Source organism: Falco peregrinus, chromosome 3, assembly GCF_023634155.1.
Source record: "Falco peregrinus isolate bFalPer1 chromosome 3, bFalPer1.pri, whole genome shotgun sequence".
Lineage (NCBI taxonomy): Eukaryota > Metazoa > Chordata > Aves > Falconiformes > Falconidae > Falco > Falco peregrinus.
In genome coordinates this window covers 96461893-96700903 of record NC_073723.1, presented here as the reverse complement: position 1 = coordinate 96700903, position 239011 = coordinate 96461893, and the positions used below count along the sequence as shown (strand labels likewise).

Here is a 239011-nt window from a genome sequence, read left to right as displayed (position 1 = left end):
GGGGCGGCTCTTCCCCGCGGCGTTAAAGCGCCAAGCTCCGGGGAGCGCGGCCGTTAGCAGCCCGCGGCGGGTCTGAGGCTCCCCGGCCGCCCCCGGTCGCCGCTGAGGGGAGGTAAGGAGGCGGTGAGCTGCGGGGCCGGGCCGGGCAGCCGGGGCACACAAGGTGCATGCTGCCCGGGACGGCCGGAGCTGCCGCAGCTCGGGTGATAACCGGTTGTGCCGCCGAGGAGCTGTCATCATGAGGCAGCATCCGGCGCTGCGACATCCCCGCCTGTTCCTCTGAACCCCGGAGCTCTACAGGCCCTGCTGCTGCCGGTTAAAGCCCTCCGAAGTTAGAAAACGTGAGAAAGCTTGCGCAAATCTGGATTCTGTAACCATCCTTCAGTTAGTTCCTTTGCTTTAAAGAATTAATTAAAAAATGCAGTCTTTAAGCTGAACGCTGCCTCTCTCAAAGCCCAGGATGCACAGCTCTTAGTGATTCAAAAGCCAGCAATTTCCCCCTCGTTCTTAAATATGTGTCCCCACGCCGTATTCAGCGCGCGCATTTCCTCACTGGCCTTCCTTCAACAGTGCTTGCTATAGTTCTTCATTTTATGTCAGCATCCTTTGATGTAAGGGTAAAGTAATTTGCAATTTATAGATAAAGAGCCACAACCAATAAATCAGCTAATATCCTGCTTGATGCCCATGACCCGGTTTTTTTTCAGACAGACTATTGTGGGATGTTTGGCTCAGTGGACCGCTCCCAAAGCCTTTTGTTTGCTGCTGACAATGCTTGGCATTTCTGCAAGTAGGTATCAAGCCAGGCAATGAGAAACTCACAGTGAACAGCTCCCCGGAGGGCTCTGGATTTGGCTGATTAAGCACAGGATCACTGCGATGGATAAAGAACGCAGCTCTGAGCCAGGTCCTGTTCTGTGATTGAGGGTAGGTCCTCCCTCCCTCGCCCTGCAATCCCACCACCTTACAGTTGCGTAATTCAGGCCTCACAGAAAATGATTGCTTTCATTACACGCTAGCGATTCATTTTTAGGGCAGAATTATTCCATATGTGAGTAGGGCTCAGTGAGAAAATAAAGTATTACTTACGTTTGTATGTGAAACATCCAAAGAAGTGTTCAGAAACAGTTATTCTGGTTTATTCCTTTTAACTTCTGCATGCTGAACTTTGAGAAAGCAAACATTTTTCAATGTGCTTAGAAATATCCCCAACCTTCAATCTGTACTGTAGACCAATGCCCCAAGAACAAGTATACTCTAAGGGACACTGTGGTGTAATAAGAGAAACTCTCAGACAAAAGGAAAACCAATGTTTTGTGAATATTTTAGCTTAGAAACCCTATCGTCACCTACTGACAGATGTCGGCAAGACCATCTGGTAGGCCAGAGGCTTATGTGGGAGCATGCATCTATCTCTCAGCGTGCCTTGGACGAAGCAGCAGAAACAACCACAATTCATCTCTCCATATTGTGACTACATATGAGCAGGGGCTTGGCTTTGTGGCCAGTGTTTTGTCCTCAGCAAGACATCTCACCTGGGAGGTGTTGCCATGGAAGTCCTGAGAGTATTTGCTCCCTGCGGGGATTCTTATGAGCTCTGTAGGTGGCAACACGCGGAGCAACAGCGGTGACGTCGAGGGGTCCCCAGCAGGGCTGAGGCAGCTGGGCTTAGGTTGCTGCTGGAGCTGTGACCCTGGGGGAGAATAAGCTGGGGACGCCTGGGCAAGGCAAGCAAATGCAGCGATGGCTGGAAAGATCTCAAGGAGGAGAAATCACAAGGGGCAGCAGTGCCCTGGTAGATAAAGCAGACAAGAGAGGAAAAGAAAAAGGAAAGGAAAAGAAAAAGGAACACGATCTTAGTATTTAATCAGATAGGGTAGTTCTTTAAAGTATTAAAGGATTTAAAAAGCTAAGTTGATGTTTTGTGAAGGCCTGATAAGACCACTCCATACCCTTGTGGTACCTTGGGATGGGGGACAACGACGAGGACGGCAGAGGACGTGGGGACAGACCAGGGATGGTGGCTGCATAAGGGGGCTCGGGGGCCTTGCTGGCAGCCTGGCAGGAGGAGGGGGACACCCGGCCCCGATAAACAGAAACGAGTAGGAGCAGAAATTAGAAGGTTTGTAACCGCAAGAAAAGCTGGGGGCGAGGGGAGGCCACCCCACAGACAACCCCCCCTGTGGTACGGGCACAGCCGACGTTCCCACGGCGGGGCGGTCCCGGGCCCGCCCGCCTGCGCCCCCTGCCGGCCGCCTCCCCTCACGGCCGCCGGCAGCGGGGCCGGGGCAGCGCTGGCCCGGCAGGCAGCGCTCAGCGCCGCGGGGTAGTTAAAGCCTTGAAGTACTTTACGAAAGTACGAACGCACCGATGAAGAGGTCCTTGAGGAATGCCTGCACTCTTACACACGGACTAATCCTTATTCCAGACGATCTCGCTTTCCTTCCAGCATAACTCCCGCTCCCCGTTTCCCTCACAGAAGCCGGGAGATTTGGAAGCTTCCCTGAGCTGCGTGGATGTGAAGCACTCCAAGGAGCTGGCCGTAAACCCCGACTTCAGGCGAGGGAAATTAGTTTTACAGGTGGAGGAGCAGGGTCAGCTTAGCTTCTCTGCCCCGTGAAAGAATAGAATATGTCTACATAAGCTGTTGCTAACGTCTGGTATTGCTTTCAGAAGCTGAAGAAATAATGATAAATTTGATTGGAGAGCCCTTGGCTGAATCATTTTCCACTTGGAAAGGTAATGCTGTTCAAAATGAACCCATTTCTTAAGTCACGTCTTTTTAGGGAAACAAATGACACAGAGCATCCTGCATCGTTACATTTTGAAGCAAATATATTCACATTTTTGCATCATGAAATCAAGCTTTTTCGTCATTCTAAAAAGTCAAAATTGAAACAACATGTTCCGGTGCCCTTGAAGACAAAAATTTCCACTCAGGTTTTTCTAACCAGCACTAGCCATGCAGGCTGACCGGCACTGCAGGTAAAGATCGTTTTTTCCTGAATGGATAACCCCAGCACTGTTCAGATATCAGGCCATTTTTTTCCCCCCACTTCAAAAGGATTATTTTTAGCCTATGATTCAAGTTGCTGACATTACCAAGTGCAGATAATAAATGAGTACCTCAGACGTTAGCAACAGATTTCTGCATACTTGCCCCCCCCCCTCCCCCGACCACCATTTTACACACAGCAGCTACTGCTCCATCAGAAGAATTGGCAGCCACAGCTAGTTGTGGCTTGAGAACCGGGTCACTCGGAGCTCGTTGGCCTCGTAATCTCAGCTCTTAAAAGGCTGAAACGCGATCTCAGCCCTAGCCTTGGTGATGGATGAAGACGCCTTGACGGCGATGTAGGAGAGGAAGGAAGTAAGGCGATATCACAGGCTAAATATCGCAACCCTCCCCAGCATGAAAGCAGCCTCACAGGTTGATCTAAGCCACCAAAAATCATTCCAAGAGGGCTTCCAGGGCTGCAGAGGCAGGCGGAGGTGCACAGGAGACCTCTCCAAGCACCGGTAGATGGAGCGCTGGGCACTGAAGGTCCCCCCGCACCGCCGGCTACACCCTGGACTCGTGCAGCATCTGCTGCGTGCTGCCACGGCTTTATTTGCAGTGTTATTTTAATAATAATTGAATCCACGATACCTGTGGATTGTGTTAGCAATCGGCAGTTAGAATCCCCCCCCCTTTTTTTTAATTAAAGCTTTGAAAGAAAAATTCATTAGTCCTGTCAGACTATCCCTCTGTAAAAGAGACTGACTTTTAGCCAGTAGTTTGCATGTATTAAAAGCCTTAAAGATTGGACCCATCATGAAATACATGTCAAAGTCTCACTAACTACTATAAAAAGACTTGTAAAGCGCTGTTGTAAATAAACTCTTGCCTAAACTGGGATCTAAATTTGGGGTTTTTTGCATTTAAGTCCGCTCTCTCTAAAGACCAACCCACGTATTTGTTTTAAACCATACCCCCACTCAGAAAAACAAGGTTTCTCCTACCCTCATTGCACACACACACACACACAGAGGAGTGTGCACTCACACACAGAACAGTTTTAACTCAGGACTACAGTTGAATATCAACTATGCAGCTACTAATAAAAGGATTGTTTTTCACTCTGTGTGAACACTTCTAAAGGAATTTTTTCGTGTGAGTAAGACTATTATCAGAGTTCATATGAAGTCTAACTTATCATTTGCATTTCCCATTTTAAGCTGGTTGAAAGTAGGCAATTACCTGTGAAAACTGTCATTGGAAAACATTTGGAATAGGCTAGCAGAAGCAACCATTGTTCAAAACATAGCTGAATCTAGTTTCACTGTTCCCTCAGGAGTTAAGTATAAAGTAAAAGTGGAGAACAACCCTTGCTCCTTGTTTCTCTTCAGTGCCATGTTCAAAAAGGTTATTGGGCTAAAATGCAAAAAGCTTACTTGCTGCAAGACTTATTTCTTTTAGAATAGCCCCTCCCCACCAACTATTTTTAAAATAATGTACTAGACTCTCAAGATCCACATCAACTTGATGCATGATAGCCACATCAGGTTTCTCATATGCTTAGGTCATTAGCTAGCAAGGATATTGTCAAGTTATTACTTCTGAAATATCCTATTTTAAAATTATTTGGCTTGGAGTTGCTGGAAGCTTGGTAGAGAAATCTGTTCATTCTTTAAACTATTTTTTATTTAACCCTCACATATGCATGTTACTGTCCAGATTGCATATGGGTATTTAAGCGTAGCTTCTATATACAGTCCTGGGCACTGGGTATCTAATGTGCAATACATATTTGCATTTCTTCTGTGATTCAGAATTCAAGAAAACTCAGCTTCAAAATGTCTAAATTTTGTGGAAACATCTGTAACTTGAGCCTGCACAATTAAAGCAATAACTGCATGTATGTATGATCTGCAGCGCCCTTATCCTGAGCTCCATGTCTCCTCTTGTTTGCTCTTCAATCAACGCACTTTTGAACAGGCAGGAGGTGACACATCGGCACCACAAAGCAGGATATTTTCCCAAAACTCCTAGTTTTCCCCCCCAAGGCAGCTGTGCTATGCACAAATCATTTCCATGCTTTACAATACCAGAGTCAGTTCCTAAGCAGGCTCTTTCCCCACTGACCTGGCATCCATGGAAGTAACCTGGAAATAACTAATTGATTTCAGTGGACTTTACATTCAGTTCCAAGTGGTGGAGTTATCTGATCTTATCATATCATCTTTTCATCTGACAACTAATAATTATGTTTAGTAGAATTGTTACAGGTGTTTCTAGAGATTCAGTTGCCTTAGGGAAGAAACAGTTCCTTTCTGCCAGTAAAAAGCCACAGGTATGTATTTTTGTTCCTCTGTAGCATACAACAGTTTTATCTAGTCTTACCCAGTTCTTGATTACCCCAACATGTTTGCAGTGCTGATTTACATAACCTAATTGCTCATTTTATCGATACAGTCTACTTCAGATAATATCTTTAAGGGCATCCACTTCCCCTTTTTTAAAAAGTACAACCATGCCATCATGTTTTTATCTCCCCTGGTTCCTCCAGCTCTACCACCATCCCATGAAATTCAAAATCTGACTCCTGTCTTGATTTTAATTTACTGGTTAATCTGAAATTTTTGGCACCACCACTAGTATATGCGAGTTCAGACCCTTGTGAGGTTCCCATCTGAATTCCTGGAATTTTCAAGCTGTTTTAACAAGTCTTTGAATTTTTCATCCCCTTTAGATTTTCCTCTCCTAGTTCATAGTTCAAGGTGATCATATAAATATGCCACACAACTATGCTTTCCAAAAGTATCCACCCTCTGCATTGCTGAGCAAAATGACTCAGGGTAGAAAAAAGGAAAATAAAAATAATTTAAAAAAGCATCAGCTCACGCGTACAGCAAGGGGATACCAATGTTGTGAGGAAAAGAAAGCCCAAGTCATATGGAACTGCAGGTAGTTGTAACTGTTAAAGCAATAAATACGTGGAGTTTTGCATTTCTTTTGGGCCAGGCCTTGATACTTCATAAAATTCTGCGTGTGTGACCCAATTACACACCAAAGTTTTTCTTCTGAGTGCCTGTTCCTACTGCCTTCAATACTGCCTGACTCTTCAGTAACGTTGCTTCTAAAGAGAAGAAAAAGCCGCAGTGTAACTGGGGTGCACAACCAAGAATCAGGAGACGCAGCTTCTCCAGACTACCCTCTCACTGACAGGTAAGTCACATGGCCAGACTCACATCAGACAGTATCATGCTCTGTGAATAGCCCTCTTGTCGTCAGTGGGTCCCAGAGCCTGGGTAACACTCAAAACACAAAAGACGCCTCCAAATTCTATTTGTAGTCCCTTGGGGTTTTGGTTTCTCCAACTGGAAAAAGAGAGATAACCTTATTTGCGAGGTTTGATTCACTGACTGCTTAAAATGCACTGAAAGATTCAGATAGACAGATGAGAAGCACAAAGTATTGTCAGAGATAAATACTTTCAAGGCAGCTTTGTTACTGTTCTGGCTACCTGCCCACAGTGTTTTCATGCGATTTAATACCACTGGTAGGAGAAATATTTGATTCACTAGATTTGTAAACTCCAGGTGATTAAAAAACCTAAGGGTGGGGAGGTAGGGGAATGAAGTACTTGATTGAGCCAATATTTAACACCCTGTTCAGAAGCATTCTTCTGGACCCTTCTAAGTGAGCTGTTGTGATACTCAATGGTCTTAAGAACACGGAAACAGGTGAGAACGAGAATTATGCTCTCCCATTCAAAGGATGACCTTAGTCACTGTGTTTGGGTTCAGCCTCCCTCTGTGGTCGGCTGTAAGAAATCTCTTTCTTTCAGGAGGGGAAAATTTTGCCATTTGGTTGTACAGAGCACCTAGCTGATAAAGACTTGAACCGAGAAAGCCACACAGTGCAACACCCTCTGGGTCTGGAAGCAGCAGGACGCCTCTGCACGGGGCTGTGCCCGAGAGAAGGAACGCTGCCTCCCACATTTCATTCTCCTGCACTCCCAGTTCAAGCATTAGTGCAGGCTGAACTGGGTGAAAGTAATCTGCACCTGCTCGCGTGGACATGCCTTAGTCAGGGGTATTCTGTAAGCAAACACACTCACTCATGGCCAGGCTTGCTGTCCAAAGCCCTAATTAGAGGTGCAGTTTCACAATCAGTTTAAATATGCCTAAGGCTGCAATGACGCTGGAAATTACCATCTTATATTCTTCCCTCGGGTCCTCCCCGGAGCCTGCACTGGCAAAGCTGTGCACTGAGACCCGAGTAGTGAGCTGAGGGGTCTGAAAACTGAGGTACCTATAGGAGAGGGAGGGAACAGGTAGTTAAGACAGCAGCATTCTTTTAAAACATGTGTAGCTGGATCTGTACACAAGTATGTCCAAAGTCCTTGCTTGTGTGGCAATAATGGAAGAAAGAGAAGGTAAAACAAACTTATCGCTGCTAGGAAAGGCAGGATCTGACCCCAAGTGGCAGAGTGCAATGGCAATAATCTCAGCTTAGACGATGTTAGCTTTTGACTGCAACAGTTGCTATGGCCCTGCCCTAAACATAATTCAAGTCCTGATAAGATGATAGACATCATCTCACAAACATTTTCCTCACCTTCTGCTTGCTTGGTAAGGAACAGAAAGAGTACAGCAGAATTAGTGCATGCAGGTAGCAGTCATCACAGGAATGATAACGCAAAATCAATGCATAAGGTGAAAAAACTTCCTGAAGACATCAGAAATAAACCAGGTTTGTTCATAATGTGTGCGGAATAACTAACCTGCTTTTAAATGATCCACCACTCAGGAAAACAACCCACATGATCAAGAGGAGTCCTACAAAAGACAAAGAACCACAGCCAATTTAATAAGTTGTTTTCTACAGCTAATTTTCCTGTCCCTACTCTGACATCAGGAAGAAATCTGACTCGTTTCAGGTAGACATTAGCTGTCCTGTCCTCAAATAATCTTGGAGAGCTGAGAAAGCAGGAATTCATGTATACAAATACAGCACATTTGAAAAGTATTAACTAAAGCTGGGAATAAACTATTCTCTAATGGAGGTCTCAGACCTGATTAGCAAAGAGAAAGCCGAAGCAGATATTTTCCAAGGGAAATGTGTACAACAGAACTATTCCAGGCTTTTATGACTTGATCTTTAAAACTGGCCAAGAAGAGATTTAATTTCATTTACTTAAACAGATTACAAAAGGAAAATGTCTCACTACCTACCCCTTTGTCAGATGGGTTCCAGAACAGAGGATTAACTAACAGTTTGGTCTTACAGTGTGTGTACACGTACTGCCTTGCATCTGAAAGAGGAACTTGGTCAGTTTGCAAAACGAGGAGAAATACATGTTGGTCCAAGTTCTCTGTTTCGGTCAGCCTATATGGGTAAAGCAGCACAGTGGGTCAGGACGTTAGGGAAAAGGTTTTAAGCATTGGCTTCCACTTCTCACTACATCACATAAAAAAAAAAAAAACCACCCTTTCTGTTTCTACTTGTTCATGTAGAGGCGAAGAAATACAGCTTCTGTAAAAAGCACCACAGTACTGCAAGTACTAATAGCATCAGTATTACAAACGCGTTAGTAACGAAATCCTCCTAACTAGGGGCTGAACCCCTGAGACAGCACGAACCCTGGCACGGAGCCTTCCAGACAGCCTGTCTGTCTGGGGAGGAAGCTGGAGTGAGTGGCTGCAACCTTCCTGCAGCCCAAGCTACCAAAGGAGAGCAGTGCTGCTCACAGCCCGGGTGGCACTAGCTGGAAAGAGCTGTGCCACCGGGGTGCGAGGGCTCAACGCCATCCATCCGCAGCTGCTGCTGCCAGAGCTCTTCTGGAGAGCTGCCCAGGGCTTACAGCTGCCCTGCCGTCACCCACCCCTCTTTCCGGGCTGCATGGCACAGTACTGGTTCGCTGCAAGGCTTGCCCAGGGTAGGGTGTGCGCTGAAGTACCTTAATTGTTGCTGCCTTGCCTTCCTTGCAGATGGGGTCCTGCCTGCAATTCTCTATAGCCACGCAGAACACTTTTTGAACTTCTCTCTCACCTTCAGCTCTTCTGTTTCTACATGTTCAGAGGCAACCCACTCCCTCCAGCCACAGCTAAAAAGTCTAGAGTAACAATTCCTAGGTTAAAGCAAAGTTCAAGCACCTTTTAGTTGGAAATGTATATTCCTAAAGGCTTATAGTGGGTGGTGCTTTGATCATTGTGTCTTTTTGGCTGTATTACTCTTGTTTTGACTTCTGCAACTACAATCTGGTTTTCATGCCAGGGGCTTGCTGATTATATTGGGTTTTGATTTTGCAGTTTTGAAGGGATCTCTAAGAAGAGAAAATCACTGCTAAATGAAGAGGTCATTACAAAATTAGAACATCACTCACATTTCCAAACTGAGCTGAGATCTTGTTGGTGAATAACATAAGCAAGCCCATATGCCTCATAGTGGTGAACTGCATCCAATGCTTTTTAGTAAAGTAATGGAGTAGTTTTCCAGAAGGGTTTCTTGACAAAAATGTAATAATGGTGATGGGAGCCGTGATGTTCAAGATAAGGAGTTTGGGCAAATCAAGACAAGTAAGCAGTTGAAGTGAAAGGCAGAGATACAGAAATCCCCTAACATAATTGAAAAACAGTATCGTTAAAAGATTGCAGAAAAAAGATAATTGCTTTAAAGCAAGACTTCAGGTCTCTGTGCAGAAATATACCTGTCTACATTGTAGATAACATGCTGTGTACAAGTGCAGTACAGCTGGCACCTGCCTGCTGACCTTTGTAGATAAGGATTATCTTATTGATCATACAATTGTTCTATTTGCATATGTGGTAATTATGTGCACTTTTTCCCCTCTGGACCTTCCAAGATAGTCTTCTCGATGAGGGTTGTGATAAAATGTCAACAGTAGAGTTACAGAGTTGAAAGTCTACTCTTCATTTAATCAGTGCGGAGCAAGGACAACGTCTTATTACCCTGCCTTGCCATGAATTCATTGCTGAGAAGTAGCTGCCACGCGTTTGTAGCTGGGTAAGGATGCGTGCACAGCCGGTTACGGCAGGATAAATGAGAGCCGATGAATGCAATCTTAGTTTACTTGCTCCTGGGCACATACCTTTCGCACTGGTCCTAAATGACCACAGCTAAAAAAATAACTTTTTTTCACAGGTAACCAAGGAATCACAAATAAATTCTGGACCCTTTTCAGCTATAGCTTTGAGTTTCATAATTTAACTTCTAATGAAGCTGGTAAAGTCAAGATCTCCAGGGAGCTGTCATCTTTAACTCCAAGTGTCTTTTCCACAGCTCTGTTCCAAAAACGCGGGGAGCTGAGGGTTGCTTTAATCATACGAGTCCTGCTGAATCTGTTAAAGCTCAGACAAACATGATGTCAGCTTCAGGCCCAGCAGGGCACTTTCAGGAGATCAGATTTCTATAAATTACAAAACCACGCTCTTTACAAGGAGCAGCAGACCTTTAATGTCAACGTTTTATAATCCAGGTCACGGTTAGTTTTTTCACCCTGTACTTAGAATAACAATCTTAGCTTGGTTGACCTAACACTGCCATACAGATGTCTGACGTAGAAAATTCAGCAGGAACATTCAGCAGTGTAATTAAAGCAACTTGTGACTTTTGGATCAAGACCAGTATTACCTTATTTATGTTCAGTATGTTACAGAAGATGAAGGCTATTATTTTGCATTCAAATTTTATTTAGAGATATTTAAGCTTAGTCCCCTTCATATTGTTTTTCAGTGCACAGCACAGACTATTGCTACTTTGGGCACTGGTGGCACAATGTGGCAAAAAGCTAATCATATCCTGACTTGTAAGAACAAAACTTTAGAGAGATCTTAAACAACCAAAAAGAGCGAGGGAGGCAGAGGGAAAGGAACAGGTCCTCAGCTGGTGTACATTACGTCACATTTCATCTTTCACCACAGACCTTACAGTTGCTACAAGGTACTGGGAGATGTTTTGTAGGTTCTGATGCATGAGGGGACCTTGGTTTGGTCAGGTGATCACAGGGATGGGATTTAGCAGAGCAGATAATCCCTTTAGTCCTACACGCCAAGGGTGAATCCCTATGCTTTTTTTCCTAAGCAGGAAGTTATACTGATGTTTGATCCCATGGTTTGCAACGTCACCATTACCTCTGCTCACTCTGATCTTCATGGGCTGAACCATAAATACAGTAAGAATCCAAAAGAAACATAGAATCTGTGTGGTGGAAGGTCAGTTTTTGACACCTCAGTTATTTACTCTGTTACAGGCTCCAGTATCGACAGCGACGCTATTTGTGAAATATGAATCGCCCAGCAGAGCATCCCCTGCCAAGGCATTAAATAGGAGATGCTGATCCTCAGTGCTTAAACAGATATTTTGATACAAACTTTTTGTTCTGGGATGCTAATTTGAAAAGCACAACAACAAGAACAATTGACATAATATCATAGGCTGTTGTATGACCACCTGGAGAAATAAGTTACAGTAGCTGTGCTCGTTTTCTGCAGAACACAGTTAGATTTGGTCTTTTCTTTCTAGTAGATGGAACTGAATTTTACCTAAAAGTCTCATCAACTTTAAATGTAGCCAGATAAAAAATGCAAAGAGGTCAGCTTCAGGGAGGCATATTTGGAGAGTGTAGTCATATTCAGAATCAGTTTTTCACCAGGTTTTTGCAACAAAGTATGATAATACAAACCCAAAGGTCAAATTCCACACCAGAGTGAGTAGTCCAAAAATACGCTACTCTGACAGTGTTCCAAATCAGTCAAAGGGCTAGAGCCTAGACGGTCCAGGAGTATTGCCTAGGCTTTAGCCAGGTTCTCCACATAAGGCTGAAATGGCATCTTTCATGAAAACAGAAACAACAAAAAAAGCACACTTTTGAAATTGCTCCATTTATCATATTGATTCCTGTTGTACAGCCTACTGGGTTTTACATCAATCAGTTTTGGTTTCAATAAACTCAGTACCATGCAGATCTCTGTGGCAAGTTCAAAGTTACCTTTGAGATGACGCCAGATGTGCACCAAGTGTGAATGAAGAGCTCTGTGCAGAATTAACATCACAATTATCACCAATACATTGCCCGTAGTCAAAAATATGCCTTCATATTACTAACATAATAATACTACAAGCCTAGCAAAGGTCTGTTAGTGCCTATAACCTGCAACTTTTGATGTTTTAATGGCAATCTCCTGAACTTGAATCCCTTTCTGTTTCTCATACCATATCACTGGGCACAGCCGTTTGCTCCCTCTACTCTTGCCTCCCTATCATCCAGCTGCAACTCATTTTGACTCCTCTGCTGACTCAACCACATACCACAAATGAAGTGGAAGCAAAGGTCAAACTTCAAGGCATGGTATGCATACACCTTGGGCTGGCAGTGTATAGCAGGTCCAGAAACATGCATGCTCTACCTTATGCATCCTATATCACTAGTCAGAAGGAAGAAACCCTCCGTATGCCAGTGTAGACTTTGGCTGAAAGACAATTTTCTTTTGCATTTTTATTCAGTTAATAAAGACAACAAGGCTATTGAGCTCCAGAGGATCTCTTTGGGGAGGGTAACTAAACGTTGATAGAAACGTGACTAATTCAGCATTGACTTTGCAGCCAGCATAGCTAATTACATTGGAGAATTAGTGTTTCATTGCCTAAGAGCCCACTAAAATGCAGCTGGAATTAACAATTGCATGCTGGGCTGCCTAGTGGTAGTGATGAAGGAGATGTAATATGCATTTAGTGCCGTTTGGTTTACAAAGCAGTATTTTAGCGGGGAACCTTACTCACATTGTAAGTTCCTTGGGAGCCAGTGGTTCAATTTGATTTCACAGACAAGTAACATGAGATCCTAGAAACATTTGATCTACCGGATATTGCTGGCACAGCTTACTGGTGCTTTCTAAGAACACAGACTTCTGTCACATACCTTTCCTTAGGGCACAACACGCATTCTGTCTTGCTCGGGAGTAGACTGTTACTTTAATGAAAATGCAGGTATACATTATACTATTCAGAAGGCCACCAAATACTTTGCATATCCTTTGACAGTTTGATCTGCAATCCTCCCCCCTCCCTGCTTTATACTTTGGAACAATTAGAATATTAGCAGACAGGTGTTATTTAATCGACACAATAACCATGAAGCGCATTGGAGTTGTAGAAGACTAGTTTGTGCATAGAGGCTAGGAATTAAGGACAGGCAGGCAGGTTTTCTGCCTGCAGGGCAATTACATTTTGCTGAATTTACATGTCTAAACTTTCATTCACATCTACAGCTTCTACCTCTTGAAAAAGGGGAAGGAGGGACAAGCACAGCTCATAGGGACCTTATTGGGAAGGCAGGAAGAGGAGACATTGGCTATCCCAATGTGTTATTTTGCGCTTCTAAAAATGTGGTAAGAAAGACCAGAATAGTCTTCTGGAATGCGTTTTAGGAAGTGATCTTGCCAAAATTCATAACCCAGCTGTAAGCAGAAATCAGAGGTCCATGCCCTTCTAAGGGCTTCTACTCCAAGAGGTTCTTTCAGTTTTGTTGGGCTTTTTTTTAATAGCCTATCGCTGTGTTATCAGCCACCGCTTTTATGTGACTGTATCCAGAAAAGCCTGTCAAGTTCTTCAACACAGCATCTGCTGCTGCACAGGGGGGTGGTCCCTGGCATTCCATGTCCCTTGGCAGGGGAACCCATCCAGCATGCAGCACCACAGATGGTTGCACCGGCCAAGGCAGAGGCTGGCATATGGCAGCACAGTCGTTGGGAGCGAGAGGTCGGTAGTCTCCTTAGGTGAGACTTGCCAACACACAAAATGCTTCAGGTAACTACATCCTAAAACTTGCACATTTCTAGAAAAAAAAAATAAAAATCTTTGTTTAGGTTTAAGGGAAGACTCTATGCACAGATGTCTCAACCCTTTTCTCTAGACTTCCCTCTCCCCTCTTCCTGTGAAGTCCCCTCCATGTCACTGATGGTTAGAAACCTCTCATACTGCCCAGCAGAAAAGTAGGAAAACAGTTTTAGAATTACCTCATTACATTTTATTAACCAGCATTTCAGTTATGCTCGATGTTGTACCAGCATAATTGCTGGATGGTGATGAGGTTACTGGGCATTTCAGCACGTTTGTCCTCTGCTGTAATTGTCACCAGATCATCATAGTCCTGGTGAACAATTATGCAATATTTGTTCACTGTTTTAACCCAGCTGAATTCAAAGCAGGTTGAAAGAGTAAAGGGGACTCCGTTATATACTCAGGAGAGGAAGGCTCTGTAACAGCTTTCTGCCTTGTATTCACACCCTTCCCCCCAATCCCCACCCCCCCATATTTTCATGTGCTCACAGTTAAAATCTCAACAAGACGCATGTTGACACACTTACTGCAGATAAAGAAGACCTTGCTTCTGCCATACACACTTGCTCCAAGTAATGCCTTGCTATGTGCCCATTGTCAATTAATGCCTTAACTGCACTGGAGTTACTTTCAAAACAAGATTTATGGTGAACAAAACCCACGGTATCTGGTCCATAAGAGGAATTTAAGGAAATACATCTAAAATATCCAGCCAAAAAAAAAAGTTTATTTGAGGGTAAAGCAAAAGAGCATAAAATTTCTGGGTTTAGTTTTCCCAGACTTTGCTTGTGATGGATGAATATTTATAGCTGCCGTTTTCAACTACTTTTTAGGTTGATGCAAGTGGGAATGCCCTTTGCTAACCTGAGGAATACGCAGAAGACTTAAATCATGTTTAAAGCTACATCACACTCCCTTAGTCTAGGCCTTCAGCACCTGCCACCTGTTACATTAAAAGAGGCGAAACAACCTAAGTAAAGTAACCATAAACCATGGGTGGAGGTGGGAGGGAGCGGGTGTTAAACCAACCTACATCTGATTTCCATCAAGGACAAAGTCACTCGGCACTTAAAGGGAAAATAAAGCAGGGATGCAACCAGGCCACCACGGGATTAAGAGAACTTCAGAACACAACAGACTAACTAGGAAAGGTCTTCTCTGCCCTTACTCCCTGCTCTTACTCCTGCTATCAAAGTAGAAATGTGCAGTCAAAAGCATTCACAGAGGAGGAGACTGGTGGAAGAGATGGGGCTGCAGAGAAAATCATGCAAACAAATACAAAGTAGATTTGGTGGTGGAGACGGCACATCACACATACTCTGCTCAGAAGAGGGAAAAATGAAGAGCGGCTTGTTGTCTCTGCTTTTTCTATATCCACGCCTCCCTCAGGCATTCACTTTGCAAGCGTCCTTTACATTGATTTGTGGTTTTGCAAACCCTGTGCAGATCGTTTGAATAGCAAATGCTAGCCTGGAAAAACATTAGGTCGCACCTCTCGCTTATAACAGCCTAAAGATCTTTCTGCTGCCCTATCCTTAACTAATTAATAAAATAGCAGGAGAATTAGTCTCATCATTCTTAACATCCCAAGACTGTTACAGGTGCCAAGTAATACCTAGTTCATGGCTATAAATTTGCTATCCTATTACTCCTTTTTGCTAGTTCATTGACCAGACTCCACTGTGACTTTCAAATTAGCTCTGCCAGGAAGATTTTAATCAGACAGCCAAGCATATTCTTCATTGTATTTCCAGACTGCAAAGAGGATGATGCATGGCTATGGACTCTGGTCAATGGGCAATGCGAGCTGCCAAGTCAAGGCTACAGAGAAGTAAAAGGGTAGTTTTGGTTAACCCAGATCTACTTGTGCTATTCTGCTGCCAGTGTAGTACCAGATTGTGGGGTAGCCCTGCTCTTCCGGCTGGGAGCTGATGCTAGCTCCATTCACCAAGAAGCGATAAAGGAGATTACCTATGAAAAGCTTATTGTAAAGATTTAATTAACTCTGGTTTGCAGATGTCAACGCATTACACAAGATCTCCTCTCCCATTATTTCAGCAATAAGGTTTTGGGGGTTTTACACTGGCTTTGAGAAACTGAAAAAAAAACCCAAACCCAAACTATATTTTTTTTTAAATTACTTACTAATTGTGAGAGGTTTCAATCGAGCCAGAAAGCTTTGTTCAAACATTAACTGTTGCATGTGAGGCTGCGCATGTAGGCGTTAACGTTCACACCAACAGAACCCAGCTCTGCTAGGAACACGACTTCAGAAGATTACAGCTTTGAAATGCAAAGCCTTAACCAAGGTCACTTCTGCAAACATAACCCTTGATTTAAGAACTGGCAGAAAATGTTCTTCCCCCTTGATAGGTAGCAACTGCTTTAGACGTTACACTGTATAACATCTTTAAAAAAAATAAAACCAAACTGCTCTGAATTTTGTAACTTTACAGCCTCAGAATTACATAAAGCATGCTGATACTGGGTAACACCGTAACCCATCTTCCCCATTATTATTTTTTTTTACATAATCAGAAATATATAAGAACGCTTACAACATTTTTTTCAGATATGTGCCAACACAGTGAAGAAATTATCTAGCTTTTCAGGAAGCCTGCTTTGCGTGGCAGTCTGAAAGACTCCTTTTGCCACTCTTAGTAACTTATGCTATCCCCACTGCTGCAATTTTTCTGTTTGTTTCCCCACACCCAATTCCAATGACTGAAAACAAAACATTATGTCAGAGCCGCTGCAGCACCCCCCAACCCTAACACCCTTTAAGGCAGAGGGTAAAGACCTGCACACCGAAACATGCCAGAACTGGTCAGATTTGACTAGTGACATTTCTTCTTGGAGGCACTTTAATTTAGTAGGACTACAGCGGAGAAACCTCCCATGGTAGTGTTTTCTTGGGGCTTCCTTTCCCCAAGGAAGGAACAATACAGAAGAACCAACTCAGTTGAAAAACCAAACAAATCAATACAAAATCCAAATACTTAACAAGAGCAGCTGATAGATGTGGGTACCCAAAGCTCTGTTGCTTCATGAGTCAGGTGTGTCCCACCCCAGACCAGATACAGTCTCCATCAAATGCGCTGGAATTTCTACTGTAGGGTTAGGTGTCTTCTGCAGCATCTAACACCGGGCACAGAGGGGCATTATCAGGAGAACAATTAAGAAATCAGCATCTCAGGAAATACAATGGCAAGAAAAACTTACCAGTCAATATTATTAGATGTATACAATACAAGCATTCCTTAACTACCAGCAGCCATCAGCAGCTTTTTACCTTGCTGCTACCAGCAGCTTTTTAACTTGCTTTGTTAAAAGCAAGTTTCGTCAGCCCTTACACACTTCTTTCCCTACCCCTACAAAAGCTCTGTCAGTTGTAACAGTTTGTGAATTTTGCTGGAAGCAAAACCACTAGCTGTCCCTTTTAAGGTGGCCTACTTGCAGCCTTCAGGGCATCGTTGTATCTCCAGGAGGAAAGAGTCGCAGTGTTGGGTAGCTCTAACCCAACACAAAAGGGGTCAAATCCAAGATTGCAGGTCCCTTGGGGAGAAAACAGAGGGCACATGCCATGATCCCATTTCCTGGACAAGACATTTTTTTGCCACCGTGTAGGGCGCTCTCTCGCTGCCTGACATGGCACAATCTGACACGAAACCATGCACCCCTTCCTCACAGGAGACAGGGACACAATGCCAGGATTGAGACCGGCTCCCCCTACAAAGCCACCTTCTGTTTTGCTGCAGTGGACTGACGCCACCGAGCTGACCTGGAAAGCATCTGAGCGACTTTGAAGGCAAGGGAGAGGAGTTCTGTAAATCACCATGGTTTTTTCTCCAGGCCAGTCTTGACTTACAAGTCATTAAAAATTACCTTGATTTGCAGCAGGAATTTTTCCAGTGTTTGTTATTGCCTCCCTCAAAAGCCTGCTCTGTCCCTTCAGGCTCGCCACGTAGCCTCAGAGAGCCTTCTGTTTCCAGGAGGATTCATACTGGCAGGGTGCATGGAAAGCAGCCTCGATGGTGGGTGGCTTTCAGCTGTGAAGTGTGACACCAGCCTCCGCCTTCCCCTGGCACTCACACCTGCTCTATATAATTCACATCATGCTCCTAAAACGAGTTCAGAAAATCCTTTGATACAAGTTCGTCAAGGTCTTACTCAGCCAGAGGGATACGTATCATTTACTCACAATGAAGCCGCCAAGGGGCCAGTCTCCTTAGCACAATGGGCTGCAGTTTTGCACTAGCGGATTTCAGCGGAGAACCACACAGGTGTAACGAATCGGGCACAATGCGCCCCCCACATCAAACACCGACACCTCCCGAATTAATAAACAGGTCATGGAAACCTCATAAAGTGCTCTGTTTGTCTCTTACTGAATGCAACAGATACATATCCACAGCATGTTATTGCATTTTGGCCAAAAAGAAACCCCAAACCCATCATAATAATAAAAAAGAAAGCAAACAACAGACTGCAAAAATGAAGAGAGACAGGCTCCGGGTGATCCTGCTCCCATTAAAGTTTCGCTGTGTGCATCCAAGCAGTTTGGCCCCTGCTGTCGCAGAGGGGTGTCCTTCCCCCCCGACATCAGCACCTCAAAATATCAGTAAAGGACAGCAGGGGCCAAACTGCTTGGATGCACACGGCAAAAACCCAGGGGTCATCTCAGGTGGATCAGCCTAACATCGATTTACAACTAATACTGAAGCAGGACGATCGGAGTCTGACCTGTCTGTTCTGTGACAGTAAAATAAGCCAAGTCCATAGGTATTGAAAGATTCCCAAAGTGTCAGGCTGAAACGGATGCCAGTAATAATTTGAAAAAGAATTAAGTATGTTTCTGAATAATATCTGGTGTAACACAGTAGATTTATGAAGGTTTTCCAGAGAAGATGACTCAATGCCCCATGAGCAATAAATCGTGACTGTGATTGTCCTCTTAGATTTGCAATACAGATTGCCTCTAGGCTTGTAACTTGTTTCCCTTCCTAAAAGATGCTTTCCTCATTCAATTAGCAGATATTGCTCACTGCGTGATCACACCTAGTGTACAGTTAAGAACTGTTTCTAATTGCTTGTATCTAAAAAGGCCCAGATTAAGATGAGCATCTCTTAACCTTGGAGTTCTTAGCTTTCGAGCTTCCACCATTTCTTTAATGAATAAATGGTGATTTCTTAGGAGCTGGGGGAGAGGGAGGATGGAGCCCCACCCTATTCCTTAAATGCATCTTTTTGCCAGTTTTCTGCCTGCCTTCTCACATGCTCTATCTTTGTCCAACGCCTTTGCTCAGTGAATTTAAGCACTTTGCCACCAATTCTGAGTCCCACTTTCCTTCTGACATTCCCCAGCAGCTTCCAACCTCAGATTTCAGGAGCATTACCAAATTTTCTCCTTGTCAACAAAATTCTCCTTTCTCTCCTCTTTCTCCCCCATACTAGCAGTGTCTCAGGCCCGCAGGCTGGTGTTTTTTCTAAATAAATGCATCTATTTCTAAAACCAAGCCTGGGGTACACGTCCTCTGTCAAGGAGAACATTTGGCCAAAAAGTGAATCTGGTGAAAGATCCCACCATTTCTCAACAAGCTTGGCCAGACACAGCAGCAGAAAGGTTTGGGGAAGCCTTGGCAGTAACCGGTGCCGTTTATTAACCCTGCCTATAATTACACGAGTCAATAAGAAACAACGTTGTTGCACCCAGGCAGTTTTCCGCTGACGTAAGGGAACATGCACAGCTGGCTGAAGCGAGCACGTTCTCTTTGACGAACATTCAGTAATGAATTTGCTGCACCTAAAGCAAAGCTTTATTTCAACACTTATTTTTAAAAAGCAGCAACCGGTTGTCCACACCCCAGCAATCTGCGTAATTGAGTTCATGATATAATATCACAATGTTTACTAAGAAAGTGGCAGATGGTAGTTATTGTGTTTTTTTTTAAAAAAAGGGCACATGTGTATATCATGATTATACTCAGGCTATTCCTGTGGAAAACAACACTTCTTTAATTTGGTAGAGGATATTAAAGTTTATTTAAAAAACATATACTCCATGAGAGGAGTGGCAGATGGAGTTAACAAGCTCACCTGCTGTTTTATTTAAAAACACTGTCTAATAAGAGGTTGTGTGTTTTAAAAAAATGCATTCATGCCATAATATGTAATCCCTTCCTGGGGAGAGGACATAAACACTCTGAGGAAGGTGGCAGGGCTCTGAGAAGAGGGCACTTCTCCAAGGCAGAAGGGATAGACCTGGAACAGGGAAGGGTTGGCTCTTTGTGTAAAGACAGCTGCTGCATCTTGAAGGGAAAGAGAAATCAGGGCAGCCACATCCCGCAGGTTTATGCTCAGCTCTATCAAAACAACAGATCCAGGGGAGGCAGGTCTCACCTGCAAGGTGCCCGTGAAGGACAGAGATTTTGGGGGTGCATATGGGTATTTAAAAGGAAAAACTCCTGAGGGGGAAGTAACTGTCTCAGTAAATCCATAGTTAACTGCACTGGGCTGAAATTGCACAACTTACCCTATGCATGTCCTGGCCCTTCAGGTTATAACAGCCTGTCGGATGGACTGTATTTTCTTAACAGGTCCAACTATAAATGCAAAAGCCACCTTTTTAGGAGCCAAGATGTGGTCAAGATCAAAAAGCAGCAACTTCAGAGTGCTGCTGTGGCACAGTGTTTTGCTGTGTACCACGGGACACACGGCAGATCGGTAAATCCCTGGGTCTGCAGACCCCTCTTGTTCGCTGACGATGCCGATGGGTCTGCTCTTTGGCAGCCACCGGCGCTTCTATTCCTTCCTTCAGCCTCAGTGGACAAAACTGCTTAAACCCTCCCAGTTGTTTCCATTTCTCCCAGACTGGAATCTTCCTTCCCCAGCCTACAGCACCCCGGGGGATGGAGGCAGGCTCCCCAGCGCTGCCTGAAGCAAGTTCAGCACGCTTGCCTTGGTGGCCAAGGGTTTCAGCAGCTGCTTTCGGTGACTGCTTTTCTGGAGACAGGCAAGAATGGTGTAGGTTTGGGGTAATTATTGGTACTCCAGAGGCAGATGGTGTAATAGTTGTCAGACAAAATGATCTGAAAAAAACCCAACCAACCAGGAGAAAAGCATGTATTGTATCATACTTATTTGAGAAAGCTTGGAAGCAGATAGTGATAAAAAGTTAACATGACGCTTCAGATGGCAAGAAGTTAATGGAATGTGTTTTCTACTTTAAGCATTTAAGATGCAATTACTATTCCAGCCTGGGCTGCATATTGCAACACAGAATCATCTACCATGAAATCACTGAAAACAATTCAGGAAGCGGGACGAGGAGAAGATGGCAATGAGAAGATTATCCTTTTATTTTTCTTTAAATGACACAGATGTAACCGAGAAGTATGAGACTGTGTTTATGAAAACATCCCAGCCTGACGCCGCACCTGCTCTGGGCAGGCAACAAGAGTGTTTCCTTTTTGCTACACAGGCTGGTGCTTACCGCCCACGCTGGCTCTGCGGTGGCACACAGCAGGCTTCAAAATGTTTTGCTCAGTTATATATCATGGAGGTTGGCCTTTAGAGTCCGTGTGTTTGTGTATGGACCCAAATGTTGGATATGAATTAATGCAAGCTTTTTTGAAGATTCAATAAGCTTTGTTCCTTTCTGAACCGAACAATTCACTGAATAATAGACGTATAGAAATAAATATAGAAATAAACCTTAACATCCTTGGAGTAAGAACTGGAGCCTACAACGAGTATTTAACAACCACACAGGCACAGCCAGTCTTGTGTGTGTGTCTATACCTTCATAATTATACTTCAAACCAGGAGGAGGTGTAACAAAGGCAGCATTTACTCCAGGGCACTCTCTAGTTAGCTGCTTAGGCGTTCTCCAGGGAAGTGAGATACATGAATTTGAATGGCCTTGGGCAGTAAAGAGAGATGAATGGGTTTAACTCCCTTTTCCAAAATAAGCAGATAAAAAGCAGCCACCACCATTTCATGCAGAGCTCTGGTACAATTGCTGAGGCCTGGAGTTAGGTTTTCAGGTCCCCCAGGACAGCAAAGAGGTTTGGGAGATCTGCATTTAGACAGAAGCATCTTAGACTGACACTAGGTACCTGAATCCTTTTGGAAAAGAGCCCTTTGCCTACCACCTTAGTCACACCTGTTTCCCTCAGGTAAGGCAGACTTAAGCTAAAGTAGGGCCTGAATAAAACCCAAAATATTTTTATTTCCTTGATTTGATTTCTAGAAAGCAAGGATGGAGAGAACCTGTATTGCTTTCATTAAACAGTTTCTTTTTCCAAACAGCTCTGCATTCAGCAGCATCCTGTGCTCCATTGTGTGAACTCTTATTTTTCAATTTTGCAGATTTGCTTGAATTGCCAAAAAATGCACTTTAATGGATGGCTCCAAGAGTAAGGCTGTGCTGTGCCCACCTGGGTTGGTAGTGAGCAGCAAAAGGGTGTCAAGCACATGGCAGGAGCAGGGACTTTGCTGGCAGAAATGTAAACCCAGCAGGCAAGACTCTGCTACTCAAAAAAAAAACCCCAAAGCACAAACAAATAATTAAAAAAACCCAACCAAGCGCTTTTAATATTACTTTTAAGAAAAAAAGTAAAAGTGGGAGTTGACAGGAAACAGAATGGCTGCCCAAACACTTCAGCAGCTTCAAAGGAGGAAAAACCCAAAAACTGGAAAAACACCCAGCCTATATCTGACATGGTTAATGGCAAATACTCATCAAACATCAAAGCTGGACATTTGGGTTCTCGCTCTTTGCCACCACCTCAGGAACTTCTCTGTGAAGTTTTGGTAGCTTGTCACGGCTGCTAGGACAGCACGAGGACACAGGGCTGATGTCCTGTGTTGGTGTCTGCCGATGGACAAGACTTAGCCAAAGAGGACAGGGGTGGAAGTGGGGCTGACCAACTCAAAAGCAATTTGGGGGAAAAAAATAATAATAAAAAAGACTTGCTGAGTTCAGCTCTGATATTTTTCAATTTACGTAAATGGAAACAATAAAATTGAAATAATCTACTTACAAGTATAGTACAGTCGTTCACTATTACAAAAATAAAGCATTTTAGACATCACTGTATAAAAATAGCCCATGACATCAGCTCTGTTTTTCATCAGCTCCAGAAAAAGCCGTGGGCTACAAGGGGTATGTGTGGGGTTTGAGTTTTTTTTAGGTTGCGTATGAGGACTGTTGGGAATAGAATTGGTACTAAGCCTCGCTCGTTCATTCAGGGAACACAGTTTACTACAGGGGAAGGCAGAAAGCCGAAGCAGCTAACTTCTCTCACACCACCATGCTTTAGATGCTTTCCCTGCATCACCAAATGGAGAGAGAGGGAAAAAAAAAAAAAGAAAAAAAAAGAAAAAAAGAAGATAGAGAAGAGCAGCAGCTCCCTCTGGAAAAAAACAATTAATGTTTTCTCTCAGCTGACCTTTAAGGGAGCCCAGAAAGACTAAACTAGGCTGGAAGAATTCAGACTCAGAGAAAATGTTCCAAAGAGCCCCAGGGTGCCAGCAGCCCCGCTGACAGCGGTGCTGGCTGCTCATGTCCCGTGCCAGCTCGGCTACCTCCTCCTCCTCCTCCTCACCTCCTCCTCTCCCACAGAAACAAGCTGTCTGTGACCTTTAGGGGGGCTAACTTCTGTCATGTTCCTGAGCTGTAAGAGATTCAGGGTTTCAAGTCTTTATCTTCAGCTGTGGAAATGTAGTAACCAGGGACTTGAACAACAAATTCTGAAGCTGTGAAATAACCAGACTGAAAAAAACTTAGAGCTACCTTTTTTGCAAAAAAAACAAAAAACCAAAAAAAAAAACCCCAACAAAACACAAAACCACAAAAAACCCAAACCCAAATGCATAAAAAACAGAGTGAAAAAAGAGCTACATTTTCATCGGAAAAAAAAAAAAGTACCAAGTCATTATATTACATGCTTTGTAATGTCATTGATGGCACACAGCATAAGCTTCTTTCTTTACTCAGAAAAAACCCAACAGTAATAAAAAGACACCTTATTTAAGACCCCTTATCGAAGCACTAGTCTCCCACTAAGGGACAGCTGTGTGTTTTCGTGGAAGACATCAGGCTGAGTACCAGGTGAGACCACAGTGTCGCCACGGACAAGGTTTTAAATCAGTTTATGAGAAAGCATGAGCAGGTTGTGACTGCATCTCTGTTCCTTGCAGGAGGCTTCAAAGTAACGAGACACTTTTTTTTTTTCAGAATACAGGACAGGAATATTCTTAAAATAGGAGCTATGGGAGAAAGGAAAGTGGCTAAAGGAAAGAGCTGTCGCAGTCTGCAGATTATTTTATCAAGGAAGTAACCACAGACAAAACGTGTTTGGTGTACTTCTGTCACAGTTACCTTTCACGCAGTGCTTAGCTCACGGCTTTACGTGCCAAATCCCCTGTCTGCACGGAGAGTACTACGGCGTGCACACCGAATAACAGCTCCTCCTTGTCCTCGGCTGTTACCGAGCCTGTGACCTGCCAGAAGCCCGTCCGCCTGCTCAGCCAGCCCTGAGTCACACAGTGGCAGAGCCCAGGCGTGGGGAAGGGGGGCTGGACCCCATCCCCCCCCACCCCCCCACCCCGTGCCCGGCCGCAGGCTGTGCTCCAGGCTGGGGTTTTGCTTCCGTCTGCCTTATCTCAGTTGATACACGCCAGTGTACGACCTGGTGGTGCGTGACTCAGGCGCACGGAGGGGTAAGTGATGTCAAGTGCAGCAAACAGCCTCAGAACAGCCCATTTACTGAACTAGTCAGCAAATACCTACAAATAAGGGAAGAGGCTAGGGAAGTCAGGAATTCTCAGTGAATGAATCATAAACGCTAAAACCTCACCAAATTTAGGAAGTAATATTTTCCAAGCTGAAGTAGCGTCCCAAAGTGAAACATGCAAAGTTTGCAAAGGTAGCTCACTCCCAGCAATTTTTCACAGATAGATCTCAAAGCACTTTGGCAAACAGGTCAGCATCGTTACATTCCCTTTTCAAGCAGGGCGAGAGGAGCTGGCCCGAAGGAGGTCAGCCTGTGAGCAAGGAGTGTGGCCACGAGCGGAACAAAGGTCTCCTTTGTCACCCACCAGTGACCTTCCAGTCTACAAACCCAGATAGTCTTTTTTGCTGGGGTGAGGAGGAAAGGAGGTTGCTTCAACTTCAGATTTGCGTTCTGAATTTACTACGCTTTGAACTTAATTAATTAATTTGATTTTAAAATCTATTACAAAAACCTTCATAAGAGATTCTGTTTGTTTAAACCAAAACCAATCACACCCACCGTGATCAGTCCTTAGGTCCATCAGGCAGGTAGCCAACAGTTAACTTTTACATGGCCCCATCCTCCCTCTTACCAGAAATACGAAAACAGACCATAAATAAGATCATACCATCCTACTGCTGAACACCACATTGGTGACAGGACACAGAGACCTTGCAGAGGTTGCAGAGGCTGGACGCTGGAAGAGTCTCACCATTCCCCAGCAAAAGGCTGGTTTGCCAGCTGACAGGGCAATGAGAGTACAACAACATACAGCAGAGCTACGGGGGGAGAAGGCAGGAGCTGGGACAGGGCAAGTTATCACAACCTTGCCCTCAGAAAAGGAGCTGGGACAGGGCAAGTTATCACAACCTTGCCCTCAGAAAATACCCCATGGAGTGCATCATAATGGTGACTCCTCTTCTGTCACACAGACCTCTTCTGTGGGCAGGCTGCTCCAAGACCACTGCCACCAAGGTAAATGGAGAAAAGTGTGATCAGACAAAATGCTTGAGAGGTGAAGGAAGGAGGTGAAGAGGTGAAGGACGGGTCTACCGTATTTGTCATCCTCAGCTGCTGAAAGCAGGAACACGGAATAATTAAAGTAACTCCATGAGATCTGCCAGCAACGTTTTTACCGGTGACTGTTTTGTTTCGCTGAGTCCATTTTACAGAAGCTCATGGTTGTGATGGTGGAGGGTTGTGGTACACACACCAGGTATACCATTTCTCCGTGTTCCTTTTAACTAGTGTTTCCCAGGAGCTTCACTGGTACTGCAAGCAGGCGTTACTTCATCTGATGCCCAAAGCCACCTATTTTAGTTTACTGTTTCCAACTCTTCCAGTCCAGATTCTTACCACATTAGAGAAATTTCCCATCAAGCACTGACAATAAAAATGGGAAAAGCTCATTGTCCTGCCTCCAGCAGAGCTTCTGACTTGGCCATCAGCCTTATGAATGGTTTGACTTTGAGTTCCCTGAGAAGCCATATCAACAACATCTAGTCCAGCACTAGGGATATTTTGTGATTCCTTCCATTGCAGAAAGTAAGAGTAACAGGAGCTTTTTGAATGGCAAATTGAGGTCCGTGACTCTCTCTGAATAACAGCCATAGACAAGAGCGAATGAAACTTGCTTCTCTGACCCATGCTGCTGTGAACAGCACCGCAGCTTGCTTACAGTGTGAGAACATGCTCTTCTACAACATCAAGTCCATCTTCCTCATGAGCAAGGGAGGGGAGGAAGGGTCTTGGGGAGTCCGTATGTTTTGTGCATCCAGACCTAGCCAAGAACCGCCTGAAAGATAACAAGTAAAATAACAACTAAAAAGAAAGATAACAAGATAACAAGTAAAATCCTTCCTTCAACCAACTTCAAAGGAGTTAGCATCTTTGCCCAGTATACAAACAAGCAGTCTTTTATACACAGTTTAACATACCAAGTAGGAGAGACAGAGATACTATACAGTGACAGTCACATTTCTTCTCCTAGAAGGGCTGGCTGCTCCACCAGGGAAGGTTATCAGCATCAGAAAAAAGGCGACACCTCCTCCTCCAAAAGACAAGCACCATCATAGCAACAAACCGTGGTTTGTTTTATTTCTGGCCGTTATCAGTTGTCTCAGCAGTATGTATCTAACCTCTGTTTACGATCAGAGGTTTATACTACATTGCAGCATGCCAATGTAAGTACATGCAGTGCTTGGACCGGGGCCAAAGTGGAGTACAAGGACCTTCAGCCATTGGTTTTACTAGTAGCTGTGATGAACTACACCAGCCAGAAGCAGAAACCTCACCCTTCCACTAGGAATGGAAAACCACCAGCACAGCCATCCTTATGCTAGTAACCATCAGCTTGTGGGGTAACAGCGTACCAAAAAGGTGCAGAACAGCCCAGGGAAGAGCCACCACTGCCTTTCTCTAGTGCTTTTTCCCTGCTTTCTGAACACTGTGAGAGGGAACCTGCAAGCTTACAGACTCGCCTGCCCTGCGCCTGGCTGCCTTCCAGCTGGGGAAGCACATGGATGCAGCAGCTGGAGACATGAGAAGAATCCGGACAAAGAAGAGAGATTAACTAGGGAATATTTACGCTCCTTTTTTACAGCTTGAAACAACCCCTTGCTAATGGCCCGAAACCAGGGACTGCAGAACTTCTAAGGGCTCCTTCTGTACAATTCCCAGCCCAGAATATTTATTCTCCACCTTTGTCACAGAACACAGCAGAGAAAGGATTTTGCCGCTAAATTGACAAGGACTCATTTCTGAAGGTTCTGCTGTGACGGGGACAAATTTCTCCGTTAGGCCATCCCAGGGCAGTGCTATTTTCAACAGCATCTGCAGATAACGCAGACGGCTGCTTTGCTTTGCTGCTCCCTCCGTTAATTCCCCGCAGCTGCACAGGGAGCTGCACGGCGCTGCCAGCCTGGGGAAACCACATCCCTCTTGGGTTTATATCACGGCCATAATCCTTACGTGGTGGTTTAGACAAGGCGCACTGAATGTTTCCATGAATAGCTGTGTTTTGCAACAACCCAGGGTGAGGTGGTCGCGTGCCCCTGTCCTTGAGGGGCTGGAAGTACAGGCAGCCCAGGGCCAGGCTGAGCCAGCAGCAAGCACCCGTGTTTGAGGGTCTGACGATACGCTCGTTTCTGACAGGTGATGGTGCACCCCTCCACAGGCGACAGGAGCTGTTATGGATGAGACTAACGCAGGACAAGGGTGCAGGGTGACATGGCTTTGAGGTGTTTATGATGCCCCCTCCCCACCCACCCTCAGGAAAGTGCCTTACAAACCTGAAGGCAAGCTGCAGGAGGCCAGTGTTGGTGCAGCACCCAAGGATGTACCTAGGAGCTCGGTGTGCTGTATTTCTCGGTCACTTGGCAAATAAAACGGGATCCCTCTGCTTTTCCAGGCTTCATACCCCCTACAGCCCTGGTTCCCCTCTGTGGGGCTCCCTGGGGAGGGCAGCAGGCAGCTGGGGTTCAGCTGGTCTCCCCCAGGGTGCAGGCACAGGGAGCAACGCAGGGGTTTAGATCTATGCCTTGGACCACAAAGGTCCTCCAACCCCCCATCCAAAGCAAAACCAGCTAACAAAAAAAAAAAAAAAAAAAAAAAAAGGAATCCCTGAGCACATTAAAGTAAATTGAAAAGGATAATATTTAAGCTAGTGTCAAGCTGTTATGAAATCGAAAGTGGAGAGCAGCAGCTCGCCGTCAGCGAAGCAAATGAACTGGCTCCTGGGGGTCTGTCCCATGTGCAGAGCCGGAAGAAACGGTCTCCTTTTCTACACTGTTATGAACATATTGGACTCTAAAACCAGAATAACTTTAAATGTTATCAGAAATATCTTTCTTAACCTCCCTGTGTAAGGGCTGATACGAAACACTGCATGTGAAATTTGCTATTGGTGCTTTTGTACAAGTCATTTAGCAAGGACAATGACAGGAGGAGGAACCATCCTAAGTCAAAACCCAGTCGGCTTTGCTTAGATTCAACTTAATAATTTCTACAATTTCATGCAATGCAGTCCACAAACTTATTCTCTCACCATGTTTGCAGACTGTAAACAGCTGAAAAAATAATAAATCTGAGTTATTTATTCAGAATTATTTCCTTTAAAATGTCTAACAGGAACCCTCGAGCTGTATATCCTTTGTAATCACATTGCCGTGCCTAGTCAGTATTCAGAGTACAAGCAGGCTGGTTCAGTCTGAATGGCCTGATGGATTACATGAAATTGTTTCTGAATAATTTTTATTTCTACATCTCACCTGCATGTTGCAAAGGAAAGCCCCATTAAGAATAGAAGGTCATAATAACTGTACAAAAATTACAAGGGTGAAAAATAATAAAATCGGACACTTAAAAAAAATATTGCTGACTTGACTGCTTATAGACATCAAATCAATATATGCTATAATGGAAACCAGTATCAATGGATTATCTCCCAGGAGAGTCCTGCATGTATGAGCAGTCTCAGCAACTATGTATTTCCCAGTGCCTAAGACACACTGGTGTAGAATCATAGAACCATGGAATGGTTTGTGTTCGAAGGGACCTTAAAGACCATCCAGTCCCAACCCCCCTGCCCTGGGCAGGGACACCTTCCACTAGACCAGGTTGCCCAAAGCCCCATCCAGCCTGGCCTGGAACACTGCCAGGGATGGAGCATTCCTGGATGATGTGTCCCTCCTTGGAAAGAGAAATTAGAGAAACTTGGTACCAACTGCATCCCCCGCTGCTGGGGTGAAACAGCTCCTACTGCTGCTGCATCTGACATTGCTTCTCTGCTGTGGCAGGGCCAGGAGCAGCGGTGACAGCAGACCATGGAGCAGGAGTAGCAGCGATTCATAACATCAGTGTATAAAATACATCTGAATCTGAGGTCCCTCTTACCCTTTCCAGTATGGGGATTAAAAAATGCACCCATTGTATCAATAAATCTGTCATGATATAAAATAACTGGTGGTGCCAACATATGAAGGCATTTTATTGCATGCCTAAATGTAAATCTGTGCTAATAGGATACTATTTAGCTTACAAAGCTGAGGACCTGAACGTTAAGGAACGCCAGTAGGAAGATTGCCTTTGTAACTGGAGATAGCTCCTCTTGTGTGTGCAGGCGTGTGCACACATCGGTATGAGACTGTTTGTAACTCCAGTTCTCCAAGGCTTATCGGGATACGGGGTATCTCACGTGTTGCCTCCATCCTTCGACATACAAGGCCAGCAGTGGGAGCCGCTTTGCTATCTGCTGGGAAAGGGATGGGGCAAGTCCTACCCAAGATAAAGCTTATAGGTAAAAGAAACATTTTTCATTAGCCCAATTAGTACGGTTAGAAAAAAGAGGAAACCTTCCAGGCAGACAAGTCCTTTTTTGGGTCAGAAAAAGGAATAGCAAGTATAACTTTGCGGGCATTTGCTCTGCAAAACACCAAACACCAAAAAATCCCTCTAGAGCCCTGGGATCCCAGCTCCATGGAGGCAATACCTTCTCCTCAGCAGCTGATGCAGCCCCCTGCAGCAGGGACAGACCTTGCCAAGACCCCCTTCCCCCCAGGCTCTGCTACATGTCTGAGGGGCCTTTGCTCCCTGGTGATCACTGGCCACGGCTGCAGCGGTAGCAGGAGAGCAAACCCAGGCTCCCCAGCTGCTCCGGTGGGGAGAACAGCTAGGGCAGGAGCCGCAGGAGGATGGGCACGGGACAAGGCAGGAACTAATCCCTCTGTGCCCATAACAAGTCAGGGCAGCTCCACAACCCAGCCCAAAAATAGGAACCCCCAGGAGGTAGGTTGAATCCATCTGGGTCTGGGTCCCGACGCCCCTCCCCACCTAACCCCCTGCAGCCAGCATGACCCAGCACGTGCCCCAGCTGCCCATCGGCGCTTGCTCTCGCAGATCTGTCTTCTGAGAAGAGGGATGTTTCTTCTGTGTATCCTCATGGCAATGGCCCGAAGTTCTAAGGATTGCCAGTGCTGCATTAAGAAAAGGAAAAACAGGTAAGTGGAAGGAATAAATGAAATTACCAAAGGGGCAGGCCAGGTGCACCAGGTCACCAGGGAGTCTGTTAGCAGTTTGGGCTGCCTTTCTCATTTGGGAAAGTTGGTTCCAAAAGGTTCAGATGGCAGGTGAATCAGGGATTTACCGGCGGGGCAGCGGGGGCTGCGGCTGGCCTGCCTGCCTCGCTGATTATTTTGCTGAAGCTGCAGCATCCGAATAGAAATTCTTTTCACCTTACCTCTTCCTCTAAACTATCCTATAGGTAGGCACGCTGGCAAGTCCCCTCAGGTGAGCTTTGTCAGGATAACAACAGATCATTCCACATACCCAGCTTTTGGTGTTTCCGAATTCCCCTGAATGTTGAAAGCTATTAAGCTGACATGTTTTCTTCCATGTGATTCTCCTGGTGTGGCTTTGTGGTGGCCTGATGTCATACCTGACCACAAAAGACCATGATCTAATATACCATAACTGTTAGAAAATACAGTGTCCAACACATTGGTTTCCTAACCTCATGGGGAAAGTATTTACACCATAAAACTTAACTGAAAGATGGTATTTAAAATACCATATGGTATATATGGGAAGTAGGAATATTACATGGGTGAGTTTGCTTCTCTTTTTTTTTTTTTAATTTTGAGAAAACAGAAGTACTTGGTACTTCTGTAGAATATGGAAAATATTCTAGAGACATGAAAGGATGCTTTTTCTCATGTCCAGGTCTCTTTTATACCACGCTGGCAATTCAACAGTTTGGCATTGCTGGAGCAGTATAAAGCAACCTCTGGGTGGGAATTCAGTTCAGGCAGCATGGAATTGCAATTTAAAAAGTCAATCATTTGCAGGCTTGAACTGAAGAAAAGACTTATAGAATATAAGGATACACAAAAATGCAATTCGTCTGCTGCAGAACGCTGTCGGTGAGGGTGATACAGCAGAAGGCATTTTCAGGACATTGTGTACAGGCAGGAGACTGTGAAGGGACAAAAGTATAAAAAAAGATGAACCCTTCAAGACACCGACTTCAGCATTACCACTAATCGCTGCCTTGTTTTTAGCAACTGAGTTTCTGCACCATTTTACAAACATGCCATTTGTGTTTAGAGCTAAATGGATTTATCTTGAATGCAGCCCTTTTCCTGAGGGTTTGTGGCCTGTAAAGCTTTCTGCCTTTTTTTTTTTTATTATTTTATTTTTTTCCCCATTTGCCTGGTAATGGCTGCATTCCCACATATAACTAAGGTGGAAGCTGGCAGCACCCCAGAGGCAGGGAAAGGGCTGGAATTTCCCAGGTCATGCTCAAGAATCCAGCCTTCTGCGAGACATGGGATGCTACCTCTGAGCAGGAACAGGAAAGATGCTTCCAACCGCTTTCTGTTCTCCAAGACAAGTTTTGTAGCATCACTGTCTAAACAAATTCGTTCTCTGCAGACTGAGAAAATGTAATCACTGCTACCACCAATGATCTTTAATGCATGCATTTCCATTTCAATGCAATGAGGCAAGGAAAGGGTGCTGTTTGTTTGTCTCCTCACTGACATCTCACAGGCTTCACCAGCGTGAAGGTCGTGATGGTTCTGCAGCTGGCTGTGGCATCTCAATGACCCCAAACCTGGAGGTGAAGCTGTGGGGGCTCTGCTCGCAGCTCAGGCTTTGCCAAAGCTCCACGGGGTGCAGGAATTCCAAATGATTCCTCACCCTGGTCTGATCCCAGGTTGCACACCTGGACTGATGCAAACACAGATTTGGACCTGAGCCACCTGCTTCAGGCCAGCTCGAGCTACAGTGCCCTGGGGCACGGGCTCTGCCTCAGATCCTGCAGGCAGAGCCTGGGGCTGCAAAAGCTGGGAAATCAGTCTAAAAATAGGTGTTTCAGTAAAAGTTTGTTTTTCACGTCTGTTTTGCTGCTTTACAGTGCATCACGCTAGAAATGTGGGCAAGTGGTTTTTGGTACTGAGCCGCCTTTTCATTTTAAAAGAATGTCCCCACCAACCACATCCCCATGTAAGGAAAAAAGCTGCAACTTACTGGTAATGCTGTGAAGTGGAAGGCTGGATCACATTCTCTGTTAAACCTTACTGTCATTTAAGTGAGGCTTCGATGGTTTCAGGAGCTGCTTACCGGCACTGACACGGGCACGGAGGTCAGCACGCTCCCCACCCGCCCATCCCCGGGATGCTAAAGCGCAGGAGCCGTGCAAGGCTGCCAGGCAGAGTCTCTTTACTCCCTGGTGCATCGTGGTTGTTTAGGTCTGCGTGTTTACTTAAATCAGAGAAAGCGTGGGATGAAATACTTCTTTATTAAGGTTCGATGTCCTGCAGCTGGCGTCTTGCCTTCCGATTTATTGGATAGTCTGGCAGAACTGATGTTCTGCATTTACTGTTTTTAAACTGAAGGAGAAATGTCCCCCTGACAAAGTGGAATGCACGGAGACCATTCCAGAAAAGGTGAAAAGCTTCTCTTGCCTGGCACAGAAAGCGTGCCATATGCAGCTGGACACGTCAGCCAAGGGAAGAGATACTCTCATAAGCTGTTACTGAAACTTAAAAGTTCAGGAGCACGAGGCAGTCATTGCTGGGGATTTGGATGAATAAAAACCTGATTATTATCCAAGTGTGACCCTGAAAATAAGAAAAGGGTGGAATATTTTTCATTCTAATTTCATAGACTTGGTTTTTAGAATGGAATCATCTCAAATCCCGGAATCTGGGGGAACAAAGAACAAAAGGAAAATTTTGGGAGATACAAAATCTGGACACAGGATGGCATTTTGGAACACGGATTCATCTACTGTTAAAAACAAAACCAAACGCTGAACTCTGTAACCCAGCCATCGTGTCCCGCTGATTCAAGAAGCCCCTCCATCCAAAGAATGTAAACTCTGCTACGACAGGAGCCGGGAGCTCTCTTTTATGGAGAGCCGGAAACTTTTCTAAAGGCCCAGTTTATGACCTGGCTGGAGAGCTGGAAATAATTAAGTGTTCTTGTCAAAGGTCAAAGTCATAGGGTTAAATTCCTAGGAACTCAAAACAATTCTGGCTGACTGCGCCAAGACTGATCATTTGGCCCTTTCCTACCCGCAGTGGGAAGGCAGGGAGCAGCCTGGGACAGGCGTGAGCCATGCCTCAGGTATCTGCCCTTTCCAATTCCAAGTCTGATGTTTTGAGACTCATCACACACTCGTGGTCTAAAAAAGCGTAGCTGAGGTTAAAAAAAAAATAAATAAATCAATCTGGAAATCAGAACTGCAGCCCAACGACCTATTTATAGCCACACCAAATATGAACTAGATGCCAAATGAAAAACTAAGCTCCTAATTCATATTCTACTCCTGATGTAACCCTGCTGAATTCGACGGGGTGTTAGACTCTGCGGATGAAAACAGCAGCCTGGGTCTGGCCCTGGGGAGCTGTCGTGCTCGGCCGTACATGTGAACGTTGCAAAGCAGCCTGTGTCTGTGGGGACATTGGTCCTTCAGCCTGAACCTGTGCATGGTGTTATCACCGAGCGGCGCTCAAAAACATGATGAGGCGCAAGGGGAATTCACTCACCGGGTGCTTTTTGACCAAATGACGATGTTAGCCTCTCAGAGGAGCAACAGTCTGTCTCCCTTTGTGAAACTTCACGGAAACCTGATGCAATAATGAGTAGTGTGAGTCTGCCAACATCCCTGACATGAGCTATAAGCGCTGCCTGGTGAGATGTATGGAGTGCAGCTCCATTCAACTCACTGGGCTGAAAGCAGAAAGGCAAGCCAGGGTGGGGGTGGCGGGGACCGACACCTCACCCACCCCCCGTGTGCTGGGGGTAGATGTGCACTGCGTTATTGCCCTGAGAGTTGTTTTCCCCATCGCCTTTCATTCAAAGTCTTTTGCCTTGGGCCCTCCAAACAATATTTGACTCCTACTAATGTCCTTTCAAGGGGAATGAGCATCTTTACAAGGCAAAGAATCACCCCAAAACCTGTTGGAAGGTGTTTCTCAGCTCTGATTTCCTATGGGGTCACATTGTTATAGCCCAAATATTTTCCTGCTACAGCCGGAGAGCAGACTCGTAGTTTTATCCCAGCGTTTTAAGCTCAGCAGCATCTTTATTCATCCTTGTGTGAGGAATCAGGTCATTCTCCATTTGTCCAAGTCCTTTGCTGGATTCAAAGCAAATTATCTGGTATCAAATTTCTCCATAAAATAAAGCAAAAAGTCTCAGGTTGGATCTGAATTCCAAACTTGGTGAACATCTCGCTTCACAATGGGATAAACTGAGCCCAGATTACAACCGCTGATGAGATTTTGGGATAGTCCAGGTCCTGGCACAGTAGGATGGGTCAATCTCTACTGCAGATGGCTCTTCTGCCTGTGCCTCTTCTCAAGCTCTTTTTCTGCCAGTCTGCAAGCGATCCTGCTCCATCAATTCATCCCTGTTCATCCCCCTCCTTCCTCCCCGTTCAAATTTCTAAACCCGAAGAGCAACTGAGACCACACAGTGACCTTCTGCACTGACTGCTCTGTCTTTTGTGAATCTAAATTGATTTTCCTTGCATGGGAACATCCAGGATCTACCCTTTGACCTTCAGCCTGAGGTTGTGTATTATAGGAGTAAGAGAGAATTTGAAAGCGGCATTTGACTGTCAGCATTGGCAAGAAATATGAGCCACCCTCTACTAGAAAACAGTCTGTTTCTGTCCAATGCCTGGAAATATGGGAATTGCCAGACTTGCTTAGACACCAGGGTCAATATCCTGTCTCTGATGCTAGCCAGCACCAGATGCTTCAGAGAAAGGCCTGAGAAGCCTGTAGCTGGCAGATACAGGATAATCCCATTCTTATCTCCCTGCTTTGGAGAACAGTATAGCCAGCAGGCACACAAAGACAGGCACATGTGTGCACGCTGGGAACTGCCTGCCTCAGATTGCTCTCTTCCTGGAAATATTGCAGTATCCTGTGTCACGTCAAGTATTGTCCAATACCCACTGCAATAGCGTGCAACTGACCCCAGGGACTCGGCTCTGTTAAGGAGGGGAATGAATAATAGAAGGGATGCTGAGGGTTCAGCAACTGTGTATAGCACCTGGGTTTCTACAATCATCGTGCAGCTAACAATTCAACTGAAAATGGCCAAAACCCCAAAAATAAAAGCAGAGCCAGCAGTCCAGACAGGAGCTAAAATATCATCATTCTGACAGAGGAACAAGGCTGTTGAAAGAAATTGCCAGCCCTTCACCCACATCCCTATAATGTGGGCATACTCTTGAACACGATTTAGTGTCCCTTTTCCGTGCCCCCAGGGTCAGCTGCTGGGCTTCCCAATGGCTTTAGGCAAGTAGTCAATGATCTTCAGGTCTCTAGGGCATGTTCAGCTTGTACTGATGCTCCTCCCAGCACCTACCTGCTGGAAGAAGATTTGGGACCAGGTTGAGCTTGGATATGTTTCTACCCTGCCCTGAACAGATCACCCTTTCTACCTATGATTTAATAATATTTTTTTCATAGCAATGCTGATCCACAGGGAAAGATAGGCTTTCTTTGTGTAAAGCTGCAGTTGGGGATTTGACGTGAGGTTTGTCAGGGACTCTGGAAAGCTACTGCAACAGCCACTGTGGATTTCTTGGCCCAAATTCTCTCTGTGTTTTGAGTTTATCTGCTGTTATGCAAATCAGATGGTTATGAAAATATTACACTGTTGAGTACCTGCACCTCAGATGAGAGGGAGAGGAGAAGTTTGTGTTGACCTGTTAGAGAATTTTGTTATTGATACAGTTGAGGAAAACAGAGATCTCACATTTTGCTTGTTTAATTAGTGTCTGTCTCTAAAGCCTCAGATGTCCCACAGAACTCTTTCTGTAGCAGTAATTAAACAAATAAAATTGTAGAGCGCTATAAGATGATAATCCACATTATCTGATACTGCTATTTGATAGCTCTTCAAAGGACAAAGCAACCTTGATCTTCCTAATGCTCTTTACTCAGAAAGAGGCCCAACGCAAAGGCATGTAGAAGTCTGCTTTCTAAAATCAGTGGGCATAAAAAATAGGATTGCAGTTTCTTGGCAAAAAAAAGTGTTTCCTTGGTATTAATGGAGTAAGCTATTTTTAGTTTTGTTCTGAAGCCTTTGTAAGGGGCCTCTCTGAATCAGTTCAAAACACAAAGTCCTCTTCCCTAATCTGGAGAATATCATACTCCCTCTCTCTTGCAACGTATGTTGTTGAACTGCAAAAGAATCATCTCATGGACAGCTTTTTCTGGAAAGGTTCCTTAAATAAAAGCTCATCCCTCATCCTTTGCAGACACACTTCCACCCAGGGGTTACGAGCCCCTCTCCAAGCACAGCAGTGCCCTGTGGGGAGAGCCAGGGCTGAGCTCCAGGGTTAACTCTCTCCTAGGACCACTGGCTGTGAGTCACATGCAGTCCTCAGTCCTCAACAGGCAAACTCATCCTCTCTTTCTCTTCCTACTCCTCCCCACCCTTTCTGCAAGTGCAGGTGATCTCCAGAGCTGCTTTTTTTCAGGCAGGGCATCATTTATGAGAAACAGTACATTCCCATGCTGCTAGTCCCGTATGTGAAGCCACATGGCCATGCGATGCAAAAGCTGATCTGATATAAATTCATTCTGCTGGCTCAAGCTGGTTAAAAGTTTTTGACAGTTACCCTTGCATCGGCAAGAATAATGCTGGAGCAGACCTTGCCATCAGTGCAAAGCCACCATATGAGCATGAAATCAGCATAAACACTGTACTGCAGGTTCTGGTTGACTTAGCAGAGCCTGGCCTGCCCATCCAAATGTCACCATCTGTCCCTCCCTGGTGGGGATTGAGTATGTACTGATGAGTGACCACTCCACACAGTCTTGCAACAACACAGGGTGGCATTGGGCAGCCCAGGGCCTCAGCAGGTTTAGCAGTGCTGTCCGTCACTGCATCTCTGCACAGTGACTACGGCGGGGGGGAGAAGCAGGATGCCCACCTGCCGGATGCTTGCTGGCCCACCGAGCAGGCAACCCTTGCTCACACCAAGCCGTGGCTGGGTGTTTCAGCCAACTGCCCCCCATCAGGTGGAGGCAGATGCCCGAGACCCCTGTATGTGGGATCCTGAGGACATCCGTCGCTTGAAGGTTTAACTCCCAGCTGCCCCCCAGGGGGTACAGAGAGCCTGAGGTGTATTGCCCTGCAGTACCGGTGCTTGATATAAACCTCAGCTTACATCCAAGAAACCTTTCCTTATGTCTGGGTCCATCTCGCCCTCCCCAGGGGGCACAGTCCAGCATTGCTCCCCACCACTAGAAAAGCCAAGTCTCGCTGGTCCGGAGGCTGTTTCCTCAGCAGCCCCACAAAGGTGTTTGGCAGCGGCTGCCCTGTAACTGATCCCACCGAGCAGGCCTGGGCTTTCCAAAGGGAGCAACCTCAGGCTGTAACAGGAGAAATTAGGGGGCCTCACAGGCTCGGAGCCAGCGCGGTGCTGGCTCCGAGGATGCTGTTCCATGTGGTCAATCCCTGTAGCTATTAAGGAATAAACTGCTATATAAAGTCGTACCACAGTCAAGCACAGCCTCAGGAACATGGTGGTCACCAGAGAGCTATTTGAGTCCTGGTAGCTACTTGCTTGCTGTTACAAACACTGCCAGGGTTATAAAAGCTCACGAGGAAAACATATCCCACCATAAGCCCTGCTGCTGCAACTGGGGCTACGTTAGGTACCTGGTCCTCCTGCTATGCAGCCCATCATCTGCTCTTTGAGCTGAAACGTGACCTTTTTCCACTGCAAATGGCTTCCTCTAGAAAAACTTGGGGTTTGGTTAAATGAAATTATCCGTTGTGTACCTCTAGTAGAAAGTAAAATGTTACCTTTGGGGCAAAAATCCCCATATGCTCCCAAACTCAAAAAAGTTCAGCCAAAATACTGCAGGTTTTGATACACTGCCCAATTCAGTATATTTCTGTGCAAAATGTTAAAAAAAGAAGCAGTGTCTGTTCTAGAGGACCCTTCCTATTTTCTCATCAAATAGTCAGGATCATACCACTGTTCTACTGTTAGCAGGGAAAAAAAAAGTTACATAGGCTGTTCAGAAGCAGCTTTTTTTCTGCTTGTCCATTCATGATAAATTATACTTTGAGGAAAAAGGAAGATATATGATTGTGGAATTGTGCTTTTTTTACCTGGAATAAAATAGAGATAATTGCTTTCTTCTGACCTTGAAATAAGCCTTTTTCCCTCGAGACTGCAGGAAGAATTTCCTGTATTTTTCCCCTAGCAATGCCCTGCTCTGCTTGATACTTTTCCATGGTGCTCCGTTCTCAGGGGCTGCATTTGTCCATGTGTCAAAGCTCTGCCTTTCTGCCCTCCAGCTCCTCACTAACTTCACAGAGCTGCAGAAGGCACGTGTCATTAGGTGGCATAACTGAGAAAGAGGGTTTGGTCCTGTGTCCTGTAAAGTTTCCTTTTAGCAGGGTGAAGATCTTTCATGCTGAAGAGATGAGGTGAAGTGGTTCTCTTAAATTCAGATGATTCCTACAGATGATTCACTCCACCTGTGCTCCCCATCCATCCCTTTTTATCCCTCCCCCTTCTCCCTGCCAACTGAGTCCTGCCCTAAGGACAGTAATAACTTTAGTTTGAATGAGGGGATAATTTTGTTACCTGTGTTGTTGCCAGACTCTCGGTTGATTTCTAACTTTTACCAAACCTAGAAGTCCTTAAATTACAGCAACAAGAACATACACGAACACTGCAGTGCTCTGTTCTAAACAAAGCCCAAACACATATTCCTCATTTCTTTATAGCACCATAGCGATAACACTGAAGTTATCGCCAAAGCATAACTTGACCCTGAAGAATGGTCACTGTTAGCAGTACCCCACTGTGTGTTTTGGGGAACGGGAGGTATGAACATCATTCACATGAACATAAAATATGGAATAATGAAGACATTTGCAGGTATGCACTCTCAAAAGAAAGACATGGCTCTGAAAGCTCTGCACGTAACTTTTTTCCCTGAAAGTGATTAAATGCAGATGGCTACGGGGAAAGCTGGGTTTTGCAACAGCAGTCATATAGGATCCTTCAGACTATTTGGCCAGTAATTTAAGTTAGGAAAGCTATTCGCAGAATGTGACCTCTGGAATGTAGTTATTCCAGGAAGATGTAACATATTATCAGGGAGTGAATTCCAGGACTGACTTATTTCTGGTAACAATTGAAGGATGACAAAAATATTTACAACTAACTTATAAAACAGAAACATGCAAATATTTGTCAAGGAGTTTATTTACAATGACCAGTTTATGCAGATCTCATTAGTTTCTACTTAGGAGAGAAATAAATGGACACAGACTTTGGAAATGATCCTATACGTTCATTTACAAGGTACATACAACTCCCATTAATTTTAAACAACGGGGTAATAAACAGCAAAGACTAACAAGACACGCAACCCGCAGAACTGCTGCAAGTGCCCTTGCACATACTTCAGCCTTTCACAAAAGTTCTCCATTTCTTCACAGCTGGGCTCCATATGAATCTGTAGCTCAGTCTCAGTGCAGACTTTTACCCTTGTCCAAACAAACCCAAAGCGAAGCTAAGTCAGAACAACGGCTCTCTGCAGCTCTTCCCACAGGAGCACAAAATTGTGCAAGCACAAGGCTCTAGAAACACGAGGGAAGATGTTAAATACTGCCCAGGTTAAACTGCCGACCAACTACAAAGCTTTTGTTCTCACTACCAGGTATAGCAAACCTGCTGCTAATGGGGACGTAAACTGGGAAGGACCTCCCTTCCCCACGCCATACAATGCCTTTCCACCTGGCCCTTCAAATGAGGTTCGTTTTTATCACACTAATACCCTCTTCTTGCTTCTGCCAAGGGGAGAGGTCCCCTTTCAGGGCTGGCCTGAGCACTTGAGGTTCATTAGTCCTTGTGTCAAAGCTCTCCTTTAGCTTAAACAGCTCTCTTCTTTTGCTGGTGTGTGTTTGCTGAAGTATCTATAGACAGCAATTGTATCCCTCTGAAGTTTTTGCTTTGCTAAGCTAAACAAACCAGCAGGCTTTTTAATACCTTTCCCTAACAGAAAAACAACCCCTAACCATTTACTTAACGAACCTAATGACCCATCGCTGCATCTGTCCCAGTGCAAACTGATTTTTCTTGGAGGTAGGTGACTAGACTTCTAGATGATAACTTGCTGGTGCTTTACGAAATAGCATTGATATTCCTACGCCCCTCCTGGCAATTCATGCTGAGATCACATTTCCATTTCTTTAAGGGAAGGTCGTGCTAGTGACTTAGGGCGATCTTGTGATCAACCAGTACACAACTAGTGCACCCACATCTTTTCCTGCGTACGAAAGCCAAGCACAGGGATTGAGCAAGTCACATTCAGGCTGCCCCACTGATTCCTTCCTCTGAAGCTGCCCTTACCCCTTACGCCAGCCTTGGTCCAGAAATGCAGCTCTGGAGGGATGTAGGATGTTCCACCCAAACCAAATCTTTACAAGCATCTCCCAGTTAACAACAACCCACAGACCTTAACGCGCACCACATCTACTTTTTCCCTATTTTCTCTTCCATGCACACCACTATCTGATGCTTCCCCCCCAGACAGGCTTCCCCCCCACCCTGCCCACCCCCTCTTGTCAGAACCAGGCGCACACCCCAGCCTCTGCCCTCAGCCATCTGTGGAGCCAGGATTGCTGCTGCCTCCGTGCCAGTCTGGGCTGCTTTTTCAAGGATAAGGACTGGTGCTTTACTCCCAGGTATTCTCTACCGCCCTGCCCTCTTCCTACTACACTAAAAGATACTGAGACAACATGATAAACTCTTGCCCAAGCAATGCTAGTCACGTACTTCATTATTTTAGGGAAAACATTTTGCAGTAGCTAAAGATAGTCCTTGGGTTTTATGTTATTTACTTAAACAGGTGTTGAGCAGCCCAACCTTAGCACAGATAAACAAAGTATCCCACAGAAATTTTAGTGCAATAATCTATCTGCCCCGAGAGAAAGTTGTGCTTCAGAAGCTTTCACTTAGAAAGCAGTAAAAGAGGGAATTTAAAGTGCAGCTGGCTATAACTTATGAAGCTGATCCCAGCCTCCCATTTTACAGTAACTTATTGCTATTATTTCTTTTGACTGCGAGCATCCCAACGGTGGGAGTTGAATCAGGACCCCGAGCATGGCTGAAATGGATCTATCAGGCCAGTTGCAATGGTTTGGCTTGCGCTATACCTTCCCTCCCCGCTGGTCCCAGCCCCGTCTCATTTGCTAAGCCCAGCAGCAGCCCCGTCAAGTGGAGACTGTTCTGCACCGTCCGCACGGTTTCAGGCAAACTCTTGCTGTGTTTAATTCACCCTGGCCCTGGGATCCATCAGGAAGGACTCTGCTTGCCCTTTCATAATGCAGCAGCATGTTGTTCAACACAACTTACTCAGACCATGCCCAGAACCCACCTCCTGGACATGTATTTTCAGTTTTGTAAAACAACACCCAGAAGCCACGGTTGCCTTTTCTCGCAGAGCCACCGCTTTAGTCAGCATCCAAACCAACAGAAGTCTGGGCTTTTCTGTTTCCACGGGGTGAAAAACATATCAAGCGCTTTGTGCTACAGCCTTCCTGGCAAGACACAAAACTCTCTCAACCGTACCCATTTTCAGACTGCAATGTCAAACCAGATGTGGGACCAGATTTACTGTAAAAGGCTGCTTCTGAGCCATGAATCTTCCAGCAAATCTCTAATGCCCTGAGCATAATTTTGAGCAATTATTATAGCCTCACTCGCAAGCCCAGTGAGACTTATCATTTCACGTAATTTTGACATGAGCCCAGCTGAAACTCAGTGGATGGTTTTACTTTTTGGTATCTGCTGATGCTTTAAGACAGCTTCATTCCCCCAGCACAGAAATGAACTCAGTGCCTTGAAATGAGTGGGAGACCCAAGGCAGACGGTATGTACTGGTTTCAATATCTCTACATTTGGGATTCTTTTAATGTACATTTCTGTTCCAATGAAAGAGGAAAGGAGTGTTTGGTGGGGTCAGACCCAACCCCCTGAAACAGATCTGTCTGCCACAGAAGTTAGCTGTCCCTGGGAGCTCACTGAGACACGCTGATGCAAATGCAAACACCGATGAAGTGTAATTTGCGTTTCTTAGGACCCAGTCTCTCTAGTTCATTTTTCGTTACTCCTGTCATTATTCAAGGTTTGTGCTGGGGATCACTTTAAACATCTCCATCTAACGTGCAGGCCAGGGGGAGAGCAAGCAGCTTTTAATGGCACTGAAGAAAATATAAGCCAAAAGTCGACCGTGATACAAAGGGACTTGCAGTTGATATTGCCAAGAAGAGAGAAAGAGGTATTAACAGGGTGCCAGAATATCTTATCAGAGACCACACTCCATGGCAGAGGTGGGAAAAGAGCCTCAAGCCTTTTGACTTTCAGTCCACTGCCTAAGCAGCTAGCTATACCGCTGTTGTGAACCCTCCCGCTTACACTGGGGTGGCACATCCACCTCTGCCTGTGTATCTGACCTGCCTGCAAGCTCCATCACAGGTGAATTTATGTCAGAGCAACTCCTGGACGGAAAAAAAAAAAAAAAAAAAAAAAAAAAGATGCAAACAAGCCACAATCAGAGGCTTGCTCTGTTACGCTTAATTAGTTAGAGTGCTCCAAGAGCATCTCAAGGTCTGCTGTCCCCGGCTCAGAGGCACGTGGGGCTAAACAGGATTGCCTGCCACAGCAGCTGCATGCCAGAGACAGTGCAAATGGGAAAGGAGCAAGATGCAAAAGTCCTCGAGCCTGCTGTGTCATTTTGCAACGTTTGTTTCATGTCACGTTTCATGCAACTGTGCTGCATAAAAGCTGTTTACGTAAAACATCCTTTTCCTGAGGAACTGGGGCGCAGACACATGGAGAGCTCTCAGGGCTGAAGCTCAGGCAAGACTTGATGAGTCTAAACATTACAAAGCACTAATTACCTCAAAGGGGGCTGTAAACATACAGATTCATGGGGCTGTTGGAAGATGATCTGGCGAGAGAAGTATCTTTAGAAAAATGGAAAGAGATGGCCACTGGACTTGGGGAAAATGATTACAGATGACTATAGCAGGGGTGCAAGCTACTCTTTGGGAGAATAAATGGACCTGTTGGACCAGTGTTGAACAGGGAAAGGATTTCTTCTAAAGGCGCGATACGTCTGGAAACAACTTTTGCCAAGCAGCACTGCAGGCTGTAAGAGAGTAAAAGAATTAACAGACAGCAAATTGTTCCATGTTGAACCCACTAGCATTTATAGCAGGAATCTCTCTGGAAGGAGAAGGTTCTGCAAGCCAAAATGCGGCAGTAGCTGGTGTTTGTAGTGTGCATGCAGACTGAAACGTGCTGAAACTGCCTGAGGGGGGGAGTCTGTTTTCTTTTGGTGTTTGAGCTACACTTTGCTGGCATTTTTCACCAACTCAGTGACCATTGAGAAGGACTGCTACATTTCTTTTTGGGACAAGTAAGCCTGGAACTAATCATTCAACCGAAGAATTTGGAGAATAATGGGTTTCACATATGGAAGGACAAGCTGAGTCCATTCCAAATAACAAGACACACACACAGTTGTCATACCTGAAAAGGAGGAGCACCGGTCTGGACGCAAAGCATCAATCTGTCCAGCTGAGGAAAATGAGAGTCTGGGAATGAAGACCTTGACTTGAAAGAGATGGGAAAACTGAAGTAATTATTTTGATGTGCTCAACACACTGCAGCAAAAGCATTTAGGGTTTCCCTTTCATTTGAAGTTAATCTTTCATTTCTGGATGAAGGAGCATACTCTGATACGTTTCCTTGGATTTTCTGTAAAATATCTATTATTTGACTTCACCAGGAGCATTTAAGCACATCCTGGCTAAGATTTCCTAGCTGAAATTACTGCAAAGAGTTTACAAACCTATGATGAGATTTCTGAAGACCAGGCAAATGCTTCACCTCTCCACTGGCACAGAAAACAGCAATCTCCCCAGCGCAGCAGAAATTAGTATGAGATGGCTCATACCCGCAGATGAAAAGGTGACTGGTTTTCACCAGTGAGAGGCATCTTTTGTCAGTTTGTCACAGTCTGCCCTGGGGACTGCGCAGGTTAAGAAAGTAATACTCACACCTCATCACCATAACAGCTCCAGCCTGTTCAGATCTGACGTAGTTGGATTTTCTAAGGTTTCCAAATGCCTGAGGACCCTTTCTGTCTTCTACCTTCCCTGTTCTTCCGGAGGTAACATGCACCCCCAGTGCTAATACATGGCTGCACCTTCTGTCTTTGTTAAGGAAGGTTCATTTCTGTGGAAATCAGGCTTTCTGAACATGGCCCACAGAGGCACCGAGGTGCCTGCAGGCTCTGGTTCACTGTCTGAGGTGGAAAAGGTGCAAAAGCTGGAGAAGTCCTTGCTGCTAGAGCTTGGCACCTGCCCCTGCTTCTGCAGCAGCCCAGTGCAGGTGGGATCACAACCCAGGAGGCTCAGTGGCCAGGTTAAAGCTGATACACTTTGGTACACATGGTCATACCTAGAAATTTAGGAGCAAAGAAGTTAGCCAGGCTGCTGCATCCACAGAGTTGATAACCTCTGGACCAGGGCAAGGCAGGCAATCCATTTTTGTGGACCTGAACCTGAAGTCCTGATCTTGCCACCTTGAAATGAATTAGCAGATACTAGCACCCATGGAGCTAGGAGCTGCAGCCAGCTTGGCTCGTGAAGCACAGGGGAATGCAACTTCAGGATGGAGACCAGCATGACCAGCTGCTGGCTATTAGTGAGCACACAGCTGGGTCTGGGTCATCCTATCTCGGATGCAAAGACCGGTCTTTGGCAAAATGTTCCACAAGCAATTTAACGAGTGTGTTTACGTGGGTGAGCAGAGTTAACAATGTGTTACAGGTGGGAAAAGCTACAACGAACAAACAGGCAGTTTAGATAAAGATAAAAATGTAAACAGCACTTGCTTTGTAAGGTGATTGATCAATCAGCTGTGGTTGCTTGTCCCTTTTGGAGCAAAACAGACTTGGGGACAGATCGAGAGGCTTCTTTGCAGTTGTGAGACACACAAAATTAGTAATATACATTTTGTACTACCCAGGAAGGGCTTCAGCAAGTACCCTACTTGGAAGTCATGTGCACTGAGACTAAGAAGCTGAAGTGCAATGAATTAGGTTTTATCTCTTTCTCACCTCCTCTTCTCTTGCTAACTCCAGCTTTCTTGCTGGCAGCCCATCAGGCCCTGATGCTTCCCACTCCCTCCCGGCTCACCGCTTTTGACCTCGGAGGTCTGGCTCAATTTCCCTACTCACTGACAGAGCTCTTTGGATGTTGTTTTGGCAAACAAATTCGTATAACTTCTTTTTTACTGTCTCACACCATCTCTTCACCTCTTTCCATGCCACCCTCCCTCTCCCTTCAGCCATGCTCCATCATGCATTAAGGGGAGTTTAAAGACGCCTCAGTACTGACCTGTATTTCACTACGGAGAGATCAGTTACTCAGTATTATTTGCATGAGAGACATTAGTGCCTTTCTCCTGAGTTAATTAGGTTTTCCCCTGCCTGCTTGGCCAGGCCAGCAGAAGGGCAGCATGGTTGTATGGCACCTGCTTGACAGATTGTTCCCTTCAGGCCCTGCAAACAGCCACTGGCAAACCTGCCCTCACCATCACATCACAGCTGTTGCTTCTCCAGAAACCACTAGCGCCTGTGGTCAGGAGAACCAAACCATCTGCGGCGATGTCTCACAAGCCTTGTCCCAGCTCCACACCGGTGACGGGGCGCACGCCAAACCTCCATCACACGATCCCTACCTGTGTGGGATAAAACCTCTATCTGCAGCCACCCCACTGTTCCTTAATCCCATTTTTAAAAACAACTCAGGCTTCTTAATCATTTGCGAGAATGACAGCGAGGGTCCTGAAGCACAGAGGTGTTTCTTATGGCCCATGACCATAACCCACCGAGGTGCTGAGCTGTGGGAGCCAGCAGCCATCTCACCATGCACAGCACCGCTGGGCTGCGGCATGGAAAGCTCGGCGCCCACAATCTCACTTTCCAGAGCTACAAAGCTCTCTTTTAGCACCGAAGCAAGGTTAGAAATAGCCTCGGGAATTAGGGCTGCCAAGTAAACCATCAGAATAAAATGAAATTGCCCCTTGGCACAGCTCCACTGAATTTGGTGCCTACAAGACAGCCATGGACGGCCACTGACCTCTCCCCATGGGCTTCCTCATTCAAGAAGCACTCGGCCTGAATTTCTAAGAGCACTCAACCTGAATATCTAAGAGATACTGTCAAAAAACAAGGTTTGCCAAGCGGAGAGGAAATGACTAAAACCGGAAGAAAAACATTTGTGGTTTCTCTCTTTTACAAGCAGGAGGGGAGACAGAGTAAAAATGTACTCCTACAACCGAGCCTTCCCTACGGAGCCAACGGGTGGGCATGGTTTCCTCGGGCTATGTTAAACTCACCAAGGGTGCAAGAAACCCGACGAGAAGGGTTGAGAGAAGGTTGGCAGAGAGCATTAGGAGAGGCATCCCCGGCAAGGTAAGTGCCACCCAGTGACACCCCTCCGCTGCTGTTGCTGGTGTTTCTGAGCCTGAACCTGTACATCTGTAACAGCCCGGTCCCTCTGCATTTAGGTATGCAGCGACCTTCTTGAGATTTTTAACAACCCTACCGATTAATATGAACTCTGTGCTTGTTAAAGGCTAAATTAATAGCCGGTTTGCTCTCATGGGCTTTTTTTGTTGAAATAATATTTTGTGTGACAACTGACCATTGCAATTTGCCTCCTTGGACTATTTGGGTACCACTAAGTTCTTTAGTGAAGATACGTTTCATGAGAAATCAGGGAAGCCCTGCTGCATTTCCAAAGGCAAGTCAGGAAGTTGGCTGGCAGCAGCGAGTTTATTTGCAGAGTTGCCACTGCTGCTGGAGAAGGGGCCAAACCCCACGTACCTGTCGTTTGCCAAGAGGAAACACATTATAAACTCTTCTGGAGACAGCCCACCCTTACTCTAAGCTGGGCATTACCAAACAGATTGTCAGGTCTCAATTATATCATCAATTATGCTTATCAGACAGGAAATATCTAATTTCTTTTTTTGTGTTGAACGTACAGTAAGATCTGCTTCAATCTGTCCTGCATGTATCAGAACATTCTAGTAGTTATCTAAACAGAGGTTTAGGATGTGAGAAAGCTCAAAGATAATTTTAAAATAGGGTTTTAAAGACATAAGAGATCATTCTTTGCAAGCGCAGATTTCACCATAAGTCTGCCTTGGTCATTCCTATTAACTCCTAGGCTTTCTAGCCTGTAGATTTTCACGTGGTTGAATTTACATCATGAATTTTTTGCTTTACTTAGTCAATTCATAGTGATGGAGGAACATAAGATGATTGCTATTTTGTTAGTCTGCGGTGGTGGGCAAGCTGTTTCCTAATGCTGGTGGCATTTGATTTAAACAGCAAAAAAATTTGGCAAGAAAGCATCTGCAAACATTATTTGAATAACAGCTACAAAGCTGTGTCAGCGGTATGTGCCCCTCTCTTTCACTTTCTGCAGCTGTTCACAACTGATCTGCGATTGTACAGAGACCAAGAACGAATACTCAGGAAAGATTACAATGGTGATCTGCACCAGGCAGCCAAGCCTCTTGGAGATACACCATTCAGGGTGCCATAGGATATGACAAGAGGATATGATTTGGGTCACGTTGTGTATTGTAAGCAGAAAATGAATTGTTCTGCCCACTCTGGGGCTATTTGAAGGAATCATTTCCTGGGCTAAAGAATACACTTTGATAAAATGCTTGTAGAGTAAATTCAGCTAAGTAATCTGCAACACCCTGTCAATTTTTAAAGAGGAACTATTGCTTCTACTGCACTGAACAGTTCCCCTGCACTTCTCTTTTTGAGACCTGTCCATATTCAGCCAGAAGGACAAGGAGAGGCTAGAGACACCTGTGTATCTGCCAAATCTCACTAAAAGCAACCCTCAGCAACCTCCCTGTAGGGCGCTGAAGTCCATATCTACCAGCTGCAGACACAACAGCCCTCTCTAAGCCTCCAGAGAACAACAGAGAGAAAATCCAGGTCAGTGCTGAGGCTTCCTCTGAAGCAATGTTGCTTCACAGGGTCACTAAAAAAAGTTACCTATCACTCATATAAACCGTAGGAAAAGCTTAACTAAGAACAGGCATGGGAGTGCTGTGCTGAGGCTAAGTGTGTGGAGCGTGGATTTTTTTGTCTGCTTCTCAGGAAAACAAAACAAGGCTGATAATAGCAACTTGTGTTTCATCAGAGAAGCCACACTGCCCCTTGGAAAGAGCTTAGACTGTCCTTCAGAGCCAGGGGCGCACTGCAGCTTAGGGACCTAGCCCGTACCTGGGAGCAGAGAGGAATGGACATGTTGGGACCAGGCTCTGAAGGTTGGTGAGATATGACACCTTGCAGCAGGAGCATTCAAAATTCAGGCATGTGACAGAGGACATGAGAGGAATTGCAAATAGGGAAGGAGCAATCTGGTGTTTCAAGGGGGAAGGGAGACGAGGAAGGGTGAAGTAGTTTGGGGAAGGTATGGCATTCTTCATCACTAACGGTCCCCATGAACTTCTGCCAGTCATTCTGCCTACTTTTTTCCCCAAAAGCAAATTTTCTCCTTACCACTACACTATGCACTTTGATTTGCATGGTTTCCCACAGAGAGCACAAACGTGAAGGGGCTGTTACATACAAATGTAACTGACTGCTGCACTAGCACCCCGTAAAGCACTGAACTGTAGATCTAGCCTAATCTCCCAAGTCCAAACTTATGGGGTTTCTTTGCTCCTGGAGAGTTTTTCCCCAGTAATCCAGGTGGACTAACTGATAATGATAGTTAAGATGATTCCATAAGTACTCAGAATATCTTTAATTGTAGGTTACAGGTTGCTTTTTTAAAAACAAAAGAATTGTCATTAGCTTTTTCTCACCTAAATTTGCTCTTTCAGAACAAAGCATTCACTGAGTGCTCTACCATGCAGGCTCAGTGGCAGGCATTTTATCAGAAGCAGCAAATTTTAAACAAATATTGGCATTTTAATGGAATTTTAAAGTCGTACTTTCAAGAATCAAAACTGGAAACCATTGTTCTTACCACTCAGTGGAAAAAACAATTTGAATGAATCAATACTCATCAAAGACTATGTCATGAATACCAAATACTTAAAACACTCCTAACAGCATCTGGCAAACAGCCTGAAAAGCAGAGACCATTCTCTGTCTGTGAGTGGTACAACAAGTAGTATAATACATCTATTACTTGGTCTAGAGCACGCAGCTGACTGTGCTCAGACCTTCTGACATCTTGTCTAAGACCAAGTCAACAGTTCCCCTCTATCAGCAGCCACAAAGAGATCTAACCAAACAGACTCCCAGAACGTTTAGTCAGGCCAGTATATTACAGGGCAAAAATTAATGATCTTCAATTACTCTTTATGATCCCTCCGCTTTAAAATTCTGTGGTTGCGTCTACATGGCAGGCCAGAAAAAAAGCTGTAGTTGCAACATGCCCCGTAAGTGATCCACCTTGTATTTGTGTTGGAGACACTCTCAAAATACTGCAAAGACATCTTTCCTGAAGTAACAGCTGGCAGGGATCAAACCCAGGTGTATATTCACGTTCTTCCATCTGTCTAATTACTGATCAAAATCCTCGTGTCCTGTGCCTGAGCTGCACTGGGCTCCCTGCCCAAAAGGGCATCCAAACACGCACCCATTGCTGCAGCTTTGACTTATCTTCCATAAAGAACCTAATCCTGGTTTCTGGACCTTACTTGTTGTTATGGAAATGACTGCAATATCCATGGGAAAGCTCCACAGGATTTTGTGGCCTTTTGGGTTCTTCAGCCTGAGCTGGTCTAAGCTCTGCGACATTCTCCCCTTCTCCAAGGTACTTTCTAAACCTCTTGGCTTCCTCCTGCTGTTTGTCCGCTGCTAGAGAGGGACCCAAGGGCTCTTCTAGAGAGTGACAAGGAGCAGTAGGGACTGAAACATATGAGGAGAGGATATTTGTTCATGTGGTCATGGAAAGAATTAAAGAAGGGAAAAGGGGTCCTACTTTAAAAAATCATCTGAACTGCAAGAAATGACCTCTGTTACAGTGATTCACCAGTTGAGAGAGGCTGCCTTGGCTAGCTGGGCACCAGGGTGCCATTTCTTCATGGGTTCCACATGATGTGTTGGGAGACACAATCGCACGGTGGCCTGGTGCAGGAACATGGCCGTAGGACAGTAGGTGGCCGTATCCCTTTCCCCCTCTTCACCCCTAGGCCACAAGGAAAGAAATCCGCTTTCACTAACGCTTCACCTCCCTCTGGGTCATGGTTTGTTCCACCAGTGCCTTTTCTACCCGAGTAGACAAACTCTTGTTTGCCAATACAGCATCTCTAAATGTCGCATGCAGGATACCTCAGCAGGACTTTATTTTGCCTTCTCTTACTCTTGTATAGCTGTCTAAAAGTGAGACACTCTTGTGCAACGATAGCACTTGATTGTTTTTCCTCATCTTTCTGATTCAAAGCAGTACAAAAAAGATTTTCTTTCTCTAAGCTGCAAGCAAACAGACCATTGTTGAAGAAAAAGCAAAAAAAAATGCCTAAGCAGATTTTTCTGCCACAATAATTAGTGAGTTTTGACCTCTGCAGCCTGTTTCAAATATTGGACAAACGATCTTCTGAGCTGCACGCCTTCGGTTCTCTGCTGAACTCTTCTTTGGAGCTTACTCAGGGTAAGCAGCATCACTGGCAATGAACCACCCCACATGTACATCTGAGGAGGAGCTGTGCTTCAGAAAGCCCCTCTGAAAATTAAATTTTCTCCTTCCCCTAGCATTAACAGCTTGATGCTGATAGACGTGAGTAACAAATTACTCTGTTCTCACACTAATTAAACAGTAAATTAAAAGTAGCACAGAGCTAGGACGCCTCTTGCTGCCTGCCCAGGCCACACAAAAGCATCCCCCCTTAACCCAGGATGCCTTGATCCGAGGTGAGGGAGGAGGAGGAGGAGATTTTATGGTCATTTAAGCCCCCGTGCAGGTACACAGCTCACTTTGCAGCACAACTAAGGACATGGCCCGCTTCAACAGAGATGAGGAAAGGGCTCCTTTTTTGCCTTTAGTGAGACAGACATTCTTCAATTTATTTTATGGCTACAGATGACATAGCTGTCTAGAGGCACTCTGGTGAGGAGAAGCGAGGAGAAGAGCCAGCGTGGGGGTGGAGAGCTGCAGCTCTGCCCCTCCATTTGATGTGGTCTCTTTTAAAGGTCACCCACTGGGACCCGACATCAATCAAATTATTTTTGTAAAAACAACAGTGATCCCAATGAAGATTTATATAACACATTTGTGCTATAGCTCTTGGTTCCTTTTTCTTATATTACTTAAAGCAATATAATAACTTTTGCAGGCATATCGTAGGAGACTGCCAACATCTCAAACATTTCCTTGATGTAGGATGATCACAATTGAAAGGAATGTGAATTTTATCCAGCCGTCAGTAAGGTTTTGTTTTCCTTAATCCCTGAGACTAAATTATTGGGCAGTTTTTATCCTCCCAACTAAATCTTAATTGAGACTTGCTGTCATTTAGGTTACCACATGACTTTTCTAACCAAAGCACCAGGGCACCTCTGAGGAAGGACTGAGACAGGGACCCTCAGCATTTCTCATTGCTAAGAGCTGGTTGTGCAAGAGACCTCTGCAACACTTAGGAAAAGGCAATCAAAGTTTCTTTTCAGTATTAAATTTTCTTTGTTTGAAGCGCTCTCCTAGTCAAACCTGTGAACAGTGTAACCCAGCCAGAATTCCCACCGACTGGAAATAAAACTGGTGGTTGGTGTCCCAGGGTGCTGTCATTTTGCTTTGCGCTGCATACGCATGGGGGATTTTTTTCCCCACAGCTTGAGAGTTCAGGTTCTCTCTCCAGAACTGTACAGAAGAAACCCCAAAACCTTCCGTCCACCCGCAGTTAGGATCCATCTAGGTGTCTGCAGAAGTGCTGAAGAAAAGAAGCGGTTCGGCTGCGGTGACTGGTGTCACTGGAATCAGCAGTAAAGATACTGACGTGGGGAAGAACATCAGGGATATTTCAGTGCCATTTCTTTGGAAATAACTTGGGATACCTCCAAGTACTCTGGCAGCTAAATGGCAACATTTTCCCCAGCAAAATAAGTTAGGTCCCTTTTCAACAGGAGCAGAGTGCAGTTTCTGCCCCCATTGCCAGGATCATCCACAGATGCAAGGAGACGGGAATGGAAACAGCAAGTACAGCCCCCTGTTCGCCTCCCCAGCGGCAACGTGCCCACGCCAACACCAACGGAGGGCAAATGTCCTGCCAAAGGTGGGAGTGAGGGAGGAGGAGGAGGAGGAGAATGGCCTGCTTGCCACCTCCCTCAGAGCCCCCCATCTCCATGGCTTCCCTCAGGCAACATGAGGGATGGTCTGGAGGCTTTGTTTAATTTGGAGGAAAACCTAGAAGCACTCACAGTTCCCTGCGACTAGTCTGGGGGAGAAGCACTTAAACGGTAATGCCAGGGCTTAGCTTTAACCAGGATTTTAGCCCCGAGCCTCAGTTAAAGACTAATAATTCAGACTGACTGTTCAGGTTCTGCCAGCACCAGTGAAGACAGACAGGCCATTCCTCACCCCGAAACAAGCAGGGAGGAGATGAAATCCAGGAACCTCTGGAGGGATCCGTTTCTCCCTTTCTAGAAGGATTGTGGATTGCTAACCTGGGCTGTATGTCTGACTTTCTGCCAATTCAAATTAGGTCAGAGGTGCCTGGGTTTCTGCACCTTGGCTTCCCACTTTCAAACAGTGCGCGTAACTCATTCCTCCCTCGCAAGGGAGTCACAGGGTTGAACGCATCGGTGGGTGCACGTCATGCACACGGTGCACACCAAGTGCCGAAAAGAAAATAAAAAGGTTGTACTCAACCATCCTGAGCACCTCAGCACTTCACGGCTTTCATTCTACTGGAAAGTGTCCCTGCCCATGGCAGGGGGTTTGGAGCTAGATGGTCTTTAAGATCCCTTCCAACCCAAACCCTTCTAGAATTCCAAACAGCACCAGCATCTCCCAGAAATATAATTAACTTTTCTTTTTATGGGAGCTATTGAGAGTTGCCACATCAGATTCTAAATTCTATTTTGTATCAGGACTCAGCTAAACAACAAATCCCTGCGTGCATTTTGCTTTAGGAAAGTATTCCCAATAAATACCAATGGATTTTGATTTTTTTGAAGCTATTCTAAATGCATGGCTTAACAATAATTAATAATAAGAGCGACCGCTACTTCTTAGCGCAGCTCTCTGTCACTACAAAACTTCTGCCAAAATCCTACTAATTGAATAGTACAGGCTGGGGAGCACCTGACTACCCAAGGGATGTGGGAGTCCACGCAGAGCGGTGTGCCAGCAGCACACAATGGCAGCAATGAAAGCCAGCAGGGCACCAGGCTGCACCAGCACGGCCAGCAGATCTGGAGAAGGAGTTATTCCCCTTCGCTCTATGCTCATTAGAGCATATCTAGATACTGTGTACAGTTTCACATATATATATACACACACACCCCAATACAGGAACGGCACCGATAGCCTAGGGTCAGTTCAGTGTAGGACCACCACGATGGTCATGGCTGGAGCACCTAACCTGTGAAGAGCGGCTGAGGGACCAAGGCTCAGTCAGCCTGGAGAAGCAGTGGCTTTGGGGTGATCTATCAATAGCCCCAGTGTACCTACGAGGTTACCATGAAGACTTGAGACAGGCTCTTCAGAGGTTCATGGTGGGAGGATGAGACACAAAGGTTGTAAAACAAAACAGGAGTTTCTGGCTTGATATGAGGAATGTAATTTTCCCCATGAAGACAGCCAAGCGACAGAGCAGGTTGCTCAGAGAGACCATGAAGTCTCCATCCTTGGAGATTTTCAAGACCAACAGGACAAAGCCCTGAGTGATTTGGGCTGACCCCACAGCTGGCCCTGCTTTAAGCAGGAGGTTGGGCTAGTTGTGGTCAAGACATCCCTTTCCTACCTGAATTACTCTGAGATTCTCATGCCATAACCTGTCATTTGTCATTAAAGGTGTAGAAATATTGTCAGTCACCACTGGGTAGCTCTTGAGAGCACATAGGGCAGTTAAACTATAATAACTTATGGTCCTTCTTTCCAAGAGCACCACATCCATTCGGTTAAAGATCTTCTGAGGCAAGAACGCAAAGGTTATCATCATTATAGCTACATGAGTGGTCACGACTAAATGCTGATCTGCCCAGACCTGGTCTGGAGCCAAGTGAAGTAACTGGAAAGTTTGAGTGCACACATCAGCTGACTTGAGATGTAGATATCCAAACCTGAACTCATTACTGGCAACTGAATTACTCCCCACGAAAAGACATAAGCCCACATACTTCGGCAGAAAACTAAAATAAGCCAGGCTGATTAGTGCCAAAACACATTTACTCTCCCCAGACTACAAAGGCAGTCTGATGACTCCAGCTATAGCTGCGTATAGTGCACACACCTGTAAAGTTAGATAAGATGGATCCTACCCTGATCGACTTCGGCAGGGGGTGGATTATGCTTGGAGCCTATCGAGGTCAGCACAGCCAGACTCAGAAGTAAAATATACAAACTCCACGCCGAAATACATTTCTGTGCATTTTCCAGTTTAGAGTTTTAGTCCCACAACTTCACAATTCTAACCGTTATTTATTGGGGAGATATTTTCCTTTTTGACTGTCACGGGTGGAACAGCCTTGAGGACTATAACAAGAGACTGGGTGAAATTTCATAGTGAAAAACATAAGGAAAGCAGAGAAGAAAAATACCTGACTCTACTAGCACACCTTACAAGTTATGGATGCACTGTGGGATCCAATAACTTTTCACTGAAGCCTATGTAGATTGCGCCAGGCTTCTTCCCAATCCCACAACAAAGGCGATATGAGCCTGTCCTCATCTGCCATAGCAGTGGAAAGTACTGGTCCTCCACGTGACTAGGGGAGGTGCTTCCAGCAGATGGGGATGAGCTGCCCAGGGTGAGAAGGGCTGCAGGGAGCCTGAAGAAGTTGGGGTTAACCCTGTAGTTTCACAGTCTGTTTCTATTGGCAGAAGCAGGAGGCCACAGGGTGAAGTGAATCCAGATGCTGATCTGGGTTAAAAATAACAGCATGGTAGGGGAGGGAAGGGGAGGAGGGCAACAGCTGGCTCTGCTCCCAGCCGGGCAAATGCCCCAACGGGAGCAGGGTGAAGGGTGAGACTGCTGGTCTCGGCAGCCACCAGCTCCTGCTGGCTGGGACCCACTGTGGTGGAATCCAGCAAGCTGAGCCTGGGTGGGGGAAGGTGGAAGAGGGTCCAACTGCTGCCCAAAACCACCCCCAGTGGGGAAACAGAGCAGAAAAGAGAGAGTGGCCACAGGTGAAAGATGGTGTTGTTCACACACCCTGAAAATGTGTTTACCCTGGTCAGAAACATGTTTAGAAGGGAAATTAGAATGAGATTTCATTTTCTTTTCACTTATTTTCTTCAGTCTTCAGCATTTTTGCCTCCACAAATAAAACAATGTCCAAACCAGAATCCCTTTGGCATCCACCCACTATTTGCGTTCCCTGCAAAACAACTTCTCTGTCAGCATCCCAGTGACAGGCAGAGCCACAGCAGTATAAAGACATAAATGACAAACAGGTCTCAGAGAAGCAGTAGCTTGTGTGAGGCAAACTGAAATTAAGAAAACAACAGACAAGCTTTCAAGTACACAGGTCTGAATAAATGCTGAGTGCCCAAATTTTACTGGTTTTCTCTTGGAGAATGTGCCAGCCTACTAGGAATTGTGGACTACACCGACCTGCCTTCCCGCTTTTCAGTGGTGTTCACTTTCCAGCTCCCACTGTTCATGTTTCCATTTCATCTGACTTACTTTTATACTGGTTGATCGCTCCATCCTTCCTATATTTACTAAGCTACCTGCAGACACCCACCACCTCTCTGTCCACGTAACGGAGCTCATGAGATAAAATGTTAAAATGGGAAAGAGATGCTCAGGAGGGACAGAACGAGCCACAGAGATCCTCCATGCAGGCAAGATGCTTGTCTTTTGTACTTGGGGAATCCCTTGGTGCAGATCAGTCCCTGAGTATTCAGGTCTTATCTCTAGCTATGTCCCTGCCTGTTTCCCCCTCCCCTCCTGCCGGTATGAGAGCAGACTCCCCAAGACTTGCTCTCTGAGTAGCTGGCAGCAGCCACACAAGAAACTGTGGCTTGTGCTGCGGAGGTAGTCACAGAAAACCACACATGGACAAGCCACACATCTAGAAACATCCCCCACCCAAAGGAAAGTATTACAATTACCATCATTAGCTGCTGCCTAAAGTGGCTTTCCACTCCCAAACACCCAGTAGAAAATTCAGATCCATTTCAGACCCTCTCTTCCCACTTTTGGAAAGTAGCTTTGCAATTCTTGTGTAATTACTCAGGAAAAGAAAAAAAAAAAAAACCAACCAACCAACAAATCCAATTATCTTCTCCTTGAGTCATGCCACTTGCTGGCTGAGCGGCAGGCTGAGTTCCCCAACCAATCCGAACGAGATGGCTGTGTGGAAAGCTGACATGGTGTTTGGCAATGCCAAGCCAAGCAAGCAAACATTTTATCAGAACAAGCTTTTCTAAATCTGTCCCATGAAGCAGAACAAACATATGGGCAATGCCATTGCTATGAAAGGAAGATATGCAGGGCCCCGGTCCTTCAACCTACTCTATGCTTTGGCTCCAGCACAGCTTTGAAAATGAATATATTACAAAAATTCAAAAATGTTGATCATAGCAAAGGCCCCCGTGTAGACCCAATCATACTAACATCAGAAGTCCTTCTGCTGATAAAGATTATTCCATTTAGGAAACTAATCTGAGCTGCAAATGGATGTAAAGTCAAGGTTCTTCCAGCCTCTCCAGAAGTCAAAACACATCAAACAAACATGAGACGTGCCACTCACTGCCAGTGCAAAAAGCCTTGCTCTGCAGTGTTTGAGCTGGAACCAAAAGGAAGGCCTCACAGAAGGAATCAAGAGGCTTTTGGGGTGTATTTGTGCTGCCGGTACTTTTCCCTGGCCCGTGGCCCCTTGAGCAGGGTTGTTTGGGTACAAAGCACTCCCATACAGGATGGATACTCACACACACACATTTTACCACAGCTCACACCAGTCAAGCGTCATAAATTTCCTGTGCTGACCTCTGTGGTGGTGGAGGCAGATCATTTATGAGAAAGCCAGTTACCTCTACACTGAGTAATGGCCCTCTATGCCTCTCCATTCAGCTCCTGTCTCTCTACCCGAGAGATTCGTGAACCCCTGTCCCTCACTCCTATGTTACCCCCACCACACATCACACTCCCCAGAGTGCAATTACTTCATAAAAACCATGTCATGAAGAGAGCTGTGCTTGCTAGCTTACTCCTTTCAGTCTCCTAAGTGAGCAAGGAATAGATTCTCAGGCTACACATGCCACCTAACAGAAAATGCCTCCTCTTGCACCCAAGTGCAGCCAAATGTCTAATGTTTCTGTTCCTATGGCACCTACGGAGGAAGGTTGCTGATGATGAGTCCTATATCACATGCATACAAGCCAGTGCTTTCAGTCACTGACAGGTTCCTGCTGTCCCAAAACCAGCATTCAGATCCCACAGTACACCAAGATGTTCATCCTGATCTAGGCCTTCCTACATATACACACATCCACTATATCTGTTACCTCTCAGTCTTTAATGTATTTATACACAGTCTGCCTTATACTGTGTTCTGCATGATTTATATTCTGATGATACACTAAATTTGAAAAAGAGTTGTAAGTTGACACAAATATTCATTGCCTCATGGACCCACGAAAGAGCCATCCCGGTATTTTATTTGTATTAAGAACTTTGGCCTTTCACTGCCCTTTTGAAAGGCTGTCTTCAGCTTAAAAACTACACTGAAAAAGCTTCACTTTTACTCAGTATTTGCACAAGTACAGCAAACCCAAGCGTAACATCTCGGCTATGGACCCATAAAGATATTGGCAGCCATGAGGTGAAAGGGACTATTCGATCCTGATAGGTCCTTGTTTGTGCTTCGAACAGATTTGAGATACTGACCCAAAGTCTGGCTTGCCTCTCTCCAGGGAATTTAATCACTAGTGTGAAGTGGCCACAGGGCCAGGTTTTCCTCCCTTAAGGCTCCCACACTGCTACCACAGCACAGAACCACCCCAGCGCCCCTTCCGTGGGTCTCCTCACACCTAACAGCTCCTGAGCACATGATGCCCTTCCTCGAGGGAATGAGGGAAAGCAGCCCTAAGTTAGGGAGAGGGGGGTACCCTGCCTGCTTTACCGCACACCACTGAGTTAGCAGGTGACCTGCGGTAAACAGGGCATACGGGATGGCTTGGTGGTGGTTAGTGGCAGCATCCCTGAGGAGCTCCACGCTTGGCTGGCAAGCTGGAATGTGACCTTGCCTGCTCTGCCCCTTCCACCCAAGATGCTCAGATCAGACCAAGTTTCCCTACAACACTGCCTGCAGCAGTCAAACATTTGATCGTTTCCAGGTAGTCAGTGTTTTTACTCCAGATTGCTAAAATTACATGGGGGAAATCAGTTCTTTCTGTCTAGAGCCACTGAAACTAGTAAATCCACTTAGCCTGACTTTGAACTATAACAACTACAGTATTTTTAACACAAACTTTGTGCTTCTCACAAACTTTTTGTTTACCAGCGTCCTATCTTTGTGAAAAACATCCCGTGCTTAGTTAGACTTCATGTAACAGGCAAGCCCCACATCCTGAGTCAAGTGGTTAGCTGCTGATGCTGAAAGCAAAAGGTATTTTTAGTTGCTGTTTTCTAATCTGAATTTGTCCACCTTCAGCACCTAACCACCTTGCTGCATCCAGAGATAGTTTTCAATTAATATCTCTTTGCTTTCAGGCATTAGTGGAAGAATATAAAATCTCACCTTTGACAAAATAAACCAATTTAGCTTCTCTTGCCTCTCTTTAGAGGGCACGGTTCAACTCATGCTCGTGCTGCTCAGCCCTTCTCTGCTCCCTGCCCACCTGTCAACATCCTCTTAAAAGTGTAAACACCAGGAGCGGGCTCAGTAGCTCAGTAATGGGCTCATTAATGCTGTACACGTGGAAATACCACCTCCTTGACCTTTACTCAGCAATCTGCTCTAATCCCCGGCAGCATTTGCTTTCAGGTATACCGTATCACACAGGGAGCACGTGTTTAGCTGACTGTCCATTAGCAATGAGCCTGACTGAGTCACTGGTTTCCAAAACACAAAATGTCCCAGTCAAACAGCGTGGCTCTAAAAGTACACTTTTTGTCTGTAAGTACCTTGAATTTGACGAAATATGTAAATACATTTTTTGTTTGGGATAAGATTAGTTTACCAGACAATCCAGAAGACCCTGAAAAATAGCTCTGTCCTTGACATTATTCTTTATTACTTCATCAACAGTTGCATCATCATCATTGTCTTTGCCTAATGAAATACGACGTGTGCTCTCAAGTCAAAACCCAAGTAACTGGATATCTCTTAGCCTAAGAATGAGACCTTTGGTTTATCTGTCAGGAACATCCATTCCGAATGCTTCCTCATGTATAATTACTTTAGAAAGTGGGACTATTAGCCAGATTGTAATTCATTTAATGCTTTTAATTAGTCTTATATATTTATAGTTTTGTCTTGCGCTCAGAACGTCACGTGGAAAAAAATCATATGCCTCAGAGAAATTTCAATAGATGTACATTTAGGTAGATATCGAAACCATTACCTCCACCAACCAGATGCTGCAATTATTTGACGAGACGGTTTTCATAAAACTACACTGATTACCATTAATTTTTTTACCTCCTTCTAACCCTTTCCTAACTTCAATGCACTATCAGCCTTCCTGTGATTTGCCCCAGAACTTACCACCTGCGCTTCAACTATCTGAGTGGTCTCTCCCATCTTTTCCTTATTTGACTCAGCTGGCTGGTTTTGGCTTCAATGTCTTCACAACTCACTTCATTATTTTCCAATTCTTGGTGCTGAAACATGATGGACGTATGGGCTCAGTAAATGAGAACACATTTTTCCTCAGACCGCAGTAGAGAAAACTGTGATTTTGTCTTGGCCATTCTGACTTCTTCTGCACGTTGTCCCCTCTGCTGGGTTAGAAATAAAATTTCTACACACAGGTGCAAGCATGATTGTTTTAGGGGAAAAAATTAATGTAGAAAACCTGGTTAAAACTTTCAAAACTTTCACCTTTGCTCTTCCTTTGGTCAGGAGAAGGATCCTGCTGCAAAAGGTGCAGGTGGAATCCCTTCTCACATCAAACTCTTATTGAGTTTACTTGAAGCAATGCAACTCCATCACTTCAAACCACATAATTTGTTATGCTTTGTGCAGTGCCTAAGACAAGCAAAGCCCAAAGTGACAGGTCCCTTCAGCAGTGCCGCAGCACACGTGCCAGTAGCAAGAGGATAACCCTACTGCCCTCCTTCAGCACCTTCTTTCCTTGAGAGAAGCAACAGGTTTACTCAGGGCAAGGAAAGCTGGCAGAGGCATTATGGAAAGAAAAAGCTCCCCTCTCTAATCATCTCAGTTCTTGATTCCCCTGGGTCATTCAGGATAAGCTTTCCCTTGCACGCGCTAAGCGAAGGCAGCCACCGGAGGTGGAAGGAAGGGACAAATGACCTTCAGGAGATGTCCATTTGTGCCTGGTGCATCTCTGTGTGTTGCCATTACCCTGGGTCTGCCCAGCTTGCTCCATTTAAAGAAGGGATAAAGCTGTGATAATTTCAGATTGGCTACCTGGGTAAAACGATAGTGAGTGACAGGAACATCCCACCTGGAGCCAGTAAAATGGATTAGTAAAGACCAGTATCCCAGATTCCAGGCTGGAGCCTGCTGCTATTTCTGGTTACACAAACGGTAACACGAAGCTGGCTATCAGGTCACATATCGCTTAGCACCACTACCTCACACTGACTTGCTGCTAAATGCCTGCAACAGGAGCTTAGGTGACCATCCAGATCCAGGTGGTAGGTTTTAAGAACTGAGTTATTACTCACAGACCACAGGAAAGTAACCGATACTCTGGAGTATCTTTGGCTAATGTATTGTCTAACATTTCGTTTGCTCCAAAACTGCATCGGATTTATCACTTCTGGCAAGAAATAGGATCACTTGTGTGGCAGGCTCTACTGATTAAAGTTGAAAACAATTTGTGCAATGTTATTGCCACCTGTATTGAAGAAGGAACAGCTGTTACCACTCATACCAACTTTAAAGGGTAAAGATGGATGGCTAGAAAGCTGTGTGCACGTTTGTTTGGGAAGCATGAGGAAGGGAAAACGCTGGCAAGACCCATGCTATAAGCACATCTGGGCTCAGAGAACAGACATCCACTACTTAAGGAATGGCTCCCTGATGCTCAGCTTTGAAAATCAAACAAATATTTAATGCTGGCTCTGAATTTTCCAGCTTTCGAGTTTAAAACGACATGAAACAGCCTTTGCAGCATGGAGCCATTCCACACCGATTTGCTCATTGGGTTTAGCTTACGGGGCTACTCTGGGGATGGCCAGCCTTCAGGAGGTCACCCACCACACCTCGGCTGGCTCCGGAGTCAACCAGCAAAGAGGCCCAAGCAGCACTGGGTTGAAGCACCATTTTCTCACTGATGGCAATACTGGGAGAACTAGGTAAGAGTTAAGGACTTCCAGGAATTAAACAGGAGGCATCAGGGGTGTGACACAAGATGATGAAGGGGCTTTTGGGAGGGGATCTTGTGCAGAGTCTTGGTCTCCACCTTCTTCTTCCCTTTTGTCAGGGATATGCTTCCTCTCCCACAACCTGCCCTGCCGTTTCCCCCTTGATGAACACACTCCCAGCAGGAAGGGCAGCAACAGCTATCACAGAAGCAGGGCAGCTCAGGGGCAGGGAAAACCTGCATTGAGCTAAGATGCTTGACATAAAGCGTGTTTATCAAGGAGCAGCAGGCAGGGTGACCTGCTGGAAAGGATCTCTTTGGTTGGCCTTTTTTAAATCAGGAAAGGGCGGAAGCTGGGGAGAGCGTTATCACATAAAGCCTCTTTCAACCCAGTTGGTGCTGTCTCCTCAGACTGACGCCTCTGGAGCACTGGTCAGCAGGCGGCTGGGCATGAGCCCCCAGCGTGCCCAGGTGGCCAAGGGGGCCAGCAGCACCCTGGCTGGTGTCAGCAATAGTGTGGCCAGCAGGACCCGGGCAGTGACCGTCCCCTGTGCTGGGCACTGGTGAGGCTGCACCTTGACCCCTGGGCTCAGCTCTGGCCCCTCACTGCAGGGGGGCACTGAGGGGCTGGAGCTGGGGAAGGGGCTGGGGGAACTGGGGGCATTCAGCCTGGAGAGGAGGGGGCTCGGGGGGACCTGGTTGCTCTCTACAGCTGCCTGACAGGGGCTGTAGCGAGGTGGCTAGCCGTTTCTTAAACCGACAGGACAAGAGGAAATGGCCTGATTTGCACCAGGGCAGGATTAAACTGGATATTAGGGAAAATTTATTCACCGAAAGGGTTTTCAAGCATTGGAACAGGCTGTCCAGGGAAGTGGGGTCACCATCCCTGGAGGTATTTAAAAGACACGTAGCTGTGGTGCTCAGGGACATGACTTAGCAATGGACTTAGCAGTGCTGGGTAAGAGTTGGACTAGATCCCCTTAAAGGTCTTTTCTAACCTACACAATCCTACAGTGCTATGACTTCCCCAGAAGTTCTGCTGCCATGCTCCCACCTTCGAGATACTCCTCCAAATTTTAAGTTGAAATTATAAAAACTTCAATATGGAACAAATGAATAATAAAAAAGCACAGTAATGGATGGATTTGCTCAGGCTCTGTTCATAGCAAGCCCTAGGCTGTGGCTGTTCTCATCGTTGGCTGTCAAAGCACAAAAGCAGCGGAAAGCAGGGGGGACAAAAACGTTAAGAAGAAAACTCTGAAGGAGGGAAACAGAGGAAAATCATGCACCAAAGTAAAGGGACAGAGAGGAGAGCTCTTGAAATAAAGTCCGGCAGGAGAGCATAGGAGTAGGTCAACCTCTACCACTTCCCTCATGAGCAAATAAATCATCACTGCCAGGATCTCATCTGGATTATTCACCAGCCCATCTCCCAGGTGTGCCAGCAGCCCTACAGACCACACAGTGTTACTGGTGGCTGTGGGAGAAGCAGTAGGTCGGGAAGGTAAATGATCTCAGTCCCACTTGGTGATCCTGGGTTGTTGGAAAACCCTTAAATGTGGGACACCACTGGCACTACAGCCTACTTGAAAAGCGTTATGTCCACCATAAGGGATCTCCAAGATGCTCCACCTTACTGATGTGCATCTTTTGTGCTATGTGTAGGAAACACCTCCAGTTGTTTCACCCCACTCACTCCTCAGCGTGGCACAAGGGGGTCTAGGCACAGCTATTGTGGCTGAGACCCCAGTTCCTCCAGGGAGGTCTCTTCTCTCTTCCTGTAGGGCGAGGATTTCAGAAAAGGCTAGAAGGGGAAACAGCCACTAGAAGATGGCAGTGGAGGTACGATGGTAGAGCTCAACAAAACTCAGTTTTCATTTTGCCCAGCCTCTGGGTACATGTTTACACATTCAATGGTACTCCACTGTACAACCCAAACTTCTCCATACCCCTCTGTTCAGAGACACCATGCCTTTTTCTTTGAGTGCTGTCTGGAACGCATCAGAGAAAGGAGGTGTACCCACAGTATCATGTCAGAAAGACCTCTGGTTTGAGTAATTCCATTAAGAGACTGACTGGGTCAGACTTCTTTCCCTTCCCAAACAGTATTTGCTGGGTTATCTATTGTGCAAGACTCTTCACTATTGAATCCATAATAAACTGGACTAGAAAAAACCCTTCTACATGGGGGAAAATATTTAAAGCTTGGGGAGAATTATTCTAAAGAAAAATCTAGATTTACAAAAAATGAAAATCTAAACCACATTTATCCCTTCTTTCCCTCATTGTGGTTTTTTTTTAAGCTTCAAGCATTTCAAAACACTTTTTTATTTTTCTTGTTTCAGGGCTCTTATAACTAAGTCAAGTGTTAAAATTGAAGGTAATTTCGAGCTAGAGTTTTAGTTTTAAGCTAGAGTTTTCTACCCAAAAATATCAGGACATTTAAAACATAATCTGAAATTTTTACAGCTAAGTCTCTTATCACTGTTAATTCTCATGGAAAATTTTAGTTTTAGACAAAGTAGGTTTTTGTTTTGTTACAAAAATGATCTCAAGAAAAACATTCCCAAAACACTTATCTCGAACAAGGCTGTCAAACGCCTTGTGTTTGTGTCCCAGGGAAACTGTTTTGTAAACTGAAACTTAACTGCTATTGCAAAAGCAGGAAGAGACTCCTCTGACCTCCACAGCTTCCACGCTTAGAAAAGCACGTTCCAGTGCCACCGAAAAAATGACCTGTCGTAATACTCCTTTGAATGCACAATCTCCTCCTCTGTCATCCGCCCAACAAAAAAAAAAAAAAAATGCTTACATGCAACTATGAGTTTGTGACTGCTGGCAAACCGAAGCAGATGTACTGAAACTGCTTTCTGATTGCCCCTGCATGCATCTGAGCACTACCAAGGCCACCCAAAGGCTACGGATCCCAAGCTTGTCCAGTGTTAATCACTTAGCACATTTGAAAAATTGCCATCTGATGAAAGGCAAATCCAGGTCCTCTCTCCCAAGGTTTGAATCTGCTGCCAGATTTGACAGAGCTGGCCCAGGCAGTAGGTTTTACTCTTTTTAAGGCAGACGGTCCCTACAGAACCAGGGCACCAGCTTAGGGAAAAACAGAGATGCGGTGGTTTAGACTCACTTCCCATTTGTTGCACATAAGGGAAATCACACATTTTTATAGATGCAGCCAGGGCAGCTGAGATGAACAAACTGATTGCTACCCTTTGCTTTCAAAGGACAAAGTCAGCAGCAAATGAAAAGAGTCTCAGCTGCAATGGGACACATGGTTTCCAGAGGCAGATCTCTGGAGAAGGGAAACCACAGCTCTCCGCAGTGCTCCTACTCCTCCACTGAACTACTTGCAATGAAGACATGAAATCCTGTTCGAGGTTCTGCCCAGATTAGTTGCCCACAACCATACTGCAATGAACTGATCAACTATCAGATTTATCTGTAGCCATGAACCACAAGGCATGCAATAACTCTTCTGCACACAAATTGCTGTTCAAATGGAGTGTAGATGGCCCAGGGATCAGAGCAACAGGTACAACAGCTCTTATTCCCACTCTCGAAATGATGTGGCTGTGTGTGGTCCTGAGCACACCAGGTGAAAGGGACAGTTTTTTCCTCCAAGAGGAGCAGAGGACATCCAGCTCCTGGCCAGAGCTGGGTGGCATACTGCTGGACTGAGCCCTTAAGGCCACGTTTTGCCACGCAGAACCTAAATGTGAAGTAGGCTTACTGACCCGGCAAGGGAAATACTCTGCTTTGATTATCGGACTCTGAGTGATTACAGATTTGCACCGCTGTGGGCAAGAGCTGTGTCAGCCCCACGCTGTGCCATGGCCAGGGCTCTCACGAGATGAATTCCCCTGGAGCACACCCAAGTCAAGGTTGGGCATTAGTTCCTCAAACCATCTCCCAGAGGTGGTACACTCTGCAGCGGAGCTGCTGGAGCATGAAAGTCTCAAGAGTTGCTTTTGTACCTGAGAAAACCGTGAACACCAGGGTTATTTTCCCAGGCTGCTGCCTAACGTGCCATGTTTCGTTATGGCACGGGCAGCCCCGCTTGCCTGCTGGTGGGCGCTGGGGCTGTATGCCACCGTGTGCTCACCTCCCCGTCTGTGCCGTGAGCTCATCCCACCCCCGAGCCAGCGCATTCCAGGCGAGCCTTCCCTGCAACAGCGCAGGCCTCGCTGCAAACGGGTGGTTTTCATTATTGTTGGGGTTTAAGGGAAATGGTTTCCAGAACTTTTAAAAAAAAAAAAAAAAAAACACACAAAAAAAAACCCAAAAGCCCACCACCTTTTATATATATATATAAATTTATGTTAGAGGCTTGCTGAACTTTGAGAAGCATTGAAGCATTTGCTGCCAAGTGGTATGCCCTTCCTTATGTCAGCAAACCCAACATACACATTTGGGCTTGGATGACTGTCTGACTGGTATGCTAGGAAGATGTTTATCTAGGGATGTAACTCACTGTGTTCAGGGGAGGAAAAAAACCCACAAAAACAAAAACACAACCTAAAAATGAATGGCTTAAAATGTCACAAGTTGTGTTTTCACATTTATCCCAATGCTAAAAACAATTACCCTTTGGCTGGTTTTCATTCTGATTATTTGAAAGTACTGCAAGTAAACCAGGGAAAATAAGCATGAAAGGGAATGAACTGGTATTTCTGAAGCAGAACTGGATTGGCGCTGGGAGGGAAGCATACCCACAATAACCTCCAACGATCATATGCACATCTCCTGACACAAAAACGGATAAGGTACTATTTACAGGGCTTCAAATGACTAGTTGACAGTTGACACTTAAGTCTGCATGTTTAAATACATATCTTTCTTAGGTAACCCCTGCCTTTCAAAGAAACACATTTGGTTTCAATAAAAAGGTATGCGAGGGATTTGGAGTTTTTTCAACACACGAGAGTCCAAACTAGTCCTTTTGTCTTCAGTTACCGTCCTGACAGCTCAGACCATAATTGACTTCATTAGCAGTCATTCATCTCATGAGACATGTCACTAATAAACTACTGTCATCTTGGATGCAAGTCCCTTCCTCTACTGTTACAGTTTTTCAGAAAATCCATCAAGTCTCTTCATCTCATATAGAAAACTATTCACAGCAGCAGAGGGAACCAGAGGATTTCAGCCAGCCTGCAGGTATAGGAGCATTTGGTCAAAGGCAGCAGTTACTCCACTGGAACACACAGTGTTTGGAAGATGGACTTTGCTGGCCAAACCCCTTGCCTGCCTTGTATAACATATCCTGACACTATGGCAAGCGTTCTTGTGCAAAGCAGGAGTGGCAAACATCTTGGCCAACAAAGCTGCAGCTCAGCAACCTGCTAGCTTGCTGAAGTTCACATTTAGAGGGGATCTACAAACTAAGACTTCATTTGCCTAGTCTGTCCAAGAGGCCCAGTTTAGTAGACAACTAGAGCGATTACTCACAGGTTTGCATAAAACAAAACTGGAGAAGGTTGTGGTCCTCCTTGTACCCTATAGCTTAGCTGCAATGCAAGGAAACCAACGTTTAATTCTGTTCCTCTGTCTCACTTGATCACCCATGCCTCAACTCTTGTGAGCAAACTTAAGCCACCTAGTTGTAAAGCCTTGTGGGAAAAGGAAGAGGGAGTACTCATCTGGTCTGCCTTCAGCTCTTCAATGTGAACTGGCTGTGAGCCAAGCCTCTTGATCCACCAGCGCCCTCGCACTCAGGCCAGTCACAGAGCAAGTCATCACAGACACAGCACAAAACCATGCCAAGGTTCCCAGTTTACCTCATGTGGTGGAGGGAGCGTAGACACCAAATTTCAAAACTGTCAGTTAGTCAAGTGATGAGACTAATCACTATCCTGCCAACTATGGCAGTTTCTACGTTTTTTTATAGCTCTAATCGCACGCTTCTTCCGCTAGAATGTTCATATTAGACCAGACCACTACCCACCCCAGCATCTTACAACCAAACTATTTAACCAACCAGATTATTTGTCCTCCTCCTGTCAAGTACGAGTGTCATTTACAACTACTAATTCAATGAGCTGATGCATCACTGCTGAAAAAGAAATACGAGTTGTAATGAGCTTTCAATGGCAATTGTGAAAATAGCTCTTGAAGCAACATGATTGCTAATTACTCATCCAAAGCTACAATAAATTTTAAACTTGGATGCTCTGCTGTGGTTTTGCTCATTTTTCTTACAAGCTTTGTTTAGAGCATGGACTTAGGCAGCCAAGAAATCGTAAGAAAGTGGGAGAAGACAAAACCAGGAACTGGGAAGAAGTGAAGTCATAATACGGGAAGTAAACGGACCAGGAGTTTAAGAACATAGAGCTTTTAAGGCAGGGTGAGGGACTGGATCTCAGTGATACCCCCCAACACATGACTTTGGAGCAGGGATGACAAAGTGGGTTCCTCAGAGCTGAGGAAGAGGTGTGAGTAGCAATTATTTTACCTACCGTAATATAAAACTGCTGAGGTAGACCAGACAAGGTCAGAAGCAATGTGCAGTCCCTATGGACTGAAAGCTGCTTCTTGACCTGCTGAGGGCTAGGCAAACACCAGCTACCAGTGCTAAAACAGAAATATTTGGAGCGTGGCTCTCAGCTGCACTCATGAGAGCCCAGCATCCCCCTCCACACTGGCATTGACCTCAGCTGGTGTTAGTGTGTGAGGCTTCAAACTGCCTTGGGGAGAGGGGAGCTTGCTGCTTTGTCATCTCTGCCATGGTGGCAGCAGCTTCTGGCAGAGGTGATGGGCACACCAGTGTGGCAACACCATCATCTGCTGCTGCTGCTAGACCCGAGAGGAATTGCAAGCCACATCTCAAACTCGGGAGGGTGTGTGTGTGTAAATTTAAGCATTTGGTGTTTGTCTTTCCTGAACTCAGAATGGCTTACTCATTCTGGTTAACTGAAGGAGGGTGTGGGAGGGAAAAGGCACTTCTTTCTAGCATGAGCTGTGAAGCCAAACAGAGCTACTGAGCTGTAACCTTCTCTCCTACCGTCAGCACGGCATACAGCAAGTGTCAGCTAGTGCACAGTCAGGTGGAAGAGCAGAGCTGCAGTTCTGGGCTCTGTTCACATACACAACTGCACTCTGTGACGATGACTTACTTGAGGATCCTGTCCATATGCCACAGGTGCCAGTCAGAGCATTCCCATCTCCCTCAAACACATAGGCTTGCACAGGGTGGGACACCAGCCTTCTGGCAGCTGCCTGCTCCTCTCCACTGCCACGGCAACATTTATTGCTCATTTATTGCCCAGGACCAAGCTGGTCCCTGATAAATTGAGCCTGTGAGCCAGAGACCACAGACAGATGCAGGCTAATGGCTAGCTGGCCACTGGCAAACACCAGGGAGGTTCCTGGCATGCCCATGGGAAGAGCGGGGCTCTGGGAGGCAGCTACGGGCATTGCTTCACCTCCCTGAGGCTCTGCTCTACCGCCTGTGACTAATTCTACACTTAAATTAGAATGTGGGGACTCCACTGATACACACACTTCAACAGGACAGCTAAAGCTTTATTTTCCTTAAGCTTTTAACTACGCTACTTACTCTGCTTTTACATTAACTCGTGTCTGCTCTGCCTGCTGTTCATTGGGCTCTTTATTACCTCCTGTTTCATATGACTTACCTCCTCCTACCCCCATGCACAGTTAAAGACTTGGTGGGTGGTAAACTTCATGCTTAAACCATGCTGCGGATGGGATAACAGGAGTCTGTAGATTTGCCCAGAAGCAAGTCCGAGGGCAATCAAGAAAACGGCCTTGGGATGACTGGTTAAGGGATCAGGAGCACAAGCGGTGTTCTCCTCTATCCTTCCAGCCGCAAGCAACGGTGAGGGAAGCAGCAGGCAGAGCCAGCAGATCAATACCTGCCTCCAAGCCTGGTGTCACCGGCAGAATTTGGGGGTTTTGGATCACGAGTCGGTTTACACACCAGGACGGGTGGGGTACACCTGTCTGAAAGCGGGGAAAGGATCCATGCACAGGAGCTAGTGGGGCTCACTGAAAGAGCTTTAAACTGGGTTGGAAGGGGGAAAGGGATAAAACCAGGCTCGCTAGAGATCAGCCTGGGGGCAGCACAGCAATGTTTGAGGGACAATGTGCTGGTGAGGTCCTTCAGTCTCAGTGGAGGTAGAGGTTGGAGATCCATGTGGCAGCAGAGAAGCTGAGGGTATTGATGTGTTAGAAACCATGGAAGCACCTGAGAATGGTCACCTAGGAATCAGGGCTTCCTTGCCCTGCCAAAAAGGTGGTGGTATCAATAGCCCAACTGAAGCGCATCTACACCAATGCACGCAGCATGGGCAACAAACAGGAGAAGCTGGAAGCCATTGCACAGCAGGAAAACCATGACACAGTTGCCATCACAGAAACATGGTAGGATGGCTCACACAACTGGAGTGCTGCAATGAATAAACTCTTCAGAAGGGACAGGCAAGGAAGGAGAGGTGGTGGGGTAACCCTGTATGCTGGGGACTGTGTTGATTATCTAGAGCTTAATGATGGTGATGATGGGGTTCAGTGTCTATGGGAAGGATCAGGGGGAAGGAGTCTGTTACAGACCACCCAACCAGGATGAAGAGGCAGATGAAATATTCTATAAGCAGCTGGAAGGAGTCTCACCATCACTAGCCCTTGTTCTCAGGAGTGCTTCAACTTACCAGATGTCTGCTGGAAATACAGTACAACAGAGAGGAAACAGTCTAGGAAGTTCCCAGAGCATGTGGAAGAACTTCCAGAGCGTGTGGAAGAACTTCCTGACACAGCTGGTCAGTGAGCTGACGAGGGAAGGCGGTGGCTGGGCCTGTTGTTTGTGAACAGAGGACTCGTGGGTGATGTGATGGCTGGAGGCTGCCTTGGGCACAGCGATCACAAAATGACAGTTTTCCGTTGCCAGAGAAGTGAGGGGGGTCAGCAGAACCGCTGCCTTGGACTCCCTGAGGGCAGACTTCAGCCTGTTTAGGAACCTGGTTGAGAGCCTCCCTTGGGAGGCAGTCTTGGAGGAAAAAGGAGTCCAGGAGGACTGGACATTCTTCAGGAAGGCAATCTGAAAGAAACAGGAGCAGGCCACTCCCATGTGCTAAAAGATGAACCAGCAGGGAAGATGACCGACCTGGCCGAACAGAGAGCTTTGGCTCGAACTCAGGAATATAAGGAGAGTTTATGACCTTTGGAAGAAGGGGCAGGCCACTCAGGAGGACTAGAAAGTCATGAGATTATGCAGAGAGAAAATCAGAGGGGCCAAAGCCCCAATAGAACTTAATCTGGCTACTGCTGTAAAAGACAATTAAAAAAAAAAATGTTTCTATGAATATGTTGGCAAAAAGAGGAGGGTGAAGGAGAATCTCCATCCCTTATTAGATGCAGGGGGAAACACAGTGACAAAGGATGAGGAAAAGGCTGAGGTACTTAATATTAAAGACTGAGGCAAAGGCAGCGTTAAGACCAGTTGTTCTCTGAGTACCCAGCCCCCTGAGCTGGGACACAGGGACAGGGAACAGAATGAAGCCCCCACAATCCAAGGGGGAATGGTCAGCAACCTGCTACACCACTTAGAGCCACACAAGTCTACGGGGCTGGATTGGATCACCCAAGGGTACTGAGGGAGCTGGTTGAAGTGCTCACTGAGCCACTTTCCATCATTTACCAGCAGTCCTGGCTAACTGGGGGGGTCCCAGTTGACTGGAAGTTGGAAAATGTGATGTCCGTCTACAAGAAGGGCTGGAAGGAGGATGCGGGGAACTATAGGTCTGTCAGTCTGACCTCGGTGATAGGGTTGGTTATGGAGCAGATCCCCACTTGCAAATATATTGAGAGGGGCCCAAAACAACAGCGTGTACCTGAAAGTTCACAAAACTGCGAAGCACAGAAGCGTATTTCAGAACGTCCATTCACCTGTTTCAGTTGCTCATGCCAAATTTCCCAATATTTCCCTGCTGCTCTGTGACAGGAAGGAAAAAGGCTGCCAAATGCTCCTGATACCTAGTCTAGTTTGTTTTTTCTGAGCACTGAACCAGCGTTGCTTACCAACAGGCCTGGCACAGTTTGCTCAGGCAGCTGGCCGAGCTCAGCCCAGGAGCTACAGAGTGCGCTGTTGACAGAGCATCCGGGTGCTTGCTGTGCCACACGGCACGCGGAGTGAGGCTGCAACGTCCGCACTCATCTGATGTGGAAAGACAAACAAATTCAATCCACCTCAAGGAGACAAAGGGTAGAAAAAATGATCTTTGGTTTCATTTCCCTCCTCTCGCTTACCTCAGGCAAGGCAGTTACCATCCTGGTGCAACCTGTCACCAGATCTAAGCACCTTGCATCAGTAGCATACGTGTTGCCCACTGGATTTTTTTGTGAAATGATGAGGCTAAATAACACAGCCAGCCACCAAAACTGCTCTTCTCCCTTGTCCAAGTGAAGCTCCACTGCAAGGGGAGTCCTGTTGATCCAAGTAGCCTGCCTGCCATCACCTGCACCACACGCAGCTGGTACTGCAGGGTTCTGCATCAGCCTGCTTGCTTGTACCGCTCAGGAAGGCTGAGAAGGTCCAGGTCCCCACTCCACTGATTCTCTCCATGCAGACAGAATACAGGTTGGAAGAACAACCAAGCATGGGGTTTAGACCAAAATATATGTTTTAAATATGCATATATATATATATATGCACACACACAAAAAACCTTCCTGCCACATCTCAGTCTAGCACCCCTAGCATAAAAAAATGTTTAGAAATTAAAAGAATACCATAGCTACAAAGGCAAGGACTCTGAATCCAGACTGTGCAAATAGCCTTTATATCTGCATTTCTTAGCTTTAGCCTTTACCCATATGCATTTTATCACATACTAATTTTCCATAAATCCCATGCCTCATTCAGCGCCAATATTTTAAGTATTAGTCGGGGGCTGTGCCCCAGTAAGTATCCTGTCTAGAAGGCCCCTGCTTTATACGTTGTAAAGTCATAACGTGCTACTGAAGGAGCGAACGCAGTCTGTTGAAAGAAAAATCACGGTCTCTTGTACAAAAAAAAGTTTCCATAGTCTCAGATTGCATCCATAACATTTGCACAGTTCCTAAAAAATGTCTATTACCTTATTTAACCCCAGACTTTGAAAATAGATACTGCATGTTCATCTAGTTCCAATTAATTGTGCTGAAACATTTTTGGCCTGCTTTGCTAGAATGATAAGCAAGCACAACAACCAAAAGCAGAAGGCTATACTTAAATTAATCAAGTAGTGTAAGAAAAATGTTAAGTACAAGTAAAAAGGTTTTGGAATATTCTCCTCTCAATGTCACTGTTCGTTTTGACCTGAAAACAAATCTGGTTTTCAGTTAAGTGAGCCTGTGAGTAAAGCTGGGTCAGAGCCAGAAAATAGTTGTCAGTAGGTACTATCAGAAGTGCAAACATTTGGCTTTACTATCTTCAAAAAAAACCAACTGGTTAAGAATACAGGTATCTAAATTTTGATAGAAAAAGCACATTTTAAATGGAAATGAAAAGCAGTATTTTAGATTTCATATTTATCCCCCGCCCCCCACCCCAAAAAAACCCCAAACCCAACACAAAACAAAAATTATGAAAGAAGTCGATTTCGACTGAAAAGACATTTTAGAAATGTCTTTCCCCATCCGTTGAGAGATGAGAGGCTCATAAGATGCCTGATGGCAGGTGCAGCACATTCTGCCCTGGATGATGCTGAATGAACTTTCTGTGCTTCTCCTTCCAAAATACCATCTCTCATCACCAGGCAGATAACCACCGGGTGGACATCTACAACCGCAGCACTACCTGACAGCCAAACGTAAAAATAACTATGTAGTTCCGGGCTGAGGAGGACATACAGTATATACGGGGTAATGCATGCAGCATGAGAAGGAAACAGAGAGTGACTGAACAATGAGGAGAAAAGTTTTATGATTTAAGCAACTTAAGATTAAGTAAAGTTCATACAGATGAACTTGAATTTGGCATTGATTCATTTTTTAAAGTACCATTAGTATCATCAAAACCCACCAATCAAACAACGTTGATAGGATGCTTCTAACACAGTTTTCTTAATATTTTACAATAAATATACTGAAACAACAGATTTTCACTTGTGAAATCAGGTCTTGTGAGCAACATTTACACTTCCCTACTAAAGCTAGTGCAATAACCTGCCACGATTCCCTTTGTGGTCCTCCTCCCAGAAGGTGAGGCAGACAGCTTCCAGCGGCTTTGCAGCCTTTTGCAGAGAAAGGAAATACAGTCCCGATCCCTGCTTCAAGTCCTGAAGGAGAAATGACCTCTGGTAATGCGCTTCAGCCAGTTACCCTCCAGCTGGCTTAATAGAGGGAGAGGCATTTCTGGTTTAAGTGTGGTGGTTAAAGCTGCAGCCCAGTAGCAGCCATCAGGAGAGACCCATCCCATGCAGCCACTGCAGGAGCAGCTCTCAGCTCAGGAGCTGGGGCTGGCTGCCGGCTCTGTGCCTCTGGTTTGACCCCAAAGCCATCAACCCACCCAGTCAAAGGCACATGAACACCTTCAAGTAGGATCTTCCAAGTGAGAAGCATCAGGTGACTCTCACTGCAGGTCACTCAGGAATTTGGGTACATCCTCCTTAGGTTAAATGAAACGCACCTCTGCAATCTCCCAGCTCCCACACACTTCCTGAACAGCAAAACCAAACCCCCATTAATCAAGGCTGATGCCTCAGCCATCCATCCCTGCTTTTTACCAACTTTTCCCTGCTCTCCTCACCCCTGCCTACTAACACTTTCCTCTCCATCTCTGCACCCAGCCGTTAGAACTCTTCCAACCAGTTCCCTCGTGAGCAGAGCAGGTTAGATGGTCATTTCCAACTACAACAGTGACTTGTTTTCTGGGGTCCCAAGAATCCTCCCACCCAGAGTTGTCAAAGATGAGACCCTGCTGTGATGCAGAAAATGTGGACTCTGTTCCCAACGCCGCCACATATCTTCTACCTGGGTCTTGTACAAGTCACTTCAGGTCCTCATACCAGTGCTTGCTCTCTTGCTGCTACCTGCTCAGGTCACAAGGACTGCCTGTGTAGCCTGTCCCTCAGGCTGTTGTCCTAATTAGAAGCTAATAACTTCCTCCAGCACCTCATTCAGCACAAAGAGGCATTTTTCAGTGCTAGAAGAGCAGATACCTGAAAGAGTAACTTTCGAAATATTTGCTGGATTATTTTCACCAGTGTAAAAGGGAAATTCAGTGTCAAGCAATAAGTAGTCTGTTTGTGAAGCAAAGGCACAGAGCACTTGCTCTTTATGGAGCAAGACTGGTGGGAAAAAACGCTGCCTTATGGCAGATCTGGAAGGCATGTGGGTTGTACCTTATTTTCTTTCCTCAGTGCCGTGAAAGGATACAAAGTAAAGTCACGCAATATGTAGAGGGGCAGTTAGCCCTTTCAGTACAATGTTGTCCTTCTTTAGAGGAGGGGGGCTTTATGTTTGCCTTTCTTCCTTAAACACAGCTGACAAGGATTTCTTTAGTGTTTGTATTTTCAAAAGGATTTTAGTTGGATCTCTCTTTCCATCATTTTTTAGTACTATGATCTACCCTGGTAAACCACGTGGATCATAGAGGGGTAATTTTGCTCTCGGTACCATTTGGTAAAACAAATGTTTTCTCTATACCTCAGACGGCACTACAGGAATGAACGCATTAATTGAAATGTAAGGGCAATAATCCCAAATTGCTCGTTTGAGAAACGCTGTTTTACTTCTGGACTGCTATTTGGTTGCCTAAGCTATGAAGTTAAGTCCTGGCCGAAAGCTTTTCAGCCTTTCCTTCATGGGATTTAGCATGAGGTTACTGCTGCCTAACTTGAAAGCAACTAATGCAACTCCCTTCAAGAGTCTCTTAAGCAAGCATGGGGGATGAATGCTGCAGGCGCTTCACAGGCAGGTTTCATGCCTCATTCTTGGGCAATGGAAAAAACCAAACATACCAACAGATGAAATAACACGCCAACAGACTTCAGACTCTCACTTGATGCCCTTAGCAAAAGGCTGCCCTGCTTTACTCTGTTGCACGGATCCTTCAGCTGGTGATTCCCCCCAGCTATATGTTCCTTCCTGGGCTGAGTACCCACCAGCAGGTCAGTAATGTAACTCCAAAACGGCATTGCTTGGATCAAATACTTTGCCTGCCCTCCCATACTCAAGAGTTATCACTTCAGAAACAGCTCAAACAGCCTGAACTACACTCTTAATCCACAAGCAAAGGAATTGACATTGGCATAACTGCAATGGAATTGACGTTGGCATTACTGCAATGGCTTAACTGCACCCTACAGCTATGCCTGTAAGATTCCTCACACCTAGACCAACCCCAGAAGCATCAGCACATTTCCAGATCACAGGAGACACGCATGTTCAGCAGGAACATGAAACCCTGCACGAGCTGTTGGACCCCGTCACTCCCCTGATGGGAGACAAGGCAGGCACGAACTGCCCTTCCTCCAGGTCACACCTTGCAGAGGAAAAGTTTGGCTGGTGGGAAGACGGAGAGGGAAACAACTTTCCTGCTCTCCACTCTCAGAGGAAAGACCACAAGCAGTGCACGGCTCACACCACAGGGGCTGGAGAGGAGAGTAAAACGGTTGCTAAAGCTTCTATGAAACAGCGACCAGAGAGGTGACCTAAGAAAGGCCAAGAGCGGCAGCCCTGCAGCCAGGCAGCACACACTGCTTTCAGGAAAAGCCCCTCTGAAGTTGTCTCCCACCTGGCCAAACTGATCACATCCCTGAGCACTGAGCTCGTACCCTGGGCTTGCTGCAGCAAGGTGCCTCTGGCCCCTCCACCCCTCAGGGCACTTGCTGTATGTGACACAGAGACGTTTTTGATCCTGTTGTTTAAATCCTCTGCCGGTTGGATGAGAGGTGAGAAACTGGGTTCTAGATGTTGAAGACATTTTAGAAGGCAGGGGGCAGGGAGAATAAACAACAACAACAACAAAAAACAACCCACAACCAGCAGCTGGCTGCTATTTGCACAACAAAAAAATAATGCCTTTTTCTTCCCTGGGAAGTGCTGCTTCTGTGCTTAAAGCACAGACAGACACAAAAAGTCCTTGCCAGGACATCGGTTTTCCTCATTTGTTGGGAGCAGAGAAAGGAGGCTGCTGTGCAGCTTTTACCAGCAGTCTCGCTGTCAGTGAAGGACCCTCCAGCTCACCCAGAGCCTTTGTTATAAATCTCTTTTGGTTGGGAGCCGGGGGAAGCATTAGTGCCACGAAGTGAGTGTATTTATAAGGCAGCAGTCATTTCTGCCTTGCTTTGTGCAGTTGTGTCCTCTGTAATTTTTGGACAAGGCATTAATGTTGTCTAGAAGAATTTGGGGTGGGAGAAGCCATACCTCCTGGGTTCTCTGCATGCTACTAAAAGGACAGCGAAAGGATTCTGAAGTTCAGGAGTCACTGACATAACCTCAGTCAAAATAAGTCAAAAGGAACAGAGTCATTTGTGACAACCGTTTTCCTGGATTTGGAAGTACAAATAGCAAAAGTTACTGAGCTCTTCAAAAAACCTAAGTGCACAGTGTTTCCAAGGTTTCCTTCAGACTGACTCTCCTGGCAAACAGAAAAGATCCCAAAGCCAAGTAAATCTACTCAACTTCTAGCTCATCCTGCTTGTCGCATGCTAGAAGGATTACGTTATGGCTTACCGCAGCTGTACCCGCAGCCTGTCTAAAACTTCACACCCTCCACACATGGCATAAGCTCTTCTCATGTTCCTTTAACTCACAGTTTTCTCAGAAGCGTGCTCAGCTATTTCCTGACAACTCCCATAGGGTTTGGGGTGTCGTCGTCCCCCTCTTTTCCTTTTCGTGCAGTTCAGGTCTTTCTTTGAAACATGATGGGTCTCAGAAACAGCACCCAGAGGAGCTGGTTACCAGCAAGCAGCCACCTCCACACCTGAAGGCTCGGGAGGCAAATTCCAAGCACAACAGCAGTTTGTGTGTCCCTTATCAGCATAAGGGCAGGGCCTCAGCAATGTTATGTTTTAGGATACTCAAGACAACAAGCAGGTTTAAAGAACAAACCAAAGTGACCTCTGAAAGCACGACTGGTCATTTTAAAACTAGATTAATGATCTCTAGCGTAGAGAACAACCCTATGGTTTATGTTTGCATAATCCATATGGTGGCTTGGCTTTAGGCATTGTCTCAGTATGAAGAGCAACAAAAATATTTTTAAAAAGGGTAAGCTATTCAAACTCATAAAGTGTTATATTTTCAATCCATAATTGTGGATTGCTTGTGCTTTGGTTTATTGGCTGCATTTTCTCTTAAAGCTTGTCCAGTGAAGCCCACGAAGTAGCTGATTTTACCCTGGATGAGGTCTGTTTGACCTTTTGGTTTTCCAGCACAGAGCTGCAAGGTTAGGCTGCAGATCTGCAGATGAAGGAACTGTGGGAATAAGCATTCCAGAGCTATTGAACAGCTCTGGATATCAGCCTTCCTGATAAATGCATTGGGAGCAGTAAAGTAAAGGCCATGCAGCATGCATTGGTTTATGATACCTGCCAAAATTCCTTAGCCCTTAACAGGGATATAAATAAAGGTCATGCTGCTGATTAAAAACACGTATCACTGACAGTGGCAAATCTACTTATAGTTGTATTTTAGAGAGGATCAGAGTTTTTCCCTGAGGTCAATCTTGTACATCATCAGGAGAGGCGTGCAGGGAAACCCTGCGCAATGCAGAACTGTTTGAATTGGCAGGACAGTAAGTAAACGGAAAGACATTTTCCTCCTTTGTTCATCTCTGTTTCATTGACCTTTTCTTTCAGAGGAGGGAAAAAAAAAAAGCATTTGGATCCATGAAGAAATATTTGGAACAAGGGAATCCTGCAAGTGCGGAGAAGTCCTACAACTGGGAAAAGCAAAAAACCAGCCAGTGTAACCACAACGCTGGATTTCCTATGGAGATAACCATCGCTGATGCACAAAGCTCCTGTGTTCCTTCGATTAATGTACTATAGGTGGAAGCCAAAAACACTGGATAATGGTAAGTTTCACTTTCTGCAAAGTCAAAAGCTGTTTTAATAGAAGCATAGCTGCCTTTCTTTTGAGTTCAGCAAGCAAAAACTCTTTCTTGGAGGCTGACTGAACACCCACAGTGTTCAGAAGTCAGACAGAGCACTCCTTGTTAGGCTGGGTCGCAACCGGTCTTAGACCAAAAGTAGCAAGAGCTGGTATCCTGAGTAGGGGCAACACTGCAGGTCTTGGCAGTAAATACATCTTTACTGAACATAGTGCCAGGAGGATTGTCTCCGGTGAAGGAGGGGGAGCCTTTAGTAAATGGTATCTCAGGGGATTGGTGCAGCCCATTGGGGTACAGCATCTAAGTACAAAGACATGAGCAACGTCATCCACCTCTCCATTAGAGAAGAACTTTTGAAGATTGTGGTCATCAGTTCTCGTATTTAAGGGAAATTTCTAGATGTCAACAGGAAGCATTCAGCATCTCCTATGGGCAGTCTAAGACATTTTAGGAGGCCTTGTATCCCACCACTCTGAAACCTTCACAAGTTCCTGACTTCATGCTCCCTGTCTGCTGGTCCACGGCACTACAGCAATCCAGTTCCCACACAGAGGACACCACCACAGGTAAGGCAAGCAGGCCTAGGGCTGAGACAGCGAAAGACCAGGAGATAAGAATGCTGCTGACCTACATATTTACAGAGTATTTCTTCTCCCTATCAGCCCAATATGCAAATATACAGGCATGTCTGTGCATTACCACACACCTACTCTCCAGTGTTTGAAGTCTGGATGGCCCTTGAGGCAAGAGTCATGTTGTGCAGAACAAAGCACTTGTCAGCACTAACTCCATGCCATCATAAACGTTTTATCAGTAATGAGACCAAATTGGAGCTGAACAACAAGCTTAATTTTGTTCTTTAGCTTTCACCTCTGAAGAACAGGCTTGGAAGCTACATCCTTACACAGGCGATAGAAAAGATAAGGAAGCACATTTATGATGTAATTAAAGTAAATCATGCTGGCCTCCCAGTAATGAACCCATTTCTAATTATCCTGGAGTCATCTTATCTTGCATGTGCCGCTTCAACACTTGTTTAAGGTGCTGCCAGGGTGCCTGTCATCAGTAGGACAAGGTTGCCAGTAGAAACTGTGCAGCAGAAACCTGAAGACAGGCTTGCATACCTGTCTCTTGACTCTCTAGCACCTTATTCACCCTTGAGAAAAAAATATTTTAAAAGAAAACCACAGTGCAATTTTGAAAGGGATCTGGGTGAAAGAAATCAAACAAGAACTCAGAATCAATGATTTCATGAGCAACATAAAAGATTTCTTCATTTGTTCCTGCTTTGAGGAAAGAAATATTTTCCAGCTTTCAACATCAAACAGCCCCAACATAAGGTTGTTTTTTGGCTTTGTTTAATAGAGGGGGGGAATCTCAAAAGTTTTTCTTGGAACCCCTTAAGTTCCCAAATCCAACCTGCCTCTCTTCATATTTTTCAGTGATTCTTTTAACAGAGGTCCTTTTCCAGAAGCCATATTAGTTTAAAGTTTACTCTTTGTCCTTCACCCCATTTATTTTCCTCACCTTTTACTGTTCCCACTGTAAATGAGTGTCATTATGCCCCTTCTTAAAGGAGATAAGTGCATAAATAACCACCAAAAATGTGCCCTGCATAAGTCCTGTCAGTTACACAATTAAACATGTTCTCTTTTGCATGATGTGTTTTATTGAGGTATAAATCAGGACTAAAAGGCAATTTAGCACAGACAGGAATTTTATGGAGGGGGGTGCAGATCCCCTGGGCTCGTCTGGAAAATGAGAAACATACTCATAGATGATACATCTCGCCGGGTGCAAGATTCACAGGAGCTACAGAGCACTCCGTCTAGACTGAGATTTAACTTTCTCATTTAAATCAAGTGAAATAGGACTGTGCTGGATGCAATTGCATAAAACCTTTCTGTGTTGGATTAAGGAGGTTTTTGCAAAGCCCAGTCACACTGAAGAAATTGTGCGGGCAGAATGGAGTGTTGCCAAATCACAGGGAGTAAGCAGGAGCCGAAAGGTAGCAAGGACTCCCCACGTTTAGCAAGGTTTTAGCTGCACTCACTTTCTTTCTTCCACTAAGCAGAAGCCTTCCTTTCTCTCCTGTTACTAAGGCAGGCAGATAGATGCTTGTGGCAGGCTTTGCTTTCTTCCAGTCAGGACTCAGTTGCAGACCCTCCTCATTTCTCTCTAGGAAAGTATAAATTGAGGTCAAATAAAATACCTAGGCTTGCTTGCATCCAGAACGTACCTGGGAAGAGACAGCAGGACTCAGAGAGAGCTTTTCCCTTATATCTCAGGATCCGACCAAAAGCACGACCCTCCACTTGGGCTCAGTGTGCCCAGCTAGAAGAAAGAAGGGAAGTCTTGCTTTTCAGCACCGCCCAGCAGAGGTGAAGTACATGTCTCGTAGCCCAGCAAGGAAAGGAGCAGGATCACTCCATCCTCCGTTAGTCAATGGAAAAAGGGCAATCACATTTGTCTCCGCATCTGTCTGTGCAGGCATCCCATCTCACTACACCACCCAACCCCATAGTCAGGATTTACAGAAGGAAGGGCTAATCTTTGACCATCTTGCTAGCATCAGTTTTATTTTTCCAGCCAGCCCTGCACTCAAGGGTGTAGTGCATTAGAATCCACCTCACCTAATAAAGTTGACTAAACCAAGTTGTTCTCTCCACAGTCAACAGAAACTGGTATTAGACTGAATAAGCCCTGGAAATACCCAACTCTCAGAATCTCAGCTAGGCAGGATAAATTTCAGCCTCCCTGCCCTAAGAAATATAATTTGTACCCAACACCAGCACCTTCCAAACAGCAGCAGACCAAGCTCTGCCCATGCATCTTAGCGCTTGCATGGTAACGGGGCAAGGGCAATGGTTTGCCCTCTGTGCACAACCCAGCCCGTCTGGCACAGCTACGCCTGGATTCAGGAGAGCTGCGTAACCAAATTAAATTGTCCTCTTAACTACTCATTAGGAGGTAGATGGCAGAACAAGGCACAGCAGTTCATAACAAGCTGGAACAAGTCTGCAGGCTCAGATGGCCCCCCAAGCAAGTTACATTTGAATCAAGTACCTCCCTCTTGACATGCAGCACGTTAAAGCACACAGCATTAATATTTCATCCTTACAAGCCTTCCACTGTCCAGCACTGCCAGCTCACGATACATTTTCTGGAACACAAAGACTAAGAATACGTGCTGGTTTCTACCGTGCCATGCCAGCTCCCAGATTTTACAAGAACCCCAGCATTCGATTATTTTTTGTTTAAGAAAGCTATGTATTTTTTACTCGGCCCTCAGTGCTTTATCTGCTTCTGCAGTTCAGGCAACAAAGCCAACCCACCTGGATTGTGCAGGCAGCTGCAGCACAACAAGCCCTTCCTGAGGATGTCCTCTCCCAATGCGTTCATCAGGGATTTTGGCTGCACATCCCCGGATGCTTTGCACTACAGTAAACAGAGCTGCTCCATGACACTTGCTCAGGAGGTGAGGATGCTTTGCTGGACAAGAGCATCGGCTTCCAGATGAACATATACACCTCACCTAATTGTTAGGGCTTCCAAACAATAGCTAATCACAGGGTTGGCATCATCAGCAGGTCCTGAATCAGGTTTCAGTAGTATCACCTAACCAAAGTGGCAAGGGGAGAGGCCCCTTGCCAAGGAGGGGAGGGAAACTGGGATTAATAACTGTATTAAAACCCACAAAGAAAGACTGGGAGGGCTGGAAGAAGTTCACATAAAGAGGGTGAGAACTGACAAGAGAGCACAGAACCTTTCAACCATCTGTTTTGTTTTGTACTTTAAAGGTGCAGTAAAACTTATTTATACCCAATTCCTTAGTTTACAAGGAAAGCAAGTTGCCTTACAAGTTTTAAAAGTAGCCTCAGCTGAGCAGCAGTTCTCCCAGCCTGGATTCTGGGGATTACATCTCACTCCATGAATAATACTTTAATTCAAGGGGGCCATAGTTTTCCATCTATAACCTCTACCTCCAGTTGACATAGATAGCTTATTCTCCTCTCCGTTGAAATACAGGAAAATGAAGGCCTGAGGTAGCAACTGCCTGAAATACACCCAATTACAAAAATGTTGTGTGCAGAGCTTTACGTTATTTAAAAATTACCATGGGGAAATTTGGGTTTAGTGTCCAGCAAGTAAAGCAGCAAGAAAAACAGAATACCTCATAATGGATCTTGAAGAAAAATACCAAGTACTTGGATTTTTATATTTTTTTTAAGGAGAAAAGAAAAGGGGAGGGGTAAAAAAGACAGTCCTTCAAACCGGATTAGAAGCAGAGTCAGAAAACATACAAACCTGTGATGTGGATAGGCAGTTTTGGTATGCTTTCCATTTGTTTCCAGTCTGCTGCACAAGTAGTTCATCAACACACATTGGCCGTGGTTTATCTAAAGGAATCCCTCCAGGAAGCCTGCCCTTGGGAGCGGCTCCTGCATTTGCTGTTCTTCAATGCAGCAGTAAGACCTCAGAGACAACTCCCAAGTGGGAAGTCCATCCCCTGCAATACAGTAGTCCTCAGGAGATGCTGACAGACAAAAGAAGCGCACAAAAAAAAGTCTATGCCCACTCTTTTTCATGCCTGTGTTCAAGTCAGTAACTCCTAGACTACAGCCAGGTAAAAGTTTAAAGCCAGCTTAGTCCTCTTTCCTTTCCAAGCATGACAAAGCGCAAGCGAGGCACATCTCAAGCTCCAGCCTACTGGAAAGCAGCAAGAACCAGAGCTAGAGAGACTGAGCTGAAGTTTGGATTATGGATTAATACAACCTTGATCAAATGGAGAAAGTATCACTGAGTTACAAGGATGACTGCAGAAGAGAGAGCCCAGGGACACATTCACCGGCTGTTGAGTAACGCAGTATTTAAAGGCTGGGCTGTTCCAGCTTCAGTGACTCATCACACAATTTTTCAATATTACCTTGCCCAATTAAAGACAGCCTCTAGCTGTTATGTTTCATTGTTCTGTAGGGTTACCACAGCGTGTATGTGGATCACAAGAACTCACATGAGAAGCAGCCAAAGTAAATTGGAGCAAGATATAGCATTTTTTGGATGGCCATTTTACATAAACCCCTATTGCATGATCACCATCAGTATTCTGTTGGAGAAGGGGGGATCCAGAATAGCAAACTAAATACAGATACACACAAAAGGGCTGGAATAGATCAGTGCTAACATCTAATGCTCAGAACCAACATTTTCACGGTCAGAAGCATCAGATGCTGGGGGGAAGGCAGGGAGAAATCCCTTTTGCTTTTCTCAAAGTTGAGCTGGCTGAAGCCATTAGTGCTGAATAGCACAAACGGAAAACTAGAAGGAATCAAACCCCCTTCTCCGCACAGTTTCTCTAACCTAATCCGAGCCAGAAATAGTCAGATTTTCTTAAGACAGACAGCTCTATAACACACCCAGCAAAGACTGAAGCTAAGCCACCCGGCGAGGCAGCCCACCCTGAGAGCTGCCCGAGCAGGTTCCCCGGTACCACAACACCTGCAGGCTAGGCTCACACTCAGGGTAAACATTTGCCTTTCAAAACAAAAACAAATGAAAGGCTTTGGGTTGCTCCAAATGAACATAAATATTTTCCTCTAGGAATTCTTCTGTTGTGATGTCTTAGTTGGGGTTTTTGGGTTGTTTTATTTTTTTTTTTTTTTTTGACTAACAAAGAGCAGGCTGGAAGTGAAGGGGCTCTGTGAAAATACCTTAGAGCTGTATTTGCTTTAATCCTAAAGCAAAAGGATCCAGCATCTACTTAAGTCCCATGAATACATGCATTTCTTAGCAGCGAGATTAGAATGCCATTAAAGAACATAGATTCACCAGCAAGATTAAAATGCCATTAAAGACCATAGAATCACCAGTCTGCCTACAAATTATACTGTCTTCGCTCATAATGTCTACTCATTTCCTGCAGTATTTTTAAGGACCCTTATTTCATTTTATTCTGTTTTCTCCCTTCTCTCATTCATGACGTTTCCTTATGCTCATAATTATTTATTTGGCATGGCATTTTGTTGTAAGAGAACAGCCAAGCCCTGTGTGCATAACATAGCAAAGAATTTCCACTTTAAGAGAGCTGGACTTGTAATTTACAGACAGCACAAAAAACTAATTTAAAGAGTGAATAACCTTAAACTAGAAAAGCTGAGAGGTGTTTTCTGTGTATGGCTTTTGGTAAGTCAAATCAAAGTCGTATCATCACTTTCAGCTTTTGACAGCTTTTGCACTTGACCCCAACCCCGACATTGCATCTTGAACCTCTCTCTGCTACTGAGTCTGAAAATACATCTTAACTACATGCAGCTTAAGGGGACTGCAATGCCACCAGCAGCTGCACCCCGGGCCTGCTCAAGGAGAGACAGGAAACACATGAGGTGGCTTGTCTCAAGACCTCTGCTTAATAGCATACAGACAAACCCAGGTTCATAATTGTCCTCCAGGCACCCAGAACTTCTCCCAGACTCTGAGTGACTTTTTTCACAGTTGAGCCCAAAGCCCTTTCCGATTAAAAGAAAGACTTACTCTTTTCACTACGGTATGGAACTTGCCTTAGTGTTATGACCACACCGTACTTGTCCAGGCCACGCAGCAAACAGAGGCACGGGTCCCTCCATCACACAGGCAAAGGATGATGGCAGTAACAGGGGCCATTCCTGCCTGCCCTCAGCTATGCAAACCTTAGCAGCTACAGACACCTGGAAAAGGAACTGCTTCCCTCCCTCTTAATGAACCATTTGAGCTACAGCCATTGTTTATTCAAGAACCTAATAAGAGATGTCTGTGGCTATTTTCTACTTAACATCATTAGTTAAACAGAAATTGATTGCAGATGGAAAACAGCCATTGTGGTTTATTACCAATGATTTGTTTCCTGGCATTTAAGGGCAGATATAGGTTGGCAGATCTGTTCCCTTAGGCTGCAGACATTGCAAGGTGTGGCCATGCTCTGTGTTTACAAGCTATTATCACAGCTCATTGTTGGCTTTTTCATCTTCAGGCATGTCTAGCAAGGCTTAAAGGCTCTGTGTGAGGGAACATGAGAGGAGGTTGGTTTGTCTGCTATCAGCCAAGGATTACTGGTATGCTTTAGCTACCTCTTAATAGGAAAGCTATTCACCACAGGCAACCCCTACTTGCTTTCAGCAGAAGACCTCAGCAGCCTTGAACAGAGATGAGCAAAAGGGAACATAAATGGCCTTTATATGTTTTAAGTCTTTCAAGTGAAATGGAAAAGATAGCCCCAACCCACAAAACTTAATGTGGCTGGGTCTTGCCTCTCGCTGCTGTGCTGTGCCAGACCAGACCCCACAGAACTACACCTCCACTAACCAGGATGAGAACTTGAACTCTGTCAGACCCATCTTTCTGCATTAACACTGAAATGTATGCAAGATGCCACTCAAAATTTTCATCTGGTGCCTATTAAGAATGAGACCAAGCTAATTACAACAAGCAGTGGGTGTTCTATCAAGCAAGCATCTTTAGAAATCTTTACTGGCTCCCAGCATGTAGTGGGAAACAGTGCAAAATACCACTGTTGGAAATCTTCTCTGGAGCCTGTCTCAAATTTCTGTACCACCAGATTTCCCCATTCTCTGGCTTTTCCCCTCTGCTACTCAAACGACAGGTGCCTGTTCTGCAAGGTATGGCATATGCTCCGTTTTGAGGACTTTGCAAACAAATGACAGCACTGGTGGGGTCTTGCAGGACCTGAATCTCAGCTTTTAACTATACAGGATACCTACAGATACTGTAAGAAGTTACTGGCAGGTCTCTTTTACAGTGTGCTTTCACCATCTGACAGAGCTTCCCTACCCAGCCTGACAGCTGGAGGACAGAGGAATCACCGTATTTGATACAACTAACCCTCTGTCTATTCCAGGCACTGGTTTTGATGTAAAACCAGCTGCCTTGATAAGACACAAATAACCCAGTGGTTCCTCCAAGGGAGAAGTTTGTCCCTAACCTCCACTGGTTACGTGTCAGTTCATGCCTCAAGTCTGAATATTTATAGCCCTTCCAGTGGCTTCTAACCCACGCCTACCATAAAGCCATCACACACCTGCTGGTACCCAGATTGCCACTGGGAGAGATAAACTCAACGGAAGCAGATTAATTGATCCTCCTTCCAGATTCCCCATGGTCCACATGACCAATTGCTAGCCTGAACCTGGCCATCCTTGCTCTCCATGACCATCCACAAAGTCATGCCTTCAGAAAGCCCAGAGACAGCAAAAGCCTACTTATCTCTTTCTTTACCTTTTTTCCCCCCAGCAGAAAGTTTCAAGGAAAACGTTTCCAGGGAGTTACCGAGTCCAGTTGCAAAATACTTTCCATAGTGCCGTATATAGCAGCTGATGTAGTTAATGTCTGACATAGATTGTAATGTTTTAAATACAAAACTCAGTGCTGACCCTCCCTAATGTTACATTGCATTTCAGTCTAACATCTGATTGATGACCCAAATTCAGATCAAATTTGCAGCAGGTGATATGCAGGACATGTTTTCCAGCAAATCTAGTTAGCCCAACTAAATCCCCCAGATTTTACTTCTACATGGCTATTTTCTCTGTAGTATAAAGAAGAATATCAAGTGCCATAACTGAAATTTTATTATTTCTCAATAATAAGCACCATAAACAAATACTTATTTCTCAAGACTTAAAGGTATATCTGATGTCACCATCTGCACAATTTGGTACCATTAACAAACGCATTAGCACTGCCTCCTGTGTGAGCTTGTCCAAGGGTATGGCATTTGTTAGCTTGTTCAATAGCATTACAACCAACTTGCAAATTCAGATTTCATGAGTTTTTGTTCTCGAGCAGCAGGACTGCTGGCAGCATTCTGTATGTTGTTGTGTGCAATTGTGTGTGGTGGTTTGTGCGATATCATCTGCAAGATTTTATTTTAGATCATCCCCTCCCCTTGTCCTCACCAAAATATGACTAGACCCTCTAACAGTAAGAATAGATTGTACAGTAGATGACTGCAAGCTAAAACTTCATGGGGCCTCAAAATAAAACTCCACTCTATTTTCTGTAGAGAAAGAATAAAGAGTCAGCTGCGAATACAGTAAGATTAATGTATTAATCATCTGCTGGCATGGCACACTCTGGGAAAGAGGCTAATTAAAAGGGATTTGTGGAAGGTCATCTAGGATTACTTTCTACTAAAAGCTGTGGCAAGACATCTGGGTTATCAGTGAATTTTGGAAGTTCCAATTAAGGTGCTGGAAAGCAGAAGCTGTACCAAGAAACTGAGTCCTCCAACTTCCTCTACACTGGAAATATGCTCTTCATATTGCTTCTGCAAGCATTTCTGGCTTTCGAACACTTGGAAGAACAAAAACTGGGGCTCTATTCTCTCCATACCCTAAATCCTCTTCCCATAAACTATTGGCATAATGACTTCCATTTACATCAGTGACATGGCCTGATGAGGGAAGGTAGTAAAGTTCTGCTGATTTTATTGACTGAAGCATGTGATACGCAGGACTTGTTTCCCAGCAAAATAAACTATCAATCAAATTAGGGAGCTGAAATCCCAGCTCTGCTCTTCTAATGGCACCAGGTATGAACTTTGCCCAAAACACATGGTCTCAAGTTTTTAAAAATAAACACTAGCTAATGAGTCTGAGGGCACCTCCTTTTCCATCTCCTGTCCAATGGAGATACTGCTGTGCACTTCAGAAGCAGGTGTTTCATACGCCTGGGTTAACCTGATGCCAAGAAAAGCCAGCTCTTTCCTTGCATGCAGGGAAGGAAAGAGCTTCCTTATAAAACATCTCTATGCATGATCAGAATTGTGCCTAACGACAGACAGATGCAGTTAGTACGTGTTTTCAGAAGCAGGTGTCCTTCAGAGTGCCATTTAAGAGATACAGACTGTGTCACTGAGGGGGAACCCTCCTATGAAAAGAGCTCAGGTGCTCCGTCCAACCAATCTCAATCACAAGCGCCAGCATCCGTGCAGGAAAGCTGCCTTGCCACCCTTCGGACCATCGCCAGGCTTCTCACCTTGCCTTCAGAGCAAAAGGAGCTGCACTGTCAGGGCCACCCCAGCCCACAGTTCAGCTGAGGAGCAGTGAGGGGTGGTACAGAAGAGTAAATTCAACAGATAATCCTTACAGAGAACACAAACTGTCATGATAGAGCTTCCTGTTTGGAAATGGCAATGTCTCACATCCCCAAGCCAGAAAGAGTAGCAAACCTTCCTTACAGAAGCAGCAAGAAACAAGACCAAGAACCCTTTTTCTTTGCTCAGTAACAGCAAGGAGGAGAGATACTTCATGGTTTTGTAATGCCCTGAGAGCACAAAAGTAGCTGCATGCACAGCTGTGGTTTGGTGGGACGAATGATGATGTGCATTTTATTTATATTTTGAATTACTGAAGGATGATGACTAGAGAGGGTCATCAGCCATCAAGTTCAGACCCAGGTCTGAAGCAGCTCCAAGCATTTCAGAGCACAGGGTGACAGGCATGGGACTTGGGTTTTGCTTCAGGTCATTGGAGAGAAAATGGTCAGCTACACAACTTAGCTCTGGAACCATCCCGGAATTTGTCTAGATTCATGGCCTTGGCTTGCACCCATTAGTGGTAAAAACTGTGAGGGAAAGTGCAAGGGAGGAAGAAAAGATAAAGTAATGGCATAAATTCCAGTAGCTCCTGGAAAAAATACATTTGACCTTTATTATCTACTAACTTCTAACTCTGACGCTTAGCTCTGGTTTTTGCTTTTAAAATATTGTCCCTGGCAGAATGGAGTCCAAAGAGAAAACAGACTCTGGAAAAAGTGTGAGACTCTGGGGAGACAGTTATTTACTGGCAGTTTCACAACCGCCCCTGCACTTCTAATGAAATTTCATTTGTCAAATTCAGTGCAACTTGGTGACAAGCCAAGCTTATTCTGCCTGCCTTTTAGCTTAGAAACATCCTTTTGGTCTCCTGCTCCCAAGCAATGCCTTTATTTCATTTGAGAAAAAAAAAAAAAAGTTGCAGCTTGTAGTTAAAAAGCTCATCTCGAACTCTCATGGACACGATTTCTTATTGTAATATGAAAAAAGAAGTTAAATTTTTGAACTGGTGTTAACACCATGCATAATAAAACATGCTCCTCACCATGAGTACTTCAAAGGGAAATATATTCAGCTTTGGCAAAAAATATCCCACAAATGGTTGTGATTTTATATGGACTCACCACTGTCTGGGATGAGGCCATCTAACAGGAGTCTGGACACAGCATCCTTCCAACTTAGGATGAAAGCCATAGCTTCTACAGTGGGGAATGGATCTTACTTCTTATTGATGTTTTTTAATATGTGAGGCCTGGTTTGTGTACATAGTTTGCGTTACATTCCAGTGGTAGGCAAAACAGCTAAGCTATTTTGATTCTCCTGGTTAAAATACTACTTTAAGCCCTTTTAAAGTTTTTGCATGTTTAGGTCTTAGGGCAGAGTTGTCAACAGAAACAGTCACAGGTTTTGTTTGGTTTTATGAAAAAGGAGAATTAAAAAAAAAAAAAAAGAGTGAGCACAAACAAACTGATTACACTTCCCCCATTGTTCAGGAAAAAAAAAGAAGAAAAAAAAAACCAGACAGTGATTTATTTTTCACAGCCTGAATAGCTGGAGACAGAGAGCTGATATATGGCAAGGAAATTGCCACCCTAAACAAGTTCCTTTGAGCAATTTGATGATTTTTTTTTTTTTCTGCCTGAGTTATGAGCCCTTGGAATGCACATACCATTGATTTGTTTGGTAATTTGCACAAACGGCTCTTCCTGAGTTCTTAAAGCCAATGTATATCCCAGAGTGGAAATATTAGCACGATACAGAGAAATAGAGTCCGATTGTTTGCCAGAGTCAGGCTACCTAACCTTGCAAATGCACATGAGTAGCTCTGGCTTCTCCCACGATCAAAAAGCATACCCATCCTGCAACCAAAATATATGGGTTGTCACACACACAACAACGACCATGAGGATGTATGCATTCATCTGCCCTTTGCTGGAGCTTGAAACTTCTAAACTACCCGAATTCTCATGGAAGCATCATTGCTGTGGTATCAAACACCTCCTGGTTGCACAGCGGGTGGTGTGACCATCTCTGTCATATGGGGTCGCTTCTTCCTGATGGAAATGTTTTTTGTGGAGTGAGGTATTTTCATTTGGCAAAGAGGTTTGTTAGCATCTCCCTCTAAAATATAAATATAAGCATAATCATAAACATAAACAGACAAACACCACAGTTTGACGGGATGAGATTTGTGTGGGTGGTTTAGGTGCCTAATTGCCGTGTTCTGCACAAAGCCTGTGGTTTGCACCCTGAGAACCCAGACCTCAGCCTGCAGACGCTGAACCTTGTTATCTCTTTCATTCAGCTCCAAACTGCTTCGTGCATAATACACATTAAATACTGGTCCTACAGCAGGCTTGTTCAGAGCAACCACCCAAAATCCACTCAAAACCACAAAATCACGCTCAAGAGGAGACTAAGAGGACCATGCCTCTCTTTTATCAAGAGGCTCAATGGCTAAATCTTATTTCTGAGACACCAGAAGTGAGAGCTCAAGCCTTTTTCCACCTGATGTGAAACAGGGGCTGGATGATGGTTTCTCAAACTCCTAGGAGGCCACCTTAGCCATTATGTTACATGTTATCCTGGAGTGGTCCTCCCGCTGTCTCACTAGATGGACTTATTCCACCCTGCTTCCTCACCTAAACTGGGACAGCGATAACACAGAAAGTGAGAGGGTAGATCAGTAACCCAGCTCACATGGGATGTGGAGGCTGGGCATCAAGCTGCCTTCCAGCAAACATTCAATTATGTCAGAGACACCCACCAAGTTCCAGCAGGGAGTAAGAGACCCAAACCTTAGGATCCCTCTTCTTCCAGCGAGTTCTTTGCCTTCCCTAGGGCAGAGTGGGCAGGCTCCCTTCAAACCCTCCTTCTAGTACCTTGCCAGTCTCAGAGGCCAGGGGAGTGACCCACTTTGACTGGTGTTGCTCACACCCTCCAGCCTGGAGATGTATGGCCAGCATCCTCTCACCTCCATGTCTACCTCCTCCTACGGTGCCACAGTTCTCAAATGGAGGGTCTGCTCTTGCCTTTTGGTGCACCCTGATTTCTAGCAGTAGTGGATTAAGTCCAGTGACTCGCACAGCTCAGCACCCTGTCTAAATTGAAAGTAATCCTTGAAAACTAGGGCTGAAAGAGACCTCACGAGATCATCTAATACCATTTTTTTCCCAGAGGCAGCATCTGATATCCCTAGGCTAACCCCAGCATGTTTATCTAACATGCTTTGGAAAGCGTATGAGAAAGATCATAACCTCGTCCGGATACCTGCTTCAGTACTTTATACTCCCAGAATTTATCTTTTTTGTCTTATAGTCAACTAACTAATCTTTGCTTCACATTTGTTTTCTTCCTCTTCCACCATGTATGAAAGAAAATATTAACTTGGTGTAGAAATACTGAAACTGAGTTTCAAAATTAAATCTTCCCACTGAAGCTAGTAGTTAGTGGACAATTTTGCAAAGCAAAATGAAAGGGAATTGCTAAAAAAAAAAAAAAGTCATCTCTTAATGCTGTGTCACTGTGTATGGGGCCTCCTTTTAAGCTTTGCTGTTGATTTGGCAGCTCTTTGTTTATTTTGAAGGAATAAGTTAAGCAGTCACTCAAGGATGGGTAGGAAAAGCCTGAGGCTGAGATTACCATGTAGCTTTCTAATTAGACCGGAATGAAAATAGGTCTAAATCCACTGAGTATACAAAATACGTTTGCATACTTAGCAATTGATAATAATTATGGTTCCTTATAACAACAGTAAATGCCTAGTTGTTATTTTGTAACCTAAGGCAAATGAGTAGGGCATTTGTTTTACTTAAGCTGACAAAACTTGTAAAAGAGGCCACCACAATGACATTCCAAGGCACAGGGAGAGCTGTCATTTTATCTGCTGGCTGGTAAAAAAATATATGATTCCATAATGTTATCCTACCAAATAGCTGAGGAATTGCACTTCTCACTTGCTGGAAGGATCTAAGGAACTAATCATTAGCTGAACAGTCTAATTTGGTCCAACCTCAGCACTGTATAAATAGTCATGTACATCAGCAGTAAAAGAACAAGCAACTTATTCTTGAGAAACCAATGGAAAAGTCTGACCCTCATTTCCTTACACAGAAGAAATCACATAAAAGCATTCAAGCTGAGATTCAAAATACTTTAATACAGACACAAACTATGCAATGAACATGTGTTAACTGTCAGCCAAAAAGTACCTAAAAATCCATCCTAGTTATCTGTGGAGGGAATAGGAAACAACATGTGGACATTTTATATAATGGATGATTGTTAAATGCTGACCTTTTTTGTTGGGTTCTGATTTTAATGGTCAGAACTTGATTATGCAGGAAGAGGCGAGATTTTCAGCTGCACGAATAGAGGTTACGCAATAGCACTACCAAACCCACAAGTCCGGTTAACATGTAGATAAGTAGAGATTTGCAATGACACCTATGTTGGAAGCATTACAGCAACCACACGTACTCCCTTGCTTTTAGTTCTGAAAGTCAACTACCAATGCAGCCTACGCAGATGTGCAACAGGACAAAATAGTACTTCAAGGACCAGTACAGTTTGGTAAACTTGTCAAACTGAATCTTAAATAGATCTACAAAATGTATAATCTGTATGCGAGTGCACCTGTGGGGTGGGGATGTGCTTCCTAAGGCAATGAAAGCTTAAGGGATAACATACATATTTCTTAGAAAACTTTACCATGTGCATGTATGGCCATTTATCTGAACTTCAGAAACTTCAAACTCTTGACTTCCAGGGAGCCAAGGCTGGTAGCTCATCCAGAGCCTAGCCCAGTGAGATGAAATTCCAAATATCCTCTGAAGTCCTTGAGGTACATAAAGCACCATCTTCAAGAAAACCATCTCTTTGGCATGCAGAAATCCCCTTTGCAGCAGTTGTGCAGCTGCTGCATACTGAACATGTTGGGGACTTGTCGGGGACTTTGCAAAAGCAGATGATCTATCTGCACGCAGGAGTACCCCTGCACACTTTATGAGCCAGCTTCTTTCTACACTTTTGGTATTTGGGATTAAATGTTGGCAACAGATGTGGTTTGCAGGTCTGTGAGATATTTAATTTATGGGCATTCTCAAAGCAAACTGCTCAGATTTCCAAGGATTTGGAAGATTCGTATGTATTTAAAAATACTTTATTGCATTTCTGTGGATGAGTTCCAGATATTATGGTGTCCTGCAAATGCTTCTAGCTACCTCCTTTATGGCAGCCTGGATTTTAGACAAGGTCTTATTCACAACAGGCATAGGTCCTTTCTGGCACTACCTGAGAGAGCAAGAACTGTCTGGCTGGGAAGGGGGACAAAGCCTTAACCTTGTTTTGCTAATGTGAATTAATAAACTGATTCAGCTGTAAGAAAAATGATAATGAGTAATAAACATGAAGTTTTTAGTCTTCTAGTGAATGGTGTTTACAGTGATGGACAGTCATGAAAAGATTGGCCTAGAGGAATGAGAGGTGATAGCAGTCCAGGCACTCTCTGGAAGACGGAGAAGTAGAGCAAGAGCTTACATTTTTTTACATGTTAAAAAAAAAAAAAAAAAAAAAAAAAAAGAAGAAAACCTCAGTTATTATAGAGATTTTATTCTCTGTCATTTAAAAATTCAGGAAAAAATCTTTAAAATCTTAGAAGACAAAGGGAATAAACCACTTTCACATAACAGCTGTACTCTTTTTCACAACAGGAAAATCTCAGGCTTAGAAACCCCAGTTTCACCCTCCTCTTGTGCGTGAGAGAAAAAAAGAGAGAAATCCAGTAGAAATATCCCCAAATACAAGCATGGCGTTTCTCTTCCCAGAAAGATAATTACATTGAAATAAAGGTCATCTGGTTTTGTTTTAGAATCTCTGCAAGCAAAACTTAAACAATTTCATGTAGAAAAGCAGGGAGTTCAGCATGCCTCAGTGCTGTTACCTGCAGTATACAGATCATTTTGAATACACAGAATTTATCTGCCATTGTGTCACTGTCCTTGGGGTATTATGTTCATTTGATTTCAGATACCAAAAATCTGATACACTGGAGTCACTAGCTAGGCCCTCATAAGGAGCTGTGTGGATGCTATTTCCCATCCTATCTGCCTGCATTTTCAATATAAGGGGATAATGTTAGTAGGAAATACAATATTCATAGATACAGCATGGAGCAGAAGGAAAGGAGGAAATCTTTTCCTCCACTGTCTTAAAGGTTTTCCTCAATAGTGAAGTAGGAAGTAGGTAATGTAGCTCATAGAAAAATAACATATACAAGGTTAAACATTTTTGTGTCCTAAAGTAGCAGCCATTTATAAATCTGCATCGAGGACCACCACAATATAGATGTATTCCCAAAACTATGTAGCAGTTGGGTACGAGTGGTTCATATTCCAAGAGAAATGAAGGCTTGCTACCACCTGCAAGGGCAAGGGGAATTTCCTGGGTTTCTTAACACTCATTTTTCTGCTAGGAGAATGGCAATTCTAAAACACTTTTTGAAGAAGCATGAGAAGGTAGGGAACAGTGACTTTTAGCAGTCAAATCCTTAGCTTTAAAGAAAGCCTACGGAGGGAAAATGGTGACCAACTTGATGTTTCCACATCCTCCTTTGTTCTATCACCCCAAAGGGGATCAGGTCAAATTTCTCCACATCCATTTATTGCTTTTTAAATGCTGAACTAGAACGATGGAAAGATTCGTAAGTGCAACTTTCAGAAAGGCGTCAAGAGGGACATTCTGTTCCTCAGTAGCCGCCCAGAAGCCCACCCCATCAAGGACTAGGGACAGCTTCTGACCTATTGGAAACTCCATCTGATTTTTGTCCTTTTGCAGAGGACTAGCAACAACTGCAGAAGCCAAAAATCTAAATGGAAGTAGAAGGGAAAAGACAGAGAAGTTTCTTGCTTGAATCTCTGAGTAGAGGCAATTGAAAGGTGGAAGCAGTGTGCACGAGAAGTCTCATATCCATTGCAATCTAACAGAAAGACACTGGACCTTAATCCAGTTGAAATGAATGGATTGTCAGTCATGAATACTGTGAAACCAGAGATCATTTCACATATTTGTAAAGGCCAGGTCCTTGGTTAGCGAAGATGTGTATCGATTCAGTCAAATCAGCGGAACCAGGATGATTTGTGCTAAGCCAGGGGACAAGCCTGAAATCTTCACACTTGTTCTTCAGTCTGCACTTAACACCAAGTGGGGCTTTTTTTATATTTCAGATAAATCACGTTCTAGGGATTGTTGTCTTTTTTTAAAAAAAAGATAATGTTTTTAGCCATTTCTCTTCTTTACTCAGGAGGCTATCTTTTAAGTTGGAATCTCTAAATCAACCTTTCGATAATCACTGTAATATGACAAAAAATAGGAAATAAATGTGTCAAATTGATTTCACACTCCTTTTTATTTGAGGTGCTTGCTGCAAAATTACATACTACATTAACCAGCACAGGTACTTGGGTTAGACTTGGTTACACTTTCTTAACCACAATATTTACTTCTCAGTTGGACTTACGAAAGAAGATAAGACAATTTAAGATGAGTGATATCACCCAACATGAGTAAAGAAAGGAAATACATGAGTAAAGAAAGGAAATACATGAGTAAAGAAAGGAAATACCAGTGCTTCGAATGAAGTGGCAGTCGGTACTTACTGACTGTGTTAAGGTGCACTTATGTTATTTAAAAAACAGAGGAATGTTTTACCACATTAGTTGTAAACAAGATCAACTGTAAAATGAGTATTTTTACATGTGGATATAATTTGCACACATGCAGATATTTTAATATCCATTATAAATTAGAAATGAGGTTACTGAAAGCAGGAATCCTTTTTAGAAGGTACAGAATCCAGTATTTCGTTATTCTGACTGAAAACACCTCAACTGATGAGTAGTATCATTTAAATCACTTATGATACTTCACAAATAAAGTAGAATCCTCCCCTAGAGATAGCTTTAATAATCTGGCCTATGGAATTCTGTAAGACTTCTATAAGAGCTGGTGCAGTCATCACCATTTAGATATTTACATGCCAGGCTGGTAGGAACAAATCAAAATGCAAGTGTTCAGAAAATATTCAGCGACAAGAATGACCTGGGAATAGATCCTCAGTGTGCTATTCAAGGGGAAGAGCATCCAGTTCCCCTGGCAGCCTTTGTTCCATGTGAAATAATTTACACTATTAGCAGAACAAAACATAGTTAAATATAGGTAGAATTAGGCAGGCCTTGGGCTGTCAGAGCTGCTTACTAGAAGGCAAAAATGGAACAATACTGCTGGCTTGGTAGAAAGGTCAGGGCCATTTTCATCTGTGTTTGGTATTCTTTGAACTTGAGGAATGAGAGAGAAAAGAGATGCTCACGTGCTAGTGCATCAAACTGCCTCGCTGTTAAACTGAGGGCCTGGCACATGAGCGGGAGTCCCCCTGGAGCTTTTTCACTGCTCCAGGAAGAAGCTGCACAGTTGCAGAACAGGTCTGAAAATACTGGATTGGATATAAATATTGCACGCTGCCATGGGTACTTTTGGAAGATGCACTGTGAAAATTCAACCAATGCAAAATTTCAGAAACTTTCCATTGCTGAATGTTATGTATGATTCAGAAGACCTGAGGCTATCTTGGGGGGGGGGGGGGGGGGGGGGGGAAAGGAAAAAAAAAGAGTCTGGATAATTTATCTAGTTCCTCCAGGTTAGTGCAAACATGCCCTGAGCTAGTCCTTTGCTTTTGCAGTCCCCATACTACCATGTCTGTCCTGACTTGGGTTTTTTTCAGTATCGGCTGAAATTTTGCCACAACATCTCCTGTATGTAAAACGTTACCTTCTGTCAGGAGAGGGAGAAAATACCTGAGATCTACTAGCAACTACTGTCTCTTAAATCGCCATGTGTGGTCCTCAGCCATACAAGGAGAACAATGAGCTGTTTAGGTCAGAAGCTGTTTCAAAATTGTTGTGCGTCCCATTAAAAACCCAGATGAAATCAAGACCAAAAGCAAATTGTTGGAAGCCCGTGTTTCACACTCAAAACATATACATGGGGAAAAGAACCCAACCTATGTATGATGACTACGCTTTACATATTTTCTTTTGAGAAAAACAGAAGCCACTTCAGCATAAATGAGATGGTCTGGAAAATTATTAAAATGTAATGAATGGAATTGGTCTCATTATTTTGATATCAGCATTTCCTTGAAATGAAATCCTGACTTGTGGCCAGGCAGTGGTTTTAGAGAAGAGTCACTTTTTTTCATTATGGGGTTGCAGACCAGGAATTGTGCAATAATCTCAAGAACTTGTCCTTAAAGAACCGTTTACTAATTGGTGGGCAAATATTTCCTCAACACTTTTATTTGGTAGCAGTTTCAAACCACAACTTTGAGGGATTTTAGATTATAAAGCTTTTTTTTGTGTGTGTGTGTTCTCTATGGAGAAGAAAGATGGAGACATCATTGCCATACTAGCAGTTAAGGAACTCCATGCTGAGTATGTTCAGCAGTTCCAGTTCTGTCAAATCGGTGTCGCTACAGGTTTACCACGGAGCATTAGCCAGCATGGCCCTCTGGCCAAGAGCAGCAAGTATGGCAAATGCTCCCAGAAGGCAGGTGGATGTTTTAATTGCACAGCTGTGCGCATCTCCTAGTCACCTTAGGGCCATCCTCGACACCTAGCACAAGAGGTGTCCACTGCTGGCCAGTGAGTGGAGAAATAGCATTAACATGGTGAACCCTTTTTCTTCTCAATTTATTAGCAAATTGGTCAGGAAGAACAGAGAAACTTTGGTCCTCATGCATAAAGACCTGCAGACTACTGCAGTCCCAGCAGAGAGGAGTGTATCCCTCCCTGAAGATATAAATGCACTGATGATGAACCATGGCTGCCTGCTGGCAAAAAGGAAAGAAAATTGTTTGTGTGTTATGACGTGTAGCAGGATTGGGTTGAGCGAATGAATATAGCTTCTTCAGTGACACAGCTAGTCCCTGCCGAACTAGCCCTGTGTTCCTAGAAATGTGTAGCCCTTTTGGAAGACGCTTCAGAGGAACCGCTGCATCTGCTTTTCCCCACCATTTGGTTTAAGGAGATGTCCCCACCTGCATTTCTTCCATGCTCCTGGGAAGTCTGCTATACCTTTCACAACTGAGTTGCAGACACTAGCTCCAGTGATCATGGCCCTTTGCAGACTCCAAATCCAGAGGGCCCAGACTAGACCTCTTAAGCGCTCTCAGGGACTTAGCAGATGTTTGGCAAGCAAAAAGGTGACATGTAAGGTTTCCTTGTATGGTGCAGCTTTGTGGGTATGGAGTCAAGCCAGGACGTAAAGTCTAGTTAGGTACCTGCCACAGAGGTTGAAAGAGTAAAGATTTATTGTGGTGGCACCTTAATATCAGAAGAAGCCAAAGCAAAGAGTAAGTCAGGGCCAGTTTTACTAAGCACTTAGGCAAGAATCATTGCACTGTATGTCTCCATTTGTTCCTCTGCCCTAATGATTGTCCTATTGTCCTACTGCGCCCAGCATGCAAGTTAAACCTGAGTCTAGCCTTTCCAGCAGGCCAGATGCAGTTCAGAAGACTAAAACGGCAGGTTCCATCCTTTGTGAAGAAAAATGGTAAAGCATTTGTCACAGCTGACACTACACAGCAAGCTTCATCAGAGTGCGTTTTGGTGCAGCTCTGTGCTGCAACATACAGAACAGGAAAACCACATCCTTTCTGAAAGTGAGCATTTCGGAATGTGAGACCTAGAAACTCCCAGTGTGAGGTGTGATTTCGTGCTAAAGAACCAGAAAGACACATTTTGTCACTGCAGCTAGCAAGGTAGGCAAGACTGCTGGTGCAGAGAGCAGGATATTGATGTAGAAGTTACTGAATCAGTAATGGATTTAAGGGTCTCTATTTTTTTATGTATGGCGCAAATTAGTAGAAGCAGAAAACAATTGAAAAAAGTAGTTTCCCTCTAAGGTATCTTTGTCTTCTGTGTGCATTCCATCAAATGAAGAGGATTTTCAGAAGTCCTGGGAAAAACTTACTGGCTACTTTGAGCACTGAGATGGTTGACTGCAGTGAAATAATTTTCTGTTCCTTGGGAACAGAACCAGGGAAGAGGCCACTTTGTATTTACAGGATAAAAGTGGCAGAGGTCGTGGCCGTCTAAGCAAGCAGGCTGTGACAATTACACAATGGATGAATTTTCACTTGGCTGAACATCAGGGACTGGAAACTGGGCCCAGATTTTTCTACTACTATTACTCTGACTACCAAATCTCTCCAGCTCCCAGAATTCCTGGACCAAAATTTTACCTGGAAACAGCTCAAACATACTTTGAAGATGTGATTATTATTATTTTATGTGTTTTCTACTCTGCATGTCCTGTTTCTGCCAGAAGAAATGCATTTGTGGACAGGGGAGATGCAGGTTTCCAAGTCCAGCTCAGCTTTGCTGAGCCAGGACATTCAGGTATCTTGGCCATGATCCCAACAAATGTTCAGGCATCGGATTCAAGAGGCTCATGCACCCAACTCTCAACCAACCATAAAAGGGTGGGTATAAGGCAACGGGACCTTTTGGATACCACTGCCTTCCTGGAGTTGCAGCCATATGTCAGCTGGGATACCTTAAGGTAGACCTGTCCATAGACTCCATGCTCAGTCAGCCCAGTCCCATGCCTGGTGGACCCACATTTATCTTTGGAAGCCTAGCCCTCAAACATTCACATGCCTAAGTGAACCAAACCTCCAAACCACTTTGATTTTTGAGGAGGAGGATGACACAGACCGGAGAGCAAGGGCAATCTAGCTAGGTGTTCTTTGTAGCATTACAACACAGCCAAGGGTATAATGGGGGAGATTCAATGAAGACACAGCAGCGCCACTGAGCAATGCCCATGCTCCCCTATTAAGCACTGTTGTCGCAGCTGAGTAGCCAATTCTCCCTGCCATTCATCTCACAGCTGCCTGTACCTCAACTTTTTTGCATTTCTTGTGTGATCATGAGCAAATCACCAAGTGCCTCAGTTTTCCTTCCAGCAAAATACTGATGATACTACTCTATGTCAAAGCACAGCCAGCAGTTCAGAGATTGCTGACCTACTACTTCCATCAAGGAAAAAAAATGGAGTAGAGGATGCAGTAAATTTTCTTAAATGCAAGGGACAACGTGATCAAACAGTTGTATTACATCTCTGTCATATATAGTTCTAGGTCAATAAATATTTAAACACTGGAAGATGTTCTTTTAACCAAAATTCAGCCACCGTGTGGTCAATATACCATTGACAGGCTAAGATGTATGCAGTCCTTCCCTTATTTTCCTCTGATAAAGAACACAGCTAAATGAACCAACTTTTTCTCTAGTACTCCTTTTCTCATACTGTGGTTGTAGACCAGAGATGGGTTCATATTAGCATCTCAGCAATTGTCTTCTGACCTCATCTGGTCCAAAAGTGGCACTCTCTCCAATCAATTCATTTTTGAAACCTTGAAGAGGAATGGATCATAGAGTCACGAATAGCAGGAAAAAAAATCATGAGATGATTCTTCTATGGAATTGGAGCCATGATACGAGCCAAAAAGCCCCAAATTATTTTGAAAATATATCAGTGAACCCAAGAAATAGTACAATTTTTTTTGTAAATAAGTAATGGAGAAAGAAATAAGCAAAATTAATCCAGCTCACATTAGCTATCTAGCACCAAACTTTGGAACTTAATACTGTTATAAAAAGACATGTCCTTGATTACAGAGGAGATAGTTTCTGCTTTGAAGGCTGGACTTAGTTAAATCTTCTCATACTCTGACATATTTTTTTGTATCTAACTTCACCATTCATGGTGACACTTGGAATTAATCTGGTATGAAGGTATGAAGTTATCTATATGTAGTAAGTCAGAATTATTACGCTACACATACGAATGCCATACCCTGTCACCTACTTCAACATAAGCTTTATCAACTGGACTGGTCCCAAGAGACAGTTATCACTCATAAAACTAAGCAGCTTAAGTATAGCTTTCCAGGTTCTCAACACCACCAGGATCTTGAATGAACCAAAGACAGGTGCAGTCTTTCTTTAGGATGTATGACTAGTTTAATTAAGGGGCTTTATCATATCTATCTATAAAAATGGCATGCCTGATGTATTTCATATTATGTGCGGACACCTGCTGACACACAATACATCTGAAGTCTAGAACCATGACTATATAAACATGTCACAAGTGTGGTTTTGTTTTCTGAAACGCAGAACAAACCCTGCAACAACAAAGGCAAACATTAAAGCAGAGATGAAAGCTCTCCAGAGCTGCAGGTAAAAAAATTCTTCTCTGCATCAGGTGTCTTTCATTCTATCACTGTGTTAAGAAAAGGTGGAAAGATGCAGATGTACTTTTTATTTACCCAGGGATTTGGGCAAAGTAGTGATAAATAGCAAAAAGGGATATAAATTCACAAGTTTGTAAGGAACTCTCTTATTTTTCCGAAGACTGAAATAACGAAATAATCACTGTCAACCTCAAAGAAAGGAATTGAGGTCAGCAAACAGCTGTCTCAAAGCCTGAGGGAAGCAGTCAGGAGGAGCACTTGCTACTCACCATATGAATGGCAAGCAAAGAGAAAAGCAGACCTGACCTTTCAGGGAGACCTGGAAACAGCCCCAAGAGCACTGGTCATTAAAACAAAACAAAACACACAAAAAGGCATTAAGAAAACCTCACTCCAATGGGAAGAGGAAGTGGTTTAAGGGGATTAGCTCCCGAAAAACAAAGCTCCACTTTTCTTCAGACTACTGAGGAGTCCCAGAAATATTCATCTATAGCATTGATGGGGCTGTGAAAACGGGCAAATGTTGGCAACCACTCAGCAAATGATAGTAATGGGAGGTGACATCTCTGGACCTCAACCAGCTAGCACACAATTGTCTCATTTTCATGGTGTGTCAAATTAAATTTAGACTTTAGTGCTTTGCTTGTCTTGCACCGTTATCTCCTTTCCAGAGCAGAACACAAAAGAACATTTGCAACCTTACACTGACTTTGACCTGCAAACACAAATGCCAGCTCACAAAAACTACTGCTGAATCATTTCTTTTCTGAGCTGTGACCTTTTTACCCTCCTTCCCTTTCATGTCAGTCCATTTCTTCATGAGCGGCTCTCATGCATCTATATCACAGAAGCATTTGAGAAGATTTGGTGGATTTGTACTTGATGAGCTGCAGGGAAATTTTCTTAGCATGGAGCCTTTCACACTGAGCAACACACACAGTTACCCTTTTCTAACAGTCCTTCTCCAACAACCATAGCAACATCTACAAAAACTACAATAGTCTAGTACCTGTTTCACAAAATAGAAATGCCCTAAAATCTTGGGATGTTACAAGCAGACACAGTGGCAAGGGATTCATTTTTTTTCATAAAATTCATAAATTTTACCTTGGCACTGTAAGACTGGCATAACTGACTAGGTCTTCTCTATCTTGAGACTAAACAGATAATAACGTGGAGTCACAGCTACATGAGCCACAGCTTTGCTAGGATGAGCATCACACCCTCCCATTCTTTTGCTGAGGTAAGAGCCTCTTCAGCTGTGCAAACCCAACTCACCTAGAAGTATTGCTATTGAGACCAGACACTTTAAAAGCATTGATGCTTTTTTTGAAGCTGCCATTAAAAGTCTGATGTCTTGCTGCATCAAGGCAAAAAAATATCAGTCTTCATTAATTAAGCTTCAAAATTACTCAAAGATTAGGACTTCAAAATAGGAGGGAGTTTATGGACTCAAAACAAGGCTGAAGTTAAAGTCCTTGAACTTGGTTAGTTGGTTGTGTGACTTTAGGAGACTGAATTTGAATCTAAGACTGAACAGAGAACAGTTGTAGAGATGGATAAGAAAAGAGAGGCATCAAAATGAAAGCAGGCAACACAAGTTTCAGGTAACTGTGTGGGGACTTTTGGAGAAGAGGTACTGGTATGACTGCTAGATTTGGTCTGAGTTAGTCTGAGTTTACCACAGCAGAAGAGGAGATGTGTAATACCAGCTACTTCTGCTCAAGCTGGAAATACTAGAAAAATTCCCTCTGCTTGTGGCACTTCTGGGTTCAGTCAATCAGTATACAGAGATGAATAAAAATTAGGGACAGGCCTGAACCAGAGCTCCATCCAGCATCCATAAACTTCAGAACTCACTGCATATGGTGCAAACTTTGCAGATATGTTCAACAGGAGATAGATGCAGGAGAAAAAAACCTATGATGAATTCTCAAAATCTTGAAAAACGTAACTCCTCTGGAATACAATTTTGTTGCACAAGCGTACAAAGCTCATCAAGGACCCAGTTTAGTGAAGCACACACATACAAATGAATTTAAGCCCGCATTCAATCACTTTGCTGAACACAGGGCATAGGTTCCACTCCCTAGCAGTCATTTCCCATTTGGAAGCCCTTCTCAAGGAGAGAAAGGGGAAGAAGGAGGGTTGTTTAGCATGATATTTTTAGATAGATTTTTTTAATGGAATATTTGTTAAGCTTTCTTCCACCCTGACTGCCCCCTGCCCGCTGTCTGGGTTTTGTGTGTGTTTGTTTAATGGTTAGCAATGCATCATAGTACGGCTGCTGTTTAAATATTTGCCTGAAAAAAATGTAGTCTGTGCTTAAGAAAAGTGGTTTGGCACAAACTGGACATTTTCAAACATCCATTTACCAGATGGATTGCTTTGTTCAATTACAAAGAAAAAAAATAGATGGTGAAGGAGTTGAAAATCGAGTGGAATGTTCCTAAGCACACAGCATTGTTTACTATCTGCATGTCTCCTGGCATCCTGTGAGAAACTATCAATAAGCTCTTCAAAAATGTTCCTTTCCTTTAAAGAAGTCTGCATTTTTAACAATAATAAAAAGGCAGTAAATATACTCTACAATAGCCTGATGGAAAAATGTGCTAAAGTATTTCTATAAATCAAATGTAGCAGTTTGGCATTAGCTCTGAGGCAGTAAATTTAGCAAATTAGGACCAGATGATTTTAAAATAGAATCTTACATAACTTTCTAGCATGATATATGTATTTTTTAATTTAACACAAGTTTGTCTGTCTTCATAAAGTTATCTTGGCTGCTACCAGAATGTGGTTCAGTCTTTAAGAACTATATTTTTTGTTATTTATCACGTGCAGAATGTTTTAAATAAGAAAGTGAGGGGAACAGATTTCTCAGAAGACAGAAAAGGCTATAATCTGTTCTGATCCACATAAGGTGTGAGGTGCTTTGTATCCCTAATGCCCCTGACTACTTGTCTCCTTTATTTTGATTAATAATCGCCTATTTCTTTGCCCACCTTCCTTTTCTTGCCCCTTTTCCCACAAATTCAAAGAATTGTCTCCCTCCATTCCACCCCTACAAATGCAACTTGGTCAGACAGACTTTTCTTTCACCCATGTGCTTAGATCAGGAGTCAGCATTTGGGACCTTGCATTTCTTATGCTTTCCCACTTTTCATCTCTGCACCAGAATATCCATCTCTGAGAAATATGGAAAACAAAACGATAAGACCAGTCCAAGGAGTCTATTCCACCAGCTTTAGTCCAAACCTTGTTACCCATCTACACATATATACCCGAAACCTGCTCCCCCAGCACATCTTTGAGTTTCACGTCTCTGAGCCAGCATTTAGATCACTAGGTACTCATGTCAGACCACTGCTTATGTTCTGGGGAGAGGGGATTGCACACGTACAGCCTTCATGGCTTTCTTTTTGGGCAAACACTCATCCATACCATGGTCTTTCGCTGGAAACAACAATTCCTGGAACAGCTACTGTGGACCCATCCCATGGCAGCTGCGCTCACTATGGCACACCACGCTGCCTTACTTTTGAAAGCACGACTAAGGTGCTTCTGCAGTGCCTACTTACTGTCTAGTGAGCCAGAGCCAACACGCTCTGTGTCAAAACTTTAAAGGAGAGCCTCTACAGCACCCTGACAGTCCCAGGGATTTTCAGCAATGGCTTCCAGACATACATCTCCAGGACCTTATGGCACAAGAAATGAGCTAAGCCCCTCCTCAAAAGGCATGAGCACACACGGACACAGATCTTTACAGCTCCCAGACAGCAGGGCTGAACTCTGAGGAGGAGAGGAGTCAAACCCTCGTGTCAGCACTTATGACTCAAGCCCTCATCAGACTTCAGGAGCAAACACCGTGAGTCAACTGCGATGTGAGCGAAAGGGCAGACAGAGAAGAGAACGTAGGTGTTGAAGGACAGACCAGCAAATGGTTGTGTGCAGCCTTCCTTTCATGTCATCCCAAGACCGGTGCTTCTATCAGCTGTGCAAGTGTAAGTATCCAGACTGAAGCAAGCAGAAGAGTAACTGTGGTGGATACTTGTGAGAGCCAAGTTATCTGCAAGCGCTGTCTCCCTCAGCAGAGACAGTCTACTATGAGGAGCCAATTAAGTCAAAGCCAAGGCTTGGGATGCTACACGGCGCAGGCCAAATTCTGGTCCCATTTAAGTCGAGGGAAGCTTTGCCAATGGGAACATGTTCTGTCCTTTTCACCCCGTCTTTGGCTACCCCATTGCTGGAAGCATTCAGAGTTTGCAAACGAGAGCAATGGAAAAGAGAGGGAACAGAGTTCCCACGTTCCTTCTCTTCTAGTATTGTTTCCTGAGTCCTGCAACACGCAGTAAGGCAATGATTTTTTTTCTTTAAACGACATCAGACTGAATTGCTTGTTAAAAATAACAGAAGAGGAGGAGGCATTTGGAAACCAGTCGTTTGCCTTTAAAGAATGATTTTGGGAGAGTAGACCAAAAACAGATTTAGATGGCAGCAAAGATAACCATTTTTGGCAGTTTTGTGGAGATGCAAATTTACACTGAGTATGAGATGAGAGCTTAAACACCAACACCCAAAGAAGAGAAAAATAAGTCAGACAGTGTGAGACATTTCACGTGCAGTTCCCTGTTGTTATGGATATCAACTGACCTCCACAGATCTAGCTGAGGCAAAAGAGAGAAAAGTTGAATGCTTTCCTTTCATATATCCTCGCTCCAAGCACCTCCAAAAGAAGCAAATTTCCCTGAAATTCCTCAAGCCTCAAAACACCTCCGGGCTGAGACTTCAGGGGAAGCTTGGTGGTAAAGGCAAAACATAAGTTTCCCCTTTGGATTAATTGATTTCTTTTTTAATTGCTAACTTGCATTTTATTAAATTTTCATTTTTGCTTCCCCTTCTCCCAGTGGAAAGAACTAGTTGCTGGCTACTGGACAACAACCAAGCTGCTGGCCCTACCAGGGAGAAATGGGTTTGGTGCTGTGCAAGAGTTCCGGGTGAGAGATGGGGAGAGGGAAAACATGAGGATATAAAATATAACGACAGCAGATTACCTTTGCTAAAAGAAGTGTGGGAGACATGCAACAAAAGGTTCCTAAAACCAGAGAAAACAAAAATATAACAGGTTTTGCAAGCGAAATGGACACAGTTGGCTAGTCCAGTCACAGGACGATTCCCTGGATGATGTATAAAACTGATGGACAGTTTATGGTCAAGGGATTGTATTTTAGGGTCAGTTTTGAGTTTTTGCCAAGTTAGTGTGCCTGTTACAAAAGATGAAACGCTGTTTCGGGGGGAAGGGGAGAGTATTTAGATAAGGGTTTCTTTGGTCCTAGCTCCCTGAGATGGGGCTAAGATGCAGAAATGCTCTGCACAGAGGATTCATGAGATTTCAAGGATTTTGATGCAGTATTTATAATCTAACAGATGTGTAAGGACTTCAGTTCACACCCCTCTTTATATGCTATTTTGTAGCTTCATGTTTCTGTGCAACATCCTTGTGATCTTTAGACCTAAATGTTTCCCACTGAATCGCAGGACCTTTTTCTAAATACCACTTCAGGAATAAATGTTAGGCTGTTTCTGCAACAGATGGACCAAAACATCCACAAATTCAGAGAAAAGTGCTGGCACGTGTGTTTGGATTCAGGGCTCTCCACCCCATTGACTGCAGGACTGGGAAGGCAGGAGGAGGTGAAGGAGAGGCAGGCAGGAAGAGCAGGCAGCAGCACGGCACCAGAGCCTGGAAAGAGCAAAGCCATGCACTACTGCATTCAAGACAAAGCTTCTGGGCATGGGAATTGCTGATATTACTCTGTGTGTGCATGTGTGGAGACAAGATCACGCCTGCTGAGAAAAAAACTTAGTGATGATAGTCTAAAAACTATTATCTTCCTAGATACCAAACAGGACGTCAGCAAACCTTTTTAGTCCAGGCCATTGTTTCCTACTTTATTGTCCACACTCGCAGTCCTGCTTTTACGAAGGAACTCCTCTGCGGGTGGCTTATGCGCTACTTGACTCAGGACTTCATTCCCACAAACTAGTATTCTGGATGCATGTATTTAAAAAAAGTCTGGGCTGTTTCCAATCTGGGATCATAGTCCTGTGGTTGGCTGGTTGGCCTCCACCAAAAAAACCCCACCAAAACCCAACCCAAAGAAAAACCTTACTCGACTCACTCCTATTTTAACAATTTTAATACCTAGTGGACTAATGTAACATGATCCATGTGAATAAAATCTCAGCTCCAGAGTTTTGCCCAAACTGGGGAAAGTTCAAGTAGAAAGTTCAGGTAAAGATCTGAGCTTTTGGATGCCAGCACTATGACTAATTACGACTGCATGAAAAGCTTAACACACCTAAACTTTGTGCCTAAGTTTCTCGTCTGAGGCAATTCCGGTTCCAATTCTGGATTCCTTTCATCTTAAACGAGCTGTGATGTCTAAATATACATTTCCTCTTGAGCAACCTCCATGTATTACATTTATCATTTTTCATCCACACAACTGTGAACCAGAGAACAGAATTATTTTGCAGTCTCCATAGTTGTGCTATTTTTCAGCTTTTATTAAGAAAAACAAAAAAAAGCCTCTTTTGGCGTCTGTAGGTTGAATGGCATGCATGCCACACGTCTGGAAGCAAGCCTGTATTTTTTAACCCATATATAAAAAATATTCAGTGCCAGAGGGGAAAATAAAGGAGTGTATTCTGTGAGCACCACTGTTAGACTGGTTGGTTTGTTTGGGAAATGAGTAAGTCTTTGACAGTATCTCTGGAAGGAATAGGCCAGTGCATGCTCCATCCTGACATTCTTTTCCCTCTCCAGTATTCCCCGCATACCTGACATTTTTCCTGCCCTCCTAACATACCAGTTTGTGGGCAGGCAAGCACTGGGAACCCAGTCTGCCACAGCCCTGCACCTGGCTTGAAGCCACCGGCTTCTGCCATCTCTCCCACCCAAAGCACCACCGTTACCTGCACCAGTGCACATACCAAGGGTTGCAGAGCTCTTACTTGCCTCAGCTTTGCAAAGTGTATGTGGCAGCTCAGCTACGCTTGCTGCCGTCTTCACACAAATTCCTCGCAGTGCTGCTGAGAACATACGAGTCCCCCTGACCCGCGTGCTCTACACCAGCCAGGTGGCTGGGGAGCTGCTGTGCTGCATGGACCTGGAAAAGCTTTTCTTATCCATCCTCATCTGCAGCTAGTGCTCAGCACTGGATCACAGATAAATGTATTTCATTTTGATTTTACATTCTCTCTTTTCCTTTCTGCAGGGTGAGATGGGTCCCTCATGCTCTTTTAGTAGCGATTCCATTGTTTCCTTCTCCTGTGTTCATTTTCCCCTGAGAAGGTGACGGCCTGCTTCTCATAACAAATGAAAATTGTAGTGGTATTTATTTTCCTCCCATTTCTTTCTTTCTTTTTTTTTTCTTTCTTTTTTTTTTTTTTTTAATTAAACAGACTTTTCAGATTTCATTCACTGGGTCAGGCTGGTGGCTCAGTGATGGCCAGTGCCAGAATATCTAAATCCCAACTGACTGCCATAATTTCTCAAGCTAACAAAGGCCGGATTCACTTTCAAAATCTTTTGGGTGGGAGGACACCAGTATGTTTCTCTCTGGCTGGCATTTGAAGCAAAACAGAAAGGACAGAGGGAGCTGAGCTCCATTTATTCCCTTTATCTGAAGGAGGGTCACTAAACAGGGCCTTGATGGTTGACTTACAAAGTTAAATGAGTGATTTCTGAAGAAACACTGCATAAAATGCCCTTCTTGAGAATGTGAACAGCTTTTGTGCTTGACTGTGAAGGTAGGTGGAATGCGTGTAGGATTAGTTCATATATATTAAAAGAAATTTAGAATTCAAGAGCAAGGCAAGTGAACTAGCTCCACGGTTAAAATGCATCTTAGGTAGAATGGCAAAGGACAGTCAAATTTAAATAGACTGTTCTATTAACAATTTTTATCCTCATAATTTGAGAATGTAATAATGTAAACCTGACTACTACAGCGATCACCACTCACCCCTCTGTCTGCCAGGACAGACTTCTGTTACCATTAAATGGAACAGACCACTTGCTTGAAAAGATTTCCATCGCTGGTCAAAGAAAAACAGAGCAGACTTTGTTTTGGTTTGCTGAAATGCAAAATATTCCCTTCTTTGGGTGAGAATGAAATCTTTTTCTCATTATCTCCTAGTGAGGTGGGAGAGGGGGCCTTTCTGTGCAGACAGACACAGAAGCCTGCCCACATCAGTGGTGAATTTTTGTTAGTGTTCTTTTCAGGAAACAGCAGCGTTTCATCTTTTTTAACAGATTTGTCCAAGCAAGCAAATTCCACCACTCTGCGTGTGTATAGAACTATTCTATACTGAAGGAATTCCATCCACTGCATACCTGCTGAACCAGTCTGCGTAGCGTTATAGAGGCAGCAGGACCAAGGCTAATTACCACGACTCCTTTGCTCGTAAAGTGCAGTGGCACTATAACTAAATTAATTTTAATCCCAATTCCCGCCCCCACCCCCACCCCCCCCCCCCCCCCGGCCAAGTATCACAGCAAGAAGTGATGCAGATGCCACACAACATTATCCAAAGGATAGTTAGAGCTTTGTGCAGTGGGGGGGGAGGGGGGAGGGAAGAAAAAAGATAGCTCAGTGTTTCCCAAACACAGAGCTCACAGACCCTTCCTGAAAAGAGTCTCTCAGTTGTAAGGGAGACACTCTGCTGTGTCTCTCTTTTCTCAGGTTGTATCATGGGGAAATAGGAACAAGGGATTTTTGTTTGAGTAACCTTTCAGAGCAGGATATCTGTCTTGTGTTCTTCTCCTATCCATTGTCACAGGGTGATAGCTGGCTGATTTGCTTCAACGGGTATTCCGGACCCGGCTGACAGCTGTTTCATGTTGTGTGCCTAGGGCTGTGGCCGGTGAGCCGCAGAGCCTGGCTGACAAGCAGTCCTTTTGGCTGCCCTACCATTTTACTTGCCGCCATCCCCCAAATACCTCGGAACCCCAAGCAGCAATCAGGAGGGCACCAGGAAGACACAGACCAGTGATAGAGTGAAAAATAAAGCAAGTGATAAGTTTACCAGGATGGTGTATGAGAGTAGGAGGCAAGCAGCAGGTTGCCCAAAGGAGCAAAGAGTAATATTAGTTGCCGTCAGCAGAAGCAAAGAAACAAAAGCCATTGATGTAGGCACAAGACCAAGTCACAGAACCCATTTGCTACTCTGCTAGAATTCCAGCAGCATAAAATATGAGGCAGTGAATCAAGCCATGGCTGTGCTGTGAAGCAAGAAGACACATTACAGGAATTACCCTCCTGAGAACTTCAATAGGATCCTGTAGTTATAAATCCTGGCAATATAGCTCAAGTTGCCTCTACAAGACAGACATCAGTAATACCAGGTCTTGGCTTCCTCATCAGCATGTTCCATTGCATAATTGAGCTGATTATCCAAGGCAACCAACTCAAAACTTTCCTAGACTACGCCTGAAATACAGTATTACATAGTAAATGCACGGCAGTCAAGAAGGTCATCAAGAAAAGCAAAGTGCTTGCGCTAACCACAAATGTGAACTTGCCACAATCCTGACTTCTTTTAGTAATGTGTCAAGGCTAGAGGATCATATTTACAAATCTCCTTTTCAAGGTAGATCTAATTCCTGATATTCACGATAGATCGGGGACCTCTACCATGCTGCTAGCTCTGCTAGAAGTGTTGCACTAAGCGGGAGTATTTCACCCTTGGGGAGATTAAAAACTCCCTCAAAGTGCAAAGAAAACTTGAGACAGTAAACGAAGTAGGTGAGAGGTTGAGGGAGGGTACGCACATTAAATGAGCAGTGGGACTTCACTGAGGAGGAGGTGTGCAATGGCAATCTCTTTTTCTCCCTGTAAAATACCAACTCTTGCTTCTGCTTCTTCAGAATTGTAAAGTATAGCTATCAATGACACGAAGTGTCATTTCAATGGCATCTAATTAAAAGTTTTTAATATGACTTACAGAGAGTGATAAAGGCAAAACAAAATCTACCATAGAACCACCCAACTAGAATTCTACATTAACACATCAGTTACCTTATATTAAGATCAGTCAGGGACATTTTACATACATTAAAAGCAACACAAGCTAAGACAAAAGTAGAAGGCACAGCTTCTCAAATGTGCTTAGGTTTCATAATGTGATTGTAAAGCATTCTGAAAAAGGAAAAAACAACAATTAAAAGTATCAGTATTGGTGGAGTGACTGGAAACCAGATGCACTCCGTATTAGATGAAGTCAGAAATATGATTCTACTTTTCTTATTTTTGTCTCTGATACTTATCCAGTTCTTATTAATGTGGTTTTACAGTCTTGAATGCGTTTATCTTCATGACAACGGTGCCACATAAAGAGATTATTCAGAGCTTGGTCAGGAAACAGGATTTGCATGCTAGTCCAATACCATGCTAACACCTTAGCCATTGCGTCCTCTGTACTTAGGAGAAATTTTTCTCCGCCCAGGAGAAAGTTTTATCCTTAGAGTATTAAGGGGAAAAACATGCAAAAAGAAAATCAAAGGTTAAACTCTACAGTTAAGAATCACTCCAAAGAGATTTGCACTCTCCTAATAGTAAGCTGGTTATGCATAATCACTGGAAGAATTCTTTTCTAAAATACAGTGTCTAAGGACACAACATACAAATGAGCATTATTCTCCTGAAACTAACCAAATTTATTTTGATGCTACACTTAAAAAAATGCTGCCCCAAACTCAGCACATACAAAATGATAACAAGTATCTTCTTGGAAAATGAGAAGAATCAACAACAACAACAAAAATGGAAAGAAAAACCCTTACAAGGGGTTATAGCCAGTGAAGCTATAGCACTGCACAGGGAGCCCAGTCACAGTGGCATGCTCTGCAACACAGAAAGCAGAAGCTCGCTTTTCTCGCTAATAACTGTGACATCTTTTGGACTGACAGGGACTCACACCGATGAACTACTAGGGCATATACTGTCAAGAAGGTAGTCTAGAAAAAAAAATTCACATTCAATTAGTACAAGCATGTATTTTATGCTGAAACTAGAGAACGGAGGAGATTGCAGATAAAAGTATGACATTCCTTAGAAGCCATGAAGCCATTTTAGCAATAGGATCCCTCTCTAGAAGAGTAGTCACATGAGAATTTATGGATATCGCTGTACTATGGAATGAAGTTATGTTTGTAATCTGGTAGTACAAGATTATCCTTTGCTGTTTTTCCTTAGGCCACTAGAAATAGTCTTGCGTCCATCTGTGACCTAGAAATGTTGGGTAAGTTCCAACTCGGGCAAAAAGGAGAGAATTAATTTCCCCTTCACCCAAACAAGCTGGAGTATGCCCCATACACAAAGATTCCTATTATGTGCATCTTGTCAATCATGCCTGATTAAGGGGTTAGACTTAAAAAGCATGGAGGATCAGCACACACTTATTTTCCCCGCTCTTTCCTACCCCCAAGATACCAGAGTTAATTATTACTCTTTTCTAAATAGTTCTTATTTGCCATGGTCACTCTTTATAATGGACAGCTTTCGATCATTAAAGACATCTTGGCCTCTGGTGCCTAACCAGTGTTTAAATAGCAGGCTTTCCCAGGCAAAGCGAACACTTGGCATTTTGATTCCCGAGGTACTAGTTTAAAGTAAAAAGTTAAAAGGAGAACAAAAATCAACAAGGAAACAATGCAAAGAGAAGAACCGAGCAGCATGAAGTAAGTGTTCAAGCCCTCCAAAAGCTGCACAAGGTGACTACGGAAGGGATGGATGGAAAAGGTTTAGCACCGGGCGGGTTTGACAACAGGCTGGGACCCCTGCAAGAGCCTAGCTGGCAGGGCCGGCCCAGGCCAGGCTGCAACAGGCATTAGAAGTGCCACACCACTCTGTCACTTCAGTCACTCTTCCCAGCACTCCCTTCACCGATAGCCCAGGCGCTTTGAACCTCGACAGGCCCAGCAATCCCCCAGCGCAGGAGGCAGTGGCGGGGGCGGCACAGAAGGCCTGTTGTTCAGAGTGCCTGTTTCACGCAGAGAACTGGAGGTGAGAGGCTTTGAAACGGCGGGGGCAGAGTCGCTGGGTGACAGAGAGCAGGGCCGCCGCCCCCGCTCCGTGCGGGGCTTTCTCCCCCCGGGAGCAGCTGGGCTCAACGCCCCCCGCCCGCTCCCCTCAGCGCCGCCGCGTAACCCGCGCTGCGCCGCCGGTGGCGGGAAGGCGGGAAATGAAGTGGGCGGGGGCAGGAGGGCCCACCTTGTTCCCGAGCGTGGCCAATGGGGAGGCGCTATGCAAATGAGCGGGGGAGCCTGGCGGCGGGGCGGGCGGCGGGGCGCAGAGAGGCAGCGGCGATGCGGCGGCGGGCGCTGTAGCAGCCCCGCCGGCCCCCTCAGCGCTCCGCAGCCATGAAGTACAAGGTGAGCCGGCGGCGGGGGCCGTCCCGGGGCCGGGGGTACGGGCGGGCGTCCAGAGCCTGCCAGCGGCCCGCCGTCCTGACAGGAGGCGGCCGGCTCGGGGCTCCCCTCAGCACTCCCGCGCCCGGGTCAGGCAGGTCCAGCCGGGACGGGGCGGCCGAGCCCTGCGCGCTGTGTCCAGGCGCGGAGCCCCAGGGGAGGCGCCCGCGGTGGGACGAGGGGGGCAGCGGAGGGGACAGGCCGGCGGGTGGCGGTGGGGTGGCGGTGGGGTGGCGGGTTCTCCCCCGAGCCCGGCGTGGCGCGGTGCCGCTGCCGACGGCGCTCGGTGCGAGCCCGGCGGCTCGGGAGGGGTGGGCTGGTCCGCGGGGCCCGCCGCGCTCCGGGACAGGTATCGCGGCTTCTCCCCGCCGTGTCCCTCGCCCGTTCGCCAGCCCTTCGTGACTGCATCCTGAGCCCAGGGCACTTTTCCAGGGGTGGGGGGGGGGTCTGTTTGATGGGTCGCAAGTCGGGGAAAAAAACCCCACCAAAACCCAGCCATCTCATTAAAAAATGGGTAGCCTGTCTCCCATGTTAAATACGGTACGTCATTTCGGCTTAACTTTTTATCAGAGGTTGGTTGGTGTTTTTTTTTCCCCAAAAGACACAAATGTCAAGGCTTTCATCCCAATATTACTCAAAAGAACTTTGGGCAAGGCACAGAGTTGCCCACGGGGCATTAGGTTACTGTACAGACATACCATCAGCTTGTGCGATTGGAAAAAAGGGGGAGCGAAGGAAAAACTTTCCTTCCTCTGCCAGAAATAACTTAAGCATCAATAAAAAGGTGATTTGGAAATGTCACACGTTATATGCTTAGTTTGGAAGTGAGGGCCATCTTCTTAGCGGATTTAGGCAGCGTACTGTAAAACAGCCCTGATGCTATAAAGTTCTATAAGGCTTATAAACCTGGGTAGAATGAGATGTGTGAGTGATGCCTAGGTAAATATACACAGATTTTCATGCTTTTCCATATATCTCTAAGCTCAGCCCAAGCTTTCAGGATCTCTCATACCCAAACTTTGGGAGAGGTCACTGGAGTGAAGTTTTCAAAGCTGCTGCCAGTTTCTCCATTTCATGATGGTTGGTTAAAAATAACCGGGGAAAAGAAATTGTGTAAGATATAGACAGACAAAGATACTCCATGAGTTTGAAAATTTTTATCTGGTTCTAATGACCTTTGGGGTTTTTTTCCGCCTTGTATCTCACTACTGGCTGATTCAAAGTCTGAGATCAAATTCATCTCCTGCCCCTTTCTACTCCATCTCAGATCAGTTCAGGTAGACTTTGTACCTGCTTGGAGAAGCTGTGGCTCTTACTACAAAGTGTCAGGCACTCGGGGGTAGAAGAGCAGTATCCCTGTTAGCGTAGGGAATGAGAAGGTGGTTCAAAAGGGGGAAGTTTTCTTTGCCTTGTCTGGTTGGAATGAGCATTTTGGTTTGGTTTTGTGATTACATAATTCTAGATAGAGAAAGCTAGACAAAGAAAGAAAAAGCTATTTAAAAAAAAAAGGGGGGGGGGGGGGGGGAGACGAAGGGGTTTGGCCTCACAAACCTTCTTGTCAGACTAGGGTGTTTACTTTCCCTGAGAATTGTGAAGTAGGTAGTTACACTGTTTAACTTGGACAAACATTCTTAGAGCTGTTTCTTATCCCAGGAGTAACATATAAAGAAAATACTTGCTCATTCAGTCTTTGGCATTTTCTTTCTGTATTTTTTCCCCTTTTATTTTTCTATAGAAAAACAGTGGTCCTGTAGTTTTTCTTGTATACAGAAAATACAGAGCATGCTTGTGGCCTGCCTTCGGGACATACCATCACTTAGCATCACAAGAGGTGGCTTAGCTTTCAGGTGCAGAATTGGGTCTGTTTAACTGTTCCTAGTGTTGTATTGGGGCCTGTCTACTTATGTTGTGATAGTCCATAAGATGTAGCCTCATTTAGTGAAACAATTGAGGTGCTTATTACAGTTTAATTAGAGTATTAAGAGTTGGACAGAACAGGAACTGACTCACGTGTGAGACCCTGAGTATGTCTCTCCATCACTCATGGCTTCACTTTCACTGTGACTAAACCCGAGGTAATTTCTGGTCTAAAAATCCTTTACACTGCTGAGTCTACCTTTTTTTCACTCAAGTGTTTTGAAAACTTGTTCCCTCTCCTCTTTCACCTAAGCTTCTTTTATTGTCCACCCCACTCTTTTAAACATTCTTCCAACTTAATACTCAAGTCTGAATCCTCTGAAAGCTACTGGGAAAATCCCTGTGGATTTAAGCCAGTTCAGAATTTTACCTTATATATATGTCTCTACACGTCTATCTTTTGCGCATCGTGTGAAATTCAGTGAAGATGTGACTGTTCAAAGCAAAGACAGATTTGACCCGATGTTAAGTCCTGGTCTACCAGTTAAATATTGGAGGACACAAAAGTTATTCTAACTGAGCCATGGAAAGATGGGAAACGTTAAGTATAACAAATACTTAAGTGTTGGTTGGTCATATTTCGTAGTCCTACTTGTCTGTAAGCTACTTTCAGAAACTAATTCCTGTAGGGTGCACTTTATTATGGCAACACCCCAGTTCTTCATTCAATGACAACAGCATCCTTTTGCACTGAATCTCCATGTACAAAACTGCATCCCATCAAGTTCTCACAGGATGCCATTCTAATATTCTGTAGTTCAGAATGTAGGATCAATCCTTTCTGAAATCAAACTCGGACTGTGATTCCAAGGATGAGGTAGTTGCAGCTAAAATTAACTATGTAGGAACTGAAATACTAATGGATTGCCATGATGAGAGAAGAACATGGAAGGGAGAGGATATAGCTGGCCAGCAATTCCAATGCCCATACCTCAGCCAATAAAGTGTGACAGAAGCAAAAGGGAGAAGACATTATCATAACAAGGCTTTTGTAGCTTGTTGGCTGTTCACAAGCAAAACAAAAAGAGAGGGGGAAGGAAAAAGGGGGACTTAATCTGTTTACTGAAAGATCCAAACAGTTAGTGAAAGGGGAGAGGAAAAACAACTACATTCCTTACCTCATTTAAGCCAAAAGGAATGACGTAGATGTAAAGTATGAGGTCTTGATTATCTATTTTTAGATAATTTGTTGGGCAAGGAAGAAACCTAAATAGGGTTTGAAATGCCTGCCATTTGTGCTAAGGCACAGTCCTGTAATATATAGACTTGATTACAATGCCTGCACGCCAAGACAAACAAAATAGTGTCCCTGGGAAGAAATACTATATTCCCAACCAGAAATGCTTGTGAAAAGCTGCTTGTAACCCTGGCAATGAAAGACTGAATGTCGGGCCGTGTAAAGGGAAAAGAACTGCCTGTACTTTACTAATCAAATCCTCTCAGTTTCATTTATTCCTCACATTCCTCTTTGTTTCCCCCTTTTTTTTTTTTTTAATACCTCAGCAATCAGAGGGTGACAGTCAAAGTTAGAAGTAAATAGGAACTGTAAAACCTTGTAAAAGGTAGTACTAGAGGAACAAACCAACAAAGGAAAAAACTGTCCAAGCACTGTCTCTGTTACCGTCGTGAATTTGCAGTGCAAGTTTTGTGATTTTTCTTTCCTCTGGGCATGGAGGGAGGGAGGTGGCAGAAGTCTAGCAGCATCAGGCCTAAATCGGCAGCAGCACGAGCGAGATGCAGCAATAGGACTGGGTCCTTCCCAAAGCTTGGAGGGCCACTGTCATTTTCAGATTCGTGCTCTTCCCCACTGTGGCCCCCTCCCCTCCTGCAGACCTATGTACTGCTTATAAGCCTTCAGTTTTGGGTCAAGTATGTATTTGTATACTTAACAGAGGTAACTGCCTCAGTACCTCAGGATATTTGAGAAACTTCCACAATAGAATTTGTTTGCGCTCCTAAAGACTTGGTGGGATGGCAAGGTGCTGTTAATTCTCTTTTATGTACAGATGGAGGTGCTGAGGCTCAGGGATGTTACAGGACTTGTTTCAGAGGAAGAAGAGCCGTCAGAAAGCATTATAGCTAAACAACCTGCAGTTGTTTGCAGATTTTCCAATTTCTATGTTTTAATGCTAATGCCTGCTCCTGAGTAATGTAGCTGTAAATCTGTTTCATCAAGAAACTGGGGTAGCCTAATCTGTCTCTGTCCAGTAGTTCCTAGTATGTGATGGGGAAGCAGAACTGCCAGATGAACAGTCTTCCTTGTATTTTTGATAGTTGCAATTCAGTTTGACCCTAGATAGTACAAGAGGATACTGACCTGGGGGTTTTACTTATGCTTTTAACATCCTGCTAGAGGTTGTAGTCACATTAGACTGTTACTTTGCCTTGAGGTACCTTGACCCAACATTAGTCATTCCAAATGGTGCCATACTGTAAAAAGAGCTGATCAGTGGGGGACCTGCCAGATCAGAGAGCAGAAGAACTCCATAAAGTCTTACTATTAGACAAACATCTTCTGCAAAGGAAAAGTGAAAGTACATTTCAGGAATGTTCTGCAGCCCTTCTAAGCTAATTACCACTATTTTGCAGAATACCGGCTAGACTTGGGAGAAGTCTCATGAAGCATTACTGTGAACTCGTTAAGTAAGTGTTGGAGCACAGTTCCTAAGACCATGTTCAAATTCACCTTTGGAATCTTCTGATCTTAAGCACAGCAACAGGTCGGGTTAGGAAAGATTATACCTGCACCAGTATCCTATCACTGAACGTTGAACTCAAACGTGTGGTGGCTTAGGAGAAGTTCATATTTTTGAACTGCCTGTGCTCCATTACAAATATCAGAATCATTGCAGCAAGGCCAGGTGTGTCTAGTGACCTGAATAAAAGCTCAAGTGAGGCAATCCTGAGTCACATACACCTCCATGCACCACAGCTGGCATGGGTGTACCTACTAGCTATTTTGACCAACTTTAGAAACGCTAGGAGACAACAATCCTATTCTGCTTGCAAAGTCATCTGGCAAATAGCTTGCGTTCATGGTACTCCTTAGCCAAGCACAAGATCCTGTTCTTGCACAGACATACAGGAGAAGAGGACATTCCCTCAGTATCTGGAAACAGTAAACAAACTTGTGTCTCTGTGCCTACAAGAAGTAGAAAACCATGACTAGAGCATAGGGCTTCTTGTCATGCTGCTGTTATCAAAGATGTTAGGGGCATAGGCATGACTTCTGCATACAATAGATGGGTTTAGGTTACTTAGGGGCCTAGGTAAAGTCACTTTTGTCTTGCTTATTTTGTTTGGACTAGCTCACCACAGACATTTAAGTACTTAAATCCCACTCATACTAATAGGAATTAGGAACCCACCTGTCTCCAAGATGTAGAGTTTAATTTCATTTTTAAAGCAACGTAAGCACTTAAGAGCATGCATGGGTGCCTGCCTTAGCTGCAACGATTGTGGAGAACCCTTATCTTCTACTGTTCCCATTTTCTTGGCAAGTGGCCTTTTTATTTTGCCTTTTGGTCTAGACATTACAGTAGTGGAAACTGTCTTAATTTTAAGTTCATTTTTCCACAGCAGATTTGGACATAGCTTGTGTTTGACAAGAAACAGGACTGCTAAAGCTATAATTTGCAGTTTTAGAAACAGAAGTGCATAGCATGACAAAAATTGTATATTTTTTTTTCTCTATAGGGATGAGGCCCATTCTTGCCTTTCTATTTTTGTATTCATTTTAAAAACACTTCATTCACAGTCAGAGAGGATTAGCCTGTCTGGAAAAGGAAGAGTAATAAGAATAAGTTTACAGGAATGCCATCAGTGCATCGGAAGGCCTTTCATAAGCAGGCCTCATTCACAGCAAGGTTGGAAGTTTTAGCAATACGGTGGATCATTTGATGACAACAAACCATAGAAAATGCTGAAGCATCCTAGGAGTAAGTCTCAACTCCTCCAATGAATGTCCTGCTTAGTTGAGGGCAGGAGGAGGAAAATACAGACCACGAAAATTCAATGATTCTCTTTCAAAGGAATTTTTTGACCAAAACTGTTAAGTATAAAACAACTGGAAGCATGCAGTGTTTTAACATGCAGCTTCCAGTAGGTAGGGTCATGAATATCATTGTCCTATGGACTTTACATCCAGATAAAATGCTTAGGGTAATAAACCAATTTTTACTGTTATAAAAGAGCCTATTTTACAAGCAGATATCTTCTCTTTTTTTCCTCTCTCCTTGCTTACACTGCTTTATCTCGTTTGCAGCCCAACTGCATGGAAACTGCACAAGCCAATCTCTCATATGATTAAGAACACAGTTAAAGTTGTATTTCAATCTGAGACTAAGCGTAATAACTAACTGCTTAAAGCACACCTGCACTCTCCCTCCCTCTCCCTTCTCCAGGGGTATGCTTCCTTAGAAAACATCAGCTTGCCAAAATCAAGCTGTTCTGGGGGTTTGTTGACTTCTGGCTGCTGCCTTGTGGTATGGAGAAGACCCTGACCAGACCTGGCAGAGCCTCCTCTGCTCCCCTGGAAGCATCTCTGATTCACAAGCAACTTGCTGCCTCTCCCCCCACCAGCTTGCTGAGGGCTGGCAGGAACCTGGGCACAGGAGTTCCCAAGCTTGGGGTTTTTTTTTTTAGTAAGCTGGACTCTTAAGAGCACCCCAAGTTGTTGCTGCTATGTAGTATCCCAGGTGGTGACACTAAAGTGACAGAGAAGGGTGGCTTTCCCTTCTATGGAGAATTTTTGGAGAGACTTGGGAGAAGAAGAGCATGTCCTGGTTCAGCTAAGTTCTAGATTTAAAAAAAAAAAAAAAAAAAATCATACTTCCCCAAAGCTGAAGACATCAGACAGAAATAAGCTGGTGACAATACCGAGGTCCTGTGTCTGCACAGCTATGGTCTCTTGACAGTCTAGTTGTGAATGTTTCCTCAGAGCTGTACAGAGAAGGGTTAAATTTGGGAGGAGGATGGTGTGGTGTTTTTTTTTTTTTTTTTAAGGAAGCTTTGTCTGGGAGAAGACTGCTCGCAAATGCCAGAAGATGGAAAACTAAGAACTTGAAACACACATTTCAGGATTCTTTCTTTCCATTTTTTTTTCCTTTCCCTTCTCCTCTGCTCCTTCAATTCTTAAGCATTCAACATCCGATCTCCTTTCATTAAGTTTTTAATTGCTTGCCTGAAGGAAAGAGGTTAGGTTTTCCATCTGCTTTTTGATTTTGATGTACTGTGGTTTAATCACAGTGAGATCATATTTACTCTAAGGCTATTGTTTGCATGCTTTATTTTTTCCTCCCTCCCCCCCCAGCCCCAGCTGATGTCACAGAAGGCACACAGCCCTGGGATGGATTTGAAAAGGCCTTTTAAAGTCATGGAACTAGATCACACCCTTCCTTGGGTGGGGGGAAAGGAAACCGGTTACAAGGGTAAAACATACATAGAAAACTTTGTGAGTTAGGTGTGGTGGAATTTCCCAAAATATTAATAGGTCTTGAAGGTAAGTCAGGGGATGTGGTTTGCATTCCCAGAAAGAGCAGAGAAAGTGGTATTTCAGCACTCCTGTAAAACCCCGCTAACTCAGAGGGCAGGGGAATAAGCTCAAGATCAGGATATATCGCAGGAAATCACTGCTCTACTTCGCTGCAAATGTTACTGTCACAAACCATATCAGTCTTCTGTGATGCTCCAAAACAGGGTGGGTGGTCTGACAGCACAGAAGCAGTGGGCATTAATCTCGGGGTGTTCCCCAGGGCTGAGCGGGTGAGCATTACCTCAGATATGCCCTTTGCTAGCGTAGCGATGACCTGTTGCGTCTCAAGGCACAGGCTGCAAACAGAGGGTTGCTATGTAGTAAAAGGGAGTTGCCACTTCTGTCAGACTTCCCCTACACGCTTCTGAGCACCTCGGAGGTTTTACATGATTCAAAGGGTGTTTGTCATCCAATACATCCATCCTTCACTGCGTCAGAAACAGAAGCGGGTAAGTCAGCTCTCCTTATTTAACATCTGACCTCAAATTCTGTTTCTGCGATTACCTTTGTAGTGCCCAGGAAATCAGAGCAGCACACCCCTGCATCTATGTTCTCTAACTTCTCTTCTCTAACTAAAATAAAGCAAAACCAGCCCAGCCAAAACCCAAAACTCGATCAAGAGCCTGGTTTATTGTCCTTCTAGGCAATGTAGAGTTACCGTTTTGTTACTCTTCAACAGACACAGAGCCAGAATACTTCCTTTTCAACTCACTTGTCCAGTTTGAAATGTCAGGCACTTCATGGTGATGCACTCAGTGCAGAACAATGAAGTATTTTATTCACACAGGCCAAAGCTTCAGTTAAGATCTCTAACCTTCATTTTCACATTTTTCCTTTTTTACTTCCCTCCCAGCCTTTTCTACCCTCCTTATTCCTTCTTTTGGATTCACACATTTAGATTCTCTCCCAAGTTGCAGGTTCACTGCCACATCTCAGTGTCACAAAGCACTTTGCTGACTGCATAAAAAAAATAATGGCTACACAAATATCTTGCACTTGCTTAAAACAGAACAGCTTTGCTGAAACAAGAGATGTTCTCAGGCCGGAGAGCCTTCAGTCTCTTGCATGTTCACATTAAGTTTGAATACAAGTTTTGGGTGAACTGATGGACCACAGCAGCATCTTGAGCAGGAGTGTGAAGTGCCTGGGCCCTGCCTGGTCTGCTCACTGCCTGCCTGCCACCTGAGCTGGCTGGAGTGCTGTACCCGCAAAAACTGACAGTAAATATATCCAAAGCATGACAGCCATAAGGCCTACTTCATCTTATCCAAGTACAATCCAGTAAGAAGGGGACATTCCCATTTTTCATCCTTAACTTTCTGTGTAATGGTCATGCTACAAAACAACCCCAGGCAGAACAAACTGAAATTCAGACCTTTCGGGCCAGACAGAGGGGCTGGGACAGCTAGAACACCAAAATAAGGCACTTGCTTTTCTCCCCTGCAGACCCAAGATTTTCCACATCACAACCTCCAGGCATTTTGGCGTACTTGAGCGTGACTGACTGCCTCTGTTCTGGAGATGCATAGGGCTAGAGTGCAAGGATACTCAGGGTGGATGAAGACCTGTCCTCCTTAGGGCTCTGCTGAGGCTGTTAACTCTCATTAGCTGTAAAGCCAAACTTCCAAATCTGCACATGGAAAACAGCCTTAATTTCCATCCAGCAGGACCTGCAGTTATTTGGGCTAGCAATGCTTGACCAGAAAAGTATCTGCACTAAAAGAAAATTTGGTGGAAGAAAGCAAGAAAGTGCCTGAAAATTGGAACTGGGGGCTTTGTCTGTAAGCGTGAACTGAAACATTACCATGGCGAGCATTTACAACCAGGCTCCCTCTTTTGTCGTTAGCTGAGAGCCAGGGAAGCTCACAGTTCCCAGAGCAGACCCGCAGCCTGAACGAGATGCCAAGGGCCTGGCAGAGTCCTCCTGCCAAAGCTGCAGTTAACTGCAACACCTTGGTTGTGCAGCAAGCTTTTTCTACACGCTGTGGTAGCACTTCCTGCCACCTCTGCTTCGCTATCGACTTAAGATAAATACTAAGTGCCTGCACACAGCTTGCTGCTGGCAATTAGCAGTTACAGGTCTGCACACAGGTAGGGGCTGTTACGGCCAAGCAACAAGGCATCATTTTGTAGTTCATTTCCCGTGTTGGCACCCACATGGACATACCTAAGAACATGCCGGTGCATCTTGGTGTGTGACAAAAAGCGCTGCCTGCTTCCAGGTTTGAGGAGACCAGCAACACACATTATTCAAGGTTGCGTGTCTTATTCAGTGACCTCTGTCAACTTGTATTAAGTAGACTTCATGAAAAGATGCTTATTATAGATATACCTGTTACCTACTGTGCCTCGATAGTTTCTTGTGTTGTAAACACCATGCAATAAATTCTTTATTTCAGGGGCAGTGACAGTGAGAAGCAGAGAAGGTGCTAAAAAGCGCCGATGTTAAACTGTCCAGTGACTCTTGCACTGAAGCCCTTATGTCAGAAGGCGCAGAGCACAAACTTGCCTATCTTCTGCCAGTACTGCTTGTAGTCAAAACCGTTTCTCAGAATAAAACTAATTCTTTACTGGGTTTTCAGATCAGTTCTTCAGTCTCACAGGCAAATCATTACTATTAGACCTACTGCAACCATACATGGGTACATAAACGCTTAAGCTTGCTTTTGAATGGCAGTGATTAGTTTTAAAGAAACCTAAAAGACGGGGGAATCTATACTGAAAATTATTATGTGATGGATAATTAAGAGTGAGCCAACCAAAATGAAGCTACTGGTTAGAGCACAGACACTCCTTTGGGGTGTCTCCCCCCACCTTTCCTTCCTTTGTTCTTCTCTTCCTTCCTTCTCCCGATCTAGCTAAACGTAGAAAAGCTGTTTGGCATTTTAAGAAACAGTTTGTCCAATAATAGACTAAAAGGGTCCCACCCTTTTTCATTTAAAAGCAGAGGTGATTTCCCTAGTTCTGTTTGCACATAAAACTCTACATATAGGAAGCAATATTTAAAAACAAGACAAAGCAGAACAAAACAACATGTCCCACCAGCCAAGCACAGCGCAGGGATCGGTATCCACAAGCCTGTGTGCTCTGGAACATCCTAATGTGGCACTTTTGTGGAAGTGACTGAAATTCTTCAAGCTTATGGTTGGTTGAACCTTTTCCTCGAGCGTTCATTCATTGCAGAGCTGGCCGAGGAGTCAAGTCGGCAGCCCTGCGCTAGGAGCTTGGCACCGCGACACTCAGCCCTTAAAGACTCCATTGTATTTAACCTCATAGCGTGTCATTTATTATTCCTGTGTTTGCTTCCATGGCTGTGGGCACCTCACACGCTCTTGTTACCCACGTCACTGGATGTGTTCACACTAATAGAAAGAGTAGATATTTCCACCACTCTTTAACTCTTCTGCCATTCAGCCTCATCAACAAACAACCTTTTCATCCTCCAAACCTCAAATTACAGAATTCTACCAGATCCCTTCACTGCAGGGAAGGCGAACCAAAATAGATCATATTCTTCAAAGTATTTTCACATGTCTTTATTCAACTGCAGGCATGTTAACCATCAGATGCAGTAGGCTAAGGAGAGATTAGACGCACCTTTGACCGTTCAATGATAGACCTCATTTATGCATCTGAATTTGGCTTGTAATTCCTTCAGCATCTAAGAAGAAAAATAGTTTACAGAGGGTTTTGAGGTTTTGTTGTTTAGGTTCTGCAAGTAGAACAGCTGACAGCTTTCAGGGCAGCAACAAAGTCTGGTGAGCCTCTTCCTGCAGCATGTTCCAGCTACAGTCCCCAGGCAGCAGTCATTAGTGTCAGGCTCACTTTGACTTGATGACAATTGGGATAGCACTTTATTTAGCAGACAACTAAAAAACTTCATTTTATTCAGTGATTTTACAGAAGGTGCTTTCTACTGCACTCAAAGAGTCCAAGGTTAAGAGGAATTTAAGCTTCTTGAGAACAAATATTTTCTTTTTGTTTTGCCTGTATAGGGTACAAACACAGTGGGGGCCTGACCCTGGCTTCCACTTCCAAACATCCCAGTATTGCTAGCAAGGCTTGAGGATACAAAAGCTGAACTGAACCTTTCCAGTCAACCATTAGTTGTAGAGAAGCACTAATGGAAGTAATAGCTGCTATAATACAGAGGGCTCAGGATGATAGAGCTGTATATTTACCTATATATTTTTTTTCTCTTTGTATTAGAAATAAAGGGACACCTGTGCAACTTGCCAGCTGTGAAAAACTAGCTTCAAGACAAGTTTCTCAGCAGCCCTCTCTATTGACAATTTGTTTAGGAAATGGTCAAGTTTATTTGTATAGCACTTAGTCATACAAAAAGGTCACTGCTGTTGCCTTACCTTCTTATATCAGACGTGTTAGTGCTTATTCGGTGCCTATTTCACAGACAGGTGAGTGACAGATCCTTGCCTCTAAGAGCAAGTCCAGTTAATTCCAGATAACCCTCCCCAGTCTCTGAGCTGGTGAGACCAGTGAGGGGGAGTGTTCCGAGATGCAGGCTGTGATGCCCACAGCATCCAAAAATTATTTGCATTTGTCAAATCAATCCAGATACAGCCCACAAGTGTTCAGGGGTGCCTTTGATCAGGACTTCTTTTTGTGTGTGTAAAAGTAGGGACTACAGTCTTGATCACCACAGCAGGTCAAAGGTGCTCTGTGGTTTTCAAAAGCTTTCCTGATGACATTCTGTGGTGATAATTTCTTTTTTCTGAAGACTGACTCTGCTGACTAATGAAAGCAACTGTGACAGTGTTCCTGAAGCTCATATTAAGAAATCCTGTGAAGGAAGAATGAAATCAGGGAAATGCTCAAAACACAGGTTTGCTTAGCAGGAACAGTGGCTGTGTTGCTGGCAACAAGCAGCAGGCTTAGGATTTCTGGTCCCAGTTCTTATTTGCAGGAATATTTTGCCGGCTTCAGTACTCCATCAGTGGCTGATGCTGGTGGCATGGGCCATTTAAAAGGCCTTGAGGATATTGCTGTGAAACAAGTGGCAACCAATTAGTATAATTCACATACTGGTGCCTGAGTTAACACTGACAACGAGAATCTGAAGCCGTTTGCAGCAAAGAAGTTCTTGAAGCATATCCAGAAAGTATTAACATGCTGCATGCCAGGTGGTGAGAAGGTCACTGGGACAGAGATAATGAGCAACTGGAAAAAAATTCACATGGGAACTTTTATCTGCTCTAATTCTACCAGTTTTCCAGCTTTGTTCTGAGAATTGCTTTGCTACAGAAGCTAATCGAGCTTTTCAAATACCTTTAATCACTAAAGTATGGAAGAATAAGCGTTGATCTTTGATTTAGCCTGCTTGTTTTGTGCCCCCGCCCAACCTTCCTCCTTTGTTAAATAATACTCTCTGCAAAAGCTTCCTTTAAACAGTCAGTTGCACAGCCTGAGCTAGTCACATTAGTAGATTTATCCTGTGCAAGACAAACTAGAAAGAAATGTAGAAAGGTAAGAGGTTAACTTGAATATTCAGACTGGGCAGGAACTTATCTTTTCTGAGCTCTTTCGACTCAGCTGAGGAGCCAAGTCAACATGGCAAGAGCATAGATACAGTGTTCAAGACGACACCACTGTTTTTTGACCATGCTAAAGAATAGTTTTACAGTTCTGCCAAGGCACGGACAAAACTGCTCCCTGCTTTATCTCTATTTGCATTTCTGAGTGTTGTTGACTGATGAGCTGAGTAGCTGTACAGAGAGAATGGTGGGCCCCAGTGCTGCTGTTTACATGGGAGTTTAAAATGGCAATCCTACTTTTCCAAGCCAAACTTGATTTATGCTGGCCTCACTAATGATACCGATGAAAGGCAAAGCCAGTGTTTCTCATACATTTGAAAGCTGATCCCCCATTCAGAGACGAGAAAACTGATCTCACGCACCCCATTTCAACACTACGTCTTGGGAAAAGCATATTCTTCTACCTTTTATGTGACATCTGAGCTGACCCTTCCTCCATCCACCAGTCAGCCCCTTCATACAGCCTCCCAACTGTATACTACACTTAGGAAAAGTTGAACTGAGCAAGGTCAAATGGAAGCCTGCTGTTTTGATGAAGCACAGAGATGATGCAAAAACATCAGTGCTTGTCAATGGGGAAAGATACAAGTGGGGGATAAAATAAAAAGTTTTGATATGTCCAAGAAGGAGAATAAACACGACAGATGAAAACACTAAACTGAACTTGATGCTATCCCTTTAATAGAGGGAAGATAAGTCGTCAAGACAGCTGCATATCCTATCTTAGGGTGGATTAGCACCATTTCGGTTTGTGTACAGCATTCACATGCTTCAGCTAGAACACTCCAGACCCAGGGCTTCCTGTGTTTTTTTTCAAGTGCTTACAATTAGTTTATAACTGTCTCTGCTGACTGCCTTCACCAAAAAGCAGGCAGGCATGGAACAGTTGTTGCCAATGCATTTGGAAATATCACCAGAGCCAAGAAATTAAGTGTTCACTGCCTTTGTGAGGGGTCCAAGAATGTCAGTGCAGACAGCTTGCCTACTTTCCATTGAATACCGACACTTGGCCAGTTACTCAGACCTGGATGTGCCATGTGGGCCTGCAAAGGGAGCTGGTTCACTCCCTGAGAGTCAGACCACAATCATACATCAACTCAGAGCTGGCTTAAAACTTCTTAGTAGAGGTACTGCCGGTAGCATAGCTACAACAAAACAGAGGTCAGGGCAGGCTGCAAAGCCTGCCTGAAACAGTAGGCAAATGCTTGGGAGTAGATCTGTGTGGTGAAGTTCCCTGTATTATTACTGCTCCACTGACATAGTCAAGCAAAATGAATGTAAGTGTGCTTGAGGTACGTTGGCACAGCTCAAAGGCACTTGACTGCTTTTAGACTCCTCCCAGGTTGCATACAGATGCACTCTATGGTAACGTTTGGAACCTAAATTCTTAACGCTCTTCAACATAAGGACAAGCCCATACATATTGCTACAGCTTTCCCCACAGCAAAGGCATGACTCCATCTGGGGTCACTGGACACCTTTGTAAAAAACGTTCTCTTCAAGATCTCTCTACAGAGAGGGGGACTCTGGGGAACCTTTTCCTTTGAGGTTTTTTGGTTGTTTTGGGGTTTTTTTGGTGATGGTGGTTTTGAGGCAGTGGGGGGAAGAAGCTTTTTGCCCATTAAGCCAGTGCTGTGCTGCACCACACCGCTAAGGAAGTTTACAGAAAGAATGAGAAGGCAGAGCACTACATACCAATGTGAGCATCATAGTTCAAAACCCGTGACATCTTGTCAATTTTTAGTTTTGGCTGGTTTTTCTCATGAGGTGATCTACAGATCCCTGACTTTAAAGGAGCCTACAGGTGACAGCTAAGACAAGCCAGCTCACCGCCTTCACACTAATGGGATCTGCACCTCTAGCAGAAAGGCTTTGGGGACCCTGAAAAACTTAAAAAATGTTTGGAAACAACTGCTCTGGATTATGTCCCTGTTTATTATTATTCAAGTTTTATTTTAAGTATCAGCTGGCTGTAGCAGCACACAGCACAGTTACAGGGAAGTCAATGTCAAGTGATGAAGGTACAAGCCCCCATTCACAGGAAGAGCATCTCAATGCCAAGAGCAGAGCTCTCCTGACTCCCTGTCTGTTCAGGTGACTAGACCACATAAAGAGCTCCTACCTGACCTAGCATTACTGGAAGACTTCTCACTAGCAGTGTTGCTAACACAAGCCTCTCATTTTTCCTGCGTAGGGCAGAGAAATCCTGTGCTGCATTATTTTCCCATGTTATTTTGATTTCCTGTACTCTTTACAAAATAAGTTCTTATTTCTCTCCACTTAGAATGTGAAGTTTTAGAAGATTCTAGTATGTTTGTTCATGTGTTTTTCTTGCCCTTCTTTCTCCACAGAATCTTATGGCAAGAGCCCTGTATGACAATGTCCCTGAATGTGCAGAAGAGTTGGCCTTCCGCAAAGGAGACATTTTGACGGTGATAGAACAGAACACTGAAGGTCTTGAAGGATGGTGGCTCTGCTCCTTGCATGGCCGGCAAGGCATTGTTCCAGGCAACCGTGTGAAACTCCTGATAGGTCCAGTGGTACAGGACAGTCCTTCTGGCCAGGATATGTCCAATTCAGGACTGATGCATCAATCCTTCAACCAGCAAAAGATCTACCAAGTGCCAAGCTCACATGCCTCAGCACGTGATCCTGTCTACCAAGTGCCACCTTCCCATCCAAATCAGGGAATTTACCAAATACCCACCGGTCATGGTCTCGTGCGACAAGATATTTACCAAGTGCCACCTTCCATGCAGAGATGTATTGATGGTTCAGCTCTGACTAACAAGGTGTGTGTGCATTTGCTTTTATGTCATAGCTCCAAAGCAGCTCACTTGTGCTGAGCACCAGTAAAGTAGTTAATGGCCAGTGATAGCCTATGATAGGAAGGATCGGTGTATATTTGCCTGTGGGAGGCAAATAAAAGCCCAGTTCTTAACTGCTTGCTTAATTTGCCACGAAGATACACAGCAGAGGATTTTGGAGCTGCGCTTCCGCAGGATCTAAAGATGAGGGAGAGTACGTGAGCTTGTGTCCTCACAGGCTCCCCAAGGAAGCTGAAGCACGTTTTGCCTGTGGCACTCTTGCATTATAGGCTCAAAGAGAGCTGCTGCAGTAAGATTAACTCTCCCACAAATTAACATCATCTGCCCAAGTAATTTTTGTTTAATTAAAAATGATGTACTGCCTTGCTGGAGAAGTCCCAGTGGGTCTAAACTACAAAGAAAACAGTGATTGATGAGACAAGGGCCATACTTGGAAGTCTGAGGGCGCAAGAGGATGATGATAGCGAGGGATGTTTTTAATACTGAACCTGAAGTTTATAAGGGTGCATTTGATGGTTGTCTCCAGCTAAATTTCTTGATTGCACCACGGAGCTGTTGCAGCTCCCACTTTCATCGCTGCAGCAGCTGAGAACTCCCAAGGCTCCCATGAGAGGCACTGCATTATGTGGGTCCCTTATTCCTGCTGACCCTCTAAGGCTCTCCCCATCCCCTGTCACTCCCTCATTGTACCTTCATGGGGTACCAGCCAGGTACCCCAATGGCTGCAAAGGGTTAAGGAAGGTACCCAAGGGAGGAAGGAGATTCTCCTTGTCTTCCAGATCCCTTATTGCTAAGCCAAAGAGAAGCTCCTACATTCCCTCCATTCCTTGCTCAACAGCTCCAGATGCTAGCATCCTCCTTAACTTGCAGATTACTATGCCTTAATCTCTAAAGGTATGTGAGCAGATGATGTCTCTGTCAAGAAGTTCCTGAGCGGTTTAAACTTTCATCACCTAATTTAGATCAACAAGACAGGCTGTTTCAGGTTTTTCCCCCACCTCACCCCCAACTAAGCCTTTTTCATATCAGGCCTTTGGAAGGCATCTACTAATGCTTTTATTTCCTTGTTACAATTTCATTTTCCCTGGTAAAAATTGATATTTTTTTTCTTCCTCCTGAGCAAGAGAAAGAGACCTGTGAAATCATACTAAGTCAGGTTATAAAGAGGTTTGTTTGCTCAGCTTTTCCACAATGAAATTTTGCGGGGTGTCCAAAAAGATAAAGTGAGAAAATTGCACTTGCTGCTCATGTAGAGATAGGAGTTTTGTTAGAGCAGTTATGCAGGTTTTCTGAGAAATATTACATCTTTTCTCTCCATTTCTCCTTTCCCTACAGACTAGATACAGTGAAATCTTTTTCAGGGGCAATATAGTTTACCTATCCACAGCAGCATTTAGATATCCTCCAAGGTAGTTTATGGGCACCTGGTGAACAGCCTTTTGATGGTACAGCACAGAAGAGATCCCACTTTACTGTACATTGCATGAAACATTACAGCGCTGCAGCAGAGATGCCACAGGAGCTGCACTGAAGTCTGTTGGGAAGCCCAAGCTAACAGCTTGGAGTGTTATGTACTTTAATTTTAGGACCTGACCTACCTAAACAACCACTGGCATAGTTAGCGTAACGCAAGTGTGTATGTGTACCCTGCACAATTTAAGCCTGAAAGGAAAGCATTCTCCAACTGCATGTGAAGTCTGTTCTCTCTGAAATAGGACATTCTACATAGACTTGGTTGCTACAGGGACTGTTAAAACCCTAGATAAATTAAACCAAAGATTTCAGAGTCTCAGTGTAAGTGCAGACTTCTGTTGAGATGCAAAAATCAGAAGCATTAAAGCATCTATTTTCTCCAAGTTTCTGCCTGGAAATTTTTCAACAAGCTCGAATATGATTTTTTCCTGAATTCAGGTCACCTTCTGTAGAAAATCAAGACCATTTATTTGGCTGACTTGTTTCATTTTAATTCCTTGCAACCTATGAAAGGTCAGCTATGCTGTATAAAAACAAATGGCTACGTTGCCAACTACAAAATAAACTAAACATGCACATTTATAAATCATTTTACCCTCAGCAAAGTAGCTACTGATATGCTTAGCACTAGCCAATTCTTGCTACTTAGGGTAGGATCACTTTAATCCCAACTTTAAATTTATTTAGCTTAAGAGCTCTGAGTCTCAGCTACTGTCTTGCTAGTGGCGGGCATGCTAGATGGCAAACCTCATGGCAATGGCTTGCTTCGGCAAGGGGCAGACATGCCTCTACTCCCTTGGAATTGCTAGTCCTACACTTAAAAATAGCTCATTGGGATTGAAACCCTAGTAGACAAGAGAAGTGTAGGGTTATTAGTAAGAGAGGAGTCCGATGCAAAACATACTCCCTTCTTTGTCATCCTAACCTTGCAAGACTGCTTTTTACTGCTAGAGCAGCAACTATCTGCTTATGCCTTTGTGAAAGAAAAGCCTAATTAAGAGGAAGCACTTCAGCACTCATCTCCTTTGTCGGAGGAAACAGTCCATCCTCCAGATTCTCCTCCTCTAGGAATCATTAAAAGCAATCCTTTGTACAAAGGAAAGCTGGAAACCTTGAAGATTTGATTTTGAGAATCTTTGCTTTGGCTTCCAGAATGATTAATCTCTTCTCAGACTTGTGACACCTGTGCCAGTGGCTTAAGTGAGCCACTCTGCCTTCTCCCATCAGCAGAAACAGCTGGTTAGCAGGCTCTGCATTTCAGCAGTTTTCAGGGTGTGGAAGGGGTTTGCGGTGAGGGCATCCTATACGCAAGCCTTCTCCTTCCCCATAGCAGTAGCTAGAGAAGGCTCTAGACACCGTTCTAAGCAGGACCAGCAGCAGTTTCTGACCTATCCATTTCTACACGCATTTGCCTGTTTTCTTTGTGCAAATTGTGGTTTGGCTGTGATACGAGTTTTACAGGCAGAGCTTAGGAACTGCTGTCAGGCAGGAATTGCCTAGCCTTAAGGAACAGTAAATCAACAGCATGCATGTTGTAAAGCTGTGCTGAGGTAACTCATCTTGTTAGCCAGAAAGGCAAAGCAAGTCAAAAAGGAGTCCTGAGGCAGGTAATTATAGTGATTAATTGATTCTGGCCAAGCAAGCTGTTGACAACAGAGCTGTATCAGCTCCTTCTATCACATAGAAATACCACCTTCTAAAACTCACCCTATAAACAAAACCGATAACAAGGGATGGTTTAAAATTAGTCTTGGTTAGCCCCAAGCTTTTATAGCTCTTCTGCAAGTCTAGTCACTGAACGGTTACACCCCTAAGTGTGAAGAGAGTCTGAGGAGCATAAAGATACAAAAGCTGTATCTTAGAATTTTTTCCTTCTTTGTGCTCTGCCTTCAAACTTACTCTCTTTTGCTGCAGCCAGCAAAGAGAAGGAGCCTTTAGACAAATCTGACATTCAGGAGACCTGGGGTTTTTATCCTTGCCAGACTGCTGCATAGTCTTGAATAGTGTTTTTGCACCTCAGCAATCTCACCTGCAAAATATGTGGGGTAATTATGAGAGGAACTTGTTCTGTACAGACTGCTTCGAGAACACCCTTTGAGAAAGATGCTGTCAAAGCACAAAGTCTCTTTTGCATCTGTGTTTAATAATTAGTTTACACATGAGCTTTAAACAGGGAAGGCTATATGTAAAAAAAGTCACTACCGTAATTTAAACACACTTTTTCTGGTGCAGTGTTACCCCTAACTGTAAACACGCTTTTTCTGGTGCAGTGTTACCCCTAACTGATCTGTTGTGCACTCCCTATTATCCTGGAAATAGCATTGGCCAAAACACGCAAGGGAAACATTTCCTTGTTGAAATACAGTTTTGACAAATTCTGAAGGCTTTCTGTAGGAATCAGTAGCTTTCCAGAGAACTTTAGATCAAGGGAAATTGGCACAAAACAGAATATAAGGCTGATGCACCACAGCTGTTTGAGCAGGGAAGAGGCTGCACTGTAGGGGTTACCAGCCCTGAACTGCAGCTCACAAGGCATGGACTAAGCCAGGCAAATAGAGATTAATGCCAACTCGGAACATATCAGCTTTTTTGTTTGTTGTTCTGTTTGAACTAGAACTTTACAGTTCAGGAAACACTCAAGCTTTATCCACCTTTTAAAAGTGGATAAAGCAGAACAGGGAAGGAACTCATGTCCACATGTGAACATCTCTGGCCCATTTCCAAGTATAAACATGCCCTTGACAGATCAAGGGTTTCACACCCCACCATCCTGCTATCTCCACCTTTTTCAAGGGTTCACTGTGTTCAGCAGGAGGTTTTGGTAAGCCACAGCCAAGGGAACAGACCTTGTTTCCTGGTCCTTATTTTAGAGTTGTGTTGGGTGAATCCATGAGAAGTGGAGACACCACCCCACAAGCAGCACCACCCTGACAGTTCTGGCACAGACTTTAGTAGCAGGAGCCAGTTAGCCACGTTATGACGTTTTTCCTTCCAATTAAACAAGTGCTGTCTTAGCCGGGAGGAAAAAACTGCTATATAAAACATTTGTTCTAGAAATAAGCCTGCTTTCACATTATTAACTTTTTTCTTGCCTATTTTCACATTTATGAAGTGAGACCTACATTAAGCATAGTAAGGAGTTGTGTGGCAGGTATATTTTGTCATCAGAAAGACCACAAACATATCTAGTATTCTGTAGTTTGCTGGCAAGATGTATCTATATTACAAGATTGAATGATGTCCCCGTTTACCCTCAAGTCTGAAATACCACAGCTTCCTGTGAAATGGTTTACTCAAATGACCCAGCCAGTCATCTTACAGTCCCTCGTTTCTTCTGCTTTCACATTAGTAACAAAACATCACTTCAATGTTAAAGTGCTGAACCCACAGCAAATTTGCTGAGTGGAGCAGGGGCAGTAACACATACCTCAGCACTCAATGCTCTGTTTCACAAAGTGCACTCTAAAGGGTGAAGTTCTCTCAAATTCAATGCAAACTCAATGGTAAAAATGGCACACAGGCTTTTACTTAGGCTTGAGAGTTCCACTTGTAACTTTCTGGCTTTTCTTCTATTAATGTCACATATTTTACTGATAAAGAGCCTGTGCAGTTAATCTGTCCTCCTGATCTGATCTCTGTGAAAACCACAGAGTGAAGAAACCCTCATCCACAAGACAGAGTAAGCAGCAGTTAGTCACTGATGCTATGTGTAGAGAAGTATTTTAAGAAAAAGACTGCATTTTATTAGGCTGAGTAAACATATGAGCTCAACATTACTCCCCGTTTCTTCCTAAGTGTGGGGCTCTTTTTAATCAGTTCTATTTGTAGACCAGAGGCATGCATTTTTTTTCCCTTTAGTATCTGAAAAAAGGCAAGTCCTGCAATCTCATCCAATAACTGAGGTCCCTTGGGACACAAACCCGCCTGCACAGGGGCAAGTGCAGGATCAAACCTTAGCTAAAAAAACTATAAAAAGAAAAATGCAATTTTATGGGCTCTTTTTGTGGTGGTTAGAAACCTAACCGGACCTTTGGTTACATCTGGAAGCCCACTAACCAAGCATTGATTTGGGGTAATCTAAGTTTCCCTGTAAGGACTAAAACCTAAACACAGCAGCATTTTACAAAAACACAAGTGGAAAACCGATTATTCAGAGAGTGAATTTCATCATAAGGAGGAAGCATGGTTTCTGGAGATAGGAAATGAATAGATGAAGACAGGTTGCTGACAGAAAACAGTTCTATTGCAATCTAAAGGCTTTACAGGTGTTCAGTGATTTTGTAGACATTTTGTTTTGGAGGAAGACTAATTAGCATCAGAATATCATCACTCCACGTGTCTGGCATGAAACATCTCAATTGTTCTTTTCAAAATAGCAGTGCTAATATTTCATCCATTTTTTCAAAAAATTGAATCTAAATCTTTCTACAAAAACAGATTGTTAGAATGGAATCAAAGTGAAATGAATGTAGTTAAGTTCTTAGGAGACAGAAACATTCCGTAAGAGTCCATCCCTAATCCTTAAAAGAAACTAACCTATTCCCATAGGGTCTCATCAGAACATTTTATATTCACAACCAGTCCTGACTAAGGTCTGGGATAATTATTATATAGATGCAACAGACAGTTAAGGATGGCGTTTACATCTGTTTAAAAGGTGTCTATACCTTCCACAAACTTGCCAAAGCAAGCTATTCTAAACACCAGTTAATGGGAGCACTTGTCTGTACAGCTGCCTTGAGGAAGCCATACAAAAATGGAGCTAAAATACAGCTTGTGAGCCAGACAGCCTCTATAAATCAAATTAAGTTGAGCTTCTTCCTGATGGAAGGTTTTCTTAGCCTACTTCTCTCAGCAAGATGGTTGCCAACCTAAAGGCTTTAGGGACACTTCCATTGGTTTCTGCCCAAGTGTACCTCTGAGGACAGTCTTGTGGAACTGAAACTCTTTGGCAGTACTTTATCTCAACCATATTTATTTTTTTTTACCCACTGGGAATTGCCAGTCACCAAAACTGGAACTGTTGACAGGGAAGGATCTGTTCTGAGAAATGTCTTAAAGGAAGAAATAAAATATTTGACAGGAAACAAGTAGTCATGGAAATACCATACTTCAGCAAATCCCAAATGAAGTTTTATTCCCCTCCAGCCCCTAGCATTCCATCTAGAAATTCAGCGTAGAAGGGAAAAAAATAACTGAAATAAGATGAAGCTCCTCAAAGGAATTAAAACAAGTTGTTTGGAGTGAACAAACTGATTTATTGTTTGTGAGACCTTAGGATTTCATGTCATTCACAACAGTAAGACCACAGTGTTCTACCTGTCCCAGCACCTCACCTTCACATCCTTTTCTTCGTTTCCTCTCCTCCTTCAAACTTGCCCTAAGTTCAGGCTTCTGTCTTTGAGAAGAGAAGTCATAGTACTACTGGCATAGAAAACAAATGCGTATTTGCCAAATGGTTCTTAATGTGACAACTTTTTTAAAATGGGAAGACTAGACAGACTGGGACAGCCAAAGCAAGATGCTGCTTTAAATATTTACTACAGGCCAGACACCAAAACACTTTGAGTTTCGCCACACACTTTCATTAATTAAAACTCCAGCTCAAATTTAAGCACAGGTTTCCAGAGAATGCTTTAGCAGTTGCACCTATTTCTCCACTAGAACTTAGCACACAATAATCTGGGGGTTTTCTTTCTCTGTAAGAGCCATCCACAGACATTTATTTCAAAGCCCATGCCTGTTCTATCACCAGTACAGTAACACAGCAGCTCTTTAGTCCTGTTGGCCGATCCATGCAGAAATGGGGATCTCACTGTCTGTCTAAAAAGAAGTAATTGTCACAGGGACAGCGCTGGTAAAACTCGTAACAAGAGTATTGGGCAAGTATCCTCTTTCACACTTCTCTTAGAAATCCTGATAATTTCATAATAATGGGGATATTTTGCTCATCTCTTATTCTCTTCCTCTCCTCTCAAAAATGGGAGATCCTCAGAAATGTTAGTTTGGCTCCTTTTAATCTCATTTTGTAAGCAAGAATGACTCCACCAGAAGCTAGGAAATACCCCTTCTGAGTCAGCCTTGCAATTCAAGGCCAGCCAGCACCAAGCCTGTTCCACTGAAGCAAGCAGAAACATTGCTCATAACACAACTAGCAGAAAGCCCTAGAGTTGGTACGAGAGAGAGCAGAACCAGGTCACAAAAACATCATAAAACAAAGCAAAAAAAACCCCAGTCAAGTCTTGTCAGTGACAAAGTTGTTGAGGTTTTTTGTGCCTTGTACTGCTCATTCAGTAAGGTCTGCAGAGAGACAGACCTTTGTATCTGCAGTTAGTTTGTGATCATGAACACCAGCAGCAAGCAAAAACTCGACACTATAATCCAAAGCAACATCTGATGCAAGTCAGCAGCATTCCCCTACACTTAATACAGCCCTCATGTGAATCAGAGCTTAGGTCATTTATGTAACTCCATAGATTAAAAAAAAAATATTTGGAGAGACAAAATATAGGAGAAACAAAACTGAAAATTAGTGTAATTAACCTGCTTTTGTGTGCCAATTAATGGAAAAGGTCACAGCAGAAGTTAAAGAGTCAGAATTAGGCTAGTTGCAAAGCAGTTGGCTATGGCTATACCATTATCACCAGCAGCTGATGGTTTGAATCAAGGCCAGCTCATGACTTCACATTTTGTGTTTTAAATCAGTTTCACAACTTCAGCTCTACATCTTCAAGACTTACAACCCAAAACTTGCATAAATCTGGTTGAAATAATATGACTTCAAAAGGAGAAAAGTGAAACACCCATTTTCATTGTTGTCATTTGCATTACAATATCACAGGCATTTTTTAAGACTGGGCATCTACTGGTGAGGCACTACAGAGCCACATTTAAAACCTGCTCTTTAAATCCCTGAGCCTGCAATGTTAAGCATTTTTAATTTAACGCACCATGAATCAGCGACATCTGGACACGCTTTAGCCCTAAGAGCATGTTCACTTTCAGGAGAAAAGCAGATCTTTGTAAGCATAGGAGAAAATAAGCAGGTGTATCTTGAAAGCAAGATCAGGAAATAAATCAGTTCTGTATCAGGGTAGTAATTGTCACATTTCCTTTTCTTCACGTATCTGAATCTTCTTCTCAGAAAATTCACTGGGGAACACCCAAAGGCAAGTGGTAGTATCACTGTGTGTGTTCATACCACGTTTCTTTCCACCACACAGAGGTGATAACTCACTCAACCCAGGAAAGAAAATGCAGTCATTTCTGCTGATTTCCTCTTACCTTGCAGAAATGTTTGGGCTCATTGCTAGACACAACTCACAGTGGCAGCTACAAGCCTGGTGCGTTAGAAATGCCTCTACAAGCTTCTTCCCCGCTCTTTCAGCCTGTGAGCTTTGATCGAAAGCTCCTCAATGGTTCAGTTGTGGCAGAAAATATTCCAATGTGACAGTTTATAGTGGCCCAATGTTGATACGTTATTTAGGTTAAAGCATTACCATTTCATAATCCTAAGACCTAGATCAGCCTACAAATACATTTATGAGTGAATATCCATAACACATGTGAGAATGAAACCCCAACCTTTACTCACTGACAGCTGAAAAACACATTGTGTGTCATCATATATAGAAAATAAAGAAGCTGGGGCTACTGATCATAAGAGCGTTTTTGCTCTTTTTTTACAGTAAGCAGTACCAAGTGATACAATAGGTATTACTGTCAGAAAATTCATTATCAGTTATTGGGAATCTTAACGCAGCTTGCAAAAGACAGAGAGGACACCCTACGTGCTCTCTGTAAAAAGGACAGGGTTTTAGCCAGCTAGCTAGGTTCTTTCAAATACCCAGATTACCTTAGAAACTCCGTTCTTTAACACAACCTTCTTGCTGTTCAACTTTGCCACAGGGACTTTCCCAAAGAAAAATGATTTAAGGAGACATACCTGGCTTTCTTAAATACATACAGCAAAACAGAATGGCCAAGAGGCAGCTCACAGCCTGATTTTGCATTGTTCAGTGGCTACTGCCACTGCCTTCCAAAGGACTGGGAGTTCAAGAGAGCAGGAATTACATTCTTCCCCTTAATTCCTCTCTCTTACAATTTCCCCATATTTTCTTTAACTATTTGATTTTTCTTACAAGCCTAAGAAAGCCCAGGTAGCTGTTACATATCCACCCAAGAGGCTTAGGAACAGGTTTTCAACCACTAGAGCTTTGTATTAAACTTACAGAAATACTTCACAACAGAAAACAAACATGCTCTTTTTCCCTTTACTTACATTTTGAGTCATTTTTCCGCACATTCAGGGTTTACTAGCAGCCCCATTTTATACCCCACCACTTGGCCTCCTCCAGGGCAGGACCCTTCCCAGGGTAAGGTACAGCTGGTTTTAATAGATACGGGGCTGACAGCTGAGATTAGCAGCAGCTGGTGGCAATAGCTCATCAACTGCTGAGAGTTACCATGGGGTGAAGAGGGGAGCATAATGGGAGGAGATATATTTTAATACAATTCTTCATCCAGATTTAAAATGAATACGTGAAATTTCACCTCACGTGCCTCTTCTTTTCTACCTCCAAAAAGAACTGATCTATTTTAAAAGTCGTCAGCAGACATTCTTGGGGTTAAGAGACTGTGCTGGGAAATAGCAAGCTGCCCTTTTCAGCTCCCCTGTGTGCCTGTGGTTTGGGTGAGGTGAGGTGTTGCGGAGGTGCAGCAAACCTCAGCTTCAGTTCTCCCACCTCCCACCATCATTCTGCATCTCAGGTATTGCTGCTTATGGGAACAGTCCAAATTCTGCCCTCCACGGTGCTGCTATGAATTCAGAGTAACTCTGTTGGCTTCAGTAGGTTTATTTGCTATTTTTCCTTGTTAAACAATGTAAACTACGCTGCTGTGCATCTGCCATAAGCATGAGAACTGTTTTATTGCTGCCTGGGTTAGGAATGTTCTCTATTGCAGCCTAACATCCATTTTAATCCTGGAAGGAATAGAATGAGTTGGGGTTTTTTTCCTTGTATTTAAGGAAGAAGGATTTAATGAACCACAGGACTGGATGTTTTGCAAAGTACATGCACATTCAGCTCTTTTTCTTGGTTAGTAACATGCCATTGGCATGGAAAAGACCCAAGTAATTGCTTTTGGAAGAGTATGGTCTTTAGCAAGAACAGAACAAACTTTCTGCACAGTTGTCTTTCTTTTGCGGTACTGGAAGTTTGAAGTAGGCTCATTACATGTTTTGCCAGAGCCAAACCAGGTCCCGGTTAGTTACTCTGCATGGATTAAGTGGTTAACAATGTTTTGAGAATGTTCGGCTAGATAATTTGTGGGAACACCATCTGTTTCCCTTAACGCGTAAACAAGGAAAATTGCTGGTTTGAAATGCAGGATTATTTAAACTTAGATGACCACAGGCATTCTTAAAAGAGAACAGGTAAAAGGAGGAAAAATCTTCGCAAGGCCTGAAGTTCAGTGACATTTGTTAGGAAATAAACTCTGAAGTACCAGATGGAGCTTCTATCCCTGTTCCAGAAGTGAGAGAAGAGGACCTTTTCTTTTGCAGCCACCTCCTTCCTTCTGAAGTCCATCTTCAAAATTAAACCGCCATCAAACATTCAAAGCCATAAAAAATGGTCGAACAATGCACTGAAAGGGCTGAGCATCTCATTCAGAAGCAGCAAGTTCATTCAATGTGTTTATGGATGAAGATCCAAAATCAAAAGTTACTTCTGAAAATACTGGGTTTGGTACTTCTCTTAATTCACCTACTCTGCTACCTCCCTCTTCCTCATGCAGAAGCAGCAGTGCAGCCACATGTCCTGGCTCACATGACCTATGAGGAGACATGAGACATGTCTTGGAGACATGAGAATCAGAACAAAGCTCCACAGTTTCACTTTGTGAAGTAGCGTGGATATTGTTTGAATTACTGTTACACAACGTTCGCTCAGGATAGGTTTTGGCGATGAGCTGCTGCTGTTCTGAATGGACTAGGAACAAGCAGTTCACAGGCACGTTTAACCTAGTGAGGAGTGTTGGAAGAGGAGTAGAGGTACAGCAGGAAATGTTCTGGTACTCACTGCAGACCAGATCAGCATTTGCAGAAGATTTTATGTGAAATCGCTCAGAACATGTTGTTACTAGATAATAATCCTCCACACAGGGGAATATACCTGAGTCACTGGGAGGAAAAATTGTCTTTCATGTTAACAACAGCTTGGTTGTTGCTGGGTTTCTTAAAGTTGTATTTTCTGTCTTCTGTATAGCTTTTTCACAAGCCTAAAAAGGAGCCGACATAGAAGCCTCTGATGCATTTTTATTTGGAAAATAAATGCCACCTTAAGTAGAGTGCACCGCTAAGCACAGCGCTGCAGGCAGCTCAGGTCTCCTGCCTGCAGTCACCCTACAGGCAGGCTGTACCCATGAATACCCAGAATCAGGCACGTCGTGGTTTAGCCTCTCGCTTCCTTTGACAACAGCCAGAAGCACTCAGGGCAGGGGGTTGTTTCACCTAAATAAAGGAGTGACTCTGTCTGACCGCTCCTTGGGGTTAGTCAAGTATGGGAAAGAGAGCAAGTGTCAAGATACGTGATAGCAGAAGCCCTGCAGCTCTGGGTGAGACGGGCCGCCTTCATCTGGCCGGTCTGGCTTTAGTGGAGTTATTCAGGATTGTATAATGGCACAGTATATAAGCAGCCCTGCAGTACTGTAAACCTTTCCTATATCATCTGGTGTGTCAGTCTCTTGTGAAAAATGGGAAAGGTCTCTAAGGATGAGCTACAAGAATAATCACAGCTGCATGATACTCCTGTACACAGAGCGAGGGAGGATCTCTCTGTAAATACTGAGCAGGAGCGTAGCTTCTCCACATGTGTTCTGGTCTCCACAGCATAAGGATATCATCTGCTTTGCCAGCAGAGCTTCTTTTTACAAAAGCGAAACACCGTGTTTACCTGTAACAACCACAGCAAGTGCTTTTACTTGTGTGTGCTTAGGAATGTGATTTAGTGGTGGGTTTGGCAGTGTTAGATTTAGGGTTGGCTCGATGATCTTCAAGGTCCTTTCCAACCTTCTGTGATTCTATGCCTTATTCCCTGCGCTGCTCAGCTGAGCTCCCTTTTTTATATTGGAAGCCTGTGACTTTTCTTTGAGTTTGCTCGTGGCAATTAATTCTCTGAGCAAGGAGAGGGTGGTGGTGTCTTGTATCCTGAACGCGCTTAGGCATGAGATGGGTAGGACAGTTAAGGCTGAGCCTGTGGAAAGGCGCTTCTCTAAAGTGCTGTGCAAACCTCGGAGAACTGAGGTGCCATAAAGCTGCTGCAGAGGTGCCATACGTTGCCTCCATGGGCAGGACTGCAAGAAGCATCACACATCTGAGGCCTGGAAGAGATGTGGTCAAATTGTATTCCTGCTCTGGGTTTACGATAAGAGTTCAGCTTCTGAAGCAGACCACAGCTGAGCAAGGGTTTATAAAAATTTCAGACCAAGGGACCAATACCTGCCTTTTGGAGCCTGCCTCCTGCTTTGTTCTGCTAGGCAGTGGGGAAAGCAGAGCCAAACTGCAGGGGTGCCACTGGTGGGGGGGTCTCTGGCTGCCTGCCATGGACAGACTGGGTTTTTTTCCTCTGGAGCGGTCAAGCAGTTTCCCGGCATATTAGCAAGCAGCCTAGTGCCACAGTGTTCACAGTAGCAGAAGGGATCACAGAGACGGGCTACCCAGGAAACAGCCCTGCGTGTTTACTGTGCATTGGCTGTTCTCCCGCAGGAGCATTTTTAAACACCCAGTGACTCATTATTAAAGCAACACTATGATGGTAATTTTGAAGTCCCTGGAAGTCTGAGTAAACATTGCCTAAAACCAAATCTTTCTGTTCCTGGCTTGGGTGGAAAGCGTTTGACTGGCAGCACCCAACTGAAAGAAAAAAGGGGAAAAAAAAAAAGGGGGGGGGGCAAAAAATAGACAGCTAGTCTGATCACCAGCCCTCACCGGCAGAAAAAGCATGAGGAAGCAATGTTGATCCAGGTTAGCAGTTTCTCAGGCAAACAAAATAATCCCAGTATATACATGAGAGTGGCCTGGGAGGAGTAATGTCTGGAGCGATCCATTATGGGAAGCTTCTTCCAGTAATTTAAGGGAGAACTTTCTGAAAGTTGTGTCTGTAGGTACCTTTTACAGTGCAGTAGGTGACTCGGTGGGAGAGAACAGTCTGTCATAAATTCGATACCTTTTTAGATTCTTTTTAAGCAACTCTTGTATGTAAGCCCTATTAACTGCACACCCAATTCAGCAGGAGTTCTCTCATGGGCAGCGAAGTGACCCAGCACTGGAGACCATAGAGCTTCCAGTTCCTTCCTCTGATGCTAATTCAAGGAAAAGCAGCTGCAAAACCCACTGGTTCCCCGCCTGCCAGGCTGAATGGCCTTCCTTCGCCTGGGGCAGTGGCCACACCGCCTTGGGCTGCTCCCAGTCGGTCAGGCGTGTACTGCATACTGGTACGGCAGTCACCCCAGGGGGAAAATCCAGTGGTTGTTTCGTGGCACAGGGAGAGAGATTACACAGCAATATTTGGTACAAGAAGGAAAGCCTGTGTTGTTACCATAGCGGAGAGGGGGTAGCAGGTTAGCATCAGGGGCTTTCCCTGCAGACCTCAGTCAAGCAAAGCTCCCTGTGGAATCTGGCCGGGATACTAGCATTCCTTACAGCAAAAACTTACAGGATCTTTACTGAGCATTTGGGCAGAAACTCTGTTGTATGTCATACATACATTTCCAAAGACAGTTAGGGAGCTGTCATACAGAATTCTCCCCATATGAGTACAGAGCTACATCTTGTACAGGCCTCTGTAATTTGACATTTTATGCCTTTGTGTTACAGTATTTCTATTTTTTTGTTAGAGCTAAATAGCACCAGCAGAGGTTAAGATGTCAGCATTTCCACTGTAAACCCAGCTCTTTCTTGAGGTTAGGTAACATTTGTTTTATACCACACTATACTGAAATTCTGCCATGCAGATGCTGTCCAAGACACGAGGCATTTTACCAAGGTTTATTTGAAGTCATTATGGTAGTTAATGGTGTAGAAAATGTCAAAAAATGAAAATTCTAAGTTAGTTTTTTTTTTTTCTTTCACAGGCTGTTCTTGCATTATATACTTCCAAGAATGGCTTAATGTTTCCTATCTCTTAGCCACTAATATAGGCGAACCAAACAGAGAGGAAAGCTGAACGTCCCACTTTGGAAGGGTTAAGCATAGCTTTTCTATGTAAAGAATTCCCAGAGCCACAGCTCACACCCAGTTATCCAGGATGTTGTGCTATGGAGCACAGTAGCACAAGACACCCTGCCAGAGTAGGTGGGAAGTACCTCCCAGAGCCTGAACGTAGTATTTTAAGCCTCTGCCAGTAAGTGGGGACACTCCACCTCAGCAGGATCAGCGTGTATGTCGGGTGGTGTAACCGTCAGCTGTCAGCTTGTGTGGTCTGTGCTCAGTGGGAGGAAGGGACCAAACTCCCGTAGCCCTGCTGGAGAACCTGTGCTTGACAAACAGAAGATGCTGTAGCACTAGCAAGCAGCCATGTCAGAACATGGTCTAAAAGGAAAAGATGGTGCATTTGTAGCTACTAACAGTCACTTGGTGGTGTTCAACTGTCAGAAGTGCATGTAGACTTGTGTTACTAACGTTGCCACGTAAAGAGTGAATGTTAATAGCACTAGATTGTTTATACCCTGTGCAGTTACAGAGAGAATACGCCAACATCCTCAGAGACGTAGTTTCCTCTTTTCTTTTATCGCACAGGTAATAACTCCAGTCAGGTCAGGACAAGGTTATGTTTATGAATTCCCTTCCAAATACCAGAAGGATACCTACGATATCCCCCCTGTTCGCCCTCTCCAAGGGGTAAGTACCAATAAAACTGCCAGCAGCACTGACAGGGCACAGAAGGTGATGAATGTCTACTGGAAGTTTATGAGCAAAGCAAATTCTCTCATTTCAGAGGGAAAATATGTTTTAATTAGATGCTGTGGCTTATTCACAGAGCGCAGAAGTATTTCAAAGTTGTATTTGATGTTGACTAAGATTTGGCAGCACACCAAACGCAAAAGTCCCATTTGTTTTCTGTGTTTTGATCAAAGACTGTATCTAAACAGAATAAACTTGCTCCCTGGGAACAATCTTTTTTTCCCCCTTACTTTGTTGTTGCATAGTTGACAGTAATTTACTCAGTAAGGGTAAAATTATCGCCTAGATGAACAGCTACTATGCAGGGAGTTATTTTCACCACATGTCTACTGCACCATGTCACTGAACTTAAATACATCTTTGTTCTGGGGAACACCCTTAGCATTCAGTCCCCAAGACCACAGACATCTAAATGCTTGCAGGACCTATAACCCAACGATCCTGCATCTCTCCACGGCTCTTTGAAAGAGCAGCTCCTTTAGAGGATAACGTTGAAGCTCAGTAGTACATAACACAGGCTGACACCGAATGGCCAGAACTGTTGGGAAGTCTGGCTTAAGAGACATTCAGACGGTGGCCTTAGACTACATGCAGAACCCACTGTAACGTTGGACACGCCACCAAACGGGATGCTTGAAACATCTGACAGCTGTACTCTCTGCTAGTGAGACAGCTCACACTGCACCTGATAAAGCAGATAGGTGATGCTGACAAGGGCAGCCTTAGTTTCAGAGTTTAGTGCGTACTAGTACAAGCTTATTCCTCAGCCCCTCTGATCTCTGTCACTAAGGGTGTGATTCGTTCTGGTAACGTGACTATACTGCTCCCCTGTTCACCCCAACAGGTATGTATAATAGACTGGCCTTGATTTAACTGTCAGGACGGAAGTCAGCCATGACTTCATCTCTCCAGCTTGCTGTCCACACAGTTGCCCAGAGGGGGCCCAGCAAAGTGCATTTCCTCCTAACTGTCCAAAATCCCAGGCCAATCCCAGCAGCTCTCCCATACGAAACAAAGTTGAAGAGTTCTGATCATCTTTGAGCTGTATGAGAGGAAACACAGAAACCAGGAAAACTCACCTGAGACCAGAGCTTTCCTGAGGTGACTTGTCTGTATCAATTTATTCTTTCTTTAGATATATGACATTCCCCCTGCATCGGTTAAGGGGCCTGCGCTTCCAGTTCCCATGGGCGAAGCAAAAGCTTTAGGAGTCTATGACATACCACCCGCCAAAGGGGTAAGTATTACGCTGTTTCCACAAGATCCTGTATTTTCATGTCTGACCAAAGACATATTTAAACAAGAGTTCATACGTGATCCTGACGGAAAAGGAGATTCAGTACTTTAAAGATTTCCTTGGTTTTTTAAACCGTTAAAACTGGTAAAGTGATGCACTGCATCGAAGTTATTAATGTTATGGAGTGTGAATTGATAATTAGACCTATATTCTCTTTGTGGCAGCGTGCTGTCTTTGGATTTTGCTACTTTTAAAAATTTGCATCAAGATGAATGCTAAAAAGTGAGATTCTGAAAGTGATGCTCCGTCAGACGCAGGATAAGTAGCTGACTCCATGAAAGTCAATGGCAGGTCATCCACCCCAGCATTTTATAGGCCATGTGGAAGATGTAAAATATTTTTTGTTCTAGCCAGTTTCATGGTTTGCTTTCTGTGATGCAGGTCTATGCTACACCTCCATCTGCATGCCGAGATGATACAGGCCTGAGGGAAAATTTGCAGGATTTTTCGTCTCCAGTTGGCCACAGTGTAAGACAAGAAGGAGTATATGATATTCCTCCTCCCATCACCAAAGCAACTGGGAAAGAACTTAATAAATTTTCTCCTGAGAGCGTTTTATTGCCAGATGGAGTGCCACAGAAACAGAATGTTTATGACATCCCTGTGAACCATCAAAACCATTTTCTTGGACAGCAAATTGCACCTCAAAAAGATGTTTATGATACCCCAAGAGGAGTTGCATTCCCAGGACAACAGACAGGACTCAGCGAAAGTCTCATCCCAGAAGGAAGAGAAGGTGTATATGACGTGCCACCACCAGTCCTCCAAGACACTAAAGGCTTACAGGATGTGACTGATGGGATAAACAGGTTGTCTTTCTCCAGCACAGGAAGCACAAGGAGTAATATGTCCACATCTTCAACAACATCAAAAGACTCTTCTTTCTCAGCATCAACTGCACAGGACAAAAGACTAATCCTTGACCCAGACACTGCTATAGAGAGGCTTTATCGCCTCCAGCAGATGGTGGAGACAGCTGTCAGTAACCTTATGGCCTTCATTACAGCAGACTGGCGGTCTTATGGATATATGGAGAAACACATCAATGAAATTCACACTGCTGTGGATAAGGTTGAGCAGTCACTGTTGGAGTACCTCCAGTTTGCGAAAGGATCAGCAGCCAATGCTTCCTGCCTATCTGAGTTCAGCCTTCTTAACAAAATGAGAAGGGAAGTGCAAAGGTTGGAGGACTCTCACCAGATCCTTACCCAAACCAGTCACGACTTGAACAGCTACAACTGGTCTTTGAACGTTCTAGCTGTCAACAGACTGCAGAACAAGTGTGATGACCTGGATCGGTTTGTTATGGTGGCAAGGACAGTCCCGGATGATGCCAAGCAACTGACCACTACCATCAGCATCAATGCAGAGGTGCTCTTCAAACAGGCGTTGAGTAGCTCACGTTTCAAAAACATACCAGAGAATATCGTGAACGCTCCTGACTATCTATACGACAATCCTCACATGCAGCGTCATGGAGAAAAAGCACAGAACCACTGCAGTTCCCTTCCTCCGCTCCTGAGTAAGGGTCAGCACCCTCCCAGTACCACCAGTGAGAGCTCAGAAAAGAGCTGGATGGACGACTACGATTATGTTCACCTGCAGGTAGGTAAACCCAACACCTTGTTCTGCACAAGGCCACGTAAGAGTTGTCTGGTTTTTGCAGAAGCTGTTTTCAGGGAAGCAAGCAGCAATTAGATTGCCGCACTAATACGTATTACATTCAAGAGTAATTCCACCGGGGTGATATATATATATATATATATATATAGCCTTATATATATAATATATATAAAAATAGCAGTAGCCTTTTGCTGTGCCACACTATCCTTTTCTTCTCCATACTCTTAGTGGTGCACTACCAGTGAAAAAGCCGATGCAAAGCAGCCTGTTATTTGACCTATGAGATGTCATTTAGTGGGTTTGATTTAACACGGTGTCTTATGTTATGCAAAACAGGGGAAAGAAGAGTTTGAAAGGCAACAGAGGGAGCTGCTGGAGAAAGAAAATATCATCAAGCAAAGCAAAATGGAGCTAGAGCACCATCAGGTATGTTTGCTCAGGTGCAGTAATCACATTAATATGCAGTGTTGCTTGCACGTAAGGAGTATTTGTCAAGTAAAGCAGGAGGGGCCCTTCCCTTAGCAGTGTGCAACTGCTAGCATCATGGCTGTGAGGTGTGCGTGAGCGCCAGCACACACAGTTGTCCCAGGTGCTAGATGATGAAGATGACAGGTATTAGGTCTTGGCTAAACAGCAGCTCCAGGTTAGTTTCTTTCCAAGTGGGATTTATACCAGTCAGGCTCCACCATTAATGGATTTATGACTGCGAAGGACAAAGCCGCATACTGTCATGCTCCAAATGGGAAATGATAAGCATCAAAATTTTAGCACCTTCCTGGCACCATGTGTGCCGTGATTGCTTATGCCAAAGAAACCCTCGGTATTTGCTGCAGAGCAGCTATTCCGAAGATCAGCATCTCTGCCCTGTTCATTTCCTTGTTGCCACTCCATACCTGAGCAGAAGCCTAGCCACAGCTGTCAGTGTTTAGAGTGACACCTCTTGTGGCAGAAATAAGCCTTTCCCTTGCAAACAATTTCCAACCCTCTCAACTTCAGAAGGTAATTATTTTTTATACAATGCACCATTGTGGTGGGCCCGGCGCATACATATAAGAAAAAGCAGTTTCTGTCTCCAAAAGTTTACCACAGAGGGGAAACAGACTTCTGCAGTGTCTCACAGTGGGCCAGTCACAAAGCCAGCGTGAGAACTTGGCCTTCCCGACCTGCAGTTCAGTGCCTTAATCACTGGGCCACACTGAATACACGCGCCCCCTGCACGTTTGTTCAGTAAACAGTGATACCATTAATTAAATATCGTGCTTAACATCACTTTAAATGCTAAAAAAAAAATAGGTCATATAAGATGGAGGGCTGTCACTGTGCCCTCATTAATTCTTCAATATGTTGTTGCCATATTGCATGGCAGAAAATTGTATTTGCATGGCAGAGCAATGTGGAGGTGAGAGTTAAAGGTTTGTCATCTCAAAATCCCACGGAGATGGCAGCTTTTTAAAGATTGTGTAGGAGTCACTGCCACTTGGCTCCATCTCTCTCATTTGTGATTTCAGAATATTCCAAATGAGCAACAGCCTGTAAATTCAAACAGCCTGTAAATTCAGGAGGCTGGTTGGTTGTTTTTTTAGTTGGTTTCTTTTTGTTGAAATGCAAATAAAGTATTTTAGATGGTTTTCCCTTCTGAACTCTGTGTATTTGGATTTATGGTAACCAAAGCACTTCAGTGCCCCTCACTCTCCAAAAATAAAAGATCTTAGAAAACATACTTCTTATTTAGCATAAGGTCAAGCTGGGATGCCCAGGGCTGTCCTGAGGCGTAAGGTGAAATCGTAACACATAACAACGTCTTAGGAGAATGCTCTTTGAAGAGAGCCTTTTCATTTGCCTTTCAGATCAATCAGTTCCAACGTCTGGAGCAAGAGATCACAAAGCCAGTAGAGAATGACATCTCAAAATGGAAACCACCTCAAGGTCTCCAGACTGCAAACAGCACTGCCACCTCCCGTGACAGCCAGCTGCTTTTATTCTATTCTGACCAGTGCGAGACTCACTTCAACTCCCTCCTAAACGCCATTGACGCCTTCTTCAGTTGCGTCAATGCTTCTCAGCCCCCCCGAATCTTCGTGGCTCACAGCAAATTTGTCATTTTGAGCGCTCACAAACTTGTGTTCATTGGGGACATGCTTATGAGGCAAGTGACAACTCAGGACATACGTAACAAAGTGATGAACTCCAGCAACCAGCTGTGTGAACTGCTGAAGAGCGTTGTTCTGGCTACCAAGGTGGCTGCCTTGCATTACCCCAACACCGCAGCCCTACAGAAGATGGTGGACCGAGTCACAGAGATGTCTCGTCACGCACAGTTGTTCAAACTCTCGCTGGTCCAAATGGCATCCTCATGAAACCCAGTGGAATCCAATCCATGAGCAGCAAAGCAGACAAACTGGAGCTATTTTTATGTAAATGTTATCTTTTTTTTTTTTTTATGAAAAATTTTAAATACATTCTTACGCGTTAGAGAATCTAATGAAATCAGGGATTTGGGAATATATCTGGTTCTGTATTATGTTTCTAATACACATTTAGGTTTGTATACACTGCATATATGTATATGTTGCTACATTCCTTAAAACATCAATTAAGCACCTTAAAAACTACGCGTCGGGTAAGCAGCGCCTATCTTTTTGTATATACTGCCCGTTTCCTCAGTATATTTGTTAACTGGATGCTGCACTCTTCTTTCATTCCATCTTGATTTTGGCACATGAACTTGGTTGTGAAACCTTCTTGTAGCAATCCATGAAGCAAGTGTGATGGTTCTCATAGAACTCCATTCTCTTCTTAGAAATTACTTTCTATAGGTTAATTCCATGAGATTTAACTCTCCCCTTGATGTTGCTTTATTATGTACAGCATTTGACCATTCTGACTAGCGTATATGCACAACTGCAAGCAGCAACACATCAAGCAAGGCATACAGCATTTGGGAGAAAAGCGTTTTTAGGATATATAAGAAGTAGAGCCTTCTGAGGAGGAAGGCAAAATCGTATGTATTTAATATCTGATGGCATTCAAACTTTGCTATTTCTAGTAACTGTGCAACGTGGGATTTCAAAATGTGGATGAATTCCCAGCAATGTAAATTCATACGTGTTTACCTTGTATGTCTTTGCATCAGCAATTAAATTTAACAGTGAGGCTGGAAAGCCTTATTGTTCATGGACTCAGAGTTCTCCTGAGAGCATCCCAGGATCCACTGGGCTCGTCTTTGAGGCTGCAGATGAGCAGTGTCTTAGAATACCAGTCCCTTCCAGAGGGATAAACATGCACATGGTAATTCATATGGAAAGAAGACAGCTTAATTTGAAATAACAGATAACTTAAACATCTCTAGGCATATACAAAATTTAATGAAGAAATAGCACTTATTCTTCTAGGACATTCTTGGGAATTAATTGTATCTGTTGCAGTTCTGACTTCCATTCAATTATTGGGCTTTTTTTCCAAATTCTGTTGCATAGGTGCTGGTCCTTCTGCACTACACTGTTGTGAAAAATGACCTCCTGTTTTAATGGGGCCATTCCATCACTAAGTACACACAATCCTACCCAGTAATTTTCAATTTAGACCCTTAAAAACTGTTATCAGAGCAGTAGACTGCTTTAGAAATTTCACATGTGCTGGCTGCTCCAAAACACATAAGCTTATTTGTCGCGGTTGCTTTTTGCAAACTCCCTAAAAATAAGTCACAGAACACCATTTGCCTGGGGTCCTCAAACTAAAATCCACGCCTCAAAGTGAGCGATGGCTAAGGCAAATTTTGGGCGATTCTGGTGTTTTTAAAGCAGAAACACTAGCGTCCTTGTGTAATTTGAGGTAGTCCCACACTGATGTGTCCCGAGCGTTTGCATCAGCAAGCGGATCACTGGTAAATACCCAGTTATGAGATCAACAGCACCCAGAAAATAGGCACTCCTGCCTGACCGCTCACCTTCCCAGTTAGTGTCCACGCACATGCCTCATTGAAACGGGATTTGTCGTCTTGGATAACAAAACCATTTCAGCAGCACGTGAAATCTTGCAGCCTTAATGTATTGTCCCAGAGTGAAGGTGGCTCATGGCTGCCATAATATCGCTTCCAGAGTTCCAGAATGTTCCTGGAAGGGCAGCAGGAGCCAGCACAACCTCAGCTGGCCCAGAATGGGCTCCAGGGCTTGGCTCTGGCGTAACACCCCGAAAGGGCAGTTACACTATCGTAACCAACAGCCAGTTGCTGAAAAGCAATCCAAGCAAACCTCTTTTGTGCTAGTGTTGTTTGGGATTCTGTCAGAATCCCTTGTCCATTTTTTTTCGCTGTGTATTCTTAGAAAGCAAGAAGGTGTTTCGAAGCTTAGCGGTTACGTTGATAGTTTGTGCTTTCAAAAGGAGAACCTTTATTGCAAGCTTGTATTACAGTTTGTTATCTTGTAGAGAGTCATTTTAAAATTATTAAATTACTAGCTTTTTTTATATAAAAAAAGGCAGCACTGGGTCTTGTTTTTTCTTGTTTTCAGAGTCCTCTAAGCATGTTAAAAGGAAATATTGTTGCTGCTTGCCAATACTATCAAAAACATTCTAAAATTAGGAGTTTGCTTTCTTTCCATCTTTTCACTAATCAGTGCTTCTAAGTGTGAAGTGAGAACCCGAGGGTATAAAACAAGGGGAAGGACAGTTTCTCTGCCTCTCCAGAAGAAGCCGGTGAAGCTTTTATGCAACTCAGCTACATAAGGCATCAAGCCCAAAATACGGCCGTTGGTGCCTACGGTGCGTGGGGTCACGCTCCTGCCCCACTCCCGGTGTCTGTTCCTGCTGCATGAGCTGCATCCGGAACCGGCTCAGCATGGTCCTCGGGGTGAACGGCAGGTCCTCTCAATGCAAACCCAGGATGAGGGGGGGTGGCAGGACACAGGTGTGACTGTCCACCCATTCTGCCCTGTTCCCCCTCTCCAGCATTTACTGGTGAAGCCACGATCCATGCAGGAATGGGAAGAGCACCTTCACTCAGCATAGCCACCCTTCCCCCCAGCAGTAAGAGGACCCCTTTTCTACTACACGCCAAGTCAAGCATTAGCAAGGTGTGGGTTCCATCTGAAACAGCCACGTGGCTTTAAGGATCACGGAGTCTTTCCCAAAAGTTACTCTCCCGTGCACTGCCCTACCTTCTGTCAACACCCCACGTGTGGAAGGAGGAGAAAAGCAGCCTGGGACTGGCTTGGCTCTGTGCTTACACCAGTTCCCAGCTGCCAACGAACAACATCCCTGCTGGGGAACGTGAGCGCCACAAAAGCCTTGAGAGCAAACCAAAAAAATGGTTTGGCTCATCGTGTCCTCGCAAGGGGACGGCCAACGATGCACGGTTGCTTCCCAAGAGTGCTCCATTTTGTTCCTCTGCTAAATTTAAAAAGGTCAGCTAACAACAGAGGAGGGACTGGACAGCCAGAATGGTTCAGAACAGGCAAAAGAGCCTCTTTGCTCCCCTCCCTGAGCCACAGCGTCCCCACACAGCTGCCAAGACACGGCTGCTGTTTGGCAACCAAGTTGATGACCAGCATGAAAAGATTCTCTGGTGTCCAGTGTGAAAAAAAAAAAAAAAAAAAAAAAGTCTGCCTCACACTAGTGGCAAAAGCAGAACACATTTGGCTGCTTAGTCTAGACATTAAGTAAATATCAATTCATATTAATTAGAAAAATGCTGCCTCTCTTCTCTCGTCCAGGATGATGAGCGAGGGAGAAAGAGGCAAAAGCTAGCCTTGAAGTGAGCGGGTTTTAGAGAAATTATCAGTTCACATCGATGCAGGACATAACTTCATTGCACCCCAAACTGCAGAGCCCCCTGGGGCTACCTCTGCCATTTCTTGCAAGCCAGGGCTGCCCAGCTGCTGTGTTTTCATTAGCTGTGCGCCGCTGCAGCTTGGCAAACCCAAGGTGTAGGAAACCAACGTCCCAGCCCGTTGCCTGATGCTAGATCACACCCCAGCATCTTCACATCCCCTCTAACTTCTAGACCCTAGAGCTTCTGGCGCTCTCTGCCACATACATCTGGGCTATGTTGCAGAAACATCCCTCCCACGTCTACTGCCAGCGCTCTTCGGAGTATTGCTGTGCCAGTGACACCTTCCCTGTGCCCACGAGCCGAGCATCTGTAGCTGTTCTGCTCCAAATCCCGCTTTTCCCTGTTGAACACCACTTCCAGGCTGCCTGCTCCATCTTAACGTGCCTCAGTCTCAACCAAAAGGCTTTAGAAACTCGTAGTATTTACTCCAAAGGTACTAACCCTCCCTCCCTTGCCCCTTTCTCCTCTGACAATGTTCACAGCATTAGTTCGCGTTTGGACAGGAACCTTTCCAGGGCAAAGACAGGGTCTCGCCACCCCCAGAGGACGACACAGAGTGTTCCTCCCAACTCTGAAACGTGGCTGTTCATTTCATCTTAACCTGTTACGCTGGCAGTTTCACAAGCAACATATACACATCACTCTTGAATCAGCCGAGCCCTTTTTCCGCTAGATTTTGTCATCTTAGAGATGAACTGTCCAGATAATGCAGATTTATTTATATTTCTTTTTTTAAAATAATATTTTTTTTTGCTGTTTGCACCCAAATTCCACCTAAGACAGCAGCTTTCTCTGTCTTAAGAGCCCTGGATACAGCTGTGTGGATATTCAACATCAGAGTAAACAGACAGTTACATCCAGCAATGCAGAGTCCTCCCAGATGTTCTTCGGACTCAAAGAGAGTGATGAATCCAGGCTGGAGAGTACCTTGATGAAGTGAACAGCAGCAGGAGAAACATCTAACCCAGCCTTATCATAAACCTGCTGACTTCAGAGATGGAGCAGGAGTGACATGAGGCTTAACCTCCTGGGAGCCAGCACGAGGGCGAGCACAGGCTCTCAGTAACCTGTACCCCCCCGTTTCCCTCCAGCAAGCTGCTTCCTTCCAGAAGCAATCTTACTTTGTTTAAACCGGAGCTAAATCTGGAGTGCAGTTCACATCATTAACAACGCCTGATCATGCTGGACATGCTGCTGGCCACTGGACTCACTTTGGAAACACAAGTATGTCGTTCTCCGTTCAAAACTCAAATATTTAACCTTCACCAGTTATGCAGGGCACGGTGCACTCAGCTCGCAGCCTGACCTCAGGGGAGACACCTTCCCAGGGCATTGCTCTGTGCCTCTGGGGAGCTGCTGGGTGCTCTTCATCCCACCACCTTCCAGGTCAGTGGCTAGGACCACTTTGGGATGGCCTCCTGGAGCAAAGGACCAACAAGGATAGTTTCAGGTCAAAACATCAGGGCACCGCTGGGCACACACGCAGCTGAGCCCACCTCTTCAGCCTCCCAGCGCAGCAGAACATCAGGAGCTGGCAGTTCCGTGGCAAGAAGCAAGGAGACAAAAGCTCCTTGTGCCTCCTGATAAACCCACGGCCACGTGGTCTTGCCTTGCAGTTGCCATGGATTTCTGAGCAGGAGAAGCTGAAATGCTCCGAGGGAGAGGCAATGCTGCGCAGAACATGACTTTCCCACCTCTCCTAGTTTGCGGTAGGAGGTGACTCACAGGACTCTGTGCTTCAGTTCTGTCCTTTCAGCGGGCAGCGCCGAGCTGGGCTCAGCCCAGACTGGATCTGCAGCTTGCCACTGGCTCTTCTGCACCTCTCTGCGTTTAACCTCTGGCCCTGCACCACCCACAAGCAAAGTCCATCAAGTCAACATTTCTCACAGGAGTTCGCCTTGCTGCTATGGACCTCTCCATGAGCCCCCTGCGCCCCTACCCAGGGCAAAGCCCAGCACCTGAGGAGCGCTGCTGCAGGCACCATGGACTGGGCACACGCACCACCTCCCCGCCGGGGCTTGCCTTCCCTCTGCTGCACGCCGAGAGACACAGCGTCTTTTTCTGTACAAGCCACAAGTCGATACATCAGGCTGACTACAGAAAAAAAACAGAACGGGGGAGCACGAAGTATCAGGTCTCCAGGAGATATACAAAGCTCATCGCATCTGCAACGCACGGCCTCGGCATTGCTGCACAAGCCGCCGCCTCCGCAGGCAGTCGGCTCCCAGGAGGTTACACATACCATAAGCCCAAACAAAAATCACGATTCCCTGGGTCCACACACGCTTGCACCCACGGGGTATCAGCTTCTGTCAGCCAAGGGAAGGATGTAAAAATCTTGCTACTGGGTCGGGGGGTTGTCCCCTGAAATCAGAGGGATTTTTCTTTTTCTCCTTCCCTGTAATTTCCCTTAATTACAGGAAAAAATGATTAGAGCTCTTTCTTTGATGCAAAGCTGCAGGAAACCAAATCCAAGAGGCCCTTGGTAGCTTCCTACCCAACGAGCTTTATCTCACACAACACTGCAGGCAGGGCTACCCAAACTGCTGCAAACCAGGAAGGCACAATAAGTGTCCCTGAAGCATCTGCTATTTATATGAAGGCAGACTTAAGTGTGGTTAAATGAAGGTTACAGTGAAGGACAAGTAGTGAAGGACAAAAGCTGAAAGAAGAGAGCCAAGAGAAAGGAGAAAAAAAAGAAAAAAAAAAAAGAAAAAAAAGAAAAAAAGAAAAAAAGAAAAAAAAGAAAAAAAAGAAAAAAAAGAAAAAAAAGAAAAAAGAAAAAAAGAAAAAAGAAAAAAAAGAAAAAAAGAAAAAAGAAAAAAAGAAAAAAAAAAAGAAAAAAAGAAAAAAAGAAAAAAAAGAAAAAAAGAAAAAAAAGAAAAAAAAGAAAAAAGCTTGCTCTGGCTTTAGATTGTCTTACAAAAAGGAATCAAAAGTATATAAAAACTTTTTGTGCATGCAGAAGGCTCCAGGGCATTCCCTGTGCAGTGATTCAAGTCTGCCTTTATTCCCAGTGAGGTTCAAAGAGAAAAAACTACAAGGGTGAGTGGCCACAAACACAAAAAAGGAAAAAAAAACCCCATGGACTTTTACTGTTTTTTCTACCCTGTGTTTTGTTTTTATGAAGGATGGAAGGAGCAGCCCACCCGAAAGCCTTTTATCTCAGGTGATTTAAGCTAGAAACAGGTACCTGTAATTAACTTGCATTCCAGAAGGGGAGAAGTTAACTTACTTGGCTTTTCTTCATGCTGCATTTCAAAGAGAAATTATTTTTTGATAAATGAGAATGAGCATGTGCACTCTGCAGCGCCTGACCTGCAGTTATTTTCAGGCCTCACGGCTCAAGACGTTGCTCTCCGTTTTCCACGCACAGATTTACTTAAGGAGCGAGCACAGCCCTGCTGGCAACTTACACCACTTCCATAGGAAGCGCTACGACGACCAAAAGGACGTTCCTCGAGCAGGGCTGTGCTGCACTGGACACCTCATTCCCCTGCGTACACAGGCAGAAGGTGGATGCGGGATCCAGCGCTTCCATCCCAGAGCAGTGGCAGGTGGAGCTGCCTCTGCACAGCGCGAAGGTGGGCACTTGTCTGTCACACCGTGGGCAGCACACAGAACCACCAGCTCCACCCAAGGAGTAAAGCTGCTGAAGGCCCGGAGATACACAAATGAGGAAGCCTCTTTCTCACTCCCTCCTTTCTTCTCCATGGGGATAGTGATGCTCAGAAGTGCCCCAGTTTGGATTAGCCCATCTCTGCTCCCGGTTCAAGACAACCCAGATGCGATTCATCTCACCTACCTGAAGACATTTGCATGTGAGATACCATCAGGGTCCTCATTAAACTGATTAGAGACCAAGCCATATGTTTAAATCTACTTTAGGATGAGATAAACCCTCGCCGGACTCCAATGATTAGGTCTCCTTAGGTCTTCAAGGGTGGCCGAGAGAAGTAGTTCGGCAGCAAATGACCACATCACAGGCTCCTGAATTTTGAGGGTGATGGATCCTTCCCACAGACCCCGTATCTTCTTCTTGAAACTTGGTGTGGCCATGTACACAGTTCAAGCCACAACCTGAACACCAGAACCCCTCAGGATACCAGCCTGGAGCTGGTATCGGGACCGGCAAATCGCTGGTCCCGAGGGTCCAACGAGTGGGAGCAGCCCTGGAGCCTGAGGCTGCAAACATCACAACCCACATCCGAGCTAATCCCCCCAGCCCAGCCACCTCCCCCACGCGCAGGCAGCCTCCGGGGGTTGGGATCAGACCTGACCAAAGTCCCATCAGCCAAAACGTGCTCTGTGCCAGATGGGGAAAAGCTGGGCACACAGGTAGCTCACACCCCCGCGCCTCCGCTCTCCCGGCAGCTTTCTTGCCAGCTCTGGGCTCATGGCAGCACAGAGCCCAGGTGGTCATGGAGGGCTTGTCAGAGCTCCCAGCTCCCACCCTGAAGGCATTCCCGGGCTGGGCTGCTCTTCCTCGTACTGGGCCCGAGAAACACAGGGGTCAGGACAGGAGAATCCATCAGGTTAGGGTCACAGGGAGAGTTCTTTAGGTGATGTTTAGCTCCCCTTCAATAAGCAGTCCTGCATGCCTCCCTGCCTTGCTGGAAAAAAGTATTTGAAACTGTGATTACACATTTTCAGGGGGAGCATGTGCCAGATGTGGAGCTAAGCGGCTGCACATCTGGAGCAGCTGTCCTTGGCACGGGATGGGCTGAATCACCAAGAAAGACTAAAGGAGCTTCATGCAAGCAAACAGCATTTAATTTTGAAGTCTGGGTTTCAAAATGAGTTTCTGACAAAGTAAGCTTGCTTTTTGTTTGCTTTTTGTTTGGTTTTGGGTTTGGGTTTTTTTTTTTTTTTTTACAAGTTAGAACTGTTTTGTGAAAGTTCTTTTCCATTTACTCTGACTGCTTCTCCACTACCAGCACATATGCCTCATCCCATTTCTGTGCGTTTTTTGCTCATATGGGGACAAGGATGACACAACTGCAAGTAATATTTACCGTACGCAGTAAGCGCACACATCCAGCTGAATGAGCTTTCACTTCTACAGTGTTTGCACGTTTTTGCTTTTCTCTTCATAATATTTGGGAACAAACCTTCAAAGAGCTTATTCTCGATGCTTTATCTAATGACACAAGCAAAGCCCTGTATCAGCAAGGAACTGCCTGTGCAATGAACTGCAGGGGCAGCTGGCAGCACAGGAATAAACAGCCAGGTATTTGGGCTCTGTAATTAACAGTTAACCACACAGGGAAGCATCAAGAGACTCACAAGCTGCTCCTGTACCACAAACCGACAATACTACTATTAGAGGAAACAAAAGCACCTACGTGGAGGCCAACGTAAGATACCAGACCATCACCACGCAACCCAGACTCCTTCAGGTGATGAGTTTTCCAGCAAATTAACCTGCCTTAGGCTGTGCTAGCATAGGGGGAAATTCCACAACCCATGCATTTCATACAAAACCATTACATCCCAGCAGCTACTTGTCATAGGGGCTCTGCTACAGATAAATTTTTTCTGCTCCAAGTCCCATAATAGGGCAGTGGCACAGGAGCCTGTGGCATCTCTTCCATAGCAAACCAAAATCTGTGGAGCAACCCATCCACAAGGAATAACTTTGGCAGAAAATGCTAACCTTTGCTTCCAGGCAAGGCAGCAGAGAATAAAATCTCCATGCCCTTTCGAACATAGCTCCATTTCCCATCCTTAAAAAAAAAAACAAAAAAAAAACCCAAAAAAACCCAACCTCAAAAAAACCCTCCCAATCAGGTAGAAAATTGAAATACAGTGTTTTCTACCTGGATGCATCCATAGCCTCCCAGGAGGAAACTGTACGACAAGCAGCCAGGCAAGCAGTTCAGCAGACTCCCCTTCCTCAGCAATGCTTCTTTTCTACAGACACAAAAATAAAGACACAAGCCCTATGCACAGAAAGTCACAGCTGCAGCCCCATCACCAGCTGAGATGCATCTATTTTTAAAGCCCATCCCATGCACACAGCAGCAAGTCCTCCAGGCTTGGTTTGCCTGTAGCCCTTACACTTCAGGTAAAGAATGCAAAAAAATAAAATAAAAAAAAAAAAAAGGCTTTCTATACCCTACCTTTTGCACAAGTGGGAACTAAGTAGCTTTTCACAGCTTCCTTACACAGGTGAAATCAACTGCACAGGGGGTGGGACAGTCTTGTACCTGCTGACTGCAGCACAAAGCCCAAAAGCAGAGCCTGGCTCTGATCCCTGCTGGTCCTGTTCAGCACGCGGAGCATCCCAGGCCACGGGTGGGCAGGAAAGGCTGCGATCTCCCACGGACTGTACCGAATGCTGGTTTCTTGCCTATCACTTTAGCAGTGAACACAAGAGCTATCTGTAAAACAAAGGCTTTTTTTTAATTATTCATTCTGGACTTTGGAGATTTCCTTAGCTGAGGGGACGTGCGTGTGTGCGTGATATGCCGCTGGTTTTTGTTCTCTGAGCATCTCTAACTATCAGCCTGCCAACCTTTTGAGAAGGTAAGGACGGCCCTGTTGGCTTGGGCCCTGGTGCACACAGCCCTGTATTCTGTTTCTGACAGGGGCAGATGGGTATTTCGGGGTAAAGCCACAAACCTGGCTCTCCCTAGTGCTTGCAATCGTTGGACCAGGCAAGTTAGGAAATACAGCTCTGCCTATACCACCCATCATCCTATGAACTTGGGATGCGGATGGAAGTCTCCATCAGCCTGTATCTGCAGGTTCACAACCGCATCTTCCTGACACCCTGTGGCAGCAGGTTGCAGGCTTTTGTTACCTACTGTAGGATGTACGTTTCTTTATCTCCCTGTGGGACATCTCAAGAAACCCAGTGCTGCAGCTACCACTGCAGTACTTGGCGTTCCTAGAAAAAACACCGCTCCTGTCATGTACCTGTACCTCGAGACAGTGTGCTCGGGTTGTTGTGTCCTCTTCTCAGAGCAGGAAGCCCACACTGAACCCCACCAGCCCCACGCTCTCTTCTTGTCCACACACTTTCTTCCCTTCCCTAGAACAGGTTCATCCCGCTGTCCCTCACAATCACTTTCGAAGCATCTTCCAGTCCTGGTGAGCGTTGATGACAAGCACATCTCACCTAACATGAACTGAGAGGAAGGGTCTTGGAGATGGGAGAAAATCCAGCATGATTGTTGTCTTCCCTGGTGTGATGGATGGATCCTGGCTAGTCAGCCTCAGGGTGGAGTTCAGACAAGAAAAAACCAGAAGCCACATCTGGTTTAGGACTTAAATACACACATGCCAGAGGCAGGCTTCAGCTGTTCCTCCTGCTGGATGCAGGGCAGAGGCTTCTTCCTCCTGCTCAAGCCCCCACGGGGTGGGCAGGCAGCCACAGCTGCAGTGGCCCAGCGTGTGGGCAAGCAAGTCCTCTCCAGAGGTGGTCCCATGCCCCAGCAGTGCTCCTGCTGCCCATGGAGCTGCCTGCTGCCAGGCAGAGCAGCGGCGTAAGAGCCAGTGTCACTCTCAGCCCTGCTAGGTGATTACACACAGCCCCATTTCTAGGCCCAATGTATTCATTCCCAGTTTTGAGCCAGACGGTCTCGCCAGGCACTAGGGATCATCCCATTACCACCAGGGCAGCAGCCCCCCAGAGCCAAACAGTGGACGAAGGGCTCCTCGGGCACGTACCCACACAGCTGGAACAAGCCTCGTTTCCCTGGCAAGTCATACAGGCTGAGAAAAGAATTAATTATTTTTTTTTAAACGCCAGCAGCTCTCTAAGTGTAAATGTTAGATTTGCTAACGGGGACGAGCTGTTACTCTTAAGTAATAAATGAGGGGCTCAATAAAGGGAAAACAGGTTTCTCCAAAGCCACAAAGTGCTTAACCACAGAGATCCAGCGGCAGGGTGACCCAGCCCCCACTGTACCTCTATCTCATTGCTCTGCTCAAGGGTTTGGGGCTTTAACGCAAAGAAAACGGGACACAGGCTCTCTGTCCCCAAGTCTAATATTCATATTATTAGTATTACATTAATAATGTTATACTTGTACTATTAATATTAGACTACTATTGGTCTAATATGAATATTAGACTTGGGGAGAAGATTTTTAAAGCGAGCCGATCACGAGCCCCTGTTTTACCCGCTCGGTAACCAGCAGCACAAAGACCAGCTCTGGTGGGGTGGCATTTCACCTGACATCTCTGCAGTGAAACTGAGAAGCCAGGGCCAGTTGTGATTTCGTTTTGAAGAGATCTTGACAGCAGGCAGCTTGTCCTTGGATTAGCCTAGGGGGAAAATCCCAGGACACCAACCCACTCCTTCAGCTGCCCTTCACAGTGCTGCACTATGTTTGTAACCCTGGAATCCAAAGATGTGCCGCTGTGATGTGTTTTGGGGTGTTTTGTTGGTTTTTTTTCTTTAAGCACGGTGTGAGGTAAGAAAAGCAGATCACTCCTGGCACTTTTGAGATTTCTCTTTGTGGGGCTGATAATTTTGGAGGTAGCTTTCCTTTACAAAGCAAAACCCGGTGTTCCTGCTGTGCCACAGAACAATGCACAAGTCCCACGAGACACAGGACTCCAAGCCTTTTGGGCACGAAGCATACAGCTGAACAAACCCCTGCAAGGAGCTGAGCTGCCCCTCTACTTCCCAGCCCCGGTAAACACTGGGAATTACTAAAACCAGAAAAAACCATGAAGGAGCTCAAGGGATCGGACCTGATGGATGCTCAACGTTTTTCCTGCGAGGTGGCCCTCTACCCGCAAAGCTGGATGGCCCGTGCCATCTAGTGGTGAGTAGCCAGCCCCAAAGCTCCCTTTCTACCAGCTCGGGTACTAAAAGCCTCCAGGGTTTCAGACTGGACCTGCACTGGGAGTAATCCACCTGTTGAAGCAGCCAGTCCAGGGATTGGCACTTTCTTCTATCCACACTCGCTCCAGGATCCAGGAGAAACGTGAAGACATCCTGGAAGTGAGCACAAGGAAAAGGAAAACCGTCCGCCCCTCAGTATATGAATCCTTTGGAAAGCGTAAAAACTAAGGCTGCAACAAATGTCATTGCTAGTACTTAAATGTCGCAGTTGTTAAATACGTGAGAACGAAGGGGCTAGCACAGAAAGTCTGTAGAAGACCTGCAACTCAGAGCCACCAAGTGCAATTCCCAGCTCCCTACCTTCTGCCTTGGCATGGCCCCTCCGCTGGTCTGCAGGGAGGCCGAGCATCTCCCCACGTGGCCGGAGTGCCCCCACCCGGCTGGCACCAGTGGTCCATCAGACCAGTTCTGTTCCTGGAAGGACAAAGGCCAAGTTGTGCCAGGATCAGAAGTCACAGCAGATACGGTGCCATCCAGCCACAAAACCGAGCAGGCTTTTGGGGGTTATCAGCACTGGAGAAGGCACTGAGCGCTGCAGACCTGGCGTGCCCGAGCTAACCGTGTCACCTCCTAGAGCCGCCTCTCTGTGCCTTGCAGACACCAGCACCCTGCACCAAGCTCAGCCCTCTCACATCCCCAGACAGCGCCTCCTGTTTCTTCTAGGAAGTCCTCAAAGCAGGATCTTACAGAACTTGAGGGTAGCAACCCTTTGCATTCTTAAGAAGCTGAAATCACTCATGTTGGAAACAACCAGTGTGCAAAAGACACGTTGATGCGCTCTACCATGGCAAGGATGTTGCTTGACATCTTTAAACACAGAAAGGCTAGCAGCTCATGAGCTGGCATTGAAGGGCTGATTTGAGATACAGGAACTGCAATTAACTCAAAGCAAGAAGTTCTCAGGAGGACAGAAGGCTCCTGATTAGGTCCTTAATCAAGGAGCAGGGCACTGCACTAGGAAGTTCAAGACTGACTAGAATAAAAATTCAGCGTCAACGGAGCCCCAGCAGTTCAACCTAGCACACTGTGGGAGCGAAACTTGCTTCAAGCCAGAGCTAGCGTTACTTCTGAACACACAGATTTGCTGACAGGCTTTCACCTCCCCATACAAGATGTTAAAATACTCTAGGACAGAGGAAATTGATATGACATACAGCAAGCAATCCTCTGCAGCAGTTCAGAGGGCAACACAAGTGACACACACCTTGGCAAGAGTTTCATTTCAAAACTCTGCAGTCATCTGCACAGAAGGTTGGAAGCTTTAACAGCGTGGAAGTCAGTCACATGAATTGTACAGCACACACAGGCCCAGCTGCGAGGGATCCACAGCCAAGAACCTCTCAGGCCACAGCTCCCCGGCAAGGGATACCTTCTTCTGACCCTTCTGCATTCAAAGTACACTGCTAGCATTTCAGGATGAGTCCTTGTGGCAGTACACACAAAGTATGCCAGCAGAGGGAGGTACACCACCGACGGTGCACGAGCAACACTTTGACAATAACCCCAAAATGACCAGTTATGGCCCCATCCTATCCTCCCCTGGATATTATGGTCTCTCTGCTACCAAAGCTAAAGGAACATTTGTGTTACCCATTTCCCATTGCTGAAGCTGAAAAGAAATTAATAGAAATGCAGGAATATAAAGGCCAAGCTGTATTTTGTCTCAGTGTCCCCATTTGTAAAAACCAGGATGTTAGTCTCTGTCCGAGTTCTACTGATGGGAGATCTCACGCCTTTGAGAGACTTCACCCCCAGATTTCCATAGCTGCAACTCCTCCAAAGGTAGCTGCACCCCAAGAACTCCCAGACACTGGCACCGCTTAGCCCTTCTGTTCGCTCCATGATGCTGCTCCGTCCACCCACAGGTTCATCTTGCCATTCCTTCTGCCCGAAGCAGAGTGCCGCTTCGCTACACGTCAACAAAAGTCCTAGACCAGATGCAAACCCTTCTCACAGGCGGTCCATGAAGCAGCGTGGAACAGCCTCCACCCTACCCAGCTTTCAGAGATGACGCTTTGCTGACTACAGAACACCCACTGGGGGAACAGAGATACTGGGGGATCAGAGCTTCTGATCTACATGAAGAATACAGCTGATGTACATCTTAAAGGTTTAACATAAAATCCAGCATGTTCACGCCGCCAACTTCCAACTTAATCCCACATCTAAAAAAAAATAATAAAATTCATAGAAATATTACCCAAGCAATATGAAACACTGCTTGTGTTTTACAAAGATAGCGTATTTTAATCGTGTAGGATCAAGGCCCCAGGAGATACCTGACAACACACAAGTGCCACGGGGAAGGAGCAGAATCGGTTAAAACAGCCCTTGGTGGAACTTTGGGCAGAGCAGAGCTGTACAATGGCACTTGTATAATTCTACTGGAACAGACCACGAAGCGTTCCCTTCAGATCGGTACCAAAGCAGAAAAAGCAAACGTGTTTTACAGGGATCTGACCCCAGTAGCCCATCATCAACTGTTCCCACTTACATTAGCCCACCCAAACACACAAGCCCATGTACAACTCAAAACTTTTTGAGGTGATAAGACCCAAGTGCTTGAGTTACAACATGCCATGGCCGTCTACTGTACTCTATTAGTAGCCTGTTTCTACAGATGAGACAAGCAGGACAACAGCAAAACAGCTCAGCCTCTCAAGATTAAAGATTTTATCTTTGTTTTCTTCAAATTTTACTTCTAATACCTTATTAGTCAACAAAAGAACCCAGGATTCAATTTATGCATTTTACTTAAGAGAAGCAATCAAGGATGAAGCGTGTTCTCATTACTTTCTCCTGTACATCTTCATTTCCAAAAGAAATATTTCCTACTTTATCAACATACTTACTTTTAGAAAAACTAAGAAGTCTACAACCAACCTTAAAAGTATGAAGAATAAAGGAGGGTGGTTTGATTTTTGTTGGGTTTGTTGTTTGTTTGGGGTTGTTGTTTTTTTTTAATTGCTAAAACAAAATGACAACTTTCAAGAAAAAGGCAGGAAAGCCACCTTTAGTAACAACTGCTGTGAAAGATATACACTAACCCGCCCTTTTAATATTACAGTCATCTGTAGGTATTACACCAGCGAGAACATGACTTTCGACAAGTCTTTTGCAGTGCTGCACACTCAAACAAGAAGTCTTATTCTGCAGGCAAAATCCCAAAGTCAGTCAGAAAACCACTTGGGTTGGATATTCATATCAAGTCTGGTTACTTTATTTTTCATCTGTGCAGTCAGTTAAAAGAACAGTTAACGATGAAAACAGACAACCACAGAAGCTTTGAGTACAGTATCGTAACACTGAAGCGAATGACCACATTGAACACATTCTTTATGCTGGTCATTTCCAAACAAAACAAGTACATACACAGGTCTAGTTCAGTGTAAAACCTGATATTAAGCAGCAAGTTGCTCACAAATTGCAGCGCAGTATATGGCATTTACTGCAAATAGCTACAGCAGCAGTGCTTAGTGGATGAACTGCATAGAATTAGCCTCATGGGCAAATGTTAAAACACCACAATAATAACCTTAGTGGCTCCCTAACAGGTCTGAATTATGCAATCCAGCATGAACAAAACTCAAATTTTAGCAATAGCTTTTGTATTTTTTCAACCAGTCTATGCTGTCTGTTCCAGCCTTCATTGCAGTAACCGTTTTCAATTAGCTGTCACATACAACATTGGTAATTACTGCTTATTCAAAGTTACACAGCCCCTGCAACAAAGGTGATATGACTATATTTCAAACAAGAACCCAAAATACATTCAAGATAATGGCTGCAACAATAAGGCAATAAACAGTTTTAAAAACAGATCCTACTAAACAAAACCAGACCAACCGTGTAACCTGCTGCCTCCATAAGGTTTCAGACTTGAATGCGTCAATTCAAAGTTAAGTGCTTACCCACCAGCAACATTTCAGAAATACATCAGTAAAAATATTCAAAGACGTGAGTATATCGGACTGCCAGCAATCACAACCCAGGTCTTATCACAAGTTACGCTTTCACACACATAGCTTTGCTTTTACAGTTTTGCATGAAGTGCCCTGTACAAAGATTTTACTACAGATTCCTTTAGGAAAAATTACATATTAACAGAAGACATCAGCATTCCAAAATTCTTCCAAACCACATAATAGAAACCCTTTGGCCTGCTACTAATAAGATCATCGAAGTTACACACTAGGCAGACAGCATTATTATTGGCAGCTATGTCACAGCAACATCGAAAAAATAGTGCCAGCTGTTTAAAAACAAAAAAACAGACTGAAAATAACCTGGAGGAGTGAAATGTACACCTACATACAGCAAGGAAGGGAGAAAGAAGTTGTTTGGCTAAAGCAGATGAGCTACCCAGAGGTTCCATGTCCATCTTATTGCATATTTGATCAGTGTCAGCATTCAAACCCGCGTGGATTTTTCCTTCATAATCTTGCTCCAGTCTTGATTCTTGCACCTTTAGAGCTACCCTGACTAGCTATGTATATTGCTATAACTTCACATTTCTTCAACAGCTACTAAAAGCAGAGACTGAGTCAACTGTTACTTATCTCAGCCTGGGATACTACAAGCATCAGGCTTTTGCCATCTTTGTGCACTAAAGTCTAGGTAAAAAGTGAAGTGCAGTGGAGTGTCAATATCCTATGTCAGTACAAAAAAAAGTATCTTTATTTGCAAGCCTATATTAGCAAAGCTCAAGACAAAGATACTGAAGATGCTTCTTAAGCAAAACGTACCAGTACTTGGTCAGCACTACTAAACTGGAAGTCTCATCATGTGAGAAGACATACAGACATGAGAATATTGTGACATTAAGTTGTGCAAGGCAAACTGAAAGCAGCAGGGAATAGAATCCGATTGCTTTTGCTCCGTTTGAATAAATAGGAGTTTTACTAATAAAAAAAAAAAAAGTCATCCTTAGGCATTCCCTTACCAGCAGACAGGATTAGAGAAAGGAGACAATCAGTATTTCTACATGTGTTTAAAGGATATGTGCATAGCACTGCCTAATCATGCTTGAAAATGTAACCCTGTAATACAAAGCATGCTTATATATACATGCTAGTAAACAAAACAAAGACTTTTAGACTCCAAAGGAAGGTTAGGGCCAACCTTACATATTTTAATACTGAAACATCCCAATTATTTTATAATGTGAATGCTCTTGTTAGCTTTTGAACAGTATTCACAGATGACAAATTAAAACATAAAGGCACTAGAAGAGTGCTCTTTTCCCAGATGTAGGCCTACTTGAAGGAAAAGCTAAATGCTGCTGCTTTTAGCTGTATAATTGAACCAAACCACAAGTTTGGAAGTTGTAGGTTTAACCTTCTTAACAGCTGAGAGTATAACACCAGTTTTGTAGTCCTGATAAGTTTATATACAGGGAACAGTGATCCAGACACCACCACATATCCAAGCTTTGAGAGAAAACTGGAGCTGTTCATGACAAGACCTGTTAGTAGTTCTCTCTCACACACACACCCCAGAGGTGGTACATGCATGTTCCTCCTCTTTCCAAAGACCTTGTGCATCAATCTTCAGAGCTGCTAGATAAACAGAAGTGGAGCTCTGCATTCTGAAGTGCCATGTCAAAATAGCTGTATAGCTCATTCTCAAAGAAAACAGGAGCAACTGCTTATTACCAGTAAAAATCAGGAAGTCCTCCACCGAACATGAGGTACCAAATTCATTGCTGTAACACTACCAAAGTGTTACAGTGATGCCTACCAAACCGGTCAGAATGCCTTAACTGGTTCCAGGACAGAAGTTACATGGAGTACCATATACCTGATGTAAAGGTGTATAAAGTGAACTAGAGAAGTGTTTAGTATCCAAAAACCAACGATGACACTTCAGAATACTAAACAATAACCCAGGCACCTTCCCCTCTCCAACACGAGTTGGACTTAAGAGTAAAACGTTAAGGAAAAACATACAGAAACCTAGCAGGACTGTTTAACCTGTAACCCTTCTCATACCAAAACCAAGAAAACAGGTCTTACCACCTGATTCCTTTTTTGCCGTCTTTTTTTTTTTTTAAAAGGAGATAATAAACACCTCCAAGTCATGTGTACCTAATATTGATTTTTCATATTCTGCTTATACTTTTTATATATAGAAGAACATAACTAAAATCTCACTTTAGAGTATTTCTAAAGCGGGATGATCTTGCAACCATTTTTCAAGTTCACATGCATTCTTAAGGTTGAAGGAAAAATATATATTCATATATAGCTAAGCAAATAAAACTCAATTTCATTATATGCTGTTACAGTGCTGTAAAGAGAAAATAATTTAGAAAACATTTCAAGTCTGAAATGCTTACTATGTTCAGACTAACACGAAGGCTAAGCCTATGGTGCAGGACCTGTTTTTAATCTGCGTGCAGAGACAGGAGCTACAGCAGCTCAGCATTTTTCTGATGGAGTTTTCTCTTCACCCGTCCTTTCTCCCAGCACTTTTGCACAGCTTGCTGCTGAAGCCCTCCCTGAACCTCTACTGAAGTAGCATACATTGGTAGTTCAGAACTAAAGGTCCACAGGCATTAATATTACCTCTTAAGTCAGTTTTTCAGTAAGACCAAACCACTGAACAACACAGTGCAGAGGTGCTTAATCATTCATAGTTACTCAGAAGTTCAATGGAGTACTTTAAGTTGTGTCTTCTGTAGGTGCCCTTCGCTGTCGAGCGGATTTCTGTCTACCTCTCTGAGGCGAGGGTGGAGTTTCCTGTTCAGCTTCAGCCTCCGAGGGCTCGTTGTCTCCCTGTTGGGACCCCGTATCACCTATCAATTCTCGCAGGAATTTGAATTTAGACAAAAACAATTGCCAAACCACGTACCAGCCTGCAGGAGAAAGAAAAAAGGTACTGCTTAGTTACTTCACGCAAATTCATAGTCAGCTCTCAGGCAAAGTACACCAGAAAAAGTGAGAAAAAAAATATATGATTAGCTCTCATCCTTTAATTGCCAACTCTCAACCCTAATACCCCTCCACAACACACCCACTCCTTTCTGCAGTCCTGTAAAACCAATTTGTCTCAATAAAGTTCGTCCTCATCCTGAAAGAAACGCTGAAGCACCAGGCAAGGACCTACACATCCTGAACTGTATCGCCACAGCAAGCAGTAGGTGGGTCCTCACCATTGCACAGATAAGGAGAAAGGGAATTTCAAACAAGGACTCAGGATTCATTACACGAGCACTGTAAAAAGGCAGTACTGGCTTCTACCCTCACTCAGCAAACACATCATTCTGGAAATCACATTTTAAAAGCTGCATTATATAATCACTATCAAGTACACTTGTGGAGATGTTTAAATTAATACCAAGTTTTATGATAAATTCTATTTTAAACTGCACAAGGTCTTCCTTATGTTCACTAAAAGGCCGCATCACCCAAATTCAAGGTGTTCCCTCTCTATACCCAAATCCCATTAAATTAAAATTAGCATTCTCTGGTAAATTTAGGTTCTGCTCCACTGCTAACGCTCTAGGTCCCAGAACTATGCAAGTAAGAAGTTGAGATGGTCACATTTCTAGAATATCTCTTGAAAAATATTTAAGATCCAGTTCCTCCTCTCTCTTGTACAAGTGCTTCTGTAACAGGCAAGGAACTTAGAGGTAGATATATCTAAAAAAACAAAGCCTTGCTTTTCAAAGGTCTGCCTTACCTAAGCATTGAGGTCAAGGGTGACTGGAGTTTTATTCACCGGAGAACTAGTGATAGCCCCTTCCCACTAGCTAACCAGTCAAGTTTCATCATCCATAGAAGAGGAATGTAACTTCTCTGTGAAACACAGGTAGTATAAAATTTAAACAGCTATTTGAAAATATATGCTAAATAAATAAAATATAAGCATCATCTGCAACACCAAAAAGTCATCTATCTTGCATAGAACTATGAATTAATACTCCTATTCTCTGTTCAGAAGGTCTTGCTAGCTATTTAAGCCTATACTGATGACCTAAGCAAATATTAAGAGGCCTATTTTACAGAGCTAGGCAAACCCCTCCTCCCAATTACACAGCTGTCAGCAGAAACAGACTTACAAGTGTGGACAACAGAGACGTATTAGGGAAGGGGAAGAAAGACTAATACGTGACACTTGTGTAACCATGGCACCACTATTTTTCTTCCTCTTCTGTAATCAGTCACACCAATATGAGCAGGCCATTGCTTAGGAGGAAAGAAGATCCCATCCTTCCCCTCCCTCCTAGAATACTTTTCACTTCCTGCAGACTTTCGATTTCCGTAACTTCGCTGCTGCTGAGGAAAGTTGGAAGAAAGCTTTTATATGACAACCTTTTACGATCTAAATTACTTCCTAAAGCCTACACCGAGTACTTCCTTTTCCATCAATACCTAAACCTTTAAATGACTTGTGATTAAATCGTATCTGATGTCCCACAAACGCATTAAATCCCCCTGCACCTAGAAAAAAAAAAAACCTCAGTGGCAGATGTCTGGTTTTAGCATCTTTTTTCTTTAAGATCTAGAAGGAAAAACTGAAGTAGCAGCTTTCTGAAAGTTGTTTCCATTGAGGAACATTTCAGGTCTTTGGGACCTTCAATGCTGGGTACCTTCTGAAGACCATAAATCAATCCATTCTTCTCATGGATCTAAACACCATTAGAAATACCATGCTCATTTCTAGTCCACATGGGAAAGAAAACACATAAAATATTCCAAGTGAATATAGGTCACTTGCAAGAAAGCGAGACCTAAGCAGAATATTACAAGCTATTTAAAAGTTTCTTCAACTCACCGATTTGTTGACAAGAGACAAAATTTGAGACGCTAGACTCAGAAGTGCATGAAAAGCATGCAGTACACTCTACTAAATCCACCTAAGCATATGCACATGTGGGGAAACTCTCAGACACAATTTTTTTCAGGGGGGTTGCATCTGTCTTTTTGCTAGGGTTGTTTAAAATCTTAACATCTGCAAAGTTAATTACTGTGAATCAGACATTACTTCCAGAGAACGCTACAGGCGGAGGTAGGGAAGAGCAGCAGCCAAAAATATTTAACGTATTTGGTATAAATAAATACTCCATTGAGAAGTATTTTAACTTAGGCTAGACAAAGCAGACCACATGCTTCCTCTATCATTACAAACAGGCCACTTAACACACAGAATTATTGGGAGGGGAATAATAAAGAACACTTACAGTTCATTCCCAGACACTCTCAAGAAAAGCGTTACTTTTATTCTATGTTTGGTTTTGGTTAGATCACAATGGTCTGAGTATCTAAAATACCAAGTACCATAAACAGACTTTAGAGCTCTTCAGCTGAAGACTACAAGACAGTGTAAACAATCTGCCAACAAGACTGGTTGTAGTCAACAAACCACCAGATCAATGATAATAGCCAAGTGAAACCAACCACAATGCAATGCATTGAAAAGAAAATTACAACAGGCTTAGCCAGTAACAGTGGGAGGGTAACCAAGCCCGAAAACTAGAGTTTCAAGACCTCACCAGATCACCCAGCCTGTACCAAAGACATTTACATATAAGGTAATCACAGGAGAAAGATTTCTTTCTTTCAGTTGCTCTAGTTACAGTGCCAGCTTGAACAGAAAGTTCAAAAAACAAAATCCCCACAACAAACACGCTTGGCTGAATCAAGACTGCCTCTTCAGCTGAGACTCCCTGTCGCATCACTGTCACTACACAAGTAAGAATTTCCTTGGAAATAACGAGATTACTAAAGAACAAGTTATTCTGGGTAACAGAAACTCTCTCCAGCAACAATACCAACTAGACACACCATTAAAAAAAAACACACACACACAAAGCCTGGAGGCAGATTCACAGTACTGAGTTACTTCTGAATCAGAAGGCAATGCATTTTCTATTAGTTTCTCAACCTCTTAAGAACATCGCAGAATGTTAACACCTGACATCATGCCATGCTTTAAAATTACATTAACAGTGTATTTTTTAAAAAGAAAATAATTGCAATGTAATTTAAAATACACAAAAAAGGAAAATGGGCATTTCCATGCATTCTTGCCTTTATGAGCTCAGTCTAGCTTTGCAGCTCTTTTGCTGTAGAGCTCTTACTGGAGCCATAAATGACACCACTGGTTTGCATCTCAAATGCTTCCACTTTGTTCAGTTAAGTCACTCTCAAAGAAGCCCTATTGGTTTAACTTCACCACACACAAAGTATTTGTGTTTATTCAGTCTTCCAGTGCTTGCTTTATTGTTTTTAGCCATTTGATTTACCTTTTCAAATCATCCTTAGCTTGATTGAACCTGTGGATGTCAAACAGCACACCCACAACACACCTTCAGCAAACAAGAAGCGATGACATGCAGACTATAATATTTCAATGTTTAATGTCCAAAGAAGTTGCCTCTCAGAGAAGTAAGCCAGATCCAACACTACATCATCATAATGCAAAACAGGGGCTCCTGCTCTTGGTGTAGCAGGCACCGAAATCCAGAGCGAGCCAGGAAATCCTGCCTACCAAAACCAGATGGTATTTTGCATGCAGGAAAAATAGCAGTCCTCAGCCTTGCAGAGTTCAGTACTCACTAAAAGCTAGGAGCCACTGTCTCACTTCAAATGCCACAGCCAGGTGCTAAAGATACTTAAGCCACACTTGGCACTGTGCCATCAGTATGTCAACCCCTCTTATGAATTGTGATGCAATGTGTTTGTGAAGATGGGACCGCGAGTCAAAGCCTCTTTTCCTGACTCACAGATGTACGTAACATCTATGCAGTATCAGGATGTTAACAGATTTTATGATTTGACTACGCTTTATTAAAGCTACCTTTTCTGTTCCTTCCCACACCAGCTCTTAGATCTTTATAAAGGGAAAAAGAAACAAAACGATCCGACTACAATGTTACTTCCCCTCAAAAGGTGAGGGGTACAAGTGTCAGGTCCATGTATTTCATTCAGCTTATACTGGCTTGTACACAAAAAGCTAAGGGAGGGTCTTTTTACTGGAGCGCATTTTCCTTTTCCATCTGAATCGGGAAGAGCAAACAAAACAAAAAAAAATGGTGCCAATATGGAGTGCTGGGGTAAAGCAAACTGAATTCTCTTATGTCAAATACAAATTAAGCCAAGAAAGGAAGGAAGGAGATGCAGAAATGGCACAAGACAGAGTCCGAAGATCTGACTTCTATTTCTGACCCTACTATGGACTTTCTGTGCAGTCTTGCAAGATCATTTTACCTCTGTATCCATAATGATTTGAAAATAGAATGCTATTACTCCAGCACATTAAGATTAATTTAGAACTGGGGTACCCCCAAGATGAATGTTGCCTGTATTCAAATGCTGAAGCATCCACCACAGAAAATCTTAAGCAGCTATAGCTGAAAAAGAAAGGGAGCCCTGAGCTCTAGATGCTAACCTGAGATTTGTTCTACTCTGAGCAGTGTTAGATGTCTTCTGTGACCATGGACAAGTCACTTCAATGCTGCGCCATTTTTAAGATGTAGAACATATACTGCCCTAGTGGACAGCTTTGCTATGGAGATCAGACTGAAAGAAGCACACACTACTCTGACACTGGAGTAATAGAAGACATCAGGTGACACAGTCCTTGGCTCTGCACAGCTCCTTAAACCTGGTCTCATTTAATGCAACACTCAGCCACACGCTGCTTGCTGACATCACAAGGAAACATGCTCTTCTGATATCTCATTTCTAACAGTTTCAAAATTCAACTTCAAATTAAAGGCTATTTTCTCTTTATTGCAGATCTAATGGAACATGACTTACCTCATCTTTTCAAGTATACAATATGTTTATAAACAGTTTTGTAACTAACACATTAAGTTATTCGGGCAGAATTTAGGGCTCAGATGTTTTCCCATCTGCAACTGAATTCAGACCTGTGAAGCAAACCACACATTTGTGTCAGCACTTTGAGTTACATGATTTTTCTTTTAAGGTCATGTCTCTCAAACCACATCTCATTAGCCTCTCTTGCCAAATGAGATGAATGCTTCCATCTGTTCCACTGAAGGCATTTCTGCAATTTCACATGGCTCCATGCGTTACTATATTGGGAAAAATAAAACACACTGAAGCAAGCAGTACTAGAGTTCACCTTTACTAGTATTTTATCTTATTCTATAAGCTTGGCTGTGCCAGAGTTTCTCACATCAACAGAGGAACATGGAATATACAAAAGCAGCAATGAGACCACCAGAGAGAAACCAGAGAAAGGAAATCAGAAAAGGTGGGAATAAAGAAAGTGGAAGCAAGTTACCTTAGTCACACTTTTTAAAAAAGCAACTGAAAAATTGCTATGTTTAAAGTCCCTGAATGGTTTCTATGTCAGATGTGATCGGTTTACAAATAGAGATGTTGCTAACTGCAAGCCTTCCATGCTTCCTAACAAACTGAGATTAACATTGAAAGTAGCAGTTGCAAGCATCCAGAAATGTTTAAACAAAAATAAACGAGGTTATTTATTTGAAGTACTTTTATAGACATAAATGCCTAATTCAGGCATACACATTTATATCAGCCAGTTTCACAGCCATACAAAAAGCAACTCCTGATAGTTTGTGCTTTGAATTTTATCTTTTCACTTTAGAAAAAATGATAAAATGAATGTTTTCCTCCATTATTTCATTTTTGAGAGTATTTATCACATCATGTCTGTGACAAGCAGCATAAGTCCACGTGATCCTAGAATGTTTCCTGGATATTAAGTCTATTGTTCTCTGCAAGCATTCACACCCTGAGTCCTTTTATAAGCCACTCAAAATCCAAGTTACAGCTCTTTACGCTCCTGTTTCATTACCTCTCACCAGATGGCTGTAAATTATTCTTATCTCATCAAGCTTACTCAAGGTTGTATCCAGCCATTCTTGTGTCAGGTTTGTCCATTAATTAATGTGTATGTCTCACTAGCTGGCATTTACCATCATACCTAGCACCCTGTCTCCCTGGGAGTCACAGGCTGCAAACACTAGGGACCTGTCAGTAAGAAGGTGTGTAAGAAACTGCCCATCACTGGCACAGAGAAACAATTACACTGGAAATAGCTTGTGCTCAGGTTTTTTCTAGTAGTGATCTTGACACTGGTTTTCATTAATATTTTCCATTAATAATCATGGCACAAGAACTAGAAGTGTACCAATATTAATGAATGCTGTATGATGGCAAAAAATAACTACAAATACTGTAAATCATTATCAAGTCCTATTGGGTCACTTCTAACAGGGTAACAGTTCAATTCCCCCCCCCAAAAAACAATGAACATGTCACAGATTTCAAAAGTACTGAACACAGGAAGCTGACTTTTTGTAATTTGAAAAGGTGACCTTTAGCAAACATTTTATAAGCTCTGATACTGATGAAATTGAAGTATAATGAAGGATTCAAAGCATTCATTGAATCCAAGTTGAACGTACAATAGAGAACTCCAAACAGCTACATATTTATAAGCCACTTAAAAATAATTTATTAATTACTTTTGCTGTCTTTAAGCAAGAAAGCACTTAGAGAGATGTTTAAGTTAGCAAGAGCCCTTAGTATTTCAATTCCATTTGTCACATACAGCAAAAGCTGGAAGGCACAGAGAAAATTTCCAATTTTGAATGGCATGATGCAAAATCATTCTAATCTTTCAGCATGACAGTAAGGAAAGATCTCATATGCATAATAAAAACTTTACTAAAGTACCACATTTCACCTTCTAAAGATGAAGTGGCCACACAACATACAACAAGCATACAGAAATTTGACCAAGTGACTTAGGTCACTGCTTAGCCTGTAAAAATAGACAGTACAGGACCCAGGAAAAGAGCACAAGACCAGGGAAAGTATACAAGTATATACCCTTGCAGTCCCAGTTATCTGTATTGCAGAAGTTTCCTCATCTGAGTGTTAGTACTGTGGCTTAAAGATGTTGACCTTTCTTCCATAAACTTTAAATGATAAAGAGTTTCAGCATCCAAAATACTATTTTGTTCATGAGCTTTACACAAAGGAGGAATAAATTGAAAAGAATTTTGTTTTAAGCTTGTTGATCAACTTTATGTACTCCAGTTCCTCTAGAATGATGAAATTTCACAACCGTTCCCAGTTCACCTTTTTCATTCTACTCTGTTATAAAACCATCACCCTTCCTCCAGTCATCTGTTTTCCAGGCTAAACACATCTAACCCATTTAGAGTTTCTTCTCTCTTTTTGAAAAGAAATTAGGACTTTGTTTCAAATAAAGGTAATACACTTTAACAAGAAAATACACTGTTTGTGACACATGCACATGGTAGATTCCTGGAGCAATATAATGACATTTTCCATTTTATTTTAAACTTCTAATGTTTGATTTGCCTAGTTGCTTTCTACAAAGCATTAAACAGATATTTTGGAGAAATGCTTGCAATTATACTTCAGCTATTCTAATCCTTTCTTTGGGATACTAACAGCTCAGTTTGAAGCCATTGTATTTCCCCACATAGGTCATGCATGCATACATTTCACACTTCTGATGTGCATTACTCCATACATGTTACTACTGGATTTCACCTCCCATTTTACTATCCAGTCCCCTGATATTGCAAAATCTTTTCAGAATGCTTTGCTGTTTTGTATTATTACATTAGTATTTTATGTCAGCTGACTCTTCACTTTGCTCCCCTGGTTTTCAAAAATCACTTACAAATCCACTTGGCATTTGTTCCTTTCTCACAAGCCTTTAACCAGAAGCTATGGCAGTTTGAGTTTGGTGGTGGTGGTGTTTTTCAGGGTGTTTTTCTAGAGTTCAGCGTATTGACCACAACATCCACACACACACTACACTGCTGATTCCCTCCAAGAACTCCAACAGACCTGCAACTCCTGCCTCCCATTGAAATAACCCTTCTCTCTGCATTGAAAAAAATAAGGAAAAAAGGCAAGTCAGGGATCCACATAAGAAAAAAACCTCTTCAGAGCTGCCCTCTATCTTTTCTGGCAAACAGACATCAAAAGCTGAGGGATAGCAGCAGGAAGTTTACTTCTTCCATTCACTGGCATTTCAGACCGACGTACAAACTGCAGAGTCTGTTCAGTAAAAAAGCTATCAGCTTCAGATTAGTCACCGAATTAAGCTCTGGAAGCATTTCAAGGCTCAAAATTATGTGGAAACAAAGAGAAGGGGGCGCTGCGAAGCGCACCCGCTCCCCCACACGCCAGGCACGCTGCCCTTTCATTTCCTTCAGTCAATCTGAGCACAGGAACCATCGGGGGGTTGGGGGGGGGAAAGCTGGTGGGGGATGGGGGGATATCGGGGGGAGGGGATGGGGGGATATGGGGGGGAGGGGATGGGGGTCGAAAGGGGTCGGACACCGGCACTACGCACCGCCGCGAGGCTTGCCCTCCCGCACCCCCCCCCGTCCCCCCGCCGAGGCGGGCGGGCGGGACTCACCGCACAGCATGAAGAGCAGCACGCAGGCCAGGGTGGCCACGATCACCAGCAAGGTCAGCCCGATGCTCTGCCACATGGCGCCGGCCGCCTCCCCCCCGCCGGCGGCGGCGGCAGCGGGGGCCCCTCCTGGAAGACGCCTCCCCGCCGCGGCAGCCGCTCGGCCGGGCCGGGCCGAACCCTACCGGCGGCCGTCAGGGCCCGCTCAGCCCCGCGGGAGGGGCGCCAGCGGCGGTCGGGGCCCGGCCGGCCCCTCCGCGGGTCACCCCGCGCCCGGCCGCCTCAGGCACCGCGGGGCTGAGGTAAGGGCCCGCCGGCGGCTACGGGGAGGAGGCCGCGGCTCAGCATCGCTGCCCCCGAGGAAGGCAGGGGCAGCTCCGCGGCCCAGCGGGGAGGGCGAGGGGAGCTGGGAGGACCCGGGCTGAGCCGGCAGCGGCACCAGCCCCCCCCCCTCTGCTCCCGCCGCTTCACAGCCCAGCGTAGCCAGCGGCGGCCGAGAGCCGGGGCGGGCCCCCGGGCGCGGCGGCGTGACGCCGGACGGCGCGCGGTGCATGCCGGGAGTTGTAGTTCGCCTTCCCCCGCCCCGCGGCCGGAGCGGGCGGGCGCCACCTGCCAACGGGAACAACAAATCCCGGCGTGCCCCGCGCCGGCCCCGGCGGCGCCAAACGGCCGGGGGCAGCTGTGACCCCTCGCGCGGGAGTGTGGCGCCCCCGCCCCGGGGGAGGCTGAGGGGGGCTGAGCCCCGCGAGCGGCTCGGCTGGCCCCGCAGCGCCGCCGCTCCCTCGGCCGGCAGGCAGCGGCTGCCCGGCTACGGGCCAAGGCCTGTAACGGTTGTGTGAGGCACCGGGGAGCAGCCGGTGTGGTAACAAACAGGTGTGGCCGTGGCTGAAGCCCGGCGGAGCAGGTGTGTGGGACAGATTGCTTTCCCTAGGGGGATTAGTCAGGGTGAGGCCACCTGATCCCGAGTTACTCTTTTTTTTTTTTTTTTTTTTTTTTTTTTTTCCCCCCCCCCTCTTGTTATTGTTGCCCTTGGTTCCCCTTCTTTGATCAATAAGGGGGCAGCAGGACTACTAGGCCTTAAACCCAGGGCAGTATTTTAACGTCTGTGCCACCCCAGTGGCGTTACAGTTTCCCATGACCTTGGCTCTTGCCCTCTGTTGACATTGTAGTGATTCATCAAAGCTGGACTTTCCCACTTATGAGAAATCTGAGGAAGTGCAATCTTCCAGGAATGGTGAGATAAGTGCGAGAGAATCTTGATTCTGAAAAGGACTTTGCTGTTAGCGCTGGAATAAGGCTGTAACTTAACTTTATAAAGTAAGAGACACTAGTTCCTGTTTCTAACGCTACTGAAAATGTGTGTTTAAATTTGCTACTACAGAAGCCTAATTTCCTGTGGAGAGGTCACCATTGCAGTGAGATGTCAGAGAAAGCTAATCCATTTCTCCTTTGTGTTTGTTTTACAGATTATTTAAAAATCTACCCTTTTAAATGAAGCTAAAAAAATCTCAGTTTTCTGCTCATTGAGCATGCCACGTGCTTCCTCCTTTCAAGGTACCCGTAAACCAGAATGACTTGCACATGCAGTCCTCCATTCACATCCTTAAATTTGCTGTCACTTCACCAAATTGAGGAGTTTTCTTTCCGTTCCTAGCCTTCTCTCCCAACATTCCTGGCCCTCTAGTACTCTGCCTAACCCACTCAGCAGGTGTTTTGCAAGTATTTAATTTGAAACATGGTTTCTGTTATGTCTCGGGAAGTTTGTACTTTTATATGTCTCCTGATCTTTAAATGTCACTCTAATTCTAGCCTAAGTAGTTGTTACACATATTTAAGCAAGGTTTCTTCTGTATTGCAAACAAACAGCAAACCAGGAACAGTTACTACCATATTAACCTTTGAAAAATATTTGTTTCCTCCTAGCTACACTGTTCTCTTTCTCTGAATTTTTACTTATCATCTACAGTTAAAAGTAAGTTCTCTGGGTATGGGACCACCACTTTGTGATTCCTGTAAAACGGTTCTCACATTTTAGGGCTGCTAAAATATTTTGGATACATCATCCTATGGTTCCAAACTGGAACATGGATACACGCATATATATGTATACACTTGCATCACATTTATGTGATCAAATATACATGATACCATCCAAGGCAATATAGTAGGAAATAAAGATGAAAACAAGTAGCAATTAGACTTCTCATATTACACTACACAGTTAAGAGAGCCTTTTAATCAACTTATATTCAGTTTGGAAGAACTTAATTTTATTTATGTAAGTGTCCCATTCTCTAACTCATCCACCAAGCTAGTCACCTTGTTGTAGAAGACCATCAGGTCAGGTGGGCGTTATTTCCCATTCATAAGTCTATGTAGACTACTCATAATCACCTTCATGTGTTTGGAGACCATTTCCAGGAGGATTTTCTCCATGACCTTTCCAGGGACAGAGGTGAAGCTCACTGGCCTGTAGCTCTCCAGATCTTCCTTCTTGCCCTTCTTGAAGGCAAGAGAGATGCTTGGTCTCCTCTGGTCTTCAGGAACCTCTCCCAGTCACCGCTGTGTTTCAAAGATAATTGAGAGTGGCCTCGCAATGATGTCAGCTACGTCTCTCAGCACCCAAGACACATCCTCTCAAGCTCTGTGGACTTAGGTTTTTCCAGTTTGTTTAAGTGCTCCCTAACCTGGTCCTCCTCCACTGACTGTAAGTCTTTCTTGCCCCAGACTCCCTGTAATCTTGGTGTCCTGAGACTGCTGAAGGCCAGTGTGGATGAACTGCTGAAATTGTCCTCAGGACAGACAACAAGTAAGAAAGACTTTGTAGCATAATGGCTGAAGCACTTAAATGAGAGGTAGAAGTTCAAACCCCACAAGCACTGGCAAGGTATGCACTCCAACCAAGCCATAAGATAAAAAGGAGAAACACTTACTCTTCCAGCCATTTGGTAAATACAATCTTCGTTATCCTATTTTTCCTAATATGAAATAAAGCTTTTTATTTGGGGCACTCGGAACATGTTGTTAATTGAAACATATATACAGTTTTCCACCTGAATGAAAAAAACCAAACATAATATTGTATGCATTTTATCTAAGACTTTTCTTCAGATCAATATTATATGAACACATACACATCTGTCCCGCTAGATGGCATTTCACGTGCTAATGCACCAGAAATCTGTACCAATACCAGTAATGATGCATTTGGAATAAGTGAGCTACAATGTGGCTATTATTTTTCAAAAGGCTGTGAAATTTCACAGAAGGAAAAAATGATTAGTGCTGGACAGATGAGGTTTTCTAATCACTGAAGTTCAGAAATAAGGTTGTTTATACAAATCCAAGCTTGTTCTATCCAATTCCTTATGTGTATATGTACAATACAGAATTACAGAACTGAATATAGCTCATCCGTTCCCTGAAGACGATGGCATACTATCAATATTCTACATTTAATACTTTTTCCTATGATACTTAACACTGATCAACCTTTCCACATCTTCTCTCTCGGTGTGTACAACCACATACTCATTGAGATGTGTTTTGGGGGTGAAGGAAGGAGGACAGTCAGGCCATCAAGCAGCAAAGGGACTGCAGCACAAGACCAGTGAGCAGACCTGTGGAGGGCATCTGCCAAACAGTGCACCTGACCATGGGCTGGCTCAAAGCAACAGCATTTGATGTGCTTCTGCAGAGCAGCAAAGCCACACTGTGCTCAGGATAGGAGAGCTAAAGGCTAGTGCCAGGGAAGAGCGCTGCAGATGCTGAGGGCACAAGCCTTATTTTCAGGGTGTGAGAGCAAATGCATCTAGACTAACCAGTTGTTTCACAGCAGTCATTTAACTAGTGTTTGTGTCTGCGTAGCAAGATGAGGTGAGGGATGTTATTATCTACCATTCACCAAGGACTGAACTGAGCTGAAATACACATTTGAACTATCAACTAATTTTGGATGTGCCCCTTTTCATCAGGCATATGGGGAAACTCTCATGTTTCCCTTGCATTTAATTTATTTGTAGCACAGCTTTTGCTAATGTCAAGTGCAGCCGCAAGTGCTCAGCACTTTGACAAAGCTACACTCAGTTACCTTGAGGCAAAGAGCAGAAGGAAGAATAAAATCATTGACTAGCTGTAGAAAAAAGATATTTACATGATATCCTGTAACCACATGGAAATTTTGTTATATAAGGAGTGTATGCTAGTGTTGAAAAGGAATTTCAGCCACTCTAACAGGATTATCTTTTCCTCTTTTGCAGACCCTTGCATCACTCATGGTTTCCTGTTTGTTTATTATCATCTGCATCATGCATTGATGAAGCAGGAGTCTTGCCAAAGGCTATTATTGTAAATAAGGCTTATTAAAATGAATATGCACAAGAACAGCAAGTAATCCAGGTGGTTTTTGTTCTATGGTGTCCTAATTTTTTAATCCTTCTCTTGGTACATACAATATCTTTGAAGGTAACTGGGAAGCATACCAACTACTCGAGCCATAGCAACATACAGGAGCTTGAGTGCCTGCCACTTGTACCCCAGAAGCTGGCCAGGTAGTAACAGTTCATGCAGAAGGTGCAAAATGTAGCCCTTTATTCAGAATATGCTGGGTGACCTTCCCCCTGCTACCATTCTTTTGACATCAAGACATTTCTATTTCCTAGGGCAGGAGTACAGAGAACAGCTTGCTTCCACCCCTTTCCCACTGCGTTACACCATTAGGCATCACACTGTGAGCTCTTTGGTGTAGGTCTCAAAAATACAAGACCATGATCCCAAACTGGGACCTCTGTATGCTACCCTAACACTAAATACTAGAAGGTGTGAGAGAAATCATTCAGGTCCACCATTAAATACTAGCAAGTATGAGATAGATCGTTCAGGTCCACCCAGAACTCACAGCGAGTTAATACCACCAGGCTCCTCACAGAAGACCTGCAGACAGCAAGGAACAGCACATCTAACTACAGTCTGTTGTAACAACGCAGCTGCAGTTTTTGGTTCGGAACTGTTCATCTTTTCCCAGTTTTGGCTGACTTAAATGAGTAAGACAGCCTATTTATGTAAAGATGATAAGCATAAAAGGGATGAGAAAACTCTATGTAAATTTATAGAATACCAAACTACATAACTAAACTGTACCTGTGACTGCAACCAAGGACTTTTTCCTGGTCACGTTGCTTTCCAGCTTTGGCTTTAGCCTTTTAGAAGTAAATACCAGCAGCTTACTTCTTTCCAGAAGAGGGTGCTAAAACATAATATTTATTACAAGAACTGCAAAACTGCCCCGTTGCTCCATTCCATACTTCATACTTCAGCATGAGTTTATTGTGGCTTAGTTCTTATTTTATGTCCTAGCAGCTGGCAATTTAATACAAGTCTGCTGTACAGACATATTACACCAGATGTAGTTTCAAAAACAACAAGCATAGAAAAAGTGACATTATAGAAAGAACTAGCCACACCAGAGGAAAATAAGAAGACAAACTTTCAGATCCATTTTGGTAAATTACAAGGCCTTTTTGCTTTAGCCTGATTACTCAGATTTGATTCAATGCAGTTTTATTACTGACAATTTTCAAGCATTCAGAGCTAACAAAATTTCTGTCACATGGACCTTGTAACTCCCCATCATGTCACTAGCAGACCCGAGATCAATAGGTACTTAACCATTGTCCTGTGCCAATAAAATTAGGAAAAGAATGGCTAATGGAAGAAAGATGATCTCCCATCTGAGCTAGCTGCTAAGGGAAAGAAGAGACATTTTGCCAGTGAGCTGGACGTATGCTATGGACAGGACAATTCCGTGAAACAGGAAAGTCCTGAGTTTAAATTCCAAGTTTTGGAGGAGATCATGACCAAGAGCAGTCATTGTTAATGGTAGACATGTCTGATTTCACTTTTCTTTCCCAAACTAAAACTTTATCCTACTCATTGAAACTGAGCAGGAGCTGAGAGTTGCCAGTAGTTGGCTGATCAGTGGTACCTTATCCACACGGTTTCCTGCTGAGCTGCAAACCCAGTGGGACCTGGTGGCTCCAAAGTCATTGCAACTCAAAGCTGTTTTTCCTAAGGTGCAGAGATATCCAAAACCTGACTGGACACAGCCCTGGGCAACTTGCTGTAGGTGGCCCTGCCTGAGCAGAGGGATGCGACCAGATGAATTCCAGAGGTCCCTGACAACCTCAACCCTTCTGTGATTCTGTAAGTTAGGTAGTTTGTGATGAGGTCCAACCTACACCACCTACACCAGCAAGGCTCAAGCTATGTCTCTGTGGTATTTCACTGTGAACAGTAGTTGTTGTGTAACAGCATCGCCCCAGAATGAAGTGCTGTTTTAATTGCAGCCACTTACTCTCCTTGTTTCCAGGGAATTTCAGCTGGAACTAAGCAATTCCATTTGCTCACATGTTGACTTATTTTTCTGCCTTTCCTCTCAGCACAACATGCTGTTCAACAGCTGCTCAAAGCTAACGTGTGTGGCAGAGGTCTGCTATGCTCAGTGCCCGGGATCCAGCTAAAAGCGTGGCATTGCCCTCCATACAAAACAGGTGAATCCAAATCCTGCCACAGCCCTTAAATCTCCAAATTCAGGTCATTAGATATGTGTTAAAAATATCCATAATACTATTACAGCTTCTTTCAGCTGCCAGCAGAATCCTATTTGTTTCCTATGCATGCCCTCACTGGAGACATTATTGTTTTGACAAAAAAATATATAGAAGGAACTATTATAAATATATAGAAGGAATTACTGTAAAAAATTATAGAAGGAAACTACATTAATTAGTATTAATATAATGTATCAGGTACAAGGAACTCAAGAAATTAAAAATGTTACATCTTTACCAAACTTGAAGATATGTTTCCTTTCTGTTTCAGACAAAGAAAAACAAGAGTAAAGAAAAAAACGTACCATTTTCTTAGGTCTGGATTTGGCTTGACGTACTAACTCCAGCCTGTTTGGACCATAAAGAAATGGGAAGAAAAATTGTGAGGCTGAAGCATTCCAATGCACTGGGTCACTACCACGTTTCTCTAGTCGGCTTCCAAACTGCATCTTGCTCTACAGCACCCAAAGAGTAATCTTTTGGGCAAAGAGGACAATTTTCTGCTTGGGGAACAACTCTGGGGACAGAACAGATAACAAAAAGTATTTTTCTTCAATATTTCAGGACAGTCTGTAGTAACACAGGAAGAATTAAATGAATAACCTAACAAAAAGATGAATTAGAGGAATGGCTGGCAGCTCAACCTCAGGGATTACAGCAGTTCCATATAGACTAACACACCGGAATTTGGGAAGCTCAAGCAAACAAGTCTGCATCTATAAAAGTGGGCTAGAAGTTAGGTGAGGGCACGCTTTCACAGGAAGTTTCTGGCAGTGTCATTTCTGTGCAGGCAGGCAGCCCCGGGAAGACAGCCATTCTCCCAGCCTTTGGCATCCCTCTGTGTCTAGCTCCAGGAGAAAGCAAGGGGTCAAGGAGTACATGAACAAAGAACCTACTGGGAAGGAAGTCTCGAGGTTCAGAATGTCAGCGCTACATTTTGGACAAATATAGGCTGGCTATACATCAAGTACACTTTACCTTGTGAAGATGCTACCTGTCCTGCACCACACATGGTCCCCTTAGCTTCTTTCCACTGCTTGTGCCACTGGAACCGGGAAAGACTGTTCTCTAAGCTCTGGTCAACAAAACTCTGAACAGACAGAACTGAGAGGGCAGCAATGGGAGTGCATGAATGAACTTGTCATTTTTGACAGGTTTTCATTTAGAAAATAAAAATGGAGAATTTTAATATTTTAAGGAAGATCGTTTTAATTTCACATGCCAAAGACAGCTTTATTAAAAACAGGGGAAAGCAGCAGGATGTTTTCAATAAGGTTTGATAGTTTAAATAAATGTTTTATATGAGATACAAGGTTTCGTTAGCAGTTTTGAAGGTGTGAAATTTTGTGTTTGTTCCACCAGGCACAAAGCCTCGCCTCTTCCCTGACCTGTTTTATATCAGTGGCAGAGTTGTGTTGAGGTCAGTAGCTCCTGCTCTGTGTGATTTTTACCTCTCCCCTAACCAACCTAAATAAACAATTGCTTATCAGTTTCTCCCCGATTGACAGATCTCCAGACAGATTACACAGTTAAGCGGTGGGGTGATAGTGGTCTCACTTTGCGTGGAGGATTCAGGGCTTCAGGTCAGAGACCTTCAATGGCAAATATGAGTGCTAGGCATAGACCCAACCCTCTGCTCAATGCAACAGTCATGTCAGGATCAGAGCAGCCAGGCTCCTGCCTCCTCCCAGAGCAGCTCGTTGGTGGACATCCCTTGGAATGGAATCTTCCCAACAGTTTTGCCAGAGGCTGATGGCCACTGCTGGAAGGGTGGTCAGGCACTGGAGTAGGCTGCCAAGGGAGGTGGTGGAATTACCATCCCTGGAAGTGTTCAACCATCGATACAGCGCTTGGGGGCATGGTTTAGTGGTGGACTTGGCTGTGCTGGGTTAACAGTTGGGCTTGATGATCGTAAATGCCTTTTCCAACCTCAACGACGCTGTGATCCTGCACCTACGCTGACGCCTGGGACAGCCTCACGCAGCCTCCTCCGCTACTGCATCCCACCCCCCGCGGAGGCTCACCACCACCTCCCCATCCTCCTCTTTGCAAGCCCCCCCCAGGAGGGGGGACCCGCAGGAGCCCAGCGCGCCTCGCCCCGGCCGCTGCCGTGGAGCCGGGAGCCGTTCCTGCCGCCCCGTGGGCGGGGCCGGGGCGGAGGCGGGGCCGGGGCGGAGGCGGGGCCGTACGCGGCGCAGCGCGGCAGAGCCGGCCCGGCGATACCCTGGACAGCGCCTCGCCGCCGCCGCCGCCATGGTGAGTGCCCCCGGCCGCGCCGGCCCCGCTGCCCCCCGGCCCGATCGCGCCCCCCTCCCGGGGCCGTGCGGACGCGCCTCGCCGCGCCCCGCTCCTCCGGGCCCCCCCTTCCCCCACGGGCCAGGCTGGGGGAACACACATGCCCTCAGCCGCACCCCCGCACCCCGCGGCGAGGGACCCGGGGTGGCGGGGGGAGCCCTGTGCAGTCCCAGCCGTGCGAGGCGGGGACGGTCCGCGGGCGGCGGGAGGCGGTGCGGGCAGCCCCGGTGCCCGCAGCTCCGCAGGAGGCTTTCGGGAGCCGGGGGGCGCCCCCAGCCCCCCGCCCTCCCCCGCTCCTAGCAGGTGCGTTTTTCTCTATTTCGAGGTGGGTTTGAGCACGTTACGTAAACGGATTATTCCCGGCCGTGTGTTAATAGAAGCTCCTGTGTTAAGTCATACAATCTGCAGCGGAACATTTTGGTTTTTTCTGTGTAATGAATGAACAATGGAGGTTTAGATTCCAGTTTAGCATTTAAGGGAGTTAAAGTGGAACAATGCGGTCACCTATTGCATGAGTAGGACCGTTCCCCTGCAGCACACTGTGTCTTTGCAGCCATAGTAACTTCCCCAAAGGAGCTCACTCTGGTTGTAAGCAGTCGTGCACCCAGTATAACGCCAACCTTACAGACTAGGACGGTATCATACAGGTATTTTGCAGCCTTAAAGCCTGAGGTACAGCGGGGATGAATAACCTGTCCAAGCTTCTTGTGTCAGAAGCTTGGGACATGATTGACAGTAGAACCTAGTTTTCCTTTCATATGATTTAACAACAAAAATACTTTTTTTCCAATGTCTTTGCATCGTGTATAGTAAATTCTGCCTTCCTGGCATAGCAATCAATTTGGAATTTCCCCCCCGCCCCAGCAATTCAAACATGAATAATATTCAAATAGTCTTTCCATGAATTAACTTGAGTTCTCTTCCTAACAGTCACGTATCCATCTGCTGTCGGTCTGAATCTCTTTCTTTTATTTACTCTGTTTGCAATCAGCTGAGACTTAGGATGACAGAAAGGAAAAAACCCTTGTCCTGGTTTTGGCTGACTCCTTCCAGGACTGAGATGAAGTCAATTATACTGGTGCAAATCAAGGAAAAATTCATTGGTAACATATGCATTGGCAACTTAGTATTTGTACTAATGGAAATGATAGCTGACACCTACCCTTAACCTGTTATTTCTGGTTCTTAGAGCTGTTTAATTAACCTTGAAATTATTCTTGAAACAATGGGCAGCGATATCCAGTAATCGTCATTCAGACCTGGGTTTCTATTAGCAGGTTTTGCTCTTCTGTATCTCCAACAACCTTAGTGGTGAAAAGTTGCTGAGCTTTCCTAAGCCTTGTCACTTATGCATACAAGCATTTGGGGAGGGGGGAGAACAGCCAATTTGGGAAAATCCTTAAGGTGGTGTAAAGGCTGAAGGTTGCTTTGGCTCTAAAAGTTTGGAAGAGTGTCCTTGGAACATTAGCTACTGAATGTAGAACCTGAACTGATGAAAACTGTTGCGATGAGGCTAATGCAGGGTTAAAAGTTACAGCACGTTAATGTCTAAAGGGACCTGGATCTTGGGGGCAGGGGGATGCATGGACATGGGAGGACGCTGCCAAAAGTATCAGGAGTAAATGAATAACAAACATAAATTTTTGCCCCAAGTAGTGGGAGTAGTATTTTAGCACTCCCTTCTCTAGTGGCATAGAAATAAGTAGGTGTACGTTGGTAGCGTCCCTTCAACTCAACTGAGAGTTCCCTCAGCATCCTGGAGCAAGTAATCACTATTATTTGTAGCAAGTAGCACAAGAAAACTTTTTTTTTTGTTTTAAACTTCATTTTGCTGAAGCAGCAAACCGCAGCCTTCATCAGGCTTCAAGTGTTTCTTTGGCATCCCCACTGTATGAGGGTCACTACAGTGGGACCGTTCTTCTGTTTATGTAGTTCACTGCAGCTCTACTTGCTTCAGTGAATCTAGGTCAAATTACACTGGCTCAGGATTTGGCTGCACCCTTGAACTTTAAACCGATTATAAATTTTGATTTGTCAGTGTATTTTCCATGGGGTCAAATCCCATTTTTGACGGAGTAAGAGAGTGCATAACCTTGCACAGTGCATGGCAACTAATACTTACAACAAGACTAGGTAACACTAAGGTAAGCATAAACATGAGGACAGTGCGACGCTGTGTTTAATAGGTTCAATTATCTGTACCTCTATAACAACCCAGTTGCAGAGGGGTTATATGGACAGCAGCTGGAATATTTTTAAAATTCCCTGAGAGACTTTGATAACTGGTTATCCTGGTTTCAGCTGGGATGGAGTTAATTATCTTCTAGAAGCTAGTACGGTGCTGTGTTTTGGCTCTGATGTGAGACTTCAATTCCTCAGGCCTTGCTAGTGAAAAAGGCTGGAGGGGCACAAGGAGTTGGGAGGGGCACAGCCAGGTCAACTGACCCAAACTAGCCAAATTCCATACCATGGGATGCCATGCCTGGTATACACTGGAGGGGTTGGCGGGGGTGGGCAGGTTGTTTCTGGGGGACTGGCTGGGCATCGGTCGTGGGTGGTGAGCAGCTGCATTGTGCACCATGTGTTCCTTTCTTCCTTTCCCTCTGGATGTTATTCTTTCCCCTTCCCCTTTTCATTATAGCTGTTATTGTCATCATTGTTATTATTGTTCTTTGATTTTTATTCTGTTTCAATTATTAAATTGTTCTTATCACAACCCTTGAGTTTTACATTCCTGTCCAACTGTCCTCCCCATCCCTCTGGGTGAGGAGGGAGGGAGTGAGCGGCTGCGTGGTACTTAATTACCCACCGGGGTTAAACCACGACACTGGCGTAATCTGAAATCGATGAAGACAGACACCTAACTCTTCCAAGCATTCATAAGTGTCATGGCCGCCATATCAGGGTATGATGCTTGATGTGGTTTTGATTGTAGGACACGCAGAAAGGGCCCTAGACAACAAGAAACCTTTCTTCTTTATTGGCAGTAGCCAAAATAAAATCCTGCCTCATTGTCCATCAGTATTTGTTAATCACCCTGAGCACTTCCTGAAAAAGAATATTGCAAAGACAATGTTCCAGTCCCCAAAGACTGACACACAAAGTGGAAGAGAACATTTTCTGTAGACAGAGATCAATCCAGCATAAATCCGTGACTGAGATGGGAGCCAGCGCTACAGCACCCACTGTCAACAAGACCTCTCCAGCTCTGTCAGCGTGAAAAGGTAGCAGAGCTCAGCAGCCCTGCCATCCACAACCATGGCAGCAAGCCAGGGCTGTGCCAGCTGATACAGAATTAATAAGCTATGAGAAAACATGCTTAGAAACTGCATATAGAACAGGCAAAGGGACCTAAGTACTTCCACAGAAAGTCAAGAAGACACCCTGAAGCCTTTTGCATATGATGGGATTGATTAAAAAAAAACCTTCCAGGACCTGAAGGAAGAGTCCAGTGTTTCATTTGCATAGTTAATATAGATACCCGCTTATCAAAACCTGCATGCTGTCCTTGGTGTTGATCTCTTTCACCTCTAGGAAGATCCTTTGATTCTTTAAGACAGATCATTGCATCTCCATTACAAGCAGGCTGACCTGTGAAAAGAGAGAGCCTCCTGTTGTTTATCAGGCACTTGATTGTACATTCATTTAGTTTAATAGCGTCTCTTCATTTATTAAACAAGAAAGTTAATCAGATGCAAACACTTTAAACTTGAACCTATGACTCAATTAAAAGCTGGTAAAAAACCTGCATTAGTATTTTCTTTAGGTATTAGTAAACTCCAGACTAATGCAAATATAATGAGCTGGTTTATTCCCTGATGTAAGACATCTTCAAGCGTATTCAACAAAACCCCACCAGGCAGGAATTTTGCCTGATACTTTCATGCCGTGCTATATGAGAGTTTTGTTAATCACTGCCTGTAAAACTGATTTAGAAGCTGAGGCATTGATAGATCTCATACAAATTGAGTCTGAGGTCCAATGATAAAGTAATATGTCACAAGTGCAGCCTGACTTGTAACTAAAGAAGGTAAAGAAGAAGGGAGGGAAATTAGGAGGATGAAAGTAAGCGTACCACTGGTTGTTCAGAGCCAGAAAGCTCCTGGGACGAGTCTGCCTTGTGAGGTGGAAGGGCACAAGAAGGATTGCCCAGCTGCAACCAAGAAGAAACACCTTGTGAGACTGGGGGCTGCAGCTCTGCCACGTTATAAATGCCACATTTCAAGCACATCAAATTTATCAGCCCATTTGTAAGTGGCTGGCAGCAACTGAGCTTATAAATCCATTATCTGCACACACACCCCATGGCTTGCCTTAGCATACGCTAAATACGAGGGCCACAATATCTGAGTGACTGGGTCTTTACCCACAGGGCTGCTGCACAGCTGACGAGCAGAGTTCAATATGAAATAAAGTGAATATTTATGTCTTCTGTGGGGCTTCTTATCGACCCAAGTAACAGCAAAACCACTTTAGTTTCTGAGGACTAGTTATGCTCAGATCTAAGTGGGTAAGAGGGAACAGTTTACATCTTCAATAATATGACAATTACCATTATATTGGCATTAATACTGAAAGTACTCCGATTTGATGTCAATCTAACAACAACTGAGTGATTTTTTTAAATATTAAGTTCATCTAGATGATGACTTTTAAACTGCATTGCATTTCCTCTGCCTCAGTCAAAACTGGCCATGATAAAACGGTAAAGGTCAGACATCCCAAACTGAAGGAAATCAAACTCTATGTGGCAGAAGTTTTTATGTGAAGATGTGTAATTAGAGAACCAAAAATTAAGATTGTTTTCATCGCTGTTGGGAGAAATTTTTATTTTTTCCCCTAAAAAGGACGGTTATGGAAATGAAACCAGTACTACTTCATATTCTGCGTCATTATTTGAAAACCAAACACAGCAAGTAATGGGAGTTGGAAGAAGGACTGCCAAGTTTTAAATAAATATCCTAAAACCATGCATAAGGAAGCACAACAAAACCATTCTTTCCCTAGTTCTTAAAGGCTCCCTGAAGTACGTTAGTCAGTAGTTACCATTCAGGACACTTTGCAGCTAGCAAACAGCATGTGATGCAGCAGCCTAATGGGAGGAGGATAAACTTACACAGATGAGAAGTCTACAGCTGCTTTTATTTCCCCTATGTGACAATAAGCGATGCAGTTCACAGACATTTTGTGCCATTAGGGCCTTACCGCGCAGCACAGTCATTAGCATTCTTATTTGGTTTTGAGAAAAGCATCAGTCTGGGTGTTTCCATGGTATAATAGGCTTAAGAGTTTTGGGCTTTAAAATTCCAGTTTTATGTGGATTAAACTCTAGAATACCTACTGTTGGGGCTAATAGAGGAAGGGAACTAATTAGCTTGTGCACCCTCTTATCCTGTGCCAGCAGACTGTGCTCTGTTATTTGGGTTCCATACATTTTTAAGAAGGAGTGTCCCTTGAGTTCATTAGCCTGATTTAGGGTTTTAAAAGAGGTAAATTTTGACCAAAACAGGAGGAGGAGACGTAAGAGAACTTCCATGCTTTTTTTTTCTTCCTTACTAAACTTGAAAATCAACTTCCATTTCCTTCCCTCTCCTCACCCAGTCTTCTTTAATCAAGACTGAAGTCCAAAACATGAATTAGCATTTGAAATCCAGGTTTTCGCATTCAGGGATTTAAGTGAGAAATAGAAGGAAAAAAAAGTTAAGGACCAGTTAACAGAAACAAGAAGATACTTTTCTCTTTCGTTGTTGTTTTGTGTTCTTAAGTGACCCTTTGGAAAACACACATCAGATTCTGTTTATTTCTCTATATTACACATGCATTTTCACAGCCGACTTGAAGTAAAAAAATACTTTGTTTCTTGCATTTTTGCTGTGAGCATGGATAAAACCACTCCGAAAACCAAAGTGCCTTCAAACTGGCAGGGAATAAATGGTTGGCAAAGTTGATGAGGGTCATTTCCATGTCAGGGAATTGGCACATCTTTCGGTAAGGCTGCTCTGAATAGTACCATCCACACAAGCTTTCCCTCCAATTGCTGGCTGCAGCCAGCCAAGCTACTTCTATCACAGTTTAAAAGGTCAGGTGTAAGGTCGTGCAAGCTCTGCATCTGCTAGAAGTCGGTGTTTGTGGCAGAACAGTGGTGTATTATGTACAGTTTAATTTTTTCAGTACTTGTCAACAGCCTGCACAATTCCAGGGGGAAAAAACACGAAGCCTATTTTCATATTTATATGCTTGTCAATCTATTTTTTAAATCTCTTTATGTACTAAGTAATGTAATGAATTTTCACTACTGACTGGCTGCTCAGAATTACCCTCCTCCTCAAATTCAGAAGCTTGCCTAGTATGAAAAAGATCCCACGCAACGCTTATAGGAACAGCTGCATCTGCCCTCTCAGCTGTCAGGATTACTCGCCTTCCTTGAGCAGCATTTCAGTGTTACTTTGCTGTTACACCAGACGCCGTACTGTAGCTTCAAGTCTTAAGATCAGCCCTTCTTACCTAAAGGTACCTTCTCACCTTGACTAGACTTCTTTTCAAGATGCATCTTTTAATATTGGCAGAAGGCTATGCGTGAAACCAAACAAAACCTCCATCTTTTTGAGTTTATGGAAGGGAAAGAAAAATCAAAGACATCAGAAAACAAGGATATCAAAAACCAGTTCAGATTAGCAAGGTGTTTCTAGGTCTCTTTCTTCTTCCCACCTCTTACTGCTGGTGAAAGCAGAAATGTGAGATGTCTCCCAGCCTGCCAGTATGCAGGTGGCTTGAATATCAGCAGTTATCATCACCCTCCAAATAGCAGACACCTTATTTTATATGAGTTACTCAAGAAATCCAAATCTCCTCCTACAAATGAGGTCCTTCCATTGACAAAAGTATTAGAAGACTCTGGATCCACCCTCAAAAACACCTTTGGAAATCTTGCCTCTTCAATTTCTGAAGCTACTGGCTTTACCTGGAAGCTTGATGATTAAGAGCTGTGAGAAGGTAGCACTGAATCAGTCCATCCCCAAAACCAGACAACCCAAGTATATCATGTCTCTAGTTTTATGGCATTCTTTTTGATTTTCAGAGCTCTCTTTTTCTGGCAGAAGGTTAGTTATAGATCCTCCCTAAGATTTCCCTTCCCCCACCCCTGGTATGTGTCAAAAGCATCACAGGATATTCCAGTTCCCCTTTGAAAGCTGAGATACAGCTTGTGATTTCTTGGCGATGGAACACATTTGAAACTTGGCTCAAAAACAGGCAATTTGTGCAAGGAAATGGGAAAGGCACTATTTAGCTTTATGCCTCTGCAAAATACTAGTAGCTGCCCGTTTCAAAGAAAAGTGATATTGAGAACCTTTTTGGTTTCAACGCAGTTATTTCTTTCTCACTGCTGGAGACTTTGTAAGCCAGCATTTCAATAGTATCTGCAAAAAAATTTGAAAGATAAAAGACTAACTAGATGACAGTTATTTTGCTTACAATAACTAAAAGAAAAACTCAAAATATCCCCCACAGCCTCCCCTGGAGGGAAAAGCACCATTTTTTCCCCTTTTACATTTACTAGATTATCAGCATAATTTTATTTCAAATTGGGTATCACTGAAATGTCCCCTCAGGACTACATTTAATATACTTTTTTTCCCCAAAATAATTTATTTTTCATCAAGTAGGAAGTCATTTCCTTCTTTTTGCTAGACACCTTTGGGAGATGGCAGAATTCAGATCAGAAAGTGTTTTGATGGAAAGGTGCAAAGTTAAAAGCCAAGCCAGAGAACAATGTCACAAAGAACAATGTCACACAGCACCATCCTATTTTGCCTCCAGGTGTGTTTTGATGAGTTTAAATGAGTGTAAGTATTTCAACATTCTGGCTCATTAAACCTTGGGTCTTGCTGAAACGCAGCACACGTGCTTGCAAGCGCTTAAAAATACTCATCAACTCCTGAACACTCAGAAAGATGAGAAACACCCTGATCAGCTGAAAACAAGGAACTCATGCCAGTCCCCTGGTCTTCAGGAAATCTAGGGGTTCATGTGATTTCGTGTTTCTTTTACAAAGGCATCCCCCACCCCTCAGTGCTCCTTCTGCAAATGGAAGCGGCATTGATAAGACATTGATGCAAATCTGATTCTCAGCAGTTCTCATTGAATGCAATAAAGTGTTTTTTTAAGTGAAAAGGATACAATATTGCTGAAATAAGGATGTCATGTAAATTAACAGTACTGAGCTAAATAACAAAGTACTCACTGCAACATGGGCATATGTGTTGCAGAAAGCAAAGTGAGATCGTTAACTGCTTATGACACTTCATTCATCAATCCAGAATTCAAAGAGGTTTGAGAATTTGCTACCAGAAATAATCTTGCACTTGCCTCAATAAGCCAGTTTGGGATCTATTTTGATCAACATCCAGTCGATCAGACCTTCAGGTTAATACTGCAGGTAACTGAGTCTAAATTACAAAGGACAAATGTGCATAGTCAGAATGAAGGAAGCATTCAATTAAATTAGAGTCCTCAAATAACACAGTGCTTATACCTAGCTGGGAAAAGTACTGAAGGGCATCCTCAGACATCACCTCCTAGTTTCTTGCTTAGCATCTTCCTAAAAGAAATAATTTCAAACAGATGGATTTTCTTTAAAACCAGTAATACTTGCAAACCTTATATTTTACTTGCTTACTTAACTGTCACGGCTATCACACATTTGCTCCCTTACATTTACAGATCACCCAGACTCAAAGAGAGATGTTTATTTCTTACTATAGTCTGTTTTCCAGGGGAAAGTCATCTGTTGCTGCTTTTTTTCAGTAACACCTTAATTCTCTATGATATTTAATAACTGGATTTACCATCATGACCTTTGCCACATCTGTCAGACGACACATTTTGCTGGCAAATAGTTATTGTGTCTGGTCTTTTTTGATAGGAGCTTCCCATTTTATCTGTCTTTAAGGATATCAGTAGTGATACTTAAATCAGCTACAGGTGCCATCAATGCTACTTCTAACTTGTCCTGTAAAGTAAAATATATTTATTACATTTACTTGTAAGAAATTGTCATCTCTCCATATCTATTCCCAACAACACACATTGAGTGCAAAGTACTTCTTCTTTGAAAGAGTAGTAAAACTAAAGAGACTTGGAGCATCTGCTTCATTTGTTGGAAAGCTGAGCTCATAAGGATGCTCATTTTCTGGAAAGCGGTACTTGATCGGTGCCTGTGATGTATATCAGGTCTCAGACAGCTCAAGCTGACCTTGCCAGCAACTGTTTTCCTCCTGTCCGATATCTGTCCACTACAGGGCAGCGCTGAACCTTATCAATACTTAACCACCAAGGGAACCAATATTTTTCCATGTGATCTCCAGCTTTATAATGGCTGCTTGCTCAAAGAATCCATTAATAATTAAATCCAGATGGGTGTGTCGGTCACCGTGGCACAGCGGTCTCGTGTAGATGTTATGTCACATGGAAATTCCCAGCTTCGATGACACTTGATGTTACAGGTCAGCTTAGGCTGATCCTATCAGATGATCTCCCGGAATGATGAAGAAAGCTGTGTGAAAAGCCTCTGCTCAGAAAGCCGATCTTCTAATACTGGACATAATCAGAAAGACACAAAATGTATTGCAAGGCCAGCATACCCACTGAAGCACTGAATATCTTCTAGTCATGCTTTCTTTCCATAATATTAGATATCATGACATGCCCATCCTTTAGAATTTTTCTGGCTTTACTTCCCTTCTTTAAATCAGCAGTTACTTGTAAATGATACCTAGCACTAAACAATAAATTAGAAGACAAATGTCTATTAAAACTCATAAGCTTGACATTTGTTTGATTTTAAGTTTAATGTACAAGTATCAGATTTTATAAGCAAATATTTTGACCTAAAACCTCAGGTTTCTTTCCCAGAGTGAATTATACTTGTAATGACCCCATCAAAAAGCTTTCTGTACTGAGTTTGGTACCTGCCTTCACCAGACAGCAGCCAGGCTGCTTTGGACGTGGGTGATGACCTCAAAGTGAAATTGAAAGGCTTTGCATGTGTTGGAAGATTAAGGCTGAAACCTTAGAGGCTGGGATCTGGATTCTCTAATCCATTGCAGCATGCTACAAACACTTCCTTCCCTTCCATTTTTTTCTGCCTCTTTTTTCCACTTGCATCCCTATAAATAGGTCAGGAAAGGGTCTCTGTGTTTGAGCAGTGGCTACAAGGAATGGTGTAGCAAATGCCTGCAAACCAAGAAACCCCCATTTCGCTAATGGGCAAATAAACACAACAGGATTTCCTTCACCCAGACCAGAAGAACAAGAACAAATCTTAAACTGAGTGCTGTTACTTTTTAAGGCTGTGGCTAAAGCAGGCTACAACGTGACCTATCTCACCAGCCTCTGAATGGAGAGCAATGGAAAGAAAACACGTGCACACGTATGATGACCTGCAGCACTGAGCTACTTTGACAGATTCTTTCATTTTGGAAAGAAATTAAAATACGAGGGCTCCATCCCTGACAGTGGGACCGTTACACCTCTGTGGAGCTCTGCCAGTCTATTCAGCTGACAGCACAGGATTTACCCATACCTGTTGGGTCACAATTATGCAATGAACATGCCCCCTTATCAACCTGCTTTTTCCAGGTCCACTCCTGGGTGGCAAGGGAATGGGAATATGTCTTGGTTTATACCTCATATAATTCAATAACTTGAGCAGGTTGCACAGGGTAGAATCTCAGGCTAGATCTTGACACATTGTGCCTTTGGGAAGGAAGCTAGCCTGGTTCGACTAAATGTTTATAAGCACAATTTTTCACAAAGGAAATCCAGCTGGGCAGAGTTCATCTCAGTAACTTTACATAAGGATTAAAAAAGACATTCAGGAGAGGGTTTGGGAAAGAAAGCAAACACATAAGCATTATTATACATGTGTTTCTGTGGGGTTTAATCCTTTTTCCTTTGTTCCTTTGTGGGTTTTCTGACTTTACAGAGGTCAGTAATGCTCTTAACTTACAGATATTCCTTTTAAATATAATTCTAGTTTTACTGTGCCAATGCAGAACTTGAAAGTATGACTGTAACCTCTAGAGCACGTGGATTTATGAAAATAAGAACTCAGTGTTTTCCCTCGGTAAAAACATGGGACAGAGGGAGCTTGACCTGGGGGATCTATACAAAAGAAGTTACTACAAAAACCCAACCAAGGATGTGAACATCTGCCTGCTCTAGTTCCAGCTGTGCCAGCAGGTGAGATCACCACCCCCAGCCACACAGCACCATCCCTTTACTGCAGGTCACCGTCCTGCAAAGTTCATGTGAGGAGCGATGCCGAACATCTTTTAAGAACTCCTGTTCGGGTAGTTTCAATTAACCAGAGTCACTTCATCTGAAATATGTAAGAGCTGTACAACCAGCACAGCCGAGAGGTCTGCAGCGGCGTTCCCAGCCCAAAGGATGCGCAGCTGAGAAGCCGGTGGTGGGAAGCCAGCTCTCCAGCCAGCACAGTGATGCTCACAGCACCCAAAATGCAGCAGCTCTCTAGCTCTGATTTGGTTTTTATTTGTGCCTACAAGAGGTTCAGTGCAGTTTAATAACTGCATCGACTTGACATAGTTTTGCTCACGGGGATAAAAGTATGTTCAGGAGCATTATTTTTTCTGAAAAGCTAAGGTATCCTATACTATAATTGTCTATTTGCTTACAGGTGTTTTTATACTTAAAACATTCTCCTGTACACATTCAGTAGCTACAGCAATTTTAAGATACTTCAGGAGCATGAAATTAATAGTAATGAACTTCCAAATTTCATAATACATTGACTATAAATACAGTACACAGTTAAGTGATGCAAACAAAATGTGCTGCATTTCATTCCTTTTATGTACGGTACCTTTAGCATTATATATATTAGAAGCCCATGTCACCTCTTATGTCCTGACTAGGTGAATTTGTTGTTGTTTTGAAACAGGTATTAATTAAATTTACATATAAAGCTGTCCATTTTTCCAACAGCTCTCAGAGTCTTTCTTGTTTCATTGTGTCCTTCACAGGCTGTATTCAACTGTCTGACACTGTTGTCCCTGGCAAAAGTGTGTCTATAAGAGGAATTAGCATTGCAGGAAAAAGTCTTAATTCAACAATTGCTTAGTTAATATTTTACAAGTCAAGTTTCTGATTTACAGTTTTCTGCAGGGCTGCTCACAGTGGCCTGTCAAAGAGCATAAGATAGAAAGAAAAACCCTAAGGCTTTATTTTAATTTTTAAATGTTTATATTTTCATGTATTTTAAAGATAAAACCACGCAGCCCTACTTTGACAACTGCCCAGAGGAACCAGAAACACTACTCACACAGGTTTTCAAATACTCCTGCCTCACCCCCGCCCCAGCAGGCAAGTACCGCACAGCACTAACACCAGCTGTTTAACAAATTTGGGCAAAACCATCCAGTCAGGGAACACATTTTAGAAAATCCATTTCAGCCCTCCCTGGCTGTAACGGGAGGGGCAGGCAGTCCCTCACACGTTAATCCCCAGCACAGGGACACACTGTTATGTTGCAGACATCTGGGATGGCAACCAAGAAACCTGCTTCTTCAGCATAGAGTGCCCTTTGTCTCACTGCGCTGCCAGGGTTGTGGGAAAGCCAGAGCTCTTGCTTTTGGGTTGATTTTTTTATTATTTTATTATTTTTTTTAAGGCTCATTGTCCAACAAGCCATGAGATCCTGTGCCGAGGCTTAGGATCCTCTATTCATCTTCGATCTTGCAGTTTGTTACAGCAGAAAATGAAGGGATTTTCACAGTACTGGAAAGGAGGTGTTGTCTGTCTCTATCACTTTCACCAGAAAAACATGCAAATGTGTACAGCAAGTACAGTATAAAGCCCTACATACATTACACTAACTCATGAAATCATCTTCTCAGCAGTGAGAAAATCTGTCTGCAAAGAGTGAGGAAAACAAAAGTATCAAGATATGGAATACTGAGAGGACTGAGCTGCCTTACAAACTTGTCACTGTAATTCTCCTCTGCCACTTCATTTGCTCCCTGTCCCCATCTCATTTATCCTCTGCATGGGTCTGCATTCAGGATTCAAGCTTTTTGCTACATTTTGCTGTGTAATTGCATACATGTCATATGTCGGGCAGATGCTGTATACCCAAGCACATCTTTGGAGAATATTCTGTCCCAAAACCAAATCATCTGGTAAATCCAAAGTCTTAAAAGGGTAATTACCCTCCCTTGCTCTGGTAGAATTATTTTCCTGTGCTTTTCAAGGTGCAGCTGGCTGTCTTGCTCTTATATGACAAGAAGCAACACGCTGCTGCTTCATTACATATTCTGGTTAGGCATGCTTTAGCAAGCTAGTTGTTTGGAAGCAGGTGTGTTAAGCTGTGCAAGCTTTCAGATAGCTGACATAAAATTATTTCTGATACTGATCTGTCTTTCCAACACCTTGTAAAGTCAATGAGAGCTGAACAGACCATTAAGGAAGCAAGCGTAACGGAACGAACCTCTCAAAATCAACCAACCAACCCACTCACTGGGGTTCTCTGCTTGTAACTTGGATTGTTCTTGCTCCAAAGGAAACTTTCTCTTATTCAAGCCAGGACCAGTTCCCAAGAATTGTTGCTTTGCCTGAGAAAGTGATTTATTCACTCAGACTATTGGAAAAAGGCAGATTTTTTTTTTCCTCTGCCCCTTCATTTTTGACTGATTTCCTCTTCGTTTATTCCCTCACAGTCATACAGTCTCATCACATCATCACTGATGGTAATTATGCTCCATCTCAGGTCATACCGTCATTTTAAATCTGATTGTTAGAGCAAATGAAAAATGAGGTCAATGATTGCTACCATTTTCTTGGGAACTGACAGGCCACATCTGAGGTCTCCCTAGAGAAATCTTCTTTAATTACAAGTTAAGCTGATGTTCCCCTGTGTAGCAAGTAGAATTGAGCAGGATTACTTTTAAAAGGATTGCACTGATCTGCTTTGGTGACAGTTTCATTTTGAAATTCTGATAACAGGCAAGAGGATGGATTATAAAGATACGGTTCTGGGGAGTGTACATGACTGACACATACTGCAAATTGGGCCACAGCAGCCACCCTGCCTTTTCTGCTCTTTTATTAAGGCCAGAACAACTTCTATTTTGAGCAGTGCAATACCCATGTATTATTATAGCAATTACTTAATATAATTGTAAAGAACAAAGGGAAAAAAAATTGGAATTGTAGAAGTGAAATCCTGCAAGCAGCGATTCCAGAAAGGGAATTTTTCATCCTAGAGAAAATGTGACACACAACCTTTCATAAGATAAAACAAAGAAAAACGTGTAATATGCTGAATGCTTTCAAGTATTTAAATTATTAATCAATTTTGAGAAACCAAGTAAATATTAATGGGTTCTTAAATCACTTTTATTCCAACCCATGCAATTGTAGCACAGAAACCTTCCAAATGCCTTTTCCTCGTACTTAAAAAACCCACAAAAACAGCTGATCAATTTTGCAAAAGCAATTTATCTCATAATGATATATGATCTGACAGTAGTGTGGCTGGTGAAATAAGACTTACTTTATTTTATCTGAGAAATCAGTATTTTCTGTGAATCCTAGCAGGTTGCATAGTCCAGAAACAAAGAATGATGTCTGAAATAGCTCACATTAAATGTTTTCATGAAAATTGTTCTGCCTTTTAGATCTTATTCACCTTTGGTGCTGATGATGCTTCAACCTGATTTGAGTCCTGACAGAAGCCATAAATCAGATATTCCTCCACCTAGGTCCTTATTCCCATGTGTGGGATGAGTGCATAGCACTGAGCAGTGCTGCAAAACAAAGTGAAGAGGCACCTCCTGTTAAATAAAACTAAAAGTCCTAAAGTAGAAGGACCCTAAACATTAGTGCCATCTCTCCAGAAGTGAAAAGCCTGGAGCACGTTGGCTCCTTCGCTACGAACAGCTCAGACTTCTTTTTCCTACAGGAGCACACCAACCATCAACCGATAATTGATAAAACTTGAGAGAAGAGCATTTCTCTGGAGTGTCCTGGATGTAAAGCCCTGTCATGCAGGACTGAGGTGCTCACAAAGCAACCCCCAAAGCCAGGCAATCCGGTTTCAGGAGTTTTACACCAAGCTGAAGTGCCACGCAACTCGACAAATACAACTGCACTAAAGCAATACGTGCTGGGGTTTGGGTTTTCTACATGTACTCTTAAAAATTTAGCAGTGCAAGGCAGAACTTGTTATTCTGCTTCACTACAGCTAGAACCTAGGGTTTTCAGAAAGACGCAAGAACTATGACAGTGTGTGAAGCCTTATAGTATCAAGAGTTAAAGCCCAAGGGGTTTGGAAGGGGAAAAAAAATGGGTATCTTTTGAGAACGAACAGACACACACAAAGCTTTTACAATTCAGAATCAGTAGTATCATAGTGTCACTGAAGGTACTGTGCAGGGTGCCTCTGGAATACAGCAATATCCCCAAAAAATGCAAAAAAACACCAGTGGGGGGAAAAAAAAAAGGAGAGGTTCCTTATTTTCAAACATTAACGGGCACAAATGCTGCCATCTGGACTGGAGCAAGGAATATATTCTGAATCCTCTTCATTGGTGTCACAGAGAGATTCCTGTTCTTTTTAAGATTTTTCTACAAGCCAAGGCCTAATGAGGACAGCTTGCAGTAAGGGTAATTGATGAACAAAATACTAACCAGTTTAGCTTCTTTTTTTGTATTTTATTTTTTATTTTTAAACTGACTGTAACTGTAGGAAGGAAGCAGCAGCTTAAGCAATGCATTTGTTTCTAGAGGTAAAGCAGAACGACTTTGAAAATAAAAATGCAGCAAACCACTAATATTAAAGTCAAAGCAAACCAAGACAAAAAAACCCAACAGGCTAGCATTTACTCTTTGAAGTGCTGTTTTTCTGGATTCCTTTTCAAAACTGCAGTTTACATCTGACACGTACCAGCATCTTGACACTAGATTTTTGCTTGGTTGAAGCTCATGTGCTAGGAAACTGCTGAACCTTACAAAATGCTGGCAAAGCAGGGACAGATGTGAAGGGAGAACCAGAGGCTGCACAGGGTTGTTTGTTGGCCATATTCCTTCAATCATCAAACTTCTTTTTCAGGGTGCATACACTCCAAATTTAGGACCCTGCTGCCACGTGATGCTGGAGGCTCCTAAATTCTCTGGGTGTTCACGTCTCCAGTAGTAAGAGCATCTGCATTTCTGCATATATCTATACCGGCCTCAGCCTCTAACGCCCCGGAGCATTCTCGAGCCATGCCTTCCCTGCCCTCCCTCCCCTGTGGGACATGGTTTGCCTAGCCTTGGGTTTGAGATTGCCACATACAGACCAAAACTGTGCCCTCATGGATGCCACCAGGCCCACTACCTTACCACTCCTGTTAATTCAGTGCATACAGCCCTCACCTGTTCTAGGGGACACCAAGTGTCAAACCACTCTTCTACCTGACTTGAACTTGTATCTCACATCTTTTTATGACCTCCTTAACTGCTTGGGCTGGCACATCCCCCCCAGATTTTTAAGCACAGTCAGTCATCACCTGCATCAAAGAAAGAGGAAAAAATTGGAACTGAAATCGTTCCTCTCAACATCTGGATTCTAGTCTCTGCTCAGGCACACACTGCAGTATTTCTTAGGGAAGCAAGAGCTGCAGATGAAGAAATAAAGGAAAATAAATTCCAGAGTTAACAGTGTAGTTACCCAACTCTGAAAACAGTCACTGGCTGTAAGCCACAAGCAGGGGGAGGCAGGCAGTCGCCTAGGTACCACCCCCCAGAAAGGGAGCTCCTGTGTCCTCTCCAAGCCCATCTGTCCTTGCAGCCCAGGGAGCCAGTTACCCAGGTCTTGTGCCTTGCACAGGGAGCTCAGACATCTCACCTGGGACCACAGAGCTTGTCAAGACACCTCAGCACCACACACCACACCCCAGACCTCTTTGAGGATGTAATTCTTCCTTGCAAGATAAGTTTGAGTAGAGAGAATGCAGAACTAAAAATCAAGATGAAATTGAAGAAATTCAATTTGCTTGTGTAAGTGACATCTTCTAGCACACTCCTAGTAACATAGGCAAGTCAAAATGTCCTGCTGCAGGCTTAATGCAGATTCTCCTGGCAGCTTGTTGCTTTCCTGCAGGCATTGCTAAACCACATGGTGAATTTCTTTAAACAACAATAAAGAAAAAGAACCTTTAGACACAAGTGCCCTCATTTAAAAAATACAAAGACATAGAAGAAACTATATATTTCAGAAAAAAAAAAAAATATCATATCTATTGTTCCAAGTTAAGCCACCTAGACAGCCTGAATGCAGTAACAGCTAAAGATGAAACCTCTGGCTACATTTAGCTGTGTGTTTCCGTACTTACCAGACTTTACATCCTTCCATTCATTTTTCATATCAGAAATTGCAAGCCAGTCATCTTACTGAGGCATTCACTGAAAGCACAGCATTTTCTTGCAGGTAGCATAACCTGAGCAGCTACCGAGACAAAAATCTGCAAGCCTCCCTCCCCTTTGCAGCTATCTCCTACTTATTTTTTCACCCTCAGTAACACTCATCAACTCTGCAGGGACTAAATTAGCACAGGAGAAGGTGTTCAGCACTTTTGGCTGTAATCACTGTTCAAACAGCTGTTCTCAATCCCCTTTAGAGAAAACGAGCTGATTTGATGAATCAGATCCCCTATTGATTTAGCCAGATAACAGGCTGGCCAGCAAGCTACCAGCCTTGTGTAGGATGCCAGCCTGCAGTCAATCATTTCCAAATATATGCAAAAATAACCCTCAGCTGCAAAGATATTGCCCTTTTTATCTCAGAAAGTGCTGGACTTAGTAATATCACCTGGAAAATGTCCAGAAATTTGCACGTGTGTGCAAGTTTTGGCTGTGGAATGGAGTATATATTGCATAGTATCAGAAAATAATAGGAATAAAATATAATCTGCTTGAAAAACATTGAAAATCAAACAAATTGTTTTCAGACAAGACACGGCTCTTACTGGAATCTTTTAGAAATACTACTCAAGTACAACCAGCACTATTCTTTGTTACCTTCAAAGTTGCTCTTGAAGTCTTTAAATAATTTACTGACCACAATAGTAACGTCTTTATTTTCTGGAGTGCTTACAGTTTATTACGGAAACCTTTAGAAGAAAGGAAATAGGAAGAGAAAAGTAACATATGAAGACCATTCATTTTTTATTCTCTGTGCTGAAGCTGGAACAGCCTTCTTTTGTGGTGTTTTTTTCTCCACCATACCATATTTTCCTGAGATTTTTGCATTAAATTAAAACGTATTACACCACTTGTGTTTCCGAAACAAAGATACAGCTCTCTCTTTTCTTGGAATTCTAAAAGAATAGCTGTATCTTTAGATGGAGTCATCAATAGTTCTTTTAATTAGCAATTCTTGGCTATTTTCTGCAAGATAGGAGCATTACCAAGGACTGTTCACGTATTATACGGACACCTCTCTGGCCCTGGGGTACTAGCAGAACTTCCCGTGCCACAGTGCTGCTCAGCTTTGGTCACTTCTGCCACACCAAATTACGTGCCTTCATAGGGCAAATCCAGCTATAAAATTCTGCCAGCTTCCCAGTGCCACTTGTTGCGAAGGAATCAGGCAGCGAGATCGCTACGCTAGCAAAAACATCCCATGTTACAGCCCCTGGTACGTGGCAGAAGAGCCCTGTAGCCAGCCCGTTCACCGCAGCCAGTGGGCCGTGCTCCTGCCAGCATCGCCAGGCTGGCTGAGGGTTTGTAACGTAGCTAGTCCCTAATCTTGGACAGCCATCACAGCTGAAAGAATGTTCCAGAACGTGGGATACAGAAATTACCATGACAAATAAAAAAGTCCAGTTTCTGTCCCTTGAAATGATTAATCGGAAATGCTAAAAAAAGATGATCTAAAATAATGTCCTTCTAGTTATTTGTTTCCTTCCCTCCCTCCCTCCCTGTGCATCCATGGGACACAGTAGCAGTCTCATCCCCCAGCTGGGTGTCTGGTCTCTCATGAGCTTACTCCAGCTTGTTCCTACTCTCAATGAGATTATCTAGCAGTGAGTTCCGTCTATTGATTATAAATTACATAAAGCCATAGTTTATTATCAACTTCTGGGTGTCCTGTCTCCCAGTTTCACTGAATATCCTGTTATAGGAGATAGACATATATATGTATGTATGTATGTATGTATATATAACCCCCTTGTTATAGTGACACAATACATTGCAACCTCAGGCTCACCTTTCTGCCTTCATCTTCATCTTTTCCTGCTGTTTGTATGTAATAATCCTTACATAAATTCTTTCTTTAGGGATTGTTATACACATATTTCCCCCACAGCTATAATACAAATCACAGAAGATAAAGATGACAAAAAACTAAAAGCTGATCTGAAACAATCTGTGATGAAGAATTGTCCCCCATCGTGCTTCTTTTTCCCAGATTAGTTTTAAATGCGCTGGGCAGTAAAAACCTAAGCAATTTCTTTTATAAGCAGTTATGACACAGTCCTGAGACTTAACTTTGACTTCCCTTTGCTTTATTTCATTCCCTATTTCAGCCATTCTGGAGCCAACGCTACAGGTTTCCAAAACTTTGTTAATATATATATTCAAATATGTGCAGCATGTAAAATTAGTTACTTTAAACACGCTGATAAATTCAGATTACTTCCAGTACTGCTCAGTCACTGACTATTTACAGAGCAGAAACCTTCAGGGAATTAAGGAAAAGTTGCCATCTAAACAGTAAAAATCACCGTACAATTAATATATATGTTCTCTGTCATGATTGCTTCAAACATCACATCTGCTTCCTGGAGCTGTCTTGGAGAGCAGCGGCTGGCACCCATTTCTGGTTTTTGTCTGAGAATTGAAATAAGATGTCTTTTTTATAGAGAATATAATTTTTGTATAGCTGTGTAAGAACAAGCAACAAATTCTTTTGGATTTTTGGGATACTGAATGATTTTCAAGGCTTTTGCACAAAAGAAACCTCGCTAATACAAAAGATTTCCAGCATAAGTAAGATTGAATGCAGCTTACTCGTCCGTAGGAAGTTTATTTCAGAAAGCCATTTAAAATCCACATAATCAAACAAAAAGCCTCACAAGCATACTTCATCATGTATGCCTATATTTAATAATCACCTTTTGTTTGTCTTTTAATCCCAGTTATTGTCTGTAACGGTATTTTATGCACATGAGGAACATTTTGAATACAAGTTCCTCATCCCAGCTCAGGAAAGCCTGGTATCACTGTCTTTGAATTTCAAGGAGCCTTTAATTTTAGAACTAATTTTAGAACATCCTTAGACTAACACAAGTTCTGGAGACCCCATGCCTGTGGGCAGAGCCTCCATCTGAAGGGTCTGTAATTGCAGCCACTAGAACCTGGGACTTCTGGGGGGCTCCCTAGCCTGTTGGTGGTCATTCCTGTTCCCAAATGATCAAAGAAGTTATTTTGGCTATAAACTCCTTGTTTCTAGACTGCAGTATTTATTTGCTGAAGTAGCAGTTGGGACATTTTTGAAGGTTGTCAGTGGGAACAACAGCCAACAGGGACGTGTCCATCCACTTGCTTCTGTAAAAAAAAAAAAAAGGATTTTTTTAATGTTTATATTGGATCCAGGTAGCCTGGTTTATATAGCTTTATAAAGAGGACTTACATCACTTGAGGCAGTGTTTTTAGTGGTCAGTAGATAATGCCTAAAGATAGATCATTGGTATGTTGAGAAATCAAAGGTATTTTGGACAAATCAAAGGTATTGTGATACCTGCACTGTTTAGATAGCAGGTACATAATTTTTGCATAACTTATACTGCTTTTACTAAAACTATCAGGAAGCCAGTAGACATTGGTCTCTCAGTAAAGACCAACACTAACAAACATATATAAGCATATATAAGAATGAGAAGTTATTTTTTTCCATACCTGCTGACTTGGAAATAGTGTTTTACATGCAATCAGCATGAAAACAATAATTCATGTCTGTGCGCCGTGCTACTTACGCTTTTATTTCCATCTCTGTTGCAAAAATATTGAAACTTATTAGGGATCTCTATGTTGCATTATCATAATTGGCTTTATGCTCCCTCCCCATCTTTCCATTTGGGTGACTTGATTTGCTGAGATAACCTAATGTCTTTTTCATAGGTGAAGTTAAATAGGTCTTCCACAAACCTGTCCAAAATCCTGCCAAACTCTCAGCATTGCCAGTGCCCACAGCAATGTCCTGTACAACAGGAGGAAAAACATGAAATACAAGTTAATCTTTAGCCCTGTAACTCATTGATACCTTCATTGATAAAGGCTGTTACAGTGATTTGCCAGAGAGAAGTGAGTTGCCTGGCCATGTGGGTTTGTTCAGGCTGGCTTTATTTGCTTTTCTTTACAAACACAACAGATCATCTTGAGCAAGACGTTTGCATCTAGTCTGCACAGAGGCACTATTTTAAGATGTGTTCTAAACCCCAGGAATACGGTATGGTCTCTTGTAGTGGTGTTGACAGGAAGGTGACAAGACCAGTCACACAAAATTACCTACTTTTTTTAAAGAATATTTTTTTTCCAAACTATTAGTGCTAGTATTAGGTATATAAACAAATATATTGTTTTTAACAACCTTCTAAATCTATATTTTGTAAATCTTTGTTTTTGTTCCTGTAAAGTAAGATGAGTTGTAAAAAACCTAAAAGGGAGGCAAATGCTGGGACATTCTTAAGAAGCATATTTTTTCTTCTGCTGCACCTCCTAGAAGAAATTCTACTCTCAAATTACCACTGAAAGCAAACCCAGCACTGAATTATGTAGTGCTAATTAAGATAGACAGGAGCAGGGTTGGGAGCTGGTACAACTCCCCACTGGGTCACTTGAGCACATTCATAAGGAGGTAGACTTTAAATTTAGAGTGGTTCATCTACTCAGCATGCTGTGTGCTCATCCTAGCCAGGTGTGAGAGGTTAGCTGTCATCAGCTGCGTCAATGAAGACAGTAACCTGCTCAAAAAAACATATTGGTATATTTTGTAGGTGGTATCAAGTTGCGGGGGAGCGTTGATGCGCTGGAGGGCAGGAGGCTCTGCAGAGGGATCTGGACAGGCTGGACTGATGGGCTGAAGCCAACTCTATGAAGTTCAACAAGGCTCGGTGCTGGGTCCTGCACTTGGGTCACAACAGCCCCCCGCAGCGCTGCGGGCTGGGGGCAGAGCAGCTGGAAAGCTGCCCAGTGGGAAAGTGCCTGGGGGGGCCGGTCAGCAGGCGGCTGGGCATGACCCCCCAGCATGCCCAGGTGGCCAAGGGGGCCAGCAGCACCCTGGCTGGTGTCAGCAATAGTGTGGCCAGCAGGACCTGGGCAGTGACCGTCCCCTGTGCTGGGCACTGGTGAGGCTGGAGCAGCAGGGCACTGAGGGGCTGGAGCGTGACCAGAGCAGGGCAGGGGCTGGGGCAGGGGCTGGGGGAACTGGGGGTGTTCAGCCTGGAGAGGAGGGGGCTCAGGGGGGACCCGTTTGCTCTCTACAGCTGCCTGAAAGGAGGCCTCAAGTTGCACCAGAGGGGGTTAGATCAGATATTAGGAAAAATTCCTTCACCAAAAGGGCTGTCAAGCTCTGGTACAAGCAGCCCAGGGAAGTGGTGGAGTCGCCATCCCTGGAGGCGTTTAAAAGACGTGTAGATGTGGTGCTCAGGGATGTGGCTTAGTGATGGACTTGGCAGTGCTAGGCTTACAGTTGGACTTGGTGATCTAAAAGTTCTTTCCCATGATTCCTAATTCTATTATTCTGTTTTTAAGTCTTCATTCTGCTCTTTCTCCTGAATATTCTACAATTCTAATTCCTTCATGTAACTGTTAGAAGAATCCAGTCCCTAATTTCCATCTCAATGCAGCCAAGAGTAGACTTGTCTAGAGTGTTTTAATATAAAACGAATATACATGGTTTCTTATGTTGTTCTTGATGTGTAAGATTTATTTATATAATGTAAGCATGAAAGCAAGTAGCTTTGCGTACTCATTCCTACATGACATTTGAATCCCTTAAAGTATTTTTTCCAAAGCAGTCGGTATAGTCTAACCACAGGAGTAGCTCTGGTTCAAATTAATGTACCAGGTGAGCACATCACAAATAGCAGTGTGGCACTCCCCAGATGGCATGAAAATAATAGCAAAAAACCAGCATAGCTCAAGGATGTGAAAATGGAAGCAGATCTTTTTGCACAGGTCCAGCACCTGGAAACTGAGCTACCTCCTATGACAGAAGCCATCCTTTAGCCTGCCGCGGAAATTGTCTGAAATTAAGAAAACACCTTTCTCCAGGGGCAGCAGTCAGGACCCTTTCCTGAAAACTAGTTTAGCTTTCTCAGTGCTGCAAAAGTATAAAAATCAGATTCATTCTCTCCTTTTTCAGACCAAGTCCTTTAATTTTTTGTTAAATATATATGTATATATACACACACAGTTTTAGTTTCAGGGTTTTGTTGAGTTTTTCTTTAAGACAAGCTGAACACAGCAGCATCTTGCAGACACAGACCTTTACAGCCTGGAATACTGCAAAATCTTGCTGCCATGTATTCACACAAAATCTGCCCACTTTGAATATCCTGAGGACCAAAACATAAGAGGGGGAGAAACAGAAGGGGCTTGGGAACGCCAGGAGCTTCTCCCTGCCCAGACCACAACCCAGCCCCAGCAGGGGAGTGCAGACGCCAGGACTGGACCTACCAGGGTGCAAATGTGGATCTTCATGAGGCAGATCTGCTAATGGTGACTGCAGCCCAGGCATTCAGAGGCACACACGGCCCTTGGCAGCTCTCGCTCTGTGGAGATGCTCAGCATCGCCGTGCGCCTTTCTCCTCAGCCTGGCTGCATTTGCTCAGTGCTGAAATTAGTTCATGAAGCACAGCAAGGCAATGTTGGAAGGAGCAGAAGAAGAGCTGGCTGACCTCAGGCTCATGGCAAAGAGCGGTTCAAGCACCAGCGATCAGGAAGCCACTACTCAGAACTGGAGTCTGGGAAGAAATATTTGAAAGGCCACCACATCCGACTAAGGGAAAGACTGTGTTGATCATGGCTCAGCTCCCAATCCAGTCACAGACAGGCACAGCCTTGCTAAGCCTGCCAACTTAGCGGCTTCGTTGACTTAGACCTCAAAACACAATGTCCCTGTTAATATAGTCTTCCTTTTCTTGCCTCCTCTTCCTCCCTCCCTACATGGCCTGAACTTTCATTGCAGGAGGTCTGGGTTCTCCTGAAGACCTTTTTTTAGGAATGTTGTGCCTGATATAGAGAAATCTCAGCTGGCTCACCCCAAAGGTTTCCTTCTTTAAGAGTAAAGCATCAAGATATGCAGCTGATGCGCTGTTACTAGGCTGGTTGCAACCAGGTGGCTTTGTGAAGCTTATCAAAGGAAATGCCAGCTCCTCTCCAAAATTATCTCTAAAAGAAATAATAATAATAAAAAAAATATTTCAGGTGAGGAAACATAACAAACCATAAAGCATCTTTATTAGAGTGAAGATTATATCCATCACTGATGGGTTTGCTGTAATACTTGTTCTTTTTCATTTGTAAAACCTTAATTTCCCTTCCCAAAGGGTTCCAGTTTGGGCAGTTTCCAGTAAACGAGGCCTCTATTGTTATCTAGACCACAATCTGCCCTAAGTTAATTTTTAAAGAGGTTTGGTTTTTTCCAGTAGACATGATATTGCATACTTTGGAAATAACTCAAGCATGACATTTGTTGGGTTTTTTTAATTATATTCTCTATGTGAGCCATAAGATAATGTCACATATCCTTTTTATATTTTTTAGGAGAACCTGAAAGCTTTTGACCGGGGAGTAAATGAGTTTGTGGACTATATGTTTGGACCTCGAGGTAAGCTGCTCCACCTATAGCCCTTCTAGGTAGTAATACCTGTCCAGATTATGACTCAAAAAATATTCTAGTAAACAGAAGCTGTCAAAATCTTCTAGTGAATAATTTCTCATTGAAAAATGTAGGCTAGGCAGAATCACAGTATTTGTAGAAACACACCATTATTGTTGGAAATCTATCAATGCATTGCATTTATAGAAAGCCATTAGATATTTTTTTTGTCTGTTTGACATAATATTAACTATAATACAAATTAAAACCAATCACAGATTGTACTAAAAGTGAAAGAAGACATGAAACTGATTTTTTCTTTGAAACCTTAAAAAAAAAAATCACTGGATTTTAGAGTCCTTTGTTTCTGAGACTATAAAGGATTTCAGTCTTACATCCTAATGTAGATTAAAAAACTTGAAAGCCTTGATTTTTCTGAAAGTGGAAGATCTGTTTTGGTGCTGATTCTCATTCATAATGCAGTTGTTATTTGCTCCAGCCTCCTATTAAATAGCCTAATTCAGAAGGATGATCAGAGCAAAAGCAAGAAAGGGCCTTCAGCACCCTGCAGGATCATAGCCAGAATTTCAGCAGACCAGTAGAGAGGCTGGGAGAACAGATACATCTTTCTAGTTGCTGTTCTTGCTCTTTAACAGTCTGGACAAGAATAACTTGAATAACTGTAGCTTGGGGGTGCCTCATGCTTTGTTAGGACTGAAAGAAGTAATAGTCAAAAACAAACAAAAAAAGAAATAGGACTGCAGAAAGAAAAAGCTACAAGGCAAGGATGGAGCATCAAAGTCAGGGCTAAGAGCACCAAGCAACTGGAGGAAGGTGGTGAGACAGGAGCTTAGACAGCAGTCACTCTTCAGAGAAGGTCTCTGTAAGGCCACCTTGCTGTTGATAGGGCTGGACTTAAACTTTCAACTTCAGGAATAGCCTTGCAAACTTTTCCCTGCGGTTAAATCCAGAACTGCTGCCCATGTGGATGGACATATGCTTATGTATTCTCATTTTGTTGTAATAATGTCCTCCAGGTCCCAGAAAAAGTTCTTGCTTAATTAGGAGGACAAGTGAAAGAAAGCTGTATCATTTTTAAAATCGAGAAATTCTCATTTTTCATAGTTGACTGGATGGTTACAAAAATATCTGCCATCATCTCTGCAGTGGATGCAAAGCTTGAAGGAAAGCTTTCTGGTAAACAAACACTGAACAGCTTGGAAACTGCAACAGAAGCAATTAAAATGGAAAAAGTTTTATTAATAGCTTCTATAATAGTGCATTTTAATATTAGCAAAGAGATGTGATCACAAGCATTAAAGTACTTTTTTTTTTTTTTTCAAATTGGTATGTTTTCCTTCATTCCTTTCCTCATTGGTCCAGAACAAATTTTTTGAAGGAACAAACTGTAGTTAATCCAATGCAGAATACCACACAGATCCCTTTGGGCTTTTAGAAAGCCCTTCAGTTAAATGAGTATTATTTGTATTGCTTGCCAAGCACATCACCATCCGTCTCCAAACAGCAATGCTGAAGATAGCCTTTGTTTGTCTGTGCCTTTTCTATATGCTCTTTAATTTAACTTGTGGTATAAAGACACAGTATCATACATTTTCTAAATAACGTAGCTCCCTCCAATGTGTTTATACACATAAATAAATCACAATAAACTGCAGTTTTAAATTGCATAGAAAGACCCCAGAAATGAAAAATCTAATGAATTCTTGAGAACTTCCCCAAATGTCTAAAACCAACAAATCGTTCCTCTTCTTTCTCTCCACCAATTTTCACCCACAGCACACACTTCATTCAGCAGCAAGATGGTTTAAAAGAATGGATAACAATGCTCTAGTCTTTTAAAAATCAATCCGATATTTATGGTTTATGTCGTAGGTGGTAACTCCTGAAATACTGGTATCACTATACTGGTTTTAGTCGTCATTAGCAGATGTGGCCGAGGGCATGAGAAGAGACAGAAAGCCATGCGCTGGTCCCAGCGGTCACCTCTGCTCCCATCGATAGTACCAGGTTAACACAAGCTGGAGTACTGCACTACTAGAATAAAGGGCGTATTATCAAAGATCTGAATTTCATTTTTATATAGGCATATTTTGTGCCTTTGAACTAGCAGAGCAAGTCCTTTGGATCAGGAAATAAAAGCCATATACATGCCCATCAGGTGCATCTCTTAATAAGAAGTGGTCTTACAATTTGGTGTTGGTCCATATTATTCCAGATAGGAAATTACCTAGGCTCAAGGCAAAATGAAAAAGAGTGAAATAACTGTGTTGTTCTGTAAGAGCGCTTTTTTCTCTTCTCCGTCATCTGCAGAGTATTGTTTGGTGTTACACAAAATTAAGGAATATTGAATTGCAGGAGCTAAATCTAGTTAATTGGTTGCTTGTTTTATCTGTGAAAAAAAAAAAAAAAACAAACAGAGATGGTCAAGAATAGATATATTTTAATAAAGTTATGATAAAGTAATGAGCACTCCTGACCTGAGTATGAACAGTAGCAAGGCATTGGTGCAAAACTGTCTACCCTCTGCACCTGAAAAGATCTGAATCTACTCAGACACTAACTAGCTAAAGTTGTACAGAAACCTGGATGGAAGCCTGATACCTTTAAAGAGCCTGGGAGGCCTGCCACTCATTTCGAAGAAGCCAAGATTTCACCCCAAGGGTCTGGCACATGATGCCCAGTGACTGTGAATGAGCTTATTCATGGAGCAGTCGGAGCTCGCGGGCGCCTGCTCCTTCCCCTGCTGCAGTCCAGCGCTTTCCCACTGCGGCTTTATTCACTGCCTTGGTCTCAAATTCAGATGCTGTGTGCATCCAGTATTGTAAAAATAATCCTTTCTCCTTTCAACAGCAGACCTTTACAGTACTTGAACATGCAGATCAGTCAGTGAGCAGAAATACTCTCCTTTTTCCGACAACCTTTTTTAAAATACACTCCCTTTCCTCTCCCTTCCTTCTACACTCGTGGGTAAGCCTAAGTGGAAATAAAACAATCGTGTTAATTGGCTGCCTTTTACAAACCACTTTCTGCCCACAACTGTCTTACCTTTCAAGGTCCCAAGGTTGAGGTGGAAAATAATCGGCAAGGGTACACGTTTTAATAATTTCTTTTGAAATGGAAATAGTATAGACCTTAAAAATACTTGATGTGCTGACCTGAGCAAGCCCATGAATTCTGCTTTTGTATGGATCAGCCCACATGCTTGTGGCCACTCACAAAAGAATGAAAACTTTCTGAGGATGTACTGGGGCAGAATTTAATGCTGTCTAACTTGTATTCTCAACTCTTCCCCTTACTTTTCCTTTTTGAGCAAACACGCTGTTTTGTTATCTGCTGATGCCAGCTGGCCTTTGTGCAAGTAACCTTTATGCACCAAGTGTTGCAATCCTCAGGTGGGGACACCTTTCTTTAGGTAGCAGTCTTGCAGATATGACTGCTTTCTACATCTTCATTTAGGATACCAATGAAACAAATTAACTTCTTACGCTCCTAAAACATACACTAGATCAACACTTACACATGCAACCTTTACCTGTCCTATGACTCCTGTGTCCTGTTGGGAGCCCATACGGGAGCAGAATCACCTCAAAAACACCCATTCCAGAGCTTCAGACGTGGCTTGTGAACTTTGAGAGGGTTTTTGGGCTCACACTGAGGCAATCCTGATAGGCATTGAGATCTGAGGACAGCAAACAGGCGTTCTAGCTTGGTAATGCACAACAAAGCAAGGCTGCCCTAAAGGACAGATTGGGCTTTGTAATCGTTGTGCTGTTGTGACTGCTTTAATCCTACACCTCTCCTCTTCTAGGGGTTTTGGGGAGTCCAGAAGGGTGAGTCAAAACCAGGAGAGCACTGATGTTCCATGGTGGCTTAGGTCTGGTTGAAAGTTTCCTGCAAAAGAGCTAACAACCCAGGTAGAGCCCCAGTCTGACAGACGAGTGTTAATAGCCACTGTGATGGAAGAAAGGTGGGAAGTGGGGAGAGATGGTAATGAGAAAGCAAGCTGATGTTCATAGCCCTGTTCATAAGATTACTCTAACTCACTTAAAATCTTGTTTTATGCATACCTGTAGGCTTGTATTTCTGAGGAAAGAACAGTCAGAAAGAATACAGCACGGCAAAACTGCAATCAGCAAGTGTTTGTTCAATGCTTGGGCACATTTGGTTTGTGCATCATCCGTTGCCCAGTCCTTTCCAAATTCCACACAGGCGAGAAAACAGTAAAATGGTTTGTCATGCACTGTGAATACCTTTTCTTCTTTTACAATTTCTAACATAATCTTGGTCTTTGTAAAAGATAAACTAAGTATTTTAAAACAGTTTCTAAGAGCAGAGGAACTACTGTGGCCTGTGCAATAGCTTCGCACTGACTTAGTTCTTCACTTACTCGGTAAACCATGGCAGCTTTAGAGCACCCTTTTGGAAAAACGAGCAGTGGTCCCCCTTGTTCTTTCGACAGATAAATGTCTGAAGATTGTTGTTGTGGAAAATTAACTCTAAATATTGCTGCACCTTAGGGGAAAAAAAAAACCCACCACCACTCTTTTCGCTTATGACATCCAGTTGCTCACAGGCGCCTCCAGATTGGCATATAGGATTAGGCTTTGCTCATATACACTGAACTATCTGATTACTGCCAATGGGATTACTCGTGTGAATAAGGCAAGCAGGATTTGACCTTAATATTTCATCTCAGGACCAGGCAAATGGCACAGAAACTGTAAGAAAGCCAAAGATCTTTGATAACTAACAAAGTAAACATTTGCCTTTTTTTTTTTCATATTTAATGTTTTTGAAAATCCTCCCCTTGTATAAATGTTTTCTAGTGAATGTTATAGACCCTCGTACTTACATGGCAAATGCAGAATTAAAATAATATATGAACTGGCAACTTTACAGGTCCACTGTACTTAATACTACCTACAAATTGTCCATTGAACAAATCAAGATATGATTTCATTATTAAGTCAAAACACAAAATTAAATTTTGAAAAGCATCTAGGAATGTTTTCTTCTTTTAATTTTCTCTTGCCTGTTAAAATGAGGAGATTTACGTGACCTGAAATTATTAGGGAATTCCATACAGTTTTCAGCACACATTCCCTGAATTAGTATGCAGTGTTGGGGAGGTAAAAGCAATGGATTGCTCTTGCGAGCAAAGCGTGGCAGATCCCCTCTCACACTTTTACCAGACTTTTTCCTGATGTGATCTACCTCATTTTAGCAATACTTTGCCATAGCCACCTCCATTGCCTGCTGCGTGTGTTTCTTTTCAGATGCCAGGGTTAGAGGATGGTTCCTTTTGGATTCTTACCTTCCCACGTTTTTCCTTACTGGAGCATACCTACTCTGCATATGGCTGGGCAACAAGTTCATGAAGGACAGGCCTCCCTTCTCTCTCAGGGCTCACCTCATTATATACAACCTTGGGATTACACTGCTCTCCCTGTACATGCTCATAGAGGTAAGTGTTCTTCATGCAGCGCAGCTGGGAAAGGTGAGCAATGCACAGTTTTTAGTAGAAAAATCTTACCAACAGGTAATTTTGCTAGGAAATTTAGCATCAATGGCAAAGTAAATTTAAGATCCAGAAAAGTCCCTTAGCAATTGGACAGTGAGTTGTACAGAACCTTCTTAGCTTGGATCTCGGCAAGTTTTACCTGTCCTTCCTGAGCTACAGCCCACACCTGGGGACAGCTGGCTGCTACCAGGACAGTGTCTCCAAGCATGAATCTGAATCTGCAGCAGTCCCTCAGCTGAAACATAACTACACCTCATCCTTAGCACCCACAAATATGCCCACAGATTCGGGTTTATTTCTATGACTGTCTATGGAATGATTTTTCTTTGAACAAATACCCATGTGTAAATGTGAACATATTTATAGGTGAGAATAAGTATCAATTTATCTATGGTATTGGCAACTCAATGTTATTTTTCTGCTCTCCTAAGAAGCTTTCCTCATAGTCAGACAGTAAGAGACAGGTGTTAAAAACCCACCACTTCAACCAAAAGCAAGTGCTGTGGGACTTGGAGGCTGAACATGGTCACGCAGATTATTTCTCCAGGGCTCATCAGGAAGGAATATAGAGAAATCAGGATCTGTTCAGAACTAGAAGAGAGGTTTGAATGCAGCTCAAAATTCTGCAACAGCAGAGGATTCAAACAGTGCTCTTCAACAAAGACATTAGTGTTTTCACCTCCCCAGTGGGGAGCAGAAGCCAAAAGTCACTATTTTGGTATTATTTGGGAGCTCCCCATTATGCCTTGTGATAATTGAGGTACTCAGTATTAAAGTGTTAACATCCATCACTTGTGGCCACAAAACCCAAACACTAAAAGATAAAACCCACAAAACATTTTCTGACTTGGCTTAGAAAGTGACCCCTGGAGAAGCCTTGGCTGAGGGATGTTGTTGACTTCATGGTGTGACCTGTAAGGCTGTGAGCTGACACTGCTGCCTTGCCTGCACAGCCTCACAGCATTCCTTGCTCCCTGGGCTCCCAGCCTCACGAGCAGCTTCCACCAGAAAAATAAGGACGGACTGTTCTATCAGCTGGACAAAAAACTTTGCAGAAGCCAAACAGGACCCCAAAGATTTCAAGTTTTAAATTAATTTGAGCTAAACACCAGGTCAAAAGGCTGAACAGCCGTTTAGGGGGCATGCCTTTGTGCTGAGGACCAACTGTGCTTCATCCTGGTCAGAGCTCCAACTGGCTTCAGCGGCTGCTGGAGGTGTCAGAGTGCAGGATCAGGCCCAGAGCAAAGGAGAAACCAACACAGTCACTGGAAGGTGTGATAACTCCATACGGACTGTCCTCCAAAATTTAAATTAGCACTTTGATGTTTAAATCCTCATTTTGCTTGAAGGTATACAGATAACTCTTCAGTAGCAGGACTCAGCAAAAAGGATTAACTGAATAGAAAACAAAAATACTGCTCCCTTCCCCTTGCAGGCTGATTTGGCTCACCACAAGTACACGAACAAGCAAAAAGAATTTTAGTAGGTCTCACTTACATGAATGAAGCAAACTCGGTTCTTGCCACCTTCATGTCCTTGTAAGAATTGCGTTGAGCCATCTCCCCACAGCCACCCCACTGCGCTGCCCTCTCTGAGGCCAACTGTGATGCAGATGACCGCTGAGTTGCCTCAGTCCTCAGATTAGTCCCTTTACATCTTGATTCTGTAGCTGGAGGCTGCTGATTTACGCCTCCCGAGCTGCAGCTGGGCACAGCTGGCAGTGGCTCATAGCTCCACATTTGGCATTTTTGGGAACTTGAGGATACGGTGACTGAGCTGCACTGCCAGGTGTTCTGCACCCTTCGCTCCCAGCTCTGGACTGGCAGCCAGACTGGTTTTATACTGCACAAGACATCATTTTTCTGTATTTTTCTGATAGGAACTTGCCTGGTTCCTATCACAGCTTCTCCCATGAAGGAGCAGAATGAAAGTTAAGGCTTGCAGACCTGCCTGAGGGAGCTTGCACATCCCTCCTGAAGGGAAATGAAACAGGCAAATAGGAGAGCAGAAATCATCTTCAGCACTGAATAAAGTTATGGTGACTCAACATTTCAAAGGGTTTCATTTCCAAAGCTTCTCTCTGGCTCTTATTCTCTCTGTCTTTTATGGACTGTAAGCTCTTTAAGGCAAGAGTTACCTATATTTAGAGCATTCTGCACAGTGGTTTATGTAAACACAGCTGATCCCTCCAGCGAGTATGAGTCAGGATTAATTCCTAGTTAGAAACATCTATAACAGTTATCTTAGTCCTCCATTCTCCCACTTCACCTGAACCCCTCTGGTCTCTGTAACACAGGTAAATAAAAAAATAAGCAGCTCCATAATAGAACTAAATCAGAAAAAGAACCCCAGTTATTAGCATTATTGTTCTTATCTCTTCTTGGTTTTGTTTATGAGGTGCCACACACCTTTTCTGATGATAGCTCCAGAATGGAGTGGGTGCTTCTTAGACATTCAAAAGAAAAATACCTCATTCAAAAGAAAAATATCTCGTTCAAAAGAAAGGGTGTATCTCCAACTGCAGACTGTCCCACATGATGGCTTTAGCGAGAAACATGGTAAAACAGCTGATGGGGGTACTTGTGCCACAGTTCTTCATCTCCTCACCTTCATCTCCTGACCTAGTTTAGCTGCCCCTTGACTTCGGTTGATTTGTACAACCTCAAGGCAAGAAGGCAAAGGTTACAGCAAGGAGTCATAACAAAAGGGCCGTTTTTATATCTCCAAGGGCAGATTCCTCTTTCAAGCCAGAGCTCCACACGCTGCCCCACAGGCATGGACTACCAGGGAGCTGCTTTTAGCTCCATGAGCTTTGAGGACAACCAATCCCCAAAGTACTTGAAGGAACAGCTCCAAGAAAACTCTAAGATGTGTCATTAGTATAGGATCAGATACCCCTACTATCCCTGAAGGACAAGGTGTAAAGGAAAACAGCTGTGCCCAGCTGCCCTCATCATACCGAGATATCTCAAAACTTTTGTGTCAAGAAGGAGTTAGGTGCCTCTGAAGGCCTCCCAGAAGGGCAGCTTTTTAGACCTTAGTTTAGATTTCTGAGTTAGGCAAATGCATTTTCTTGAAGTGGTCAAAGGCACTTACCTCCCCCCATTGAACCTAACGGAGAAGTGGGGCACTTGGTTTTGGAGCGTAGCTTTTCGAAGTACCTGACGCATAGACACAAGACCTGTGCTCGGACTAGGCATGCTGCCGGTGCACAGCTGGGGGGCAGAAGGCAGCTCCCCCCACCCTTACTGCTACAAGAGAAACCTGCATCAGAGGTTTGTAACTGGTTGTGTGCTCTTCTGTACCTTGAAGTGTTCACAGACCCGGGTCAAGGCTTATTGATCCAACAATTTCTAGTAACCTTGCCGCAAATCTGTCTGCAGAAAAACAAACACCACTGTTTCATTTTAATAAACCCCAAAACTTTTAGCAATTTCACTGCAGAAAAATATGCCTTGCCTCTACACAAATATCTGCCCAAGATCCTAAAAGTACGAACTGCGAGCAGAAAACCAGCTTACTGTGAAAAGCAATCAGGTCTTTACATCTTTTAAAATTAGTTCATGTGTGAGCCAACCCACAGACCACACTCCAGGGACGCAGTCGGAGATGCCAGAGGCCAAGACAAAGTTTTGAAGTCCACCTGAGGATAAAACTGTCACAACTCCAATGATAAATTAAAACTGGAAACAAAGGAGACCAATGTTGATCTCCAAGTTGTAAAATTACTCAGGTGAGGATACTCTCTTCCATTAATAGGAAAAGACATAATGTTTACCATAGTCTTAGGCTGCTTTCCCCGGCAGTAAGTATCACCTCTGCCCTATTGAAATTAAAATCTCAGCTAGTCATTAAGGTCTTACCCAAGTACTCTTCTTGATCAGGCACTGAGAAAACCAGGACACTTGGCACCATCTGGGTCAGATTAAAAAGGAGATCTAGAGGTATGTGTCATTAGCATAGGGGTGGCGTGATGTCTCAAACTGCCTGTATCCCCAGGTAGCTTCACAGACTTATTACAAATCCTATGGATTTGTAAGCAAGAAACCACATCCATGTGGGGAAGCAGGACTTGCATGTGAGGACCCCTTGATTCAGAGCAAAGGGGAAAGAGCAGAACTCCACAAGTACTGCAATCCCAGTGCATTAACCTTTCTAGTGAAGCCAAAAAAAAATGCCTTTTACCTCACATGATAAAAAAAAAAAAAAGTAAATTACCTGCACTTTACTTGTTTCTAGGAGCTGAAAATTCACCACAGTGATTCCAGTTTCTGAATTATAGTCATGATTTGCAGATCCATAGTTGCCAAAACCATGTGAGGATTCCCAGGATTACCAGAATTGCTTTCTCTGTATCCTCTGATAGCAGGGAGAGGTCAGAAGCACAATGCTGGCACAATCAGCAACCAGTTTTTGAAGAAAAAAACAACCACCAGTTTTAGTTCTATACATTGCAACTAGAATTACACATCACAAATTACTAGAATGTCCAGTATAATGCCTGGAGTTGGGATAATTGTGGGCAAAATGGAAAAAAAAAAGAAAACCAAACAAAAATAAAAATAGAAGGTGCACTTAAACTCTGTTTTGTTCCTTTTTTATGATGGCTGATATTACAAAAATTTACTTCCTGACTGTGCAGGTGTTAAAAAGATAGAATTTGAGTAGCAGAAGGTCTGAGTAAAGTCTTAATAATGCAAGTGATGAGGAAAGGTAAAAAAAGACGTATAGATCCTGGCTGATTTGAACTGTCCTGGAATTTTACTATAGAAATTCAACTTCAACATAATGATTTTTATTATTTTTTTTAAGATTGTAATAAATGATTGGTTACACTCCTTCCTTAATTGTTAGAAGTAAGAAATTATTCTAAATCCATGAGGGCTGGTACTTGAGGTAAAGGCTTCCTTTGAAGTAACTGGGACAGAAAGACTGTCTTAACCTTAGGGGAGCAAGAGGAAAAGAACAAAGTGGGGAAACAGAAGAGATCAGGTGCAATTTTCTATCATTCAGAAGAAGGAAGATACGAGGCGGGGGGGGGGGGGGGGGGGGCGGGGGGAAGACAGCAAAAGGTTACTGAGAGTGCAGTGTAACGCAGTGAAATGCAAGGACAAAAGCAAACAGCTTTTTTAACTAAGAACTTTGTCTGAATAGAGTTAAATTCCCAGGTGTTTTTTTATCTTAATCAAATAATTTGTTTGGAGAGCTGAGGAGCTGACTTTGCTGTCCTTGCCTGCAGTTATTCTAGCTGGACATGTTGTCCTCATGTCTCAGTTTTCACCCTCCGAGTTCTCCGTGCCTTTCCTACCGACCTTTCTGAGCTCTGCGTTTAGTAGAACATTCAGCCTGTTCATCAAAAAGGCAGCGCTCTGGATCTCACCTGCATATTTAAATAGAATTCAGTAAACTTTACTGGGAATTAAGAGTAAAAATTCGTATGATGAGGTTTTTCACATGTGCAAAGCTTCTGATACCACCACTGGTAGCACAAAGTAGCATACAGGAGCTATTCAGAATAGATGTAATCAAAGATTCATGGGAAATAAGCCTAGAAGGGATTTCTTTTAGCCCATTTCCACTATCCCAGACAACAGCAACACACAAAGTAATTATCATTCATATATATCCATATATATATTGATATAACTAATTTTGAAGTCATTAGCTCACTAATCCTTCTAGCAGTCTCCATTTACTTCAGGGGTATTAAATGGAACTGGCTGAGTTTCTCACAACATGGCTTTACTTTTCAAAGAGGTTTTGTTCACAAAAAAAATTCAGCAATTTATCAAAACTTCATTTAGGAAGGGGGCCTTATTTTTGTCACTGTGATATGAACTTTCTGACCTCAAAATAAGAAGAAAGCATGGGACCGCTCACTTCTTCCACTCTGGAATAGCCAGTATCCTTCCAATTATGATGCTCCAGCAGGATGAGAGATCCAGCATGGAGTTCAGCTGTACGTATTGCAGGTCAGGATAGCAAACCCCAGTCACTGTATTACAGAATTAGGCCATCTTTTTCGGGGGGATACTATGCATGCAGTTATTGGACCCCTGACTAGACCCATGGAGAGATGATAAGCCTCACCAAGGAGTAGCTCAAAGCATGCTTTTCATGTTTCTGTCCCCATGAAAAATCTCTCAACTGCATCATAAAGAAGGACAACAAAATATTTTAATTGGGAAAAATCTTGTGGGGTATTTCCTATTCAGCATGTGTTTCTTGTTTGGCATAACACCGCTACGAAGTTGTTACATTTGGGGAAACTGAGGCACTGACCAAGTGGCAGGGATGGGACTAGGCTCTGGGAATTCCCCAGTCCTGAGATGAGCAATCTAGCCCATGCTGGTTTTCCCTGTCAGGGTTATGGTCTTGCCAGATTACAGCTTGTGTGAGATCTTCAAAACACGAATAGCAATCTGGAAACACAGGCTAGCCATCTAAAATCTGGGATTCTTGGAGGCTCAACTGAAGATAAGCAACCTCTATAGAGAGATATTCTTCAACAAATACTATTTACATATGATTTTACAATTGAATGTCCTAGCCAGAACACCTGCCTGAAAGCTGTCTAGGTATTGTTTAAGACTGATTTAATGATAAATCAAGGATGATTAATGGTACGTTCCTCTATTCATCTACTGATGTTGAAGTGCAATGGCCCCAGTAGCACTGCGGTGTGCCTTCACCCCAGCCTCTTGGGCAGCAATTCAGATGCTTCCCGGTGTGACATCTGCTAAGTCTAAAAAATTGCTTGAGTGTCTATCCATGTCCCCATTCAGCACTATGCCAGCTCTTCTCTACTTCCTCCCACGTTTATCCGTGTAGGATAAAGAGAGAAGTGTATAGCATTAAGAAGTATTTCTCTCTTTGTGCTATTTTGGATTTACCTTCTGTTTGCTTTGCTTAGCACCAGGGAATTTCTCGAGGCTAGTTTTGCACAGGTAGCTGTGTTAAGTTTCCATTCATACTGCTTCAGGACAGAATATTCAAGCATGAGATTTAGAGTGAAGATCACTGCATAAGTAACAAGAGATTTTAATAGATGCCTTGAAGGGTCTAAAGCCAGAGAAATGTAAAAGATGTACTGTTTCAGCGTATACCTCCAACACAATGTGATGCCCTTCTTCAAAACAGAAGACACTAGCAAGTTGTCTGGTTTAAGAGCATCAGTTCGTGGAAGGAGCGGGAACCTACCGTACTTCCGTGCTGCTTTTTTCAACAAACACAGAACTGCAGTGGTAAAAAAATGCTACGCCTGTTCATGAGGATAACTGCTCTGTTTTCTGTTCCAGCTCATCCTTGCCACATGGGAAGGAGGCTACAACTTGCAGTGCCAGAACCTCCACAGCGCAGGGGAGGCGGACATGCGGGTGAGCCACAGCAGCAGCTCAAGCCCCAGCATCCATGGCCATCCTTCCCTCCACATCCTTGGTGCAACACTTCTGCGGCCACAGCAGTTATGAGGATGTTATCGGCGACATCTTTAACACAAGGCTTTTAATCGGGTTGCCTAATAGCTGGTAGAAAACAAGAAGTGTTATCCTTTTGATTCAATACAGGTGCATCCTTGCAGTGGAAAGCACGACAGGGAGTAATTTGAAAAGCCATATATCAAGATCTGTTGTCAAAATGGTGTTGCCTGACTATTGGAACAGACAATATGGATCGTTAAAAAACTTGGAACAAAAATCAACCATCTAAAATGTAACACTTATTTAGCTATAGCTGGAAATTGATTTAAACCCCACCCTAAACTCTGGAAAACTGCAGTGACATTTTGCTGGTTTGACTCACCTCTAGTTTCAACCCTTATTTCTACATCACAGAAATTTCATCTCTTAAGTCTGTTATTCCCCATGTCAAGCTTACATTCCAGACAACGTTAAAGCTCAAGTGCAGAAAAACTAGTAAACTTACATAATTTATTATATATATATAAAAAATATAACCCAACCCTCAAAATTTGTCTGTGGTATGGCAAGGAAAAGGTCAGTTAAATACCTTTTCCCATCCACAAGGTGTTTTCCCCCTGTTTTACCTGTCTGTAACTGTCCTAGGACATACCCTGAGCTCTGATAAAGCCTCTCAAGCCCAGAGGAGGGTACATTCCATTGCGTTGAGTGTCAAATTGGATTATTTGAAAAGAAGCTGCCAGCAAAATCACTTCAGTGCCAAGAAAGTGTAAGTGGTAGCACCCTTAAAACAGAAACAACAAAAAGTCGTCGGCATCCCCCCCCAACTGTATCTCTGAAGAAAAAAATAGAACGATTATAAACATTGAGGAAAGGTTTCCTATTTCTTAAATTATATATTTATACAATCACATAATAACTGTTTCTAAACTGTCTCATTCAAAAGGGAAATAAAATCGAAGCCAGAACTTGTGCTTCTCCTTCAGTAGGATATTAATGCCTTTGGGAAAGTTTCATGCCTATGGACAGATGAAGTACAGCAATATTTAAGTCTTTTTATAGACAAATATTGATCTTCTGCTCCTTTGTTCTTGCTTGTACAGGTAGCCAAGGTGCTGTGGTGGTATTATTTTTCCAAAGTAATTGAATTCATGGACACTATCTTCTTTGTACTGAGAAAGAAAAGGAGCCAGATCACCTTCCTTCATGTGTATCACCATGCCACGATGTTTAACATTTGGTGGTGTGTCCTGAACTGGATACCCTGTGGGCAAAGTAAGTCTCTGTTTGCTTCATCTCCCGGGGTATAAGTCACCTGTTGCTGGAGGGGAATCACGTCGCTCTGCAAAGCACGTGTGTCGCTGTGCTATGTGATAGCACCTTTAAGGTTCATTGCCTTTGAGAACTGCTGAACACCTGCAGACCGCAATAAAATTAAAAGCATGGTTAAAAGTTCAGGCCAAAAATATCTGACTGTTAGGTCTCAGATTTTTCACTTAGCTGCCACAGCCTCTTGGATTTACTTCTCTTCAAACCACCTTTAGGCAGGATAACACTACTGCATCGTACACAAGAGCTATCGCATACAAAACCTACTCTAAAAGCAGATCTGGGAGGAAATCATGACCTTAGTAAAGGCAGTGTCAATCACAACAAATTAACTCAATAGCATTTTTACAGGCAAATTTATGTTTGACTCCTGTATGCAGCAATCCAACATTCTGATTTAGCAAAACACCTACAAAATCACTAATTAAAATACCAGTTTGAGTTTGTTTTGTTTTAAATGAGAATACATCTCATTCAAGTAGTAGAACTACTGGACAGCCAGAACTGTTCAATACGGTCTTGCATTTCATATTGCAACAACAGAAGTAGCAGCATCCTTTGCCTTATTATATTTTGGGTACAATATATTTTATACAACAGTAATCTCTAAACTTCTTGGCTCTTGGGAGGATATTGTAATTGTTATCATCTCCCCTGTTGAGTTAGGGAAGATGTATGGTGCCACAAGCCAGTCACTTGGCATTTGTATACTAGGTCCAAAAAATAAAGAACTACTTCAGGTGTCTCAACATGCATGTTTTTCCAGGGCTTCATACAGCCAGAGGCTTCCTGTGGCATTATCACCAGAGCTGGGAAGAAAATTAGTTTTCTTTCTTTGAGCTTTTAAAGATACTCAGTCCACTGTAATATTTTGTAAAGCAACCCGCTGCAGGTGTTTCTCTGAACAGAAAGCAGAATTCACATTTGCTGGCACTCATTACGGACAGCACAAAAATCAGAGTAAAACAGTGTTACAGGTAGAAGCAGAGATCAAGGATTTCACAGCAAATAGAAACTGTTTCAACAGAAGTGTAAACAAATTGATGGGTGTTTGTGCTTTCTTTGTGTCTGAACGTATTCCCCATGCTTCACACTGGCTTTGCACGATTGTAATTAACAGAGCATAAAAATCAGTAGCTAAGTAATTAATCAATCACTATTAATCAGTGGAAAACCCAAAACAACTGGTGAGACCATCCTGTAGTGTTCAAGCACTGCCTTGTGCTCATACATGAGCATATAGGAGAGAGTAGTGCTGCTACTTCTCAATAGTCTGTAAGGTACAGAGGGTAATTAATTTGCTCTAGAATATGTAGTAATTCAAGTGATGAGGTATTATCTTGGGTGAAATTCTGGAAATTCGCACCTAGCAGAAGAGCCACTGAAGAAAATGAGAGCGATGCTCAAACACAGCCACACGAGGCTAGTTTGCTTCAGTGTAAAGCCATTACTACTACATCAGGGAGCCAGAGAGCAGGTGCAGCTACTAATACTACTAAGGTGCAGTACCAGCAGCACAGTCACCCACAGCAGTGTTCAAAGCTTACAGCAATAATGGAGAGACTCACGCAAAGAAGGTTTAGAGGGAAACAAAAGCAATAACCCGTAAACTATGGAATAGAAAAGGAAACTGAAGAGAAAGTGAAAAATATGGCATGAAAATACAATATTCAGCATGAGAAAAAACTGGTAGGAAGTATTATTTAGTTTGTCAGTTGTCCATAGGACAGCACCTCTTCACATCAGGAATGTCTTTAGCAAAGGGCAAGTGCAAAGGGAAGACTTATCATATGCAACAGACATTGCTAGAATAATATCTTCTCTCACTTTTTAGCAGTTGTTATCTAAAAATGTTTCCTTGATGGATTTTTACAGGTTTCTTTGGACCCACTTTGAATAGCTTTATCCATGTGCTTATGTATTCTTATTACGGACTGTCAGTCATCCCTTCCATGCGCAAATATCTCTGGTGGAAGAAATACCTCACTCAGGCACAATTGGTACGTATCTATTTGACTCTCATGTTTAACTACCAGAAATCCTTCAAAATGCCAGAGGGGGCAAAATGAATGATAAAGACTGTCGTTTGCAGAATTAAGCCAGTTTGAATTCAAATATAACAAAGCCACCATATAGAATAAGTCCCTAGTGCAGCCCAGTATAACTTAATAAAGGAAATTATGGTCTGAAATATTTTCTACAATACAGTAGAAAGTCTACAGTCCATAAAATTCCACAATTTTTGATCTCTTGCATACAAAATTAACACCACTTAATCCTGGCAAATGGACTGATTCAAAAGCTATTAAAACTGTCCTATAGAATCAGCTCCAGCTGGCTCCAGGATGGACCCAGCGCTGGCCAAAGCTGAGCCCATCAGCAAAGCTGGGGGCACCTCTGTGGTATCATATTTAATAAAGGGTAAAAAATGCTGCACAGCAGCGGAGAGAGAGGAGCAAGAAAACATGAAACAGCCCTGCAGCCACCCAGGTCTGAGCAGAAGGAGGGGAGGAGGGACAGAGACTCCCCGGCAGCCCGTGGTGAAGCCCATTAATTAATTAAATAAATAACCTTCCTGAAGTCGAGTCTGTTTTGCCTGTGACTGTAGTTGGCAAGTTTTACCAATTGCTCTGCCCTTACCTCAACCCATGAGTTTCTTAATCTTATTTTCTCCCCCTACTCTACTGAGGATGTGAGAGAGCAGCTGGGTGGGCACCTGGCAGCCAACCAAGGTTAACTCACCACACCACGTTACAACTAAAAAATGCAAAATTATGTAAACAAACTCTTAGACAAGACAGAAGTTCTCTGACTTCTTAAAGTCCATTCCAGCAGGTACTGTACCCAAAGAGCTGAGCCACATCAAAAACTTCTATCAACAAGATACAGGGCTTGATATGAAATAGTGTTCCTTCCGCTTTTGTATCTTGGGGCCTTTTCATATTATTTGGGAGTTCAGATGTTTGCAGTGAACTTAAAACACCTTGTAGAAATGTGTTCAGCAAATGCTTCTCCCCTGAGCTGAGACCATCCCTGCAGCTGCAACACGCTGCCCTGAAGCATGCTGCCACTCCTTCTGCATCTCATTTTTGCTTCGTTTGTCCCCATCTTAACTCCATCAATGCAAATGCCAGGCTGCCTGAACTTCTCAGACCTGGGATTTCCATTCTCTATTTAGACTTCTAAAGCTGTTGCCTGGAGTCTTCAGAGTTTTCTCAAGCTTCTGTCCAGCAAGAGACAACACTGTACCTGGCATGACATGGTCTGGAAGATAAAACAACCCCTATTAAAATAAAAGAGCTTACATTTTGCCAACTAGGCCTATAAACTCAGACTTTTTGAAACCTCTGACCCCTTAGGTGTGGGTTTTTTTTTTTTCATTTAATAAGAACACCATTTTAACTTCACCCTCACAATACATGCACAGGTTCAGAAAGGGATAGTTTTTGAGTACTCAAACTTCCCAAGAGCAGGACTAGGTGACGTCGTTATATCTGATTTAGCTAGTATTGATGCAAATATTCATGCATGATCTTTCCTCCACAGATCCAGTTTCTGCTCACTATTGTACACACGCTCAGTGCAGCTGTGAAGCCATGTGGATTCCCATTTGGCTGCCTCATGTTCCAGTCCTCCTACATGGCCACACTGGTCATTCTCTTCATAAACTTCTACATTAAGGTAAGAGTCTTCCAAGAACTCTCTGACAAGGGTGGGGGAGAAAAAGAACTTTTTGGATAGTGGCACTAGTGAATTCACGTGTAGAATGAGCATCAATACTTAAAATATGTTTGTATTACAATATATATGTCAGTTAAGAATGATCAATACAGCAACGTCTGCAAAAGACGGTTGTTCGGTAGAGATGACCTCCCCATCATAGCTCAGCTTTTCTGCACTTGGAGAGCAAGCCAGGAGGTGTGTTCAGGATTAAGAGGTCTGAATTTCCTCTTTGGGGCAACTTCTTGAGTTCTTCTCTCCCTCCTTGGAAAAAAAGAAAGAGGCAGCTGAGTCTTTGCATTGTTTATTTCACCTTTTTTTTAGCAGGCACTGCTCCAGCCTGCCTGCGCACATAGAGCTTTTAGTTAAAATGTCTTAAAATGTCTTTTGACATCAAGAAGTATTACAGTAATACTAGTAAGGTAATATCACCCAGAGCAGTGAAAATAATACAGTTCTCTTAATGCAGTCTGAAGCAAACATACACATCTGCATCAACAACACCAGACAGCTCCATTTTACAGTTAACCATAAGTAGTGTTCGGGGGACACTAAATAAATCCAAGTACTTACTTTTGATTTGGCTTTTATAGACATATCGGAAAGCACCTTCAAGAACAGCTATAGAGGAAACCCCTGACACAAAACAGATCAAGAATGGTTTCCATAAGGACTGCTTTGCTGCTGCCAATGGATTCCTGAACAATAAGAAAGTACAATAAGTATAGTATTTCCTATGATTTTTTTTCCAAAAAAAAAAAAAAAAAGAAAAAAGAAGAAAAAAAGACTGAATTACAAGCTTTAGCTTAAAACCTATTTGATTACATTTATCAGTTCTTTGTACCAGACACTTATTAATGTACTGCTCTTTAGGTTTTAACAAAACGAGTAGAATTACTTGTCCTGTCAGAGATCACCATTGGAAGAAAGACGGCCAAGATCTTTCTCATATGAAAAAGAAAACCTTTCTGATCTCTAATGCTGACACAAAAACGCCTTATAAAACACTTGATGAATGAATGAATCCATCAATGCCTTCAAAAGGTTGGGACTCTGTTCAGACTAATGTGGTGAGAACTTTCTGTGCATGTGAGAGGTCTTGAGGCAAGGCTTTGAGTGCACCCAACGAATGGGAGGGGGAAGAAAGAAAGGGGGGGGGGGGGGGGGGGAAGAAAGAAAGGTGAGATTCATACCTTTCCCATCACCATACCCGTCTTTGCTTCTTCCCCACTGTTCTCCAAAGCACACTCCCTTCCCACGGACACCAGGAAGGTGCAGCCATCCCTTTGGTCCTACGGGAACCCTGGGGAAGGGCATAACCTAGGGCAGAGCCCAGGTGCTCCATCCCATAGTTTGCAGACAGACGTGCACCTTGCTTACTTGCTTCACGTACGTGCAACCTGACTCAAACACCAGGAGCTTGCTAGTTCAGGGGGCTGGGCTGGTAGCACCTGGGAGTGCCCAGGATTATACTTGGAGTACACAATATCACTCACTGATACGGGATGTTGAGCTCCAGTCAGAACAAATCAAGTCACTTGGGATGTGCTGAATTAATAGTTCTGAGTAAACGGATTTTGAAAGAAATAGGAGCTCAACAAGTTAATGAAGATAAATCCTTTAAGTGTAAACATGCGCAAAGTTAATCCTATACAAACACTGCTAATTGGATGCAAACTGATGTGCCACATGTTAACAGACTGGAAGATGAAGAAAATCTAAAAAGTGAATTCAGCAATGAGCAAAGCACATCATACAGGAATTTCTCTGCTAGGTAGGTCTTATTCAGACTGGTCTCTTGAGAAACAGGTGGGACTGAGGCACAGCCCTCTGCAGGGAAAGCACGGAGATGTTTGCTGGCTGCAACTGTGACCGGTGTGTCACTCGCAATAGCCAGTCACCATCTGCTCTGCTCCAGTTCACTGCTTTTACCCCCTACTTAAATGGTTAAAAATGAAGAATACCCAGGGTTAGCTTTGGGGATCTGCCCTCCCCCTTTTCTCATCTCACCCCTTTCAAAACCTCTGCTAAAAGTGGGCACAGCCCTTTTCCTCTCCCTGTTTCACAGTGCAGTAACTCTGGTCTTTTCCAATCTCATGTGTGTAAATTCTCCCAACAAAAATACCTTTCAGAGTCACCCCAGCCCCGCAATCAGAGCCACCTGAGCCCCGCAAGCCCCTTGGACTGAAGTAGTTCTGTAGCAGGACCATGTCCTCTCCCTCCCATCACCCCACAGGGTCCCAGGGCAGGAGGGGGACACAGCAGATGTGGAGCCAGGGCAGAGGGACTGAGCAGCCATGGAGAGCTCATGCGGAGAGACAGCAGCACATCTGAGCATCCCGGCTGCTAAACAGCATCATCACGCACCGGGTAACCAAAATACCGGCAATAGTCAAACACTTTCACACCACCACCACAGACATACACCTAACTGGTGTGTGCTCACATTTGCTCCCCCTTCAAGAAGCTGGCCACAGTGGAAGTCAGCGTTTTGCTTTATTTAATGTTTGAGAAGGAGGGAAGGCAGCAACTAGAAAAAACAAAACACCCAGAGCCACAAAGCCTGGCCCCTGCGTGCATATATTAGTTCTCACCAGCCCTTCCAGAACCTTTGCTTTGTTGGGTTTTCTGGTTGATTCTGTAAAACTCACAAGTTCTAAGAGATCAGCAGGTTTGGCTGAAGGTGTTGTACATGGCCCTAAGCAAAGGGAGAGCTTCAGAGCTCTGCAGATGTCAGCTTGATGCTGGAAACCAAGGGAAAGGCCGAGGGAATCAGAAGAACTGACAATATAGCACACAAGGCAACTAGCCGAATCATTCATCTAAGGCAGGCAACAAAATGGTCGTTGTAACGTTGGCAACAAAAGTGGCCCAGCGTGGATTTTAGGCCAAGTGGAGTCCATAACCTTTTGATGGCAAGGCACGCATTTGACTATCAAGGTGGACAGCGTCAGCATGCGAAGTCTTAGAAGTTTACTATGACAACCAAACCCACAGATCTTGTCTTTTGTTTTCTTAAAACCTCATTCGAAAGAAAGAGAAATAAAGAAATGCCTTACTTGAAACTCAAAGGGCTGGGGAAAAAAAAAGAAAAAGAAAAGAAAAAAAAAAAAAAAAAAAAAGGAAAAAACCAAGCTGGTCTCACCTTGCAGATCCAGACTGGCCAGGAAGGCTGGAACCAGGTATGTTTTAAATTCTTCAGATCTGTCTTAACATCTTCAAAATGCTGCAACTTTGAAGAGAGAGAAACACTGACTTTTTAAACTGATTTTCCTGTAATACATAACACTGTAAATAAACAAATTTTACTATCAGGCTGTCTCCACTCCTCTTTAAGGCATCAGATTGCTGGGAACTGATCAGAGGCTACTTTCATTCTCAAACTTTTTTCAGAAAGTTCTTAGGACATTCCCCTCAGACTGAGGAACAACCTCCACCACTTTTCACACGGCCACCCCTGGTGTTGATGTAAAGCTCCCCTGCAGTTTTTGTACAGCTGTTGGCTGTGCTCTGTTCTCCTCGTCAACTGGGCATTTCTGCATATCATGCTCATATACACACACATACTATTTAGGTTGATAGGAAACAGTTTTCTATAGCATGTAGATGCAGCATGTTTACACTGCCTCCTTAAGATACATTTCTCTGGTATACTGGACATCCATGTCCCCCTCCTAGACATTCCTGCTTTTTAGCAGTGGTTCTACAGGCAAAACAGGCTCCCAGCTTTGCTCCCTTGGGGTTTAGCTCAGATGCATGAAGTGGATGTTGTGAGTCCCTCATACTGAGCTTGCTGTTTCAATCAGAGAGAAAAAACACTTTCCGTTCAATCCAAACAGACTTGCTAACATTAGCCGGACTCTGGTACCTCCCTGTTCCCAGGCTCTCTTGCCTTGCAGACTTCGGCTGGTGAGATCCTTTTGATTCATTTATTATAAAACGGGTGAAAATAGCAGTCTTGACTTTGATGGAGGAAAATTTCCAAATGTTGCACTGGAAGACAACCATTGCATCTCACTCATTAGTTCAGATGAGTTTGACCTCTGGTTTTGATTCACATTTCATGCACTCCATGGTGCCCTACACACAATACCAAAAACACCTCTAGATTTTGCTGTGCATGACAGTGTGAGGGCACAGTGAAGTGTAACTGAAGCATCACGGTTGAGACAGTGGAGGTACAATTTACAGCTCTTCACCCAGACTTACCTACCTGGGGGCAGAGAGCCTGATTCGCCCCTTATGTGCCAAGATGTGGAATCCTGTCAGTCAATCCAGACTCCCTTACTAGCAATGCAGCTTCTTGTGCCTGCTGTTTCTGCTATATAAAGGCTTCAAAACGTCTCATTTGGGAGCTCTATCTGAGAAAAATAAGCAAATAAATCAGCAGTCAACACAGCCAAGAACGAAGCATGTGAATTTCCAGTGACTCCTGTGCAGATTTTGCAGCTGTGAGAGGCTTTTAACCGACGCATATTTACTGGAAAAAGGCAAAACCTAGGCTTGAATGATTATTTCAAACCCACATAAAGGGTAATCTGGCCCAGTTCAGCAGCTGAATTTCAGTTAGGACAGTAAAAGGAAGTGCTGGGATTATCCTCAATATGTGTGAAAATTTTAGGATTTTATCCTCATAAAGCAATCAGAAAAATGTTTCAAGTTGGAGAAAATGCTGAACTATTTCTGAGAGACTCAATTCATTTCTGTTTGGAGTATGTTCACTAAAACCATATGGATGGAATGAAGGACTAGAATCTCAACACCACAAAACGACGCAGGTGTTCCGTTTCTCTTTCCCCTCATCCTGCCAGGTTGCACTTACAGCCCTTGCTCAAGAATATGGAAAATGGACATTTGTTGCTCTGTTTTGGCCAAGGAGACCAGAACCCACAGCTCCCTATTTCCAGGACAATCTTTTTGGGCTTACTATTTGAGCCTGGTGAAGATTGAGTGCTTTGTGGAAATGCAAATGGAGTCATTTAACAGCAGGCTGTACCCGCATAGCTTATAGACTAGCAGTTAGCCACTGCCCTGAAAGGTGGGAGATACAGGGGTTTGGTTTGTTTCACTAGAGATTGAAAATCTGGTTTCTCCACATGCCACATGAGTGAGCTAATCACTCCAACTGCAAGAAAAATAAAAACATTGTGCAGCATCCTTCTCCTTCACCAGGAGAAGCCCACTGAAAAAGCATTTCTGGATTGAGCTGTTCAACCTCAACTTGCCAGCCGTTTCCCATCCATAAAATGCAGCAACCACATGCAAAGGAATCCTTGACACCCAGCTCCAGCCACAAAGGGAAACCTGGAAAACGTTAAGATACTGAAAGGGAAAATGTTAAACGAAGATGCTCCATGGCTACCATGCTCACTCCCAAATGGACAGTGAGTCCATGGTTTTCACACTGGTTGAATTGCAGGAGAAGCAACCTCAGAAACAGCTACAGCAGTTCTGGGTGCTGCCGTAAAACCCTGTACTGGATGTTACCAGCCAGAGACAGCGTCTAGCACCATGGGCAGAAAAAAGTTGGTATTACTCTTGGGAAGAGGCAAGACCTGTAACAGCTGATGGTGGCAAAGAGCATCCCATCTAAACACACAGGCTGAGTAGGGATTCCAACAACTATGTGTTCACAGGGTGCTTCAAGCCACATTCACGGAAAGCAGCACTCTCTGTGTTTAACTCCTCTGCAAGGACTGCCAGTCCTTAAAGGGTTGTGTGGGTTTTTACTCTCCTCTTTTGCTACGTTTAGAAGCAATTTCCACATCTTATCAGCTGAAAATGAAGTTTTTCAGGCATATTTTCACCCAGTAGCATGCTTGGACCACTCCAAGGAATTGGAAAAGGGAAAGCACCTCATCCAGCCCAACAAGCGAAACCACAACCGCATGACTGCCTGCATTCACTATGGAAAATTTGTTGTATGGGGGGCAGGGGGGGGAACCAAACCTACTTCATCATGTTTTACCAAGCTCATCTTCCAGCAATACTCCAAACATGAGGGCAATACCGATCACTGTTCTAGTGTGCTGTCAGGGCATCGCTTTCCTCTGAATGGATGCAACAAGAGCTTTGTGCTGCCAGCAGCTCCTCTGTCCTACAGAGCACCTGTGCCTAGGAATGTTGCTCATACCCATGGCCAGCCTAAAGACTCCAATAAATGAATCCCTTAGGTGTCAGCACTGGCCAAGCAGAGATCATTGACTAATGAAAGCACCAGATAATGCAGCTTTAAGCTTCCTTCCGTCACAAACATCCAGCATGAAACAAGTCCAGCAGCACTTAGTACATGAAAGCTGAAGCAGCCAGATACGCACTAGGACAAGATTCAGAAGTACTTCCAATGCATTGACTGTGAAATAAAGCATCATCAAATATCCCTGCCACTGTAGCGGACTCCAAGGTGCAATTGCTCCTGCAAGTGAGGCAGGCTCATATCTAGCGGTTTTGTAAAGACTGCAGCATCAGAAGCTAAGGCACAAGAAGGATAGCTCTACAGGCTCATGGCCAACCAGTTAACACTTGTGCAAGGCATCACGATTGTTAAGAGCAAGGGCTGTTCACCAACAAGAGACTGGAATTTGGGGGAGCTATGTTTAACTAACAAACCCACCTCTGGGCAATTTAGTTTCTGAACTTAGATACGTGCCCTTTGAAATGTCACGTACATGGCACCTCTCCTAACTTAATTTTAAACTGTACTGAACTACCAAACCAATCCGCATTTTTTTCTCCCTCACAGAGTACTGTAGCTGGGAACTCCTCGTCACACACAGACAGCCTTGCTATGTGTAAAAACTTCTTTTCTGGACAAAGCTAATGTTGCAATAACTTGTTTGTTCCAGTCATCCCATCAAGTCACCCTTTGATTTTCAGATTGTTTTTGGTTGGGACCTGGTGGTAGAAAACTGAGAGGAGATACAACAGAGGAATCAATCTCAAAAATACTATTTCTTTCAGGCTGAAAATGCAAACACAGGGGGGATGTGCAAACACTTGACTCTGCTGTTTTGGGCTCACCAGAGGGTATGTGTGGGACGACAAGGAAGAAAACCTGAAGAAAGCAAGCTATTGAGTTTGATTCACTGGTTTTGGATGTTAGTAGCTTCCCAAAGAATGAAGAGGAAGGAATATGCTTTACTAAGGCCCTTCCAGGAACACCGGAATTAAAGGAGAGAAATCAGGCTGCTGATGCATGCCAAAGCTTTACAGGGCTTCTCTCACAATCCAGCTCTAAGTAATGCTTTCTCAACTCTTGCTCATGATAAACAAAAAACACCCTGTAGTATGTGACCAGGAAAGGCTCTGCTGCTGCGTTTGGTTCCAATACTCAACAGCTCTCAGCTGTTTCTAGAAATGCATTTATTTTCCTCTTTTAGATGCAGTCCTACCGCTTGCAGAAGTGGGACCTGCCCCAGCGTGCTCCAGCCCACATCAGCACACCTTACTGAGACCAGGGCAAGTCAACCCCAGGCCAGGGCAAGCACACACACACAGTTCCTCTGGTCACCCTGCCCACTTCCAGCCACAAAGAACCACCCTTTCACAGGCATTGTGCAGCCTTCGTCGCCCCTAGGTAACAGTAGCCCT

General features: G+C 43.9%; 3 protein-coding genes and 1 long non-coding RNA gene across 8 annotated transcripts; 2 read left to right on the top strand and 2 right to left on the bottom strand.

Annotated features, from left to right (window-relative positions):
• Positions 1 to 21184: 21184 nt before the first annotated feature.
• On the bottom strand, positions 21185 to 27857 carry LOC114012642 (uncharacterized). The gene is made up of 2 exons (XR_003555236.2): positions 25495 to 27857; positions 21185 to 25450 (listed from the first exon to the last, which is right to left on the bottom strand). It is a non-coding gene; the product is annotated as an uncharacterized LOC114012642 (long non-coding RNA).
• Positions 27858 to 46982: 19125 nt separating this feature from the next.
• Positions 46983 to 154107, top strand: NEDD9 (neural precursor cell expressed, developmentally down-regulated 9). 4 transcript variants are annotated; one of them, XM_055798622.1, is made up of 8 exons: positions 46983 to 47168; positions 79212 to 79429; positions 130696 to 131136; positions 146444 to 146545; positions 147744 to 147845; positions 148287 to 149510; positions 149865 to 149954; positions 151376 to 154107. In XM_055798622.1, the coding sequence occupies exons 2-8, from the start codon at positions 79427 to 79429 to the stop codon at positions 151883 to 151885; spliced, it is 2472 nt and encodes an 823-aa protein (XP_055654597.1). In that variant the 5' UTR covers positions 46983 to 47168; positions 79212 to 79426; the 3' UTR covers positions 151886 to 154107. The 4 variants fall into 4 exon arrangements, with proteins under 4 accessions (XP_055654597.1, XP_027644875.1, XP_055654598.1 ...); XM_027789074.2 differs by having other exon boundaries at positions 46983 to 47172; positions 79214 to 79429; XM_055798623.1 differs by lacking the exons at positions 46983 to 47168; positions 79212 to 79429 and adding an exon at positions 112881 to 114938.
• Positions 154108 to 167413: 13306 nt separating this feature from the next.
• On the bottom strand, positions 167414 to 180103 carry SMIM13 (small integral membrane protein 13). The gene is made up of 2 exons (XM_055799773.1): positions 179627 to 180103; positions 167414 to 171071 (listed from the first exon to the last, which is right to left on the bottom strand). The coding sequence occupies exons 1-2, from the start codon at positions 179700 to 179702 to the stop codon at positions 170878 to 170880; spliced, it is 270 nt and encodes an 89-aa protein (XP_055655748.1). The 5' UTR covers positions 179703 to 180103; the 3' UTR covers positions 167414 to 170877.
• An 8300-nt stretch (positions 180104 to 188403) lies between these two features.
• On the top strand, positions 188404 to 234735 carry ELOVL2 (ELOVL fatty acid elongase 2). Of its 2 annotated transcripts, none has more exons than XM_055800585.1 (8): positions 188404 to 188487; positions 213358 to 213421; positions 218710 to 218897; positions 226253 to 226330; positions 227476 to 227647; positions 229577 to 229701; positions 231248 to 231382; positions 232015 to 234735. In XM_055800585.1, the coding sequence occupies exons 1-8, from the start codon at positions 188485 to 188487 to the stop codon at positions 232141 to 232143; spliced, it is 894 nt and encodes a 297-aa protein (XP_055656560.1). In that variant the 5' UTR covers positions 188404 to 188484; the 3' UTR covers positions 232144 to 234735. The 2 variants fall into 2 exon arrangements, with proteins under 2 accessions (XP_055656560.1, XP_005239151.3); XM_005239094.3 differs by lacking the exon at positions 188404 to 188487 and adding an exon at positions 210018 to 210037.
• Positions 234736 to 239011: the final 4276 nt, after the last annotated feature.

What these genes read in the sequence shown, in the direction of transcription:
- ELOVL2 (XM_055800585.1), top strand. An exon ending in CCCTGTACATGCTCATAGAG is followed by an intron (nt 218,898 to 226,252) that starts GTAAGTGTTCTT and finishes TTTCTGTTCCAG; the next exon opens with CTCATCCTTGCCACATGGGA. An exon ending in ACCTCACTCAGGCACAATTG is followed by an intron (nt 229,702 to 231,247) that starts GTACGTATCTAT and finishes TTTCCTCCACAG; the next exon opens with ATCCAGTTTCTGCTCACTAT.
- NEDD9 (XM_055798621.1), top strand. An exon ending in GTTCAGCTCTGACTAACAAG is followed by an intron (nt 131,137 to 146,443) that starts GTGTGTGTGCAT and finishes TTTATCGCACAG; the next exon opens with GTAATAACTCCAGTCAGGTC. An exon ending in ACGATTATGTTCACCTGCAG is followed by an intron (nt 149,511 to 149,864) that starts GTAGGTAAACCC and finishes TATGCAAAACAG; the next exon opens with GGGAAAGAAGAGTTTGAAAG.
- SMIM13 (XM_055799773.1), bottom strand. Translation starts at nt 179,702, where the DNA reads ATGTGGCAGAGCATCGGGCTGACCTTGCTGGTGATCGTGGCCACCCTG. An exon ending in GCTGCTCTTCATGCTGTGCG is followed by an intron (nt 171,072 to 179,626) that starts GTGAGTCCCGCC and finishes TTTCTCCTGCAG; the next exon opens with GCTGGTACGTGGTTTGGCAA.